The sequence below is a fragment of the Heterocephalus glaber genome, unplaced genomic scaffold (assembly GCF_053883595.1).
Source record: "Heterocephalus glaber isolate CG9 unplaced genomic scaffold, H.glaber_assembly_v1.0 deba00001481, whole genome shotgun sequence".
Taxonomy (NCBI): domain Eukaryota; kingdom Metazoa; phylum Chordata; class Mammalia; order Rodentia; family Bathyergidae; genus Heterocephalus; species Heterocephalus glaber.
Genome location: NW_028258317.1, coordinates 14,184,072 through 14,456,748, shown reverse-complemented (window position 1 = coordinate 14,456,748; position 272,677 = coordinate 14,184,072). Strand labels below are relative to the sequence as shown.

Genomic DNA, 272,677 nt, shown 5'->3' with positions numbered 1-272,677 from the left:
CTATCCTTAATGTACTGAGGCTTTATGACTTATGTTCTACAGATGCTTGAAAAGTTTGCAGGTACTGAATTTAATAATCACTTTGCCTATTATAGCCTTTTTACTGTTTCAGCTGATAGTTAAGAATATTTTATTTTACATACAGAACACATAACAATACATTTCAAATTCTAAGCTATATGTGTTTCTGAAATATACAAACCAATTTATTTAGCCAGGTATAGTGGCATACATCTGTCATACCAGCACTCTGGAGGCTGAGGCAGGAAGATTGCATGAGTTCAGGCCAGCCTGGGATACATAATGTGTTCAAGGCCAACCTGAACTATGTAGTGGGACCCTGTCTCAAAAAAAAAAAAAAATTCTGCACTTGAACAATATAAATTTTGTCCATGTTCGTTTTCCATTTTTACTGAAATAGCATTTGTGTTATTTTCCTAAAAGAAGCTAGCCAGTCATTTATTGACCACTGTATCAAACTTATTTTAAGAAATTTTAAGAACCTTACTGTATATCTCGAGTTTCATATTTTAAAAATAGTCCTAGGCAGGTGTGATGGCACAGGCCTGTAATCCCAGCACTTGGGAGGCTGAAGCAGGAGGATCACTGCAAGTCTGAGGCCAGCCTGGGCTACATAGTGAATTCAAGGCCACCCCGAACTGTGTAGTGAGACCCTGTCTCTAAAAAAAAAAGTTCTAGATGGGAAAAAGGACTGTTACAAAATCTTCCTGGACCTTACACATTCAAAGCTTTTCCTCTAGTTTCATCCTACACACTAGAATGGTGTGAATAATTTAGCAATAAAAGGAAAGAATGGTGTCTACAATATTCTAAGGCAACAGAGGTTAGAACTTGGCCTGGTTACTGTGAATATGGCTAAATTTCTTTGCTAAACTGATCTCTACATTTAAATTCTTTAACATGGATAAAAATCCTTTGCAATTTATTGCAAGATGTGCTTACCATAGATCTAAGCTATTTCAACATAATGAAGCAAGTTAATGAAGTTAACTTTCAAGCAACTGCAAGGGTCAAACTTCTGTGGCATTAAAAAATGTAGTCTAAATACTCTTAATATATACAGGATCCAGATGTGACCAGTACAAAGGTTTTGTACAAAACTGGGTAGAAGATGGCTGTAATCCTCAAAGGATGTGAATTCCCACTAGTCAGCAAGTCTGAGTCAGCATTCAGAATAAGGTCAGTCTGGGTTCTAGTCTTAGTTCTGACCTTATCTTGCCACTATAAACACAAAGCAATGTCTAGTCTGCACTTACTTCATCCACCAAACCAGACAACAAGGAAGTGAACTCCTCTCAGGGGTAGTAAATAGCATGTTATTTTCTCCTGAGATGCCTAAGGGTGACTTCCAGTTCCAAAGTGCCTTAACCTGTGCCTTGGAACTGCAGAACCGCTAAAGGCCCCGAGGCATTCTGCTATGTTGGATTCTATGGAATTCTTTCAAAGTGAAGTTGGAGGAGGCTCCAAACGGCAAGGTCATTACACATGTATTTCAAGGGCTTCTGTTTCATAGATTACAGGTAGAGGAGCAGAAGGTGGGAATTATGAGCAGCTAGGTAGGGCTGTAAGGGTCAAAATAAATTGTGTCACAGTGGTCAATACCGCGGAGGTGCCGACATACTCCATCTCGCTAAACTTAATAACAAAATATCCACACAGAGACTGACGCCACCACCCCCATACGAAGGGCCTCGTACAATTATTTCCTATAAGGCGATGCAATATGGTGTCACAGAACACGCATTCTCTAGGCATCCATTTCTCCAATCTGTGAGAAAGGGAGAAGTTGGGCAAGATCGGTAGGAACCCCTGGGTCTCTCAAACTCCAGGGTCGCAGCCTCAGGGGCGAGGGTGGGCGCCCTTACATGGTGCCCGCGCCGCTCCCCGGGAGCCGGCAAAGCCCAGCCCCTCCCCGCCCTTGCGGTTTCACCGCCCGGGAGGCGCCTTCCGCCCGAGGACGCCCGAGTGAACACACAGCGTAGGAAAGGTCGCCAGGCAGCCACGATCACGATGCCCCCGTGCACTCCGGGCGGGAGGGAAAGCAAAGGAGCCCAGAGGCACAGAACAGGGCCCGGGGAGTCCATGCACACGCACAGAGGCCCGAAGACGGCAGCCGCCCCTCGACCCTTCCTGCTGCCCCTCTCTCCACTAGAAGGATGGGGGAGGCCCGGCTTCCTCATACCGCTTACACACTCACCCATGGCCGCAGGCGCCGGCCCCACGCCCGGTGCCGCCCGCCCGTCCGCAGGACGGCCAGCGAGCGAGCCCGCGCCCGCGCAGGCGCAGACCTGGACCGATCCAAGCAGCGGAGCGGAGCGGGTCACGTGACGGGGTTGCCTCCTGTTCCCGAGCAGGCCAGTAACAGGGTGACGCCCCCGTATTTCTTTGGTCGCAGTCCGCCCCAGCGGGGCAAGTAGAGGGTTCACGCAGTCACGCCTGACGTCAGGCTATAGGGAACCACTAGTCCCAGTAGTTTACCTTGATGTCGTACGGTGGCCTCACTGAGCCAGAAACAGCCAACGCGTTTTTTAGCGTGCAGCCTGTTGATGAATTCTAGAAAGGATGGGTTCTGGCTGGTGGGCGCAACTGAAAGATCTTAAGTGACCTCCTGGCTCCTCCGTGTAGCCTAGGTTGTTTCCCGAAAACTTCAGAAAGCTTTTTGTCAGCAAGCAGAGCTACAGTTCACAAAACAGCTTTTATCAGCCCTAGGAACCAGAAATCACTGTTAAACCCTTTTTTATTTGAACCAACTTGCGGGATCTTGGAAGGATCGCTGCACCAGGAATTAGGAGGCCTGGGTCAGAGTCAGAGCCGTGGCACTTTCTGGGAGTTACTCTGGACAAGTGGAATCTCCTTAAGCCCCAAATCCCTGATGAAAAATTAACCTCTGTGTTTTAGTTACTTTCTCATCACTGAGACAATATCCAACACCCACAACTCTAAGGAGAAAAAGTTTTGGCTTGTAGTTTGTAGAGGTTTCAGTCCATAATGCGTAGCTTCAAAGGCAGGGTGGCATGGCAGAGGAGAATTGCTCATGGCAGGCAGTCAGGAAGCAGAGAGGGATCAAGGGAAGAGGGAGGGAGATAGACCCTTCCAAACCACGCTCTCAGTGACTTATCTTCTCCCACCAAGCTTTACTTCCCAGCATCACACTTATCTATAAACTCATCAGTGAATTGGTCCACCATGATCCAATGACCTTCCCAAAACCCTACCTATGAGCCCATGAGGCTTTGGTGAGGGGACATCTAGATATAAGCCACAACACCCTGCCTTGTATGCCATTGTAAGTGATTCTTATTGGAAGTAATGGTTCCGACTTTAATTTGTAAGCTGGACTATACACAGTTGATTCAAGGAGTTGAAGAAATGGAAAAGAGCCTGAAAAGGGAGGCACTCCAGGAGGTTTGTCAAATATGTGATGTATGTATTTTATTTGGGGTTAGCCCAATGGATAACCCACCACTGGAGTGAAGCATTAGTAGGAATCAGCTCTAGCTCGAAGACTCCCCATCCTGTGTTTCTTCTTGGGATGTAGGAGACCATGCCTCCACATATTAGCAAACTCTGTAGGAGGTACCTGCTCTGTGGCAGGTACCCTCAAGCAAGCTGAAAGTCTAATCTAGGACACAGAAATGGAAGGCTGCAAATTTAGAAGCATGAGGGGCTTTTCCTTTTCAGAGAGTACCGGGGATGGCTTCCTAGGGTAGGAGGGATTTGAACTGGTCCTTGGAGGTTGAACAGGTGGAATTTGAACCAGCGGAGAAAGTCATTACAGTAGGAGATAAGATTGTAAAGGTCAGGTGGTGACTTGATAGTGCCAGATCTTAGCTGCTAGATGCAGCCAGCTGGTATCTAATTAGTATGCAAGGGATAGATTTTGGACTCCATAGGAAAATGACAAGGCCACACCATGGTTTAGAACAGTCAATCAGGCAACGGTTGGAGAAAGGGCATTTACCTCAAAATTGTGTTTGCCGTAGCATGTGTGAGTTCCCATTCATATGTATTATTCAAAAAATAAATCAACCAGGCAGGCATCCAGTGTGTTCATAAGCATAAATAATTAATTTCAGACTATAAGAGAGAGGTTATTCTCCTGTGGGAAAGCATAAAGAGAAGGGAAAGATTGAAATTAAACATACAATTGGGGTATAACTGACTCAAAAGTGTGAGACAATCCCATGTCACCAGGAATACACTAGTCTGGAGCTGAGCCAGTCCCTTTCCATCATGCCACAGGCCACAACATAGGCCTTTTCCCCTCCAGCTCTGGGGTCCTGGTAAGAAGCCCCCAGGCCCTTAATTGGCTATTCTTGGATATTTAAATAATGGAGATCAAAACCTCTGTTCTTTGATTCAGAATTCATAGTAAAGCTAACCTTTCATTTCTGCCATTATTCACCATTTTTCCATCCATTATTCAGTCCCTTAAACTGTTTTGCATACCTCCAGCCTGCATATCGGCCACCAGATAACAGCCTCTAGCCTGGTTGTGATCATTCAATATATGGATGACATTCTTCTAGCCCATGCCTCTCTACCTGTGCTCCAGGAACTTTACTTTGCCTTGCAGGTGGGTCTTTCCACTTTGGGGTGGTTATACCCCTGGATAAAATCCAAAAAAGAGCCCTTTTCTTATTTGGGACATATTCTAGAAAATACTCAGGTAACACCTCAACTCGTTCAGATTCGCACTGATCACCTTTCTACACTTAATGATTTTGAAAAGCTCCTGGGAGACATCAACTGGCTTTGACCATCAACCATCATTATCTTTAACAACTGCAGACTTGCAACCAGTATTTAAAATCCTCAAAGGTGACCCTTCGCCCGCCTCACTTTGCCTCCTAACCCCTTCAGCTCGTGAGGCCTTGTGTAAGGTGGAGAAGAGTATTCAATAGGCAGCCCTCGCTCATGTTGTCCCTGAACAGCCTTTATGGTTGGTGACCTTGTCTACTCCACATAAGCCAACAGGAGCACTGTGGCAGCCTCAGGGGGTTCTTGAGTGGATCCATCTTCCTAATTTACCACCCTGCTCTCTTACCCCTTATCCCTCTTTAGCAGCTGTCGTGAAAGGCCATGGACGACTATGCTGTCTTCAGTTGCTTGTGCGAGAACCTCATGAACTCATTATACTTTATTCCCTACAACAACAGCAATGGCTTTGGTAGTTTTCCAAAGATTGGCAGACTGTCTTAGCATCCTTCCCTGGACAGACTGACAATCATCTGCCTGTGAACAAGATTTTACAATTTGCAAACCTTACTCCTTTCATTTTCCCTAAGATTGTCCCGTTGTTGCCGTTGGAAGGTGCCGTTACTGTTTTTACAGATGGCTCCTCTAATGGATTTGCGGGATATCATTCCTTGAGTGGGAATAGATCTCATGATACTGGCTTTACATCTGCTCAGCATGCTGAATTACAGGCTGTCATTTGGGTGCTAAAGATTATGCTTCTGTCACTTTTAATTTGTACTTGGACAGTGCCTATGTAGTGAATGTAGTCCTAAAAATAAAAACTGCTACCCTTTCCTCCACTAACAGCAAAGTTCTCTTTCAGTGTTTTCATTGTCTGAGAGACCTTGTTTCATCTCACACATTCATGCACATTCTTCCCTCCCTGGGCCACTGTGTCAGGGAAACAACACTGTTGATAATCTTATTGCTCCTTTGCTTCCTCAGCCCCTTCTACTTGCCCTTCATCAGGCCACCGCCTCACATGCTGTTTTTCACCAAAATGCTTCCACCCTGTGCAAACAGTTTCATATTTCTTGAGAACAGGCACACGGCATTGTTCACACCTGTTCCACCTGCAGCCTTCATATTCTGTCACCTGTCCAGGGTGTCAGTCCTAGAGGTCTGCATCTTCATAATCTCTGGCAGATGGATGTGACCTATGTGCCTGAGTTTGGTCACCTCAGATATGTTCATGTTTCTGTTGACACCTATTCCTCCATGATCTTCATTTCTGCTCAACCAGGCAAAGCTGCCCAACATATTATTGATCACTGTCTTCGTGCCTTCAGGTGCTTGGTTGTCCAAAGGCTATCAAGACTGACAATGGTCCTGCTTACACTAGTGCCCTTTTAAACACTTTTGTACAACCTTTTGCATTTCCCTCTCTACAGGTATTCCTTATAACTTTCAGGGTCAAGCAATCATTGAACATGCCAATCTCACCCTTAAAACTATGATACACAAAGAAAAAGGGGGAGTACTCCCTAGTTCTTATAAGCCTACAGCCTCTACTCTAATAAATCTGGCATTATATACCTTAAATTTTAAAAACATCAGTGAACAAGGGCTTACAGCAGCAGAGCATCATTTTCTTTCTAGTCACCAATTTGCTCACTGGAAGGACCCAGCCACTGGTCAGTGGTATGGACAAAGTCCTGTGCTTATGTGGGGAAGAGGATTCATTTGTATCTTTCCAGAAGCCGCTGATTGCCCTGTCTGGGTGCCAACCTGACTGGTACGGCCATGTGATGGCATCAAACCCAGAGAAATAGCTGATTCCACCATTCAAAAAGCTGATGTTGTCGCCCCAGATGAAGATGCCTTGTCAGCAGCAACTTACCCCATGTGGGGTCAGATCAAGAAATTAATAGAAGATGCTCAACAAATAGTAAAGGATAAGGGAGGTCCCTCAGGTCCTGGGTCCTTATTCTTTGCTATGATAGCCTTGGTATCCACTCAGGTAGGAGTTACAGATGCCAAACAGCACTGGACTTATTTCCTTGACACCCCACCCCCACTCCCATTGGCTCATGTTGTACCCTGGGAAATGCCAGCTCCTACTCCCATATTCACCAATGTGTCTGGCTTCTCAGGGGGATGGCCAGATGGGCATATTTCTCCCAGCCACACCACCTATAACTGTATAGGCATAGTGGCATCATTTCCTCTGTGTCTGGGGCCCAGTCAATTCTGCTTGCCCCTTTGGACTATAGAAAAGTCCACCATTGTGAAGAATAAATCTGGCCTAGAAAGGGATAAAATCCTTTACAAAACTTTAAAGTTGGACAACATGAGTCCGTCTAATACATCTTGTTCTACTCATCCCTGCCACACCAGAATGGCCACTGTTCCACTTGAAGGCACAGTGTCATGGGTTGACTGTTGTACCTACCATATCAATCAGACTTATATATATCCTGTGCAATTTTCAGACCACTCTCATGTACTGGTAAATTACACTGGATTCTTTCCAGTTACTCCTCTTGAAATTAATCATCATTTCAGACAGTCTGGCCTGTGGAGGCTTGCTGCATGTACTGATAAAATAACACGATCCAGCTATAGCCTTAAAGACCTGAGTCATGTGGGAGCTGCCAGTCATTGGGGATGCGCTTGTGGACAGGCACCCTATGTTTTCCTTAGTGGGTCCATTAATATTACCAACAACACTGATGGTACTTTTAATGTTACCTGTACCAACTGCAACCTCACCAACTGTGCTACTCATCTAAATATGCTGCCTATTATTGTGTTGTATTGTCCCTCTTTCATCATGATTCCCACTAATCTTTCCAGACCCTAGCATAATGACTGAGGGCTCCAATTACTAAAAGAGATAGAAAATCAGTTGAGCCATCCCTGACAGATGGTTGGACTCATCATCCTGGGTATTGTGTCTCTCATCCGTCTTCTTGCCTCCACCGTGGTTGCCTCTGTGGCTTTTGCCAAAACCATCCAGACAACTCATTTTGTCAACCGACTGGCAAAAAATACCTCCTATGCCTTAGAAACTCAGGACATTGACTCCAAGATTCAGCTACAACTTGAAGCACTTGAGGCAGCTGTTCTCAAGATAGGAACACAAGTTAAAGCCCTTCAGTTCCATCAAGGGCTTCACAGACATGCTGAATTTAAACACATTTGTGTTGCAGCTCTAAAATATAATGGGACAAGATGGCCCTGGGAGCAGGCTGCTGCTCATCTCATGGGTATCTTCCACCATGCCAACTTCAGTCTGGATTTACAAAATTTACACAAACAAATTCTAGATATACAGCATGCAGAAGTCCGGAGTCTTGCCCCAAATCAAGCTACTGGAGCAGTGCTGGAGCTCCTCAATGGGTTCAATCCTTTCAATATTGGCAGGCGCACTGTGGTTGCCACGCTTGCACTCTTAATTGTCCTGATTATACTGATTGTCTTATTTCTAGTCTGCTACAGAATGTTCCAGCAACAACTGTTCTGCCTCACCCTGGGACAACATCGGAATCACCTTGAGTTACAAACAAGAAAGGGGGGGGGGAGAAAAGGGGGAGATGCTGTGGGCTGAGCCTAAAGATGGCCCTTTGCCTCCTCCCTGCTCCCTTTCTCTTCCATAGATTAGAGAGTCAAACAGACACAGTCTGTTTGATTAATATCGTAGACCCTGGATGGCACAGCCCCAGGAGACAGTTACATTGTGTATCCTTCCCTGTTCCCTTCCTTTGAATGCCCCAATCATGAAATAATCATGCTATGTTCCACCTAGGCCACGTAGGCCACATAGAACTGTTTGCCCTACCTTCTCTTCCTGTTTGCCTTCCACTATAAATAAAGAGCACATGGTGCTCCAGGCAGCCATTAGCTCCCAACAAGCTATGATTCCACCTGGTCCCAAACTTCAAGAATAGTCACGGTTTCTTCATTTCTTCTTCATCTCCCACTGCTCTCCCCAGCTTTGGATACTACACTGTGTGGGTCATGGCATCTCCTCAGTTAAAAACCTCCCATGGAAGCTGGGCACAATGGCACATGCCTGTAATCCCAGCTGCTCAAGAGGCTGAGGCAAGAGCATCACAAGTTCATGGCCAGCCTGGGCCACTCAGCAAGACTCATCTCAAAATGTAGAAAGGGCTGGGAATGTAGCTTGGTGATACTGTGCCCCTGGATTCAATCTCCAATACCAACAAAACAAAACAAAACATAACATCTTCTATGGGTCCCTTTTGAGTCCCCAGTCAACCCAGACTGCTTCACTTGGCACAAACAACTGTGCCTGTCTCGGCCTCGCTCCCTCCCTGCCCACCTTATCCCCAACTACCTTCTGTGCTCCAGTCCTGTGTAGTCTCTCATGTTTTGCAAAACCTCATGTTCCTCACCTGTTTCTTCCTATCATCTTTGAATCTTCACAAATCAAACATACTAGCCCTTCAAGGTCCTGTTGCTGGGCTCAGGTGTAGCTCAGTGGCAAAGCTGGATGGAGCCTGGGAAATGTCAGCATCCACTTGCATGAGGTCCTACTTTCAATTCATAGCACTGCCAAAAACAAAACAAAACAAAAACCCCAGTTCTATTATCTCCTCCTCCTCTTTCTAGAAGCAAAATTGGCTGCTCTTACTTCTGCCTTTCCATGGTATAAAGTTTGGGAGGGTTTCTGACTGGTTAACCTGTTATAGTTATGAAGCTTTCTCTTTTTCACTGCCCGCTTACAAGGGCAGAGCTGTCTGACTCTTTCCTGACCCTTCAACAGGCCTTGGCAAAAGTGTGCTTAGAATATGTTTGCCAAAATGCAATGCTGTTGGAGGGAAGAACTGTTAAAAAGGAGAGTCTTGGAACTGGAGGCTGTAGCTCAGTGATAAAGCACTTGCCTGGCATGTGTAAGGCCCTGGGTTCCATTCCCAGGAGCTCCTCCCTCAAAGGGTCAGGGTTTTTGAGAAAAGGGACAGGGGAATGTTGCAAAAGTACCTTCCACCACCACCTGCAATTTTTTTGTTAGAAAGTTATCAAGTACCTTCAAGCTCCTCAGGCCCTTGTGTCCACAAGAACAGCTTTAGGCAAACTATCAGTAGAGTCTCAACTGCTGCTAGTGGCTCTGCCCAGGGGTCAGTGACCTTCTTTTCTGTTCTGCTCACATTTCCCAGGCCTCTACAGTCATCCAGGCCTGCCTCTGCCACTCCCCCTCACACCCTCTGGGCTCCATCCACAGGGCCCTCACTGCTGGATCCTTTTCCTGATTTTGCCACATTTTTTCATCCCCTGAACTATGCACATTTTGTCCTCTGAGCCTAGAAGACAATGTCCTGTTCATTCTCATTACTCAATACAAACAGGCTCCCAGCACAGCTGTCCTGGAGCTGACCTCACAGCCTCATGCTGCAGAGCCCCTGTGTGGTGGCAGCCCTGCCCACACCCCATGTCCCTGAACTGTGCAGTCTGTCCCCATGGCTGGTCTGTGAACCCCAAGATCTGCTCCCATTTCTCTTGACTTACTTTCAATTTTGTTTATGTTTCTTTTTGTGTGTGTGTGTGGTGCTGGGGATCAAATGTAGGGCCTTGCAGATGTGAGGGAAGCACTTTACCACTGAGCTACACTGACAACCCCTTGGCTTATTTCCAAGCCAATCTAGCAAGTCACTTGCATCCGTATAAATAGCACACATAACTGAGACCAAGGTTAACCAAGGCAAGCCCGTTGGATTGTCTTGTTTTATCTATTCATTAATTTACTTTATTGTGGGTGGGGCCTACTAAATTATCAATTCTCAACTCTGCTGTACATTACAATCATCTTTAGGGGCTGGAGATATAGCTCAGTATTAGAGTGGCTTCCTTAGCCTGCACAAAGCTCTGGGATTGATCCCTAGCACTTAAAAGCAAAAAACAAAACTCCCTTTAAGATTTTGACTGAGCTAAGCATGGTGGCACACATCTGTAATCCCAGCACTCAGGAGGACTCCTACAACTTGGGAGCCAGGTTGGGCTACAAAGTGAGTTCAAGACCAGCCTGAACTACATAGAAGAGACCCTGTCTCAAAAAAAAAAAAAAAGATTTTGATTTGGCTGGGCATGGTGGTTCTCACCTGTAATCCTAGCACTTGGGATGTTGAGGCAAGAAGATCACCTTGAGTTCAAGGCCAGCCTTGAATTACATAGCAAGACCCTGTCTCAAAAGCCAAAGGGGAAAAAAAAGATTTTGATGTAATTTGTTTGTAGTGGAACCTGGACCATAGTATATTTAAAAGCTCCCAGGGTGTACTGAAGCTGAAATTGGCAGCCCTAAATCCTTGCTTCTCCAATATGCCTGAAGACAAGAATCACCTAAACTTGGCCAAACACCATAGACCGGTGGCACTAACATTGGCATTGCTAGGAGCTTGTAACCAGTGTGACTCCTGGCCTGAGTGACCAGGATTGGTGTTTAGTTAACAAGCTCACCAGGTGATTTGTGTGCATATTATAGATTACAAAGATTGACTGAGATTCTAGGTCCTAGAAGTTGTGTTAAAAAATAGATCCCCAGCTGGGTACAGTGGTACATGCCTGTAATCCCATCTATTTGGAAGACGGAGGTAGGAGGACTGAAATTCCAAACTTAGCCTGGAAAACATAACAAAATCTTTTCTGCCAGGTGTGTTGGCACACACCTGTAATCCCAGCACTCGGGAGGCTGAGGCAGGAGGATTGCCATGAGTTTGAGGCCAGCCTGAACTATATAGTGAGATCTTATCTCAATCCCAATCCCCAGTCTCCAGGGGAGAGCCCAGTTATATTTAAAATCAGCTCCAGGTGATTCTTCTCAGGCACTTTGGAGAACACAATAGTTCTAGATTGATGTCTTGACCCATAATAATTTTTTTGAAAAAAAAATTCTTTTTTGAAACAGGATCCTGGAGAGCCTGGGAATGTATAAATGAATGAGCCTGAAGCTCAGCAGGAAAGCAGGTGCTCAGTCCTGAGGAGAAATCATCTGCATTGCTTGAGATAGGCACATAGAAAGTGTTATGAGCCCCACCAACAGAGCTAAGAGACAACCTACAATGTGGGAAAAAAATTTTAGCAGCTGTACCTCAGACAAAGGTCTACTATTGAGAATATATAAAGAATTGAAAATAATCAGACCCCCCAAATTCAAAGAGCCAATTCAAAAATGGACATTCAAAATGAACAGACATTTCTCAGACAAAGAAGTAAAAGCAGAAAATAAATATATGAAAAAATGTTCAACATCACTGGTCATTCGAGAGATGCAGATGAAAACAACATTGAGATTCCACCTCACCCCAGAAAGAATGGCTGCTATCAAGAAATCAACCAATAACAAATGCTGGCGGGGGTGTGGAGAGAAAGGAACCTTCTCCATTGTTGGTGGGGGTGCAGACCGGTGCAACCACTGTGGAAATCTGTATGGAGATACCTCAAACAACTAGGACTAGAGGTCCCATTTGACCCAGCTATTCCCCTGCTGGGTATCTTCCCAAAAGAATTAAAAGAATCATACCGCAGCGATATGTGCACCCATGTTTATAGTGGCACAGTTTTTAATAGCTAAAGCTTGGAAACAGCCCAAGTGCCCATCAACTGGAAACTGGATAAAGAAGATGTGTTTTTTTTTTTTTAATAAAATGGAGTACTACTCAGCCATAAAGAACGAGAAACTAGAGTCACTTATAGCTAAATGGACTCATATTGAGGCTATACTCTTAAGTGAAATAAATAGGACACACATGTGTAAATACCGAATAGTTTCTCTAGTGTGAGAAACTGAAAATGTAAATAAGGATTAAAATGATTAAAATGAATAATTGATAATTTGAAATAGGAAAAGGTCCAAAGGTGTAGTGGTGGTGGGAGGGGAAGGGGAAAGGGAAGAAGGGAAAGGAAAAATTATGAGAAAACAAAGAAACGGAAACAAAATCTATGTAAATAGGGAAGGGTGGAGGGGGGTGAAGGGCGCACAGGCAATGGGGAAAAAATAAGAACTAAGATACATCATGTACAGGTACAAGCACCCAGTGATAAATGTAAACGTATTGTATACCTAAAATGTACCAATAAAAGAATTTAAACCAAAAAAAGGAAAAAGAAAGTCTTAATGAGCAGTGATAGGAAAGGGAAGTTGTACCAGCTACAGTCAGGGAAGGCTGTCTGAAAGAGTTGATTCATAAAGGATGACTAGGACTTTAGCAAGGACTTTGGGAAAAGAATAGGGTGGAAAGTAGTGGGTTTTGTTATTTTAAATTTTGAGATGGTGTCTTGCTGTACTGCCCAGGCTGGCCTCCAGCTTTCAATCCTCCTGCCTCTGCCTCCCAAGGAGCTAGGATTATAGCTGCACTCATCTGGCTGGACAAGTAGTGTTTAAAGAAGACACCAGGCTGCTCCCTCTCCCTGACCTTGTTCCTGACCCTCAGCCTTGCCTTTCTCTCAGGCATACCTATGGGCAAAGTTTGTGTCCCCTGGCAACTCCAGGCTCAGCAGAGCTGTTGACTTCTGGGAAGAATCAGGGGACACCTTATTTGTGATCTGAGTGACACATACTTGTGAAATAAAAACACATTTTTCTCTAGCAAGGGCCTCAGCCACAAACATTTGCACAATACGCTATGGGTTTCCAAGCGATTACACAATAATATTTCCTCTGCTTTTCACATTTTGTGTGTGCAGAGAAGTCCCATTGGCTGCCTTTCCTTAGGGATAGGTGAGGCTGGGGCTCCTCTGCTTTCATTGTTTTGGGAGCAGAGATAGACACAGAGGCAGTTCGGTAGCCAATGCTTTACTCTTCTCTCACACTTGTGCAAGACCCAGATGGATAGGGAGCATGCTGCCCTTTATCCTGGAGGAATATCTTCCAGACTCTGGTCCTAAGATACCCCGGGGAGTTGGTGATGAGTTTAAGTTGTCAGGGCTCAGCCCACAGGTCCTGGATCTACCGTAAGTCTCCAAGGGGAAGGGCCTATGAATTTGTACTTTCACAAGAACCATGTGCAAACCTTATGATCAGGAAAGTTGGGAAACACTGAAGTAGACATAGTATACTTCAAGGTCAGAATATTTGTGTCTGAATCCTAGATCCAGCACCTCCTGGTGATGTACCCATGTTAAAGACCCCCCGCACCCCTAGTAGCTTCCATCTACACAAGTATCCTTCCTGGTGCCCACATTAGGAGACGCAGGGGCAGGCTTCCTGCAATGGCAGAGCCAGCATGCCAGGAGCTCATTCTCCTTGGGGGTGGCAGGGACAATGGAGGTCAGAGACTTGGTATATCACCCTTCTCTCTTCCTCTTGGGAAGGAAGAGACCAAATAGTTCCTTTAGGTCCCACTCATCTCTGGACTGTAACTTTCCTCTGGGTCCCCATTGCTGAACTGAACTTCTGCTTTTCCCAGTGTCATCTCACCTTTCCCAGCCTCAGTTTCCCATCTGCATGGCAGGGCTTTGACTTTGGGAGACTGTCAGAAGCAATTCTACATAATTTTGAGGAAAAATTATTTCACAATTAAATTATGATTAGGCCTAGTTTTCTTGCCTACAGGTGGGGTATGGCAAGTTGAGACATAACTCCCTTTCTGCCTCTGGTCACAGCTAAAACCTGAATGGTTTTTTGGGGGGCGGGTTTTGGTACTGGGGATTGAACTTCGGTCCTTACACTTGCAGGGCAGGCAGCAGAACCACTGAGCTAAATCCCCAGTCCCTCTCAATGGTTTCTTGATGCTGTGATGCTCCAGGGCAAGATTACATCAACTGAAGACATCAGGGGAGGGACAAATTTCTAATCAACACAAACTTTTCTTCAAATTAGGATCTTCATCTGCATAAGTTCCTCATTGTTCTAAGATTATTGCTGCTGTGCTCTGAGTCATCTGCGACTCCTGATGTACTGAATAAAGGTGTGGCAAGCTTGGGGTCTTTGTTTTTGCCACCAATAGGAGCATTGATCAGGCCCAAAGCTCAGCTTCTTCTCTAAGTGTTTCCTTTCTTTATTAATTAATTCACCTTGTGCTGTTGTGACTCACAGGAGACCAGGACTCACTGCAAGAGTTCTGGTAACATCCCCTTTCCCTGTCCCCTACAGGAGACCAATGCATGTATAATATGAAGCACACACAGAACAAAGCTACTCATTGGAAATGGGATCTTGTGTTATGGGATTTAACAAATAGCACCCAAGCTCTTCTGGATCCCTGCTTGTGTGGAATTGACATTCTAGTTACATTCTAATAGGTGGAGACAGACAATAAATAATGCACACAATGCATATTTAATATTTAAATGATAAAGAGGATATAGGGATTTAGCATTTAAAGAATAGAGGCAATAAATAGGTTGAATAAGGAAATAAATATCAAATGTGGGAATTATTTAAACAGTAAACACAACAGATGCTTATTACTTAGATAACAGCCACAGTGTTTTAGAATTAATTTAAATAACAAAGATTGAATATTAAAAAGTGCTGCAGTGTGGCTCCATAATTTCAGAGAATCTTTCAGGATTTTGCTTCAGATGTTCAGTTGGGCTAGAGTGTTTCCTTTTCCTTTCCTTTCCTGTCCTGTCCTTTCTGTTTCCCTTTTCTCATTTCTTCCTTCCTTTTTTTTTTTTTTTTTTTTGTATCACAGATTATACCCAGGCAGTTGTGGTACATCCCTAGCCCTTTTTATTTATTTTTTTACATAATAAAAAAACAGAGTCTCGCTATGTGGCCAAGACTGGCTTCAAACTTGTGATCCCCCTACCTCAGCCTCCTGGGTAGCTGGGATAACAGGCATATGCCACCATGCCCAGTTTAGAGCATTTTTATTTGTAAAATAGATTCCACTCTCCTCTCCTACAGGAAGGCTTGCTAGTGTTATCTGAAGTTTGATGCTGAGGAATGCTAAAAAGCATTTATCCAAACTGCATGTAATCTTTGCAATAACCCGGTGAAGTTTTTTTTCTAAATTTTTTTTGGTGGTGGTAGTACTGGAGATTGAACCTAGGACCTTCACATTGAACTATATCTCTATCCCTTTTTTATTTTAAAAATTTGAAACAGGGTCACTGTGTCAGAAAGTTTCTTAAGCAATGTTTGAACTTGCAACGATCTTCCTACCTTAACCTCCCAGAGTACTGGATTATAGGCATGGACCACCACCATCTGGCTGAGGTCGCTACTTTTGTGCCATTTTATACTGGAGAAGATGGAGGCTTTCTTCGTATCTCCTGATCACACTGCTGGAAAGGAGTGAGCTCAAGCTATCAGTACTCTCCCCTGGGTAACAGCTGTTCCTCTTTTCACCTGCCTCTTGCACCCACAAGGGCCTGGCTTCTCCTGAGGGACTCTGGGTGCTCCCAGCCCCAACCCAGGACCTCATCCTCACGAGGGCAGAGAGAGCTTCTGCTGAATGGAAGGCAAAGAGCTTGCCAAGGGGCACGCTGGCAGCTAGCAGCTTTGGTGACATACCTAACTGTTCCACTTTGCCCGGAATCCTCCCGCTTTTAGTGCTGAGAGTCCTACATTTGTAAAGCACCTCATCTGCGGACAATTGGTCATCCTACAAGAAGCCTCCTGTTACTGGATCCCATGGGGCTTTTTTTCAGGTTCTTGGTGTCAAGAAAAAAAAATTGGACAAGACACATGGAAAAGGCAGCAAAGGTGAACATTTATTGAAGGTGGAAAAGGGTATGCTCTGCAGAGTGAGAACAGGTCTGTGAAAAGACTCACAGGTGAGTCCTGAAGATAAGTAGAAAGAGGTCTTTGGTATCCAGAATTCCCAAGTTATCCTCCTCTCATGCAAATATGGCATTGGAACAATCATCCTATGGAACACTCACTTGGCACTATGCCATGTGTAAACTGTTCTGTTGAAAAGCTTGCCTAGCTTCCTGCCATTTGTAAATGAAGGATCAGGAACAGCATTTTTTTTTTTTTTTTTTTGGTACTGGGGATCGAACTCAGGACCTTGTGCTTGCTTGTGAGGTAGGAGTGGTGCCACTGAGCTAAATCCCCAGCCCAGGAACAGCATTTTTTTAATTGGTTTTGTCCACATTCAAATGAAGGATTGAAAAGAACATCCTCTGATTGGTCCTGTGAACAGTGCCAGATTCAAAAGGATTGAAAGTAGCACCTTTCTGATTGGTTCTGTGTACAGGGATGATGATGTCACTACACTGGGAGTGTCTCTCTCCCTGGAAATGTCCCTCACTCTGTTGCCCTGTCTTATTCCCTCCCTGAGAGACCTGGTCCCTGAAATCTTTTATGGAAGTTAAAGGATGAGAATCCATCTTTGGTAGTTACTTCCTATTGTCCCGGGCCAGAGTCCTTGCTTGTGGGGCTCAATGTCTTTTATATTCTATTCTATAGGTGAGGGCCTTTTTCTCCCTTCCTTGGAGAACTGCTGTCTAGCTGCATCCAGGGGAGATGAGAATCATCATGAATGGGAAGTCACTGGTGTTGCTGGAGGACAAGCATACATTCAGAGAAGATAGCCTGAAACCAGGAAGAGGGAATCTGGATTAGTTTGTTAATTATGCATGGGTCAAAAAAACAAAGAGGCCAACACAGGTATGAAAGGACCTATGAGGCTCCATATCCAGCCCTGAGGGGTCTGAGAAGATAATCCTGCTAGGTTTCCTGACTGAAGTGATTATGGTGATTGTCATTGCATCTAATTAACATCTTCCTATTTTGGCTGAAAAGAGGTCAAGTGCTCCACTATTCTGTAAAACTGGTTCAGCCAGGGAATTTAAACTTTCTTATTGAAAGCCGGGCATGGTGACACAGGCCTGTAATACCAGAACTTGGGAGGCTGAGGCAGGAAGACCAAGGTGAGGCCAGCCTTGGCTACAGAGTGATACCCATCTGAAAAAAAACAAAAACAAAACACTTTCTTGTTGAGCCTCTAAATCCTTGATTACTGTATTGCCTTCTATGACCACTGGAGCCCCAGAGACAAGTTTCAAATGAAAGTGTGGGCTGTATGAATGCCCATTAGCTGAAAGAAGTCTTGATGGATTCCCCAGCCCAGCCCCACATGTTCAAGGATGGGGTTGTTGGTCTGTAGATCCCCAAATGATTTGGGAAGGGCTGGCTGGGGCCCTTTGATAGACCTTACAGGTCTTTTAAACCTGACCTGGGGGAGGGCTTCTAAGACAGCCCAGTTTTCAGTGGGGTATGGCAGTATATGCCTGCAATCCCAACATTTGGAAGGCTGAGGCAGGAGGATTGCTGCAAGTTTGAGGTCAGCCTAGAATACATAATGAGCTCAAGGCCAGCCTGAACTACCTAGTAAGACCCTGTCTCAAAATGGGGAGGGGAGCAATCTTATATCTAGTGAGCCTTTCCTTAGTCATCCATAAATGGCCCTTGAGCCCCTTACTGGGCTGTAACCCAGTATGGGGTTTGAACTATGTATGAACTTTTGTCCCAGAAATACCTTTGAGGTTTCTTGGACCAAGAGCACCACTGCTAATATTGCCCATAGGCAGCTGGGCCAACCCTAAGCTACTCAGTCTAATTGTCTTGAGAAATAAGACACTGGCCTTGTTTCTGGGCCCAGACACTGGCTTAGTTTCCCTGTGGCTATTCCCTGTCTTTCAGCTACAGAAAGAGAGAAGAGCTTAATCAGGTCCAGAATTCCCAATGCAGGGGCCTGCATGAGGGCCCATTTCAAGGCCTGAGAGTCTTCCTGAGGACCAAGTTTCATTCTAGGGGCTTATTATCTGGTCCTTTGGTTGCCTCATATAAGGGCTTAGCTATTATTTTGAAATAGGTTATCCATATGTGGCAGAAGCCAGCCATTCCCAAGAAAGCCCTCAGCTGTTGGCCCCAGTTGGCAAATTGTCTCTGTTCCCTTTGAGGACAATTGTCTTTGTCCTGGGGTTAGGACATATCTTAGATCAGTTACCTCCTGTTGAGAGATCTGAGTTTTGTGTTAGGAACATTTTTACTCCCTTTTTGCTAAGAGATTGAGGTTTTTGGTGGTGTTTTGATCAGATAGCTCCTTAGTGAGGCTGCAAATGAGAAGAGCATCTGCATGTTGTAGGCCCTCCTTTTCAAAGCTCCCTAAGATCTCAAGCCAAGGCTTGAGTGAACAGATAGAGGCCATCTCTAAACCTTTGAGGTGGGATGGTCCAAGTATACTATTGGAGAAGCCTAGTTTGGGGGTCTTTCCATTTAAAGGGAAACAGGTATTGGGATCTAGGGGCCATGGGAATCGAAAAGAAGGAATCCTTGAGATCAAGGATGGAGAAGCAGTTGGTATTCCCTGGGACCTGGGCAAGGAGAGTATGATTCAACCACCAAGGAATGAATAAACCACTGCCTTGCTGATGTTTCTGAGATTTTGTACTAGGTGATATTCTCCTGAACATTTGACCACTGGTAGAATTGATTGGGACAGGCAGGGCATCAATTGTCCTACTGCCAAGAATTAATTATTATTTTTTGTTTGTTTTTTGAGTCAGAATAGTTCAGGCTTTCCTTGAACCCACTATATATCCCACGCTGGCCCTGAACTTGTGGGGATCTTCCTGCCTCAGCCTTCCAAGTGTGGGGATTACAGGCATGTACCACCAAAGAATTTATTGATAATGGGCTTTAGCCCTAGCCTAGCCTCCCTTTTTAGTGCTTTTTTTTTTTTTTTTTTTTTTTTAGTAGGACATAGGTTGGGATCTTTGAGATGAATGCTTACTGGGATGGCCCTGACAGCCTGTCCTGAGCACCATCATATCAAACCTGGAGATTTACTCCTGGCAGAGGGGTTGAGGCTGAGTGGGCTAGGGTGGCCAGGCCCCTGGTGACCAGAATGTAGGCTGCCAGTGGTTTGAGTGAGAGTGGCTAGAGCAGGGGAAGTATATTGCTCCCAACTACTGGTATGGGATTTTTTTGGTATCATCATGAAGGTGGCCTGGAAAAGGAAACCTCTGAGTCAACAGTTCAGAGTAGGGGTGAAGAAAACTGACTGGTTACCTCCTTCAAGGCCCACAGCAACCATGAAATAGGATGTTAATTTGCTCCATAGAAGGTTAGGATTGAGTAAGTGGCCTCTGTATTCAAAAGAAAAATAATTTGTTTACCTGTGACATCCATAAGGACACGAGGCTCTTCCAAGGTGATGTGGATGTCCCTGTGTGTGGGACCATGTGTGAGTTGCCTCAGGCATGGTCAGTCACTGTCTGGGCATTCTTTCCTGGCCACCATGGTGGTAGATGACCTTGTCCCCTTCTGGGAACAAGGCCAGTCCCTCCTCCAATGCCAAAGTCTTTGCCCATATCCTGATATGCTCAGCAAGGATTTTGCGGCTTTTAAGGAGACTCCTTTGCCCAGTCCCCTGATTGTACTTAAAGCACCCAGACTTACCTCCATTGCCTTTTGGGTTACCTCAGTTCCCTTTGAGGGCCAGCATGATTTTAGCCTGACTTTCTTCCTTACTCGATTTTTGTTTTTTCTCCTTTCATCATGGTTATTAAAGACCACAAAGGCCAAATTGACCAACTGGCTCATCCCTATCTTTTGGCCTTGTGGGAGTTTTTGGAGCTTTTTCCTAATATACAGGGCTGATTGGCTGATGATGTATTGGCCCAGGGTAATTTAGCCTTCCCTGGACTCAGGGTCCAGGTTAGTATACTTGTGAAGGGGCTCCTTGAGCCATTGACAGAATGGCACTGGATTTTCATCAGGGCCCTGATTGATAGTTCTAAACCTATCATGGTTGACAGGTTTTGGCATTCCTCTACACATGCCTGCCAAGATAGCTTGGAGGTAAAAGACTTTCTTGCATCAGAATTGCAATTCCAGTTGGCCCACTTGGAGCCCAAACAACTTGACAGTAGGCCTGTTCTCAGCAGATGTGTCCCCAAAGGCCATACTGTCTGTCTCCTGAGCATCCATATGGATTTTTCTCTCCCTATAGCTGAGCAACAAGAAACCAGGATAAATTAGAATATTGTCAGGTCAGATCAAAGGCCATCATTAGGATGTGGAACCATTCTGCAAACCTTTTGGGGTCCTCAGATAAACTGCCCAATTTTTAGTGCAGTGCACTGTTGGATGTTTGCAAATGAAAAAGGAACCTGTATTCATACTGCGCCCTCTGGAGGGATAGGATGGTAGCAGGTTTAGATGTTTCCTGAATCCAGGGCTTGATGAAAAGTGAACCTGGATTATGAGGCAGCCCCAGGAGGTCATCTCAATTTCCTGGGGGCACTGACAGCATGGTAAGAAGGTGGTCCACTGGAGGAAGGAGCTGACAAGAGGAAGTCCTTGGTGACATCAGTTTTGGAGAGGGGCTAGCCCTGTAGAAGGGTTGGCAAAGGTCAGGCTTTTGGTTTGTATATTGGCCAAGTCATATTACACAGAAATATATTTTTTCTTGAAGATGAGGGGGTCAAATTTATCTCATTGTCCAAGGACACATCCAAGAAGAGAATCAAGTAGAATGGATGAGGCCTTCCCATGATAGGTCTATGGGCAAGAGGAGTAAGAGTTAGGTTGTGGGAACCTTATAAGGTATCTATCTCCTGAGTTGGTCTCTGACCTGTTCAGCCCCAGGTGTCCACTTATAAAATCAAACTTCTTGGGATCTTGGTGCCAGACATCTTTGGCCTTACATGGGCACTGGTGTCACTTCCTTTGGACTTACGGTACAACCCATCTCAGGACAAGGGGTCCAGGCTGGGGTGCCAATGCTGGCTGTATGGCCTCAGCCAATTAGAGAGCCACCCAACATTATGGTATGCCTGTCCTAGGAGGGGTGAGGAAAGGGCATTTGCTATCAATGCCAAAAGGGATATCAGCATTTCCCCCCAAGAGATTTCTATTTTAAAGAAGTTGCCCTTGTAGGCTCCCCTGGGGCAACTGGGCTTGTTGTGCAGAAAAGGGGGTTATAAGGAGGGAATGGGCAGCTTAGCACTGCTCCACTGCTGGGAGGTGGATGGCAGACCTTGGGTGACAGTGAATGGTGCTGTGGCATCCTGTGTGTTGCTGCTGGGGCATGCATCCTTGGGACGCAGTCCTACATTTGGCACAGGCCTCAGTGTGAGCCCACCCATCTGGGGAGAGAGCAGGTGGAAGGGGTGAGGTGATAGTGCAAGCCAGAACTGCCAGCCACTGTGAGTTCCTGGCTGGGCTGGCAGGGGGAGGGAAGCAGTCTACCTGCAGGGTGTGGAAGTTGTGGGCTGGCCAGAGAAGTAGAGGGGCACCTGAACTGGTCTGTGGGAATTGTGGGCTGGCTGAGGAAGGCTGGTGAGCTGCCTGCACCAGGTGATGGCAGGGGCGGTGGTGGTGTCTGGCACTGGCTTCCCACAGGCCTTGTCTCTGTGTACCTCAGGCTGCACCACCTCCAGAACCCCTGTCCCAGCCAGGGAGGGCAGTGGGGCATTGGAGTACTTTGATCAGAGTCAGGATAAGAGAGAGGGTAAAGGGCTACAAAGCCTGGAGGCAAGGGTATGGAAGTAGCCAGGGGTTCAGAAAAAAGTGACTAGATTGCCATCAATTGGAGAATCAGGTAACATATCCATGAAACAGACCTACATGGAATGTGGAAGCTGTCTTGTGTCTGGCAGAACACAAGACCAGGTTATCCCAACAGGCTATCCTGTCATGGAAATTTTCAATCTGCACATGCCCTGACGGCTTCTGTCTGAACTGTGACCGCCATGAGTGACCAGGAACATACAGAAGAAAAGAAACAAATCCAGAAGAAAAGAGAAAATGTTTCCAAAAGAGGTCTTATCTCCTGATTGGCTCTCCAAGAAATGTTACCAGATGGTGGGCCTGTGGGGCTTTTTTTCAGGTTCTTGGTGTCCTGAACAAAGAATTGGACAAGATACCCGGACAGGGCAGCAGAGTTGTACATTTACTGAAGGTAGAAAAGAAGTATGCTCTGCACATTGAGAGCAGGCAGATGGAAAGACTCACAGCAGTTCCCAAGTTATCTCCCTCTCATGCAAATAAGGCATTGAGACAGGTGTCCTACTACTGAACACTCACTTGGTGTTATGCTGTGTGTAAACTGTCCTATGGAAAAGCTCATTTGGCTTTCTACTCTACGTAAATGAAAGATTAGGAATAGCCTTTTGATTGGTTGTACCCACATGTAAATGAAGGATTGGAAAGAGCATCCTCTGATTGGTCCTGTGAAGAGCACCAGATTCAAATGAAGGATGGAAAACAGCACTTTTCTGATTGGTCCTTGTGTACAGTGATGATGATGGTATCACCATCTTGGGAGTGTCTCTCTCCTTCAGAGTCTCACACTGTTGCCCTTACTCCTATCTTACTCCTGTCCTATCTCACAGTCCAGTGCCTGAACTCAAGCTCTCTTTGATCAAAGAAAACTGCTTAGGTTATACCTCACATTTGAGGCAAAGACCAAGTTGTTAAAAGGCCCTAAATGTAACTGTATGGCTTTTCTTTAGGGACACTCCCAGACATGCAGTGGAGGATAAACTGATGATTCCCTGGAGGACAGGAAGACTTGAAGAATATCTAGCCTTTGACTTAGTAATACTACTTCTATAAATTTCTCCTTAGATTAAAAAAATTAGACCATGTGTGGAGATGCACATCTGTAATCTCAGCAGGATGAACATTGTAAGTTTGAGCTCAAACTGGGAAATTTAATGACTTAGGGAGACCTTGTCTCAGAAAAGGACTGAGGATGTAACTCAATGCAAAGGCCCTAGGTTCAATCCACAGTAACAAAACATAAAAAACCCAAACCAGAAATACAGTTTTCTGAACAAAGATATTCCCTGCAGACCCGGTCATATCAAAACCTATACTGTACATTCACTAAATTAAGGTAGAATATCATGTAGCTTGAAAAAGATCATATTGCCAGAGATTTAATAACATGAAGGCAAAAGACCATGGCACTATGTTAAGTGGAAAATGAAGGATATAAAACGGTGTAAACACAGCGTGAGCCCAATTTTGTTTGAAATAATTATACATGCATAGGAGAAAGGCTGAGGGGATACTTCAGAATGTTAACAGTACTGTTGAATTTAGGGTAATATTTGTCTCCTTTATGTTTTGCTGAAATATAAATTTAGTTCAGCAAGTACATATTAATTTTATAATTGGAAAGCCAGTAATTAAAAAAAATTGCATAAAATTGTTCTATACTGAGCTGTTCTGATTGAGCATGTCCTTCCTCCTTAGCTGCCAAGGATTAGTGAGGCTGTTGCAGGTGTGGTGGAAGAGCACTGGATTGGGAGTCAGAAGGAAAACCTCCAGATTTTGATCCTGCCACCTCCTCCGTCATGCTGTCTGCCCAGCTCTGACGCCACTCCCTCTGTCCCTGCTCCTGCTAGAGCACTCGTCATCCACCACTCTGTACTGCCTGTCATCTGCCTGACACATGCCTGCCTCTTTCATCTCTGAACCTCAGTTTCTCTTCCTCTTCTGGGTCTGGATGCAGTGGTAAGAGGAACCACATGAGGGCACCAGAGTGTTACTGGTAACTTTCCTTGGCTTGGTCCAACCAAGGCTGCTTGGCAACCTGTCCCTTAAAGCCACAGCAGGGCTGAGACATTCTCCCCAAGAAGGGAGCCAGAGAGGAAATTGGCTCAAACTCTGAAAACCCCTTAGCCCTACCTGTCTTTCCCCATGCCAACTGGCCAAGGTAACTCTTGGAGCTGTCCATGCTTGCTCAGCACACTGAAGTGTGTGAAAGTGAACTTGCTGTGTGGCTTTGAGTAAGTCTGCCCCTCTCTGGGGCTGTTTTTCGCCCAGCCTGCAGCGTCTCTGAGATGAAAGCACCTGGCCATCCACCACTTCGTGCACTCAAAGGCAGCATTTCCTGTTCACAGATACACGCTCCTGGTCTTACTAAAGACTTGGGGAGATGCTGCTGGCCTCCTTTTCTAGGGGAGGCAAATCCGTAAGAGGAGTCCAGGGCACAGCTCCTCGGCCATCTTTGTTCAGTGTTTGTCAAAGTGAACTTAAATATATATATATATATATATATATATATATATATATATATATATATTTCCCCACACATAAGAGTGTAGAGGTGACTCTTTCTCCTTCCTTTTAGGAAATTCCTGGTCCAAGAACACTGGCATGGACCTTGAGTTCTTCCTGTGCTCTGGAAGTTTCTGTCACCAGGCCTGTGCTGCAGCTTTGCCCTCACTGAATGCAGATTCATTCCTCTCTCTCTCTCACTCTCTCTCTCACAAGAGTTGATCCCTGAGGGACTTGGGAGTCGGAGGTGTGGGCTCTGGGTCACTAGGATGTGGGGAGGGAGGGAGAGGCAAAGCCTGAGTTCTGGAGACCTTCTGGGGGTCAGGTCGCTGCCCTGGGTTGGATGGAGGGAAGGCGGGATGGCAGAGGCAGGCCAGTTCCTCTGGGGGGAGGCAGTTGTTGGACACTCCAGTACGAGCTCCCGGACATGAGGGTGGCCCTGATGAACCTCTGGTCTGGTTCATAGGTGAGAGGGGGGTCTGGGGCTCTTGGTCCTCCCAGACCCTCTTGCCACAGGGAGAACAAGGCTATACAATGTTGCCTTCCAGATGATGATGGGGTCAAGACAATAGGAGACGATGGGCCAGAAGTTGTGCCCTGCCTTCCTCTTAAGGATCTGCCTCAGCTAGAAAAGGAGGCCGGCAGCATATCCCATATGCCCCTCCCCCTGCCCTGCTCTGGCTATCAGCCTTCAGAGACACGGAACCTTGCTGTCTACCAAGGCAGGCTGGGCCACACCAGGCCCCATTCCCACAACTGTTACCACTGCCTGCGATATCCATCCCTCTAGGCTCCCAGGTGAGTTCCCACTCTACCTCTACCAAATCTAGGCTCTCACAACCTCATGGGGCTGCCTCTTCTGTATCAGGTATCATTTTGTCTTTTCTTTTTCCACACTGGAAACTTCTTGAGGCCAGGGGCCAGGTCCATTCACCTCTGTAACGACCAGACCTGAGGACCAGGACACACTCAGGGAATGGCTGCTGAATAAGTTCATTAGTTTCCACTTAACAAGGTCATTAAGGATGTTTTCCTGCTCATTAGGAAGGAGGGTTCCTTCTTTCCTGTAACAATGCACCTTGGAGGTGATGGCAGAAGCTCAGCATGGGAAAACAGAAGGGCATCCAGCGAGGGTCCTGGGGTGCACAGTTGCAGTTCTTTTTTCCTTTTGGAGTTCTGGGAATTGAACCCAGGCCTTTGCACATTAGGCAGTTCTACCATTGAGAGCTGGGCATGGTGGCACACATTTGTTATCCCTCTACTTGGGAGGCTGAGGTATGGAGATTGCTATGAGTTCAAGGCCAGCCTGGACTACATAGTTCAAGGCCAGCCCAAGCTACATAGTGAGACCCTGTCTCAAAAAAACCCCAAAACAACACAACACGAGAGGTCTACCATGGAGCTACATGACCACACCTATTTTTTTAAAAATTTTGAGATAGGGTCTCCAAAGTTGCCCAGGTTGGCCTTGAACTTGTGAACCCTCTGCCTCAGCCTACTGAGAGCTGGGATTACAGGCGTGCAGCATCATGCCCATCTCATGGTTGTATTTTAAAGTAAAACATGTGTGTCAAGGAGGCACACTTACACAAGACACTCATATTAAAAAGTTCTTGTTAAACATCCATCATTACCCAGTGTATCACACAGAGTTGGAACTATACATGACACATTTTCAGCCTGAAGTGGCTGGAAGGAGGCAGTGATACAAACAGCCCTGAGGAGGGGATGGAGAGGCTGAGGGCCACCTGTGTCCTGAGGGTGCCTTTGAGATCTGGCCTTTGCTGGTAAAGCAGCAAATTCTGAAAATTTTCTGCCTGGCTGCCCGATTCAGCCAGGACCCTCTGGGGCTATCCACGGGCCAACTCCAAAATGCAGCCTACCCCGACTGCAGTTTCTGCCTGTGCTGTCCTTGGGAGAACACATGGTAGACCTGGCCATCTGTCCCTGCCAGGCCTTGGTTAAGTGATACTAACCATTTCTGAGTCTAAAACCTTGGTCCTGGGACTGCTTCAGAAGCATGGGGCTCTATCTGTTGACAGGAGGCCATTTCTGCAAGCATCATCAGGATCCCTCCTGCCCACACTCTGGCCACTAGCCCACAACTGCCCTGTGGTGAGCAGTCCAGCTTGCCTGAAGACTCAGAGCTTTTTTTTTTTAAATCACTTTCCTACCAATGGCTGCTGTGTCTCTCTAGGATTCCCTGGACTGAAGGGCCTTGGAATGACAGGCAGGTGGACTGTCCCTACAAAGCCTCTTTTCTTCCCCTGGATGCCATCTTGTCATGCAGGGATGCCAAGAGGGTCCTTGACTCCTCAGTACTCAAGGACAGAGCTGCTGAAGTGGTCGGGGCATTATGGTCAATAATGGATGCAGCAAAGAAGGGAAAGAAAGAAAAAGCCCCAAAACACAGTCCTGTGGTTCTGAGCAACAAGGCCTGTTGCTGGCTGGAGGTTGTATTCTGAGACCAAATGCTGAAGGCATGATATTGTGTGGCAGGGAGCTTTTTCTCCCCCTCAAAGAAATTCAGCTCATTTTTTTCCTCCATTAATTGGCAGCAGATGAGAAAAAAAAAAAAAAGCCAAAACAAAAACCAAACCAATGCCAGTAACCTGAATGTGAGTGTTTCTGAAAGGGAAAAAGCTGTTTCAATTGTTAGATGTTCAAGAAAACATGAACACACGCTGACAGAGGAAACAGTCACAATTAGAGGAAGAAGAGGGAGAGGTTCATAAAATTAAAGAAAAAAATTCCTTTTAGCAGCTCCCGTCCTGTATGCTGGCTCCTCTGCTGGCCTCAGTCTCCAGGGGAGTGGGAGACTAAAGGAAGGGGACAGAGGGTCCCAGGAACACTTAAAGAAGCAAAGACAAGACCAGAGGGCGGACAGCCCAGCTTCCTCTCCCCCACAGGCAGAGCAGTGTGACCAGGACTCTCAGGAAGTGTCCTGGAGACCAAACCTGACCTTGCCAGTGGGAGGTCACACAGCCTGTGTCCTGAGGGGCTGCCTCCTCCACCCCCATCCCCACCTGCTTCCCAGGAGCCAGACACATGTGTGCACAAGCCCAGCTCCTGGGTCCTATTCACCCCCCAGTCTGGCCTGGGTCACTCCAGTCATCACTCTGAAGGACAGCCTGGGAGTGCAGAACAGGGAAAAGATCAGGGCTGGGTTCACTGGAGACTAGACCCAGGCTGCAGCAAGTGAGGTCATCATGGGGGCTGGAGCCCCTGGACAGGGAACCCGGGGGTGACAAGTGAGTACTACAGGTTGGGCTACCAAGGGAATAGTTTTGGCTATAGACTGATAAAATCCCTGGCAGCTTCCCAAATGTGGCTTTTAGTCCTGCTCTGCCCTAACCCAACAGGTGGCCTCGGCAAGTCCTTTCCCTCCTCTGGGCATCTTCACACCTGAACGGTAAGCCTGAACCATCTCTCATGTTCTGGACTCAACCACCTGAGACAGAAGCAGCTCTGGCTCTCTGCTCCCATTGAGTGCCGTCCCAATTAGCTCCTCATGGCTTTCCCTTGTGCTGGGACAAATGGTCACCAAACTTCCACTCCATTTATACCAGCTGGGGGGGACATGAGCCTACAGAAGCCCCTAGAGCCCTGGCTGGGCTGGCCTCTTGCAATTCATTCAGTAGGAGGCAGCTACACCTTTCGTGCTGCTGTGTGGTGGGAAGGCAGGGGATGGGATAACCTACCATATTAGCATCTGCCTGACCATGTGAGAGGGTCCTTGCTCTGGTCAAAACCAGGAACACAGTGGAGGTTGGGGTGTGGTTTTATCTGGGTGGAGGCAGCACAAGGTGACCACTGTCCCTGGCCCCTGAGAGGTCAGGATTCTGCCCTACCAAGCAGGTAACAGTGAGAGCCAGAGAGAACACTAGCTGTGGAGCTTACCTTGGATACATTATTTTCCATCTGAGCTTCCCTTCTCCCCATGTTAAAATACCTCACAAGGTAACACTGACCAGATGATGGGGGAAAAAATGTTTTTTCTTTTTCTTTCAAGACAAGTCTCGCTATGTGTTCCAGGCTGGCTTAATCTCACAGTGATCCTCTTGCCTCAGTCTCCCAAGTGTTGGGATTATAGGTGTGCACCACCACATTCAGCCTGGAGAACCCTTTTACACTGCTGGGTGCTATGCATCTCGGGGTTAAAAGAGACTTGCCATCAGTGGCCACTGTCAGAGGAGAAAATCTTGCTAACTTTGAGGCTCTGGACTTCCCAGTGCTGGAACCTGAAACTTCCAGCGTCTGGTGGTACCTTCCAAAGTTGCCACCACTGGCCAAGCTGTGCTGCTCAGGTCCCGTGTGCCTCTGACCGCCTCTGCCCAGTCCCCATAGCAGCCATTCTGGTGGCCACACCCCAGGAGACCTGACCGGTGCCTCTGATGACTCCCCTCCTCGAGGCCCATCAGCAGCAAACTAGAGATGCACCTTGCGTGCCTTGCTCTGAGAATGAAACCAGCAGGCAAGCACTGGCCCCCACAGAGCCCCTGTGCGGAATATAAAAAAAGGAAAAAGAATATATATTAAATGACTATTTTATTTACACACCCTATTCATAAATAATTGCATCCTCTTTTTGACTGCACAATGATTCCTTAAAGATCTAATGATTATACTGAGCAACTAAAAGTAGATGGGGGCTTACTTGTGTGTGTGTGACCACATGCTTACACTTGTCTGTGCTCACGCGCACACTCACAGACTCCACACCAGAGGGGCGGTCGGCCCCTGGGCTCCCAGCACCTGCAGGTGGGTGGAAAACTTTGCAGTACACAGGTGTGAGTTCCTGACAGCTGCAGAACAAAGAGATGCAGCCCAAGGAGCTCCAGCCCCACCCAAGCTGCTGCCTTTGTTCACCCTGTAAGGCATCTCTTTGGATTGCAAATATTTAATTCACAGAAACTCTAGGAGGGGTAGGGGTGGGGACTGGGGTGGTGTGGTGGCCGTTCCTCAGCCTTCATCCAGGCCTTCTCCAGCCCCAGTCAGTGGCAACAGCACTCTAAGACATGCAGTGGTGTGCTAGTACCATACACACGACACAAACTGGACACAGCTGGCAACATGGTGGGGCTTGTCGGTGCCCTGCTGGCTTCTCCAAGTCTTGGGCTCTGTCACAGAGCAGGGAGGGACTGGTCCATTCACAGGGTCCGCACAGCCACAGGATACAGGAGGGACAAGTGCTCAGCTCCTTTGATGGGTAGCTTTCTGGTGGTGTAGTAGTGGATGACTTCTGGGACACTGTCGAATGGGGGGCTGTTCTGACCCAGAACATATTTCTCTTTGGTTTTGGCCAGTTTCATGTGCATAAAGCCCTGGTTGCTCCTGTAAACAAAACAGAAGTCAGTAGGATCTGATTGTTTCTGGGGCTGAGGGAAAGGTGAGGCGGGCTGAAGGGAAGGAAGCATTAGTGATGGTGCCATTCATTTTTGCTCCCTGGCACTGGGAGAATGCTTGTTCCCTGAGAACTTTCCTCCTGGCACTGGGGCCAAGTTCCTACTAAGGTGCCAGGACTCTTGGGCTGCCTGGGAGAGAAGAGATCCCAGATGTAAAGCAGCTGTGAGCTGCACCTCTCCAAGACAGGACTAGTGCAGGGCTTGCTGAAATGCTGCCGTACCCACTACTATAGGAGTCCTCTCACCGGAGAGCTTCCAGGAGTTAGGAAGTAGCTGTTACTGATGCAGAACTCTGACAAGCCTTGCCTGGTAGGCACAAGGTATATTCATGTCCCCAGTGCCATAAGTAGGCAAGGCAAGGGTCATCGCTCGGTTGTGAGATGAGGAAATAGTGTGAGTGTGGCAGGGATGGCAACAAGGTGTTTTCCCCTTCAATAGTTGGAACTCAGCCTAGGACTATATTTTCCAGCCTCCCTTGGCTCCAGTTAGCCATGTAACTAGTTATAGACAGTGAAATGTGGCCAGAATGTGTGCCCTCTCCCAGAATGCCCCAGCCCCAGGCAGGGATTCCCCTCTGCCTCCTCCAAGGCCCAGTCTCTTCCTCTGCCAGGCTGTCTTCCAGGATCCCTCAGGCACAGTGCCTTCCTTCCTGTGACTGCTCTGAGATCAGTCCTACCTTCCATAGGCACTTGCTTTCCTAAACTGCAGTTACTTAGCCATTCTCTCAGTTCCCGAGAGCACCATGGATGAACAGGACAAGGGCTCTGTGGCCACTCTAACTGGGTACAGCTCTGCCTGGGAGGGGCTACCTGAAGCATATGGAAGGAGAAGCAGTGGTGCATTCTTCAGAGGTAGGAGCAGAGCCCCCTGGATACTCCAAGGCCCCTACAGCCTGGCCTGCATCAGCATGCAGAGTGGGAGCAGCACAGGGTGGCCAAGGCTACAGTCCAACCACTGTGCCAGCAGTGGACCCAGCTTGGTCCCAGCAGATCTCTCCCATGTCATGTTCCAGGCTCCACCCACACTGGCTCATGCCCACCTCCATCAACCTGCCTTCATGCTCAGTCAAGCCTGGCCTTTTATGACTTTGCCGTGGCTCTGTTGCTACATCTGCAGATAGCTGCAAGTTTCCAAACCAAAGCCCAAGGGTCTGTCACTTGGTTAGAAAGCTGGAGGTTTTGATCAACCTGCTACCATCTCCAGGGACCATCCCTGGGCATGGTAACTTGTGAATAGCTTTAGGCCTGGCTTCTGGGAGCCCCCAGCAAAGCCAGTGAGGCTGAGAGCCCCATGTGGACACAGGTGTATGACCTTTCTGAGCTCTAGCTCCTCTCCTGTGCTCCCACAGGGCCACTGAAAGGCTTAAAGATATCACCTTCAGTGGGGACTGGGCCCCAAGCACTGTTCTATCATACCATTTTCAAATGAGCAGAATAAATGCTTAATGAAGTACAGGCTCTGAGCAACACATCTGCTCATAATAATGTATTTAGAGATGTCACCCTTGGCTTAAAGGAAATCATTTGGAGAACAATTACATTTCAAGAGAGAATAATTCCTGTGAAGAACTAAAATTTAAATCAAGATTTTTTTAAGACTGGCAATGTTCTAATTACAGAGCCTATGGCAAGTTCTGCTCCTCAGTGAAGGGTCACTTCACCAGAGAATCGCCTGCCTACGTCTGAGGAGCAGGATGTGCACTTGTACAGGCCCTCAGAAAGACAACGGTGAGTGCATTAAATGGAAAGCGTGAAGGACCAGCCTGCCCAGTGGGCTACAGTGGGGGCAAGTTGGTGCCACCTGGAAAGGAACAGCCTGCAGTGGGAGTGCTGCAACACCATGCTGAGCCCGTGTGGCTAAGAATTGGTGGCAGGCTGGAGAGCTCTGTGCTCTCAGAGGCCCCTCGGGCTGGACTGGAGGATGGCCACGTGGCATCAGCACAGGGACTGGGGGCAGGGAGAAGAGCGTCATTTCCCTGTGTGCTGGGTAGGGTGACATTTTGGGGAGCCAAACCATGGGACTTTGTGATCTACTCAGATCTATGGCCAGGGGAGAGAAGCAAAGGACTCTTAAGATGGAGAGTCCCAGCAGCTGATGAGAGCCCAGACTGTCACAGCTCTGCCCAAGTGCATATATAAACCCATTTCACTTTCAAGAAAGTTAAGGAATTGGGCATAGTGGCACATGGCTGGAGCCTGAGGCAGGATGACTGCCACAACTTGAAGGCTAGTCTGGGCTATAGAGTGAATTCAAGGCCAGCCTGAATTACAAAGTGAGACCTTGTCTCGAAAACAAAACAAAACAAACAAAATACAACAAAAAATATCCCTGAAGAAGTTAAGGAAAGTAACTCACATGGTTAAATGGGTTGAGAGAGCATTTTCAGTCAGGCATGATAGCACATGCCAGTAATTACAGCTATTTGGGAGGCAGAGGCAGGAGCATCTCAAGTTTCAGGCCAGCCTGGGGAATTTAGTGTGACTCCATCTCAAAATTTAAAATAAAGGGGGGTTGGGTGGGGATGTAGCTCACTAGTAGAACACTTGTCTAGCATGCAGAAAGCCCCAAGTTCAACCCTCAGTACTGAAAAATAAAATAAAAACAAAAAAGATAAAGGCAGGACATGTTCACACTGGACTGTTCTTGTATCAACCAGTGACACTGATGGTGGCAATGGTTCTGACTGAGCCACAGGTAGAAGCTGATGCTCCTCTGTTCCCAAGCCAGGTACTCATAGTTAAAACCACACAGTCATCTGTGCTTCCACTGCTGACTGAGAAGCAAGGCAGCTATCTGGCTGAGCCTGGGCCCCCCAGCAGTCCACAGGTCTCTCCAGCCTTCTGTTTGTGCCTCACACACCCCCCACTAGCTTTCATTCCCAGCCAGGCTGTACAGAGGAACAAGGCCAGCCACAAAGTGCCAGTCCATGGCCTGACTAGGCCAGGAAGAGGGAGAAAGGACCATGTGCTGGCCCTCCTGGGCTCCTGCCCTACTGGTCCCCTGGTGGCCTCTGAGGGCACCGCCAGGCCTAGTTCCCTGGATTCCTGTGAGTAAACCTAGTCTGCTGCCCAGTCCCCAGGGGTCTCCTGCAGGAAGAGGCTGGGGGGGGCACCTAACTCCCCTCTAGGGCAGGACTGTCTAGTTCAGTCCTGCTCTCACTGGGGTATCAGCCTGGACCATTGCAGAGGGGTCAGTGACACTTGGGGACTTCCTGTTAATTAGGTCTTGTGTCCAAGAGTATGGAGATAGGGAAGTTGACTGGTCACACAGCAATCAGAAGCAGTGGTGCAAGACCCCTTCCCTGGGGGCTTTTTCTGCAGCCAGTGCTCCCCACCTCAGACCTCAGTATCAGCCAGACCCAGCAGGCCCTACCTAACCCCCAAAGCTCTGTGCACAGCCAGGCAGGATAGCAGTCAGAGGCGTCCGAGCCTGAGCAAGGGTCTCCTTCATGCTGAGTCTGTGTCCATGATGCCCATCTCACAGAGCGGATGGCAGGTCAGAGACAGTGAAGGGGCTGGAAGGGAAAAGAACCATCCCCCCACACACAACTGTTCCAGGGATCAAGAAGCGCATGCCCTGACAATGAATCCCCCAGCTGTAAAGGCAGGTGGTGGTCCCTCCTCAAAGGTTCCAGGTCTTGAGAGGATCTGCCAGTCCTACACCAATGCAAAGGTCAGGTGTGTTGTACACACGTACACACACACACACACGCAAGAGAAATGTTGTAATAATACATCTTGATTGGTCATAAAATTTCCACAAACAAGAAACCTCCTACCAATAGCTGAAGATTTAAAAGTTGCCGCCAGTGATGGTTTTAATCATGTTCAACACTACACAAAAGTGCCAATGTAACAAAGGAAAAATTTAAATTTCTGTAGTGAACAGAGGGTTGCAGCAGATAAGGAATATGCACAGGGATGCCCTGATGCTATAAACAGGTTTTTGGAACTAAGGGGGATCATCTCTTACCGCCTGTACGTAAGAGGGAAATGAAGCCAGAGAGGCAGACTAACCTGGTCCAAGGTATACAACAAGGGGGCTGCAGGTGTAGCTGGAACCCAAGCCCCTGCATCCATGGCCAGGTGGGCTGGCCTCCTTTTCAGGCAGCATGAGCATGGTGGTTCTCCTTGGAAAGCACTGGGACCCTGGGGAGCTCTGCCAGGATCCTGCTTTGATCCCACCACCTGCCAGGCCCCTGCACCGGCCTTGTCTCCTTTGATAGGACATCATGCCAGAGCAAAGTCACAATTAAGGGTGTCTCTGGTGGGTGACCTGTCTAATGAGTCTCATAAGGCTACAGAAGCGGGGATGCTGGGGCTGTCATGGTGTTCATCATCATCATAAAAAGCACCTCCTTGTCACTGGGATTAGCAAGTGTGCCTGGTGCACCAGCCTAATAACAGGCCCCACCTCGCCTCCTAATCATGAGCTTTAATAAAACATCACTCAGCCCACAGCTGCTGGCCGAGCAGGGTGCGAGGCCTCACCTCTCGCTTTTAGACCTAATTGCTTGATGCATATTTCATGAAGAATCCTGGGTAATAGTTATGTTAAATCGCTTCTTTTCATGATGAAATGACTTAAAAACACTTGCATATAATATTTATGTGGGAGAAGGAAAAGAAATTGCCCTTTGGGACTATCACGTAGGCCCTGGTTATAGTAATCCCACACAAAGGATTTCTGCTTCAACACAGCCTGAAAGGTGGCTGGGAGCTGCTTTTCCCTTTTTTTTTTTTGACCCAGATGCCTCCACAACATTGTTCCTCAGCTTAAAACCATCCACAGCTCCTCACTGCCAACACAGAATTAAGGACACGTGTACCTCTCCAACCCTCACCGGACACTAGGCACTGTGCGGAGCTCTGTGACATCATTTAGGCTGCATGGCAACTCTGCTAAGTTGGTATGACTATCATGGTTTACAAATGGGGAAACAGAGGCTCAGGCAGGTCATATGTGCCTGGTCTCATGGGACTGGGTGGGACCAGTACTTGAGCCTATGCCTGCTGGACATGTCTGCATTCTCTTCTTAGCCTCAGGGCTATAGCTGCCACTGCAGTCTCATCTTCCCCTGCTTGGCTACTCAGCCAGGCAGACCCAGGTTTCCAGGTGGGCCTGTGGACCCCTTGTGCCCCAAGAAGTGGCTTCTCTGTGGCTCCGTGAGGTTCCAAGGTCGGGAACCCTATCTCTCTTTTCACTGAGATGGTTTTCAGCAGGCTGAGCCTTGCTCCCTTACCGGCCCACAGCCATGCCCTCCTTCCCCGCACCATCAGTTACCTGCCTAGGTCTGCCCAGAGCCAGAGAAATGAAGCTCCACTCCACCCCACCCCCGTGTCCTCCCTGAAGGACAACTCCTGAGGATGAGCAGGAGACTGCTCCACCCTGTCCCCGTGTCTGGCCCAGCCAAGGTAGGAGCTGTTTACTCCAAGCCCAGACCCAGTGGTCCCTTCTGGTCAGCACAGGTGCCCAGTCGAGCCCTCATGGGCTGGCAGAGTGAGCTCAGGGAGTAGCAGAGCCAAGGGGAGCCCCAGAGAGGCAATCATGAGGTAGACACAAAGACACGTGTCCCCCAAATCATGAAGTCTTCCCCAAGAAGGCCACATGAAAGAATGAGCCAGGTGCCTCTTTCTTGAGGATTCAAGAGGCAACCCCCCACCACTCAGGCCTAGAGACACGGGATTTGAATGTGAGACCAGCTCCCTCTCTAAACTAGGTCCTCCTGAAGGGTAAAGAAGTGAGCCCTGACCCAGACCTCCACTCCAGGGCACCAAGTGGCCACAGTTTTCCTTCTGTTGGGCCATTTTAAACATTTGAATCTTACATTGTACAAAGATTCCTGGGGCCAGATGAGTAGAGACAGAGAGACAAAGAATGAGCTTGTACATTTAAAAATGTACTCAGCAATTGTTATGTCTTGTGTCTTGACTGCCAAAGCCTCACATGGTCATAGGTGGAGTTTTTTGGTGGTGGCTGGACATAACTGTGTTATGCTAGGATTAAGGGTGTTAATGTTACCCACCCCAAGGGCAGGTAGCTGGATAAAAATATAAAATACAGAGAGGGCTGCAGTGGTTCGTTGCTTGTCACTTGTCAGCAGCTTGCTTGTTGCTTTCTGCCTGCCCTGTTTTGCTATGAACTGTTTCTCCTCTGTGATCCCCCTATGCCTTACAGCTAGCTGATCACGGACTGAAACCTCTAAGAACCATAAGCCAAATAAACCTTTCCTCCTTTAACACTGGGTGTTGGTTATTTGGTCTCAGCACCGAGAAAAAGTGATGAGAAAAAGTGATTAAAACAGCAATTATTGGCACAATGGTTATTCAGGAAGAAAGATGTCAGAGGTTCCCTGCCTTCCATGTCCAGAGGCCTGCATGCACAGGCTCTGTGCTCAGTGTGGAGGACACTGTGCCACAAGTCTAAGGGATGCTCCCACCTCCACAGGCATGCACTTGCTTCAGCCGAGGCAGGGGTGGACAGGAATGCTTGTGTTGTCCCCAAATCCATGGGGACTTAGGGCGCAGCTCTAATGCTATGGCCCTGGACAAGAAAACAGGTCTAGAGGGTGATGATGGCAAGCTACGTCCATGGCCACCTGGGGGCCTGTAACACAGTTAAGCCTGGCCCTTGTTTGGCCATGCTGTCTCTGAAAGCAGCCAGCTTCAAGACTCAGAGTCTCTGCTCTTCGTTCCTTTTCTCTACCTCCAGGAGGGTGGGGTATTTTGCTGGTCCTATGTCTCGGGAAAAAGTTTCCTCCCAATACCTGGGAGCAAGGTGCCAGATGATTCCAGAAACACATGTCAATCACATTCACTATGTAACTGCACTACGGGGGCTTTACGTATATTCTCACAATAACCCCAAAAGACAGGTCCCCTTGGCCCCTAATTTACATGTGGGAAAATACAGTCAGATCAAGTGACTTGCCTGTAGTTCTGCAGCCACAGAAGGCAGAGGTGAGACTGACCCAAATCCACTGGATACTAGGCAGAGCCCGAGTCAGCTGGTGAATCCCACATACAGTGATCCATTTCCCCTAACATTGCAGATAAAGAGGGGGTGGACATCTGGGGTCTCTCAGAAAAGATAAGCAAACATTTTAATGGTTTGTCTCTGTGGTCCAGTGGCTCCTCAGAACCCTGGTAGAGGGCATCTATACAAAGCTGGTCTGCCCTAGATGACCTTAAATGTTCCCTTGGTCCAGGGCTGGACCAACCTTGACAAAAGACGCTAGGAGGGCTGGGAATTAAATGCAGACTCACATTACAAGGACAAGAAGACCAAGGGTCAGAAGGAGAAGCAACTTGGCCAGGTCACAGTGTGAGGTCATCAGGGCTTACTGAGCTGGGAAACCAGCACACAAGTCCTTCTGGTGTGACTGGGCCCTCTAAGAGCACAAGGCTAATAGTCAAAGGAGGTGCGGGGAAGTTCATGAGGCCATTTGGTCAATATGTGCATCCTATTCACCACCGCCAAACTGCTTTCCCATTGACAAGCTGAAGACACACAGGCCGAGATGCTGTGAACAATGTCTAAATGTAAGTGTAGCTCGGGAGGCTGAGGCAGGAAGACTGCTGTGAGTTTGAGGCCAGCCTGGGCCACATAGTGAGTTCAAGGCCAACCCAGACTACATAGTGGGACTCTGTCTTAAAAAACAAAACCAAACCAAACCACCAAAATCCAAAAATGTAAATGTTGCTGGGCCACTTTTTTTTAAAACATAAAATAGTTAGACTTTCAATAAAACCACCAGCCAAGTTCAGTGTTCAGCTTTCTCAGGAGGTGGCCAGGGTGAAGGACTCAGTACATCATGATAAAAGCCATCTCCAGAGCTGGGTGAATCCTAGCACTCAGGAGGCAGAGGCAGGAGGATTGCTGTGAGTTCGAGGCCAACCTGGGCTACAGAGTGAGTTCAAGGCCAGTCTGAACTACATATTGAGACCCTGTCTCAACAAACAAACACACAAACAAACAGCTAGCCAGCCAGCCACCTCCAGGCAGAAGAGCAGGCAAGTGCTTCTCCCAGTAAATAGGTAGAGGCAAAGGCTTGTTTTGCACACAAAGCAGTTGGTAGGTCAAAGTGAACCCATTATGGGCTATTTTTTTAGCAGAAGTGATGAGGTGTTTGAGGATGAGGGCTCACACCAGAGAGAGTGAGATTCACTGCTGGAGGTCACTGACGTCGGGGCGGGGGTCAGGTGGAGGACTGTGCAGACCTCCTGGTCTGTGTTCTTGTTGGCCCTCATGTTTGGCCAGGTGCATATGAAAACTGCAGGTAGGGTGGGCGGTGGCAGCTGGAATGAGCCCAAAAGCTGAACTGTAGTCAGGTGCCTGGTTCAGTCTCGGATCCCACTGATGTCAGTGGTTGGACAAGTCCCCTCTCCCTGGGTCTCAGCATCTTCAGGGGTGGGGGTTTCCCTCCAGTGCCAAAATCCTCAAGCCAGTGGGGACACTCAGGTTGGGTGGTAGTCATCCCAGCATCAGCCACAATGGCTCTTCAGGCCCAGGGACAGCAACTGGACAAAAGCAAACTTCTCAGGGCCTGTGCCAATGGGATGTGCAGAATCCATTGAGGCCAAACAGGCACCTTCTATTAAGGACAAGCCCTCCCAACCCCCAGCCACACCCCCTTAGGGCGCTGTTTCTTAACTGGGCCCATTATGCAGCCCACACTGGAGACATGGGTGCCACTGGCCAGGGACACTGCTAAACACTGAAACAGTGCCGTACCACTCTCTAGTCACAGTGCCTCGAATCCTTCATCTGTGAGACGGGGACCACACCACCACATCCTACCCATCCTCACAGCTACCCTGAGGGTCAGTGAGACTCTCCCTGTGAGTGTGAATGTGTGGGAAGGCTGAGGTCTCCCTGCCTCTTAGTTTTGGAGTTAAGATACGACACTACCTGGCACATTGCTAGGCTCCAAAGGGCTCTGGAATGTTCCCAGGGACCAAGCCAGCAGGTAGGGTAGAGTGGGCCAGGTATGCCACGTCTGAAGAAGTCCTAGAGCTGGACCATGCGCATGTTGGGCAAAAGGCATCCTCAGTGGTAAGCACCAGTTGCTGAGGAAGCGACATGAGGGGCAACATGGCTTTTTAGGCAAGAGAGCTAGAAATTTAAGGTCCACTTAGGCTGGACAGGAGAGTAAGCTGGGGAGCAACCCAGGGCAAGGGTGCACCGTCTAAGCCTTAGGACACTTGGGGATGGTGGTGAACATAACCCTGGTCTCAGGACCACCCAGACTAGGTCTAAGGCCCTCCCTGCCTCTTCTGAGCTGCACTTGGCTATGCTTATTCCCTTAACTTTAAAATGGGCTGTTCCTGCCTTCCTGAGGTCTGAACTGGACAGTGGGTGAGTTATCCTTGCCAAGTGTTACAGTGCCACTGAATGTGCAGGACATCATGGGTGCCTGGTTGGCTGGTTAGACAGCTTTGCAGTCCTCAGGTAAGCATGGTAGGGAACCAGACCGACAGCACACTACAGTGCAGGATGCGCTTCCTGAAAGTACTGGTGCAAATGCAGGACCTGACACATGGGCTGTCCTCTCTTCCTCCTTGTGCAGAAGCTGCCAGAGAAGTTGCTGCCCATCTGGTTTGGTTGACTGGTTCCAGGCTGACTAGGGTGAGCACTATCGCGTCTCCCTGTGTGTCTGGTCTGCTGTTCATGGTCACTCTGGCAGCCCAAACACTATGGATGGCCAGGCAGCCCCTGGCTGCAGTCTGCCTAATTGCTGACACATGTCAAGTTGGGTGACACTGGCAAGGTGTTTACTGCTCTGGGATCCATTTCCCCAAACATTAAATGGACTTCACGACCCTCTTTGAAGCACACTGGTGCACCTGAGATCCATGTGCAAGGAGAACAGGAGCAAGGAGGAAAGGCTGCTCTGCTAAAATATGGCTGTGGATGTCTCTGGCACTCAAGTGGCTACTGAGTGCATTACGCTGCATTCCACACTTCTCTGGGACATAAGACATCACTCAGAGGCTGTAAGGATTTGGTTCCCTGCCTTCATTTTAAGATAACACAGAGGGAGGGAAAGGAAGCAGCAGTGCTTCCTGAGTGTTCATCCTTGGGGTCAGAGCCTCGTGCCAAGGGCCAATTTGCCCTGTGAGCATTGGCGGCTCTCAGGCATAGCGCTGGCCCTCAGTAGTCTTCTTGGCCATACTGCTGCCCTGGCAGGGGCTTCTGTGTATCACCCCTGGACACGCACTAGCCCAGCAGTGATGGGGATACACTCTCCACCAAGCCTCAGATCCAACATAGTTTTACTTAAGCAAAAATGAGAAGGAAAATGCAAAAGAGCCTTCTGAAAACCACAAGTTAAAATAGATCTACCTGCTTAGCAAATGCTGCGTCTAACCTAAGGATGCTTTTTGCCTTCCTGGAATTTCAGAGGCACACAGTTGACTGTGAGGCACCCAGACACTGGCCAAAGCCTGTTTGCAAATCATATGAATGACAGTGGTCCCCAGTGGAAAACAATCCCCATCAATCCTCGGATATTTAGGCCTCAGTTTCTTCCTATGTGAAATGGGCCATAGTTTACAATGTTTCCACTGAAAGCAAGAGAAAAGAGCTCTGAACTGAGCATTGAAGAGTTGGGCCCTAGCCCTGGCTCTCAAGCTCTTAGGCCTCAGTTTCCCCATTTCTACAGCGAAGAGACAGGACAGGAGGACCACTGAGGTTCTACCTACCTCAATGTGTGACGCCTGATGCACAGATGTTCATATCACGTGATGAGGAATGAGTGAGTATTCTGATACTGAACAAAAGCCCCACCTGCATCCCAGTCATGCAGAGTCCCAGCACTGGAAGAGAAGTAGAGTGCAGGTTTCTCAAAGAGGAAGTTTCTTCAGCTGTGCCACAGAAGGGCCATAAGGACTCAGAGATCTGTCAAGGCTGCAGCTCCCTGGACCCCTCTGGAACCAGAATCTGCCTTTAATGCATTCCTTAAAAGATTCTGACACACATTCATGGGGTGTCACCATAGTTCCATCTGAGCAGAAAAATTCCTCTGCAATATTCACAGCATTCAATGTTGCTTACTCTCAGCACTGGGGAAACTCACTCCCCACCAAGACACTCCTTTCATCCTGGACAGCTCTGCTGTGGCAAGTTCATTGACAGGCCGAACTGAAATATGACTTATGTGGCTTGCTGACAGTAACCCAGCTCTGGACTCTGGTTCCTGCAGGGCACTGCTGCTCCTCTTGCCCTAGAAAGGCATCTCAAGACAGGAAGGCAGAAGCAGGAGTAGTCGGCTGTTCCTCTCCAGATGTCCTCACAAGTCACAATCTCCTGTCCTTTTCTATCTTAGTCACCCTTGCTGCTCACAGGTTAGGTGACCTATAAACGGACAGTGTCCCTTGGAAATCTGTCTAGCTTGCCCTCAGTCCTGCTGCCCAGATAACGCCACCATTAACGTGGGGTGCCTAAGTCCACCCCTTTCTCCTCCCTCCTCCTAATCCTAAAGGACAGGGTCCTATGGACACACAAATGTCATCAAGTATAGACAACTATCACAATCAGACCAAAACCAAAAGGGGCCAAGGGGCCTGGTTCCAAAAGCATTAAGAAGCGTAAGTCCATTGATTTTGGCCACACTTGTAAGATTTAGAAATGCAATTCTAGGGCCAAGGATTTAGCTCAGTGGTGCTGTGCCTGGCTCACAAGAACAAGGTCCTGAGTTCAATCCCCGGTACCGCAAAAAAAAAAAAAAAAAAAGCAGTTCTAAAAGGTCATTATCACCCCTCAGTAGTTGGAGCTCTGGAGGGCAAATCTTCTCGTGTTGGACATTCATTTTGGCAGCTTTCTTTTTGGTACCAGGGATCGAACTTGGGACCTTGTGCTTTTGAGGCAGGCGGCGGCACCACTGAGCTAAATCCCCTGCCCTTGGCAGCTTTCTGACAACCTCTTTCCATAGGGTGGAGAATTTTCTCAAAATTAAATCCCTAGCTGTTGCTCTCTAAATGAAATTGATTTCTGCCTTGATACACAACAAAGCTTTCATTTTATTATTTGGCTAGGGTTTGACCCATTAATTACAGGTTTTTTCAGCATGGCTGCAAGTAATTGAGTTCCAAAGTTACTTACTATTGGAATTGACTGCATTTTAAAAGCGCAACTCCCACAAAAGTAAGGTAGTAAACTGTAGCTTCTCTTTAGATATTTTCGGTTAAGGTTGAAACAATTCTGAACATTGAAAATATTTTTCTAGTCTGAGAATCTTTAGTAAAAGGTGAAAGATTTATACAATCCGAAGAGGAACCACAGTATAGTCTGAGAACCTGAACTCAAAAGGGGTTATCATGCTGGCACGCAGAGACTGAGTCTGGAGTCTTGGGGCCCAGGTCACATGGTCTCGGATGATGGGGTCGGAGGTTTACCATCAGAACTCATTCACTATACTACCTGCCTCATAAGACACTCTACACAATCCTGTTCAAGCTACTTTCTTATACCAGGAACAGGGACTACAAAAACCCTGCCTGGCCCCACCCAAATACATTTTTCCCACAAGGCTGTGTCCAGCATACAGGTTGCTCTTTGGAAGCCCCAAGTGTGTGGGGCACTGTAGAAAGAATGTAGACTCATACAGCAGGGGACTGGCCTGGCCAAAGGTGAGGCACTGGCCTCTCTGAGCCCTTGTCTTTGAGGAGCAAAGTGAGGATCCTCTGAGGAGTTGGAGATCACTCATCAGGCCTTCCAAGTTTACAAGGCACTCCCTGGCCACCATCTTACTTATGCTTCGTGATGATTCTAGGAGGTATAGACTATTACTCCTTCTATTAAACAGATGTAGAAAATGAGGTCACAAAGCTAGTGAGGTGCAGAATCAGGATTTGAACCAGGGATTCTGGTTCCAGGCAACCCACCCTCCTGGCCACGACACTGTGTGATCTTTCTCTACTGATCACCCCTAATTAGATTATCCTAAATAATAGGCACAGAGAAGTCTTCATAAAGAAGAGCTCAGAGAGAGCTGAAACCAGAACCAGGCACCCTAACCCATAGCCAGTGAGCCTCCTGCTCTGTGTCATTTAACAATAACAAATCTGTTATAAAGGAGATTCATTGTGGAAAATCCAGAAAACACAAATAAACAAAGAGACAAAAATCACCAAGCCATTTCACTACTCACAAACAGCTGTCAATCAGAGTCTGGTGGAGTGTCTTCCTGTATCACAACTCCCACCCCACCACGCACATGTATGTATCTAGGGACAGGCTGGACTAAATTCTGTAAACTGCTTTTATTACAATCATGGCTTATTTTGGTTTCTGTGACTATGTATTCTTCTCCTGAATATAACCTCTGAATGTGCCCTGAATACCTGCCTTGTGCGTGGCCTTCCAGCAGTGGGAAGACACACCCCCAAAGAAGCCCTCAGCCACAAAAAGGTACCTAGTAGAGGCCAAATCACTTCAGACCACAAACCCCAGGGTGACAGTCAGCAGTGTCAGCTGTTAGAGGGCAAATTTAGAAAGCAGGACCCTGAGTTTATAAAGACCGACTGTAATTTGGAAATTAAAACTGGATGGCATTTTATAATAGCCACCCCAGCCAATGTGGGACCATGGGGGAGGGGACACTGCAGAGACCATCCTTCTCATCTCAAACCTCTGTGTATATATACCTTGCTGCTGCTTCCCCAATAGACAGTCTCTGGTTTTCTCCTTTCAATTTTCTTAATCCTTAGGCCCTACTCAAATGCTTCTGCCTCCAAGATACTGTTGCTAAAACCGATTTTCTTTCCCCTTTCTCCATTGTAATGCTACCTACCTCCCTATCTCCTTGTCTGGTGCAGTGAGGGCCATACTGCAGATGTTTGTAAGCCCTACCCTGAAAATCTGTGCTGAGAATGTGGCAGGCTGATCCCCAGGCCTGGGGCCTTCAGCCGTATGTGGATTTTCAAAAAGGAAAATAGCAGGGGAAAAAAAGAGGCTCTATTTAAAGCATTTCTAATAAGCCCGCTTTGCCAAACCCAATTGTTTTTGATATTCCTCTTGGGTGAAGTAATCTTAAAGAGGAAAAAGCATTATTAGAAGTGGCAAAACATACTTACAACCAGCAGGATGGAGGCTCTCATTGGGGGAACCACCTAGAAAGAAGCAGGCTGGAGGCACTAAGCAAGACTCAGAATGGGGCGGCTCTGTTCCAGTGGGGGCCAGGGCAGCTCGTGTGTGATGTGCCCGCCATACTCACTCACACAACAGAACATCATTTTTATAGCTTTAGTATTTGAAGTATGGGAGCAAAGACGAGGGTTGTAAAATCTGACGTCTGATTTTATAAATCTACCTCAAAAACTACAGGACATATATGGTGTACCCCCCGCCCCCGGCCTGGTACCAGGGATCGAACTCAGGACTTTGTGCTTGCAAGGCAGGCGCTGTGCCACTGAGCTAAATCCCTGGCCTACAGGACATTTTATGGAGAAGATGGCAGAAGAAAATATAGATCTTTCAGGGATGGGATCCTGCCAGTAACTTGCCTCAGGATCCCAAGAAGGTCCTTTCCTCCTTATTGGGCCTCATTTTCCCCATGTGAAAGCCAAGGTCTTGATCCAGATGACTCAAGCTCCTTTTGGCTCTAACTGTGGGGGAAATAGTCAAACCCAGAATTTGACATTGAGGTTTTACTGTATGAAGGCTTCGAGACCCACCAAATGCTTCTAGGTGTGGGCAATCATATTTTCTCTGGAGCCTTTCAGTGTTTACTCAGCTCAAAGCAAAATAAATCCTACATCACACTTTCCTGGGGTCAGAATGAATTCTCTGCAAATAAGCCCACCTGCATTTGCACAGCTTCGCAGTGTTTACAAGAGCTTTAAATCTACAGTGTTCTTCTGCCTCAGGGCTGAAAGGCTCAGAGACGTGAGGGGTGGTGACCCTCAGCCAGGATTCAGACTCTGGTCCTCTGCGTCCCTGATCACATCCTGCTCCACATGGCTCCTTTTCACTGATGGCAGACATAAGGTCTGTAGCTGTCTACATGGCCTGTCTCATAGGCCCTTCCCCAAGTCCCTAACCATCCTGTTCTCAGATGGTTTCTGCAAACATTTTAAGTCATATTAACAAGATGTTAGAAATATGGTTGAAAAGAGGTGTTTTCTCCTCATTTGGAGAGAACACCCAGTGCCTCCAAAGGGAGCTGTCCCAGGGCATGAGAGGTTTTCTGGCAACAGCTGGGCAGGTGGAATGCCTCCCCTGGCAGTGCAGCCACACAGGCAGATTGATGTGGCCTGATATGAGATAATTAAGGACTGGCTAGAAATGTAATCAGGGTGGCTCAGGCACTGGAGCAGACCAAGACCTCTCCAGGGGAACAAAGGGCAAGGCAACATGCCTGGGTGGGAGGGGAGATGGAGCAGGCTGGGGAGGGAATTCCCTACCATTGATTGGCACAGCTGGCACAGCCAGGCTGGCAGGTGCTCTGACCATGGACTGGTGGAGTGAAGCAGAGTGAATGGGGGGACCTGAGTTAAGGGAGTGTGGCTTCCCAGCTGTTTTCAAAAACCAGCTATTCCTGGAATGTGTTGCAGTTGGCAGTGCCACCACCGACCTAACCAGCTACTCAAACACATGGGCATGGTCCTGAACCCCTCATTCTTCCTCCACCTCATTGGTTGTCCTGTCTCCTCACTAGGACAACCACTTGTTCTTCAGTGAGCTAGCACAACTGCCCCCTGAGGAAGCCAGCCTTTCATTCCTAGTCCAGCACACATCTATAGCCAGCCAAGGCTTCTTAAAACCGGTCTCAGCCTCTCTGCTACCAAGTGCCCCCAGCTTTAGCCCAGTACCTGGGTGGAAGGTGAGAACTTCCAAGCTTAGCTGGCGTAAATGGCTGAGTGGGGGCAGGAAAAAGTAGCCCAGGGCTCAGGCAAACTCTGCCCTTCTCTGGCTCTGTGGCCTCGGACAGGTTCCTGAGCTGCTCTGAGCCTCGGCCTCCTCTTCTAAAGAGGAAGCAAGGAGGAGTTATGCCTTCTCCACCAGCTGCTTAAGGACTGGACCCAAAAAAGCCAGGATTGTCCAGCTGGGTCATGCATCCTGACACTTGGTTCAGAGCCAGATAGAAAGACTCCTCCCCTCTGTTTTGAGGTTTCCATAAGCCAGATCAGGGACTTCAGGTCTGTGGGCCTTCTACATGTCACCACTGTGTGGAAGTGCTGGAGAAATGCCTTCCTTTGGCACTGGTCTTCAGGCTACAATGTCCAGCGAGAGGCTTGGGCCCTGGCTGGCCTTCTCAGGCCCTGCTTGAGCGAAGGGGGTAACTTCTGCTCGAGACCCCACAGGCCAAAAACGTGCCAGGCTGCACTAAAATCTTAACCCTTTACTCATTCACCATGACATAATGTAATCAGCAGTGTCTGTATTCATAATAATGAAGGCTGCAATTCTTGCCCTTGTACAAACTTTTACAAGAGCCGGATTTTCCTAAGAATCAGTCCTCTATGAGGCACCCTGCATGTACCACCTCACTGACAGTTCAGCAACCCACAGTAGCTGGTGGGATAGGACTCATCCCACCTGCTCTGCTGAAGATTAAACTGAGAACACTCAAACTGGGGTCTGCCTGAACCTCTCAAAGGAAGGGGCCAAATCAAGGGCCTGTGACTGGGCCAGGGGCCATAGCCAGCCAAGTAAGGTAGGATTTGAACCCCAGTGTCCTGGGAGCAAGGCTAGGGCTCTTCCCACATTGTATGCTCCAATGCTTCTGAATCCCCATGGTACCAAATTCAGGGTCCAGGAGAGGGGAGGTTTAATTGGTGAGTCTACCAGCTTGGGAAGTACTTTCCCATGGCAGGACGCATTTCCTCAGTTGTTTTGAATAAGGAGGACTGTCATCACTGAGTGTGCCCTTTCATCCTGCAAGGCATCTGCACATTCCAGAGCTTGCTGTTCTCACTTGGTCCCCAGCAAAGAGCAGCTGAGGAATAGGTTTGCCTAAAGCAGCAGCTCCTAATTGCAGCATTTCCTTTAAACTTTCTTGAAGGAGAAAACATTAAGCATGCTAAGTGAGCACAGAGATCACCTTCACAAAAGGAAACGAGGTCTTCCAAGGATGGAGAACAAAGGGCCCCTCCACTCCGCCTCTCTGTCTCAGGAAGACTCAAATGCAGGTAGAAAACAGGGCTAAGCCAGAAGGTAGGCAGGCTTCTCTTTGGGCCTTGGTTTCTCCACTTGTATAGTATATTGGACCAGATCATCTAAAAGGTCTCTTTCTGTTCCCTAAATTCCAAATTTCCACACACTGTACTCCCAGAGTTCCTGCTCTAACCTTTGGCAAACATGCTTCCCCATGAGATGAGACCACAGTGAAGTTCTGATGAAAACAAGGATTTGATTCACAATGTCTGAAGATGTGACAGGAGGGCTGCAGGGGCAGCAGGACAGTGAGGAGGGCAAAAAGAAAGGGTTGTTGAAGTATCTCATCCCTAGCTATCAGTAGAGATTTGGGAGGTCAGAGAAATTAAAATAACTTATCCAAGCTCCCAAAGCCAGAAACAGAAAACCTCCACTTGATTAGCTCTGCAAGGCCACATAAATTTAAGCCGCACCACAGTAAAGGAGAGTGGAAGAGGGCATAGAGAGATTTCTGAGTTGAACTCAGGAAACCCACAAGACTCTGGGCCACTGACCTCAGTCTCCGAAGTCTATAGACAGCTGGGCTACCCCAGTCTGAGCACTTACTACATGTTGGGCACATGCTAAGCTCTTTCACGTATTGTGCCCCTCCAATACACCATGAAACATTTCAAGTATGAAGAAACCGAGGCTCAGACATGTGAAGCCCTTTTGCCCAACACCACCCTCCTAGCAAGTGCCAGGGCTGCAATTAGAGACCCAGCAGACTGATCCGACTGATCTGGAGCCAGTGTCTCTGCAGCTGAGCAGTTGCCTCCACCCTGAGGAAGGAAGAAAGTAGGTGCTGGTGATGGGGAACACTGTACTGGACCTCCCTTTCGGGCAGCTGTCCACCCCAAAATGCCTCAATCTTCCTCATTCTCCAAGGACAGGAACCCCCACCCCCCCACCCCCGCATTGCTCCCTGGGACAGAACTGCTGGGGCTGTGTGTCTGAAGCTGTGGCCAGCCACCCTGCCAGTCTGCCTGATGCCCACCTTCACCCTGCATTCCTCCTCCTGCAGTCCCCCTACCCCCAATAGCTCAGACAGGCATTGAGTCAGAGGAGCACAGGGTGCTTGGCCAGGAACCCAGGGCCCTGCAGTCAGAGCTAGGCAGTGAAGATCCCAAGGGAAATGGGTCACGTGTCCCAAGCTATAGCTACCTGCCTTGAATGTTTGTCCTTAAGAGGGCTCACTGGGCCCTCAGAGGCGTGGAGGGGGACTCTAGCAACTGAGGACTGAAATCTAGGCTATCTGGGGCTATGCGAGGTCTTAGCAACTGCAGGGAGGCCCCAGTAGCATCAGAGGGACTGCCCTGGTGGCTCATGGTGGGAGGGGCAGTCACAGGAGAGCTAAGTGTTTGGGCCCTTGGTTGTTGACCCACTGGGGGATGCTCAGGTGACAGAGGGAAGCAGTATGTGACAGATGCAGGGTGCATAGCCTCTCTGCGCCCCCATCCCTCCCCACCCTACAAACCTTTATTATTTCTAGCTCCTGGCTGTCAACAGCAACAAACTAAGATTAATCACTTGCCCATCTGCCAAGACCCATACATGCCTACTATTTGAAAACTCACTCCTTCACTATATAAATCGAGTGAAGAGAAGAAAGAAAAACATTGCTCACTAAAACATGTCCCCTTGGCTCTTCCTGGCCCTGTGACACTCACTCTCCACTACAGCTCCAGGAGGCATCTGCTGGGTAGGGACTGGGCACTCAGAAGACAGCACTAACCCTGTTGCTCCCAGCAGATGCAAGGGGATGTCATTAAGCAATCTGAAGGGTTGGAGGCCTGTTTTTGATAAACTGACCTTCTGGGGAGTGAGATGGGGCCCTCCTAACATCCTCGGGCTAATGAGAGGGGCTCTGTGACCTAATCATGAAATCCTTAAACTGGAAAAGTGGGTACTGACAGAACTTAGGGCCTCCACACATGGGGCAAATGTGTAGCTCTACCACTGACCTACACCTCCAGTCCCTCATTTTAAAGACACCAATGAGGAAGACACTAGCTCAGCACAGCAAGCCTGGTCTCACTCCCAGGGCTCTGTCCACAGTGCTGCTTGTGTGGCAATTTTTTTGTTTTCTCCCTCCCTCTTGCCATACTGGGAATTAAACCCAGGTGTAGTCTACCACTACCACTAAGCTACATCCCCAGCCCTTTTTTTATTTTATTTTGAGATAGGGTATCACTAAGTTGCCCTGGCTGGCCTTGAACTCATGATCCTTCTGCTTCAGCCTACCAAGTAGCTAGGATTGCAGGCGTGTACAACATTCTTGGCTTTCAAGGCTCCAGAGGAGCTGGAAAGAACAGAGCTCAGCACATGGTAAGTACCTGTTGTGTGCCAACACCACGGTGGGGTTCAAATGCACAGTTCACTTCTTAGCCACACACCCAACTCTTCACAGAGGTCAATGGAGGCAAAGGAACTTGCCTGGCATCACACAGCTGGTCAGCGATGGGAGCCAGTTACCTGAACTCAGTTATCTTTGACTTCAGAGCCTGTGGTTTTCCTTCCACATCTGGAAAAGGGCTGCCCCAGAACTTCCTGGGATGCCTGATCACAGGCTGGCCACATCACACCCTCTCACAACAGCCCCACTGCTAGCACTTGTGCTCTGCCAGCCTGACTAGCATATGTGTGGCACGTGGGGACAGAGTGGCAGAAGTTGTGTTCCTTTTTCAACAATACTCATGGTGCCCTTATTTCATGAATAGTCTAGATTACAGCTTGGAGAACATCAATATATCCAATTTAAAACCTTCAGGAACTCACCAGTGCCCCGAGGGATAAAATCTCCATCTTTTCACCTGGTGACCAGGGCCATAGGTTTCCTGGAGGATATCAATGTGGTCTCGCTATATAGTTCAGGTTGGCCTTGAACTCACTATGTAGCCCAGGCTAGCCTTGAACTCACAGCAATCTTCCTGCCTCAGCCTCCTGAGTGCTGGGATTACAGGTGTGTGCCACCATGGCCGGCTCACCATTGGTTCTTATACAAATGAGGTGCCTCTCAGCCTCTGGATTCCCCTCTGCTGTTCTCAAGCTAAGGCTGCTCATCCTTCATTCAGGGCTCTCTCTGTTCCCTTCTCTCTTGGATGACCCAGAGTACTTTCCACCTTGAGCAGCCCTGAACACTTTCTACACCATTACAGGTGTCAATGTCTCTCCAGCCTCATCAGGTTGTGCAATCCTGCAGAACCTCGGTAAACAGCTGTCACTGAATGGGGCAGAGCTTAAAGGGACAAGGACGGCATCTGAATGCTCAAGGGGGCCTGTGAGGCATGACAGCAACAGGCCAGGACCCAGAAGCCTCTGAGGCCACATTTACAAAGATGTTGGCAATTCGAAAGCCAGTGGCTCCTTTTGTGAGGAATCTATGGAGCCAATCTCCCCATGGGGAGGGTACCTCTCTCTGCCTCAACAGAGCTAGGGCTGAGTCCTTGCCAAAGAATCACAGTACCCATGTGTAATCACTGCCACTGGGGAGGCTGAGGCAGCAGGATTGCAAGTTGGAGGCTAGTGTTGGCAACTCAGTGATACCTGTCTCACATTTAAAAAATAAAAAGGGCTGGAGATATATGGCTCAATGGTAAAGTGCTACAGGGCAGGGGTAGGGGCAGGGGCAGGGGCAGGAAAGGAACAGCTTCCCTGGCCACTGGCTTCCTGCCTGCCATGGCCTCAAAAGTGCCAGTCTGCATGCCCCATCCCAATGATGCTATGGAAGTACCTTCCCTGCACCCTGTCTGGTAGGGTCTCCCCCAGGAGCAAACCCTACAGTCCTTGAAGTGCTGTTTCCCTCATCTTGTCCAGATTCTTTTGTTAAAACACATGTAACCAGAACTTGTAAAGAGGTATTCACAGTCCAAAGTGCCTGAAGAACCTTTTTAATGAGATTTTTCATGACTTTAAAAAATTCCTTTCCTTACTGCCTGCCTTTCCAGAGACAGGAAACTGTGTTAAGAATTTCTATTTTCTTGCCAACTTCTAAAGTCCCAACCCTTTTCAAGTGCACCCAGGGGCCAGTGGTGGGTATGAGGTCAACCTGTCACCACTACTGGAGGTGGGGACAAGGGATGGTCCTGCAGGCAGAGGGAACAGGGAAAGGACGACAGCGATTTGGCAGGATCTCTGCCCAGCTTCGAGGTGGTGGTTTCTGCTGTGGAGGACCTCTGAGAGGGATTGAGTGTGCAGGCGCTCTCTGAGCTCTGCTAACACTCAGTGGGGAGGCTGAGGGAAGTGGGGCTGAAGTGTGAGGGAGGAGCCCGAAAGCTGGATTCTGAGTGGGGCCTGTCAGTCAACACCCTGGCACTGAGAACTGACAAACTGTCCTGGGAGGCACAGGTGTCCTGCCCAGGTTCTTCTGCACTTCTGTGGCTGTGCCACCTTTGGGGAACTCCTATCTTCCATCTGTCTCTCCATTTGCGGTGCTGGGGTGGTACTCAGGTGAGCTCTACCACTGAGCTACATACTCCCAGCACTTTTTTCTTTTTTACGGAGACAAGATTTCACTAAGTTGCCCAGGCTGGCCTCAAACTTGTGATCCTCCTACCTTCGCCTCCTGGGCAGCTGGGATTATAGGCATGCACCACTCTGTCTGGCTTCAAGTGCAGCCTCCTCACTTCGGATGCTCCTAACCTTCCGGAGCAGGGACCACGCACTTGTGTGACACCTCTGGGCTCCCCAGGCCCTGCAGACAAACCTGCACGCAGCAAGGTATAGGCTGACCTGGCCAGGCTCTGAGCCCAAAACCTGGCGCTCCTCACCGTGGCTCTTTCTGGTGGTCAGCCCAGTGCCTGGTACAGAAGGCTTTTATAAATATCTTCTGAGGAAGGATGGAATGGGTGGAGGGCCTTGTCCTCTGAGGCCAGACTCTCCCAAATGCTTTCTGTACCCTGAACAGCCTCATAGCAGGCCGGAAGGCTCCCATGAAAATGCCAGAGATGGAGAAGCAGCATAGCTGGAATTCCAGTATCAATTTGCACCCACTCCTGACAGCATGGCGCAGAGGGATGCCATTCCCCACTTCACTGTTGTGGCAGGCAGACTGGACTAAGTGAGAAACCATACCCCTCACACGGTGGCTGGCAGTCTGGTGTGCACCCAGAGCAGCTGCAACACACAGAACCAGGGCTGATCCACTTGTGCTTGAGGTGATTAAAGCCTGGGTGTTACTCCCTGGTGAGCAGGTGGACTGGTCAGGTGATGCAGTGGTCACTCAGAGAAGCAAGTCTGCCTCCCGGGTGTGGGTTGCCCAGTCCAGCCATTGGATGGTCTAACTCACCTCCCCACTTTGGGCTTCTTCAAGGGAAGGATGACCAGGTGAGTCCACCCCTCTGGATTTTGGGGATGGTGATCTAATGGCTCTAGACAAGCATGCAAAACTAAACCTTCCATCTCCAACACCCCAGGCACAGACTAGTCATCCAAACTCCAGTCCTGATAATCAGATCTGACAGCATGGGAGCAGCAACAAAGACCAGGGTCGGATGGCAGGGTTCTTGTCTAGGGTCCTGGCAGTCACCATGCCATGTCTCCTGGTTTTCCTCTCTGGCCTGGGAGGTGCAGATCAACCAGCCAGAGCATACCAAGGACAAAGGGGCTGAGGCCACAGACAGAGACATGCGAAGAGTCAAAGTTCATTGGGTAGATATGGGGAAGGAACTTGTCCAAGGTCACACAATGAGCTGTAAGTGGCAGGACAGGAAGCCTGTCTGGAATTTTGGACAACAGGTCTCTTAAATTGGACTTCAATCAAATCACAGAGCTGATGGCAAGAACAGAGAAGGTAATAATGATATGGCACTGAGGCTCAACAAAGAAGCATGGAGGCCACAAGCCAGGGAGTGGGGAAGCTAGGGGAGAGTAGTCCTCCACTGCCTCATTACAGCACCAGGACCTCTGGACTACAAGCCTGCACTGTGGGAACAAATCCAAGGTGCTGTCCAGCCCTTGGGAGGGCCCTACTATCTAAGGACCAGCACAGGGCAGGAATGAAAGGGGGCTGTGCTCTTGGCCCTTGGAAACCCATCTGTGAGGTGGCATTTGGGTCTGTGTAACTAGGGGCCGTTGTACAGGGGCTTGAGAAACAGATTCTCGGGGCACCATTTTATGGTATCATTTATTCTGCAACAGGGTCTGGATTCCTTCTGCACTCCCTAAACAGCATCCCAGACATGATATGTCCTGGTATTCAGTGGGCTGTCCCTTGCAGGCAGGGCTGTGCTAGACCCACAGTGCCCCAGTGTCCTGCCAGCCTCCCTGGTTCAGGGCTCAGCACTTCCCCATGGAATGAACAAGAAATCTGGGAAGCTGATGAGGCTCTGGCCCTGTGGAAGGAATCGCTGGGTACAGCATGGGGTACTCCATCCTGTCCTCTTTTTATCAATTAGTTCTTTCACGGCTGTTCTTTTAAACTGGGATGCTAGGAGGACTGAGTCTCTTGAAGAACTCAGACTGACAGGAAGAGCGATGACCCAGCATGACCAATGCCTTGGAGTCTGCAGGCTGACAGGAGCTGTGGGAAAGGTTGGTGACCTGAGTCCCAGGGCTTTCTTTAACTCTTGCAGCCTAGAAGAGGCCATTTAGCCAGGTTACAAGCTTATCGCTGGGCAGTGAGAGGGGTGGCAGCGTGGCCCAAAGCAGCGGGGAGCCCAGGGACCTGGCCCTGCCACTGTGCCTGATGCAGTACAGCTCAATGCCAATGCCCTCGCCTTGATTCAATTATGGCTCTCTGGCTTTAGCTACCACTGCCTGACCTGCCAAGCTTCAGTCTAATACACTGAATTTTTCTGCACTGCCATGACTGACCAGATTCTTTAAGCTATCAAGTCTGATGGCAGATGATGAAGCACACAGGTGCCAGCAGCTCAGAGAGAAGTACTCTTACTTTTTGCATGTTTCAGTGTCTTCCCACTTGGTTAGAATCCTCCCTGGCCAGGCAGTGGTCCAGCCCTGACTGGACTCCCCCAGTGACAAAATACTACCTTGAAACACTTTTGGGTTGCCCTAATTTTTTATTAGCTCTTCTACAAAATTTCTCTCCTGGGGCTGGACTCTGTCTGCCAAAAACCCCCTTTCTGGAGAACATATGTGACCACATCTGCCCTTCCCTGATGGTCCTTGAGAGAAGTGTTGTGCCTGAAGGTCTCTGCATATCCTCCCTTCTACCAGAGCTCTGCCTGTGCCTGCTGCCTTCCCCATGCTCTGCAGTTTGGCACAGTCCCTCTCGGGGCAGAGCCCAGCACACTGGGGAGGGTTGGTCTACAGCAGAGTTGCAGGCCAGCCTCCTCTTTCCTGGCTGCACTGAGACTTCTGTCTACACTGCTAGCACATGTGTGAGTTCTGACAGCAGGATGACAGGTCCACTAGGAACAGAAAGTGAGGACAGAGAAGAGGCCACATAGAGGGTACCACCATTTCTGGGGGGTTTGTGCTGGTAGAAGGGCCCAGGTTTATGCCCTAATAATGTTGCTGAGTCCTTGGCAAATCCTTCCTTACTCTGGGCCTCAATTTTCTTCTCTGTAAAATGTGTTTTAGAAGATATTTTAAGCCAGGCATGGTAGCATGTGCCTGTAATCCCAGCACTCAGGAGGCTGAGGCTGAAAGAATGCTCTGAGTTCGAGGTCAGCCTGGGCTATTGAGTGAGTTCAAAGCCAACCCGAACTACACAAGGTCTCAGCCAGCAGTAACACTGAATAATGGAGCAGCCAACCTCAAACGCTCATTTATGAACCCACCATCCGGACAACAACACCTCACAGGCCAGAAAGACTTGACAGCTTACAAAGCAACAATAGGCAACACCACCAGGATTCTTCCCCATATAAAAACCAGAGCAGGGCTGGGGATTTAGCTCAGTGGTTCTGCCTGCCTCGCAAGCACAAGGTCCCGAGTTCGATCCCCCGAACCAAAAAAACACCAGAGCTGCCTAAACAGCAACTCAGAGCCTAAGGAAAGCATCCTCACTCCTCACAGCAGCCATGTGGCACTGTGGAGAGTGAAATGGCTGCTCTTGAGTTCTGGCCCTGCCACATGGGCCAGGCATACCCTTTGTGAGCCTCAGTTTCTCAATCTGCAGAATGGGGACAATCTACTCATTGGAGGGTTACAGTGATATTTAAGACAGGAAGGGGACAGTCAGAGCTTCTGACAGGCCCTAGCCCACAGCATGCATGAGACTATTCCCAGCTACTTAAGTGAACCCTAGACAAGAGTCCTTGTCTCTGGGAAGGCAGCAATGGAAAGCATAACAACTCCTTTGGGTCCCAGAAGAGGAGCATCAAATAAAAAACCCAAGTCTTAAAATAACTTGTGGCAGCAGCTTCCCCAGGAGGAGGGGTGTTGTGGGTCTTTGCAGGCTCTGCCAGGGCTATAGGGGCGGTGTGTGTATGTGTGTAAGTGCTGTACTCACTTCAGTGACAGGGAGTAGTCGTGCTTGCTGGTCTGGCTATTCCGCACGAGGTAGCTACACTCCTTGCAGAGGCGCAGCAAGTTCTCGGCATCTCCTCTGCTGATGGCTCCATGATACCATCTGGGAAGAGGGCAGAGTGTGGTCAGAGCCTGTGGGAACTGGGCTGCTGCAAACCACCCAGGGAGGCTCGGCACCCTTGGAGGCAGCTGCCAGCTCCCTGGCCACCAAGGAACAAGGAAGGTGCTATGGTTTGTGTCTAGATGTCCCTCTAAAGCCTCATGCAGTCACAGGTGGGGCTTTTTCAGAGGTGGCTGGATCTAGTGTGTGTGACGCTGGGATTGATTCATGGTGTACTGCTAGGCTCAAGGGCACTAGGATTAAGACTGTGAGTGCTACCTTCTCCAGGTAGTCTGGATAAGATAAAAGGGGCTGCAAAACGCCATTAAGGTCCCTTGTTGCTTTGTTACCTTTGGTCTGTCATGTACTGTTGCCCCTCTGCCATGTGCCACCCTGGCTTGGAGCCAGCTGATTATGGACTGAAACCTCTAAAGGAAGGCATGGTGCCACTGAGCTAAGTCTCCAGCATGAAACCTCTATGAACTGTGAACTAAATAAACCTTTCCTCCTTTAACTTTGGGTGCCGTGTATATTGTCTCAGCAATGAGAGAAAAGTAACTAAGAGAGCAGGTATCCACTGATTTCTTCCTTCAGTGGCTGTTTACCAAGTATCTGCTACACGCCAGCTCCGTCGGGGGCCAATGAACAAACCCAGGAGCTCCCCCTCGAGAGGCTCACACTCTGGCTCAGGGCTTAGGCAACAGCTGCTAGATGGTCACGCAGGCACACTCTGGTGAAAGGAGTGATAGAGATAGAGTTGAGTCTGGGTCACATGGCTGGGGACAGATAAGTGGCCAGGAAAGTTGTGTGGAGACAGTGACATTTCAGTGCAGGGCTACGGGTGGTAAGAGAAGACCAGGAAGGAGAGCAGCTGGAAAGGATTATTTTGGGGAGAGGGAGGGCAGCCAATGCAGAGGCCAAAGTGCGAGTCTGCACAATGTATTCTGGAAGCAGGCAGGGGCCAGTGTCCCCGGGGTTCAGGTGGCAATGCTACCCGAGAGGTGGGCTGGGTGCAGAGGCTTCTCTCTGTCTGAGACATGGAATCCATCAAAGGGTGCTAATGGGAAGGCCATGCTCTGACTGTGACATGCGCGAGGCAAGGGGACAGGTGCTCATTACTCAGGACAGGGCAGTTGGAGTACAGTGGCTGCTCCCACTTAATGTCCTCCGCACTAATTGGACACATGGGAATCCCAGCGTCACTGCTTCCAGATACCACACTCGACAGAATGGAACAAGGGGGCAGAGGGCAGAGGGCCTAAGGCCCACGAGCACAGGGTGAAATGGGAACATTGCTCTTCATGGCTGCAACTGCTGGAGGTCAAACCCCAGTGAAAGAGTAAAGCTCTGTACTGCCAGCAAGTGGACCCACTCAAAGCCAACGAGGGGCACATCAGCGAGAGGTGGTGAGATATGGGGCCAGAAAGAGAAGCAGAGATGCTGGACACTGGCAGAGGCACGGCTGTGTCTCTGAATCATGGCTCCGTGTTCACAGGCCAGGCAGTGAGGGTTACCTGCTGGAGCTGGCTGAACCTCTGCTCCCTACCACGTTAGGGTCATGGCAGCCCTCTCCAGGAGCTATGAGATGACACAAATGACCTACAGGAAGGCTTGTACGGAGCCTATGGTGGGTGGGTTTCAACAAACTGCACAGGGAGCACCTGCAGAGAACCTGGTCCAGCAGCCTATGCAGATGACATCGGCATCTATGAGGACTCTGAGTTCCTGCAGTCCACAGACTACATGTCACATTTCCAGCTTACGTGTGGACTCTGCCTCCTGATGCATGCCCTGGAGGCGGTACCTCTGAGGGTTTTGACACAGACATTCTGCCCTGCACTGGTGGCCACTGTGCACTTCCTGTCACTGACAAGGTAGTGCTCCCCAGTGAGCAGCAGCAGTGGCGACAATTATACCTTGAAAAACAGTTTTCAAGAAATGAGGATTGGAGAACATCTGTGGCCATGGAATTGAGAATCTGGAGAGGAGACTTGCCTCTGTCAGGGGCCAGGGGAGCGAGCAGGCTTCAGACCCACTTTTTCTTCTCCAGTTACACAGAAACAGGATTGTGAAGTCAAGGGATGTGTGAGCTGCAATGATGAAAGTGGTTCCAAAGCCAGGAAGGCCCAAGCATACTTTAGAGAGGACACAGGGCTATAAAGGGAGGATCAGTCAGAGGCAGAGCTGGCTTTGGAAATAGAGTCAACAGATCTAGTGAGACTGTCCTCCAGAGACTTGGCCTGTGTAACACACCCCCAGCGAGCTGACAAAAACATTTATTAGGAAAACAACTTCCAGCCATTTGAAGCTGAGCCGTCCTCAGGGAAAGGCCTAGAAGAGGGTCTCCAGGGAAGTGCTGCCCCTGCCTGCCCCTCCTCGGGCACAGAAGCAAGCCCTGCTCAGCTGCAGAAAGACCTGGGGGTGGGAGGCCTTAATCTTCATTAAGGATAATCCCTGGTGGTAAACAGGATAAGCTGCTGGTTCCTTTCCACAGGGGGAGAAAGGCAGGAGACTTGGGGTTGAGGATCAAAGGAGAGAAGGAGCAAAGGGCATTGGGTCAGAAGCCACCAGTCAGCTGGCAGCCTACCAACAGGCAGCTGTATACCAGGGACAGACTGGGCTTGGGTGGTCTTGTGGAGGCCCTGCCTGCACTAAAAGAGATTCCAGGCAGGAGGCCATCACAGGGACCCTGTGGAGTCAGTCAAGAATTGGGGGATTAGGGAGATTCAACCAACACATTCATCCGAGCAATATCTACTAGTTCATCCAATATTTACTTACTGTTCATGCTACTTTTCATCTCATGGGGCTGATGCAGAGAGGGGGAACCAACAGAGAGATATTGGAAAACCATTCCAGACAGTGACAAGTGGTATACAGGAATATGAGGGTTGTAAGGCAGTGACTGGTTTGGGGGGAGCTGCCTGTTTTGAATGTCAAGAAAGGCCCCTAAAGCTATGGCATTTGACCTGAGACCCTGGTAAAAAGGACCAAAGGAAAGATCTCAGCAGCATAAACAGCAAGTACAAAGGTCCTGGGATAGGAAGGTGCTTGGGGTGCCCACATAGCAGAAAGTTGACAAGAATGGCCCAGCACTGTGAACATAAGAGTGCTGTAGGATGAGAGTGGAGTGGGAGGCAGGGACAAGTTACTTGAGGCCCTGTGAGTCTGATTTCATCCTAAACACCCTGAGGAGGAAGAGTGTTATAAAGTAATGTTACTGGCTTTGGTCGATATTACAGAGGATTAGCCAGACTCCCCCAAGGAGAAGCAGGAGACAAGTCAGCAGGTGGGACATCGTTTCAGAAGAGGGAGGAACAAGCAAATTCAGGTTTTGTTGTTGTTTTGTTTTGGTGGAAATTGAACCCAGGGTCTTCGAAATGAGCTATATCCCCAGCTATTTTTATTTTTCATTTTGAGATAGAGTCTTGCTAAGTCACTAAGTTGCCCAGACTGGGGTCTAACTTGTGATCCTTCTGGCTCAACCTCCAGGAATACTGGGTTACAGGCATGTGTCAACAGGCCTGGCTCTAGTGTTTTGCAGGAAGGACTAGCCACAGACCTTGGTAATGTAGCAGCTGCTGATGTAAGGCAAAAAGAGGTCTCAAGAGGAATCCAGAAGGCTTGAGCCACAACTAGACATAGTGATGTGGAAGCTGGGGGAGGAGCAAGTTTCCAGGTGATCAGGAGTCCAGTTCCTGAACATGTCAAGTGTGAAATGCTAGGAAGACAGCTGGAAGTGGGAGTGAGGAGGTCTGGGAGAACTATGGGTTGGGGCCAGGTACCTGCGAATCATCATCAGGATCCTCAGAGTGACTCCCCTGGGAGATCCTGCAGCTGGAAATCGAGCCCAGCAAAGCTCACCTTCAGGTAAAGCAGAAGCCAGGAGCTATCGACTAGGCAGAAGAAATGGCCAGCAGGGCAGGAGAAACCAGGAATAGAGCCCCAGGAGGGAGCTGCAAGCTGTGCTGACTCCCATGGAGGGTGGAGGAGACTGTCTAGGGACTCAGATAGAAAGAGGGAGCTGGCTGTGGTTGGTGAAAGAAAAAAGGAGGTGATGGAGCAAGTAGAAGTACTGACAGATCTTCGGGGACTTCATTCAGCTGACAGCCATTTATTGAGCACCTATAACTGTGCCAGGCAATGAGGATGCAATGGCAGCCTGAAAAAGGTATGACAGACAGGGAAGCATGGGGGTCAAGATTACATTATTTACTCATTTAGACAAAGTTCAGGGCCAGAACATGTTTGCATGCTGGTGGTAATGATGATGCAGGATGGAGGGGTGGTGGGTGAGGGGAGGAGAGGTCTGGAACTGAAGGTGCTACTTTAACTCTGTAGCTTCATCACCCAGGGCACTGAGGTGGTGGGGTGAAGGTGGTGCTGGGGTGTTGGGGAGGATGGGTGATTCTTCCCATCTTCCTAGTGCTCTAGTAGAAGTGGGTTACCTATGCACACCTCTTAGTGATGAATTAAGGCTTCTGGAAGGCCAGGACAATTGTGGGGAGTCGAGACAGAGGAGGAAGGAAAGCCAGTCATGACTGGACCTGGCAGAGGGCCTTGTCTGGTGGGAATGGGAAAGGAAGGGAGCACAGCTGCCTGGAACTAAGGCTTTGACCAGCAGCTAAGAGAAGGTAGGCCGGTTCCAGGCTGACTCCAGGCATACCCAGCCACTGCTGTCAGGATGCACATGGAATAGCTTCTAGGCATCTCTGGATCATATTCTGTTGATTCATAAAAGTGCACAGATCAAGCAAAAATAAGCAAAACCTGCCTTGCAATCTGTGTGGCTGTGAGGTGATTAACCCTCCCGCAGGAAGTGACCCCAGGGAGCTCTGCAGGGCAGGAGTGGTGGCCATAAAGGAAGCTACAGCCTCCTAGGTCAACATGTGGTTATAGCACATGCATCCTTCTCTGCAAGTGAGCCTTTCTTTCGAGGAGACACACTTGCCTGTGCAATACGAGAATCCCCTGGGCCAAGACTAATACAGAGGATGATGAACACTGGTGTCTTGGCCTTAAGAAGGGCCTACTTTGGCCAAGTGTTTGCCAGGGTCGGTGATGAGTGACATTTAAGGGGTGCGGGAATAAGGGAAGGTTGGGGCACAGATCATGAGCTGAGGAACACAAGTCTTAGCCAACTTCTGCATCACTCTAGGCCCCAATGTTCCCATGTATGCAGTGGGAATGCTAATCCCTTTCATAGCATGTTTGCTTGTTAAGCAAATGATACACCTAAAGGTACCAGCACAAGATTCCATCCCTGCTTTATCAAGTTCAGAAAAACTCACCCAAGTTCAGGTACGTGGGAAGGTGGGAAATGGAAAACGTAGTCTGGGGCAAAACACAAGAGCAAATGGCAGGCTAGGGAGATGGAATTTTGTTCTGGAGGTACTGGGCAGCTGCTGAAGGTTTCAGAGCGGGGCAGGGATCTATCTGCACAGTGAGACTCCGGCAATCAGGGAGATAATCATGGCCAAGGAAATGGGCAGTAAAGGGCCTGGCCAAGCACAGTGCAGGGGGCAGTGAGGAGGAAAAGGGTACCAGAATTCAGGGGTTCTATGGGAGGGACTAGGCCACTGAGTGGAAGTGGGACATCTCAGAAAAGGGATGAGCAAACCTAAATCAAGAATGTGAAGGAGCTGCCCAATTTATATCAAGCTAACGTACAGACAAAACATCACTCACTGTGGCTAGAAAAAAACCCCCTAATTTACACTGAGAGGACAGGCTTACTTTCCACTTATTTTTCAAGAACTGACTTGCTGCATGATGTAATAAGAAACTAGGACAGAATTATGCAGACCAGTGAGGGTAAAGCTGGCAATACAGGGTGGAGAGATAAGGCCAGGGCTGCCACTGACTGCCTGGAGTCTCAACTCCATGAGCTGCAACCTGCTTCCTGTACCACAGTGGGGAGGCAGTGTTAGGCAAAAGGCCCGACTCTAAGGTGCTCTCAGTGACTACAGGAACTGAGATGAGGTTGGGCTATGCCCTGGAAGAACTTACATTTGCTTCTCCAGTGGGACAGTAGGATCCACTCTTTCTCCCAGGATCCCACAGAACTCAGGGCTCCCATGCTTGATAGGCTTGAAGCCCCCTCCAGGAGCACGAAGCTGGCGCCGCCGGTCCCTTGAAGGCGAGGGGGATGACTGCCGTTTCTCATTGCCATTGAACTGGGCTGTGACACAGAGATAGAAACAGCACATAGTTACTCGGAGCTCAGCCCAGAGGCTCTTGGGGGGCACACCTGGGGCAACTGTTCAGCATACAATCTGTAGGAGGAAGAGTTTCAGGTAACGAAAAAGCACAGCTCCAAAAATGTTGGTTTCTGCCATGGTTTGAGCATGTCCTTTCAAAGCTTACATGCTGGACCCTTGATTCCTTAAGGTGGCAGTATTGGGAGGTAGAGCCTAGCAGGCAGTGTTTGTAGCCTGGAGAGAGCACCCTTATGAATGGAATATGTACCCCCCACACAAGTGGATCTTGGTACTGGGCTATCTGCCAAGAGCAGGTTATTATAAAGCAAGGTGGCCCCTCATGCTTTCTCTCCCTGCTGCGTGTGTCCCCCTTGCCCTTTTGCTTTCTGCTATCAGCAAAAGTGGCACAAGGCCCTCTCCAGTACCATGCGTTAGACTTCCCAGCCTCTAGGATCATGAACCAAGCTAACCTTCTTTTCTGTATAAATCACCTAATCTCGTGCATTTTGTTATTACAACAGAAAATGGGCTAAAATAGCCTCCCAAAACAGGACATGGAGGTGCTGTCAAAGCCAGATTATGTACTGAAGGGGCTAGCTGGGGCTCCAGAGGTCACTGAGCCCAGCCCTATCTCCACAGGAATCTCTCTGCATCCTCTAATGGGGGATGTGGCACACCTATCACACCCAGGGCCACCGTGGTCCCATCTGCCCCCTTTCTCCTAGGACAGCTCTATAGAGCTTCACTCAAGGTTCACGTTGCATCCTGAATCTGGTCCTCCTCCTTCAGAACCTTCTTCATGGCCCAGGCCCAAGGGAGGCTGGGGTAGTACACTGCCCTATGCAAACACCCCAAAAAGAGCAGAATATAATAAGCCAAAACTAACTGCCAGAAGGGTTCCTGGGAACTAGCTAGTCCATCTTGCAAGTTATCTCCCTGAGCCTTTCATTCTCTAAAAGACAGGGATAACAGCACCCATTTCCTGGAGATTAAATCAAGTAAGGCTCAAAGAGATCTAAAGAAGAGGGCTTAACACGGATCTATGCTCAATGTTACACATAAATGCATACTTTTATTATTATGATGCCTGCTCAAAGCAGACACAATACAAAGGGCTTCATATCAGCTACCAAACTAAGCTCTCTTGAGTCTGCCAATGCCCAGTGTGTGTGCCTTGGCTAAGGCACTTACCCTCCCTGAGTCTCCTTTTATCTCACTGGCTGTAGCGAAGAGAGAAAGAATACTCTTGGTACACAGAGGGTGCCAAGTCAAGCATCCTCAGCTGAGCCTCCCAGTGGCAGGAAGCTCCCCTCTAGCTAGCACGCATGGAGGTGGCTGGAAATCCTCCAACCTCAGATACAGGGCAATCACTCCTCATGCTCATGGAAAGTGGTGGGGAGATTCCAGTCTGGAATATGGCAACCAGGCTGTCTCCTGGGACTGAGAAATGCAAATAAACTTGCTCTGTGGCTCAGCTACTGGGCAGTCTCCTCCACTAGATCTGATGAGGCATGTCTGTTCTTCCAAGATACTCTTTTTCCATTAACCACGACAGAAAACTGGGAAGGGAGGCCCCTGCCATGAAAATCTCCCAGACACCCTGGACCCACCTGCTCTTGTGAGAGTACAGAGCACGGCAGTAGGATCTGGCAGGCAGTCCTTCCACCAACAACATTGGGAAATAGTCATTCACAGATGCCAGCCATGGCTCAAAGCTGGGAAAACAGACAAGAATGCCTGCCTGATGGCCTGGAGTCCTGGGGAGGAGGGACAGGCAATAAGTCAGTACATCAATGGCTGATGACAAGTGTCACAGAGACAGCAGGGCAGAGTAAGCAATGTCTGGGTAAATATCAGAAAAGAAGGAGGGACATCCGCAGGAAGGACATTCCTGGCAGAGAAAAAATGGAGGTGGCCTAAACCTGGTGTGTAAGAAGCACAACAGTCTGGGCCACTGGTGCAGGGGCCAGATAACTGGATCTCATTAATTTGGGGAGGGACTTGGTTTTGTTGTGAATGATATGAAGAGTTTGGCATTTTGATGGGGAAGGGTTTAATCTAGCTCTCTATAAACAGGATTGCTGCGCTGAAAAGAGATGGAGGGCAGGAGGCATGTGGGCCTCCCTGTACTTTCTACTCAATTTTGCTGTTAACCTAAAACTTCTCTGAAATACAGAGTTAACTAACTGGAAGAGATGGGTAGAGGGAATACACAGGGAAAGAGGGCAGGCCTCATGTGACTCTAAGTGGAGCATGGAAGAAATGTCAGGGATGATGCAGGCTCAGGCCTGAGCACTAGGAAGATGGCTGGCACTGGCTGGCACTGCTTTCGAAGGACTCTTGCACCGCTTCCCATCAACAGTGCTGGCCCTCACATCACCACAGACCTCTGCCCCTCCCTGGCGCCGCACCCCACCCACCCCCAGCAGTGGAGATCTGGATCTCTCCCAGGCTCCTGCTGAAATGCACTAGCCCTTCACAGCACTGATCAGATGGGCTACATATTCCTGGGAGAGGGGAGCAAGGGGTGGAGGTCCTGACCCAAGTACCTATTTTGCAGAGCCCTTGCTGGGTGACCTTGGGTCGGGGCGAGGGTGTCCACCTGGGTCCAGGTGGACAGGTGAGGGCCAGGTCATGGAGCCCCTTTCTAAAGAGCTTGATCATATGGATGGGGATAATCAGAGAATGACATTCTTAGGCTGGCTTTGAGAGTCAACATCTGCCTGCTGATGGTGGTGTTTGGGGAACCCCAGAAACGGGGCACCAGTGCAGGTGGGTGGACATAGGTGACTCCCAAGAGCACAGGATTACCCTGGGCAAATCAGGGAGGATGATCGTGTGGGGTACAGATTTCTGGCTTAAGGGAGAGCATAGCCTTCACCAAGATGGAATTGGTGTGTGCTGGAGCCATAATGGCTCCTTCTGCTAACTCTGTCACTGTCAAGAACAGCAGGAAGCAGCTCAGTAGGATCGGCATGGGGAGGGCATGAAGCTGGAGTGAAGGTCAAGGCTTAATTTTAAATAGAGGCTCAAGAGAGAGGGACTAGATGACTTGTAATTCACTTTCAGGTCTGGCATCTTGGGGCCCCAGTTGCTAAAATCAGGATTAGGAATTTCAGCTAATATAGAAGCCCCCAACAGGCCTCCTGCCACAGAAGGAGGGAAAAGGGAAGTGCAGACCAGAGACTCGGAGAGGAACCAGCTCTGCGGCACAACCATCAGGCCCTCTGGCGCCTGGCTGTCTAGACTCAGGTCATCTGACTGCCTCCATTTACCCATCAGGGCCCACCTCTTCCAGAAAGCTTTTCCTGATCTTAACCTCTCCCAGATTCACCTTGATCCCAGCCCATGGCACCCTACTCACCAGTTTCCTTATCTGGCTCCTTGTGAGTCCCTGAGGGCAGAGCCTGTACCATATGTGCCCCTGTACCTAAGCCTACTATAGTACCTGCAGGGTGACAGGTGCTCCATGAATGCTAAATGAAGAAGCTTAATGAGCTGCTGTTTTGCTTTACTGGGAAAAAAGTATCGGTTTTGCTACCAGATAAATTGGATAAAACCTCAGAACATCCTAGTCAACATTAATTCCCCACTGAATTAATTTATGCATTCGCTGGCAAGCTTAATAAAGCAGCCATATATTTTAGAGAGAACAGGTGGTGATGAATGACAGGCTTAATTAGGCAAATCATTTCACCTAAAATACAAATATACAAACTCCAAGGGCAGTGATTCGGCAGGCAAAGAGAAAAACATTTTTAAGAACAAAAGCTGCAAACACAACTGCTTTCATCCCTTCTAATTAAGTTTCTCTTTAATCTGCAATTTAAAATGGCAATTCTTTTAATTTAGTGATTTTTCTGTAAAAGATAAAGATACAATCCCTCAAAAGAATATCCACATTTAGAGAAAAGATATGCTACCCCTGTGAGTTGTTAGAATGACAGAACCTAATGAATTCCACCTATAGGCAATTAAAAAGGGAAGTGAGACTCCTGCAGTAGGGAGGGAGACTCAAAGCTGAGTAGGATGAGACACTGGGAGCCCATCTGACTTGGTTCCAATGATGGGATCTGGTGGTGGTGCAGAGGTGGCCTGCTCAATGTCCTCTTGGGCTCAGCCAGCCAGCTAGCCACCTCTGTCTTGCCCCAAGTGTCTTTCTAAGAGGTCAGACCAGGTGACAGGGCTCATCCTCTAAAAATCAGCTTAAAGGTCCCCACATTCTGAGAGGCTTTCCTTGTCCTTCCTCTGGATTGTCTGGAAGCCAGCAGCTCCTTTTCTACTTGTGTTATAGACTTTACACCAACCAAGTTTGGACACTGCCAATGACAGAAGACTGAGCACCTCCATTAGCACCAACTCTCCTAATAACCCTGCCATGAGGACAATGGGTGAGGGCCTGCAGAAGGGTGGGGGAGGGTGTGCCTGTCCAGGGTCTTGAAGCCCAGTGGCAGGTTGAGGGTGAGCCCAGGACTGGTGCCGGAGGGCCAGGATCACCATCAGAATACCTCACTGTCTCTCACTTGCCTCCCAGCCTCTTGCTCCATCTCTATGATGTCCAGAGGCCTCCAGGATCCAGCACAAACGAAACCCTGCTCCTCCACAACACTTCCCTGGGTTCCTGCACAGGATAAACTTCTCCATCCCTTGGCTCATGCCCTTGGCATCCCTCCTGTAGCTCCAGGGACACCCAGTCCATTTCGGCATTCTGTGGGACAGTGCCTGGGACTGATTTCCCTTTGCCTTCTCCACTCCCTTGTCTGCTCCTAAACTCACTGCAGAGCCTGGCATGGAGAGGGTGTTTGGAAAGCGAGTGCTGGAATGAGACAAATATGTTTTTTCAGAGTGGATCTCCTTCCTATCCACTGTCTAGAGAAGGCCAGAGACAGCAGTCTCCAGAAAACCAATGAACCTTTGAAGTACAGCTCTCCTGTACTTACAAACCCTCACTAACTCCCCAGTGCCCCAGAACAAAGGCAAACTCCTCATTCTGGAGCTCATGGTTCTCAGGGACTCAGATCCTGGACTGACCGTCCAGATGCATTTTTCCCTATAAACTCTCTGGATTCCACCCCACCCTTAGGTTCTAGTCACCAAGGATGGTGAGTCTCCACATCTGTCATCGGCCTTTTGACTTTGCTTTGTCTGCGTCAAACCTTTGGAATTCCCTTTACTATCTGCCTGCAAAAATTCCAGTGATTACTCAAAGTTCAGCTTAAATGCTATCTCTCCAGGCAACCTTTGCCTGAGAACCACAGGTAAAATTCCTTCCTCCTCCTCTGAGCCCTGCTGTCCCTTGTCTATACCACTGTCCGAGCCCTGGCCTCCCAGAACATTCCACAGAGATGGAGCCTTGAGCCTCAGTCTCCCTTCTGACAGGCAGCTGGCTATAATCAATGGCCCCTGGCTGAAACTGGGCCAGGGAATGGAGGAACTACAGTAGCTCTGCATTATGTATAAAAGGTGTGGACTTAGGTCAGGAAGGACTGGGTTTGAATCCACCTCTGCCATTATTTACTGGGTGACTCTGGGCATGTTTCTAAACTGCTTTTAGCCTTAGCTGCCTCATCTGCAAACCAAGGCTGACAACACTTCACCATGAAGGACTGTAAAGATGATTAGCAACACATGGTGTACCAAGGTCCAGGCAGTCCCCTCCACGGTCATATGCATACTATAAGAGTTCCTTTCATGTACTCAGGAGAGCAATGTGCCCTGAATCAGAAAAAAACTTCTTTTCCCCTAACTTCCCTGGATTACTGACCAGGCTGAAAGCTCCAAGGAGAGGACACTACTTTCTGATTTGTTTGCTGCTTAACCCCAGCACCTAGAACAGTGCTTGATGTACAGCAGATGGCCGATGTCTGTTAAATGAATGACTCTGCCCAGCTCAGTGAGACCATGAAACCTTCACTGGTCAGAAAAGGAAACGCAGGAGCTGGACACCCTCCTTTAATTCTTTTAAAATAGTTTTGAAAAATGACAACTCTTAGCCACGGCGTGGACAGGCGCTGTGGAGGATTTGAAGAGCATGTTTTCCCTCATGTACCTATGAGGTTGGTGGTATTTCTGCCCTTGCACATGAGGCCTACACATGAGGCCTTGTGTGGTTGTGTCACTGGCCAAGCTAAGCAGCCAGGATGCCACACCAGATAGCAGGGCCTCAGCCGCAGCCTCCAGCCCTTGAGCCCTCTGCTTGGGATGACAACCCTGGGCACCCTCCTCTCACCTAGGGTTGCCCAGGTGAGGCTGGCACTCGCTCTGGGTTCAGGGTGTCAGCCACCACCCTTCCACCCAGCTCTGGCATAGGACCAGCTCTCCTTCAGGCAGATGCAGTGAGGCTTAGATTAAGAAAAAGAGGCTGTGTGCAGAGTGACTTGCAAGCTCTCCGCTGCCAAAGAGGCATCTTCATCAGGAAGTGAGCGTAGGCCATGTTTGTAAACCATGTAGGGTTGGCCAGAGGGCCCTGCAGATTGCTCCAGCCTGCTATTTACTCACAGTGAACACACCAGGGAGCAAAGGCAGAGTTCAGGTGCCCAACGTGTCCCTGCCACACTTCCCTGCTGTGGATTCCTATGCATTGCCAACAGCCAGGCAGGGAAGCTGGAGGGAGTAAAGAGGGAGATGGCATAGGTTTAGGAGGCAGAGTGGACCACATGACCCCTGTGTGTACACAAATCCCATAAATGTTCACATCAATGTGGAAGCATTCATAGATAACTAAAACTCCGTTCCCATGACAACAGACACCTACCATTTCATTTCAGTTTTCAAATGTATATAATACTATCTGACCCTCACCAACACACAACTAGACACACATTAGAATTCCCATTTTACAGACGGAAAAATTGAAGGCCTACAAGATGCGGACCCTTCTCCCCTCAGTTAAGGCAATGGCAGCTCAGCAGGGGTTTGGGTTATTTCTGGGACTTCCAGTAAGATTGTGTTCCTCTTTCAGATACACATGGGCCCTAGGGCTGCACTGCCTCCCCTGTGGGAATAGCTAGAGGAGCAGTGACTCCCCACAAAGAGGGTTCTGGGACAATCCCAGGTTCTAGGATCACCACCCACACAGGTAATACCTGATGCCTGGGCCAGGGAAGGCAGGCCTGGCAGAAAGATTGTCTTTGCCCTGATTTGTGACCTCTCCCAAAAAGAAAAACATGGACACCACTGCTGAGTGCTTGGCCATAGAAGATCTAAGGAAAAGCCTAAAGCCTGGTGAAAAGGATTAAATGCCCCAAACACAGAGGCCTTTCTAGCTGTGAGAGCCAGACATCTTTACCATCACACCTCAGTCCACAGAGGACAAACAGAAGATGGGAAGGGGATCGATTGACTCTGCCAACATCAATGGCTAGACTAGAATTTGGACTTGAACTAGGTCTTTCAAATCCCAAGGTCTTAACAAGTTCAGAATAAATCTGCCTAAAGTAGAATACATTCTCAAAACCCATCATAGTAACAACAGCAATATCAAGAGCTAACATCTACTAACAAAGTATAGCACAGTAGATGCACTGTGTCCCCAACTCCCAGCACCTAGTTACACCCCCATTTTACAGATAAGGAAGCAGAGGCTGCTTGCCCAGACTAGCTAGCAAGTAGCAGCAGAGGCTTTAAATCCAAACCTCTGACTCCAGTACCTACTTCTATCCTGAATCTTGGGCTGAGCTCACCTACCAGGCATATCTGGGACCTGGTCACATATAATGCAGTGCCTTATGACACTTTTACCTGCAGACACCCACTTAATCAGAATCCAAAAACCTAGGAAAGAGATTTTTCCTCTATCTACAAGCCCAAGGACCCACCCAGAGGAGGGTGAGCACTTGTGGAAATGAGTCTTCCTGTTCAGCTGTGTATGATTCTGCCATAACCCACGGCAGATGGCAGTGAAGGAAGGTGAGAAGAAATGGGAGGGGACAAACCAGCGCTGGCCACAAACACAGCTCTCATGGAATTGTCTGCTACCCACCAGAACACTCAATGAGGCATCCAGACTCAGCCAATTTGGATAGGCAGGGATACACTTTTAGCATCATGTTGGAAGTTCAGACAAGAGGTAGCAACCAAGGTAGTCAACAGCCAGTCAAAAGTGTTAACAACCTGCAGGTCTCACCAGCGCCATCCCGGAAGAGACAGGTACATGGCACACAGGAATGACAGGAAGCAAAACGTGTGTGGACAGGCCACAGGGTCATCTGCGGAACTCAGCACTGTAAGAGAACTTGGGGCTAATTTTCCCAGGACTTGACTTAGTAATTTAACAAATACCTTGGTGTTCATTATGTGCCAGGCACAGAGGTAGGGACCCAGGTGTGAACAAGGCAGGCAGGGTCTCTGATCTCACAGAGCTTAAGTCTCTATTTAGATCTTTGATCAGACAAAAGGGCAAAAGATAGTCTATCAAATCTTTGGGTTTTCTTCCACCAAGGAGACAAAGAGGCCTGAAGGAACATTTCTGTGAATATAATTAGCAGATGAACCAAAGCTATTAAATGCTGATGTTTTTCTTTTCATTTTTTTAAAAGGTTACTAAGCGAATTTATTCATACATCAAACAGAAAAACCAACTGGAAAAACCTGTCCCTCAGTAATATATTAGCCAAAGAAAGTGAGTGATTCCAGTTCTCTTATTGAAACCCCTCTTTGTGGGGAGAACTGCTGTTCACATGTGTTAAACATTAATTACGAATGTTACTCATTACACAGTAAAAAGCTCTGTACAAACACAATTGTTAATTTCCTTGCAGGCCTGAGGCATTCTGGGAAGTTGTATAGGAGACAAGAAGCATCCTGGGAACAGTGGTGAGAAGGAAATGGCAGATGGCTGGTGCAACAAGGTGGCAGTGGCCAGGTCTAAGATTCCCTGAGGAACCGTCTGAAGAGGTCAGGCATGTTTAGTCTGAGCACCTGAGGGTGAGTCATGGGGCTTGGTGGGAACAGCAATTTGGTGCGGTGCCCACAGCACCCAACATCAATATTACCAGCCTCAGAGCATTTGCATTTGTGGGGGACAGGGACAAATCAAAAGGTTAACACAGAACAGGCAAGTACAACTGCTTTAGCCTAGACAACACCTTAAGCCAGTGATGGCGAACCTTTTAGTTTTCAATAACAAACAGCTGGCTGCAGCACACATGCCATAGGTTCTCCACCACTGCCCTAAGCCATCTCACACCAGAACAAGGTGAAGGGCAAGTTTAAATAGACCCTTCCACGATCAAGGTATCAATGCAGGAGTGGAGAGGGCCAGTGCTTAGCGTCAGAGTGACCAAAGTTCACTGCCATGTGTCTGTGGGCAAGCTTCTCACTCTGAGCCTCAGGACAGTCATCTAGGTGATGACAGCAAAGCAACTCCCACCTTGCAGGGCTCTGTAGGGTTAAACTACGCCAAGTTCATAATTGTTGCCCATTAATTTTAGTTTCCTGTCCTTCCCCTCCTTCTTTATCTTAACAAGATTATTTAAAATTACCCAACTGAGCTGGTTCAGAGATGACTCACAACTGTTTAGGAAACAGACATACCTAGGACCTTACTTTCCCTTTCTCTGCCCTTTTAGCCTCACTTGATGAGGCTGGGAATATATCAAACTCAAGAGGGAGGCTGCCTAAGGGGTACAAAACACAGCAGTAGCACCCACAAGCCGACACTGACGAGTATGCACCTGGCTGTTCCAAAATAAACCCACACAGATTACAGCAGGAGCATAGAAGAGGCATCCCAACCCAGTCGGTAAGAAGAGAGGGAAGGAACTGGCCATTCCAGGGAAGGCTCTCTGGATGGAGGAGATAGTGACCCTGCCTGACCCACGATGCGACATCTGCTTCCTAGCTTCACCCCCACCACATGTCTCATGCATAGTATGTACTCAGTGAGCTTGAGATTCTCAAAGTGGGGGGACCCAGATCAGCAGCATGATGGAAACATGTGAGAAGTGCAAGTTCTCATATCTTACCCCAGACCCACTGAGTCAGAAACGCAGGGTTGGGACCCAGCAATCTATTTAATACTTCCTGCACAAGTTGGACACTCTGACCTAAGCAAATCAAGCAATCTATAACATGTCACATCTGGTATGGGGAAAGGGCAGAGGAGATTCTTTCAGACCTGGAGGGACCCCTGGACCATACTTGGGAGGGAGACCCAGGTGACTGGTGGTTACAGATGATACTGGGGTGGAGATTTAGGGTTCCCTGAAGGAGAAGCATTTTCACAGCTATTCCTACTTCACACTGCCAGGCCTAACTGGTAATGGGCTTTGCCAACAGGGCCTCTGTGACTGCTGAGTGCCTCTTTTTACAGTACTGTACTGTTTTTATACTGTTTATTAAATTTTGTCTAATATAGCAAGCCTTTCCTGAACAGCAACAACCATCCTACCATGCATGACCCTTCAGTGCTTACAATATCTTTTCATCCAGACCTTTCCCAGGATCATCGTAGAGACCCAGTGTGACAAGAGTTGTGACTATCCCCATTTTACAGGTGTGAAAACTAAGGCTTGGGAAGACTGAACAACCTATTTGAGGTCCTGAAGCTGGTGAGTGGTAGAGCTGGCATGTGAACCTGGGATGGTCTGACTCCTACCCTATTAGTCTCAACATGCAAGACACACTGTCCTAAACTTTCTAGGGCATAGAAACCCGCCAAGGAGCTGGTGGGGGAGACAGACAAACAGCCAAAATAACTATGCTGAGCAAAATACTTATGTGAGTCATATGTCTGTCTGGGAGGCAGACCTGCCACTTACTGCTGAACCCAGGAAGCTGTCTGAAAATTAACTTCAAGGGAAACAAATCTTTAGAAGAAATTACAAATAAAATAACTTTGTTTCTCAAAAGGTCTGCAGAGTGCCCTGCATTACCTCTCCTACCCGCTGGTTCCACGACCAAGTACTCCGCTTACTTCTCAGACTGTGGGTCTCTGCGGTGTGTGTGCAGGGCCCTCCTGTGCCAGGTGTTGTCAGAGTGTGGTCAACGTGCAGGATGGTGCTGGTCACTCCTCCTAAGAACCTTACCATAGCAGTGGTGGTGAATCTGTGGCATTTGTTTTTCTTTCTTTCTTTTTTTTTTTTTTGGTACCGGGGATCAAACTCAGGACCTTTCACTTTCAAGGCAGGTGGTGGCACCACTGAGCTAATTCCCTGCCCCTGCTTTTCTTTTATTTTAACACAAAAGATATTAATGTAGAGTTGTTTTTTTTCTAAACTAAAGCCTCAGTATTGAGGTTTAATTGCACAGTTGGCACTCTGTGATAAGTGGGTTTTGGGTCTCTAGAGTACCCAAGAGCCAGTCCAAAAACAAATGGTCCAGTGCCTGGATCTGCCACTGACTAGCCCAGGCTCCTGGGCAAGTCATCTGTCATCTTCGAAAGGAAGAGACTATCTTCCCAGAGGGTGGTCTTGAGGGTAGAATGAGACAATGCACACAGAAGGCGTTCAGTCAATGCCAGCAGCCATGCTGCACCTGATGATGGGATGCCCTTTGAGCTCAGGAAGACCCTCCATAGCAGGGATCACTGGTCTCACTTCCCAGAAGGAGCTGAGGCTCCCAAGGCAGGTCCAATCCCTATCCTCACACTGGGCCTTCAGAGATGTGAAGATGCCAAATCTGTGCCCCATTCCTATCCAGCTCTCCTTCTCTGCCCCTAATCCTTGGTCTCTCCTGTATGGTTCCCTTCTGTGTAGGCTCCATTTGTCTATCTCAAAATCTGTGCCACAGGGCGGGGATTTAGCTCAGTGGTTCTGCTGCCTGCCTCGAAAGTACAAGGACCCGAGTTTGATCCCTGGTACCAAAAAAATAAAAGGCATCTGAGTGCCTCTTACTGATACGTCAAAATCTGTGCCACAAAGTACAGGGCTAGTCTGACCTGCCACACCAACTAGTGCTACCCCAAAACAGGGTGACATCACCAGAAGCTCCTCGTTCCCTTTCTCATGCTGGGCAGGGAATGTCACATGGGCCTCAGGAGGGCTCAGAGCTGCATCTGGTGGAGGGAGGAGGAGTGGGTAGGGCAGGAAGCCATTTCTAGACCCACTGGGCTGCCTCACAGTTTGCTGCCATGAGACTTCAGGGGCTGTGGAGAAGGGCATTCAAAGTAGGCTAGAGTGGAATGCAGGCAGCTCTGGAAGGCAGAGGTCTGACAGCTTAATGGAAGGTACACCACCTCTCTGTGGGCGGTGGAGCCACGCATGGCCCATGCCTGTAGTCAGTGCTGACACCTAACTGAGCATCTGTTCTGGGGGCTGAGAGCACACAAGGCAGGGTCTTTGGCTGGAGATCACCATCAGTGTCCTGAGGGGGAAAAGGCAGGGAGTACCCAGGGTTCTTTGGGGTAACCTGGGGGATTTCTTACCCAACTGTTCCCAAATCCTTAATGAAAGGAGGCCGAGGAAGTGGGAAGACTTTCATGCCCAGAAGGCTAGGACAACCTCACACTCTACAGAACTGTGCTCCAGTCACAACAGCTAGCGAATGGTAACGGGCTCTTTCGGCGGCTGTACTCCTGCCTGCCAAGAAGGGCTGCTTCTGGGGAGGATGCTGAACACCCCTTCAAGAAGGGCCTCTTTTCATGAATGCCAAGCAGGGTAGCACTCTGCTTCACAGCCAGAACTGAGATAATTCTGCCTCTGTCCTCCACCCACCAGCACGCTGGCATTCCCATGGAATGAATGCATATTTTCCTGGAGCTGCCTGCAGGGCAACCTCCTGCTGCAGGGTAAGCCCCTGTCATCTGCTCTACCTTGCTGCAGCCTCTGCTGCAAACCTCCAGTGACAGGAAGCTCAATACAAACTCAGAGCTGCTCACTGAAATGCTCACAGAACTGGGGTCCTAGTTCTGTCCTTTTTTTCTGTCCCCACCCTCACCAAACTCAATGCCCTTTGGGACTTTGAAAACACTGACTAGGGTTCCTGCCAAAGTTTCTTCATCTAGGCTCAGCATGAAGAATCAGACAATGTAAGGAGTAAAAAGAGGTTATGACTTTGCCCAGCCAACTTCATGCCACAAGGCTACTCCCTAGCAGGGGATACTGCACCCTAGGCTGCCAGGACCCATCACAGAGAGCTCCTGAGACTGAGAAAAGCTGGGAGGCCTTCCTAACAGGTACTACAATAAGGACAGGGCCCAGCCCACCATGTCTCACTCTGACCACATCAGTGACACACTGAATCATAAATGCAGACACTCATGTGCCTATATCTACATTCATACATACATAGGCATACTCACAATCTCTTTCCCCAATAAGCAAACCACACAGGCTCAGGTGGGAACTCGGCCTTTCAATTCCTGAGCAGCTGCACTCCAGGACTGACAAACGGAGCCACACTTTAGCAATCTAATGGAGCTGCTTTGATACATCCTCATTGCCTGCAAGGTGGCCCATCCATTCCTAACCCACTTTCACTTGGAGATAGAAAATAGGAGGACAGGGTGACACTCCATACCTCCCCATGGTGCTGTGTATTCCAGGGACACTCAAGGTGTCTGGAGGAGTCACTACCTGAACCTTTTCAGCCCTTTAGTCAACCTAGTATCTGCAAAAACAAGCTCATAGATGGTATAGACTTCTCCCACACCTGGAGAAGCATGCCAGGGGCAATCCACAGATTCCCTTGGGTCAACAGGAGGGAGAAGGCTGTAAAATGTACAGGAGACATGGAGTGACCAAGGATCATCAGTCACAGGACTACCTTTGCATTTGGCTCTTGGACAAAAAGACAGTGATATAAGGAAAGGAGGTGGGGATACAGAAAGATGAGACAGGTTGCCCTTGTGGAGCACACAACCTGGCAGGCAAGACCAACACCTACAGAGGAAGATCTGCTGTAGTGTGAAAAACGTTTTACCAGTGACGTGCACAGGATGGTGGATGGTTCCACAGAGGTGACAAGGACTTCTGTGAGATACAAAGCTATGTAGCAGGGAGGGCTCACAGAGATGGCGACATTTGAACTAGGCCGCAAAGGAGGTGCCAGTCCTGGAGGAGGAAGGAGCCACATGAGTTGCTCAAAGAGCTCTTGGCAGGAGGGAGGGGGCTGGTTGTACACTAAGGCCAGGATGTACTCTTGCCTATATTTAGAGCAGGCTCACACCGAAGGTGGGATGAGAAAACAGTGGCCCTCTAAGCCATGTGTCATCCATCCATGCAGGACTGGATGGGTTCATGGGGCTATATCTGGCCAATGGACCTGCTCTGCAGGTAAGTTCTCTCTTAATTTCTAAGCATCTGGGCTGTCTCTAAAGATGAGGAGTCCAGAAATAGGACTCTGGACCCCAGACCTGAGTTTTTCTTTGGCTTAAGGATTCAGATCATCTGAGGGGGGCCTTCAGGTCTAGAGAACAGTCCAACTGGATTGTCAAACACAGCTCCAGCATTTGTCCCAGGTCAGGATGGGACCCTATATACACTCCCGTTCCCTGCAGCAAGTGCTGAGCAGGCTGAGGAGCAGCTATCTTGTGAGCAGGACCAGGAGCTGCCTACCTGCCAAGGCAGGGATGGTGACTCTATTCCATTCCCACGGCTGGTCATATTCATCAGCAGGCCTGTCATCATCCTGGGGCAGCTTGCTTTCCCGCAGTCGGGGGCTGACCGTGCTCTCCGAGTCAGAGTCGACGCTTTGGCCTTCAGGTTCGTAAGGGGTGTCATATAACTGGATGCCCTTGTGTTGGGACCAGACACTTTCCTGTCTCTGGAATTCTGTAGGCAAAAAGGAAGGAAACAGAGATGTAACGGACGTGCAGCACATATTTCCTCACCTGGGATCCCTGCCAGGGAACCCATCTGAGCTCAGAGGTGCCAGCCAAGCAGATGAGGCCAGCCCCTTTGCTTGACTGTCAAATTGAGGGGTCTTCCCCACTGGGGCAGTTCCTCACACTCTGGACTTCAGTCCCCATTTGTACAAAGACGAGATGGGCCCAGATGATCCTCAAGTTCACAAATCAAGCTCACAGATTCACTTAAAAGAACAAACAAGCAAATAGGGCCCAAGGTCACTATTTGCTCCCTATGAGGCCGGAGGGACACTTCCATATCCCCCCACCCCCAGGCCAGTCCACTCATCTTCCAACTAGATTGAACATGTCTGGGGATTTCAGCAACGATGTCTAGTTTCACTTCTGCGTAAGGAAGGGGAGCTCATAATCTTCAGGAGAGTACCTCTAGGCTGGCACCAGAGTAAACTGAGGGGTGACTACCTGTCTAGCTGAGGTTCTGGATAGGGGACTTGCACTTTGGCTGCTGCTTATTTCAGAAAACAGTAGTAGCTAGAAGGATGGCTGACAGGCTACTAAAATCAAGTGCTTCTTGGCCACACCAGGAAACCTGACTTGCATTTTGATCATGAAGACCCACTGAGGCGAGGCATGTCCAGGAGACATGGGGTCACCAAGGATCAGGACTATGGAGGGTTCATTGCGCAGGCTGCTCCTGGGGAGCCCACTATTTTCAAGAGACAAGATAAGCCTGAATCACCCTGACACTTGGGGGCAAAGTGAACTTGGTGTAGGGACTGGGAGATGCAGGACAGAAGCAAGGACAGTAGACATTTGAATTGACAGCTATGACAAGTGAAAAACACGCAGGGTGGTAGGATGAGGACAAACCAAAGGAATGTGGTGGAAAGAACATGCTCCTTGGCCTCTTCAGGTTTTACTGTGGTAAAATACTGTATATGTAACAGTATTCACTATTTTAGTCACTACCAACCACGCAGTTCAGTAACATTAAGTACATTCATGCTGTTGTGCAACCATCATCCCCTCCATCTCTACTTTGTCTCATCTTTCCAAACTGAAACTGTGCCCATTAGACACTAGCTCCCTGTTTCCTTTTCTCTCCAGCCCTTGGCAATCACCACTGTACTGTCTCTTAACAATTTACAAGTGAAAATCATTCCATATTTGTCTTTCTGTGACAGGCTTTCTGCACTTGGTATCATGTTTGCAAGGGTCTTCCATGTGTCAGAATTCCATTTTTTCTTAAGGCTCCATCCACTTATGCTGCAGCAGCAGGTTCAAGGTGAGGGAGCAGAAGTGAGACCAGATACAAAAGGGGTGAGGATTGGTGAGGATTTGGAGAGTAAGCTGTTTATAAAAGTGGAAGTGCTCCCCAAACTGGAGTTCTTACAGCACACAGATATGACAAAAGCACACAGGGGTTCTGAACCTTAAAGAGCAGCTGAGAAAACATATATGAATGATGCAGGCACTTCCAAGAAAGGAGGCTTCTTTTGGCTTAGACTTTATGATCCAAGGCCACCTCATAGGGATGATAAAAAGTCCCCACATGCCCAATGAATCAGAAGCTAATGACATTGTGCAGTGTCATTTAGTGTCTGCATTAATTAACTTTATGCTGATATTTCCCAAATTTCATTTAGTTACATACCAACTTCACACTTTTGCTGTTTTCAAGTACCACCTGGGTTATTTACTTTATTCATGTTGTTAAATAAATAAATTCATTAAAAACGAAAACTTTATATTGCCATCCCTGTAAGTCATTATCCTCTGCCAAAAATAAATGCTAAATATACAGAGTGAATGAGAACAAAACCAACTAGGTAGGTACTACTGTCTGCCAGGAGGGAGCCTGGGGCTTGCTTTCTCTCTACTGAAAAGGGGGATTTGCAAGTGTTGGAGAGCTGGTGGGAGGTAGGGGTATTTGAACAGCACTTTCTTTGGTGCTTTCTTTAGAAAGGGAGCAAATGATCAGGGAAGGACTTTGTGAATATATGGTTCTCAGGCCACTTAAAATGACACCCATAAGAAAGTGTCAAAACATGACTACACAAAAACTAGGATCATTTATTATTTTTCAGGATGATACCCCCCCCTTTTTTTTTACAGAGGGAAGAAGAGGAAACAGGAAGAGCTATAAAATGGTAGCACTCTGTCACTTTACAGAATGAGGACCAACCACAAAGTACTGCAGACAATTTTGTGAATCACTCAAACTACTAAACTAACTGACCTACTACTTAGTGCTTTGTAGGGGTCCTCATCATCTGTAGCACTCTCCCCTGGTTCTGAGAATGGCTGAGGACATTGAAGGTACAGCTGATAAGGAAGGCACTTGACCTGGAAACACCAACTTCCTCTTTACCTCCTTCACAAGGAGGACCAGCAACCACTTTGTAGTTCACCCTATAGTTTATGAAGCGCTTCTCGTGTAAATCACCACTTAACCTTAAGGGCACCATAAAGCAATTCACAGACGCACCTCCATGAGCAGTGCCTGGTTCCATCCCGCAGAGCCGGCTCCAGATACTCAGTGAGTCTAGGTAGACAAATGAATGAGACAGCCAGATACCACTCTTTATGCCCAAATTCCAGTTAATTTACCAAAGTTTCTGAGGCCGGTGATAAAGTACTGGGAGGAAAGTGCCAAATGCACAGTTGAGTATTTCATAGTATTCACCAGTGACAGGTATTCCGCACAAATACCAGGCTAAAAGGAAAACATGTGTCGTGAGCAGATTAGCTATTAAATCAGAGGGACTTGTGCTATACCTCTCACGCATGATTTACTTTTCCAGAAGCATCTATGCCTTACCAAAGCTGGCTTTGTAATGGCATGCAGTTGAAGCAGGGATGTCATAATAGTAATCATTAAAACAAGCCTCCTCCTGTATTACATGGTGGATTCAAATTTTCATTAAGGCCCAACAATAGAGAGCAGTTAAGTAAATTATGGCACATTAACTGGATGGAATATTAAGCAGTCGTTAAAATGATAAATTGGAAGATAATATAGCTACACAGGAAAGCATGCATGAAATTATGCTAAAGTAAAAAGTAAAATAAATACAAAATTGTTTATGTGTAGAGGTCATAATCTAAACAAGTTCTGGGCAATGTGAACACTGCCCCAAAGGGAATCCTGCTCCTTGCTGGGGAACTGCTTCACACATTTTGTTCATAATATTTAAATGCCAGTGACAGCAATGCCCCAAGTACAGCTACATACAAATAAAAAGCTGAAAAGCCAATATCAGAAGGTAAAAAGCTGTTGTGTAGAGGGGAAGGGATTACTGCATAATTATTTTTGAAAGTTGTTATAAATAACGAATAAGGGTGCTAGTAAAGAAAAAATGTAATTAAGACAGGAACACGTGACAATAAATAAGATGTTCAGGAGACTGGGTCTTCAGGGTCTGTGAACGGGTTGGAAGCAGCAGGCTGTCTCTGGGGAAAGGCCCATTAGACAGCGGCTCTTTTCCTGGACAGTCTCACCAAGAGCCCCAGAGTTAAGAGCCACTGTGCAAGGACAGCGTGCCAGGTGGTGCTGTCTCCTGCCTAATGTCCAGGCGCGTCCTCCTTATTAGCCAGACCTATCAGTCCCGGGACTGATCTAATAGGGGAGGTGGTGACCATATGTTTTAAGTCACAAGTCATCTGGACATCTCCATCTACGCATTCATGGAAAATGACCTTTAATATTGGGTGGCAGGCTGTGATTTCATGCCTCTTAGGCAGCGAGCAGAAACATCAAACTGACAGGGTGGGGATTTCTGTTGACCTCAAGGGGAGAAAGGTTCTCAAGTGGAACGAAATATAGAGAAAGAACAGGAAAAGTAAGTACCTTCTTTATAGAAAGAATGTTAGAACTGGAAGGGATCCTAAGAATTTGCCTGGGCATAGCTGCTAGGAGGGCTGGCAGATGTGCCGCTCACAGACCAAGTCTGTGGAGAGAGGCCTGCTGGTGGGAATATGGAGGAGTCAAGGGCTGGAGAAAAGAGGAGAGAATAACTCAGTTCAGGACCCAGGATGGACTTGTGCAGATGGGGATGTGGATAGTAGGAAGAGGGCTTAGAGACACTTGCTCACCCCTTCTACCCCTGTTTATAGAAAAGCTACATTTTGCTCCTTCTTTATTTTTTAAGACTTTATATTCTAAAGCAATTTTAGGTTCGCAGCAAAACTGAATAGAAGGTAGAGAGAAAACCCACACATTCCTGCCCACAGACATGCATAGCCTTTCCTATTACATATCCATACCCCCATCAGACTGGTACGTTTGTTACAACTGATGAACCTCCACTGACAAGCCCATACTGTACATTAGGAAGCACTCTTAGTGTTATACATCATGTACCAAGCATACAATGACATGTGTCACAATCACAGTGCCACGCAAACTATTTTCACTGTTCTCAAAATGCTCTGCCTCATCACTGTTTTCCTCCAAACCTCTGGCAACCACTGATCTTTCCTGTCTCCCTAGTTTTTCTTTTTCTAGGATGTCATATAGATTACAATCCTTCGTATATAACCTTTTTGGATTGGCTTCTTTGAGTAATATTTTAGTTTCCTCTTTTCTCAATAGCTCATTTATTTTTAATATTTCAGCAATATTCCATTGTCTAGATATACCAAAGTTTATCCACTCACCTACTCAAGGATATCTCTACTGCTTCTAAGTTTTGGCAAACATAAATAAGGTTGTTGGAAATATTCATGTGTACATTTTTGTATGGACATACATTTAACTTCTTTGTGTAAGTACTGGGTAGTAAGACTGTTAGATCATGTAAGAGTATGTTTATATATAAAGTCCTGGATTCAATCCATAGCACTGGGAAATAGTCTGGTTGGTTTTGTAAAAAACTGTCAAGCTGTCTTCCAACATAGCTATACCATTTTGTGCTTCCACATGAATGAGTTTCTGTTTTATGCTTGCTTCCTTATTTTATTTTAGCTTTTGTTTTTGGCTTTGGCTGCTAGGAAGCTCAGATTTAATTTTGATGTTTAACCTCAGTAGTTAGGTTAACTTGGCTAATTGGTAAATTCACTCACCTTTTCTTCTATATAGATTTTGATTTCTATTATAACTGTCTTTCTTTTTATTATGGACAGCTTCTATATTTTGAAAGTAGATGGACACACACATAAGTGAAAAAATACACAACACCCTTTGTGGTAAATTATCTTTTATCAGCAAGAAGACCAGAAGAAAATAAATCTTGTCTTTATCTTTTAACTTACCCTTCAGGAACAGAAAAAAGAGGCTCGGCTTCAATCTCTGGCAATGCTGGCATCCACCTGTTCTCATACTCAACCAAGTGTCTACTGAATGCTTAGTATGAGAGGAGGCTGGTGGCAGGGTTGGGGGATGTGAGACCCTCAGGGAGAGATGGCTAGAAGCCCTGACCCAGGCTCTTTAATGGGAGCAGACTTCATATACAACCAAGAATAAGGACACAGCTCACAGGAATGGGAACCTGGGAAGGCTTTAAGAATTTAGATACAAGGTCATGGCACAGTGGCATGACAGAGGAAATAGGCAGAGGATAGTGAAAGACAAGGTCAAGGCCTGAGGGACTAGAAGCATGAGGTATGCACAGGCTGCTCAGGGGGCTAGAGGTCTTATAGGTGGCCAGTGTGAGCTGAAGCTGGAGGCAGGGGAAATGGGTTTCTGGGTGACTTTGAATGCTGACAGGCAGCACCCTCAGAGAATAGACAGGGCTGCCCAGAGCCTCAGGCAGTGTGGAGCTGGGTGAGGAGAGGGTAGAACAGGCACACAGGAGCCTCACTAGAAACCACAAGACGATGCCTGCAGGCCCCTCACCTTTAATTTTCCTACCCAGGCTTATCTGGGAACCCATGGGAGCTCCCAAATCACAGGGTGGCAGAGCTCAGTAGGGAGCTCTCCGTTCCCAGGTGCTGCCATCACACACAACCTAAGAAACCTCTACTTTGCCAGTGGTGGGCATGCCTGGCTATGCCATCAGTGTCCCAACCATCTGATCTCTCCCCTACATGACTGCACAGCCCCCAAGGGACCCATGCCCAAGATGCCAGGGTTGTAGGTCAATGAGACTCACGAATCCCAGCCTCTGGTCAGAAAGGGCTGCATTACTGGAATGATGCACCCGCCATAGACTGGCACTGCCCTACACTGACACCTAGAGGAGCAAAAGCTGGAGGTCCAGGAGGTAGCAGAGGATGGGGGCTAAAAATACTGCTTGATCTGACGCTAGCTCTAGTACCTGCTTTACTTGGGGCAAGCTGCCTCAGTTTCTTCATCTCTGGAGGGGAGACAACTGTACCCTCTATAGAAAGATGTTAATCAGGATTAAATGAATCCATATATATCAAGTGTTTGGAAGGGTGCCTGGTGCAAAGAAAGCACTCTGTAAATGTCACTATTATTTTAAGTATCACCACCAAGGGTTTCTTTGGAATTCCATCTCCAAGACCTCTCCTCCTCTGAGACTGCCATTTGCTCCAGAGACTCAGAGGTCTGCTTACTCAAACTGGACAGACAACCCTGTGTTGGAAATGGAACGGTTTCATCACCAACCTCTGGAGCTATTTCTGTTTCTGGGTCCACAACTTTGGATTTCAGTTGCTGCACTGGCAATCTGACACCACTCCCACATAGGAGCTGAGCTCTGGATCAGCACTTGTGAATATCATGAAACATACAGGGAAGGTCTCAGGTACAGCTAATCACATTTCATAAATGTGGAAACTGAGGAGTGGGGAAGGGAAAAAGGTACATAGTAGGGAAAAGACCTAAAGATCTTTAACTCCTGGACTAGGGCTCTTCTTGCCTTTCTCGACATATTCTGACATTTCTTTCATCTACATGTCTTGTTTTAATCTTCAGGAGGCAGGGGACTCTATTTTGGGCAGGCTGCTGAGGTCTTAAAAGGCACACCCAATACCTCAGACCAACTGATGACTGCCCCAGGAATGGCGGGCGCTGTTCCTAATTAGACACTTGGCTGAAACCCACATCAAAGGGGAGACAGAGACAGCTTTCTCTCCACCTGAATTGTTCAAAGATCCGCTGGAGAAAGACTCTCCCCCTATGTGGGGTGCTTCACTGGTGTCTGAGTTTCGATGTCCATTGGAGACTGGAGGTCTACAGCCTGGGACAGCAGGAGTCTTCTGGGGTAGGTGTAGCTGGCCTCCGTAAGTCAGGGCAGCTACAGACAAGGTGCCCCATCTCCTCCATCCAGTCCAGCTTCTGGAATTGTCTAAAAGCCAGGAGATTCAGTGGATTTCCTCTCCTATCTCTTTTGCAGGTATGCAGAGAAACTCAAGCAGCACAGGGTGAGCTCTGCAGAAGCAGGGGCACAGGGGCATGGAACAATAGTCCTATGGAACAACAGTCCCATTAGCAGCACAGGGTCTGGTGCCTACTATTATTGTGCCTATTGTTACTCAGCAAACCTGTACTGCTTGCTGTTTTGTGCTCAGCTTGAGGGTGAAGAAACGGCCAGGTCTGGAGTCAGGAAGCCCAGCTTGCTTTCATCCCTTGGTCACTTGCACCATGATGGTGTCTTCTCATGAGCCCCTCTGGCCTGAAGTACCAGAAGGCAGACAAAGCCTGTGTACCTGATGACAACAAATGTGCTTTCATCAGGATTTAAAAGGCCACATGGGCTTTGTCACAGGAGCTCAAGAGTGCTCTGTGGCATTACTGCTGTGTCCTTCAGCCCAGGCCGTCACTCTGCATCTTCCAGTGACTGCCTTCACATGCAGAGGCCTCTGGGGGACTGCAGGCCCAGTTCTGGCGCCATCCCCCATGGAGACTCACTGAGGGGAGCTTGCTGTTCCTACTCTAGGGGGCGGGGGAGCGAGCGAATGGGTTTGCCTTTAGAGACGACACTTTCTTAGCAGACAGCATTTTGATTCCAGGTCAACTCTAAGAACCAAACTCATAGGCAAGGGGGATCCTGCCTGCTTTTTTTCCTCAAAACACTGACAGAGCCCCTTTTATGTGCTTTGCTGGACCCTTGGCCAGTTGTTGGGCAAGTGCAGGGTGTCAAACAAGGCTGCTGATCCTCAGTGAACTCATGGTTCAACAGGAGAACCAGGACACCACCATTTATAAGCACTGAGTTAATTTTCTAAGTACTGACAGGACACTACAAGTGAGAAATCCCACACCTGACTTAGTGTGACAGGTCCCAGTTAAAATGCAGATACACTACAATACTATATACAATTACCTTCAGGCTACGGGTATGAGGTATATATGAAACATACATGAATTTCACACTTAAGACTTTGATCTCACCCCCAGGGAATCTCATTATCCACATGCAAATATCCCCAAAGCCAAAAAAATCTGAAATCTTGAAACACTCTTGGTCCCAAGCACTCCAGATACTGCATTACATTTTATCTTACAGAAACTGAAGCTCAGACAAGTGCAGAGGCAGACCCAAAGGTTCTGAAAAACGTGAAGGAATAGATGGCATTTCATAGAACCTCAAGCCCCTGTGCAAGGGGAGCCCTTGAGGTTAAGGAAACCAAGGGACCTGCCTTTTGTCACAAGGAATCAAGGGCGCAGGAGAATATACCCAAGTAAAGTGGGAAAGCTTGGACAGGTGAAGCTGAAGTTGCCAGGAGAAGCAACTGGATAGCATAAACACAAGCACAGTTGTGGAGAGAGGAAAGCTGGGGCATCTTAAGATAGAATCAAAGAGTTCACTTTGCCCTAAACTTGGTGCTCATGAGGCTGTATCAGGGAGTGGATGGAAATGGCTACCAAAAGAGGAAGCCAGATAACGGAGGGGCCTGGAAGGCCAGGACAAGGCGTACAGACTGATAGGCAAGAACATGGAAAAGGTGGCCAGGAGCCTTATTAGGTCTGTTGCCTTCACATACACAAATCCTTCTGGGAGATGGAAAGAAACGCTGGGATGTGGTACTCAGTCACCAATAATCCTAGGGTTGGATCCTCCAAATAATGAGGGCTCCACTTTCTTAAGGGGTAGACAGAGGATGCTCAAGTTTCCAGAGACAAAAATGTGCTTCTGTGAACAACCTCCAAATGTGGAGATGCTGGCATTCCCCCCAGGATGAGGGGTGGGAACAGGCTGGTATGGGGTGGCACGAGCATCCCCAGGCCAACCCTGGGAAGTTGGGTGTCCCTTGACTCCCCACATTGCAGACAGAAAGAAGCCAGGGCTCAGCAGAGACTTCCCACAGCCTCCACAGTGAGCTGTGTGTCCAGCCTTGTGTCTTCTGAATATTGACAGACTGTACTTGTGGGGAGGCCTGGCACCCCACTGATGCAATCTTCCAGTCTGATGGGCACAGTGAGGTCTTGGCTTCCAGAGGGCCCTGGGGCCACACTCTAATGTGATAAAGCCATGGCGGTGAAGGGTGATTCATGCTAGACCAGTCACAGCTGTACCCCTCACCCTGGGGGCTTCACCCTTACGAAGCAGCTCCACTTACAAGTTCTCATAGAATCTCAGAGCAAGCCTTGGAGGAGCTGCTGAGACACTGTGGGTCCCCACCTGAGATGAAGTCCAAAGCTTACACAGGAAGAGAAGGCTGGAGCAGAGGCAGGAAGACTGGACCCTCAGTTACATGGTCACAAACACTCTAGGAACTCCTGAGAGCAAGGGACTGTGCTAAGTACATCATATCTGGTGTCTCGTTAAGTTCTAATGACAACTGTTAACAGGTGGCATTGTCATTTTATGGATGGTCACAGAGCAGACAGTAGAGAGAGCCAGCCCAGCTCCCAAGCCCATGTTCTCAACCAAGTGGCCAAGAACACCACCTTTCCAAACCAAGTTGGTGCCCCCTCCATCTACTAGGTACAAGAAGAATATGCACACGTTCAGGTCCACAAGGGAAGCAAGACTTAGTCCTGGTATCATAGAGCTGAGTGACACTAGGCAAGTCACTTTCTGCCTCTGGGTGACAGTCTGCTTATAAGTGAGAGTAATGGGTCACCTCAGGGGTCCTTCCTGACCCTGGGGTTTATCCGACAAGGCTCACATGCAGGTCCCTACAGGAATCATTATGGTCAGTCTGTGAGGAAAACGAAGAGCAGTATCTGGAGGTAGGGAGCTGTCCATCAGGGAGGTATTCAGCATGCTCTAGATGCTGCACAGTGGCAGCTGACACATGCTGCTGGTCCCAGTCTGGTTGGCATTTTGCCTGGAATTACAGGCCAGTAGCAGATGCAGGGTACCACCCTCCCGGGACAGAGCTAGGGCCCTCCCTCCTTTAGGCATGATTCTTCCCTCCACCTATACCTGATGCCCTGCTAACCTGTCCTAAGGTCTCTCAGCCACACTGGTCAAAGGCCACCTATATGCTTGGGGCTCGTCAAGGAATTGCTGCCTCACACTGAAGGGGTGGTGCTGGCATCATGCCCCCTGCGTAGTGCAGCAGCCATGGCGGAGGCAACCTGCTGAGGTCTGGTGAGCTCTCTGCCCAGCCCTCCTCACTCTGGAACTCCTTCAAGGAAGGAATTAATCTCACTAGGGAATTAAGAGACAACCTGGCCTTCTGGACAGTGGTGATGAGGTTGCTGGCCCAGGACTAGCCTGGCTCTCTGCTTACCAGCTGCATGACCTTGGCTGACTGCCCAATTCACTGGGGCCAAGATTGTTCCCAGATGAGGCAAGAGGGGTTGAACCAGATGATCTTGAGGTTCCTTCCGAGTCTAGAGTCCCTGGGTCTGACTCTATGAAGAACAGATACTCACACAAAACTTCTGTTCTAGTGCTGAGCTCGAGCATTTGAAGAAGGAAAGGGACATACACGAGAGCACACATCCTGCCAATCACTGACCTCAGAGTCCTAATCACCTTCCAGCAAACTCTTCCAAAAGTCATCCATACAATAAGCAAGGAGAACCCTGCCTAGCAAGAAGCTCCAAGGCAATCACAGCTATGCTTCCTGTCTAGGACAGGCCTACAGGGTGCCCAGATATTTGGTCAAACTCGATTCTGGATGTTTGTGGCAGTATTTTTGGACAATATCAATACTTAAATGCGTAAAGAGAATAAAGTACACTGCTCCCCCCACCCCATAGGTGGGCCTCATCTGATCAACTGAAAGCCTGCACAGAACAAAAAAAGCCAACAAAAAGGCCCCGAGTAAGACAGAATCTTCCTGCCTAGCTCCCTCTGAACTGTGACATCAGCTTTCTTCCTGCCTTTTGGTTCTCATGCTTTTATTTTTTTAAAAATTTTTTTGTTTTTTCAGACAGGATCTTGCTATGTAGTTCAGGCTGGACTCAAACTCACAGCAATCCTCCTGCCTCAGCCTCCCAAGAGCTGAGATTACAAGTGTGTGTCACCACGCCTAACACTGGTTCTTATGCTTTTAGACTTGGATTTCACCTACCATTAATTCTCGGGATTTCCAGCTTGCCAACTCACCCACAGATGTTGGAACTTGCCAGCCCCCATAATCACGAGAGCTAATTCCTAAAATCAACACACACACACACACACACACACACACACACACACATTTGCAAGCATGTGCATGTCCCACTGGTTATGTTTGTCTAGAGAGCTCTCACTGATCTGACATATGCCTCTGTGAGTCCTTTCTCACAGACCTAGAACACGGGCCTTGTGTCTGTTCCTTTCTTAAGAAATCCAGTTCCTAGCTGGGTGTGGTGGTGCACATCTGTAACCTCAGCGCTCTGGGAGGCTGAGGCAGGAGGATTGGAAGTTCAACCCTATCTTGGACAACTTAGTGAGACCCTATCTAAAAAAAGGAGTAGGGGCTGGGATGTAGTTCAGTGTGAAGGCCTTGAATTCAATATCCAGTAGCATAAAAGGAGGAGGAGGAGGAACAAGAAGAGAAAGAAGAAAAAAAAGAAGACGATGAAGACAACAAGGAGGAGGAGAAACCCAGTTCCTACCACAAGCAGGTCAACAGTCAGGTCTATAAGGAAACCTCTTTATCACTGTGGGTGTGTGAGTGTGTGTGTGCGCGTGCGCGTGCCACTTTTCCTGACCTCAAAGAAGTAGGTATATAGTCCTTAAGAAAGACATGCAACTCTACCTCCTAGAACAGTAGCAAACCTACTGGATCTCAAGGATCTCAGTGCAAATATCTACTTGGTCCAGAAGTAACTGACCACCTGCCAAATTCAACCCAAATTTAATAAAAAAGGCTAAGAGCAGCACTCTCGTTCCACATATCACTTTATAGTCCACAAAACCCTTTGCATTATTTGGTTCTTGTAACTACCTGATTGCTGCAGGATCCTGGTAGACCGAGCCTGCATTCCCATTTAATAGGGGAAATGGGAAAATCAGAATTGAAGAGACTTGTCAAAGTCACAGGGTGAGGAATCAGCACAGTTCCTGAGTAAGGAGTTTTACAATTTCTACTGTACTGGCTTTTTCAGCTCTACTCTTGCATCTTGTATTTCTTAGTGTCACAGCACAAAAAAACTCTTATGAAGTGTTTTTTGTTTGTTTTGTAGAGGAACAGGGAAGAAGGTGTGCATGGGATGCTACACACAAGAACTGGGGATCTGAAAGCTGCTGCTGTTCCCAAGTCTTAAGAGGTTCTTTTCTACCAACAGCTGTTACAGATGACACCAGCCAACTAGCCATCCCAAGAATTATTGGAAGGAAGAGTGGATGGGATGATGCACTTGTGTGGAAAAACACAAGAATAGCCTGTCGTTAAGGCCCTAAAAAGATGTCCTACAGAGACTTGATACTGTGTGAGAGGAGTCATCAAGTTCTCGTACATGAGAGCAGACGCAGGCTGCTTTCCACTGGTGGTCTCTTCCAACCAGCTGGCCTTCAGTGCCCCAGCTTAAAACACTGCTTCTTCAGAAAGCCACGTTCTGTGCAGTTGGGGACACAGAGTATTAAATGCCCACTATGCTGGAGGCAATGCAGGAGCTCAAAGGTGACACCAACACTGTCCTGAGCCTCTCCTCCCTACCCTGGGGACCTTGAGACTTCTGTCACTTCTTAGCTATTTGCTCGGCTACCACCCCTAGCCTTGGTTTTGAGGGTGGAGTTCAAATCTAATCATTTTGATATACCCTCTGCAACTGCTAGCACAGAACCTGGTTCCACAGATGCTTTGAAAATATTGGTTGAAGAAAGATATAAACATTGGTTGAAGAGCGATATAAACAAACAGTCTTTTGCAAATTCAAATTTTAGCACATTTGTCTGCTGCAGGAAAAGAACTATACTCACAGACTACTGGAGGGAGTATAAACTGGATATGGCCTTGACAGAGGTAAAATTGGTAAATGTAAAAATTATACACCATATGGCTTCAAGTTCCACTTCTAAAAATACCGTCTCACGTGCAGAAATAAATGCATGTGCATGTTTTCTATGGACAGAATGATTAAACATACAGTACTACAGTCAGTCACATTATAGAACTAACCATAAGAACTGGTGACTCTGGACAAGATCTGTGACAAGGGCAGCATTATGTAGAAATGAATGTGTTTGTAGGTATGTACAGATGTCTACTTTTGCAAACAAGTGGGAAAGGGGCTAAACAAATGCACAGATTATTAATGATCTTTGTTTCTGCAGAAAGATTTTTTTCTTTTGGTGCCATACTGGGAACTGAATCCAGGCCCTCTGCACTGAGTTATACCCCAGACTTTCTTTTTTTAAAAATTTGAGAAAAGTCTCACTAAGTCACTAAATTGCCTAGGCTGCTGGGATTACAAGTGTGCTCATCACAATGGGTGAGATTTCACTTTTTACTTGGTATGTCTGTATGGTGAATTTTCCTGCCCAGAGCACCGATTGCTTAAAATGTAATGATTATACGAGTTTTAAAAGGAAATTGCAAATGTGGCACATAAAAACCATCCTCTATACTCCTGTTCATAAATAGCATTTACTGAGTGTCTATGTTGAGCCAAGAGTTTTACATTAACCCCAAACAGATGAGGAAACTGAAGCTGAGGCAGGAAGTACAGACAACTGGAGTTGTGTGCCAAGTTAAGATTTACTTTATCTGCTTTGTATTGCGGCTATGGAATCCCTCATTCTACTGAACATTCTTGTAGGATGAGATCTGGATCAACGGCTTCTGCTTTAGTGATTATTTCTAAACAATTTCTGTTTCATGTGATGTTTACACACCCAAAGTTTTTAGGAAATGAAGTGTCTTAGTCACTTTTCCTTGTTGCTTAAACACAATACCCAACATCCACAACTTAAAGGAGGAGAGGTTTATTTTGGCTCTAATTTCAGTCCGTGGATGGTTGGCTCCAAAGAAGAAACACTATTGCAGAGTGACATGGGAGAGGAAAAGCTACTTACCTCATGGCAGTCAGGAAGCTGAGAGAAAAGGGAGGAGTAGGGGAAGGAGACAGACCTTTCCCGGCCACATTCCCAGTCATCTGCCTCTTCCAACTTGGCCCCACCTCCTAATAGCACATTTAGTTATAAACTTATCAGTAAACTTCACTGATAAGTATAATATAGTTTCCCTATGATCCAATTACCCACCAAAAGCCTGGCCTATGAGGGCAGGGAGCTTTGGGGGACATCTACATATAAACCATATCATAAAGTGTGGAGCAAATTAAGTTTTGGCTTTTAACTCCAAGATGTACATTTTAATTATCTCATCCCCCCCCCCCGACATATCCCTCATCACCCACAGAAGCATCAGATTTTTAAAGACACATTTTAAATGACAGTAACTGCCTCTCAGCACAGCAAATGGTGAAAGCTTTCCTCAAAGCATAACTAACTGGATGGGTAAAATCACTTTTTAGGGCCCATGTTTTCACTGCAAAGGGCTCCCACTCTCCAGGGGGCTTCATACCCTTGCTTTCAGCAAAAGTCAAGGTAATACCCACTGCCCAACTTTGATCCATAAAATGGAACCAAAAACTAATGAGAGTGGACAAGGACAAACAGGTTGCCTCTCAGGGAGGCAGGTGAAGAATGGCTCCTTGTTGAGGAATCAGAGGGATTATAGCAGCACAACAAGCTCTAATCCACTGACAGGATGGCAGACTCCACACAGGAAATGTGCTTTGGGAGCTAGACCCAGAGTCCTGAAGCTGGGAACCCACTTGGCTAGAAGCGTAAGAAAGGAGAAGGTCCAAACACATGAACCAAATCAAACTAATTCATCTGTCACTTACTCACCCTCGTGTGCACCTGTGAAGCTAATGGGGAAATGCTGGTCAATAAAACTGGGTCCCTGCCCTAGACAAGCCCATAGCCTAAACATACACTCTTCTTGGGGTGACTTACTTAAATTTGTCATCTTGTTTTAGTACCACCAGGCCGTATTTTAGCAGAGGTATAATAAGGAGCCACTAAATTATTCTGAGGAGGCCAAGGGGTAAGTAGGGGCCTAGGATTTGGACCCCCTGACTTGTACTTTACCATGCTGAAGGGATGGGCAAGTCATGTCCCCTCAAGCTTGTTTCATCAAATTTTAGGCTGGATTTTCAGTTGCCTTGTCACCACACACAAGGAGGTGTAAGTGAACAAGATGACACCAATATAGTTAGTTCATCAACCAGGGGTCTGACGGCAAGTGTCATCTGTTGAGCACCTGTAGCCACAATCATACGCCATAGGAACCAGAGATGGGATCAGGGCCTGGGAGCACAGCATGTGTACACAAATGCATATACATACTCATCATGGCCCTTTAGCAGCCTTATGTCCCAGCCTCCCTACCAAGCAGGTTTTCTCTGCAAGGAGTATAAGAGACGCATTTCTTATTAGGTATGTACAGGCAAGTGTCTCAGCCACAAGTCAGTGGCAGATGAGATGAATGGCAGGTGAAGAGATTTTAATAAAATAACAAGCAGCAGCCCATGTTACAAGGAGATCCTGGAGATTTGTGGGAAACCTTCCTCTTCCTTTCTTCTGGAGTGAGATGAAGCATGGCACTTCCGTTTTGGATTAAGTCTTGGGACCCAGTGAATGAGACTAGCAAGGTGAGGGAAGCATGCCTATTTGAGACAGTGTATGTTAAGATTAGAAGAAAAAGGAAGTCACAGGAAGGAAAACAAGCCTAAAGCTATGAATAAGGCAGTTCCAACAGTATCACCAGATAGAAAGTATAAGCCCAGCTAGGCAGGGAGACCAAAGCAAGATGAAACAGAAAATGTGAAGTTCCCACCTAAAAATAACTGGAGTATGAATCTGGATTCACTGCTGAGACGCACGGAATTTCTGATAGGAGCCTGAGACTGCAGTCATGCCTGGTAGGGAGGGGTTGCCCATACTGGAATTTAAGGTTCTCTTCCAGCCAGAAAGCTAGTGATACAGAACTGGGATCAACCCCAGAAGCATTCCAAAGACCTACAGAAGCCTCAGAACATGAAGGCTTGTCTGAGGCTAGGACCTAGGGGAGGCAATGGGTGGAACTCAGCCTGGGAGTCAAGACCCTGGCCTCAGCCAGGCAGACCCTGGACAGCAAGCTACCTGTCTGCAAAGTGACTGAACTTTTAGGCAGCCAAATGATCTCAGCTGTGCTCTTTTCTTTACTGAGTGAGCCTTTTATTTACTACTCTCTTCATGTTTATATTTACATATTCTTGCAGTAACACTGTGAGGAGAGAATGGAAAATGTCTATTAGACCTGGATTGGATTCTCAGCTGGCTGCCTCCTACCTGGGTGACCCTGACAAGTCAAGGCCTCCAACTTCTCCCGTCTTTCAGTAGCTCCATAGCCAAAGGAATTCAATAGACTTCAGTGAGTAGCAACGAGAAGCAGCAGGCAGGTAGATATTATTCTCTTTTGTTTTACCTCTTATTTAACTTTGCTCATGTTAGGATACATGCAAATACAATTCAAATGATTCATTACTTCCCTTTGATTCCAAGTACGGAATACACTGGCAACTCTATATACCTGCAGGCACATTTGGAACTGGACTTGGGAGACTGGTTTGAACCCGGCTCTGTCATTTACCAGCTCATGCTTCTGGGTGAGGGACCTGTGCCATTCAAGTCTCTGCAGCGTCAGTTGGGGAGTGGGGAGAATATTAATATCGACTTTATGGGGCTATTATGAAATAAAACCAGGCAAAGGATATAAAAGATGCTTGTAAACCATAAAACCCTGTACAGATGTTACACATTAAGGAGGAATACACATACATGTGCATAACCGCACAACCTTATTCCTGGCTGACATGTGGTATAAATGACTCATGGTCAATCAGCTTTAGTCCACAAGGAGCACACATCTCATTTCATCTTTCTTTCATAATATTAGTCACATACTGTGATTTTTGGTAGAATCTACTTCTACCTTACGATTCAGTATTTTCAGTATTTATACCCCAAAGGAGAGACTGTACTCTGGGACAAGGTTCTTCGACATAGGATCCAGCATTTAGACATATGACCCACTTTTACACGACACCAGCCACAGAGCCAACAGGAAAGGCATGGCTTCCCATTACATCTCAAGCCTCTAATATCTGGAACCAAAGCTCTCTTCCCAAGTGTTTCATTAAGCATATCATCTGCATTTGGCATGTTTCCATGAGCTGGGAACCTACTACAACTGATGTGGTATGACAGCTGAGTTGGTGCTGCCAGACATGCTTCCTCACTCAGGACTGGGGGAGGTGAGGGCCAGGGAGGGGCTGGAGGGGAGTGCGGCAGCTGTCACGTTACAGCTGCTGCCTTGTAGACACACACTTCAGATTTCACTCACATCCCCCTGACAGAGGAGGCACCAGCTACAGACCACAAGACCAGGAGGCTCTTTGCTCATCTTCCTCCTGCAGAGACAGAGGCAAGATGACTCCCCTCTACCCTTCCCCCAAAATCTTTAAGCTCTCCCAGAGTACCACTCTCCTCTGGTGAGGACACTGCTGGCCTCTGGGCCTAACATTTCAACCATCTGCCCCCTGCCCTGACTGGGAGGATGCCCTGCTTTTCCAAGTCTTACTGCCAACTCTGGCAGAGGGCTGGCCACAGCCTGCCAGTCTGTGGAAAAGCAGTGGTCATAGGGTGCTCCAAGCCTGAGGGCGGATAGTAGCTCAGAGGTCCTGCTGAGAAGCCTCCCATCACCCTCAAAGTCCATTTAAATCTCATTCACCCTCCACTGAAGGAGAGGCTGCTACTTAGTTTGTTTCATCAATGACAGGATCAAGTGTACATTAACAGTGGGAAGAATGCAGTATGGGGAGCCAGAAAACAGGGAAAAGAAGGGTGCTCCAAACTAAGAAGAAAACAGACCTATCTGGAAAACCCACAAGCCCCTGCAGGAGCCTGTCACACACCCAAAGAGAGTGAGCTAATGTCTTGGCATTCTTACCCGTTCTGTAGAGGAGGTCACTATTGCTAGGACCCTACAGTGCACTCCCTTACATCTTCCAGGAGGAATGGCTTAAGATCAATTACTCTGAGACCCACATCAACATCATAGGCAGATGTCTTTCAACATCCAATTGGCTCACATCCAGCAATTCCATATAATAGGTCAAATCACTGTTTCCTGGGGGTTTAATCTGCAACCAACTCCTCTTATAGGCTCACTAGGAAGCTCCTGCTGTTAAAATGAAACATATTGGGGTGCTTTGTGGAGATTTCCCTATGTGGTGGGACAACCTGAAATGGTTGTTTTGAAAACTGTCCAAGTTGAAATCACTGCCGCTACAGCTGTGGTCGGCAGGTGAGCATTGCATGGCAGGCTCCTGAGGAAGCTGCCAGGCCACTTGCCCAGAGGCTTGATTGAGCGTCTCAGCTTTCAGGAGGATCTGAACCCCGCCTTTTCTTTCACACCCAAGTGGAGCTTTCTAGGTTCTTGCCTGGATCGCAACACAGGAACTTAGGCCAAAGCCTGCTCAGAAGGGAGAAGTGGCACACAGAGAGGCTGGTCTTGCACCCTGTACAGCCCTGAGATGCAGGGTCTTCAACTCAGGTCCCAGGCCTGTGTGTGTGCAGAATCCTGTGATCAAGTACACACATGCCTATCTGAATAGGCCTGCCTAACTAATTCTAAGGGCAATGCTTAAATAAAGCAGAAGGGATTTTTGCAGGGGTTCTTGTTTTGTGTTTTTGTTCTTGCAGTACTGGGAACTGAATTCAGGATATGCTGCCACTGAGCTATATCGCAAGCTCTTTTTATATTGTTATTTTAAGACAAGGTCTTGCTCAGTTGCCCAGGGTGGGCTCAAATTTGCAATCCTCCTTCCTGTAGCTGGGAGTACAGGCAGTTCTTTAAAAATAACTGGTAAGCCAGGCAACATTTGGATGAGAGTCTACAACCTTTACCTCCAGGACACTGGCTGGCTCCCTATCCCCTAAATGCTGGACAGATTCAGAATGACAAATCTCAGAGTGTCCACTGATGTGCCTGCCCTGGGCCAAGGTCAGCACCTGCTTCCCACCTACCAGCATTGACTACTTTTTTCAGTTCCTCTTTTCAACACCCAAAGGTCTTCCAGGCCAGGCTTACAGCTCACCTCCTAAGTGCTGTCCCTAACCACCCTGGTGATGAATTCTGCCCCTCTGGTGTCTCTTGCTAGCACTGATTATCTGTCCCATTCACATGTCAATGAATCACCTAGACTTTAAGGCACTTCCAGTGATGGCTTTAACTGCCATGTGACTCTGTGTATGAACTTCTTATCCTAATTTTCTGATTTGGCCTAGGTTCTTGAGAGCAGAAGTACTGTGTGAAGAACCTGTCACATGGCCTAGTGCCCTCACCTGGTATCACTAGGATTCCAAAGGGCTCAATAATTTGACTGGGCATAAAGGGAAGCTGATGGGTGGCAGGTGGGTAGGAGGCAGGTTAAAGTTCAATAATTTCAGACAATCCTCTAGATAAAGCTCAAACCCCTTTTGGAGGTGGGTAGGAAGCTCATCACGAACTGGTCATCAGACACCTGGGTAGTAGTCACATGTCCTTACATGCCTCCTGCAAGCCTGTGATGCTGCAACCAAGTTGGACACCCAGAACTGCTCTTTCTTTTTCTTTATTTTTTTTGTTCTTGTTTTGAGATAGGGTTTCGCTGTGTAGCCCAGGCTAGGCTCCAACCTGTGCCAACCCTCCTGCCTCAGCCTTCTGAGTTCTGGAATTATAGGTGTGTGCCCCCTCGGGGTGCTCTTTCTACCTGTAGAGCCATCCCTTTCCTCTTTCCCACAAGTGCCCACCTCTGTGTGCTCCCCAGGATCTAGCTCAGATGTCAGCTCAGCACCTATGAACCCTGCAAGTACCCAGGACCACCACACTCTCCTCCCCAAACCCATACAGAAGGCCCCTTCCCTTCAGCCTGCTCATCTCTCAAGATTTCAGCCAGGCTTCAACTCTTCCGAAGTCCTTCTTGACCCTCTCCCCTCAGAACCTCAGTGATGGTGACAACCCTGTAGGAGCTCCACCCCATGAAGTAAGGTCTTTTAGTGCCCAACTTGGGTCCACCTCTGCCTCCTACCGTGGCTGAGGTCTTACTTATGCCATTATCCTAGGGTGCCCAGCATAGAGGCTGGTACAGGGGGTGCAAAATGACCACTGGACAGAACTGTCCTAAAGTGCTGTCACCCCACCTCCAAATCATCTCACCTTTGTAGCTGACCCTCTGAGCTGTCCAGCTCTGTCCTCTCCCCCAAGGCCAGGTGGCCAGTCTGTTAAAGGGCAGGTGCCTATGTGGATAGCAGCTTCTCACTAGGGGAAGGAGCAGGTGGGGAAAAGGAGAACAGCCTTTGGGCCTGAGGTACCAGAGAAGTCCCTACTGAGGGACAGAGGGCTCCCGAACAGCAGAGATGAAGCTCCACGCTTCTTCCTCACTCAGTGCAGCCAAGCAAGCAGAGACCTATTCGACAGTCTCTGTGGCATTTTACTGTGGCAGAGGTAAATGAACACCCTCCTCACTCAATAGCTGATAAGGGAGGGTTGTGTTTTGGGATACCATGTCCTGGAACTGGTAGAAATCTGTATGTTTGTTGTAAGGGCACAACAGGGTTTTGCAGCATTCCTGTCACTCTAAGCCCTTAGAATCATGACTTCTAAACACCAGTGACCGGCAGCAGGCAGCAAGAGAGACCTTATACTGCAAAGGTCCCAGAACCTGACAAATGGACTTGGACAGCACTCATTTTCAAATCCAGGAGAACGTGTGCTCTAACAGCCCCAAACTATTTTGGTAAGCTCATTTTTCAGGAACAAACAGGAGATCATGCAGTTCAACTGGTTATTATGTTTGCAGCCATTAAACTCACTTCAAAGGCAAGGCTTAGGCGGGAACAGAAGAAAGGCCTAGTTTCATCCCGTTTCAACCAGTGCCAGGACCTGAGCTCGGCTCTGAGGAACCGACTGTGTGAGTCACTTGGGCCCTGCCTGGGCTTCTGGAGGAGCTCAGAGGCAAGGCACAGGGGGTGGCCAGGGAGGTGTGGCCTAAGGAAGGACTGGGAAGTCTGGACATGGGTCTGTAGGACAAACCAGAGGTCTCTGAGCAAAAGAGTAATATGAGCCAGACGATTAGGCCAGGCCTGGGAAACTCATCAGGGGACAGTGAAGAGAAGGATCTGGGCAGGGAAGGAGTCCTTGTCTGCTCCCAATCCTCTTGTTCCCATTTCTCTGCTCCCTTCTTGGCTGAGAGCTCTTCCCTACAAGGGTAGAAAACAGTGTGGCTGCCCAGGAGCTTCGATAGCTGATCCTCTCTACTCTGATGCTGCACATACAAAATGACAGCCTTTCAATGCACTTTTAAAAATTATTTTAAAAGTAGGCATGGTGAAATCAAGCCCCATTTGGAAGCAGGATTCTGCAGAAAGGCATCCCCCAGGGAAGCTGGTATGCCTTCTACTGGTGAAAAGGTTTCCAGGGTGCTGAGTAGAAACTGCTGACACCAAGTGTCATACACTTGTGGAGGTCTGATCATGGCTGGGAACAAATAAACAAAGGCATGTTGAAGGCAGCAACCAAACCTAACAGATGATGAGAAGGCAGGCTTTTTTGTGTTTTGGGAGACCATGTCCTGGAGCCTGGTAGAAACTGTTATGTATGCTGGAGTTCTTACTGCTAACTATGGCCATCCCTGGAGGCAGCTAGCACTAAAATCACTAAATCACTGGGTTGGGCTGAAGCCTTGACCTGAGAGATGGGAAGATGGGGCAATGCCTTGTCCAAGTCTAACCAGGAATCAGAAGAATTGGGGTTTGCTCCTTGTCCCCTGCTCACGATTTCTTCCCTCTAATGACTCACTCAACCTGCAGCCCTGACCTGCCCCTACATTTATAGCTTTCTGTAAGGAGAAAACCCTTGTGCTGGCCAGGGTCACCACCCCAAAGGATGATGTTCATTGCTCTCCTAGCCCAGGCTAGGACCTCGGGATTTGCTGGCAGATTAGATGGGAGGTGCAAGTGACTCCAGCTTGAGCCCTCTGCTGCAGCATGGCCACTCTAACCACAGGACAAACCCTGTACAGTAAGTCCTCAACATAAACATCTGAATTTCGAACTTTCACTGGTCCAATATATAAGACTCACTTTGTCAGCTTACAAACAAATCTGACTTATAAACAGTTTTCCCCAGAACAGAACTTGTTCGTAAGCTGGGGACTTACTGTATTCCAGAACCACAGAGCCATGCACTACAATGCAGATCCCTGGGCATCTAAAGCATGGGGCCCCAGAATCTGCATTCTCAACAACACCCTTGAACCTTGCTCTGGCATCTCCACGAGACTAGATATAAAGTTGACTCGTAGGTCTTCAGGGTAGCTTGCCCTTCACTCTGACCTATGGTGGAGGGCAGAGTACTTGGGTGGCCTTCCACAGAGCCTCTGCACCCCTGTACTGTGTGCAGACACCCACTGTGGGCCTATTCCCTGGCTGGGCAGGCTGATTCTGCCTGCTAACTTGTGCAGTTCCATATGATTTGGCTGCTCTTCACCGTAGTGCTGTAATGGTGCTGTGGCACCTGGCCCTCAAAAACTTGGTGCTGACAGGCTTTACTTACCACACAGAACCCCAGAGTCAGGGCTTGAGGGACCTCCCAAAATAAACTACAAAAACTATCCCACAAGTGCAGAAGCCTAGCTTAGTTCTGGTTTACTATATGATGTCAGTAAGGTCCCTTAATTCTCTGAACTTCATCCCCTACTCCTAATGTAGTGGGGATGGCACCCCATGGCCCTGCCTACCTCCCTGGAAAGCTGCGAAAATCAAAGGCACATGGATGTGCTCAGCACATGAACAAAAGAGTGGCTGTTACATGGCTGTTTTTGCTCTTCCTCTTTTGTTTTAGCATCGGGAAAAGTCTTGTTCTTTTCTTTCCATTTCTTAGATCAAGTCAGCTCTGAGGTAAACAGACATTCTTTTTCAGCAGCAGGCAAGAAAGCACTTGCATGGTTTCTACACAGCTCACCCCTTTCTCCTCAAAAAGAAGACAGGAGTCCTTGGTAGGCAACTCCGAATGGTCCTTTCATAATTCTGAAACCTCAAGCAAGCGTGTGTGTTTATGTCAGTGCTTATACAAGGAGATGGAGCCACACCTGTCAGGAGAGGAGGGGCTTGCCAAGCCCATCTCCCTGGCAAAATACCACTGTGTAATTAAAGCCGATAATTATAGCTCTGCATCTAGTGTCAAAGCCAGGGCTCTTTCAAGACACACTGTGCCTTTTCTCACCTCAAGTATAAAAACACACAGGCTCTTTGTGGGCTAGGGAGAGCCTGGCAGTTCTGTCCTTTGGCCAAGGGCAGCTTTTCCAGACCAGCTCTTTGGACACTTTGGCCTGGTGGCCTCACCCATCTGAGCTGGGATGGACACTCCCTGGCTAGGGCTCTACTGTCCTGCCTGGTGGCAGGGTGAGCCTAGCTGCCAGAACCATGGGCCCACAGGTAGCCCCGGGAGTGAGAAGGAGGCCACTGGGCCTACAGAGCTTGGGTTGGTCCCCTTGGTGATCACATGGGTTCTTTCCAGGTTCCACCAAAGACTCAGCACACTGATGCCAATGCTCAACGGCTCACCATTCACCCACCGAGTATACACAATTAAGAGGTCAGAGGAGATGAAGAGAAGAGAAAAGACTACCTCCCTGAGCATGGAGATGTGGGGGCAGGAGTAGTGACATGTGGCCTCTCCCTACAGGACCTGTCTCAGAGCACAGGCTCTTCAGCAGAAGAAAGGGCTTGCAACAGACAGGGACTAAAGTGACCCAGCAAAAGGAGACCCTAGCTCAAACCCTTGTTCCTCTGGTTTTCAGTTGCTCTGTCTTAAAAATGAGAAAAGTAAGGGCTATCTCCAGGGTTGTTCTGAGGACAAAATGAGATAATGTATAAGAAAGTGGTTTGTAGTCAGTAAAAGGAGAAATAAATACACAGAATACAGAGTGATGGCAATTAACTCCCTACACACAGCTGGAGGCCAAGGTCCTGGAAAAAATAAAGGCCAACTAATCTGATGCTATTAATGAGGAATTTCCACAAATCCACATATAATCTGAAACAAGGAAGTTTTCCTCACAGACCCTTAAATCTGAGAGACATAAAGCCACCACTTACTGCAGACAAGGGGTCTGGGTAGGGGTCCTGAAGGAGACACCAGAAAGAGGGCCCACCTTACCCAATCCCATGGCCATGACAACACCAAGGGTGCCAGCCAAAGACCAAGGCATGTACCAGGGAAAGAAATCACCTGTCATTTACAGATAGTGAGCTCCCCCGAAACAAGGAGGCATCAGCTGCAGGTAGCCTTCCTTGGCAACAGTGTCATCAAACCACACAAGAAGGCACCACAGAGTGTAGGCTAACACTGCACCTCAGTGACCATGCACAGGAAATCTACAAGCACCCCCTCCATCTCCTGACTTTCTGTTTGTTCACCTTTAAAACAAGGTGACTAGAAGCTCCTAGTCTAAATCAGCTCCAAAGCAGTCCTTCTATGAAAGATTTTTTGAGAAAGTAAAGTAAGTAAAGTAAGTCTTCCCAGAAGTATCTGACAGTTCAGACCAAAAGCAGCTAAAAATGGACTATGGATTTTAACTGTAGCACTAGCTCTCTCTGACTCCTGGATGCTATGCCAGGTTCACTGGGGCAGAGACAGAGGGGGTCCCAGGTTTTAAAAGGGAACTCATCCTCGTCTTACCTGTGTTTGGGAGGCAAGTTCAGGGCATGGGGCTAGACCACAAAGCAGCAGGAGCTGAGGAAGCAAACCACCCAGAAACCCTGCTGCACCAACAAACAAATGAGGACAGCCTAGGCAGGGTTTTTGGCAGCAAGCCACAAATGCTGATAAAAGGTATGATGAAGATTGTTCACTGAGGAAGATGAGAACTCAGGTTACAAGCTAGAGGGGGCGGGGCCCACCAGTGGCTTCGTGGGGGCCTATGTGGCTGTATACAGGGACATGAGCGTATATGTGTCAGTCTTCACATGGAGACTCAAGGCAGACTGGCAGGACCTCCCGCCCAGAGTCACAGGCCAGCAGGCGTAAGCCTGACCTACTGGCCAGATCAGACAGTCAGCTGACTGGGGGACCATGAGACCACTTCCAGGACCAGTGAGGGGTCTTTCATCTCTGGGGAAGAGTCTACTGATCGCTGGCATGACATTCCACTAAAGCTTCAAGTTCTGACCTGGAGTCATTCATCACCTGAGAGTTCTAGGGGATACTTCAAATCCCAGGTACCAATGGTCTAAGGGTCAGGGCTCCAAGCCCTGCCTGCCCTGTGATCCTGAAGCCAGGATACAAGTGAGGGCAGGTACGGTGGTACACATCTGTCATGCTGGCACTCTGGGAAACTGAGGCATGAGGTCTGCACAGCCTGGCAACTTAGTGAGATGCGGTCTCAAAATAAAGTAAAAGATCTGGGAATATAGTTCAGTGCTAAGGCCCTGGGTTCAATCCCTTGTACCACAAAAATAAAAATAAAACAATAAAAGGAGGAGACATGTTAAGTGCATGAACAGTATGAAGGACTGGCAGGGAGAACTGAGAGGACAAACAATGAGGCTCAGGCCCTGGGAGGATCCCTCTCAGCACATCACTTCTTAGGTGCCAGGGTCTGATTACAAGCTATGTACCAGGAGACAGAGAGAAGAGGGAGTGTATTATGTATTTAGGTTCAGGTTGCTCCTTTCAGAGAAGGACCAGAGGCAGTGCCACAATGACATATAGGGGCCGGGCCAGCTGTAGGAGTTGAAAGGCAAGATTCTCAGGGAGAAGGAGAGAACCGAACCTGAGGCACCTGCCACTCCACTGCCTACAAGGAAAGACTTGACTTAAAACACCAGACCTGTTCTACTTAGCATCGCTCCCTCACACCACCAGGCAGAAACCCCAAGAGGAGACCAGGGGCCTAGAAGGAGTTCTAGTAGGTCACTATGACTCAGCTTTGTCATCTGCAAAATGGAAATAATCACACTTCTTCCCAGAGCCTTAGGGGGATTCCTGGCCTAATCTATAAAAGGCGCCCTTTAAATATAGACCTCTGCTATGTCTGTAAGTTTTCAGAAAGCTAGCCTAAGCCATACTTAACTAATTAATTAGTCAAATAACAGGGTGTGGGCAGGCACTGAACCTCCTTATTCAGGCTTCAGTGGAGTCAGAACTGTAGCCTGCAGACCAGCCCCTTTCCTCAAACAGGGGCTTGATTCTCTCAGGGTGACCCAGAGCCCTGGGACACTTTGCCTACTTCTCCCCCGACTCTAGCACCTTCTGCAAAACATCAATGATTCTAATCTCTCAGGCCCCAAAGCTGTCTACACCTGAACTCACTGGCTTCTCCCAGGAAGCACCCCCCCCCCCCCGCCCCAGAAAGGACAGTCCCCAGGGGTAATTAACCTGCCATTCTCTCATTCTCCAAAGATCCCACCAGAGCACCAGCCCAGCTTCCTCCTCTCTCTTGGAACTGTACTCCAATGGCTTGGCAAGCTCTCCCACCTGCCCCACCTTCCCTGCAGCACCCCACAGCCACTGCTTCCTCCTCAATTCTGTGGCCTAGATGACTGCAGCAGCCATAGAGCCACAGAACCAGTCTCCCTGCTTGCTCAATCCTCGCTGCTGTAATCCATTCTCCACACCCAGGCAGACTCGTCTTCCTAAATAACTTCCTCAGTGGGTCACGCTACTGCAGTGTGTCTGCCCACAGGGAGCTCCAGTGGGGAAAGGAGCTTCACTGCCATCAACCTGAGTCCCTGAGGTAGTTCCTTCAGTTTCTGCACCTGCACCTGCGTGTCTCTTGGGCATTTTGAAACACAGGGCTGGGCACTGTGGGGAGATGAGCTCCCCTATTCTACATTCCTGTTCTTTAATCTACCTTGGCTAGAGTCTTCATTTCTCTCACTGCTGCTGGCAAAGGGGCCAGGGAAGTCACACATGAGAATGGGTGGCAGCAGCATAGGGGACAGTCCATGGTGAACTTCAGTCTGCTCCTCCATGCAGACCAAGAACAAAGTGGATATGGCTACCAGCCACTGTGCAAGGCCAGCTTGTATTCCTAGAAGACAGCACCAAGACCTGTCTTCCTTTTTTTTTTGAGACAAGGTCTCACTATGTAGTTCAAGCTGGCCTTAAGCTCACTATGCAGAAGACCACTCTACTGCTAAAAGTGGTCATACCCTGTGACAAGTCTCGTCTCTGCTCTGAGAGAAAGGCTCAGTCACCTGGAGCTGTAGTATCTGAGAATTGAGTTACTGGGGATTCTAGTATTCATTCATTCAATCAGTAAATCAGTAAATATCTTTTAGGACCTGAGAAGAAATGAAAGTGGGTTACAGCCAGTCCCTTCCTTCAAGGAGTTCGCAGTAGAGGCACAACCAGACTTTCCCATTCAGCCTGTCAGCTATAGAGACAACTGGTCTTCTGCTCAATTCCCACCTACTCCCACCCAGAGGCCAGAGCCAGCTCCTCCCCCATATGGCAAACAGCTAAACTCAGACTTTGCAGACATGGAGCTCTTTAGCAGATGACAGGAGGTCTCTGGGCTCCTGAAAGTGACCCAGCACTCTGTAGAGCACCCTTGTCCCCCTGGAGTGGATTAACATGCTCATTCATTCAGCCAATATTTGCTATTGAGCACCTACTTTGTGCCAGGCACTGCTTCAGGTACTAAGGTTCCAGCAAGGAACAAAACAGATAGCTCCACCCTTGTGACGCCCACATCTCAGGGGTAATACAGACCATAAACAAGATAAAATGTAAGTAATATATGTGGTATGCTAAATAATGATAAATCTTTTTTTTTTTTTTTTTTTGGTACCAGGGATTGAACTGGAGTCCTTGCACTTGTGCAGCAGGTGGTGAAACCACTGAACTAAATCCCTGGCCCAATAATGATAAATCTTAAGGAACAAAACTGAGTGAGGAGTGAAAGGTGAAAATGAAAGCTAAGTGGCCACAGAGGCCTTGTTGGAAAGTGGCTTCATTCAAATGCCACCCTCTCTATACAGGTGCCCTGGGGTTCAATCCCAGACCATCCTTCCTCTGCCTTTCCATTCCAGACTCTCTTTCCAGTGTCATTTTTCTTGGCCCATTTTATTTATTCTTTTTAAATTTTTTTTCTTGAGACAGAGTCTTGCTACATAGCCCAGAATGGCCTCAAACTTACATAAGTCTCCTGCTTCATCCTCCAGGATTACAGGCATGTGCCACCAGGCCTGGCCTCTTTTGGTTTGTTTTACACTGTGTATATTGAGTGGTCAACCCCGTCCTGGAGGGCAGAGTGCCTCCAGCCCTGTGGTAATGCGCTATAACTGACTGCTGTCCTGAGCCTATTCAAAGTCTTGCTGCAACTTTCCTGAAACTTTGGACATTCTCCTGTCAAGGGTCCCAGGGCAGAGGGGCATGTGGAGCAAGAGAAGAGGATGTGACTCCCAGTGCCCTCCCCTGGGACCATGGAAACCCAGCTTCCCACTCCCCTCCCCGCCCTGCAACTTGGCAGGCAAGCACTGCTGGGCGGGTATGTAGGCCCTACTGTTTCTCAAGACAGGAAAGTCATCAGGTGACTAATACAAAATCTATTTACACTCAATTATCTCCTTCCTGTTCAGTAGGTAAGTCATTCTGGTAAATCACAGACTAGCAGGGAACTCTGCACTGTCCATGACCAAGCCATCTGTCCACTAGGCTGCAGAATGTGAAGTTACATCAAAACAAGGCCTAGGAGCCCCAGGTTAGAAGTCAGGAGACCTGCTCTGCAGCTTCCTGCTATGTGACGTTGGCCAGTGTGCACTCCACTCTGGGCCTCCAGCAGAAAAGAGTATGCTGGGCTGAAAGAAGTAACCTTGAAGGACAGTTCTACCTTGGTATCCTGCAGCCAGGGGAGAGCTGTGGTAACCATCAGAGGCTGAAGACTAAGGTGACCTAGGGCAGGCAGGCCAAGGACATGGGACATAGGACATAGCATGGCCAAGGACATAGCATGGGGCAGGTAGAGGCTAAGAGGTACCACAGACAGAGGGATGAGAAAGGGCCCAGGGACACTCGGGGGGAGTTGAGCTATGCAGCGCAAGGCAGGATGGGTGGAAATTCTGGCAGTGGATCCTAGCACTGTGGAGTAGGGTGGGCAGGGCCCTGTGCTCTCCAGCACCCAGGACACCAGCACTGCCTGGACCAGGGCAGAGGTGACAGTACACACAGAGCACATGGAAATCACAGGTAAGGGCCAAGGATGGCCTCTTTGATACCCAGCCAAGACCCACAGGCTCCTTCACTGGGCACTTTGATGGTTCTCACAGGACTTTAGTCCAAAACTGGACAAGAGTACAGGCAAAGCCTGCAGAGCTGGCAGTCAGGGGCCTGCCTGTCCTGAGAGCAGAGGGCCATGTATGAGCTCCTAGGGGGCAGTGCTTCCCCATCAGCGGACAGGACATGGTGCCATGTGGAGTAGATGGGGCAGGGAACAGTCCTACCAAGGGCAGCCAGAAAAGCCCAATGTGAGCACAGAGAGCTTACTCAAGGGTTTACAAAGTCAGCCCACATCCATTACTTCCCTGGATCCTCATAACTCAGTGAAAAAGGCAGAATCTGATTTAACAGGTGAGAGTGCTGAAGGCCAGAGAAGGGAAGCAACCTACCCAGGGTCACAAAGCAAGCCAGGGATAGTCAAGGCTAGACACATTTCCTGCTTCCGCTCACTTGAAACACAGAGGCCACAACTGGAAAACAATTCTCTCAAAACGTACATTGCCACAAGAGGAGGCCACTCCAGAGTACAGAAAGACAGGAAAGGTTATCTGTTCTTGACTTCAAGGGTGTGGACTGGCATTTATCTGGACAGTGCCTTTCCCAGCACATTGGGTAAGAAGGCCAGAAAGCAACCGATGGCAAGGAAGATGACCACGTCAGAGCAGCAGGGCTCCGTGTGAATCGACTTTCTCTTAATTTCCTCTTATTATGCTATAAAGTTGATTTAATAAAAACATGCTAAGGACTTTTTAATGTGTAATTGCTTACATATTAAAAATTATGTGAAAATGCTTTCAATTAATGCTTAAGTGACTCATCTTGTGCGATGACACTTTTAATAATTTTATAAAGGATGCTGAGAGAAGGCTTAGTCACTCCTGAGAAGGAGCCTCACCAACTAAACTGCCTGGTTATTTCCTCAGTCTCTCCAGGGAATGGTTGTGGGTGTGTTTTAGCTTACTTCACCTTCCTGAGACTCAGTGTTCAACCCAAGATGGGGGCAGAAAAGCACCTGCATTTCACAGGTTCATCATGAGGATTAAGTGAGACAGATCCTTGGACCAGTGCCTGACGGGCAAGGAAGCTCTCTGCAAAAGCCAACAACCAGCATCTACACCACTACCTCTGAAATGTCCCACGGCCCATACCCTACAGATGAGGATCTCAAGGCAGAAAATATTTTTTGTTTTGGGCAAACACAGGCTTGGTGATCCCCGCCAATCTCTATATGCTCTTGCACAGGTCCCTAGCTGCCATTTTTGAACCCCAAGCCTCTTATCTGCAGCCTTTCCTCTTAGCAACAAGGTTGCACCACCTCCAGGCTTTGTTCATGCTCTTCCCTGCCTGCATCTCCATCCCCAACTCTCACCACCCCACCTCACCATGGCCAAAACCAGAAGCTGTCACTCCCTCTCGGCTCCTAGATTCACCTACTCATCTCAGTGCCCTAGCCACTGACCATGCCAGCCCATGCCCTCTCCTGCTTCAAGGATGTTCCTGGAGGACACTGATAGTATCTATCCAGGTGTCTTGGTCCAGTAAGCAACAAAGGCTGGCCTGGAATTCCTGTTATAACAAACTGCACTTCAGGGGACCTGAGGTTCACCTGCTCCAATATCATGCTGCTTTGTCAAGGATGCCAAGGTGAGTAGGGGACCCTATGGCAAGTGGCCAGAGAATTCAACAGCAAGAAATACCATATGAAGGACCAAGCAGGCCCTCTGTCCCTGTAACCATAATCTCAGCATGTGTGCAAACCTGGTCTTCCATTTAGGAGACTCACATCAGCATGTGCCCAGTTTTATGATAATCCTACGGCAGAAGTTAAACAGCCTAACCCACAGGCACCCAAGTTGGCCTGATGAGTCCAGCACCCTTCCCACCATATCAGCAGGTCTCCATGTCATCTGGAGACACTGAGTCTGAGACAGAGACTCAGGGAAAAGGAAAACAAAAAAGAGCTGTGAAGTAGTCTGATCCACTGGCTCAACAGGAGGCTTGGCCTGGAGACACTAAATATATAGACACCGAGGCAGGAAGAAAACCCCAGAATACTCTAGTTCTTTTTCTTTAATTTAAACATGAGGAAATTGAGCCCTAGACGGGCAATAGAGCACAGAAGAGGCCAAGCCCAGAACATAAGAGATGTCCCAAGGAAGATGGACAAGAAATAGGACTGAACTATCAGCATGACCGAGAAAGGAAGCATCAGCCCTATCCAGATCCCTCCTAGTCAGAGTTGGTCACCAGTGGTCCTTGGTAGGGTGGGACCTGAATGATGTATGACACTCACTATGCATGATAAGCAGGTCACAGTGAATCCTGGCATCCCAGAGTTCAGGATTAATGCAGAACCCAGGTTGCTTATAGGAACCATCCAGCTGAGACTCAATTGCCTGCCATATCATTTCCTTGCTGGCTATCTTGCCTTTGCCTGGCAACCTTGAGCAGGAAGGTATCCCCTCTCTAGGAATAAGCAACTTACTGCTTTAATGACAACTTCATATTTAATCAATGGACTGAAAAAATATCTCTAAAATAATGACTTTTTTGAGCTTCAGTTTCCCCACCTACAAAAAGAAGTGCTTCAATCCAGTCCCTAGCTTTCCAACTAGGTTCCACAGCACTGTAGGGTTTTAAGGAAGTACCTCTGGAGCTACTGCTGGAGAAAGAGGAGATTGGGTGGAAGGTGAGGCCCAGGACAATTGAGTTCTGAGGTTCATGAAGAACAGAACACCCATCTTGGAGCCAGAACAGAATTCTTGTAGGTGACACAGTCTGTGGAGAAGGTAAGCTAAAACAGAGAAAGGGGGTAGGAAAAGCCTCTGAGAAAACAGGCAAACTTCTCCCTCTGCCCTGCTTTTCAGCCATAGCCCTGGAGATGGGCCCAGTTCATGTACCTGCCACATGGAGCCAAGGGACACAGTTAATCAGGGTCCAAGCTGGCAGCGCTGGGGAATTTGCAAACCAAGCTGCAGTGTACCAGGGCTGGACAGATGCTGTATACCAGGAAGTCAGCCCCACAACTAACTACCTGGGTTGCCTTAAGCTAATTACTAAACTTCTCTGAGCTTTGGTTTCTCTGTTGGTAAAAGGGATCTATGCTTGAAAGGATGTAGGATGGTGAGGATCCAAGGAGAATTCACATCAAGTGCTGTAAATAACGACTAGAAAACTAGGCAGCTGCCTCTAATGTCTGTTATTATCACGGACCCACCATTCCATGCACAGGGAAAACCAGAGGCACAGAATGCACTATGTGATGGTCACACAGCATTAGTAATCAAAAGCAACAGGATGCACTTATTGGCTGCTTGCCATGAAGCTCCTGCTGTGCAGGTAGAAACTGAGACCTCTGGGTCGCTGGGTGACAAGTGGCTGTTCCAGATCTGCTTGACTCTAGCCTGGGCTCTTCCTCCATGGGCCTGCCATCCAGGCACACAGAGGGACAGAAGATGCTGCTCTGGCCCTAGAAGTCACATGCATACATACATATAAAACATCACATAATCTCCAAAAGGGTCACGCTGAAAGCTTAAAACTAAATTTTTCTGTGCCACCCCGGCTCTGCAGTCATCCTCTCTCTTGCCCACCCTCCCTACCCCTGTCCTCAGTGCACTTTGGTCCACTTGGCCAGTAGCTCCCTTCCTGGAGCACTGGCGCTGACAGCTCCCCCTGGCCTTTGTCCACCCCACTACCAATCATTGCAGTGACAGCAAGCTCAAAGGAACCTGAGTCACAGGGAGCTGCAGAAAGAGCACCACAGCTAGAAAACATCGCTTTTAATCATCTACACTCTTAAAAACAAAAAATGTTAGTCAACTGGGTCACAACCCCCAAACGAGGAAACAAACACACAGAGCAATATCAGAGGGGGACAAATGAGCTGCTAAGTCCAAGAGACTGCACCATCAACTTCCACTTGTGTGACAAGGGGAAGGGGTGATTCCTTTTCCCTTGCTTAGAGAACTGGACAACATCTCCTCTACAGGAACATTTCCAAGGTCAGTAAGCATGGGTACCAAAGTGCCCAGCATGAAGCCTGGTACCTGCAGGGGCTCCAGCCTTGGGTCCTTCCAGCCATTTCTTCACATCTGGGATACTTAGCATCCAACACAAAATTCTACCTTCCTCATCATCCCACCCCAAAGTCTTCTCTGCAAAGCACAGCCACACTTGGCATCCTGCCACTAACTCACTGTGTGTCCTTGAGGCAAGCAAGTCTCTTCCTCCCTAGACTCAGCTTCCCCATCTATAAAATGAGGCTGTTGTGTTCAGAAGCTGTAGAGGAGCCCTTTCTGCACTGACATTCTGAATGTACCAGTGTCCCTAGGTCAGTCTGGTAATTGCAACTCCTTCAAGCCCTGGCCAAAGCTGGTGAATTTGAGACTGGGTGGACTGCAGGAAAGGGCAGGCCCTCAGTTTCCCACCATTACCAGCTAGAGAGGTGGAGCAGGGCCCAGTCTGCCGGAGGTGATGGGGCAGGGCAGAGGCTCAGGGTCCCATAGGGCCTGGGCACACCCTGTGGTGAAGACCCCACCACTGAGGCTGCTTTGCTGAGGGATTAAAGATGGGAGTGAGCACGAGGTTGGGCCCCTTAGAAGCCTGGCCTAAGTCCCTCTAGTCAAGCTTTCTCTGCCCTACCCTTTTCCAAGTGGCCAAGTGCTCTGAAGGCCGCATGATCACACTCCATGAACAGGAGGAGCAGGAGGCAGAGATCTAGAGAAAGGGCCTGGACTGGAACCTGGATCAGTCTCCATAGCCCTAGGAATTAACGCTCAGCAAGGTTCCAGCACACACTAAGTGCTCACAACCTGTCACTCCCTTTCCCTTTTCCTAATTCCTTCAAGAGGAAGCACACAAACACGTGAACATCAAATAAACAGTAAGAAGACCATGGAAACACATTTGCATCCGGAATTCCCAGACACACAGTGCACTAATTCAAGGGGCCTCAAAAGCTAGAGAAGCTCCAAGTCCATTCCTGGTCACTTTTTCATATGCTGTGGCACTGAGTGGCTCTTATTCCCGCCTTGAATGGGGTCAGGGGAACTATTGCAGCTCCTGAGTGAGGAGGACCATGAAGGGGCTTCTCTGCCTGTAACCTTTCCACCCCCATGGAGAGGCTGTGCTCAAGATGGCTGACAACTGTGCACTCCTTAAAGACACCCAAGCATTTTCCTGCAGATGGCTGTACATCTAGCTACATCTTCAGGGACCCACACAATTGCTTTGACAAAGTTCTGTCATCCAAGCCCAAGAGAAAACAGCCAAGAGAAAGCCTATGTTTCCTATAAAGCTGCCCTAAGAACCAGATAAGCCGCTGCCAGCCTCAAGACAAAGATTTCTGGGTACATGGCCAAGGATACTTTTGTCCCTACTAATGTTTGGTTCTGTCCCTTTTTACTAGTCAATGAAAAGGTGACCCGGCCTGATTTCTCCTTTTACCTTGGCTGCTAGGAAGCTCCAAGTAAAGTTTTTATTTTATTTTTGTGGGGTTAATTTTTGGGTACTGGGAATCAAACTCAGGACCTTGTGCTTGCCAGGCAGGCACTGCACCAGTTTTTTGTGTTTGTACATCCCTGGCCTATTTTTGTGCTTTTTGAGATAGGGTCTCACTACGTAGCCCAGGCTGAGCAATCCTCCTGCCTCAGCCTCCCGAGTACTGGGATTACAGGCATGTGCCATCATGCCTGGCTTCCAAGTAAAGTTTTATGTCTTACATGTTGTATTTTCAGCCAGAAACTTCCCTAGAACATTTCCTTTTCCTTTCCATTACTTTCTGGGCACTATCTTTGGTTAACTGTACATGGTACCCTTATACTTGTGCCCTGCCAGTTTTTTCCTGATATAGGTAAAATGTACAGTGGTAACTATGGGGAAGCTTTAACATAGCACTGCCCCGCAACAACCACCTTACTGGAAAGCATAGCCTGCCCTTACAGGGGCCACTGGGGACACCTGGGAAAGGCCCTGCTCCTTCACCTCCTCTCCTCCTGAGCTAGGAGCCTCTAGTGCTAGGCTTAAATGTGGCTGGTCCCCACAAAACTCCTGCTGGGCTCATTAATTCCTGCAGCAGCATTAGGGGGTGGAGTTCAGTGGGTGCTGCACTTGTGAATAGACTAATGACTTTTCGTGGAACTCCTGATTCTGTGGGGCTGGATTAGTAACCACAGAGTGGACTGTTATAAAGCAAGGTCACCCCTCTTCTGTGTACCTGCTTGCCCTCCTGCTTTTCTTCCCCTTGCTGTGTTAAGACACAACCTGAGGCCCTGGCCAGATGTGGCTAGCTCATCTTGAATGTCTCAGCCTTTAGAATCCTAAACTAAATAACCCCTCTCTCTTTATAAATCTTTCAGTATCAAATATTCTGTTAGGGCAACAAAATGAACTGAAAAACACTGTCAGCTGCTCCACTTACCTGTCATGATCCTTTGAGCCTCATAGGGTTCCATGTAGCCGGTGCTCTCCCCCTTTCCTGCTTTGCTCTTGAGGTCATTCTTGGCATCAAAGGGATCAGAGTAGTCATCGGCTATGGTCACCTGCAGGTAGCAAGAGGGTGGAATGTGAGGCCACCTTTGGTTTTTGTGTTTCACTTTTGTTCACAGCCAGGCTTTGTTTCACTTAACAATAATCCTGCCTCAGGTGGAGGAGCAAGGAGGGAAGGGAAGGAGGGAAGAGGACAGAGGAATAGGAGCTGGTGCCCCCCACTGGCAGTGCTCTGACTTAAGGGCCCTTGCATCTGTGCACATGGCCTGGCTGGCTCCACGCTCGGAGTGGTGAGACAGGGGGGCATCTGGGCCGAGGGAACCGCAGGCACACAGCGAAGAGGTTCGAACCTGGAGGGTGTATTTTGGGAATGTGAGTTACTCAGTGTAGTGCGACAGAAACGGAGGAAATGCTAGAAATGAGAGTTCACCAGGCCTAGAAATGCTGACGTGCCCCTGGTGCTGGCTGGGGCACACAGGAGCTCATCCAGAGATGATTACGTTCAGCGTTCCGTTTTCCCCATAGCTGGAACACAACCAAGCCTTGGGTCACTAGACAACAATTTGGTGAGATCAACACACTATAAAGACTATGGCCCCAGACAGGCCAAGTGGAAACACAGAAGCAGCTCAGGGGTTGACAGATGGATGCCAGGGCCAGAAAAGGCCTTATGGCAACAGACCCAAATGAAGATTCCTTTCTCAACACTCAGGTACTGAAGACCAGAGAGGTGCCAGATCTTCTTCTTGGCCCTTTCTGGTGTCCTCACCGGGGGGGGGGGGGGGGGGGGGGGTGTGCTGGAGCCCAGCCCAACCCTCTCCCCAGAGAGGTTTCACTAAGGACAGAGGAAGATGAGTCACCTGGGAAGGTAGGAGGGGGAGGGGACTCCCAGGAGAATGGGTGTATCTAGGGTTCTACGCAAAGTCCTAAGTCTTCCTAGAGCCTTTGGGGGGAACACAGGCACTTTCCTCCCATTTCCAAATCTCTAACCTTTATGAGAGCACACTCATCAAAAGCAAAGGGCAGGAACACACCCAACTGTGCCCCTGCCACACAACAGCTTCACCACAGGCTCGCACAATAACTGCCCCTTCGCCCTCTGATCATGCATCTAACAAAGGGCAAGTGCTCGGCATCTGCCTTTCTGCCAGGGCCACCCAGCTCCTCTCCTGGGAAGGGGGGTAGGTTAACATTTCCCTCCACTCTTGGGGTTATATGAATTGTTATTTAAATTGTGGGCTTAATTAGAAACCACAGGAGCCTCCCTCTATCCCAGCTCCTGGAATGTAAGGCATTTGTAGGGCCTGTAAACCCTGGGGAAGGGAAAATCTCTCTTTGTCTGCCTGGAGAATGGCAGCTCACAGCAGCAGCCCGGGCAGGGGCCACAAACGACTGCCAACTGGCCGGAAAGTGATGCCCACTGAGGGACAGCAGGCAGCAGCTCTGTCCCTGGTCTGAAGTAAGTGTGGCACCCAGTGATCCCTGCATCTCATACAGGAGCATGCTCCCCAGGGAAGACCCAAGCCTACAGCACCCAGCATGGGAATATAAATGGCTGCCTCCTCCCCCACAGGGCTGTGGGTCAGGCTCCCGGGTCCCAGCGGGTGCTTCCAAATGCTGACATTATAATCGTAGCCTTTCTAGAGACTCAAGGAGCTCAAATGACACTAAGCCCGGGAAAGAAAGGGGTGGGAGAGAGCCTGGCCTGGTGATGTCTTTCATTTGATATTTCTACTCTACCATTTGCAAAACACATTAGGGAGAAAATTATACATGTGAAGCACCATCAAACAGAATGGTTCAGATCAGGGGCAGGGTTTTGAAATCAAGGGACCAGAAGTCCAAATGGAGAAAATGATATAGCTGTGAGATGTAGATGACATCTGATCTTAAGTTTCTTGACCCAGACTTCCTCACTGTTTCCAACATGAACATCCTACATCTAGTCTGCAATAAGGAAGAGAAGTATTTCCCCAAGAAAACCGAATGACATTGGGAGATTCACTGGGAATGAGGGATGTGTTTGTGGGGCGGGAGGGGGGGGGAGTTGCAGTCACCATAGTAACCTAGAAATCAGCATTCTGGCTCCTCATAGAAGTGTTCTGTAATTTACAAACATAGAAGCTTGCAGGATATAAACCAAATCTTTGTTCACCTTGGGACAGGAGCTTCGGGAGGCCTGTGATTTAGCAGGCGCTATCTATATTTTCTAATTAAAATGAGATCTGAGCTCAGGCTGTCCTGAGCCTCCAGCTGCCTCCCCTGCTTACTTCCATTTCAATAAGAATTTACAAATCCTAAAACCAGGAAAAGCTCCTGCTCTATGCTGACATATGGTTCCAGTTATACCTGCTGACAGTTGAAAATCCTTCCGTTTAAAAAAAAGTTTAGAATTCTGTTCATTTAAGCAGCAAATTGGAAGGTTCCTAAAATGTACATTTAATCAATTTGCTTTTCAACTTCAAAGTGAGATTGGTGGAGGGAAGGGACTTGGAAGTTTGAGTAACCCGAAACTTGGCAAACACTACACTCAACTGTCCAACCTTACGCAAAAATCATGTCCTAGTAGGGAGTAAAAATTTAACCAAGTGTTAGTAGAGTTGAGTAGGCAGTCAGCCAGGGCACCATGTGCAGTATCACAGGCCCCAGCCATAAGGACTGGGCAGTGTAACTACTGTCCAGGCCGCCTGGTATCACCATAAATCAAGGCAGCTGGGCAGGAGGTTTGCTTGAAGGCTGCCTCTGAGTTTCCCAGATACAGGCATGGATTCCTGCTGGAATTGCTTTTACTTTGCTTTAAAATGCTCCAGTTGCAGGCCAAGTCCTATAAATCTAACCAAAAGGCAGCCAGCCAGGACTTCTCTGTAAGCCAGGTCACCTGGGTGCACACCAAACTTTTCTTGAATTTTGGGCTGGATTACAAAGAACTAATAGTGGATTGGATTTCTAGAATATAGCTACTTGCAGCCATGGTGGGCAGAGGCAGAACTGAGGTGGAACCCAGGCCACTAATCCCACCTTCCTAAGGAGCTGAGCAGACGCAACAGGACAGGGAATAAGGGGGCTGCCTCTTGCTTTACTGTGTCAGCTTCCTATGATAGACTCTAAACCCAGGCAAACACCTTTTCCTCCTTTCAAACAAAACTGTAGAGCCCAGGTCAGCCCAAATCCCTAGAAAAACTTTCACAGACTAATGAAGCAGTGAGGCTGACAATTGTGGAGAGACCAGCTCTAGCCTCCCCTTGTTTTAAACATGGCCTCCTGTACCCAGAAGGACAGGGCCTTGTCACAGTTGCCCAGCAAGCCAGCCGTACAGCCTCAGGGCCAGCCCACACCTCCTGACTCCCACACTAGGGATCTAGACTCCAGTACATCCACTGCCTCCCCACAATAGCTCTCTGGGCTGGCTGCAGACTAACAGTTGCTCTCTATGCCTTCTTTCTGTTTTATACATGCTGTTAGGAGGAATTTGGTCCCTTCCAGCAGTTTGAGCCCTGGTTGTTTTTATCTGAGGGATTAGCTATGCGATAGGAAGTAGTCTTCCTGTTCACCCACAAAGGGAAGTGCTAAAGGAAGGTGGGTGTTACCACTTGGCCATATTTGCATTTAGCCTGGTAAGAGTTTTAGTTGCTTTTATGAGATAGCTGTCACTCTCATGGAGAACTGGGGCCTCTTCAAGGTTCTTGGTGGTCATGTATGTGGGTAGAGTCACTTTGATAAGTAACTTTTGGCAGGGTCCATTAAAACCCCCAAATGCATATATTTTGATCCAGCAATTTCACTTCTCAGTATTTATTCCCAAATATGCACAAAGATGCTCACTGAATCAAGCAATAATGGGAAATTGCAACACCATCACTATATCCATCAATGGGGAGCTGCTAAATAAAACATTTTACTTTCATCTTATGGAATACTTTGCAGCAAGTTAAACAATGTGCTAACTACACGTGCTGACATAGTTCTCCAAGATGCTGTTTTGAATAAAAAGAAAGTAACTGTAGGATAATAAATACAACATGACATTTATTTATGAAAAGTAAAACAAAAATCTGTATCTCTAATTTGAAGAAAAGGAGTAGAAGCACACCCCAAACTAAATCCTTCTTCAGGGAGGAGAGCAAGACTGGAGTTGGGGGAGATTCAAAGGAGGCTTGTTGGACTGCAATGTCAAAAAATTGTGCAAACAAGGAGAATCTATTCATGTATTAATGCAAAACTAAACATGTTGAAAAGCACTCCTCCTCCATAGGCTATTTCTGGTACAGTAGATAGCCTATTCCCCAAACTTGCCTGAAGACAGGAATGGCCTGGAAGACTTGTTAAGACAGTAAGACTCCTGGCCCCCATAACCTGTGTATTTAACTAGCAACCCTGGTGATTCTTATCAAAAAGTTTGAGAAGCAAAAGGCTAGTGCCAGCCCCTTCCCCCACCAGTCTGAAGACAAGTATCCAGACATTACTCTGGAATTTCACTTTTCCCAGCTACTTACTTCTCAGACCTGCTCATTAAAGTCAAACAAAAGTTAAAAGTCAAGCAAGAAGTCAAGTTAACTGCAGCTTTCCTGCCTTCTGCCTGGGGGTCAATGGGAGTGAGAGCTGACCCACACACCTTCATCCTCTCCAGGATCTCTCAGGTGTGGAGGGAAGGGCTCCCTCCTAAGCAACCCTGAAGGCTGGCCCTGGATTGAGCAATGCAGCCTCTGCAGGCAGAGAGCAGAGGGGAGCAGGCGGCTAACAATGATCCCAGTCCTGAGAACCATAAGGGCTCCAGACATTTTGGATTACATCCGCTTGGCTTTCAGGAAACCCCTCTAGGACAATCTCCCAGCTTCTGGGAGGGAGTGGTAGTGCCAAGAGAAACCACTGCAGAATGGCAAAGGAGGTTCCTGCTAACACGGGGCCCTTGAATCCATTAAAAAAGAAGGGCCAGAGAGAGCAGCTGCCACCTTCCAGGAGTGAGTGATAAACGCTGTCCCCATCACTGTCTACCATAAGCCATATAGTCACCTCACGGTATAATGCTGTCTGTGGGAACTGGCTACCCTGGCTTAGCCACAGGCTTCCTGTGCAGGGGTGTCCATGCTGCTCCCCTCTTCCTGGGAATTGAGGAGGTGGCACCCTGTGAGTCCCCAGATTCTCGCCAAGCCCTTGACTTCTTTCTGCTTCAAAGAAAAAAATGCATGCAAATATATCTGAGAACGTCCCCAATGGTCCCAGTCGGTCATTTTTCTCACTGACTCATCACTAAGACTGCACATTAGTTTTCTTAACAGTTTTGAGATCATGGGTCTCTTTGGAAGTCTAATAATGGAGGAAGTTGTGCCCCCCCCATCATGTATATCCACAAAGTGTTAGACACAGTACAGGCAGATCATAAACTCCAAGTTCACTTAAGACCAAACTCTCTCACATTAGAGCCACTTATCTCTTTGCTTTTTTTACTGAGGCAGCAGGTAGGTGCATGACCAAGAGTGCTAACTTCATTGCAACTCATCGTGCACTACTCACCTGGCTAGGAATACCAAGTGGTTTGTGACAGGACTGCCATTCAGCTGGGGATGGTGGGGAGCACTTGGGAATAATGGCCTGGAGCTCTGTCTTGGCCTGTCAGCTTGAAATCCAGGAGCTAGTGTCCTCTTCCTTACTCTGGGGGCCAGGAAGGGTCCTTGAAGGTGACCAAATGTGGCAGCTACAGCCAGTAGGCTCTGTAACTGTCCCCCTTTGAGGGCTGGGTAGGCCTAGAATTCTCATCCTCCTTTGGGATCCATGGTGACACATGCCCTGGCAGTCCTGATATCTACAGGATGAAGGCTCTGTTGCCATGCCAACAGAGAGGTGGCATTAAAGAAACAGGGACTTGGGGGTCTGGAGAGCGCCTGCAATAGTCAGGAGGCTGCTCAGGGAAGAGGCAATGGACAGATGTTCTGTGCATACCCAGAGCTGTACAGAGGCAAGCCTGGCAACACAGGAAGGAGATCTGACAGCCAATAAAGGGACAAGGTGCCTGGGAAGGGGAGCTACTGCCACTTGGGCTGTTCAAGCAGAGGTTTTAGGGATCCTGCTCTGAATGGAAGGCCAGAAAACTAGATGCCACTCACCTGTGTGCTCAGTGTTTTCTCAGTGCTACTCAAGTGTGGAGCCCAGACTTGACTTAAGCATGTACAAGAAGTCTAGCTCGGAGGACTGTCTAGGTGGGTGGCTGTCTTCAGAATCCTCATGGTAGCCAGGCATTGTTACAGCAGCTACAGGGGTCTGTGGAGATCACAGAACAGGGATGGCCTTGCACAATGAATACAGCTGAGCAGGGCATGGTCCTAACAAGTGGTGCTCTGCTACACTTACTCTAGATAATGCCTGGCACCCTGCTTCATGTCTTTGAGCCTTGGCAGTTCACCTGTGAGGGGGCAAAGTGGTCTGCTCCTCATCTTCATGTGAATGCTGTGAGAAGCAAATAATGTGATGCTTTGGGGATGTGTCAGTAGTGTCTGAAGAACAGGATGTGTCCTGGTTACAAAGCAGAGGCACCTCCTTGGGTGCCCAGGACCCACTAAGAGCTGTGCCTAAGCACCTTAAGGCAGGGTCTCTGGCCACGAAAAGCTGGAAATCCAGGAATCACAAGACAAGGATGTGAGACAAAACCCTACCAGGACCCCAGTGATCACAGGAAATGGCTATAATCAAGCATGACAACAGCTATCATAGCTCTCAGCCCCAAAGGTAGATGGGATGAATGATCTTTCTCCCTCTTATTGTACCTCCTATTTGGAGAGGCACCTGGCAACTGGCAGTGAACATTCCAGGACTCTCAAAGACACCCCTGTCTGTGCACTGGGAGACAGCAGTGTGGTCTTACAGCCAGTGTCCAAGGCTCAGAGGGGTTCACAGAACTAGATGTGACAGCATCTGCCTCTGGCTCACCTCAATCTCCTGGTCTTTGGCCACCATAGGGCAACTCCCCTTATAGGAGTGCCAATAAATCATTTCTGACATGGTAAAGAAATTAATTTGGGAAAGATTAATTAACTGCATTTACAAACTCAGCCACAGCGCCTAGCAATCAGAGGATGGAGGGTACTCTTTCCACTTGGGCTGGGCTCCCTTTCTTCCATCTAAGGTCTGATTCAGCCCTGCAGAGTCACTTCAAGCCTCGAGCCTCCTTTTTCCCAGCAGGAGAGTCCCTGCCAAGTGTTCTGACCATGCTCCCCCAGCAGCAAGGAGTTCAGAACGTGGAGGCTGTCACTTGGAACTCTCATCATTATTAAAGCAGTTTTCCCTATGTTGAGCTGAGCTCTGCCTCCCAGCTGCCACCGTCCATAACTTTGCCTGGCCTTTCTGTCAGTGTTCTATCCTAAATGCTCCTTACAGACCTGCCAAGTACCTGCCCCAAGTCAGGAGGTAAGGGGAGCTTAAAGCCATCACCACTGCTCTTTCTAGTCCTGCCCCTCCCATGGCCACAGCTGTGGGCCCAGACACCCACAGGCTCCAACTTGTCGGGAAAAAGTACATTCCAAATCACAGCTTCTGTCAGCTCCTTGGCCCTGCTCACCATCCCCCAGCCCACTGTCTTCAGTTTAGACCCCCTGAAGCAGGCTGTAGGTCTGCAGGAGGCCGGCCCTGCCCTTTCTACCACAGAAGATTGCTGTCAAGTGGCAGGGATGGGCTTGTCGGCATCTCTCAAGCAGTGGGAAGTTCTATTTTGAATTCAGAAATAGCTCAATCCTAGAATTTCTTAACTGCTTTCAGCCAAGGCCTGCAAGCGGAGAATTCAGTGCATCTCTCCTAAGGACAGAAACACCCAGCGGTCTGTTATCACTACTGAAAGGACCTGTGGGAGGTGGTTTAGTCAGCTGGGTCTCAAACTTGTTGTGCACAGGATTTGTTTAAAGGAAACTTTACGTGGAACCCTAGCATGTACTGCTGAGTAAAAAGGGCCACTGCCCAGAGTCTGAAAACCCTGAATCCACTGTGGGGAGGAGGGCCCTGAACTTAGCCAAGTTAATGCCAGAAACGGGTAACCAAACCCAGGTTTCCTAAGTCCCAGGTCCACACTGTTTCTACAGCTATCTCATTTTTTGCTTAAAATCATCCTTACAACTTTCAGGGAAACCTACAATTGCTCCCCTCCTTCTTGCAAAGACCACCACCCATTGCTGCAAGCAGCTCTCTACAGGTGGTGGCCCCCAGGAATTTCCCTTGCTCTCCCCTGTCACCTCTATCACCCTGCACAGCCTCCCAGAATAGTCCTTTCTCCCAGGCTTCCAGGCAGAACAAGTGCTCCTCTAGGGACATGGGGCTTCTGCTTAGAAAATGCTCAGATGGTCCAGAAAAGCAAGAGCAGGTTCTCCATCGTCCTGCAGAGCTGTGAGGGAAGGGGACTGCAACAGTCAGGACAAAGGACACAGGTGCTGGAATAGTTCTACAGTGGTCTGAGTACTAATAGGTCTTGCCAAGGTTACCTGGACACCACATCAACCAGGAGCTAACAGAGGCTTCTAAGTAGACAGGGACACAACTGGACTCCCAACAAATCCCCAGCATGAGAGACCTGAAGTCACTTGACCTACGTACTTACAGCTTGCTTGCTTCCAAAACAGGGCTCAGACAGCCTAATTCAAGGGATTTTTCCATCCATAATAGGCATGACCCACCGTTCTCCTCCCAAGGAAAGACCTGGAATGCCCATGGGCGTTCTCACAGGAGAGAAGGCCCCGGACAGTAAGAATGACTCCCAGTGTGCTCACAGGAAAAGTGTGCACAGCAAAACAGCATGGCCTAGGGCATTTCCTATGCCAGACAGAACCTTTGGAAAGCAGGCATCTATGCCCCTTCAGGATCTGGGAGTAAGCAGAATCACTGAGGAGAGCCTGTCCCTTCAGCCTCCAGCAAGGATTTCTGGGTTGGAGTTGAGATGACAGAAGAGGCTGTGGTGCCTGACGTAGCACACAGGCACACAGTGCATTTCAATAAGCACCGGCGGCAGCGCAGTGTGCACTAAGTGAAGGGTCATTTCTCTCTGAATGGAGCCCATTAGGATAATTCACGCACATCTACTTGGAGCTGCAAAGCATGCCAGGGCATCATTAAGCACAAGCAGCTCTAAACAGCCACCCTCCCCCAATAGTCACTTTCTTTTTATTGAGGACATGCAGCACTGGCCACAACTACTACCACTGGACTTGAGGGTTCCCAATTGCATTCAGCTTAATAGCAGATGCTCAATAAATGCTGATTTACTTTTTAAAAAAATAATGCTGTCCTCTTGTATCCTCCAGTGGTTAGGTCTCGACAAACTCTCATATGCAATCACAGGTTGAGAAACTGTCCATGTACCCAGGACACTGTTTCTTAGGAGCGGTTGGCACTCTTTTTTGTTTTTTTGGTACCGGGGATCGAACTCGGGTCCTTGTGCTTGCGAGGCAGGCAGTGGCGGTTGGCACTCTTTATGGACAGGTAAGTTATTGTGGGTAGGTCTGCAGTAATGCACATATCTGCATTGGCAGAAATTGCCACTCAATCCTGCTCACTGTGTATTTACACATGCCAAGCAACAACTAAGAGTAATTTGCTCAGAGAGCTCCTAGCCCCCAGGGAAGAGAGCATCACTCAGTTTACCTCCCTAGGGAAGGCTGGCATGTTTAAGGGCAGAAGCCACTCAGCCACATATGCCAGGCAGAACTAAGTGCACAGGGAGAAGCCTTCAAGCCCATCTCAATTCACAGCAATCTGTAACCACCTCAGAAGGGTAGTTCTGAAGGCTGCTCCCTTTTTATTGAGGTAGAACATCTGGTGAGCAGCAGGACCTCAGCAGAATGTACTGAAAGAGACAGGGAAGGGCAGGAGGCTCCCGGGTTCTGGGTCCTGAGCTTTAGTGCATCTAAGTTTCTTCCCAGTCACGGGGCTCTGGGCATGTATCCTATCCTCTCACCCTAAGCCTTCCCATCTTCCTAGGAAAACATCTTCCCTCAGGGGTATGGAGGAGACTGAGTGGAGGAACGAAAGGACAACATAATACCCAGCGTGGTTTACTTGCATGGACAATGGCACAAGAGTATCAGAAAACACCTCCCCTACAGGTCACAGACCTAGTCTAAGTCCTTGAGACAGACCCTGAAGTAGGGACTCAAGTACAAGTGGTTTATTTGGGAAGAGACATTTACAAAAAGCTGAGGACATGGGCCTGAGAAGGGAAGGCAGGCAGGGAAGTTGAGCTCCAAGCTTGCTACCAAGGTGGGCGACTAGAACTTAATTTGATGGGAAATCAAACACAGCCCCCCCCTCAGCACTACCTTCTGAGGATAAGGGATATGAGAGCCAGATACCCACTTCTAGAGCTACTGGTAGAGGCCAGTTACATGTGTGTGGGCACAATGGCAGGCTGTCTTGTTCCCAGGTTCTGGAAAAGACCCTCAGGCACAGAGATGTGGATGTGAGCCAGGTGGAGGTGGCCAGATGGGTGAGGTAGGAGGAACCTGATGGGGCCTGAACAGCATATGCTGCCTGGTCCAGGAAGAGCCTCTTGGAGGGGGACTGAGGACAGCAAGGGCCCTTCCAGTAGGTTTACGCCAGCTAAAGCAGCCAAGGGCCAGACACTGTTCCTACCTTGGGTCCATCTCTGCTCTCCTGAGTTTCTGTTTTCCCAATAGGGAGACCAAACTCCTTTCTGCATCTCCCTCTGGGACTCTAAACAGATAACGGTTTTGTAGATGTGATGGAGATTGCACAGAATCAGTCAGGTGTCCCCAGATGGCACCCTCCCTTGCACAGGCAGCCTCCCCTCAAAGCCTGTGTCATTTCTCTTAGGCCAACGGCCACTGTCCCTGAGATAAAGCAGACACACCCTGGAGGAAATATTTGGATAAAATCAAATGGAGGACTTAATAGGCCTCTTTAGTCCTTTCAGTGGCCCGAGACACCAGCCTGGCAGCTTCCAGCCACACCCAGGGCTGCTGCACTAAAGGCTGAGGGTCTGTGCTTATGTAAGGACCTGCCAAGCTCAAGGGGCACAGGCTGCTCCACAGTGAGCCACAGGTGGACCAGACCTGATACACCCCTCATGGCTGGCTCAGTGGTATATCTGACCACTGGTGTTCCTACTTTACTACATCCCACAGCCAGGGAGCCTGGAACCTAGGCTTGCTTACAGCCCCACGGAGGCAAGATATCTTCCATGACACCTTTCTTTTTTTTTTTTTTTTTGGTACCAGGGATCAAACTCAAGTTCTTGGGCTTTCGAGGCAGGTGGCAGAACCACTGAGCTAAATTCCCGGTCCCATGACACCTTTCTTGATATCACCTACAAATGTATCCCCTCCATGGTACAAACAAATGTGGCTCAGGCCACAGCCAGAAGTGCCGAGGGGGAAACTCCAACCAAAAGGCCTATGGCCCCTGTGACCTCCTGGCAATGTCAGTTTGGGATGGAGTAGGTTACCCGAGGAGCCCCCTATGTAGCTGTAACAGAGGCTGAGTCTGTGATTACAACCAAATTCTTTTTGGCATCTCAACAATAGACGAGAGCAAGTTTCAAAATAGTACTTACAAGAATTGACTTTTCTAAAATATACTACTAGGAAAATGTGTTTACATCACAGAAAAGAATAGGAAGGAAAAGCAGAAAATACAGCACACACTGATACACCTTCTCCCTCTGGTTCACCTGCCTTTCCACAGGTGGAGCCACGCCTGCCTGCTGCTCCTCTCCAGGGCCAGTGGAAGGAATGACTGAGCTTTCCAGACCAGACCTACGGAATCTCCTCTATGCCAGGAACATCCCTTCAAGGCCCTGGACCCTTTGCCGAATCTCCCCAAATGTGGGAGTTCTGCTACTACCTATGGGAAATGAGAGAGGGGATTCCCACATCACATCTCCAGCAAGGGTGCAGGCCAAGGGCTGTGGCCAAGGGACCCAGTCAGATAAACACAGCCTGTGCCACCTCCTCCCTCCAGGGCTGTTCCAGGCCCCACCACTACAGGTCCCCCACTCGTTTCCTTCACCAACCTCTGGCTGCCTCAAGGAATGCAGAGGAAATGTAATAAGAGAGAGACCTGGAACCCTAAAAGGCCCAGCCCAATGCTCTCCATTTCTTGGGTTAACTATTTTTTAGCTCTTATTTTAAATGCTAGTACATCAAGGACTCTGACACTTACAGTCCCTTGGGCCTGCTGCATGGGCATGTGACTTCTGCAGTCACATGGGGCCCTGCACTTGCTTTAATGTCTTGTTTCACTATTTTGAATTATGGTGTGTGTGTGTGTGTGTGTGTGTGTGTGTGTGTGTTGCTGGGGACTGAACCCAAGGCTTAGAGAATGTTAAGCATGTGTTCTACTACTGAGTTACATCCTCAGCCTGAAGTAATTTTTGAATGAGGGGTCTTACATTATTTTGCAGGGGGTAGGCACAAATGAATGATGTCACTGATCCTGACTGCCCTCATATCCAGAATTTTCCATGGGAAGCTTGAGGCTCAAACTCCAATCCTTTCCTCTCTCCAGCTGGACACCATTAGCTAAGTTACACTTTGTCCGCACCTCAGTTTCCCCATCTGTAGAATGAGAAGGGTAGAGTGGATTTCATGGACCCCTATACTTACAAAAAAGAGGAAGGGTGAGAGAATCAGCTACCATTTGTCCTCACTACATTTAACAAAGGAAAGAACAATAACAATCAACAGTAAAAAGGAAATTGAGAATAAAGGACAGTCCTGTGGAGTAAATTTTGTACCAAAACCTCCCCCCCAACTTTTCATTTGTCTGATTTCACCTTTTGGGGAGGCATTAGACTAAATGGGCATTTCAGTCCTTTAAGCATTATTTTAAAAGCTAAGCCCTTCTGGGCCAGGGATTTAGCTCAGTGGTTCCGCCGCCTGCCTCGCAAGTGCAAGGTCCCGAGTTCGATCCCCAGTTCCAAAAAAAAAAAAACCCAAGCCCTCCTACGGGTTAGTGGGCTGGTGTACATGATATTACTTACTGTCAAAGGGCACTGGATTGTCCTGCCCCCCGCAAGGGGAATTTCTAGAGCACCTTTGGGGCTATCTCTAGAAAGCACCAACATAGCACCTGACAGGAGCTTCATGAATCAGGCCAGGAATGGCTCCTAGTTATTAATGCACATTGTAAAATCCCCTTCCAAACAGAGGGTTATAAAATCATCAGCCACCGGAAACATTCCATCCTTAAAGGGAGGCAAAGGTATATTGAACTAAAACCCAGACTTACTAATTTCAAAAAAGGAAACTCTGATCCACTGCTGCCGAAAAAATCAAGTTTGGGGCAAGGGCTCGTTCATAAGGTAGCTGTCACAAGACATCCCTGCACACTACCTCCTTCCCTCTCTGCTGGGACCTAAGGGCAGGCATGACTCCCGGGGCTGAATCTCAGAGTCTCAGATTCTCTAGTGCCAGGACCTGAGAACCTCAGCCCAGACCCTCCAAAGGCCTGTGTCTTCTAGAGAATGAGAAGTGGCAAGGGGCAGCCAAGGGTTTTGACTGTGTGCTTTTACATATATCATTTCACTTCACCTTCCTTATCTCCTCATTTTCACATGATAAAACAGAGCTCAGAGACATTAGCAACCTCCCCAAGGCCCCAGAGCACATGAGGCAGTTTTAATTCAAGCAGCATCACCCTACAGGGCTGACTGTCCCATGCTAACCAAGGGCCTATTGTAGCAGCTACTAACGCCCAGCTCCTTCCCACAGCAGGAAGAAATCTCTGAAGGGAGGTTTGACAGGAAAGAAGAGGAAACTCTGCCAATTTGGCTCAGATGTGTCAATACTGGGCAAAGGCCTCTGCTGACACTCCCTCAGTCAGCAGGCACTGGAAGTACCTCTTCCTCAGCCACCCTGTGACTCCACACACCTGACACCTGCTGGGGCCACACCCAAGGAAGCAGGCCTTCCACTTGCAGCCTATGCTGGCTGGCTGCTGGCTTTCAGCTTTTACCTGACCCTCTAACAGCCTCATCCTTCCTTCTTGGGATATCCCACTACCCCACTACCCCACATACTAAGAACAGTGCCCTGTGGCATAGTCTTTGTGCTGAAATTAGAGGGAATGAACATCAATGTTGTTTGGAAGTTACTCACAGCACCCCATGAAGAGGCCCTGGGACTCCAGCACCTGTCCCCAAACCTTTGCACCAGAGCAGTCTGCTCAGCACAGGAGGGAAACAGTCAGAGGTAAACCCAAGCGCAAGTCCTACCTCAGGAACATGATGGGATCCTTCCTTAGTGCCTAGCACTCAAAACATGTCAGCTTTTACTTTCAAAGACAGTTGTAAGAAACTTATTTTTCTTATTAGAACTGGCAAGAAAAGGGAAGTTAATTGAGCTGGTTCTTTTTTCATCTGGTTAGGGTGAGTCCAGCTGGATTTGGAAAACTGTGTCCACAGATGCAGTGAGGACTGGAGGATTGGGGAGGTGACGCCTGAGATCAGATGAAATTTCAGAGGTGGTGGTGGTGCCCCAGAGGGGCCAAGCAATGAGAGCAATGTTCTCCTAAGAGAAAAGCAAGCCCTCATCACCCCTGTGGGAGCCCACCACACCCATTTCTTGTGGGTGACACACGTGACCTGGGCCACCTGCAAATCTCAGAACTTACTCCCTAGGGACATGTCAACACCCCAGCTGACCAGTAGGTTCAGAAGGGCTCACACAGGTCCCATCTGAGTGCTCTGATGACCAACCCCTCTCCTCACGTTTTTGTCATGACATCTTCCAACGTAGGCAACTAAAGAGATGATTCCATCCTGGGTTCATAACTGGAGCTATTGCAGCCTTCTCGGCCAATGAATGCTCTGGGCGGCCTGCTTGTTGAGTAAGGCAGGAAGGGCTCTAGGGCTCTTGAAGCTGTCCATACCACCGCCCCAACGAATCTGCTGTGAAATCTTGCTGCCCTCCCGGCAACCACCTTGTAGATTTAGGACAGGGAGAGGTGGCTTGGGTTTTCAAGAGAACATTGGATTCCCATTCATGAACTCCCCACATGGAGGGCACTTAACAGGTAAAACAAGTTTGCAATTGATGAATGAGCTCAGGTAATAATAATGGGGCTCACCCTTCACCATTAAAATATTAACCTCGTTCCTGTCCCAGTGACATCATAAACCCGAGGCCCTGAAAGCTCCCTTCCAACCATACTTTCTCAGAGGTAGGGGCTTTGTGGGCCATTCCCCTAGGGAGCAATGTAGGAAGGCCCAGGGCCCTTTGGAAGTCCTTTCATGCCCTCATAAACCCAACTGCAGGTGGGTAGGAGCTTGTCACTGTATGTAAGACCCAGAGCCTTAGCTACTCAAGACATTTAATTTTTTGTTTGTTTTTGGTACCAGGGATCGAACTCAGGACCTCACCCTTGCCAGGCAGGTGCAGAGCCACTGAGCTACATCCCTGGCCCCCTAAGACATTTATTAAAGTGATCTATGCTCATGTGGTCAAATGGCATCTCCAAAGCTGACCTGACCACAGGCTGCAATGACTTGAAGATGTCTGTCACCAGGGAGGTAGCATCTCCCTCTATTCTGCTGAACCCACAAAGCCACTGGAGAACTCCATTCCTCTCTGGACCCAGGTGTTTCATTAAGAGCTGTTACTAGGACAATGAAGAGTCCAGACTTCATGTCTCATGGGCATCACTGAAGAGACAAAGGATGTGCTCTAGAGGAGGTTCAGGAAGATACGGGTAGGGGGTGGGGTATGAGTGGTTGATCCCTGCAGCAGGACATACATGTGTTCCATGGGGTCAGAGAGGGTAAGATGAGTACCAATCAGTAGAGGTTATACACAGAACAGGACATTTTGGGAAGTAGTGAGCTCCTTGCCACAGGAAACTTCCCAAGCAGAAACAGAGTCCTTGCCACTGGAAATTGCATGCTCCACCTGGGATTTCCACAGTTCCCCAAAGCAGGGGACTGGAGGCAGAGAAGCTAATGTTGACAGTGTTTGTACTTGTTAAACTTTCTCAAGAAGCCCTCAAGCTTTCCTGGGAGGCAGCATCCCCATCAAGATTGAGATGAGATGAAAAGGGGGAAAGATAAACTCAGTTATCTCCATGGCTGGGTGGCTTCTGGGAGAGACCCAGGATGCCAGGAGAAGGTCCCAGCTTATGCTAACACAGGGCCTCTCTCCCAACTGCATCAGGAAGGGTGGGTGCTGTGGTAGAGGCACAAAAACACAAACCTGTCTTGGAGTTCAACAACATCCACTGTGGATGAAGTTCTGGGGAGTAGGACAAAATTCAATGTATGGGGGCCGGGGATTTAGCTCAGTGGTTTCGCCACCTGTTGCGCAAGCATAAGGACCCGAATTCGATCCCTGGTACCAAAAAAAAAAAAAAAAAATTCAATGTATGGCCTCAAGGAAGGGGGTTGTGCAAGGAAGTGTCAGGAAATCTCTTCTATAAAAAAAAATAATAAATTTTCTGGTTTCTCCATTAAAACTATTCAATTGCCATTGTAATGTGAAAGCAACCATACACAAATAATTATTTATGAAACCTGATAGCAGCTAAATTTGGCCCAAGGAGGAAGGATAGTCTAGTCCAATGGCTGCACATTATAGTCACTGGGGACTTTTTACAATACACCAGTGCCTGAGCTTCAGCCCTAGAAGTTCTGATTTAAGTACTCCCAAGTGGGGCCTGGGATCACTGTGTTCTAAAAGCTGCCTAGGTACTTGGTACAAGGTATTCAAGTTTGAGAATCATAGGTCTCTAATACAAACAGGCATGTGTAAACACTTCACTATAATCCCATATGATTTCACAAATCCAGGGGAAGTGACTTGCTCAAGGTCATACAGTGAGTCAAGGAGCATGGAACCTGGGCTTGCAGGACTGCAGCCCAAGGTCCTCTCCCTGCACGTGACAGACACAGATGGGCCTATCTTCTATTCCAGTGCAGGGGGTGCAAGGGCCTCTTGCTCATGTCCCCTGTCCCAGGAAGGTGAGGACCCCAGAGAGAAACCAGCCACATTTGCCCTGACCCACTCTGATGCACAGAACAATGCTCCCTCCCAGAACAGGTCAATGACCCAGAACTAACATGGGAACAAAATTCCCAAAACATCCCTTTTCTTTCAATAAGCAATGTTTGACCAAGGTCTGTAACAATTTATTAGCATCTGGGAGGAACAAAAGGAGGCTGTAAAAACTCTGTCTCCTCAATTCTAACAAGTATAGCCACAGGAAACTCCACCAATGACACCACCAGACCTGCCAAAACGTGCCGCCTGCCCAGAGCTCTGCCCACACAGGACTCAGGCACAAGGAACCCCCTGAGCCCTTGGGAATGTTGCAAGAGCTTGGCTGAGGCTGGGCACCCACTGGAGGTGATGATCTCAACGTCTGCAAAGCAAGTGAGCTGTGGTAGATGGGGTAAACCCAGGCATCCTGAGCATCACAGAAGCTCTGTGGGTGGCCAGGGCACCCTTGAATCCCAGAACCTGCCCTTCCTCCACAGAGCCACTGGGACAGTTAAGAGCTCTAGAGAGCAATGCTGGGGCCAGCACACTATAATACAATAAATACTGATGGTAGCTACCAGAGACTATGCTCTATTCTTTTGATAGAACCACCCTACAGATTGGATCCTGATATTGCTCCTACTGTACAGAGGAAAAAAACCGAGACACTGGGGGGTTGGGGAACTTACACAAGGTCACCAAGGAGTAAGTTGCAGAGCCAGGAATCAAATTCAGTTGCTTTGTCCCAGCTCCTGGCTCTTAGCATTGTACTCTAAGAACTGTTGAAATGACTGTATGGTGAGACACCTCTGCAGGGATGGCAGAGCAGATTCAGCGAGAGTATGGGGCTTGGGGAAACCAGTGCTGTGCACCATCCCTACTAAGTCAACTCTCTCTTCTGGAGCAGGATCCTGCCATCTCCTGAAGGCCCTAACAGAGGCTTCAAACACATGTGAAGGGCCCGGTAAAGAGCAGAAGGCTCTGTCTGCCAGTCTGTAAGACATATCAGTGGCTAAGGCAGCACCCCATGTTATTTGGGAACTTCTTTGCCCACTTCCATGTGGGCTATATGCCTGTTTCTAGAATTAACCCCCTCCTGCTCTCCCTAGCCACTAGTCCCTAGCCACGAGTCCCCCACCGCACCCCACCCGTCCTGGGTCTCTGCCCATGCTGTGGCCTCCTGGGATGCTTCCTTCTTTAATCCTTGCCTATTTAAATTCTATCCCGTCCCCACAGCATAGTACCGGGAAACATGAGCTCTGGAGTTAAACTGAGTTCAAATGCTGATGGTGTTACCTTGGGACACTTGCTCAACCTCTCTGAATCCTTTGCTTCATCTCCCAAGTGGGAATAAGAAGAGGGTGGGCCTTCAGTGCTAGTCAAAGCAGGGACTCAGCTGAGTATTATCCTCACAGGCTCACCCCCAAGAACTGTTCTCTGGACCCTGCAGCTAGAAATGAGCCACAGCTCAGTGAGACACATTGTGGGCCTGCAGGAGTTCACAGGCCAGTCAGGGGACAGACAAGGATCACAAACAGCCATGACACAAGATGGCTGGGCTAGAAAGGCTCGGTGACATTTTGTATTCCATCACACACTAGCAAGATTTTTTTTAAAGTCTGGCTCTTTCCTCACTAACTAAAAACGGTTTCACTAACTCCTGACAAGTTAATGTTTTAAAATACCAAACTACATTTGGAGAACTCCACACAGCGCTCAGAATCTTCTTACAGCCTGGGTGTGGCTGCCCACCTCCTGCCCTTCCCCACTGCACGGTCCCATGCCTGTGTGCCACAGTCAGAGGTGAGGGCCACAGAACAAAACAGGGCCACAGGGACCAGGACAAAAGGGAGCTCCAAGCTTAGGACTATGGCAAGGCAGGCCTTGTGCTATCACAAAAGCAATGGCGCCAGGAGCCCCAGGAACCAATGTTTTTCCCAAGTTCACTCACTGTACTTTATAGTTTATAAGACATTTCCATGTCTAAGTGTCTCGTACTCTTCTGAGACACTCATCAAATCATCTTACCATGGTTATTAAGACCTAAAGTAGGGACTTAGAGGCATGGTCTATGCTCACACTTTTTTTTTCTTGAGACAGGATCTCACTATGTTGCCCAAGCTTGGAATTCATGATCCTCCTGCCTCAGCCTCTCCAGTGCTGGGATTACAGATGTGTACCACCACACCTGGCTCTAGGTCCACACATCTTTCTGGTCCCTATACCTAATGCAGAGCTTCGCACATGAATAAAAACTAAATTTTGTGAGTACACGGGGTCAGGGAGGTTAAGCAATGTGCCCTTGGTCACACAGTGAAGGAAACCAGAAGGTCTGCCTGACTCCCAGACTCCCTCTTACCCCAGCCTACTGCCTCTCCCCTCAGACACAGGGACACTGTCCACTCTGCTCCCTGTCAGGGTCATTAACCAGCCCAGCTGCCCTGCCCACCAGGGGGCTCAGGAGCAAGAAGAAACCTGTGTTCAAGAGTGACAATGGGCAAGGACTACCCACCAGGGAGGTGGAGACTGAAGGTGACAAGGAGGAGTGGGAAAAGCAGATGAAACTTGCTCAAAACAGAACAAAGGCAGAAATGGGATGGGCTGGACCAAAGGCTGAGGAAGTGCAGAGATGGAAGTTTCCTGAGACAGACTGCCAGCCACAAAGAACACGTTTCTAGACTCCTGAAGCTTATCAGGTAGGACTGGCAGGAGGATGGGACAGCCCAAGGCAACACAGTGCAAGAAAGGGTTTGCCCCATCTGTTTTCTTCCCTTGAAAAATGGGGAAAATACATTTTTGGAATGATGAAAAATATTCTGGAGATAAAGTTCCCTATCAGATATTGCTGTCAGGTCTTCAGTCTTCTAATATTGTCCCCAAACCACTGATTTGTCATTGTACTTACATGAGAAAAAAACGGACAAAAATGGGCTCATTTACAAAACACTGCCTTTTGAACTTCGAGCCCAAAAGAAAGCTGGGTGTGAGACTATTACAGTATGGGAATTACTGTCATTAGCCTGTCTGTTTTACTTCAGATCTTGAGGCAGTGAGACAGAAAGGGGGGTCATGGCCCTTGGGCCAAAGACTCCCATCCTACAAGTGAATGAATAGATGATTTTTCAGATTTTACTGCCCTTTGCCCCCTTCTACTGGCCTATTCCCCACTGTCTACAGAGCAGAGGTCAAAGCCACAAGATCCTGCTGTAATCCTACTTCTTGATGATGCCAGTCTGGTTTTCTGAACATCTTCAACTTGCCCACAAAACGTACAGTTTAAAAATGGAGTAAGTGGGTTGGCCTAGAAGCAGCTCTGATTTAAGTACCTTCTCCAGAAGCTCAGCTCCCTCCCAAGTCCAGGCTACCCCTGGCCCAGCCTGCCATTGACCTCCTAGAGTAGTGGCCATGCACAACCCAGTCAGCGGGCAACAAAGTCTTCTCAAAGTAACACAGAGCTAAAGAGTGCAGGGAGAGAAGGAGGATTCTACTAGCTGGCATCTTGACAGAAGAATATAGCTGTCCACGCTCTGCTCTTCATGAATCCCTCAGCCATATTCTAGGGCTGCACCGCAGACAGAAGCGTTCACAATTGCCTCATTTTTCCAGTGTGACTGTTTGCAGAGGATAAGCCTTGTTCCTCTTCCTCCTCAGAAATGCTCCCTTCCCGGACACCCTGGTTGTGCTGCAGGAAAGCAACTCCCTCAAAGGCTCAGAACTCACTCTCTAGAGGCTGATGTTCAGGATAAGAGAAGCAGTGAGGGTGTGAGACTACTAGAGGCAGCAATGCCAGCTGTGGTCCCGACTGGGTCAACATGTCTCACCTGGGGAAGTTATCAACTGTCTCTTGAATAAAAAAAGAGACAACAGTCCACTGAGGACATCAGGAGGAAGAAATGAAACTATGTGTGTAAAGCCACCATACCAAGTAGGTTGTTATCACTAAAGCGGAGCCCCTCACCTGGGTGATGACATGGGGGAGGGCCCACAGAGGGACCAGCCCACACTGTGCTGCCTATCAGTGAGAGCTGGTGTGCAGTAGTCCAAAGTGGCTTCCTGGCAGGTCTAACAGCACTAAAGCAGATGGGGTGGGGCCCGAAACAGGCAGGGAGCAGCAAAGACACCAGTCTGTGATGTCCAAGTTTGTGGGCAGGTATAGAAATAGACTTCAGGGGTGGGTTTTGAGGATCTTCCATGGCAAACTCTTTGGGGCTTTAAACAGAAAGCATCAAAGTGCTAGAGCAGAGGTATGGCACATGGTCAGGAAGATGACAGGCTGCAGTGTGCAGAGGGGTGGACAGACCTGCAGCCACCCTGCAGAGAGGCCACAGGGTGGGTAGACTGCCCAAGATGCTTAGTGGTACCTTGTGGGATAGCAATAGAGGTATAAGGGCATTTGTCCTCATCCAAGGCCACTTTTATCCAGGGTAAAAGGCCACAGCTTCATTTCTCCCAGGCAGGGATAAACAGTCAAAAAGTACAGTCACCACCTGGCCCTTTGTTTTCTAGACAAACTGAAACAAGCCCTTCTTCCTAATTGAAAACCTTCATTAGACCTCTGCCCAGTAAGAGTTCACTCCAGCTGCCTTACCCATAACCATAACCAAGCATATAGGCTGGTAGTGAGTCCATCAGTCAGGAAGGAGCTGGGGGGCAGCAAGGACATCATTAACAACCATGATAAGGCTTGGGCCAGGCAGGGTCTCAAAGAAGACCCAGAAGCATGAGCCATATGTGGGGGACAGAAGAGAGAGACTGTGTCAGATGAAGTTTTATGAAGGGGTAAGATCTGAGCCAAACACGGCAGGATGGGGGAGTAGGATGGAGAAAGGGCATGCTTCTTTCAGGAATGGCAAAGGTGAAGCTGCAGAGGTGTCAAAATTCAGAGGGTTCAGGGTAGGGTGCACTCTGGCATAGAAGGAAAGGGAAACAGAGACCACTTTGGTGCAGGGATGGGGTCTAAATGCCAAGTTAGAGCAACTCAACGTTGTTCCAAAAGGCAGGGAGAAGCCACTGGAGCTTCTGAGAGGTTGAGTGACTGATTCAGAGTTGTGCTGTCATGGGAGGGATGCGATGTCAATTGTCCTCCATCAAGAGATCATGGCTAGGGTTGACAACGAACTCACAAAGGGTAAGTAGAGGTAGAAGAGTTACTTTCAGTGGGAGCCTCCACATTGCCAAAGAATAGCTGGTCAAAGCAGACTTTCAAATATTTGTTTTAAATAGTGCTTTAAGCGTTGATGGAAAGAGCCTCATTCTTTACCTATTTCCTTTCTTGTTCTCTAATTCTCTTCTGCATTTCTGAATATTAATCTCACAAGGAAGTCATTAGCTGGTGCTGCAGTCTGTTCTAATTATAACACAGATGGGAGCACCAGGGCAGACAGGGAATGTGTGGATGTCTGCTTCACAGAGGCACAAGGGTATTAGGGTCCATAGCACTGTCCCTGGGTGGGCTACCTGGGATCAGATGCCAGTTCTGTCCTGGGCTGGGTCCCTGAGTAAGTTCATTAAATATCTGTGTCCCAATCTCAATAACCAAAGTACCTATCCACAAGGGTTGTTACAAGAATGAAGAGGAGCTGAGCTCATTGCCTGGCACACAATAGGAACTTAGTATGTTTTAGAAAAACTCCAGAATCACTCACTATCATCAGTTGTCATTTAATTACAAACCTCACCTCCAAACTGTGCACATGCCCTTTAATTACTGCAGGGCAGTGCTGTATGTGAGTAACACCCTGGGATGTGAGTGGGGAGGCCCCAGTCTTGGGGGTTTCCCTAACTTTGGGGTGACTTCAAGCAATTCACGTCTATCAGCCTAAAATGGGAAAGAGAAATCTCCACTCTCTGCCTCCTGAAGCAGCTGAGACTACACTAAGGTAAGGGCTTGGGGCAAATTGTTTAGGTGTCTGTGGAAGAGTCAGGGCTTCCCTGCCTCCAGCTTCTCCTGGGAGTATAAGAAGGTGTCAGTCTCCAGAGGGCCTCTCCACCCTACCTATATGTCAGGCTCCTTCAGAAATCATTTGTGACAGGCTCTTAGAAGGCCAGGCCAAAAAAGCAGCAGTGGCAGCCAGAACAGCAGGGGCCCAATTCCAGCCTGGCGGAGCAGTATTTTACTGGGGAGCATGGGCTTTCCTGGGGTGACCTGACCCCAGCCTAGAAGTTGAACTCCTGCCATACTTACCAAATGCTTGCCCCTAAGTTTTCCCTGAGTGCCTGCAGTGACAGAGGCCCAAGAAAGGGCCCCTCAGATCCACTACCAGGAGGTACGGTCACTGGCCAGGTTCAGGGAGCCACTCAAACAACCCCCATGGCAGACTGCCCACAGCCCCTCCTGCTTCTACTCTGAGCTCCAGCCCCACACCTTCCTCATCAGACCCAAACTGTCTTTGCCAAATTCCCAATTGTGACCAAGCTGTGCCCTCTGCCTAGAGTGCTTTTCATCCTTCTGTAGCCACTTCTCAGGGTCAGACTGAAACCCACTCCCACCTCCTGCAAATTCACCTCTCAGAATCAACCCATCCATAACACCCTGTTTTGCCTTACATCTGCTGCTGCCCTCTAGCTCCTCTCTGCCTACTCTACAGTACCCTGAAAGGCACAGTGAACATTCTCCATGCCCAAGGCTTACCCAGTCAACAGCAGTGAGTATGTAACTACTAAACCCCTTCCAAGGTAAGTGTTCTACATACTTAAACCCTGGGGACTGACATCTTTACTGTGCATCTCCTAATCTGAAAACAGGGACAGGAAGATGCATCTTCCCAGAAAAATAGTCTCTGGAACACAGGTGTGGGCCAGCTGTCTTTAGGTGGGAGAAGCCTTAGGTTATTGAGCCTGAAAACATGGAGCTGGAGCAGGGATAGTGGGGAAAGAAATGAAGGCTTCCTCCTTCACCCCTACCTGCCACAGGAACTACCACCTGCATCAGCAAGTCCTGGGACTTGGCAGCCACCTTTAATCCTCCCAGAACACAGGGTAAGCTCAGAAGGGCAGGCCTCACACCAGGGCCATGGCCCCTGCACTGGAGCTGGCAAGCTGAGGCAGTAACCGAGAGGCAGGCAAGCCCTGGCTCTACCTGGCAGCCCACTCCAACCTGCCATTGCGCATAAATTACAGGGAGGGGGCTGATGGCCAACTGGCTTCAAGGCTGGCCCTGCCTCTCTCCAGCACAAGGAAGCGCTTTGTGCAGCCCAACACCTCATTATCTGGCAACTCAGTCACACCGGAAAGGGCAAATAATGGGGTAAGCGTGACACATGTTGCACAGACATCCCTCCCTGCACAAACCTGTCCTTGAGTCCCCAATGCCTATGGGGCAAAGGCACAATTAACTCCTTAGTGTGGTAATGCATTTGCAGTGCTTCGATCTGGCCACAAGAGATCTTAATAGAAAAACCTAGTCTAATTCACTTATTCATTCACAAAATACTACTGAGCAACTACTATGTGCCAGGCACAATGCTGAAGGAGACAAAGGGCTCCTAAGACCCTCTGGCCCTGAACTCTGTGCTGAAGACACAAAGTCCCTGACTTTTATAAAGCTTTGCACACAGGAGATGCTCAACACTTGATAACTTACCCTCATTCCCACCAGCTGGTGAGAGAGAGGTAAGAACAGCTCACCAGGTGCATGCTCACCAGGAAGTCTCCCCACACCAGAAAGGCAGGCAGCCTATGCCACTCAGCCTGTTGAGCCACAGATGCCTACAACAGGGTGTGTCTTGGGTGCCTGGAGGGCACTGGGGTTTTCAGTTTTTTTCCCATGTTGGAGTTACTGGAAGTTTTGGGACTCTCACAGCTTCAGAGCACACTGGGCTCTAAACCAACCTCTCTGAGGTCACTTATCTGACAAGCATTCCTAGGTCCACCCTGGAGTCAGCTTGTGCAAGGTGTAGGGCTCTCACTGTGGCTCTTCAGAAGCCCAGCAGGGATAAGAAACACAGGAGCATTACATGGAGGGACCCACAGAGACATGGGCACATGTCCACGGAGAAAAGAAGGGCAGGAGATGGAGAGGCTCCTTGCATGGCATGACAGCTCCACTGGTCTCAGCAGAACAAGGGGGATACAGGTATGCCACAGAGGCACGCAGCTAATCCCTGTGAAGGTAAGAGGTTTCCAGTGAGCTTGCCCAGGAGCAATGGAGCAAACAACAGTCTTTAAAAGAGCAAAGGTTGGCTGGGATGTCAGGAGTGAAGCCATAGGGAGAACTGAGTAACACATCCAGGATCACTCTGGAGGACAGAAGATGAAGGACAGATCAGAAGAATAAAGACCTGAACAATATGGGATACCAGGCCTGGAGCTTTTCTTCTAACAGCATCTGAAAAGGCCCTAACAATAAGCAATTAGATAATGTATCAATTTCTTAGTGAACCAGACTACAAAGATCCTACACAGGCAGGCAGTACAACTGCTAGACAAAAATGATGCAGTTTGAAGAAATACACTTTGGACATGACAATGTAGGCAACTTCTGTGCGACTAAGGAATGATCAAAGATCTGCATGTCTAGGCCAGAGATGGCTTGCCAGAAATCAAGGAGGTGGGGTGGGTGGGGTTCGCCAGGCACTTAGAAGGTCAAAATGGGTTTGGATAAATCCCAGAGAAAACAAGTCAATATGGGCTGTGGTAATGAAGAGAGGTATCTAATGGTTTCTACCAGAGATAAGCTAAGCTTTATTTCTGCAAACAGTGTTATGGGCGCATGGACATGTCCATTCATTTATATGTTGTTTGTGGCCTCTTTTGCACAAGAGGGGCAGAACTGAATTGGTACAACAGAAACTGTGCTGCCTCAGAGCCTAAAGTACAGAAAGTCCACTGACCCCTGTGTTAGACACATGAGAAATTAATACATGCAAACAAGAGCACATGGTTACCCTCAGGACAACACACTCATGACCAAAATCCTTCTGGGTGCCTCATTTCTGAGCAGGGTCTCCAGGGCCTCACATTTCTTTGAACATCTTGGGGTGGTAAATCTCCCATCCTCTGCAGTTTCAGAGAAAACTGCCCAAGGCTTTTTCCAAACTAATTCAGGTGAAAAGATGGATGGGAGCTCAGGCCAAGGAATGAATATATAAGGCTTCCAGGGGCAGGATGAGTGCCTTCCACGCTGGAGGAGCTCACATCACAGTGAGAAATGTGCTTTTGTTATAAAATTACACAACTTTATTTCTTGTGCCTCATTAATTGGGGACAACAGGCATCTGATGTTTGGGCCTTGGCCTGATAGTAAAAACCCATAGTCACTTGTGGCTTATGATTCCCTTTTACAAGATAAACTGCATTCCACAGGAGGCCACGGTCAGATCTGGGAATGGCTGAAGTTTTGGAAGACAGTGCCTATGAGAAAGAACACATGGCTATTTTATAAAAACAGACATTGTGGCCTAGGGCAGGAGGGTGACAGGTGGGAGTGGGTAAGGGAAGGACTTGCCCAAAGTCACCTGGCCACGGAAGCTCAAGGTTCAATTCGCCAGAGTGGCTAGTGTTCCAGGTTCCATGCCAGGCGTGTGGGGTAAATCGGAATACAAGTACTGCTCTCCAGGAGCCCAATCCCTGGTCTCCAGATAACAGAGGAATGTCAATAAAGACAGAGAAGTCTGGCAGCCATTGGGCATGTCCATGTACCTTAGAGTCTGTTTTTTTGAATGAAAAATGGAGATTTTCCTTAGTGTTCCTGGGAAGATTAGTGTGTGGACTGTATGGAATGCACCTAGCAGAGCACAACACTCAGTGGGTTCTCCATGGAAAGCAGCTAAAAAATCTCAGGCACAAGGCTGAGATACTTTCTGGTTGCAAGAGATCACTCTACTTACAGACAAATATGTACCACCCATCCCCCAGATGCAGGAAAACTGTGCAGGCTGGCTGGCCTCACTGGGCACCTGTCATGTGCAAAGCCAAGGCCTGCTTCTTCCTGCCTCCTACAGGGAAGTTAACAGAGGGGAAAAACTGCAATCTGCCTCCTTGTTCACACCTTTGGTAGGACCATAGTCATCGGTGCAGGACAAACACAGGAACTAAGAGACAAAATCAGCTCAGAAAAGGCTGCTCTTGTTTTTAGAGGCAGCTAAAACAGAGTTCTTCCAAAGAGGCAAAGGAAAATCCCCACACCTTCTCAGGTCAGGAACAATCTGGCCAATCTCTCTGATTTGGCCTTTCTCCTTTCATGGAACAGCCCAATGCGCCAAAGGGAGTTAAGCAAGAGAGGGTGGGAGCTGCAGCTTCCCGTGCCTGACAGTGCAGTTCCCATACAGGTCCCTGCCCAAGAGAAGGTTATGGCCAGAGACACAGACAGATGATGCCCCAATCAGGCACCAAGGGCCGCACTGGCACCGATGAGCAAGCCTGGTAAGCTTATATAACAAAGGACTTGTCACCACTTCCTGAGATCCTCATCACCAGCATTCCAACACAATGAGACACTGTCAGCCCTGGCTTTGAAGTTCAACAACTCATTCAGACAGCCCCAGCAAAAACTTCAGCTGGGAGTCAGCGAGCCTGCACTTCCATGATATGCTTGAGATATTACTATTTTTTTACCTTTACACTTGTAATTAAATAACCTGTGTTTGTTTTGAACAACTGTAAAACAGTCCAACCTCTCAGTGATAACCACTGTTCAGTTTGGTCTATTTCCTTCCAGCCTTTTTTCTACATGTGTAGATGTGAACGGGAGAGGGGGAGAATACAAATGTTCGTAGCTTTTTATATCCTACTTTTAAAAGTATTCCATCTGGGAGCCTTTTCCCTCTTGACAACCCTACAGTGGGGTTACCCAAATCCACTTTTGTTGGCTGCACTTCTTTTCACTGTAATCATACGTCACACATTAGCCATTTCCCATGGTGGGATATTTAGGTAATTTCCAATGTCCTGTTTTTCCAAATCTGTAGATGACTTTTAATTAAATCATTGTAACTCTTTATCCTTAAACTCCTAGAAAGAGAAACAACTGGGTCCCAAAGAAGCAACTCTGAAGCCCTTCTAAATTGTATCCATTGTTCCCTCATTTCTGGTCACTTTCTGACCTGAAACCAAGCTGATGTTTTTAGGGCAACTTTGGTTTATAAAGTCCTTTCACAGCTGCCTTCTTAGCTGACCTCAGGATGGGAAAAACATCTTCATTTTAAGGATGGGAAAAGAGTCTCAGTGAGATCCAGTGACTTGTCCAAGGAACAGAGATTGTCACCTTGAATCCAGACTAACCTGAACAGAGCTCCTTCACTAACCCACACTGCTTCTCTTACTGGCATCCAGGGAGGCATATGAGCAGATATCTATTATGTGGCATTTTTAAATCAAGTGCATGACAATTTATAATACATATAGCTTGCTACAACCCTAGAGATCATATCTTGTGATTTGGGGTCCACCTGTCAATGTGAGTCAATATTTTAAACATCCAACTCCAGACCAATGCTGGGAAATGTCAGAAGTCCTTCACCAAGGGCTGGAGAGGTGGCCCAGTGGCAGAGCACTGTCCTAGCATGCACAAAGCCCTTGGTTCAATCTCCAGCACAACAAAACAAAACAAAACAAAGCAAAACACAGAAATCTTTCACCAAAAGGGCTCAAGTGGTCTTTCATAAAAGAGTAGAAAATGCATAATCTTGTGGCTACAGGAATAGACTTACAATGACTCTAACTTGCCTGTTGCTGATTTTTTAGACTGAGTACAAAGCTACCTTCAATTTTATAATCAAATAAGATTTTGAAATTCAAATGCACAGATCTTCTAAGGAAGCCAGGCCTCATACCAGGGAACCTCTGATTCCCCTTTCTAATCTTTTTTTTTTAAGTCTGGACAATACACAAGAATGTACGAACTTCTTGCTTTGTTTGGGTACCCTTACAGATGTAAATAAAGTCCCTTCTCCATTACTATCAAGGCGGCCATCAGAAATGTCCAAGTATAACTAAATAAGAGAAAGCACATAGCTGAAATGTACTTTCAAGGTACAAAATGTTTGAGTACATGTAGAACTACAAATGGCTGAACTTTAAGTGATCTAATATTCCAAAATGTTTGCTAGTCAGTAGAGAAACTGGTAAAACCAGAAGAAACCAGGAAAGCAGAGACAATATCAAAAGCCAAGGGGTTAAGATATTTTCTGGGACAACTGTTCTTTTTTTTTTTTTTTTTTTTTAAGGTTTTTGAGACAAGAGTCTCACTATGTAGCTCAGGCTGGCCTCAAACTCAGGCATTCCTCCTGCCTCAGCCTTCCAAGTACTGAGATTACAGGTGTGCACCACCACACTCAACTGGGACAACTATTCCTTAAAGGGTCATAAAGACACACAAAAAAGAGCATTCCTACTTAAAAGCAAGAGAGAGTGAGAGACAAACACAAGAAAAAGAAAATGTCCTCACCGCCTCCACAGACTACAAATTCTGACGACCGAACGGCTCTGTCAGCAGCCCTCCGTGAGCTATCACCATCAGCAATTTCTACTTCCACCAGATGCTTCGCATCTAATAACCTTTAGGACTCCTCAACTCAAAGGGCTTGCTTAGATGGAGGTAAATGTACTGTTTTCTCAAAGCTGGGATTACCATTACCTTCATGTGCAGGTGATGCCGAATCTGAATCTTGGGGTGGGAACAAGGGGAAAGTAGGCAAGAACCCAGATGCACTCCTGTGTTCAATGTGTGCACAAGGACAACCTTTGGGCCTGAGTTCTGGGAGTATAATCTGCTTTCTAAGCAGCACACTCAAGAAATCATGAAGAACACTGAGCCTTATTTAACAACAGAAATAATTCATAGTAAGCAACAACAATCACTAGAAAAGGAACCAAAACCTGAATTGCAAACTTTAAAAAACATTCCGCAACCAAAATGGCAAGCAAGGAGTTGCCATCCTTAATGCACAGTTCTTACAAACCAATAAAAAGAAAACCTCTGCAGCAGAAATGGCAGAAAATGTAAGTAAACAATTCTAGGGGAAAAAGCAACATACATGTTCAAGGCACATACGTACCAATAATCCAAAAAATTGCAAATTAAACCAAATTACATTAAAATCCTCAATGGTTCCTGAATATAATTTGAAAGTATGTATGAAAATTTTTACCATCTTATCCAACAACTTTCAGTATCAATCCCAGGGAGGTAATCATAAACCTCTGCAAAGAATTAAGTTACAAAGGTGTTCATCACAGTATTACTAAATTAGTGAAAAATGGGGTAGCTGAAATATGCAAACAGAACATAATGCTGCCATTAAATTGCTATTGTTTAATATTTAAGATAATGTAGACATCATTCTGTGTCTTTGAGCAAAAAGAAAAAATTTACAATATACTTACTTTTTGTGGCAGGAAAATGGATGCAAGATGGAGGAACATTAAAATGCTAATGGTTTTTTTTTTAATTATACAATTAGGGTTGGTTTCTTAGTTTTACTTACCTATATTTTTTACACCAAATTTATCTTAATCTTGTAATAAGAGGTGAAAGAGTTACCACCAAAACTGAAATACCTCAAAATCCAAACCTGACTTTGAGAACTGGCTCACAACACAGCCAACTCACATCAGCAAACACAAATGGCCAGGTAGGAACTGCACCATTCCTCAAGTGCCACGTGGTCCCCAAATCACATGGTATGGCTTTGGAATGCATCAAAGGGATTACCGGGCTGTCTGGCTTTCTGAGACTGCATATCCAACAAAATGCCTTAGTCTCAATGTTAAGAACTTTCTGATCATTTTCATTTTCAGAATTTCACCATGGCCTGGAGAAATCTGGAGAGGTATACTCCCCTAGCTCTGCTTCTTCCTTGTAGCTCATGTCCTGTGAGCCCCACATAGAGGAGAACTTTCCCAACAATCAGCAGCCATCAGCAATGAAGTATTCTGTTTGGCAAAACAGTGGCAGCTCCAGTTCTGTCCCTGGACACTTAACCATAGCACTCACCTTTACCCCACCAGGTGCCCAGCTCATCCAGGCAACAGAGCAAGTGGCCTCTTGAATTTGGAGTATGGGCAACTTCAAACCAGTGGCAAGCAGGGCCCTTCCCACTGACCTCTTGTCCCCTTCCTCTAACCTGAGCTTAGAACCCTCCCTAATGACCTTCCATCCTACTCAGAGTTCAAATAAAATAACTTCTTCAGCCCAGCAAGGCCTGACATCTGCTTAGCAGCAGCAGCAAGAACAGCTGAAGCAGTGTCAGCAGCAACACCAGCACCTGCACCTGTGCACGCGCGCGCGCGCGCACACACACACACACACACACACGCACACACACACACAGTCCTGCTCAGTCATGTAGACCTTCCAGTGCTCCCTGAATGACCCAGCCATGCTCCAAGCCTTGGGGTTTCGCATGGCTCCTCCCTCTGCCTGCAATGTCTTCTCTTGGAGAGAGCCCTGTGACCCACACCATACCAGCCTTCAGGAAAGCCCTCCCCTGAGCAGCCAAAGGAAGCAATACCCCACCCAAAGTCAGGCCCACCTTAGCCTCTTTATCCTCCTCCAGTGACCACCAGTCCTGACCTGTGAGCATGACTGACTTCTCCCACAAGAGAGCAAGCTCTGGGACTATGACTGGTTATCTGCTTGGTTCACTGCTCTATTCCCAGCACCTACATAGAATAATATCCAAGCAAATAACAGGCCCTAAGCAATACATATTGAATGAATAAATGAATGAATAAGGAGAAAAGACTTGGCATGGGCTCTGGAGGTCCAGTTCAAAGGTCCTGGCCCAGAGGATCCACCTCACCCACCCACCTGTTAAATCACTTCTCCCTCCTTCAGCTCTGGAAGCCCCTTTCTGACCATTACTATTAAGTGCAGCCTGGAAAACACTGGGCTGAGTCATTCCCCAGAGCCCTGACTAATTCTCTCTCCATCCCCTAGACCCACCTCCAAGATCCTTCCTTTACAGCATAATGGGAAATCCAGAGACAGTTCCCCTTGGAGAAAATGGAAAGGAACTGAATGATTGAGAGGCAAATTCGGTTCTTCCTGGCTCAGCAACTGAAAAAGCTCAAACTCTCAGGAAGTTAGTGCCTCTGAAAGTGAAACATTAATAGAAATATTACTGGAAAATACCAAACAGGAAGGTAAGGAAAATTCCATTGTGGAAGCAAGATCCTCTCTCCCTGTGCCTTAACAGTCTCAGCAAAGCATTTGAGAATCAAAACACAGAAAGAAACGGAAATCAATCAGGCTGTCACCCTTCCTGTGGACTGGAGCTTTGGCCAAGCCACCTCCACACCACCTCAGAGCAAAGGGCACTGGGCTCAGAACACCAGCTAGCCTGCTGGCTTGGCCAGAACTTGCCCTGAGGCAGGACAAACTCCACTCCTCTTTCTGAGCCTGCATTTCTGTATATGGAAGTTGGGATAAGGGTGATCTCCTCACAGAGTGTTTCTGAGAAGCAAGCCAATTACAGGTGCCCTTCAAGGGAAGCATGATGGCCTATGCCAGTAATCCCAATACTCTGAAGGGCTGAAGCTGGAGGACCAAAAGTTTGAGCTCACCGGGGGTAACTTAGCAAGACTCTGTCTTCAAAATAAAAATTAAAGGGCTAGGAATGCAGCTCAGTGCAAAGACCCTGGGTTCAACTCCCAGAACCGTTTCAAAAGAAAAAAAAAGTGCCTTTCAAAATGAGGAATGCTTATATAAATGCAGAAATGAATCACTCTTACCATGCAAAAAGATTTTTTTTCCTGGTACTGGGGATCAAACTTGGGGCATTTTACACTGAGCTAAGCCCTTTTCATTTTGTGAGAGTCTCACTAAATTGCCTAGGCCTCAGTCATCCTCGGTGCTAGGATTACAAGTATGTGCTACCATGTCTAGTCCAACAGAAAGACTAAGACAAGCCAAAACTAAGGCCAAGAAAATTTGGGCATGAGAGTTTGCAGCTTGAAGTGATATGACAGTGATTAAAAACATACTCTGGATCCAGCTTCAAATCTCATCTCTTGTCACTTACTGGATGTGTGACCTCAGACAAGTTATGGAACTTCTCTGTGCCTCAGTTTTTTCCTGTGTAAAAAAAGAGATTAATAACATCACTTACCTCAAAGGACCGTGGTGTGAAGTAAAACAGTTACATAAAAAGCACACAGTACAGCACCTGGCTTAAAACACATATTAACTAACATCATTATGGAAAACTCCCTTAATACAAGAGATTACTCTTCCTTTACTGGAATCCTCTTCCTCCAGGAAGCCCTCCTAGCTTCCCTCAACTGAAATGATTCCTCCTCACTCCACTTCTCCTTTGGCTCCACGGAATCAAGGCCTTGCCCAAAACAGCCTCTATGTCAGAATGGCTCTCACCCACATCACTTTGTTTATAAATTCTGCCACACAGATCTGTGTTCCAACTTTGGTTCTTATGTCTGTCACAAAAGAATAAACTCCTTAGGGCCAGGTAATTCCTAGCTCTTGGTTCATCCCTATGGGTCCTGAAAGTGGCCTGGATATAGCAATTCCTCAGTTAACACAGACCAAACAGAAGTTAATAAGTCAGAGACTAGCCAGGCATTGTGGTGCATGCCTGTAATTCCAGCACTGGGGAGACTAATGCAGAAGGATCACAAGTTCAAGTCCAACCTGGACTACACAGCAAGTGCTTGTCTCAAAAAAAAATAAATAAAGTCAGACTACTGCAACCCATTTCTGTCCTGCAGGAAATGCGGCCCAACCACGTTCCTCAACCCCAGCAAGCCCATGGGGTGTGTGGCCAGCAGCTTAGCTCTTGGTTGCAAAGCCTAAAGCCATCCCCGCAGTGGTGGTGAACCTATGGCACGTGTGCCACAGTGGGCTATTTCTTATCAATGAAAGCTCTAAAAGGTTCCCCATCACTGGTCTAGGGCCAAACCTGATCTCCAGACCATTCACTACCCCTTGGCTCTCCCAGCATAATCTAAACCCAGGGGAGGGCTTTGCTGAATGACTTGAGGAAACCACACCTGTTTCAGATTTGCCCTTTAAACCCAATTTTATGGCTCAGAAATGCTCTGGGGGCAGGGAGAAAATGGGGTCAAGTCATGGGGGTTAAATTCTGGGGTAATCAGTCATGTTCTGAGATTGTCAGACTGGAGCAGATGGCCACCTGATCTCCTTTTAGGAAACTAAAGTTCCTCATGGGTAAGGGCCAAGGGACCACTGGGGCTTTTTTTGTTTTCTTTAAAATAGAGTACATACAGCAAGGCCAGTCCTTGGAGGAAGGGAATGCTTGGTGTTAGAATGAGAAGATGTGGCAGTTACAAGGCACACATTTTGTGCAGCTGTCCTCTGGGATATGCCAATCCTGTGCACAGAATTTCTCTATAAAATTCTTCAAGTGCTGCATTAACATCTTCTTTATGGAACTTAAGGCAGATGGGGAGAAAGAAAAGCAGCTCTGGGGCCATTTTTTATGGACACTGAAGCCCAGACTGAAAGCAGGAATTAAGCAGAGGGATGAGAGAAGAGAAATATTAAGCACTGGGGAGGAGGAGGTTTACAACACACATCTCAGCAAACAGCAGAACCTTTCTACCTCCATCCATCCATCCACTTATTTTTTGAGATAGGGTCTCACCATGTGTAGTTCAGGCCAACCCTGAACTCACTACATATCCCAGGTGGCCTTGAACTTGCCATCCTTCTGCCTCAGTCTCCTGGGTGCTGGTATTATAGGCATGCACCACCATGCCCGGCTCATCTACCTCCATTTAAAATATGGAAAACAGTGGGAACAAATCAGTAAAAAGTATACAGGTTGTGGACTCAGACTAAACAGGAGTGATCTTTATTCCATTACTCGGTAGCTGTGTATGTCATTAACCACAGTCTCTAAACCATAGTTTCTTTATCCATAAGGAGGTAATACTATCTGCCACAGATGACAGCATCAAAGGCTCTAATTAATGTTTTGTCTGTATCTTTGCCCTTTGCCACGGGACTCTACAGCTCCTATTCTCTGGTCTCAAACTGTAATTTGCTTTGGTCAACAGCAGACAGCATAAGGGACAGTGCCAATTACCAATCTTAAGAAATGTTATGGGCCTCTGTACTTTTTGGGAATCCTACAGCCATCACATGAACACATGTTGGACAAGGGACCCCATGGAACAGAGTTAATTGTCACAGCCCAAGGCCATCCTAACCAGCCAACCAAACATGTAAGAAAGCCCAGTCAGGATCAGCAGGCCTGAGCAAGCCCGGTTGAGATGTGGAAAGCTACTCAGATATGAAGGCTCAATGACTATACAATAAAAGCTTATTGTAAAGTTTGGGTTGAAAACTACAGCACACACAGCAGCCAGCTGCCTATTTTTGTAAATAAAGTTTTATTGGAACAGAGCTATCCCTACTAATTAACATATTGTCTTTCAAGCTCCAACAGTGGAGCTGACCACGTGTGATGGAGACCCTCTGGCCCACATGCCTAAAACCATTTACTATGTGGCCCTTGCCCTTTAAGAGAAGTCTGTTGACCTTTATTTAGTTTAAAATCCCTGAGTCTATGGTGGTTTGTCATGCAGCAATAGCTTGCACAGTACTTAGACCCAACACCTAGTGTGACTGAAGGCTAAAGGATCAAGTGGTCAGAATGAAGCTTGGAGAGTATGTTTCCTTTCTGGGGACTTAATGAGGAAAACTGGATTTGCTATGCACCTTTTCTCTCGAACTACTTTCAAGGGATGGGACTTAAGAGGGGAAAGGGTCCCCAGCCAAATCACAGCTATCAAATTTGATCCCAATCTTTTCCAAAAGGACAGTTGCAAAACTGGAGAATGTGGCTGTTAATCAAATGGCAATGACTGACAGCTCACATCTGACTGGTTTCCATCAAGCCTGACATCAATGATTTTATGTGAAGAGGATCAAACAGCAAGTCACAACTCCCCAGTAAGGCAAAATTCATTCTTCCCTTAGTATATATTCCAACCTCTTTCTGTAATCTCCCCCTGTACCTGGCCTGCTAGGCTTGCCACCATTCTCTCAAGCCTTCAGGCCCTCTCCCAACACTTCCATGCCCTGGGATTCCCACTCCTACCAGAGTCAGCTCAGATGTTACCTTCTGACAGCCCTGTTTTACCTGCCAGTGTTCAGGCCTTCCCATCCCTTCTCATGCATTGCTCTTCCAGTTTCCTCAGGTTGTGATATAAAGCTAATACGGTCATTTTTTGATACCCACAGGACACTGGTTCCAGAACCTCCCCAGATACAAAAATCCAGGGATCCTCAAGTCTTGTATATAAAATGACACAGTACTTGCATATAATCTATATATATCCTCCCATATACTTTAAAGCCATCTCTAGATTACTTGTAATACCTAAGAAAATATAAATGCTATGTATCTAGTAGTTATACTGTATTGTTTGGAGAATAAAAAAAAAGATTATACATGGTTAATGATTTTTTTTTTCAAATACTTTTGATTGCCAGTTGCTTAAACCCACAGATGAAGAACCTGAGGATACACAGCGGATTGCATCCAACTGCAAACTAAGAAACTTATTCCTTTGAAAGCTGGCCACCACTTATTTCTCTCTGAATTCTTCCTGCCTACCAGGCACCTCAGAGATGGTTTGCTAGATTTTTTTTTTTAAGTTAGATGTGATATTTATTTCATGTCTTTTTTTTTTTTGGTACCAGGGATTGAACTCAGAACCTTGCACTTGCTCAGTGGGCGGTGAAACCACTGAGCTAAATCCCCAGCCCTATTTCATGTCTTAGTTACTTTTCTTGTTGCTGAGAAAAAATACCTGACACCCAAAGTTAAAGGCGGAAAAGTTTATTTAGTTCACAGTTTGTAGTTGGCTGGCTCCAAGGCAGAGGGACATCACAGAGGAGAAACAGTGCATGGCAGGCAGATGACAGCAAAGCATCGAAGAAGCAAGCAGCAAGAGGCAAGCAACAACAGCAGCCCTCTTTCAGACCCTTATAGTCTATCCAGGCTACCCACCCTTAGGTTGCCCAAACACCTGGGGTGGGGCACCCTTAATCCCAGCAACACATCCTTAATCCCAGCAACACACTCTAGATCCAGCCACCTCTGAAATGTTCCACCTATGACCACATGAGGCTCTGAGGGAACATCTAGATACAAGCCATACCACTCTGTAAGTATGGAAAATGTGTTTTTAACTCAACATGCCGATAAAATATCAGGTGTTGGTAGACATTAGCTTGTATTAAAAATCCAGGAAAACTGATGTCATGATGCATCTTGACTTTGTCAGTTGTGGTCATTTACTTAATTGTGGTAAAAGAAACAAGACTTTCTGAACAGAAAACATTAATGAATGAGGACTGTTTGGCTGCACCAAAGGAGACTCACCAAACAACTGGCCTTTTTTTTTCCCAACATTTTTTATATAAAGCACAACTTGAAGGAATACTATTTCTACTTGCCATATTTTTGGTTTTTCTTCCCAGGAGCTCAAGCCCTTACCATTTCTCACCTGAAGTATATAATACAATTGCCCCCTAACTCTAGCCCCATTTTCCCCAGATTTAAGCAGCTGTTTATAACAAGAGCTATTCCTCAACCATGGCTCTGAGCACACTGCTTCTGACTCACTAGCTTTCAGACTCACTTGTAGAGGTTAAATGTCGGCCTTTACCTCTCATTCCCCTAGCAAGGGCCACTGCATGAAAGCTCTGGTTGCCAAGGATATGTCCTACATTGGAGTTTTATGTATATTCATGTACACATATCCTCTACATATGTGCATACACTTATATACACACATGAACACACCATTAGTCTGACACAAATACATTCCTACACTGTGCAGTCACCTCCTCCCCTGCACAAAATTCCACTTTGAGCCCTACATTCAGCTCAAAGCTATGTTCTAGATGAAGATCTCTCTAAATTCTCAAGACAAAAACAATGGGAAACAAATGATGAAAATATGCACCAAATTAAGACGTGATATGTATAGCTACCAACTCCCTCAGACGAAAGTATTCATTATGTATCACAAACATGTATTAATAAAAAAAGAAAAGATACATTAGTCTCCTCCAGAGGCTCAGGCCAGAGATTCCTGGCTGTCAGGCTGTCAGGTCTTCTGCTTCCTTCATTCCCTCCCAGCTCACACTTGTACCAAGATCTCTCAGCACAAAGTAAGTGCTGGCTAAAAGCTGGCAAAGTTATGTTAGGAGAGAAACAGCACAGTGAATACAATCACTCTTTCAAAGGATTCTAAAAGGGAAAAGGCCCCAGACTGTATCCCAGCCTTGGTGGGGAAGGGAGGGATATGGCCAGATGTGTGTGTACCCCAAGACTTACTTAGGAGAACAGGTAGATGCCCAAGTGTATGAGAAAAGGCACAGGTATTTAGGCAGGTAGGACAGGGGACCCTCAAGGTAAACTGGGATACGGGTGGCATGGGGGCAGCGGAAGGAGGATCCACTGACTAAAAAGTTCTCACTCCACACCATAGTAACCTCAACGGAGGCCTGAAGTTAAAGTCAAACATAGAGCCTCTCACCAGGGGGCATTCACCAGACCTGACAGTCTTACTCATCCAGTACTCTAAGGACTGATGAGGAAAGCAATTTGGGCTAGCTGGATGCTAAGTGGGGTGCCAGAACTGGGTTTTCCTGGATCCGTGGGTGGAGGCAGAGGGAAGGCTCTGGGATGTTAAGGGCTGGAGTGCAGTATTCTTGGCCTTCCAAAAGCTGCCTGGCTGGAAATAATGTGAAAACCAGACTGCCTCCTGACCACCTGATGGGTGTGGGACATTGGCCCAGAACCAGGAGGTGGCCTTGCACAGAGGGCAGAGACAGGGCACCTGGAGTTTGCATCCAAAGGAGCTCTGTCTAGAAAACCCAGAGGGAAGGTTAAGGAGAGAGAAGCCACAGTAGTCCAGGATCAGCAGCCAAAGACCTCCCAGAAACTTGTTAGAATTCGAATTCTAAGAGGCAACCACCACCACCACCCCAACCCTCCACCCCCGCTTGTTGAATCAGATACCACTGGAATGGGGCCCCTCAATCTGAGTTTCAACCAGCCTTCCAGGTGCACTGAAGTGTATGAACAACCACTGTACTGGTCTTGCAGACCCCGCCTTGCTGCCTCCTCCCTCCCTAGCTGCCTCCTTTCTTCTTTGGTAGAAAAACATCTGGTAACTGCAATCCCTGTCTCTGGAGACAGACAACTTCTTAAAAGATCAAAGAGCACAAAGTCACAACGTAGGAGGTGAAAAGCAGCCCTGAGAGATGATTTCTAAAAAGCCATGTGTGATCATGTCACTCCAACAGCTAAATCCATTCACTGGTCCCTCACTGTGCTCAGTTTACAAGGTCCTCCCAGACATTACTGTCCAGCTAAGGTCCTGCCCAACTCTAACATCTCAATTCCAACCATAGGGGACTTCACCTGCAGTTCCGTAAAGCACCAACCAGGCTCTCTTCTCCAGCCACCTGTGGTTACCACCCCTCCCACCTGGATAATGGTCCTGCCTTCTGGGTGCTCTCCCTGACCCACTCCTTAACACTAGGCCCCATCACAGCACTCATCAGGGCACAGCAGCTAGGTGACAGCATTCATCGATGACATTAACCCTGCAAAGGGTCCTGCTCCAGCAGCTGGCAAGGGAGGGAGAGCACTGAGAAGACCCACAAAATCTATCTGGTGATGGAATGAAGCCAAGTCTTAAATACACTTGACATTCCAGCTACAAAACATATTATTCCTAAGTATCTGAAAGTCTTAATTGTAATTGGGAAAAAATGTTCACTAAAGTTTTGAAAGCCACAAAAGATTTTTTAAAAGGGAGCAAGCAGAACCAAGAGCAGCCGGACAGAAAAGCTGATCTGTTGCCCTGAGGGATGGTTTTGTGTAACAATGGGGATGCACGCAGTCCAGCTGTTAATCTCTCCAGAGCTCTCTCAGGCCTTCCAAACTCAAAAATTCCAGGTTCTCCAGTCATGTGTGGGCCAAGCATAAGACTGCCAGGAGCCTCACAGATCAACCACAAGCCCACAGGCCCAGTAGCTCCCAGCTGTTATCCCAGTGTAGCATCCTGAATGCTTGGAAAGCTCAAGACTCCAAGCTTCTGTGGTGTGTTCTCCAGAATACCCACACCACCGCCTGGGGCAGACCAAGCAGGGGAGAGGATACTCCAGGACATCTGGGAGAAGGGCCAGGCAGAAAAATTAAAGGAGAGCATCCTCTTACTCCTCCCTCCAGGAAAACAAAAAGATCTTTCCAAGCACCAGCTGGCAGATAGGAGCCTGTCTCTTCTGTTGGGACATCCAACAGGACTCTTCATCAGTCTGCCCCAACCCAAGCCCAGGTAAAAAGTTTACCTTTGGGAGAAGAATGCAGGGAAGAACAAGAGAGCAGGAGCCTGACAGCTAGACAACCCTGCCCTAAGGAGCGAGCTCTCCCACTGGGCCTCAGATTTAATCAAAACACTGCCTTCCACCAGAAGTAGACAGAACAAGTATTATTTTATGGGGGAAGGGAGCATGTCTCTGGAGTGTGATGGGGAGCCCTGGTCGGGTCTGGCTGTAATTAACTGGCTTGCATCAAAGGCCGGGGGCGGGGGTGGGGGGTGGGGATCAAGATGGCCTGATAATTTAAGAAGGGGGTTGTCATAAAGTCCCCGTCCCTGGGACAGCAGGGCCGGCCTGAGGCCGGAGACCACGGGTCTCCTTTCAGCAGGCCTAAAAGGCAGACCCCCTGCAGCGCATGGCTGGAGAAACAGCCCGGATCCTAGCGGACCGCTCTAGGGGGTAGAGCATTTCAACCGGAAAAGCACACGTGGGGGTGCCCGGTGTGGCTCCGGTTCAAACGGCCGCCCAGCTGGGAAACCTGGCAGGGAAGGTAGGGCATTCAGAAGGATTTATATGTACACGTTCTGAGAGCGCCAGTCTGGATCTGAAACCAAGAATGCTGTGTACTATCGCTTGAGTCTCTTCCCAGCTATGGACCTCAGTTCCTATCCACATCCAGTGTATGGGTGCGGGGGAGGAACGCCGGGGGAGGCCAGAGTAAATGCTCTTTCAAACAAGCGACAGCCCAGACTCTCCGACTTTACTTGGAGCCGGAAAGACTGGCTGATCTCTCTTCCTTGGGCAAGGCTGGGCGGGGCGCTCTCGCTCCAGCTCTGGGCTCAGAGGGGGCGTTTTGGGAGCAGCAGCAAAAGAGACGATGTCAGACCAACCATCTGGGGCAATTCATGTGGAAAGGGTCAAAATGTAGGAGCAGCGCAGAAGCCCTGACCTCAGGTTCCCAGGCCAAAATTTATGTAAAGACTGGGAACTCGAGTGCTGCCTCGGTTTTCCCGCGCCCACGATGGTCTTGGAACCCCGGGGTAAGCTCAGGAGTAGCTTACCTTGTCCTTCTTGCCGGCCCCGCTCTCCTCCGAGACCGAGGCAGCGCACTTGTTGAGCAGTTTCTTGCTTCCGCTGGCCGTCGGGCTCCAGGTGCGGCCGCCCGAACAGGACCCCCCTGGAGGGTCCCCGGTCCCGCCAGCGGCGGCGCTCTCCACTTTGATGAGACGGTGCTTGGGGGAGATGTAGCGTACCTCGGCCGGCGTGGCGGGCCGCCGCTCACTACTGCTACGGTAGAGATGCGGGGAGCCGGAGGAGGACGACGAGGACGCGGCAGCAGCAGCGCCAGCGCCAGCGCCTGAGGCGGCACAGCAGCAACCGGCAGCGCCCGACGCGGATGAGGCCGAAAAGGCGCGCTGGCCCCCACCGGGCTCCCCGCCGCCGCAGTAGTCCAGGCGGCACATGGCGCGCAGTTTGCGCAGCGACGAGCCGGGCCCGTTGTAGGGGTCCTCGAAGTCGCGCTCCTTCTGCGCGCGGTAGGCACGGATGAGGTCACTCGTGCTGCCGCTCTCGTCGGGCAGCGAGCCCGACGAGGCCGAGAAGCAGGAGGCGGCCGCCGGACCGCAGGACGCCGAGGCGGCCTGCGGCACGGCCTGGGGGGGCTGCGAGGGCCGCTCGCCCCGGCGCCGCTGCTCGCGGTAGTCGGGCCTCGGCGGCTGCGGGGGACTCTTAGTCTTGCTGTTGCCCAAGCTGAAGTATTTGTTCAGCCACTTGGCCATGGCGAGAGGCCGCCTAGGGCCGCGGCGCGGGAGCCTGGTCCGCTGCCGCGGCCATCCGGGGGGCAACGCTGCAGCCCAAGCCCCTCGGCGCCCCGGCCCCGGTGGGGGGCGTCGGGGCGCCCACTCCCGACGCCAAGTTCAAGTTCTCGCCTTCGCCGCCGCCGCCTCCTGCTGGCTACACTCAGACCCCAGCAACAGCTGCGCTGCCCTCCGCCTCCGCCGCGCGCCGCCCGGGCTTCGGGTCTCGGGCCCCTCGCGAGCGCCTCTCATAGGGTCCCAGCCCGCGACCGCTGAAAGCACCGGGCCCAGGCGGCCCCCGCCGCAGAGCGCGCTTCTGTCTGCCCCGTCGAAGTGGCAGCCTCCAGCTCGGCCAGGACCTGCGGCCGCTCCGGGGACTTGGCGTCCTCCGCTCCCGTCCTTCCTTTCCGAGAGAGCTGGGGCGAGCCAGGCGCCTCCGCCGGCGGAAGAGCGGGCGATAAATCGAGGGGAAAAGGGAGGCAGCCGGCGCCCGCCCGAGCTCGCGCGACCGTTCCCGTCTCGGCGGCGCCTAAGACAACCGCTGCCGCCGCCTCCCGAGCCGCCGCGCGTGTGACACCCGGGCCGCCAGATCCCGCCCCGCGCCGCGCGCCCCGCCCCCGCGCCGCGCGCTCCGCCCCTCGCTCCTGCAGCCCTGGACCGCGGCTCAGCCCCGCCCTCCCTGCGCCGGGCGCTCTGAGGGCGCACCTTGCTCGGGCGGTTGCCTCGGAGCCGGCCCCAGGGTCGTGCCCCAGGGCGCCTGGGCTCTGCAGAGCGCCCGGCTCCGCCCCGCTCGCCGCCCTCCACAGCCTCGGGCGAGAGTTTGCCAGGCTGAGCCTGCTGCGCACAGAAGCCAAACCCGTCCTCACTTCCCTGGGACCCGCGCGCTGCACACCCCCGGAATGCCCCGCGTCGGGGCGGGATTAACACCGGACCTTTCTAGTTTACAGCGTGGCCCGTGCGGAGGAAATGCGTTGCCAAGTGTCCCTTAGGGACAGACCGCCGGTCGCCCTTCTTAAAGGGACAGAGACTCCGGTTCAGTCCCCAGGCGCCAGGTCTTCCGAGGAATCTTTATGCTAATGAGTGTATTAGCAATCCGGATGACGGATGCGGACGGGATAGGCGGCGGGGGCCGGACGCGGCTCCAATCGCAGAGCTAGACTAAGGGGAGGTCGGAGTGTTTGCTTACCTTTTCACCTCTGAGGAAGTCGGGGCTTAATTTAACCCTGTTCTCTGCCAACCTGAAAAGGCGACCTGTGGGAACGTTTAATGCCTAAGGTTGTAGGAACTGGTAAGGCACCATTTAATCCAGAAATTTCATTTTACAGAAGGAGAAACTGAGGCCCGGAGAAGGTCACACAGATTGGGCTGGATGCCAGTTCTTGAATCTGGAGGCACCATAACGATGCCACTTGAGACTATGCTTTAGTGACTAGCCAAAAGTGAGAAAACGCAGGGTGAAGGAGGGACACAGCTTGCACAGGGTAGCTTTTCCTAGGGTCTACACTCAGGGAAGAAAGCATGCTCCCCGATGTAACCAAAATCATGCCAGAAAATGAGGTAGCTGCTTCTTGGGGTTTGGTTAGGCAAGCCCCAGAATGTAGCTTAACCCCAAAATGAGGGGGAGAAACCTAAGAGCTGAGACATTCTCTAAGAACAATAACTCAAATCCATCTGCCGTGTGTACATTATAGACATGGGAGTCTGTTTCCTGTAGGAACAGTAGACCTGTGGGGGAGGCAGCAAGGCCAAGGGTCTGCTGGAGCTGGAGGTCACCCTCACTCTGAGACTTTGGGACCTGGAGGACCAGAGCTGTTAACTGTCTCTCTCTCTGACCCAACAGACTCAGACCTGTGACCATAGCCAAGAAATGGCAGAAGCAGGAGGCCAACTTGGGGCTCACAGTGAAGAAGGGCTCTGTTAGCCACACAGCAGTGCAGTAGGACTGGCTGCTAACGTTCCACTGGGATTGAGCTATTTGCCTCTATTTGGTCAGACAAGACTGTCATCTTCTGTGGCCAGTTGAATTCTCTGAATCGCCTTTGTGACACCCCCCCCCCCAGTAATGTCACTAGCTTGTTCTTACCTGAGATCTATTCAAGCATTTCAAGGAAATAATATTAAGGGGAGGGGTCTGGAGATAGGGAGGACACCCAGAAATTAACAGCTGTTTATTTTGGGTATTCCTAGACTTATACATATCAAATTACCCTTTAAATCACTGCTCTTATGCATAAACATTTGATTGTCCTGCATAAAAGCCCCAACAGCAAACCTGAAAGGCAAGGACAGTCTCATCTTAAGCAACACCTTTCGTCCAACCACGAATCCTCTCCAGCTCCTTCCCTTCCCACTTCTACTTCTGGCCTGGCAAGGAGGAGCAGCTAGATCCTGGCAGCAGGCCAGGCCACCTGGGGCAAGAAAGTCCTCTCTGGGATCTGGAAGCTTGTTCCCTGTATATGGGCAGCAAAAGGAAGAGTTATCTCTGCCTTTTCCGAAGACTTAGGAAGAGAAGTTCTATTTCACAACTTATTTTTTCCATTTCACTTTCAGCAGGACATGGGATCAGAGCAGCTTTCCCATGTGATGCCTCTGCTGGGCTATAATTTGCAAGCCAGAATTATTGTAATGCTATAGTATTATGCCAAGAACTTCCAGAGTGCTTGTGTATCTGCTCAGCTCCTAAAGACTCTGTGTATAATTAGCCCCACTCAATATCCCTGAAGTCTGGTGTTACTCCCAGTTTACAGTTGGAGTGGCTGGCTTAAGGTGGTATTTACTTCAATCAGGCAAGAACCCCATGGGTGTTTTCCTTTGGGAACATGTAGAGACATACCCTCTAATATCAAGTCAGAAATAATCATTCTGAAAGGAAACAGAAAAGTTTCCTATGGAAGATGTTGGAGAAACTGTGTCCAGTGGTTTGGGGAGCCAGGGTTCTAGGAAAAGGATGAGAGCTCTGTAGGGGGTTAGACCCAAACACATTTTTTCAGAGTTTCACCTACCCTATTTTACAGGGGCAAAATTTGGAACAGTGTAGAGAGATTACATCTAGAGGCACATCTGCACCTGCTACGGTGATGTATGCCTATAATCCCAGCACTCTTGGAGGCTGAGGCAGGAGGATTACAAATACAAGCCCAGCCTAAGCAGCAACTAACTTGGTGAGACCCTGTCTCAGGGGGAAAAAAAGGTTGAGGATAGAGCTCAGTGTGAAGGGCCTCAGTTCAATCACCAGTATCAACAAAAATAAAAGAGGCACAACTGGACTGATATGGAGTCTCTTCACACCACAAGCCCAATACTCTGTGATCCTGTAATAAACCATGCTGATTCCTCTTGGCATTTTTTGCCTTATTTTTTTCCCCATTAAGTTTATTGGTACATTTTAGGTATAAAATACAGTTACATTCATCACTGGGATCTTGTACCAGCACATGAGTATCTTGGTTCTTATTTTTTCCCCTTCCCTTGCCCTCCCTTCACCCCCTCCACCCTTCCCTATTTGCAAAGACTTTGTTTCCATTTTTTTCCTTTTCTCACATTTTTTCTTTTCCCTTCTTTCCTTTCCCCTACCCCTCCCACTTCCCCTGCTCCTTTAGACCTTTTCTTCCTATTACACAATATCGATTATACATTTTTTTAAAATTACAATATCACGATCTAGGAGACAATACCACAGATTTTACAGAATTTAAAAGGGTATAGAAAGCATATTACAAAAATCATTTATTTATTTATCTATTTATTTATTTATTTATTGGTACCGGGGATTGAACTCAGGTCCTTGCGGTTGCGCAGGTGGCAAAACCACTGAGCTACATCCCCACAAAAATCTTTTTTGAAATAAATTTGACAACTTCTAATAAGTACCTTGGAAGACAAATTAATGGAACTAACTCTGGAGGAAATATAAAATTCGAATAGCACCTATTAAAGAAAATATAATACTAACTTGAAAACCTACCTATATGACAATAAGAGGATCATATACATTTTAACTGATAAATTATTTCAAACATTTAAAGCAGAAAAAACAAGGAACACTTCTCCCCTCATTTTAAGAAATCAACGTTGTGCTAATCCTAAAACTGGATAAAGATAATAGAAGAAAAAACTATGAACATAGATAGAAATTTGTTTAACAAAACAAATTGTTAGAAGTCAGATCTGGCAGGATGTAGAAAGTGGTTTTATTATAGGGATGGCAGTGTTGGTTCAGCATTGGAAGATCCACCCCCAAAAGTCATCATTTTAACAGAGGAAAGGAAAAAGCCATATGCTCCTGTCACTAGTTGGAGAAAAAGTATTGGACTAAATTCCACAGCTGTTCGTGGTCAAAGCTATCAGGAGACTAGAAGTAGAACAGAGCCTTCTCAACAGATTAAAGACGTACTCCATACTTCCAGCAAGAAGGCCTTATATGAATGGAGAAGATACAATGCTTTCTCCTTAAGGTGGGGAACAAGGGCAGATATGCTTACTCTTTATCTGTCCATTAAACTCTGAAACCTAGGCCCAACCAAAATAGTCTGGCAATAAAATGACACAATTAGGATAGGACTGGCAAGGTAGAAACAAAATCTTTATATGTAGATGAAATGATTATCTATCTATAGAGAAAGTACTAAGAAATCTCTAGGAGCCCCTAGAACTTGTATTTGAATTTAGCAGGATTAGAAAACACAAGGTATATATAAATATTCAGGTCTGTGTATACATGCTATAAATGAAGAATTAGATATTGAAATTTAAAAGTTATGTAGGAGTACAAAGGACCTAGAAAAGTTAGAAAAAAAAAAAAAAAACAGTGTTGGAAGACGTTTAGTACCTAATTTTAAGACTTCTTCTAAAGCTACAGTAAGGCAGTGTTGGCGTAAGGAAAGACATATAGATCATTGGAATAAAACAGAGAATCTAGAAATAGAACCACACATACATGGTCCACTGAGTTTTGAAAGATTATTTAACATTAGCATTTTATAGAATATAAACTCAGTTCAAGAGCCGAGGAAGAGACAGTGTTTTCAGCAAATAGCGCTAGAACACCTGGTATCCATATATAAAGAATTAATCTCAACCCTTTATTTCCATACATGAAAATAACTTGAAAGGATTATGAACCTAAATATGAAAGCCTAAAAGTATAAAACTTTAAGAAGAAATTATAAGGGAAAATGTTTATGAATTCAGGGTAGGCAAGAACTACCTAGGATACAAAAACCATGATGTATAAAAGAAAAAAATTGAGAAATGAGATTCCATCAAATTTTAGAACTTTAAATGACATCATTAAAATGAAAAGTAGTCCTTAAACAGACCATATTTCCAATGCATATAATCTATGACCAGAATATATAAAGAACTCTTACAGCTCATTAATAGACAACTCAATTAAAAAGTAGACATAAGATGATAAATAGCCAGTATAGCAAAAGGAAAGGTGAACAACTCTAGAATCAGAAAAATACTAATCAGTACAATAATAAGATTGAATTATACACTTATTAGGGAGATGCAGTTAAAAGTTTTAAAAGCCTTGTCATGACTTTTTCTTTTTGTTGGATTCTTCCTCTTTGCGTTTAATTTGTCACGCCCAATGGATTCATTCTGCTGGGTTTCCTGGGGTTGTGATCCTCATTGTCTTTTCCTAGGGTATTGTCTAAAATTTTTTGGATTGCCAGTTTGGTATTCATGAAGTTCCTGAGGTGCTCTTTATGATGAAAGTATCTTATTTCTTCATCAATTTTGAAAGATAATTTTGCAGGGTACATCAATCTGGGTTGGAAGCTGTTTTCCTTTAGGGCTTGAAATCACTCCAAGCTCTTCTTGCCTTGAGGGTTTGCATTGAGAAGTCTGCTGTGATTCTGATGGGCTTTCCTTTGTATGTGATTTGTTTCTTTTCTCTCACTGCTTGTAGAATTTTATTCTTCTGTTGGATTTCTGGAATCCTAACTGTTATATGCCTATGTGTAGATTTTTTGATCAAGGCTAGCTGGAGTCCTATATGTCTCACTTATCTGTATGTCAAGTTCTTTTCTCCTCTTTGGGAAGCTTTCTGCTATCACTTCTGTGAACAGTTTTTTTTATGTCATCTGCACTCTCTCCTGTTTCTTAATTGACTCCAATCAGTCTTATGTTATTCTTCTTTGCATCATCTAGTAGCTGCTGGATTGATTTCTCGTGTTCCCTTACAATTTTAAAGCAATTTTTCTTTTCCTGGTCACTAATTGCAATCTTATCTTCTGTATCTGAAATTCTATCCTCACATTGGTTCATTCTGCTGCGCAGATTTTCGATGGAGTTTGGGCTGGGGGTTTAGCTCAGTGATTTCGCCGCCTGCCTGGCAAGTGCAAGGACCCAAGTTCGATCCCCGGAACCAAAAAAAACCACAGAAAAACAAAAACAAAAAGGCTTACAGCAAATTGTGGATGTATCTGAAATTCTATCCTCACATTGGTTCATTCTGCTGCAAAGACTTTCGATGGAGTTTTTAATCTCCTGGAAATCTGTTTGCATCTGTTTTATGGATTCCATTTGTTTCCTATGTTGGAATTCCATCATGTTCCTCAGATCCTCTATGTTTTTATCTATGTCCTCTCTAGATTTATTAATCATGTCTTGCACTATGAGCACAATCTTTGCTGTTATCTGAGTAATTATTTCTGATTTCATTTTTCCCAGATCCTCTTTTGTTGCCAGTTCAGAGAGTCCAGGTGGTTGAGTATCAGAGTGTTCCATCTCGTTTCCCTTTGGGGTTTCTGTAGGTGATCCGGAAGTCTGTTTTTGAGGCTTGTTTATGTGTCTTCTCATTTACACGGAGGGGTCAGGTCCTTCTGGCACCCGCGCGGCTCACCTTCTCTGCCCTAGGAGCATGGGATGGCGATGGGGGAGCTTCCTTCTGGGTACTGGAACCAGTTCACCTTCTCTGCCCTAGGAGCATCCATCAGACACTTTCATGGAGTGGCCGGGGGCCTCCCCGGGTCCTTCCCATGCAGCCTGCATACAGGAGAGATCCTGAAGTGCGGCGATCTTCGCAGCCGGGCAGCTCCAGCACTGAGCTCAGGATCTGCGCTTTGGCCCATTTTTTGCTTTTTATATCCTTCCCCCATGACCCACTCCATTTTCTTAGTCAGAAGATTGGTTGGGTTGGTTGGTCTGGCTTACCTTCTCACTGTGGACCGCAAGGGCAGGAACATGGTAGCTCCTTTCTCTGCACCTCCTTCTAGTACTTGAAGGAAGATAATGCCATTTGTAGGAGCCCCTAGAACTAGTGCCACCAACCCAACAGATTCATTTTCTTTTAGGAAACATCATTCTGTTCAGTCCAACAAATGCTAAGTTCAGGCCCTTTCTATGTAACAGGTCCCTGGAGACACAGGGAGGATTCAGAGAGTCATTTTGTTTCTCATGAATAATTGTGCATGGCAGGGCAAGAGAAAGACAGGGCAGAACAAGGGACAGGAGAAAGGGAGTGTGATTCTGAGGCAGAAGATCATGGAGTGTTCTTAGAAAAGGAGGTATCTGGACTTGCCCTTGAGGAATGAACAGCATTTGAGTATGGAAAAGTGGGCAAGGGAATTCCAGGCAGAAGGAACAGCATCAGCAAAGACAGAAGCAGGAACACAAGGGAAACCACTTGGACCATAGTGAGGGATCTGCTTTGAGTGGAGAGTAAGTAGCTGAGTAGCTGAGAATTTGTGAGGGTGTGAAATGGTGGGTAAAAGTAAAAAGTTGGGCTGGGCCCCACTTGGAAGAGTTTTGATTACCAATGTAAGAGGACTTCATCTTGCAGGCAACAGGGAACCATTGACAGTCTTTGGGCAAGGAAATTACCTAATTTTGTCTGCATTTTATAAAGATCATTTGGGAAGCAGTGTGAAGGATGCATTTCATGGGAGTGACAGAAAGTAGGCAGAGCAGTCTTTTAACTGCCTTGCTCGTGCCATTCCTACCCATGTGTTCTTTTAAATATTAAAGGACCAAAAAATGGTGCCAGGACAGCACCTCATGCACAGAAGACACTCAACGCCTATTGAGTGAATAAGTAACACTGGCATAGTTGTATTTGAAAGAGTGCCTAGCAATGGACTCTGCATGGCTCCTAGGTCTCTTCCTTTGGGCTGCTCAGTAAATGGTGACCAGCCCCTTCCCAGTGACAAGTGGCAAGGAGGAGGAAAGAGAAAGAGGTGTTTTGGGGGAGATGACTGACTTGCCATTAGTCACCTGCATAAATACTTATGAAGTTCAGGGCCAGAGTCTGGACTGGAGGTGTAGATCTGAAGCAAAAGCTTTAGTCCTCCTTGACCCTTTCTCTCATTCCTTTCTTACCCAGCCCATCAGCAAGGTAGATGCAGAATCTGAGCACTTCTTACCCACTCCTCGACCACCAGGCCAAGACTCCTTTTCCTCTTGCCTGAATTACTGCAGGAATCCCTTGCCCATTTCTCTATTTTCATCTCAACATAGAAGCCAGTGACCCTATTAAAAATGAATCTAGGGCCAGGGGTTTAGCTCAGTGGTTTTGCCTCCTGCTGTGCAAGTGCAAGGACCTGAGTTCGGTCCCCGGTACCAAAAAAAAAAAAGAATCTAGCTATATCCTGTGGCACACGAGGTCTTACATGAACTTAAATTCCTTAAATAATTCCTGACTTCATCTCATACTGTCCCCTCTCTTCTGCTCTAGCTAGGCTGCTACTCTGATCTTCCTGGAACTCTCTAGCACGCTTTTCCCTTGGGGTCACATTGTGATCTCTTCTGCCTAGAATATTTTCCCCAGTCATCCCCACAGCTCACATCTGTTTCCTTCAAAACTGACCTTTCTTTCTTCCTCTTTTCCTCTCTCTCTCCCCTTCTCCTCTCCACTGTTCCTGTCTTATTTTCTTCTTTTTGGGGGGGTGGGGGGGTTTGGTACCGGGGATCGAACTCGGGAACTTCTCCTTTTGAGGCAGGCGGCAGAACCACTGAGCTAAATCCCCAGCCCTTCTTTCCTTCTTTTTAAAACAGGGTCTCACTAAGTCATTAGGTTGCCTAGGCTGGGCTTGAACGTATGATCCTCTTGCTTCAGCCTCCCAGAGTCCTGGGATTACAGGAAAGCATACCACCACATTAAGCTTCATTTAATAAGTATTTAAATGTCACAAGCGCAAAGAGGCTTCCCCTTGGCACCCTACAGATCCCTATCCTACACTTGCTGTCCTTCTTCCCTGTTTTATTTGTCTGAATCTAGCTCACCCCATTTCACCTACTGTGTATTTACTTATTTTTCTTGTTTATTTTTTGTCTTTCCCTACAATGGGAAAGGGATTGTTGCCCTTCTGTTCACTGCGTATCCCCAGAATGAGGACAGTGCCTGACACATTGTACACAGGGACTTGGCAACTATTTGTTGAATGATCAAGTGAATGTGAGTGGCTGAGAAGACCACAGAGGGGAGAAGAGCAGAGGGCTACAGCTTGACGTCTCCTTCTGCTTCAGCGTTGATGCTTGTGGGTGTTAGCCTTGGCCTGGAGGCAGGAGCTTGTCTAACTCACTATATTTTTTGGGGAAAGGGAATATGTATGTTGAAGGTGTACAACATGATTTTTTTTTTGGTACCGGGGATCGAACTGGGGTCCTTGCACTTTTGAGGCAGGCGGTGGAACCACTGAGCTAAATCCTTGGCCCAACATGACTTTTTTTTTATGATGTTTTGATATACATATATAGTGAAATGATTACAGCCAAGTCAAGCAAATTACATTTATCATCTTATATAGTTACCTGTTTTTGGAAATAAGAGCACCTAAAATCTCTTTTAGTAATTTTCTAGTATTCAATACAATATTATTAACCATAATCTTCATATGATATATTAGATATTAGATCTCTTAGACTGACTCATTCTAAGTGTACCCCTTTGATCTATGTCTACTCATACACCGTCATTCTACTCTTTCTATGTATTGGACTTTTTAAAAGATTCTACATAAAAGTGAAATCATGCAGTATTTGTCCTCCTTTCCATGTCTATATGTCTATTTTATTTCAATGAATAGCTCTTCTCTGTCTCTGTCTCTCTTTCTCTTTATCTCTATCCTCTCTCTCCTCTTCCCTCCTCTCTTCTTTCCATCCTGGAGTGAACCCAGGGCCTTCATACTGAGCTACATCCCCATCCCTTTTTATGTTTTTTTAAATTTTATTTTGAGACAAGGTGTCACTATGTTGCCCAGACTGGGCTCAAATTTGCAATCTTCCTGCCTCAGGCTCCTAGACTGCTGAGATTACAGTCTGCCCCCACACCCAGCTTGAATAATATCTCATTGTATGTATATCACAATTTATCCATTCATCTATCAATAGACACTTGGGCTGGTTCCATATCTTGGCTATTGTGAATAATCCTGCAATGAACATGGGAGTGCAGATGTCTTTACAAAGTGGTTATTTAGTTTCCTTTGTGTGGGTACCCAGGAAAGGGATTGCTAAATCATCTGGTAATTCTATTTTTAATTTTTTAAGGAATCTCTATGCCGTTTTTCATATTGGCCGCACCAATTTGCATTCCCATCAACAGTGCACAAAGATTTCCTTTTCTTCACACCCTGACCAACATTTATTATCTTATCTTCTTGATAATAGCCATCCAAACAGGTATGAGGTGATAATATCTCACTGTGGTTTTAATTTGCATTTCCTCCTTGATTAATGATTTTGAGCACCTTTTCTTGTATATATTGGCAATTCTTCTGTCTTCTTTGGAGGAATATCTATCCAAGCACTTTGCCCGTTTAAAAATTTTTTGCTATTAAATTGTGTTAGTTCAGTATATATTTTGGTTATTAATCCCTTATCAGATACATGTTTTACAAATATTTTTTCCCAACCTATGGGCTGCCTTTTCATTTTGTTGATTGTTTCTTTCACTGTGTAGAAGGTTTTGAGTTTGATGTAGTACTATTTGTTTATTTTTCCTTTTGTAGTCTGAGCTTTTGGTGTGAAATAAAAACAAAATAACAGGGCCAGGGATTTAGCTCAGTGGTTCTGCCGCCTGCCTCACAAGTGCAAGGTCCCAAGTTCGATCCCCGGTACCACACACACACAAAAAAAGAACAGGTGCTCTCTGGAGGTATGAACAGCCAGCTTCCTTTGGGCTGGGGTTTTAGCTCATTGACGGGGGCAGGGATTTAGCTCAGTGGTTTTGCTCCCTGCTGCACAAGCGCAAGGACCCGAGTTCAATCCCCAGTACCAAAAAAAACAAAAACAAAATAACAACAACAAAAACTCATTGCTGAGCAAGATCAAGGAGCTTTATTCCTGTATTTTTTTCTAAGAGTTCTATAGTTTCAGGCCTGATGTTTAGATGTTCAGACCATTTTGAATTGATTTTTATGTATTGAGTAAGACAAGGCTATAATTTCATTCTTTTGCACGTAGGTATTCAGAGTATCATTTATCCACAAAAATTATCCTTCCCCCACTGTGTGTTCTTGGTGCCCTTGTTGAAAATTTCTTGACCGGATCCCGAGTTCAATCCCTGGTACAAAAAAAAAAAAGAAAGAAAGAAAATTCCTTGACCGTAGCTTCTTGGGTTTATTTCTGGGCTTTCCATTCTGTTCTACTGGTCTGTGTCTGTTTTTAGGCCAGTACCACACTGTTTTGACTTGGTTTATTTTTGAAGCAGATGTGTTCTTCGGTTCTGTTCCCAGACCCTGTCTCTTAAATGGAGAAAGCAGAATGTGACTCTTCCCTGTCTCCCAGCATCCAGAGTGGGCTCCATGAAGGTTGTGGTTTCCAGGTAGCTCTTCCACGTGAACCCCAGTCCCGTGGTCACAGGAGCCTGTCCCTGGTGTGCCATCAGGCCAGCTGCCTGCTGTTCTTTTCAAATCAGGTACAACTAATCTTAGGAATCTCATTATGAGTCGTAAGATAATCCTCTATATCTAGATTAAAGGCTGTGTTTTGACCATTACTGCTTATTGAGCACTGAGCCCATAGTTTAATTGAGCTGTTTATGCCACTGCCTTGATCTCTTCCCAGAGAATTTACAACTAATTCCAAGTGTCTCTGTGAATTAAGTGGGTCTCCCCCAACATGCTCTGCCTGTTACCTGATTATGGGCTCTCACTTACAGCTGTCTCTGGCCAGTACCACTTCTAGCCCACTTCCTCCCTGAGGTGGCTATCAATGATGGGCCTTGAGAATGACCATAGCCAGGCCAGTAATAGAAAGGGGGGTGGAGGTAAGGACATAAATCATGCTGACCCCTTTGAAGTCACCTCCAGACAGCTACTTGCAAGAGGAGGATGCATGTAGTGAGCACAGCTAAGGGTAATGGAAGGAAAGAGTTCCACATTGGGAGGCAAGACCCTTGAGTTACCTTCTTCTTCTTCTTCTTCTTCTTTTTTTTAAGTGGCGGTGGTATTGGGGGTTGACCCCCTGGCCTTCACACTGAACTACAGTCTCCTCCCTTTTTTGAGATAAGACCTTACTAAGTTCCCCAGGATTGGCTCAGAATTGCAATAGATCCTTCTGCCTCAGCCCCCCAGAGTGTTATCTTGACTTTTTTGGGGGGTACCGGGGATCAAACTCGGGTCCTTGCACTTTTGAGGCAGGTGGCAAAACCCCAGCCCTAGCTTGATTCTTATTCTGGCTTCTATGTGCCCTCAGGGCCTCAGTTTCCCTATTTGTAAAATGGAGCTAGCAGTTCATGTTTTCAATTCAGCATTAGAGGCATGCCTCCAAAGAGAGATGCTAGATTTAGAAAAATAAAACAACAAAGAATATACTTGCAATAGTTGGGACAGGCCTATAGTTAACTATTATTTTTTGGTTAGCTGAAGTTCAAATATAACTGGTGTTCGATATTTTCTCTGGTGACTCTACGCAAGGGCTACTGTGAGTGATGGAGAGGACTCTGTACCTCTAGCCCTGCCTCTGCTGATGAAATGGACAGGAGTGGAAGTTCTCAGCCCTGGCTCAGTGTTAGAATCACCTAGAGGGCATGTAAAAGATCTAATAACCAGTCTGCATCCCTGACCATTGGCTCACAGTTTCTAAGGATGGATTCAGGCAGGTTTTTTTTCTTAATCTTTTGTACCCCTTCCTCTTTGTTTTAAACTCCCCAGGTAAATTCAGTGTGCAGCCAAGTTTGAAAGCTAGTGAACTAGAATGGTAGAAAGGTGATTCCCAAAATAAGGTCCCTGGACCTGAGAGAACTGGGGGCTTGTGACCCTCTAGGTGGTTCCCATGTGTGCTAAAGTCTGAAAGCCCACAGGAAAAAGTATCCTTGGCTGGGGATTTAGCTCAGTGGTTTTGCCGCCTGCTGTGCAAGCACAAGGACCTGAGTTTGATCCCTGGTACCAAAAAAACAAAAAAAACCCAACAAAAACAAACGTATCCTTGATGGTACCTCACAGATGACCAGGCTCTACACTTAGGGGCCCAAGCCTGAGATGGGTGCTGGGAAACCAAATTATTTGAATGACTTTGCAATGTGGCTTCTTAATGGTCAAACTATCTGCCATCTGGCAGTTGCAGCATAAATTATGAGGTTGCACATCCATTGCATGCAAGTGGCTTTTTTAGTTCCAAATATCAGCCTGCTGGCAGTCTGGAAGGTCACCATTGGCACTGAGGTTTGTTGGCAATAGTTCAAGTTAGGTCAGGAAGAGTCAGAAGTAGGCCAGATCTATCTGGGGATGCAAAGGTCTGGGTCAGGCAACCTGTGGGCCCAGAAGAAGAGGCTGAGGAGCCTGTAGGCCAGGAGGAAGTGACAGTGTCAGGAAAGGAACCAGGCCTGGCTAGAGGGCATGGAGCATTAGCCCAAGCAGGCTGGGTAAACGGGGGTAAGCATTGCTTCTGTCCCACTTTGAGGGAGGCTGGAGCTGAGGCCACAGGAGGTGGTGTTAGAGTGGAGACTAGAGGTTGTACTGGTTTAGTTTTGCCTTAAGAAGCAAGTGGAGACAAGGAATAGTGCAGGTTTTTTTGTTTTTGTTTTTTTCCCAGCCAAAGAGGACATACAAACAAGAGTCATTAGCACTATAGGTTTTCTCCTATGGAACTCTCACAGCCACAGCTGGATTAGCTGGGGATACCAGGTGCCCAGAACATGTTAACCTCCTGTCCTTGAGAGCTGTCTGGAGGGCAGGCCACAGGGGGCTGTATATTACTCATTTCTGTCCACTCTCCAGGATTCACTCAGCACCTGCCAAATGCTAACCCCAGCGTGATGGTGTGTGGTATTGAATCCAATTGAGAGCCACGAAATCACTATTCCAAAATATGAGCCCTCACCTCAGGCCTTACTAAACCATACCTCTGAGAAACCACAGCCATTCTACCTGCAGAAAGGTTGGGAGACTATCTCTTTCTGGCTGCCACCCTCTCTCCCTTCCTCCCACATCCTCCTGCTGAGCATGCTTTCAGAGCAGAGTGGTCCAGATGTTAGACTCACCCAGCTTCCTACAATGTTAAAGACACAAAACCATTCAACATTGAAACCAGCAAAGGTGCTGTAGAATCACTGCATGTGGCACATGTCCAGAGGAGGGTTTTTTGTAGTTGGCTTTTGCAGCTTTCCAGCATGGTATGTGGAGGGGCTCCTTTTGCCTAGGCCTTAGAGCACCCTCTGAAACTTTGGCCCCAAGGTGTAGACAGCAGTGCACCTTGGGGCTCTAGACTATGGTCCTCCTTGCTCCCAAGGCTGTGACAGTGTTTGACTCACAGCCTTTGAATCCAGAACTAGTGAATCCCAGAGAGAAGCCCTGCTTTCTTCCTAAGTCTCCTGCTTTTATCTTTATGTATGATTCCATTGCTATTTCAGTTTGCTTCTGTTTGTGGACATTCTTGTGGTGGGTATAGCCTTTTAATGTTATTATTAGGCACAAACCACAGGAATTTGCTTCTCCAGTGAACCAGTTTAGCTATCAAGTAACACATCTAGCTCAGCCACAGTGTAGGTCAAACTTAGAATCACCTAGAAAACAGTGTTAGAATGTATACTCCCAAAACTACTTCAGGGAAACTAGCTTGACATTACTAAATAGTGTTGAGGAAGTGATACTTTGACACAAACCACAGCCAATTCTGTTGCAGATGGGGCAAGGACCCACTTTGATAAACTCTGAGTGGCACAAGCCAGCAAATTGTAGGTGATGGATCTAGGATGGAGGATTTCTGACTTTTGACTGCTTTGTCCTCATGTTCTTCTGCCATGCAGAGGGTCAGCCTGTCTGGATCCGGGGCAGGCCGGCTGGCTGCTGTGTTGTCTTAGGGCACCATCTTTCCTCAGTTGTACACCTCCATGGCCTGACCTCATTCTCACTTATCTGAGCTAATCTCCCTCAACTTCTAGTTTAACAGATTCTGCAGATAAGGTGGGGATTAGGTAGGAGGAAGGGAAGAAAGCAAATGTGACACCAACCCCATAGAAATACTCCTGGCAGGCATTAACGTACCATTTTCCAGCTCAGAGGTCACACAGCTAGCAAGTGGTAGGCCCTTGCTTTGCAAACTCAAGCATGTCACCTTAAAGATTTTCCTGTTTTTGGCCAGGCCTGGTGGCGCATGCCTATAATCCTAGCACTGGGAGGCTGAGGCAGGAGGATTGCCACAAGTTTGAGACCAGCCTGGTCCACATGGTGAGTTTGAGTTCAGCCTGGAGTATATAGTGAGACCCTGCCTCAAAAAAACAACAACAAAAAAAGATTTTCCTCTTCTCTATTTTGAGGGAGGCAGAAGTAGACCCATTTAATTTTTTCTTCAACTTTTTATTTTGAAAAACTTCAAACTACAGGAAAATTGAAGAAATAATTCAAAGAACCCAGTTACCTTGTAATTGGTAGTATTTTAGCACATCTGTGCTCTATCTAGTTACCTTACCTGCCTACCTAATTTTGCTAATCCATTTGAGAATTACTTGGAAACATTGTGTCAATTTGCTTCTATTTCAGCTTATTTCAAAAGAACAAGGGAATTCTTCAACAAAATCACAATCAAATGATCACACTTAAGACATTAAAAATTAATACATTGTCCAGAGCCATTCTACGTAAATTTTGGGGAAAATCATTTCTTAATTAAAGTATGACTATAGCTGTCTAAGGCCCAGTGTCACCTTGCCCTTGAGCTGGCTATGGCATGTGGAAAAATAACTCCGTTTTGTCTCCAGTCACAAGTTGAGGCCTCAATGATCCCATGATACTGTGATGCTCAAGAGCAAGAGCACATCAGCTGAAGACATCCTGGTTTTCCAAGAACCCAGTAGTAATAAAAAAGGAGAAAGGTTTCACCTGGGGGAAAGACACTTCCTTTTTTTTTTTGGTACCAGGGATTGAACTTGGGACCTTTTGCTTGCGAGGCAGGCGCCAGAACCACTGAGCTAAGTCCCCGGCCCAAGACACTTTTTTATTAGCCTGCTAGCTTGTCCCACCTACTATTGTAAGAACACTCTCCTTGATTGATTGCCTTCCGATAATACGTTACTATTTAATAATCTGGTTTATTTCTCAATTTTTTGTAAAATGACCTTTATATATATTTTTTAAATTCAAGATCCAACCTAGGATTATTGACTGAATTAAGTTGTCACATCTTTTTATCTAGGAGTATTCCAATCTTTTTTTCATTTTCTTTTGAAACACTGACAATTTTTAAGAGACCAGTCCATCATGCAGAATATCCTTCTATTTGGGTTTGTCTGATTGCTTCCTCATAGTTGTGTTCTTAGAGTTTCATGTGACAGGGACAAGGCCCTATCTGCCACTGGCTCTTACCACATTTGGATCCAGTTCAGCCCTTGATACTGTTAAAAGGGTGAATGGTTGGAAGGAAAGGAGCATAGCTTGGTGGAATGAATGTGGGTTGTGAAAAGCAGCAGAACCTGTCTGCTCAAGATTGGTTCAAATCTACTCTATCCAGGGGGCTCCCCAACTCCTTTACCCTATTTGTGAATTTAAAAAATTTTTGACACAGATCAGTAGAGCCTCAATATATTTTTAAAAATTTGGGGGGATGTTTTGACTTCTCTTACTGGCTGTGAGCTCCTCACTGGAAATTGCAGCTTACATCCTCTCTAGATCCCCATCCCCAGGTTTGTCAGTCGTGACATGTGTTCAATTAATACTTGGAAGCTGATGGACCAGTTGTTCAGTGAGGAGGCTGAAGTTGCCAATTAATTGGAGGAGTACAAGTGAAAGGGAGGGATGCTGTCTAGGTACCACCATCCGGGAATAAGGAGGCCTTTCCAGAAAGAATAATCAAGCTAGCTCCAAATGCACTCTTGGCACGTGTGGGCGGACCCTTGAGTCCCAGCTAAGGCACCTCTCTCAGTGTCCACAAGGAGGCGGCAGAGGGAACGGTCCAGGTGTCAAACTGTTGAGGGACTAGTTCAGCCAGTCAGCCAGCTGTGTCCTGGCTGGAAAGGAGATCTTGGTCCAGGTGATTTGAACAGGATAAGGCAGGCCTCCAGTCAAAAGGGGAACGGGGTCCCTGCATCAAGGTTGGGAAAGCCAAAGAACGAAAAGGTGGACTGTGAAAGTCAACAGGTATCTAAGAATATGAGCTAGATTTTCTAATATCAAACCAGAGAGTGAACGTCAAGAGATTCAGTAGTCTGCTAAGGAAAAGGAGATGCCTCAGTACCTTGACAAGGGAAGCAGAAGTCCAGCATGTATGGTGGGAAGGGCAAAGTCTTGGAAGCAAGAGTCTCAGAGTCCCATCTCTAAGCTTATATATAGGTTGTCCACCTTGTGTCTCTGATCCTCGATGAACGCTTTTTAAAAAAAAATTTATTTACTTATTTTTAAATTTTTGGTACTGGTGATCAAACTTGGGACCTTGTATTTCCAGGGAGGCAGCGGAACCACAGAGCTAAATCCCCGGCTCTCCTTGATGAATGCTTTTGCTGTGTGACCTAGGCAGTGACCTCCCCATCTCTGAGGCTAAGCTGTTTCATCCTATTCAAAGAGGATTGATGTAAAGACCCTCCTTTGCATGGGGCCCTGTGATAATCAGGGTTCCTTCCAGCTTTAATGATCCCTGGGTTGACCTAAATAAATCAGTTCAGTTGCCTTCAAAGACATTTCTTCATTGCCTATCTTGGACACCTGCTCCCTTTAAAGCTTTCCATAGGCCCTGACCTTTGGGACCAGGGTTGTTCAGTCTAACTTTATAGAAGCTAAACAGTCTAACTTTAGATATTATGATATAGCATACATCAAAATGCCCCACATATTAGTGCAAATGCAATTAATTTTGCTGTGACATAATTTTGAGCCATTTTTATAATTTCACTTTCAAGATTATTTTGCTAATTAATTTCCAGTGACTGTCACTTCTTAGGAATCACTGTGCATTGTTTAAGAATTCCTTAAATGGAAGAATCCACCAATTGTTTTCAAATATAACAAAAATACTATGAGTACTATTTTTTTCTTTTTTGGTCCTGGGGATTGAAATCAGGGCTGCTTTACCCCTGAGCTGCAACCCCAGCCCTTATTTTTTATTTTGAGTCAGGGTCTTACTAAGTTGCCCCATGTTGCCTTGAACTTGTGATCCTCCTGCCTTAGCCTCCTGAGTAGCTGGTATTACAGATGTGTGCCAAGGTACACAGCTTTGTTACTAAATTTAACAATGTATGAAGCTGATATAATGCTAGGTTTCATGGACATTTCCTGACATCTGAGCTTGAAATTTTCATTTTGTATTGTGGAGTCAATAAGAATGGTCTCAGTGCTTTTTGAGGCTTGTGCAGATCCTCAACCCCATGTCTGTGGCACCTAATAAATAAGATCCTTCTTGTGGAGGCAGCTGAGATGGTGTGCGTGTGTGTGTGTGTGTGTGTGTGTGTGCGCGCACGCGCATGTGCGCGTATGACAGAGAGTGGTGATTTCTTTCAGTTATTACTGTGTTTTCTGACCTGAGAGCCTGAGCAAACTTTGAGTACATAACAAGAAAAAGGACCCTCCATTCCTTTAAGCTCAGAAACTTCATTTTCACACCTGTCTTTCAGCCCTGCCATCACATAGGTAGGCACTGGGGAGGCAGAATCTTCCCTTCTCTCAGGTAGACCACAGACACCAGCCCCATTGTCAAGGTTTTCACAGACAAAGATGTCCCACAAAGGGCAATATCTCACCTGAGAATTTGTTTTCTCTTGCTGATAATTCCCCTCCATAAACATTTTTGAGAGAGATGAATAGGTGTACCTTTCTGGAATGGCAGGCAGATGCTGGTGCATGAAATGACTGCATGGCATGTTTTATGGATGAGGGGAGGGTCTTGTTGACCGCCTTTTATTTCCTCAGCTTCTGACTTGGTTGCAGATCATCCTGGCTTCTCTGCTATAGGTGAAGGCTTTGGCAGTCATCTCACTCACTGTGGCTGCCCTGAGGTTTTGATGGACCAGCCTGGGTGGGAGCTGAACAGTTGATGCAGGGGCTGAGGGTGTGGCTCAGTGGCAGAGTGCTTGCCTAGCATGTGTGAGGCCCTGGGTTCCATCTCCAGCACTGTCCCCACCTCCAAGAAAAAGAAGAAAAAAGACACTAAACATCTTCAGCCTGTAGCAGCTCAGGTTCCACCCTGAAGACCTGGGTGGGTCTCCTCAGTGCAGGTCATACACAGCCCACAGCCAGGCCTCCAGTCTTCAGGTATTTCATTATGCTGACATTTTCCCACCTGGCCCTTTATTACAGCTATGAAGGGAATATATTTCTTCCTATCATGGTGTTAATGGATCTCACAGGAAAAAAAAAAGATGCACTCTCAGAAAAATAAAGAAGCCAACATAAAAATGGAAGACAGTGTGATGATCAGCAATATGAACAAATGTGGGATCTTTCCAACCATCTTTCTTTATAGCCCACAGTGGCACTGGATGATTTTCTGTCAGTTCATCAGGGTCCCTGTAAAAAAGCTCAGAGTTAAGAATGCCACATAAGTCACGAAGGTGGCAAACCCGAAACTGGGTGAGAGGGGGCCCAGAGCTCAAACCCAAGCCACAGATTTAGAAACAGGTTTATTCTCACCCTGCCAGATATAGCAAATGAAAATATGGGTTACCAATTTATATTTAAGTTTCAGGTGAGCAATGAGTAATTTTTAAGTATATTTGAGACACATCAATCTCATGTGGTGTTTATTTGAAATTCAAATTTAACCGGGCAGCTGTGTGTTTTCCCTGCAACCCTAACCCAGGGGCATAGTTCTCTCTTTTCCCTGGTATTTCTGCAGCTTCACCTGGAGGACGCTCCCTCCCCCTTCCAGGGTCTTCCACTGTTTTATTTAAAGGCCATATTTTTGTGAAGATGGTCCCCTCATGGATCATTTCCGACTTCCTTTGTGCCCTCTTGGCCTGCAGGATTTTGCTTATTTTCCTGTTTTGGTTTATGTTTGCTTGCTTATAAGTCTGTTTTCCCCATTAGACTGGGAGCAACATGGCCAATGACTATATCTAAGATCTTTTACTCTGTTGACCCAGCAAACTGCCTCCGAGAGGTATATAGGTATTTTGTAAATGTTTACTGAATGAATGAATGATCAATGCTCTCATATTTTGAGGGCTATGTGCTGTGCATAGTTCTAAAAAATTTATGTGGATTTATGTCCTTCAGTGTTCTAGTAATCCTCTGAGATAAGGACCATTTTTATTTTCCATTGATGGAGCCCAAGGAGAAGCTAAGCAACTTGCTCAAGGTTGAGGGCAAATCCGGGATTTGAACCCAGGCAGTATGGTTCCAGAGTCTGGGTTCTTAGCCTTTGTGATATATTTTTTTCCTTAAATTCTTCTATTGGTACATTTTAGGTATACAATACATTTACATTTATCACTGGGTGCTTGTACCTGTACATGATGTATCTTAGTTCTTATTTTTCCCCATTCCCTGTGCTCCCTTCACACCCTCCACCCTTTCCCATTTACAAAGATTTTGTTTCCATTTTTTTTCTTTTCTTATAATTTTTCCTTTCTCTTCTTTCCTTTCCCCTTCCCCTCCCACTTCCTCTACCCCTTTGGACCTTTTCTTCTTATTTCAAATTATCAATTATTCATTTTAATCACTTTAATCCTTATTTACACTTTCAATTCCTCACACCAGAGAAACTATTCAGTATTTACACGTGTGTCCTATTTATTTCACTTAAGAGTATGGCCTCAATATGCATCCATTTAGCTATAAATGTCTCTAGTTTGTCATTTTTTATGGCTGTGTAGTACTCCATTTTATTTTTTAAAAACCCCACATTTTCTTTACCCAGTTTCCAGTTGATGGGCACTTGGGCTGTTTCCAAGCTTTAGCTATTAAAAACTGTCCCACTATAAACATGGGTGCACATATATCGCTGTGGTATGATTCTTTTAATTCTTTTGGGAAGATAGCCAGCAGGGGAATAGCTGGGTCAAATGGGACCTGTAGTTCTAGTTCTTTGAGGTATCTCCATATTGATTTCCACAGTAGTTGCACCAGTCTGCACTCCCAATAATGGAGAAGGATTCCTTTCTCCCCACACCCCCGCCAGCATTTGTTATTGGTTGATTTCTTGATAGCAGCCATTCTTTCTGGAGTGAGGTGGAATCTCTGTGTTGTTTTCACCTGCATCTCTCGAAAGACCAGTGATGTTGAACATTTTTTCATATATTTATTTGCTGCTTTTACTTCTTTGTCTGAGAAATGTCTGTTCATTTCAGATGCCCATTTTTGAATTGGGTCTTTATATTTGAGGGGTTTGATTTTTTTCAGTTCTGTATATATTCTTGATAGTAGACCTTTGTCTGAGGAACAGCTAGTAAAAATTTTTTCCCACATTGTAGGTTGTCTCTTAGCTCTGTTGGTGATTTCTCTTACAGTGCAGAAGCTTTTTAATAAGATGAGATCCCGGTTATTGATTCTTTGTGCTATTTCCCGTGCTACTGAGGTTTTGTTCATAAAGTCTTTTCCTATGCCAATGTCTTCAAGAGTTCTGCCTAACTTATCTTCCAGCAAGTTTAGTGTTTCTGTTTTAATATTTAGATCTTTAATTCACTTCGATCTTACTTTAGTGCATGGTGATAGATATGGGTCTAGTTTTAATCTTTGGCAGGTTGAAATCCAGTTTTTCCAACACGATTTATTAAATAGGCTATCTTTCCTCCAGTGAGGGTTGTTGGCCCCTTTGTCAAAGATGAGGTGGCTGAGTATGTCTGGAGTTGTTTCTGCATCTTCTAATCTATTCCACTGATCCTCAGGTCTGTTTCTTTGCCAGTAGCATGCTGTTTTTATCACAGTAGCTTTGTAGTATAGTTTCAAGTTGGGGATTGTGATACCCCCTGCCATGTCTCTGTTGCCTAGAATTGCTTTTGCTATTCTAGGTCTCTTCTGGTTCCAAATGAATTTTTGGATTGCTTTCTCTAGTTCTGTGAAGTATATTGTTGGAATTTCAATCAACATTGCATTAAATCTATATAGCAGTTTTGGAAGTATGGCCATTTTCACTATATTGGCTCTTCCAACCCAGGAGCAAGGGATGTCTTTCCATTTTCTTATATCCTCTTCAATCTCTTTTCTCAGAGTGCTGTGCTGAAGTTTTCAGTGTAGAGGTCTTTTGCTTCCTTTGTTAGATTGATTCCTAGGTATTTCATTTTTTTGGATGCTATTGTAAAAGGAATTGTTTCCTTAATTTCTCTCTCAGTGAGTCTGTTATTTGTGTATAAGAAGGCTATTGTTTTTTGAGTGCTGACCTTATATCCAGCTACTCTACTGAATCTGTCAATTAAGTCTAGAAGTCTTTTGGCAGAGTTTTTGGGTCTTCTATGTAAAGTATCATATCATCAGCAAATAATGAGAGTTCAACTTCTTCCTTTCCTATCTTTATTCCTTTTATTTCTTTCTCTTTTCTAATTGCTGTGGCTAATGTTTCCAGAACTATATTGAACAAGAGTGGTGATAGTGGGCATCCTTGTCTTGTTCCTGATTTTAGCGTGAAAGTTTTTAGTTTTTGACCATTTAGTATGATGTTGGCTGTTGGTTTTTCATAGATAGCCTTAATCTGGTTGAGATAAAGACCTTCTCTTCCAATTTTCTGTAGGGTTTTTATCATGAATGGGTGTTGGATTTTGTTGAATGCTTTTTCTGCATCTATTGAGATGGTCATATGATTTTTGTCCTTGACTCTGTTAATATAGTGTATTACATTTATTGATTTATGTATGTTGAGCCATCCTTCCATTCTTCGGATAAATCCGACTTGCTCAGGGTATACGATCTTCTTGATGACCCTCTGTATTCTGTTTGCCAGTATCTTGTTGAGGATTTTTGCATCTATGTTCATTAGGGAGATTAGCCTGTAGTTCTTTTTTTCGGTTGGGTCTTCCCCTGGTTTTGGAATCAAAGTAACACTTGCTTCCAGGAATGAATTTGGAAGTATTGCTTCCCTTTCAATTTCATTGAAGAGTTTAAAGACTAATGGTGATAGTTCTTCTCTAAATGTCTTGTAGAGGGACCAGAAAAGCTCAGCTGGTCCCAGCACCTGGAAGGAAGCTCCCTGCCTCCATCCTAGGCTCCTAGGGCAGAGAAGCTCAGCTGGTCCCAGAACCCAGAAGGAAGCTCCTCCGCTGCCATCCCAGGCTCCTAGGGCAGGGAAGGTGAGCTGGTCCCAGCACCTGGAAGGAAGCTCCCCCACCACCATCCCAAGGTGCTAGGGCAGAGAAGCTGAGCCGGTCCCAGAACCCAGAAGGAAGCTCCTCCGCTGCCATCCCAAGCTCCTAGGGCAGAGAAGGTGAGCTGCGTGGGTGCCAGAAGCACCCCCCTCTGTGGAAATGAGAAAACACATAAACAAGCCTCAAAAACAGACTTCCAGATCACCTACAGCAACCCCAAAGGGAAACGAGATGGAACAATCTGATACTCAACCACCTGGACTCTGAACGGGCAACAAAAGAGGATCTGGGAAAAATGAAATCAGAAATAATTACTCAGATAACAGCAAAGATTTTGCTCATGGTGCAAGACATGATTAATAAATCTAGAGCAGACACAGATAAAAAAATAGAGGATCTGAGGAACATGATGGAATCCCAACATAGGAAACAAATGGAATCCATAAAACAGATACAAACAGATTTCCAAGAGATTAAAACCTCCATGGAAAGTCTGCGCAGCACAATGAACCAATGTGAGGATAGAATTTCACATATAGAAGATAAGATTGCAATTAGTGAGGAGGAAAAGAAAAATTGCTTTAAAATTGTAAGGGAATACGAGAAATCAATCCGGCAGCTGTTAGACAATGCAAAGAAGAATAACATAAGACTGATTGGAGTCAATGAAGAAACAGGAGAGAGTGCAGATGACGTAAAAAATCTGTTCACAGAAGTGATGGCGGAAAACTTCCCAAGCAGGGGAAAAGAACTTGACATACACATAAGTGAGGCATATAGGACTCCAGCTAGCCTTAATCAACAAAAAATCTACACATAGGCATATAATAGTTAGGATTCCAGAAATCCAACAGAAGAATAAAATTCTACAAGCAGTGAGAGAAAAGAAACAAATCACATACAAAGGAAAGCCCATTAGAATTACAGCAGACTTCTCAATGCAAACCCTCAAGGCAAGAAGAGCTTGGACTGATGTATTTCAAGCCCTAAAGGAAAACAGCCTCCAACCAAGATTGATGTACCCAGCAAAACTATCTTTCAAAATTAATGGAGAAATAAGATACTTTCATCATAAAGAGCACCTCAGGAACTTCATGAATACCAAACCGGCACTCCAAAAAATTTTAGACAATACCCTAGGAAAAGACAATGAGGATCACAACCCCAGGAAATCCAGCAGAATGAATCCATTGGGTGTGACAAATTAAACGCAAAGGGGGAGAATCCAACAAAAAGAAAAAGTCATGACAAGGCTTTTAAAACTTTGAACTTCATCTCCCTAGTGAGTGTATAGTTCAATCTTATTGTACTGATAAGTATTTTTCTGGTTCTAGAGTTGCACACCATTCCTTGTGTTATACTGGCTATTTATCATCTTCTTATGTCTACATTTTAATTGGGTTGTCTATTAATGAGCTCTAAGAATTCTTTATATATTCTGGTCATAGGTTATATGCATTGTAAATATGGTCTGTTTAAGGACTACTTTTCATTTTAATGATGTCATTTAAAGCTCTAAATATTGATGGAATCTCATTTCTCAATTTTTTTCTTTTATACATCATGTCTTTTGTATCCTAGGTAGTTTTTGCCTACCCTGAATTCATAAACATTTTCCCTTATAATTTCTTCTTAAAGTTTCATACTTTTAGGCTTTCTTATTTAGGTTCATAGATCCCTTCAAGTTATTTCATGTATGGAAAAAAAGGGTTGAGGTTAATTTTTTATATACGGATACCAGGTGTTCTAGTGCCATTTGCTGAAAACACTATCTCTTCCTCAGCTCTTGAATTGAGTTTATATTCTATAAAATGCTAATGTTAAATAATCTTTCAAAACTCAGCAGACCATATATGTGTGGTTCTATTTCTAGATTCTCTGTTTTATTCCAATGATCTATATGTCTTTCCTTATACCAACACTGCCTTGATTACTGTAGCTTTAGAAGTCTTAAAATAAGGTACTAAATGTCTTCCAACACTGATTTTGTTTTTGTTTTTGTTTTTAACTTTTCTAGATCCTTTGTACTCCTACATAACTTTTAAATTTCAATATCCAATTCTTCATTTATAGCAAGTATACACAGACCTGAATTTTTATATATACCTTGTGTTTTCTAATCCTGCTAAATTCAAGTACAAGTTCTAGGGGCTCCTAGAGATTTCTTAGTATTTTCTCTGTAGATGATCATTTCATCTACTTATAAAGATTTTGCTTCTTCTGTGCCAATCCTATCCTAGTTATGTCATTTTATTGCCAGACTATTTTGGTTGGGCCTAGGTTTCAAAGTTTAATGGACAAATAAAGAGTAAGCATATCTGCCCTTGTTCCCCACCTTAAGGAGAAAGCATTGTATCTTCTCCATTCATATAAGATGTTCTCTGGAAGTATGGAGTACATGTCTTTAATCTGTTGAGAAGTTTCTGTTCTACTTCTAGTCTCCTGATAGCTTTTACCATGAACAGCTGTAGAATTTAGTCCAATACTCTTTCTCTAACTAGTGACAGGATCATATGGCTTTTTCCTTTCCTCTGTTAAAATGATGACTTTTGGGGGTGGATCTTCCAATGCTGAACCAACACTGCCATCCCTATAACAAAACCACTTTCTACATCCTGCCAGATCTGACTTCTAACAGTTTGTTTTGTTAAACAAATTTCTATCCATGCTTATACTTTTTTCTTCTATTATCTTTATCCGGTTTTAGGATTAGAACAATGTTGAGTTCCTAAAATGAGGGGAGAAGTGTTCCTTCTTTTTTCTGCTTTAATTGTTTGATATAATTTATCAGTCAAAATGTATATGATCCTGCTGTTGTCATATAGGTAGGTTTTCAAGCTAGGAATATACTTTCTTTAATAGGTGCTATTCAAATTTTATATTTCCTCCAGAGTTAGTTTCATTAATTTGTCTTCCAAGATACTTCTTAGAAGTTGTCAAATTTATTTCAAAACAGATTTTTGTAATATGCTTTCTATATCCTTTTAAATTCTGTTAAATCTGTGGTAATGTCTCCTAGATCTTAATATTGTAATTTAAAAAAATGTATAACTGATATTGTGTAACAGGAAGAAAAGGTCTAAAGGAGCAGGGGAATTGGGAGGGGTAGGGGAAGGGAAAAAATGGAAAGGAAAAAATATGAAAAGAGGAAAAAGATGGAAACAAGGTCTTTGCAAATAGGGAAGGGTGGAGGGGGTGAAGGGAGGGCAAGGGAAGGAGAAAAAAATAAGAACCGAGAGACTCATGTAATGGTACAAGATCCCAATGATGAATGTAACTGTATTTTATACCTAAAATGTACCAATAAAGTTAATGGGGAAAAAATAAATAAATAAAAAATAAATGTCTTGTAGAATTCAGCAGTGAAGTCATCAGGGCCTGGGCTTTTCTTTGTTGGTAAATTATTAATTACATTTTCAATTTCACTCATTGTAATTGGGGTGTTTAGAATGTTTATATCTTCTTCATTTAACTTTGGCAATTTGTATGTATCTAGGAATCTGTCCATTTCTTCTGTGTTTTCCATTTTATTAGAGTTCAGGTTCTCGAAGTAGGTATTAATGATCCTCTGGATTTCTCCTGGATCTGTTGTGACTTCACCTTTTTTGTTCTTAATTGCCTGGATTTGAGCCTTTTCTTTCCTTTTTTTGATAAGGTTGGCTAAATGTTTATCAATTTTATTTATTCTTTTGAAAAACCAATTCTTTGATTCATTGATTTTTTTGTATCATTCTCTTAGTCTCCATTGCATTGATTTCTTCTCTGATCTTTATAATTTCCTCTCTTTTGTGAGCTTTGGGTTTGTCATGCTCTTCTTTTTCTAGGAGCTTGAGGTCCAGCATTAGGTTATTTGAGCTCTCTCTGTTTTCCTAATATGGGCATTCACTGCTATGAGTTTCCCTCATAGAACTGCTTTCATTGTGTCCCATAGATTCCTGCATGTTGTACTGGCATTATCATTTACTTGCAGATACTGTCTAATTTCTTCTTTAATTTCCTCTGTGACCCATTGGTTGTTCAGGAGGGTGTTATACAATTTCCATGTGTTTGTGGGGGTTTTGCAGTTTCTTATGCTATTGATCTACAATTTTATTGCACTATGGTCTGATAATATAAAGAGGGTAGCTTCAATTCTTTTACATTTACTTAAACATGTCCTATGAGCTAGGATGTGGTCTATTTTGGAAAATGACCCATGTGCAACTGAAAAAAATGTATATTCTGATTTTGTAGGGTGGAATGCTCTGTAAACATCTGTTAAGCCCGTTTGTTCAATAGCTTGGTTTAGTTCTAGAATTTCGTTGTTTATTTTTTTGTCTAGATGATCTATTTGTGATAGTGGGGTATTGAGGTCCCCCACTACACTTGTATTAGTGCTTATTTGGTTTTTCATGTCCATTAATATTTGTTTTGTATAGCTGGGGGCATTTGTATTTGATGCATATGTATTTAGGATTGTAATCTCTTCCTCTTGGATTGTTCCCTTCACAAGGATGTAGTGACCATCTTTGTCTCTCTTAATTAGTTTTGGTTTGAAATCTACTTTGTCTGCAAATAAGATTGCTACTTCTGCTTTTTTTCCAGGTTCCTGTTGTGTGGAGAACTGTTTTCCATCCTTTTACTTTCAAACTATGAATTTCTTTTTGAGTTAGGTGTGTTTCTTGTGTACAGCATATTATTGGATTTTGTTTCTTAATCCATTCTGCCAGCCTATTTCTTTTGATTGGTGAATTGAGGCCATTAACATTGATGGTTATAATTGATAGATATTGACTCATCCTTGTCATGATGTTTTACTGTTGTTGGCGCTTTTATTTTTTTTTTATTTTCACCCTTTCCATTTAGTTTCTTGCCTTGCCTGGTGGGTTTGCTCCATTGGGCCTCCTGGAGTTGTGACCTTCATTATCTTTTTCTAGGATATTGTTTAGAATTGTTTGGAGTGCTGGTTTGGTGTTCATTAAATTTCTCAGGTGTTCTTTGTTGAGGAAGTATCTAATTTCCCCATCAATTTTGAAAGATAATTTTGCAGGACACAACAGTCTAGGTTGGAAGTTATTTTCATTTGGGGCTTGAAATACTTCACTCCAGGCTCTCCTTGACTTGAGGGTTTGTGTTGAGAAGTCTGCTGTGATTCTGATGGGCTTTCCTTTGTATGTGACTTGTTTCTTTTCTCTAACTGCTTGTAGTATTTTGTTCTTCTGTTGGGTTTCTGGGATCTTGGCTATTATATGTCTATGTGTAGTTTTTTTTGATAGTGGCTAGTTGGAGTTCTATATGCCTCACTTATCTGTATGTGCAATTCTCTACCTCTGCCTGGGAAGTTTTCTACTATTACTTCTGTGAACAGTTTTTTTACGTTAATTGTACTTTCTCCTGCTTTTTCATGGACTCCTATCAGTCTTACGTTATTCTTCATTGCATCATGTAGCAGCTGCTGGATTGATTTCTCGTGGTCCCTTACTATGTTTAAGAAATCTCTGTTTTTATGGTCAGTAACCACAATCCTGTCTTCTGTATCTGATATTCTATCTTCACATTCACTCAATCTGCTGTGAATACTTTCAGTGGAGGTTTTAATCTCCTGGATATCTGTTTGAATCTGTTTCATGGATTCCATTTCTTTCCTATGTTGGGCGATCATGGTTTCCATTTCTTTCTTATGCTAGGGATTCATGGCTTCCAGCAAGGTTCTGAGCTCATTTATTTTTTTTTTTTAAATCTGTTTCTGTTCTAGAGCCTCTAATCATGTCTTTCACTCTGCTCACCATCTCTGTAGTTATCTAGGAAATTATTTCTGTTTTGAATTTTTCTAGAGCCTCATTCGTCTGTTTTGTTACTTCCTGTGCTCTCAGTTCAGGGTGTCCAGGTGGTTGATTATCAGACTTTTTCACTTCTTTTCCCCCAGAGTTGCCTTATGTGGGGTGGAAGTCTGGGTTTGTGCCTTGCTTAAATGTCTTCTCATTTTTGTTTTTGGTACTGTCCTTGGTTTAATTCCTAGGTTGATATTTCAAAATTGCTTATTATAAGTATCTTTGTTGCTTGTATTTAGAACCCTTATGGAATGATTGCTTCTCAGAAATGTCTTCCAGATTTAGCTGGTCTTTGGGTTTTGAGTCTCTAATGACTCTGAGCCTATCTTCTTTTCATTATACCAGGAAGGACAACTGACTAGATCAATCACAACACCTTAGCCCAAGTGATACAATCAGCAACACCATAGCATCAAGCACAGCTTAGAGAATGACAATTTGTGGTGGTTATTAATCTATCACCTTTAACTGTGTGAATTAAATCAAAATCGAGGATCAGCCCAACATAGTTTATAGTGAATAGACACTTCAGTATAGCAACTTTGCCCTTCGGGATGGGGAGTTAGAAGGAGTTGGAGAGGGAGAGGTAGATAGGTAAAAGGATAGGGAAAGGTTAGCAGTGAGGCCAGAGGACACAGGAAGATCACACAAACTCTAGGAAACTGTTAAAGACAAGAGGAAAAGACAGAATGAAAGAACAAAGATGAGAACAGAAGCACCTAACAGCAATAGGGAGGCTAGAAACTGTATTTACTTTCCTTTAAAGCTAATGACAATAGAGAGAAGGAAAAAGAGAAGAAAAGAAAAATAAAGAAGAAATCTGAATTAGTGCCAGAATAGGAACAAAAAGGGAAATGAAGAACAGTGTGGGCCAGTGAGAGAATGAGAGAGAGGGTGAGAGAGAGAGAGAAATGAAGATGAAAAAAAAGAAGAAAAAAGAAAAATTTGAAAAGTAGGAAAAAAATTAAAAATAAGAGCAAAAAAAATTGAAAATAAAAAATAAAAATGAAGGGCCTCCTTCAGGGTATGTCTCTGCTGTCACAATAGACAATGTGGCAGCAGTATGCAGATATAACTCAATGAATCTCAGCAAGTCAGTAGCAGACCCGTGAGATTCAGGCAGATTTCTGGCTGCAAGTCCCTGTCCTTCTGCAGGGTTGAACTCTGCAAGGTTCTACTGCAGGTTCCAGCTGCCTTTCCCCTGAAGATAGTCCAGGTTCCGATGGGAGGTGATTATCCTCCAACTTACCAAGTACGGTGGTCTCGTGTGCCTTTATTGCAGAGATTCTCTTCACTTTCCCAGTCGGCTTCAATTTTCATCAAGGAGCCTGGGAGAGGCCCTCTTTCTGTTGTTCACTTCTGCTCTGTCTTCTGGAGCTCAGGACAATGGCCCTTATGAGCCCCTGTGCCTCTGTAGTGTGGAACTAGGTAAGGGCACAGCCAGGAGGCCAGAGGCGGGGATGGGGCGCCTAAGCTGGTTGCTGCGGGGCGGGGCTTGCCGAGGCCCTCACAGTCTGCTCCCTCTGTTGAATGAGCTGAAAGGGAGAATACATGAAGAAATGCATGCGCAGAGGCAGCTACAAGTGTTGAAATCAGGAAGAAGAGATGGAGCCATTTCAGTGTTAAGAGACCAGAGGCTGAAGGAGTCAGAGAGATAGCGAGAAGACAAAGGAAGGAAGGGTGGACCTGGGAGAATCACAGCGAATTGAACCTGTGAAAGGTCAGCTCAGCAGCGGGAAAGGTCTGATCTCTTCTTGTTTCTGCTTTGAAGATCAATCCCTGGGTTCTACCCATCTACATTATCTGCAGGGGCCTGAGGGACACTCTTCCTGCTCCATAGCACCGGTCTTCCCAGAGAGGACCCCTGCCTTCCTCTTCAAGAGGCTCGGACCTGCCAAACTCTGAGGTTAACCCTTTCTCTCAACTATGAGTTGGAGGGTCACAGCAGGAAGCCAGCTTGCCTCTAGGGCTTCTCTGTTTTGGGGATCTTGTCCTTGTGGGCCAACACCTGCTTTTGCTATAAGGGTGTTGTGAAGGAACTGGTGGGATACATGGAGGGTGACCAGGAACAGTCTGCCAATCAGAGCACTGCCAAGGTCATTATAGAAATATAATAACCCCTTACTCTTCAAGTCTATGGAAACAATAAGCAATGAAGCCCATGCCTTCAACTATCGAACTCAGGGCCATTATGAATGCTAGGCAAGCACTCTACACCCATCCCCCCTTTAAAAATTGTGGCAGTGGGCTGGGGATTTAGCTCAGTGGCAATGTGCACGCCTCGCAAGCACAAGGTCCTGAGTTCAATCCCCACCAACAAAAAAAAATTGTGGCACAAAAACCATATAATACAAACTGAACATTTTAATCATTCCTAAGTATGCAGTTCAGCAGTATGAAGTATATTCACATTGTTGCAAATACAGAGCTCCAGAAATGTTTCAACCTGCTGAACTGATATTCTAATTCTGCATTTCCTCCTCTCCTCAGCCTCTGATAACCAGTGCTTTACTTTCTGTTTCTGAATCTGACTGCTTTAGCTATCTCATATTAACTGGAATCAGCAGCAGTTGACTTTTTATGACTGGCCTACTTCTCTTAACATAATGTCCTCAAGGTTTATCCATGGAACATGTGACAGAATTTCATCCCTTCTTAAGGCTGAATAATATTCCATTGTGTATATACCTCATGCTGTGTTTATTTGTTTGTCTGTGATGGACATTTGGGTTGTTTCTATCTCAAGGCTATTGTAAATAATGCCACTATGAACATGGGTGTCAAACATCTCTTGGGACCTTGCTTTCAAATCTTTTGGAAATATACTCAGAACTGATATTGCTGGATCATATGCTAGTTCTATTTTTAATTTTTTGAGGAATCATCATACTGTTTTCCACAGTGGCTTCACCATTTTACATTCTCTCCAACAGAGCTCAGGGATTCGAATTTCCTCACATCCTCACCAATGCTTATTACTTCTCTTTCTTTCTCTCTCTCTCTCTTTCTCTCTCTCTTTAGTAGTCACCATTCTAATTGGATGTGAGCTTGGCTTGAACTTGTTTTTTATTAGGAGGCTGTGTTTCTGGAATGGCTTAAAGCAATTCCTAATTATTTATTAGAATTGAGCAATGGGAAAGTAGAGAATCATTCTGTGAGTAGATAACCTGATACCCTAGAGCAATGGAGAGCAATCATAATTTTGCCAATGACTTTGTGACTGTGGGCAAGTTGTGCAACTTCTGAGTTCCCATCTATTCACCGGCATGAGGCTTTGATGACACAGCCTCCTCTCTCATCCGTTCTGATGTTCCTGCCAGGCAAAGATGGGAATTGAGAGATGGTTGATAACTTGTTAGAAATGGGTCTTCATCTCAGCAGCCATCTCACTGCATACATTTATTTTCCTTCTCATTATAAAAACAACTTATGCTTACATTGTTAAAAATAGAAAGTTCAGAACAGCATTAGAAGCAAGGAAATATTTATCCATTATGCCATCACCTGGAGGCAACCACTGATAACATTTAGTCTGCTTCTTGTCGTCTTTTTCTCTAAGTGAGGCAAACTTCTTTCATCATTGAGGGTCCTTCTTCTTCTCCCCCCTCCTTTCTTTCCTATAGATGAGCTACTCATTTTCCCCAGCAGTCAGAAGCAAAGTTAACTGAGCTCTCAATTTCTTAAATATATCTTTCCTTTTTTGGTTCACATCTTTGATGTATCACTTTGAGTGAAAAGCAATTAATTACAATGGAAATACTGCTTAGAGATGTCTTATGAAATTATGTTGATATGCAGAGAGATAGAGAGAGAGAGAGAGAGAGAGAGAGAGAGAGAGAGAGGGAGAGAGGGAAGGGAAAGTGTGCTGATGGGTAAAACAACTGAAATCTATTGAAGTGGATAATTTCCTTTCCTCTCCAGTTTCAGAGTTGCAGATCTATATATTTACAGAAGGGCTAGAAAGCTATTATTGTGGCTTCAGTTTGTCTAAACCAGTAAAACCTAACCAAAAAGCAAAAGTTGATAAACCAGAAAAAAGGCAATACAAGAACAACTATAGTAAATATCATTTAATTTTTTTCTGTTTTAAAGAACACTCCTATATCTGCTTAGGGGAAAAAATAAAAATCTGCCGGTGAGAAGAGGTGCCACAGGGCAGAGTACTGGGTATAAAGGCAGCTCTCAGCAATGTCCAGCTTTGGGAAAGTATTCTTGGGGAACTCTGGGGCTGGTGTGGCCTGAAGGGGTTGAGGCTGGGGCTGTAGCAGTCTGAGAAGGTTTCATTTTTATGGCTCAGGCCTGGCTGAGAGCCCTGAGCATGGTCTGACCTGGCTCCTTGGGCAGAAGTATAATGAATGACAGCTGTGTAGCACAGCATACGGCACAGAGGAAGTGCTCAATGATTGATATAATTTCTATTATCTGGGGTGAGGGAGGGAGGGGAGAGTAGGGAAGAGTCATATTTGGAAGTGGGGGAATGGACTGATCCTTTAATCACTTTCTAATTCCTCTTTGATCTACGTGTCTAAGGTCATTGATGGAAAAGGTGTGTGTGTGTGTGTAAATTAGGGCATTTAAGAAAGGGTAGGCTCAGGGAAGAGGAATACTCAACTAATATATTAAGTACCTACTGTATACCAGACACCATGTTGAGCATTAAAGGAGGTTTCCTAACCTCTTCTTGCAAGAGAGGTTAGGAAATTTGGCCTATACATTTGGACTAGGTTTACCTGCCTGACCTTAAAGCCTGAGAAGAGGCCTCCCCTCTACTTTCTGTGGCTCTAGATCTCCTCCATCATTTTCTGTCAGAGTTCAAGTCTAGCTTTGCCTGAGATGATATTTCAAGGTGTTTTTCCAGTCTTTGATTTGCTCCTTGGGTGTGAAGGGGCTTCCTGCCAGGGACAAGGAGCTACATGGTCTCCAGCTCTCCCTTACTACTCAGGCCTGAGAAGGACATTGTGAAGGTGCTGGAGTGGGCTTGCCAGATGCTCTCTCAGGCCACTGAAAAGCCAGGAGGCCATGGTCCCTGCCTGCCTGACTTGAGCCACTGGTGGAAGGGAAGCAAGCTCCAACCTGTAGGCCCAGCCCAGCACACAGTGGGGCCATGGGCAGTCTGCCATCCTTGGCACCCACAGGGCCACAATTCCTGTCAAATAGGCTTGAGTTTCAACACGCCAGAAGAGCACAGGAAGCCTGAGAGTGTGACTTCGCTGTCAACCCAGACACTAGGCCAAAGAAGATCCTGAAGAGTCAGTCCAGCAGCACAGCAGGAAAGGAAGCAACATGGATACTGGCCCCTGGGAACTCAGCCCTCCTTGGGAAAAGTGACACCATCTAATACTAGAAGCCTGTGCTGTGGCAGTAGGGTTGCACAACCCACCCAGGGCATGGAGGTGGGCTCTTGTCAGATGCTTTATCTGTGAGAACTCAAGATGTAGGCTAACTTGTTTTAGAAATGATCTAGTCTACAGTAATCTCAGGCTACAGTTGTACAGATGGGGAAACAGAGGCCCATAAGAAAGAGGAAACTTTCCCAAGGTTCCATTTGGAGCTAATGGTGGAGCCCAGACCAGATCCTAATGCAGAGTTCTTTTCATTTATGATTTTACTTGGTCCTCTTAAATGGCTGTGAGATTATAGCAGGTTCACAATAATAATGGACAGGTCACCTAAGGGAACCCTTGTGCTGTCTCTGTGAAGTCTTGAGGGTTTCCACTAACCAGGAGCCTACGACATCCTTTTGATCCTAAGAATAGGAATTAGGTCAGATCTTCTTCTTTTCCTGGCCAAACTCTTTCCTACTTATTTGAAAACCCTTGAAACTTCAATAAATAGTGGATGAGAAGCCAACCGAATAGGCCAAGACGCAGTCTCCGTCAACAGAGTACTTCCCACCCTTGTAATTTTGGTGTATATGTCCTGGTACATTGCCCATGCTATCTATAGCTTTTAAAATCTAACTCTCATATATATTGTATCTTTCCATGTCATTACGTCCTCTTGGATATGTGCTCAGGATTTTCCATTGTACAATTAGTAAACCAGAGTTCAGTTCTTAATTTTTAAATTTTCTTTGGCAGCATTAACTAGGTCCTTTAAAATAATATTAGACAATAAAATGAGAAGTGTTATTCTCCTCTTCTGATTTTCAAAGATCTGTGCCTAAAATTCTATGGCCAAGAGTGTGTGGCTGAAATTACACATCCTTTACCTTGTCAGTAGCCAAGATGATGCTCCCAGTGGCCATTGCCAATGGGTGCAGAATTGCTGGCTGGAGCCTGATGACCGCTTGGCAGTGAATGGGGGCCACTGGACTCCACACCCAACATCATCCTGGACTTTACTGGGCCTACTCTTGAGACTTGGTTAGGGGATTCCAAAAAGAAACCTCCCTTCTCTCCCCAGGTGGACCTAGTACTAAGGGACTCCTTTGTGGTAGTGGCTCTTCAGGGCCTCTGGATGACATTTCCCAAAATACAAGGCCTGTGCTCCTCAAAACTATTCAAGGAAGCATGAGAAATAGAGATGAGATGCTGGTGACCTTCGAAATAAAAAGTATTTTAACCTAAGAATTTTTCTCATAGTGCAGCTTTAGCTGTACTCCCAAAGATATTTGAACATTACATTTGCACATGAATAACAACATGGTTGGAGATAGATTTTGGAGTTATAATATTTTACCTTCAAACTCTTAGGATGTTATATCATTTTCTTCTTCTTCTTTATTTTTTTAAAATCCAGAACCTACAACCCATTTTTTTAATTTATTTATTTATTTATTTATTTATTTATTTATTTTTGGTACTGGAGATTGAACGCGGGTCCTTGCACTTGCGAGATAGGCGGCAGAACCACCGAGCTAAATCCCCACCCCCTATCATTTTCTTCTTCACTTTATCATTTTGGAGAATGATGCAAATTGATTTTTTGAAAAATTGAGTATAACATTTTTCTCCTGCTCTGATTAGACAGTAGAAGTTTCCTTTAATCTACTTGCAGCACATACCTGGAGCTTAGTAAATCTATAGTGACAGACTAGTTAAAAAATTTCATCAGCTTATATTGAAGACTGCATCTCATTTATTTAACTTTGCCTGGTACTTTGTAAGCCTCTTTTATCTGAAAACTACAGTGTTTGGTCAGGTCAGGGACATTTTATTCTACTTTTTCCTTTGATGATCACTTCTCCATCTGCTGTGTTTTTCCTCTCTGGTACTAATATCTGGATTCATTATGCAAGTCACTTTTATTTTTCTCCATTCTTCTCTTTTGAGTTCCTGGAGAAAAACCTCCTGTTGATCTTCCAATTTGTAGACATACAGACTCTATGGTGACTTAAAATTCAACAACTGTGTTTCACATTTCAAAGCAATCTTCCCTAATCTACTTTTTTTTTTTTTTTTGGTACCAGGGATTGAACTCAGGTACTTGCGCTTGCGCAGCAGGCGGCAAAACCACTGAGCTAAATCTCCGGCCCAATCTTCCCTAATCTAAGTGGCTCCCCTTTTCATAGATGCAACCAACATTTCTCTGTTCATATCACCAGTTATTCTGTAGAATGTGAGAAAGGTGGCCACACCCTGTCTTCCTGGAATTCTTTTTTCTCTTGGGTACTCTGACATCACATTTTTCTGGGCTTCCTCCTACCTAAGGGCCAGTCCATGTCAGACTCCTTTCTCAGCTCCTCCTCTGCTCATCTTTGAAATATTGGAGTGCTTTAGGTCTTGGGCCTGAGCCCCTTTTTCTTTTCTCTATTGCATAGTCTCTCTAGGAGATCTTATCCAGAGCTATAGCTTTAGATGCCATCTCTCTGCTGAACACTCCCAAATTTGTATCTCTGGCCCAAGTTATCTCCTGAACCCAGAGTTGTATGTCTCTATTTTGACAGCTCCACCTTGAAATTGAATAGGTTTCTCAAATATAACATGAATAAATAAAACTCTTGATTCTCCCTCCCAATTCTCCCCATGCCCTTCCCATTTGTCCTAAAGAGCTCAAATACTTGTTTGTTCAAGACAAAAAATACAGACAATATAGGGAAAATATTTTTTCTTTTCTCCATTATCACAACTAATTCAGCTTCAAGACTTGTTGATTTAATTTCAAAATGTGCCTAATTCCCTTTCATCCTTGCATTCTCTCTATGAATACTTTTGCCCACTATAATCTTTTCTTTATATAGTCCCCAAAGTGAGTTTTGAAGAACATAAACCAGAAATAAAAGGAATAAGGGCAGGAAAAGAAGAAGTTAAATTATCATTATTTGCAGGTGACATGATATTCTACATAGAAGACCCCCAAAACTCCACCAAAAGACTTCTAAATTTAATAACCAAATTCAGTAGTGTAGGTGGATATAAAGTCAACACTCAAAAATCAGTAGCATTCCTACCCACAAATAGTGAACTCACTGAGAGAGAAATTAGGGAAACCACACCTTTCACAATAATTATATATATATATATATTATATATATATATAATATATATATATATTTATATATATATTATATATATAATATATATATATATTTATATATATATAAATACCTAGGAATCAATCTAATGAAGGCATAAAAGACCTTTATATTGAAAACTACAGTACTCTGAAAAAAGGAGATCAAAGAGGATATCAGAAAATGGAAAGATATCTTTGTTCTTGGGTAGAAAGAACTAATATAGTGAAAATGGCCATACTTCCAAAATTGTTATACAGATTTAATGCAGTCCTGATCAAAATACCAATAACATATCTAACAGAATTAGAGAAAACAATCCTAAAATTCATTTGGAACCAGAAGAGACCTGGAATAGCAAAGGCAACAAAGGCAAGGGGGGGGGCATCGCAATCCCTGATTTTGAAATTATACTACAAAGCTACTGTGATAAAATCAGCATGGTACTGGCAAAAAGGAAAAAAAAAAACAGACCTGAGTATCAATGGAACAGATTAGAAGATGCAGAAACAACTCCAAACACTCAACCACCTTATCTTTGATAAAAGGGCCAAACAAAAGATAGCCTCTTTAATGGTGCTAGAAAAACTGGCTTTCCACAAGCTGAAGATTACCATATCTCTCACTATGCACTAAAATAAAATTGAAGTGGATCAAAGATCTAAATATTAAAACAGAAACACTAAGTCTGCTAGAAGAGAGAATAGGTAGAACACTTGAGGACATAGGAGTTAGGCAAAAACTTCATCAATAAAACCCCACATAGGAAATACTACAAAAAATCAACCACTGGGATCTCATCTTATTAAAAAGATTTTGCACAACAAAAGAAGTCACTAACAGAGTGAAGAGGCGACTCATAGAGTGGGAAAAAATTTTTGCCAGCTGATTCTCAAAGGACTAATATCTAGAATATATAAAGAACTCAAAAAAATCAGACTCCCCCCAATTTAAAGACAATCCAAAAAAGAGGCATCTGAAATGAATAGACACTCATCAGCTGAAGAAGTACAAATAGCAAATAAATACATAAAATAATGTTCAACATCACTGGTCATTTGAGAGATGCATATTAAAACAATAGATGGAATAGATGGAATCTAGATAGATTCCATCTCAGTCCAGAATCACTTTTATAAAGAAATTAACCAATAACAAATGTTGGCAGTGGGAAAAAGGAGCCCTTCTCCACTGTTGGTGGGAGTGTAGGCTGGTCCATCCACTGTGGAAATCAGAGCGCAGATTCCTCAAAAAACTAAAACTAGAGGTTCTATTTAACCCAGCTATTCCCCTTCTTGGTATGGAATTAAAACATCATACCACAGTGATATATGCACACTTAGGTTTATAGCGGCACAATTTGTAATAGCTACATCTCAAAAATAGTCCAAATGCCCATTAATGGATGAATGGATACAGATTAAAATATATATATATATATATATATATATATATATATATATATATACACACACACACACAAAGGACTACTAGTCTGCCATAAAGGATACAATTGAGACAATTAAAATATATATATTACACAAAGGAGTACTAGTCTGCCATAAAGGATACAATTGAGACATTTCTGGTAGATGGATGCACCTTGAGGCCATACTCTTAAGTGAAATAAATTGGACACACATGTTTAAATGTCACATTGTTTCTCCGGTGTAAGAAATCTTAAGGGTAAATAAGGATCAAAATGTATAATAGATATTGGGAAGTGGGAAGAATATTTTCCAATGGGACTGGGAACAAAGGAGGAAGGAGGGGGAAAGGAAGGAAGGGAAAAGAAAAAAAGAGAATGGGGTAAAAAAAATGGAAACCAAGTTTTTGTAAGTAAGGAGGAGAAGAGTGGTTGAAGGAAGGGAGGGTGATTGGGGAAAAACAAAGAAGCAAGATATATTATGTACAGTTACAAATTTCCTGTGATGAATGTGATCATTATGTATATATAAAGTGTACCAATAAAATTAATTTAAAAAGAACATAAACCAATGTCCAAAAATTAGATAATTTAAAATGGAAACATTCCTAGAAAGTAAAAAACTTCTAGCTGGGGATTTAGCTCAGTGGTTCTGCTGCCTGCCTCAAAAGCACAAGGACCCGAGTTCGATCCCCAGTACCAAAAAAAAGAAAGTAAGAAACTACTGGAATTAACTCAAGAAGAAATCTGAACAGATGTTAACAAGAAAAGATATTGAATTCTAAAAACTTTCTATAAAAAAAGTACAGATGGCTTCATCTTCCAGATGTTTAAAGAAGAATTAACATTAATATTTCACAAACTCTTCTCCAAAATGAGAACATTTCCCAACTTAATCTATACAGTGGTACCTTGATTCACAAACTCAATTCTGCACAATTCTTGTTGGAAACCAAACTGGAACAGAATGGAATCAAATTTCCCCATAAGGTTGACTTTGAATCTGACCATTGAATTTGATTTGGTTCTTGTCCAACTTGGTTTGCAACCAGAATCATGGAAAGAATTGAGTTCATGAACTGAAGTACTGTTGTATGACCAAAGTTACTATGATTCCCACATTAGACAAATATAAGAGTAGAAAACAACAGACCAACATTCTTTATAAATATAGATGCAAAAATCCTCAACAAAATGTTCAAAAATGAATCCAGAAATCTATAAAAAGGATTATATACCATGACCAAGTGAGTCCATTCCAGGAATGCAAAGTTGGTTAGACATACAAAAATCAATCAAATTAATAACTCATATCAATAGAATAAAGTATAAAAACAACATAATAATCTCAATAGATTCAGAAAAGCACTTGGCACAATCCAACACCCTCACATGATAAAAACACTCCAAAAAACTGGGAATTGAAAGGAACTTTCTCAACCTGATATGAAAATCCCGTAACTAACATAGTATGTAATGATGAAAGGATGAAAGCTTTTCTTCTGGTATCAGGAAAACAACAAGGATGTCTGCTCTTATTACTGCTATTCAACATAATATTGAAGGTTCTAGCCATGGAAATTAAGTGAGAAAGAAAAAGAAATAAAAGACATCTAAATTGGAAAGGAAGAATGTAAAATTAACTCTATTTGCATGCAAATAGACATGAACTAATATATAGAAAATATTAAATCCCCAAAATCTATTAGTAATAATAAATTGACTTCAGCAAGGTTGCAGGATACAAGATCAATGAAAAAGATAGAGTTATATTTTTATACACTTGCAAGGAAGAATTCAAAACTGAATAATTTAAAAAAATTTTTACAGCAACATAAAAAAATTGAATAAATAAGTAAAATGGGTCTTGCTTTGTAATTCAGGCTGGCCTTGAACTCCTTATGTAGCCCAGCTGGTCTTGAACTCACGGCGATCTTCCTGCCTCAGCCTCCCCAGTGCTGGGATTACAGGCATGTGCCACTACACCTGGCTAAATTGAAAATAAATTTGACAAAAGAAGTACAAGAAGGGCAACCCCCTTTCTGATCCCCCTTCTGTCTCTCTTAGGCAGAATCTTTCTTTCTCCCAATAAATCTTTCCTACTCTTAACCTCTGCTGTTCCTAAAATTCATTCTTCAATTTTAGAGAACACAAACTCGCTTTTCAGATGTCTAGTAGGTTTGAGAGTTACATCTCTCCCCCTTATATCATTTTGGAGGTCTTCCAACGACATTACTGGTCAGAGGTAAGAGTTTGCTTTTGTTCCATGGGTTCTAACATTGTTTTTATTTTTGTTTTGTACCAGGGATCAAACTTGGGACCTTTTGCTTGCAAGGCAGGTGGCAGAACCACTGAGTTAAATTTCCGGACTAACTGTGGTTTTTTTGCTTCATAGATTGTAACTTTTGTCTCATAGGCTCTGGACATTTGTGTCATAGATTCTGGTTTTTGTTTCATAAATTCTGGCCTTTGTTTCAGCTTTTGTTTCAAAAGTATCTTAATTTTAAATTGTGTGTTTTAAATATTTGCAAATTTCTTGTTTTTCTTATGCATTGTCTTTTGTTAAAATTATATTTTATTCTTGTTTTGTATGTGCTGCATTTGGACTTAGTTGCTTAAAAATGTTGTAAAATGGATCTCTTGTGAAATCGTCTCAGATAAAGACAGTTCAGGCTTTTATCTGTCCCTTATAGAATGACAAACAGTGGTTACTCTGCCAGCTAGTAATTGCCTTTAGGGCAGCTGCCACTCTCAAAGGAGAGAAACAAAATTAAGGGACAAAGGGTTTCATATAACTGATACTCATTGTTATTTCATGGTGTATATGTTCATGCCTTCTGAGTGTACAAATCTCCTAGGATATTGTTTATGGTAATGATATTTTTTGGCTCAGGTATCTGCCTTTCTCTTGCACTCCAGCTACTTGTGATAAGAGGTACATGTCAAGCCAGCATGAGAAAACCAGTCAAATAATAGTTTTCTTAAAAACTTATGTGATGTGTGTTATATGTGTCACCACACTTAGGGATATTCAGTTGCCAAACAGTTGAAACAATGTCACGCACTAAAATTAGAGTCTAGACATTATGAACTTGTAAGGTACATTTATAGGCCAATATATATATTCTCTTTAGATGTCATCCTACTAAAGGATAACAAATAAGAGTTTTCTTTATGTCATTTAATGTCTTGTGATCAGATGGAGGTGTTTGACTAAAAGACTATTTCATACTAAGATGAACATGTAAGTGTTACAAAGAAAATGTCATCATGATTGTCATGCTAAAATACTATGTATGTGTAGCTCTTGATCTTAAGTTTCTCTATAATATATAACTGTTGTCTGTTAATATTCTGCAGGGATTCATCTACTAAAATAACCATGGTTGGTAAGAAATAACAGACCTCTAACTGTGCTTTATACTTCAAAAGTGCTCGGTGTTTTAACTATTATAATAGTTAAACTCACTGCTCCTACTGAAATACTTATGTCACTGATATTCTCTTCTGAGGGTTCAACAACTAAAGTTTGGAGACCAAAACTACAAAGGTAACTGGGCTATGAGAATGGCCAATATTTTGACCCTGGCCTCTCAAGGTCAACAAAGATCCAGGACACAAAGGAACCTTTCCTACAGAAGCCTACATCTTTGGTAAGTCACTCAATCTACTGAGCAGGGAGATTGCTGGGCATCAGAGAACAAATGTATGGTGTACCAAAGGAGGGTCACAAACAGGGAAAAATCTCCCACACTTTCACTGAAAACAACATGGTCAAGCAAGACCATGACCCATCCTGACACTAACAGAGGAGCTGAGAGGCTCTATGGATGGTTCCAAAGTAATGCCTGAGGAGACTTAACTGACCTTGATAAATAGCAAGAGGTTCATACTGATTGACACAGGTCTCACTTTAACCTGGTTTTAAACACCCAGCAGAAAAAAATAACCAAAAAAGGTATAAAATAATGCCATAGTAATAAAGCTAGATATAAAAAGGGGCACCCCTATATAAAACAAATACTAAAGGACATGAAAAGTCATATATGCACTAATACAATTGTAGTGGGGGACCTCAACACCCCACTGTCACAAATAGATAGATCAACTAGACTAAAAATAAGTAATGAAATACTAGAACTCAATCAAACTCTTGAACAAATGAACTTAACAGATGTTTACAGAGTCTTCCACCCCACAAAATCAGAATACACATTTTTCTCAGCTCCACATGGGTCATTCTCCAAAACAGACCACATACTCACACATAGAACATGTTTAAGTAAGTGCAAAGGAATTGAAGTTATCCCCTGTATATTATCAGACCGTAGTGTGATGAAATTGGAGGTCCATAGCAAAAAAAACTGGAAAAATTTCATAGACATGTGGAAATTGAACAACACACTTCTGAATAACCAATGGGTCACAGAGGAAATTAAAGAAGAAATCAGAGAGTTCCTTCAATTAAATGACAATGACAATACAGCATATTGGAATCTATGGGACACAATGAAAGCAGTCTTACGAGGGAAATTCATAGCAGTGAATATGCATATTAGGAAAACAGAACGAGCCCAATTAAATAACCTGATGCTGAACCTCAAGCTTCTAGAAAAAGAAGAGCAGGACAACCCCAAAGCTCATACAAGGGAGGAAATTATAAAGATCAGAGGAGAAATCAATGCAATGGAGACTAAGAGAATGATACAAAAAATCAATGAAGCCAAGAGTTGGTTCTTCAAAAGAATCAACAAAATTGACAAACCTTTAGCCAACCTTGTCAGAAAAAGGAAAGAAAAGGCCCAAATCCATGCAATTAGAAATGAAAAGGGTGAAATTACAACAGACCCAGCAGAAATCCAGAGGATCATCAATACCTACTTCCAGAACCTATATGCCAATAAGATGGACAACACAGAAGAAATGGACAGATTCCTAGAAACATATGAATTACCAAAATTGAACGAAGAAGACCTAAAAATTCTGAACAACCGAATATCAACCAATGAAATTGAAAATGCAATTAAAAACTTATCACCTAAGAAAAGCCCGGGCCCTGATGGCTTCACTGCTGAATTCTACAAGACATTTAGAGAGGAACTACTGCCACTACTGTTTAAACTCTTCAATGAAATTGAAAGGGAAGCAACACTCCCAAATTCATTCCTGGAAGCAAGCATCACCTTGATCCCCAAAGCAGAGAAAGACCCAACTGAAAAAGAGAACTATAGGCCAATCTCACTAATGAACATAGATGCAAAAATCCTTAATAAGATACTGGCAAACAGAATGCAGAAGATCATGAAGAAGATCAAACACCCTGATCAAGTGGGATTCATCCCAGGGATGCAGGGATGGTTCAATATATGAAAATCAATCAATGTAATACACTATATCAATAGAGCCAAGGACAAAAACCATATGATTATCTCCATAGATGCAGAAAAAGCATTTGACAAAATCCAACATGCATTTATGATAAAAACCCTACCAAAAATTGGAATAGATGGTCTCTACCTCAAACTGATAGAAGCCATCTATGAAAAACCAACAGCCAATATCATACTAAATGGTCAAAAACTGAAATCCTTCACACTAAAATCAGGAACAAGACAAGGATGTCCACTATCACCACTCTTGTTCAATATAGTTCTGGAAACATTAGCCATGGCAATTAGACAAGAGAAAGAAATAAAAGGAATAAAGATAGGTAATGAAGAGGTCAAATTGTCATTATTTGCAGATGACATGATACTCTATAGAGAAGACCCCAAGAACTCCACCAAAAGTCTTCTAGACTTAATAACCAAATTCAGTCAAGTAGCTGGATAGAAGGTCAACACACAAAAGTCAATAGCTTTCCTCTACACCAACAACAGACTCACTGAGAGAGAAATAAGGCAAATCATTCCTTTCACAATAGCATCCAAAAAACTGAAATACCTAGGAATCAACCTAACAAAAGAAATCAAAGACCTCTTCTCTGAAAACTATGGCACTCTGAAAAGAGAGATTGAAGATGATATCAGAAAATGGACAGACATCCCCTGCTCCTGGGTAGGAAGGATTAATATAGTGAAAATGGCCATACTTCCAAAACTGCTATATAGATTTAATGCAATTCCAATTGAGATCCCAGCAGCATACTTCATGGACCTTGAGAAAACAATCCAAAAATTCATTTGGAACAAGAAGAGACCCAGAATAGCAAAAGCAATTCTAGGTAACAGAGACATGGCTGGGGGTATCACAATCCCCAACCTGCAACTCTACTACAAAGCTACTGTGATAAAAACAGCATGATACTGGCAAAGAAACAGACTTGAGAACCAGTGGAACAGATTAGAAGATGCAGAAAGAATGCCAGACACACTCAGCCATCTCATCTTTGACAAAGGAGCCAAACACCCTCACTGGAGGAAAGATAGCCTCTTTAATAAATGGTGCTGGAAAAATTGGGCTTCAACTTGCCAAAGATTAAAACTAGACCTGTATCTCTCTCCATGCACTAAACTAAAATCAAAATGGATTAAAGATCTAAATATTAAAACAGAAACACTGAACTGGCTGGAACAGAGGTTAGGTAGAACTCTTGAAGACATTGGTGTAGGAAAAGATTTTATGAACAAAACCTCAGTTGCCCGTGAACTAGCACACAAACAATCAACAAATGGGATCTCTTCTTATTAAAAGGCTTCTGCACAGCAAGAGAAACCACCAGCAGTGTGAAGAGACAACCCACAATGTGGGAAAAAATCATCACCTGCTCTTCCTCAGACAAAGGTCTACTATCTCAAATCTACAAAGAATTTAAAAAGATCAGACCTCCCAAATTTAAAGACCCAATCCAAAAATGGGCATCTGAAATGAACAGAAATTTCTCAGACAAAGAAGTAGAAATAGCAAATAAATACATGAAAAAATGTTCAACATCACTGGTCATTCGAGAGATGCAAATGAAAACAACGCTGAGATTCCACTTCATTCCAGAAAGAATGGCTGCTATCATGAAATCAACCAATAACAAATGGTGGTGGGGCTGTGGGGAAAAGAGGAACCCTGCTCCACTGCTGGTGGGAGTGTAGACTGGTGCAATCACTGTGGAAATCAGTATGGAGATACCTCAAAGAACTAGGACTGGAAGTCCCATTTGATCCCGCTATTCCACTGCTGGAGATCTTCCCCAAAGAATTAAAAGAATCATACCACAGTGATATATGTGCACCCATGTTCATAGCAGCACAGTTCGTAATAGCTAAAACTTGAAAACAGCCCAAATGCCCAACAACTGGAGACTGGATAAAGAAAATGTGGTTTTTTAATAAAATGGAGTACTACTCAGCCATAAAAAATGAGAAATTAAAGACATTTATAGCTAAGTGGATGCACATTGAGGCAATACTCTTAAGTGAAATAAATAGGACACACATGTGTAAGTACCGAATAGTTTCTCTTGTGTGAGAAACTGAAAGTGTAAATAAGGACTAAATGTATAATAGGTAAAGTGAAATAGGAAGAAAAGGGGCAAAGGGGAAGGAAGTGGGAGGACTAGGGGAAAGGATAGAAGGGAATGGGATTAATATGAGAAAATGGAAAAATAGGAACAAAATCTTTGTAAATAGGGAGGACTGGAGGGGTTGAAGGGGGGGCTGGGCAAGGGTGAAAAATAAGAACCAAGAGAGACTATGTAAAGGTGAAAATTTCCAATGATGAATGCCATTATATTGTATACCTAAAATGTACCAATGATTAGAATGAATAATCGATATTGTAAAACAGGAAGAAAAGGTCCAAAGGGGTAGGGGTAGTGGGAAGGGCAGGGGAAAGGAAAGAAGGGAAAGGAAAAATGATGAGAAATGGAAATAAATTCTTTGTAAATAGGGAAGGGTGGAGGGCCTGAAGGGAGGGCTAGGAAATGGGAAAAAATAAGAACCAAGATGCAGTATGTAAAGGTACAATTCCCAATGAGAAATGTAATTGTGTTGTATACCTACAATGTACCAATAAAAGAATTTAATACAAAAAAAAAAGGGGGGGGGCTCCAGTCACTGGCCCCTTCTGGCAGTTTCTAGCTACACCAGTAGCTGACCACAGTTATGGATCATTAGGAAAAAACTATGGTAAAATCTGTAAGAGCTCAGCTAGGGCCAGGGATTTAGCTCAGTGGTTTTGGTGCCTGCCTTGCAAGCGCAGGTCCTGAGTTCGATCCTCAGTACCAAAAAAAAAAAAAAAAAAGCTCAGCTAGAGTTTTAAATTTCTTAAGTGAGATTTGTTCTTCAAATTGTCTCTTATCTTCTTACAGTTAAAAGTAGAGATTTAAGGGCCAGGGATTTAGCTCAGTGGTTTTGCCACCTGCTGCGCAAGCACAAGGACCCGAGTTCGATCCCCGGTACCCCCCCCAAAAGTAGAGATTTATAACAAAGTATCAGACTTATACATAACCTTTATCAATGAAAAAATCTAAGAGCCAGCAGATTACAATCACTATTTCAATTTCTAAGTGTAACTTTCTCCCCAACCTGCCCTTCCATTCTAATGTGCTCACGCTTAGATTATACATGCTCTAATTTCTTAAAAGTTTTGTTTATTCTTGCCTAGAGGCTGCCAAACTCCAAGCAGTCATACAAATGAAACCAATGACAAATGTGCTAGAATTCTTTTACCAGGATCCACCAGATCGACCTTGTAAACAGCTCATAACTGCTAAACTATAGAATACAACTTCAATGTTGGATTCTGAAGTCCCTTGGAACTTCTTATCCTCTTTGTGGGAAGCTATTACTAGTTCCTCCTAGTGGAAACACTTCTTGGCTATATTCCTAGCAGTCCTACTGACCTTACAATTTGGCCCATGTATTCTTAACTGTTTCTTTGGCTTTGTCTCCTCCAGACTCAGAGCTATACAGCTACCAAGATGACAATGCCTGGTGCCTATTGAAGGCCTTTAGATAGACCCTCTGTAGAGTTAACTCTAACTGCTGATCACAACTACGACCCTCTTCAGTTGGAAGTAGCCAGAATGGTCTTTGCTCTTTGCCCCCTCACAGTAGTTAGGGATACTTCTTCAGAGAGGGGGGAATATTGGAGATAGGTATTAGATTTCCCTCGCCTTAAAATGGCTGCTACATAAAATGGTAGCCTTCTCTTTCCCATAATACCCTGCTTTCCACTTAAAAATATGGCTTTACCCACCAAAAGACAACTTTCATCTTCCCAACATGCCCCTCTTCCCACCAAAAGAATAACCTGATACTTGCTACCTCCTAGCAACTAGTGATGTCACAGGCTCCTCCAATCCCTAGCCACTACATCACTCAACCCCACCCCAGCTCCTATAAGAAGCGCTCCTTTTCCTGGACATATTGCTCTCTCTCCTTTGTTTGGAGACAGCCTGGCAGATTGTCCCTACAATAAAGGCTTGTTGTGGTTCTGGTCTGGTCTTGGTTTTCAGCTCTTTTAGCTGACAGTAAGTTAATTAGATATCTGGTAGGCAGTTAGACAGGGCCAGCCCACAAGGAGCCAACATGGAGGACAGTGAAGACACATTCACTCAAGGCCAGCATTGTAAAAGGAGAGAAACTACCACACCCATGTAGGATGAATAGCAGTGATTGATATTCTAAACAGGTGTCAATCACCTGGGTGGGGGGGCCAAGGTTTTAACCCAGCCTTTCCAGGAAATATCCCTGACCCCCACCCTTACTGAAAATCCTTGTATGCTTGCTACGTGACTTGCTCCCCTATTTGACCCCCATTTAATCAATATTACCTGGGTGACTGTACTTGTAATCTTATTGGTTGGTCATTGTTTTGCCCCACCTCATGCCCACCTTGTAAATTTCTATTGGGTCTTATAGTTTTGTCTCACTTTGTACCTGCCTCACCACATGGCTTTGCTGTATAAAACATCTTTGAAACGTGGGTTGGGCAGGCAACCCACTTTCTGGTCCTCCTTCTATCTCTCTTAGGCAGAAGCTTTCTTTCTCCCAATAAATTTCCCTACTCTTAAAAAAAAAGAACAAAGAAGTACAAGACTAGTACAGTGAAAATTATCAAGTATCATTGAAAGAAGTTAAAGAAGACTTAACTAAATGGAAACACATTATAAGATCATAAATTAGAAGTCTCAATATTGTTAAGATGCCAGTACTCCCCAAAGTGATCTACAGATTCAGTGCAATCTATCTTAAAATCCCAGACATAGAGAGATTTCAGAAATCGACAGACTGATCCTCAAATTCATGTACAAATGAAATGAGTTCAAAATAGCCGAAGGAATATTGAAAAAGAAGGAAAAAAATCCCTGAGAAAATCATATTTTCTAATATCAAACTTACTACAAAATTACAGTAATCAAGTCTATTTGCTACTGGTGTAAGATAGACACATAGATCAATGGGTTACAACTGTGGATTCAGAAATATACCTAAGCACTTATGGTCAATTGATTTTTAAAGTCAATTCATTTATTTTACTCAACAAAAATATGTATATTTATGTTCTATAACATGATATTTTGATATAGGTATACATTATGGAATGGATAAATAGGATAACATATATTACATCAGATTTTTAAATTCTACTTGCAACAATTGTCAGGTATAGAAAACATTGGGGATTTTTTTGTTTGTTTGTTTGTTTTTGGTACCCAGGATTGAACTCAGGACCTTGCATTTGTGAGGCAGGCAGGGGTACCATTGAGCTAAATCCCTGGGGAAAACATTGTGATTAACAATAGCCATTATATTATACAATAGATCTCCTGAACTTATTCTTCCTGTCTGACTGAAGTTTTATGTACTTTGATATACTTTGCATACTTTGACCTGCATCTCCCTGATACTCCCTCACTCCCATGCTCCTGGCCTTAGTTCCTGGTAATTGCCATTTAACTCTCTGCTTCCATAAGTTCAATTTTTTAGATTCCACAAATACATAAGGTCATGTGGTATTTGTCTTTCTGTGCTGCCTTATTTTGTTTAGCATAATGTACTCTTGGTTCACCCATGTTGTCACAAATGACAGGATTCCTTTCTTTAAAAGGCTTAATAGTATGTATTGCATTGTGTATATAACACATTCATTTTATCCATTCATCTGTTGATGAACATTTAAGTTGATTCCACACCATGACTACTGTGAGTGATGCTGCAGTGAATGTAGGAGTGAAGAATGAACATGTGTTTTTATCCCCTTTACATACATACTAAGAAGTGAGATTACCTCATCAGAGAGTAGTTCTATTTGATTTTTTTTTTTTAGCTGTACTGGTGATTGAACCCAAGGAATGTGGGGCAACAACCCCAGTTTTCTTTCTATTTATTTATTTATTTATTTATTTATTTATTTGAGACAGGTTCTTGCTAAGTTGCCCAGGCTAACTTTGTACTTGTGATCCTCCTGCCTTAGCCTCCTGACTAGCCAGGGTAACAAGCATGCAGAGACAGACATGTTGGGACTTCATCAAAATTAGAAACTTTTTGCTTTAAAGGACACTATCAAAAGAAAAGATAACTCAGAATAAGAAAAAATATTTGCAAACCCTATATTACACAGGGGTCTAGTATCTAGACATAGAAAGAATTTGTATAACTTGACAATAAAAACACAAATATCTCATTTTTAAAATTGGCAAAGGATTTTAATAACTATTTCTCCAAAGAAGATATATGCATGGCCAACAAGCACATGGAAAGATGCTCAAAATCATTAGCCATCAAGGAAATGCAATTCAAAATCAGCATATCATTTCCTACCCACTAAAGATAGTTATAACAAAAAATATAGACAATAATAAATGCTGGAGAGGGTGTGGAGAAATTGGAGCCCTCATAGATTTCTTCTGGGAATGTAAAAGGGTGCAGATATTTGGAAAGCAGAATGGCAGTTCCTTAAAAATTTAAACATAGAGTCACCATGTGACCTAGCAAATCTACTTCTCAATGTATACCCAAAGAACTGAAAACATATGTTCAGATAAAAACAAAATGGGTTTAGCAGCATTAATCATAATTGCCAAGAAGTGGAAACAAAGTTCATCAACTGATGGAAGGATAATGATAATGTGGTATGTCCACACACTGGAGTATTATTCATCCATGAGAAGGAGTAAAGTATTGATATATACTTATGGATAAGCCTTGAAAACATTACAGTCAATGAAAGAAGTTAGACTAAAAAAGCCACATTTTGTATAATTTCATTCATATGAAATGTTCACAGCAGGCCAATCCATAATAGGAAAAAAAGTGGCTGTGGGGGGCTGGAGGAAGAAGGAAATGGTGAGTGAGGGGCAGTGGGTGTGCTTCTCTTTGGACTGATGACATGTTCTAGAACTAGCTAGTGGTGATGGTTGTACAACCTTATGAATATACCAAAACTCACTGGATTGTATATTTTAGGTGGTGAATTTGTGTGTGTGTGTGTGTGTGTGTGTGTGTGTTATTGGGGATTGAATCCAGAACTTTTCCCATGCTAAGCAATAGTTCTACCATTCCCAGCCCTAGAAGATGAATATTTTGATGTGTAAATTACATCTTAAATTTTAAGAAATGAAGTGATTGGGGTGGGGGTGTAGCTCAGTGGTAGAGCATTTGCCTGGCATACATGAGGATCCTTAGCACTGCAAAAAATAAAATAAATAAATAAAAATGTGATTACCCCAAGAGCACTGTATCTTAGTTCTTATTTTTTCTCCCATTACCTGTGCACCCTTCACTCCCTCCATCCTTCCCTATTTACACAGACTTTGATTCCATTTTTTTTCTTTCTCATAATTTTTCCTTTCCCTTCCTCCCTTTCCCCTTCCCCTTCCACCACTCCCAAACCCTTGGACCTTTTCCTATTTCAAATTATCAGTTATTCATTTTAATCATTTTCATCCTTATTTACACTTTCAGTTTCTCACACTAGAGAAACTATTTGGTATTTACACATGTGTGTCCTATTTATTTCACTTAAGAGTATGGCCTCAATATGCATCCATTTAGCTATAAATGTCTCTAGTTTCTCATTCTTTATGGCTGAGTAGTACTACTCCATTTTATAAAAAAACCACATTTTCTTTATCCAGTCTCCAGTTGATGGGCACTTGGGCTGTTTCCAAGATTTAGCTATTAAAAACTGTGCTGCTATAAACATAGGTGCACATGTATCGCTGTGGTATGATTCTTTTAATTCTTTGGGGAAGATTCCCAGTAGGGTAATAGCTGGGTCAAATGGGACCTGTAGTCCTAGTTCTTTGAGGTATCTCCATACGGATTTCCACAGTGGTTGCACCAGTCTACACTCCCACCAACAATGGAGAAGGGTTCCTTTCTCTCTACACCCTGGCCAGCATTTGTTATTGGTTGATTTCTTGATAGCAGCCATTCTTTGTGGGGTGAGGTGGAATCTCAGTGTTGCTTTCATCTGCATCTCTCGAATGACCAGTGATGTTGAACATTTTTTCATATATTTATTTGCTGTTTTTACTTCTTTGTCTGAGAAATGTCTGTCCATTTCAGATGCCCATTTTTGAATTGGGTCTTTGAATTTGGGGGGTCTGATTTTTTTCAGTTCTTTATATATTCTTGATCAGACACAGGTTCTTATAGCAAGGAGAGACCCTCATTAGGGCGGGAGAAGACTCAGATCAGTCAGAGGTCACTGGACCCTCCCTAGGCCTCCCTGCCAGGGGCTCCTCAGACCTCCCTTGTTTGCCTCTTTTGACAGGGAGACATCTCTGCTTATGGTAAGCCTTTTGGCCTTAGGCTGCTCAATTTTTTTGGAAGTTATTGAGAAAAAGATCTGTTTGTAATTTCCCTTGGCTCTTCCCTCTTAGACACAGAGAACATGTCCTCTCTTTTCACTCTGTGACAGCTCTCTACAGACTGAACACAGTCACCACAGTCTCACGACCTGTTACTTCCTGTGTTCAAAATCTTTTGCTCACTGGGTACTGGAGAGCCTGAACTGCCTTCATCAAAGCTGGAGATAATTATGTATGGCTATAATGCATTTTTAAAGCTAAGAAAACCATTTATATACTTATATAAACTCTGCTAACAAAACAAAGCTGAGGATCAGGAACTAAATCAGGAAGTCCTGTGAGCCATTTGAAAGTGATGTCACAGCACAGGCACTTGACTTAAAAAATAGACCCTGCCTGGCCTTTTCATTCTGTTTTCATTCAATTCTAACATATTTGGCTGCCAGTTCCCTAGCTGTGGTAGATCAGATGTGAGATAGAATCTTCTAGGGGCAGGGTCATCATTCCAGCCCCTTTAAATGGACCCAACTCATGTACCCATCAGATATCATACATGTTCATTAAGTGGAGTTGCTACTAAGATCCCATCTCTGGAGTCAAGCAATTGGTGACCAGGTTTTGAACATGCTTTTCCACTTCTGAACTTAGTATGTAGGCTTTTCCACTTAGTGGTGGCATGCAAGGCACTTAGCACATAAAAGGTTTTTTGTTTTTTTTTGGTTTTTGCTTTAATCTGCGCACTGAGGATATAATTATTCTGATCTCACAAGTTGGAATGTGAGCATCAGAAGCAACCATAAGTGTGAAATGAGAAGCAGCAGCAAGGGCTACTAGCGTGATTATCTGCCTTCTGCTTCTGTGTACCCCATGAGCCCAGTCTGAGGTCCCCAAGGGACTTCTGCCAGCCAGGCACAGCATTTAAAGGCAGGTCTGGGGCACAGGGGAAGTGGCAGCTGAAGAGTAAACATAGAAAAGGGAAATGTAAAAATCAGGCATTAATGTTTGGTCCTTTAGTGAAGGGGCCAGGGACCAACATCCTGCATCGACCTCTAAGAGCACTGTCACCATAAAGCATCACAGAGCTCAATGCTCTAACCATCCCTTCCTTCCCAGGGACGAGGCACTGAGCCCTCACTTGGTGCCAGGCACTCTTTGGCCCCTGGAAAAGGAGCAGTGAGTCACAGAGAAGCCCTGCCCTTGTAGGGCTCCCATTCTTACTGAGTCAGGAGAGAAGGCAAACTGTAATTAATAGATTCTGTTTAAAGAAGCCTGAAATTTTATAGTGTTTTAGAAAGACATATTCAAAATGATTACAGATCTTCATTTATATCCTAAATAATTATAGTTTTTGAACATGTTGGCCAAAGGAAAGCTTCAGTTATGATTAAATTTCATTTAAGTGGAATACAGAGTATCAGCTCTTCTAGGTGAAGATGAATCACATTTAATGAGTGTTTACCATATGCCAGACCCTGGTCGAAGTGCTTTACTGTATTAACTCCTTTGATCCTCACAACAACCCTATGCAGTTGTACACATATTCTTTTAAATACAAGAAAACTAAAACACAGAGAAGTTTAGTATCTTGCCTATGGTCACACAGCTAGTAGTGACAAACTTGGATTTGAACCCTGGGAAACTAGCTCGCAAGCCTGTGTTCTGAAGCACTTATTCTAGGCTGTCCCAGATACATGAAGGAGGACTGACTTCCTTTGCATTTCTTGCTAAGGAGTTCTGCATGTCAGATATGCATGAGAACTGTTACAGTGAAAGTTCGGGGGTCAGTCAGAACACACTGAGGAGACTTGATCCTGGACAACTTGACTCCTTCACTTTCCACTGCAGTTTTGCAGATGGGCAGATTAGTGCCTGCTTGAGGCTATAGCAGGAGAACCCGGCTGGAAGCCAGAACTCAACATCAAGCTGGGCGCTTCCTAATATCTTTCTTTGTTCTCAATGCACTGTGTATGTACCAGACTCTTACAGTTCAGATCCTCACCCTCCTCTTCTCTCATAGCCCAACTTCTCCATGAGAAAGCACTTGCACTTTCCTTCCTTTCCACTGTACGGACCCCTGGGTCTGATTCCACTGGTCACTCCCCAGGCACCCTCTCCTGCCTTGCCTGCTTTTTGCTGTGGCTGTTTGTGGAAGGAGAACATGGATCCCTTTACTCTCATCAGGGGGACTAGGAAAGGAACATTAAGTCACAAGATCTAGACCATGTGATGGGGTGATGGAAAGTGGGGCCTGCCCCAGTTAGGAGTCATGGGGAGGCCTCCCCAACAAAGCCATCATCCCATTAGCTCCTCTCTGCCTTTTATGGAATCCCTAAAATCCCTGAGAAGCTATGGACTAAAAAGCACTAGAGGACACAGGGATTACAGTGCTCTGATTGTGTGTGAAAAAGACCAAAAGAGCCCTGGAATAGGAAAAAGGGTGCCTGGCTCCCGGGCAAGGCTCTTTCACTGGCCAGCTATGAAGGGCTGGGCAAGGTGACACACCTTTCTGGGTCTCGGTTTTCTCATCTGTGATGTGGGGCTGATTAGCTGCTTGCCTCTCCTCACCGGATTTCTGTGAGACAGAGTGGGAGGGAGGGAGGGAGTGAAGAAGGAAGGGAGAGAGGGAGGGAGAAAGAGAGAGAGAGAGGGAGGGAGGGAAGGAAGGAGAACAAAAGTAAAAGTTCTTTGTGAAGACCAATGTAGTATAAAAAGGCAAGATGGCACACACCTGTAACCGCAGCACTCTGGGAGGCCGAGAAAGGAAGATTGTAAATTCTAGCCCAGTTTGAGCTGCTCAGCAACTTAGTGAGACCTTGTCTCAAAATAAAAAACAAAAAAGAGGCTGGGGATATAGCTCAACATGAAGGCCCTGAATTCAATCTCTAGTACAAAAAAGAAAAAAAAGCTTCAAGAAACTGTTATTATTGCTCTGAGCCGGATCCAAGTAGACAGCAGCTCTGGATCCCATGCCCTTGTGATAAACGGTGGCACCTTCTGTCACATCAGTGCTGGTTCTTTAAACAGATGTGGGCAGAGGGCAGACAGAGTCCAGCTGCACCTGCTTCCATCCCCATGTGTGGGCTCCTTGGAGTACTGTATCAGGAACCAGGAGCCAGAGCTCTGGGCTCTACTGTAGCAAGCAAACTGTGTGCCCTGTGTAGCACTGAGCTTCTCTGGGTGCTGGTTGGCTCTGAAATTCTGGCACCACATCATCCGCTTGAATGCAGGGGGTTGGATGGGTCAGCTCTGGATCTGGGGAAAGACGGAAATGGGAAAAATTCCTACCAAATATCAGATCTTCTCCATGTAATCTCTTTCCTTCATGTGGTTTATGATAGTGCTAAGCTCTGTGCCAGGTGCTAGGGACTAGCCATAAACAAGACACACCTGGCTTTTTCAGGCAGGAGAGATGGGCATAAAACAAATGTGCACACAAGTGCTGACACTTGCGGGATTACAGGCATGCGCCACCATACCTGGCATTGGCATCCTCTTGTCTTAGAATATGAATTTTATTGACCTGGGTGTTTTGCATACAATTAGGATTTCTTATTTTCTGGCCACTCTAATTTATTACATTTAACAAATTAAAAAAGCATTCACTATACTCAGCCTGAGAAAAACAGAGGGGAAAGACTTTGACCCCCTGTCCCTCTGGTCCCTGTTTGGGAGAGGGCAGTGGGTGGAGCAGACACTTTTTAAAGTAACTCTAATGTAAGACAGGTTGGCATGAGTGCTGCTAAAGAAGTGCAAAGGCCAGTGTTCAGTGACCAGACCTGACAGTTACAGGAACTTGTCTTGATTTTTTTTTTTTTTTTGGTACTGGGAATCAAACTTGGGTCCTTGTGCTTGTGCAACAGGCGGCAAAACTACTGAGCTAAGTCCCTGGCCCTGTCTTGATTTTTTTTTTTTTTTTTGGTACCAGGGATCGAACTCGGGTCCTTGTGCTTGCAAGGCAAGCGGTGGAACCACTGAGCTAATTCCCTGGCCCCCTGTCTTGATTTTTTGAGACAGGGTCTCATTAAGTTGCTTGGGCTGGCCTTGAACTCTCCATCTTCCTGCCTTAGCCTCCTAAGTAGCTGGGATTGCAGGCATGCAACACCATATCTCAGGAACTCACCCCATTAACACTTTGCAATGCTTGTCATATCCATGTGGGAGGTGTTCCAGGAAAAATATAATTTAAGCTGAATCTTGAAAAATGATAGGATTTTTACTTTTAATATACTCTTTTTTTTCAATTTAAAAATAGTATATACTCCTAAAAGAAAATTTGGGACACACATAAAAGGATAAAGAAGATAATTATAATAACTATGCTTAATCCAGAGTAACCGCTGTAAATAGTTTAGTGAGTATCCTAGGCTTCTTGGCATGTTTAACAACATTAAAATTATAATACATTGCCAGAATTTAGATCTTGAATGTTCCCCAAAAGCTCATTGTTAAACTCTGGGTCCCCAGCGTAGTGCTACTGGGAACTGGGGCCTCGTGGGCGGTCTGAGGTCCTTGGGGCCTCTGCTTGCAGGGACTGTGGGATTCTGGTTTCTTTCTCTTTCACATCCCTACCTTGCAGTGAACAGTTTTCCTGTTGTAATGTGGTGCTGCCTGATCAGAGGCCTAAAAACACTGCATTTTCCCCATCATGGATGGAAACTCCGAAACTGTGAGTCAAAATTAATCTTTTCTTTTTATGAGATGACTTATCTCAGGTATTTGTTACAGAAATGGAAAGCTGACCAACACATGTGTCCAGTTTGGCATGCTCTCTCTTTTTCATCTCACAGGTCAAGAATCTTTTTTGTTATTAAATATTTTAAAAATGATATTTAGAGGCATTGAATATTCTGGTTTTTGTTTTTGCGTAACCACCCCACTATCCTTGGATATTTTTGTAGGGTCTAGATGTGTTGCTACTATAAATAATGCTAGAATGAGCATCTTTGTATATAAAATCTATGATTACATCTAGGTACTCCTAAGCAACATGGAAGATCTTCTTTTTGGGGGGAGTAAGGGGGAGCTACTGGCAATCAAACCTAGGGTCTCCCACATAGCAGGCCTCTAACCACTGAGCTACATCCCAACCCAGCATGGGAGTTCTTCAGTCTCACTGCATTCTCCCCAGAACTTTTCATTTTCACATCTTTGTCCCTTTGATGGAGGAGAACAATGCTCTCTTGCTGCTTAATTATGCCTTTTTTATTTTATTAAGAATAAGTCTGACTTTACTAGCAGAAGTGGGGGCTAGGAGAGACGGAGAAGGCCCAGAGAGAACATCTTGAGGACAGCTTGGCATGACTCCCTAGCCTGGCACAGTGCCTCCCAAGGCAGCTCGTGGAAGTGTCTGTAGTGTTTAAGGGACTTGCACAAGGCTCCTTCCTGTCACTGGTGCTTCTCTGTAGACTTGGGCGTAAAGCAGCCATGGCTCAGGGTACTCTCACTCGAAGGAGAGTGGCTGCCTGAGACACTGATTCTGTTTGCCCAGGAGGTGAAGATGCTTCTCAGCTGTCACTCCCACTGTTCTAAAGGCTGAATTCCTGCTCTGCCAAGATTCTCCAGTGAGAGAAGAGGTTACTCTCATCTCCGTGAAAAATGAATATTGGGAGGTGAGATTTGGGAATAAAAAGCTCTTGGGAGGTGCCTTCAAAGACAGGACTAGCTGGGTGGGGTGGTACACCTGTAGGCCAGCTTCTCAGGAGGCTGAAGCAGAAGGATTGCTTGAGGGCATCAGTTTGAGAATAGCCTGGGAAACATAGACGGAACCTGTCTTAAAAACAAAACAAAAACAGGATTTCATATTCTACTGGAGAGGGCATAAATTGGTTGCCTACCTTTTTGGAGGACAATTTGATATGTTTCAAACTATAAAGTATTATTACTCTTTGACCTAATGACTTCACTTTTAAGAATATAGCTGAGGAAACAAATAAGAGTGCAAAAAACATGGAAATATGTATAGAAAAGAATTTTTGGTGTTTGTGAGAAACATAGTGGCTCTCATCAACATGTTGGAGACATGAAGATGTTTGCCTGAGAAGGTGCATAGAAGTCTGGGTTGAGGAAAGGATCAATACCAGCTAAGGAAAATCTGGAAGATATCCAGAAAGATCTTCTGCCCAACCCCCAAGAGCAGTCCTTCCTCTAGCTTAGCTTCTGCACAGACAACTTGCAAAGTCAAGCATGGCTGGTGCCTGCCCTACATTGCTCTTTGTCCACAGATGGGGAAAATAAGTCATTCAGCAGAAGGGTGAGGCTCCTGTATGCCAGTAGTTCCTCCTGATCCCTCCCAAGCTGCTAATGTGGCCAACAGGATTTCATTATGCTCTGAAATGTTCCAATAAGGAATCAGAATCTCACTTTTGGGTAAGTCTACTCCCCCAACCTTAAATGATATATAGACAGAAAACTTCATCATACGTCCTTCACGGGGTTCAAAAATTTCTATCTGTGCCAGGCATGGTGCTGTATGCTCATAATCTTAGCACTTGGGAGGATGAGGCAGGAGGATTGCCTTGAGTTTGCAAGTATGCGTGGGCTACATAGTTAATTCAAGGCCAGTGTGACCTGCATAGAGATACCCTGTCTCCAAAAAAAAAAAAAATTCCTTTCCAGAGGATACATCAGAGTAAATGTCTCTCCTTAGAGACATAAGGCAAGGTCTAGAAGAAAATATGGTATTTCAGATGATAACAAGCATGATCACCATTCAAAAATAACCCTGTGCTGATGGTGAGCAAGACACACATCTCTGTCCTCATGGAGTTTATCTTCTAGGTTAAGGAGAAGGAGAGCAAACAGGGACAGGGAATAAGTAGTGGGTGTGGAGTGCTGGGGTGTGGACAGGCAGGTAAGGCAGAGGGACTGAGGGGAACACTGGCAAGGATATGGTGGCTCAGGCAGAGGGAACAAGAGCCAGGATGGAACAGGGGCCAGTGTGCACAGGAGGGTGACTGTCATGGAGCCCAGGGGAAGGAGTGGGCCGGAGCCAGTTCACTCTGGCTCTTACTCAGCACCTGGGGATTGAGGTGTTCCAAGCAGGAAGGGAGCACACATGATATACGTGTTTTGCTCTTGTTACTTTTAGGTTTTTGTTCATATTTTTAGTTTAATGATTATTTTTAAGAATTGAGATATAATTGATATACCAGAAAAATTTACCTTTTATGGTTCAGTGAGAGGCCCTGGGTTTGATCCCCAGACCTGAAAGAGAAATGAACCTTTTAAAGTGTACAACTCAGCCCTTATTATTATATTCACCAGGTGCAGCCATCACTGTTATCTATGTCCAGAATATTTTCAGCAACCCCCCAAAAAACTCCATACTCTCCACTTTCCCTTATCTAGCCCTGGACAACCACATTTTTGTCCCTACAGATTTTCGTATTTTGAATATCTCATATAAACAGAGTCATACATTATATAGTTCTTTGTGTCTGGCTTCTTTTACCTATCATAATGTTTGTAAGGTAGATCCATGTTATAGCCTATATTAGTACTTCATTCCTTTTTTATGGCCTAGTAATTTTCCAGTGTATGAACTTACCATATTTTATTTATTTTTCCAATAGTTGATAGACATTTGGGTTGTTTCCACTTTTGGGCTATTTTGGAATATTGTTGCTATGAACATTCATGCACATGCCTTTGAGTAGACATATGCTTTCTTAAAAACATGCCTCCCAGATTCCTGGAAGCCTTCTGTTCATTTTCAGAGTTTGGAAAAAGTTGATTCTGACAATGTGGGACAGTGTTTTCATTGCTTGTGTGGCACAGAGATTGTGAGTCCTTCTGACAATTTGCTGATGTCACTTTGGATCACTTCGCTTTAAACCCTGTATTATTAGTATTTGATTAATCAAAATGAACTGAATGTTAAGGAGAAATAATCCTGAGTTTTGACTTCTAGGTCATTGCTGTGGTTGGTGACATCACCTGCCCCTGTGACTTTAAAATTTATGGTTTCTAAAAGGCCAAGGACTGAATGAAATAAGGGTGTCAAGTAAGCACAGCAGACCCTTGGTCAGCCTCTGGGTAGGGCTTCAGGGTTGGCAGCAGTGTCTCCTGGAGAGGTGGCAGGATCCTCACAGAGCAAGCTGCTGGAAGAGGGGATGGCTGTGAAGTGTTGAAAGCCTTGGGCTGGTAGGAGGAAGCTGGCTTCTGGCCCTCAGTGGTAGTGGCACCTTCTTCCAGGCCTCAAACTCCCTAGCTTTATAATGTGTCACAGCCAGGGCGTTCCAGTAGCCAAGACAGTGCCCCCAGTCCAGTGGAGAAGCTATCAGGAGGTATCCTCTGCTCATCACTGGAAAGACCTGAGTCATAGGCTCAGCATCCAAACATGCAAGCTTGCAGCCATGTCTGTGGGCAGTGATCCCCCAGTCCTAAAGGGACAGGTCAGGAGAATTCCAGGAAGGGTTTTGCACAACATCTGCAAAGATGTGCTCTCAAAACGTGTTGCAGCTGGCCCGTCATCATGTCTTCAGATCTGCTCTTTCTTCATTCCAGATCTCTGAAAGAATGGCCCTGCCACCCACTGAGCTGGGAAGCCAGAAACCTCGGCATTCCCTAGACTCCTCTCCCTCTCCCACCCACAGCAATCAACCATTCAATCACTCACCTGCTCAGTCATTCACCAGGTCCCGTCCAAGACAACTTCGGGATCTCTCCGGCATCTTGGGCCTTTCTTCTAGTCAGTTCCTGCTGTGTTAACTCGGATCTTAATTTCTTTCCTGGCCCCATTTCAGCTTTGAGTCTATCTAGGGACAAGCTACATACTGGCTGACCCATCATGTTAGCACCTTGTTGAAATATTTGCCATCTACTCCTACTTTCAGGATAAAGCATAAACACCCTTCTGGCTCATGGTCCTCCTAGACACTGGAGGCGTCAGCCTCCTGTCACTACTGCTCTCTCTGCCTTTGTTTACACTGGTCTGTCTTTCTTACATTCTTCTATTTCCTGGCTTGGCTTTATTTATTTATTTTTTAGAGCAGTTTTAGTTTTATGGACTAATTGGTTGGAAACTAGAGAAATTTGTTGTATATATCTCTTCAGCACAGTTTTTCCTATCATTTACATCTTGTATTAGTGTGTTACACTTGTTACAATTGATAAATCAATACAGGTACATTGTTACCACATTTGAAATTTACATTAAGTTTCCATTCTTGGTACTGTACCTTCTATGGGTTTTGATGAATATGCTCAACCTTTAGGGCTGGGAATTTGGCTCAGTGGTTCCTTTGCCTGCTTTGCAAGGGCAAGGTCCCAAGTTCGATCTCTGGTACCAAAGAAAATAAAAAAGCTCAACCCTTTAAATTTTATTTTATTTTATTTATTTATTTTTTACTTTGACAGAGTCTGGCTAAGTTGCCTAGGTGGGACTTGAATTTGTGATCCTCCTGTTTTAGCCTCCCTGAGTACTGAAATTACAAGCAGGTACACCTGGCTTAGTTTTTCTGTTTTAACAGTGTCCTGTGCTTTATCTATTTGTCCCTCCATTCAACTCCTCCCAAACCTGTAGTAATGACTTTTCCTGGCTTTTTATATGTCAAAATCTATCCAGTCAGGGTAGATTTACATCTATCATATATATAGATGCTGCCTTTTTCCGGAAGCCTTCACATCTACCCTATTATAGGTGCTACATCCCCGCCCCCACTAACCCCGCTGAATAAACTTACAGATGAAGATACAAAGGCTCAGTTATTCAAATGACTTGCCCAAGGCCACACAGCTAGCGAATGTGGGGACTAAGATTTAAACTCACGTCTGTGTGGCCCTGAACCTGCGCAGAGCCATTCAGTCCTTATCCGTTCGCTGCCTGCTTCCCCATCTAGACCATGGGCCTGAAATCAGAGGCTGTTTGCAATTCATGTCGAAGTCTTCAGAATTCAGCCAGGACAGGAAACAGCAGGGGCTGAAGATAAATGTGGATGGACTGAAATATATTGTGTTTATTGGACTACTAATAAACTTCTAGCTGGAAGCACCAAAGGAGCCTCTGGGCTGCCTGCCGGAGATGTTCCCTTTACACCTGCAGCAGACTCTGCCCCAGTCTCCCAAGCGAACTTAATTCCAGCCACAATGATCCAGAGTGCGCATGCGTGCACCCCTGTTTCGGGGGGCTTCATCTCACGCACTCTCCGGACTCTCTTAGCAGGAAAATTGGCTCCTTTTCTCGAACCCTAAAGAGGCCTGAAGAGGCCCATCCCTCTCACCTGGGTCCCTTGGAGGAGTCCAGGCCCAAGTCTGCTCACGTATGTGCAACTGAGCTTAGAGCTTTCAGAGATCACACCACTCGACACACAGAGCTAATGCAATTTATATGTCTGAGCATGAATAGAGGATTTGTGAGCTTTCAAGGCAGTGGCTTTGGAAATTACCGCCATAGGCTGGAGCTGCCCATGGAGACACGGAGTTCTAGAAGATTCAGAGGAATTATGTTTAAAGATGCTGAGGCTTCTCCTGGACAGGAGAAAGTCTTTCCTAGGCTCTGAGAAGTCCATGACCATACCACACACGGCCACTCCTAGGCCCTTCCTAGAGTTTAAGACATACTGGAGAGGGGTGGGGTGAGAGTGTCGCTCAGTGGTAGAGCATTTACCTAGCAGGCAAGAGGGCCTGGGTTCAATCCCCAGTGCAGCAAAAACAGACAAAAAACACAGACAAGATAAAACACCAATAAGATGTCTTAGTTTAACAATGAACATGTAGGAGAGCAATGTATGGAACAAAGTTTCATTTGCCAGGATACTCTGATTAGGCAGTCAGGACAGGAATGAGGCCTCAGTTCACATCTAGACTTGGGCCCTCACTACCTGAGGAAGTGTCCATGTACAGTATTTTAAAATCTCTGAGCCTCAGTTCCTACCAGATGAAGCTGAAAGGAATAAAAAATATACCCCAGGAAGTGGTGTCTCACTGAAAAAAAAAAAATTGGCTGTGCCCAAAATATCTGTGTGGCCTCAGGCAAACTACTTAACCTCTCTGAGGCTCTTTCCTTTCATTTGTAAATTTGGGGTTACACATAGTTACTCTCTAGGACTGTTTTGAGGGACTCAGTGATCATAGTGCCAGGCACTATTAAGAGTTCAGGAATTGCCAGTTTATTTCTGAGTGTGTGCTTGTCTTTTTTCCTGATTCTTTTTTTTTTTTGGTACCAGGGATCCAACTCAGGACCTTTCGCTTGTGAGGCAGGCAGCCGTACCACTGAGCTAAATCCCCAGCCGTCTCCTGCTTCATTGAAGGGGTTCAGCCACTGCTTCTGTGGACTTGCTCATCTGGGGACTGGATTGCCTTCCATGCCTACCTAGAAAACACTTTTTCTGAAATCCATTCTTAATGTCATTTCCTGCGTACAAAACTTACAAATGCTGTTTGTCTATAAGAGAAAACCTAAATTCTCTACCTGCTTCCACTTTGCTGTCTTACTTTCTGTTCTCTTAAGCTGGTCTTACACTGTACTATCAGATTTGATGATGGCGTTTGAAGCATTTCTCACCCATATTTCTTGTATATCATTATTGACCTTTTTCTCGTCTAAGAGGATAGCCTTCATAGTGAATTTTTTTCCCCCATTAACTTTATTGGTACATTTTAGGTATAAAATACAGTTACATTCATCATTGGGATCTTCTGCCATTACATGAGTCCCTTGGTTCTTTTTTTTTTCCCCTTCCCTTGCCCTCCCTTCACCTCCTCCACCCTTCCTTATTTGCAAAGACCTTGTTTCCATTTTTTTCCTCTTCTCATATTTTTTCCTTTCCCTTTTTTCCCTTCCCCTACCCCTCCCAATTCCCCTGCTCTTTTAGACCTTTTCTTCCTGTTACACAATATCAATTATACATTTTTTTAAATTACAATATTAAGATCTAGGAGACATTACCACAGATTTTACAGAATTTAAAAGGATACAGAAAGCATATTACAAAAATCTGTTTTGAAATAAATTTGACAACTTCTAAGAAGTAACTTAGAAGACAAATTAATGAAACTAACTCTGGAGGAAATATAAAATTTGAATAGCACCTATTAAAGAAAGTATATTCCTAGCTTGAAAACCTACCTACATGACAACAGCAGGCTCATAAACATTTTAACTGATAAATTATATCAAACATTTAAAGCAGAAAAAAGAAGGAACACTTCTCCCCTCATTTTAGGAACTCAACATTGTGCTAATCCTAACACTGGATAAAGATAATAGAAGAAAAAAGTATGAACATAGATAGAAATTTGTTTAACAAAACAAACTCCTAGAAGTCAGATCTGGCAGGATGTAGAAAGTGGTTTTGTTATAGGGATGGCAGTGTTGGTTCAGCATTGGAAGATCTACCCCCAAAAGTCATCATTCTAACAGAGAAAAGGAGAAAGCCATATGATCCTGTCACTAGTTGGAGAAAAAGTATTGGACTAAATTCTACAGCTGTTCATGGTAAAAGCTATCAGGAGACTAGAAGTAGAACAGAACTTTCTCAACAGCTCAAAGACATGTACTCCATACTTCCAACAAAAACTCCTTCTATGAATGGAGACGATACAATGCTTTCTCCCTAAAGTGGGGAACAAGGGCATATATGCCTACTCTTCATCTGTCCATTAGACTTTGAAACATAGGTCTAAACCAAAATAGTCTGGCAATAAAATGACATAACTAGGATAGGATTGGCACAGCAGAAGCAAAATCTTTATATGTAGATGAAATGATCATCTACAGAGAAAATACTAAGAAATCTCTAGGAGCCCCTAGAACTTGTACTTGAATTTAGCAGGATTAGAAAACACAAGGTATATATAAAAATTCAGGTCTGTGTATACTTGCTATAAATGAAGAACCGGATATTGAAATTTTAAAGTTATGTAGGAGTACAAAGGACCTAGAAAAGTTATAAACAAAAACAGTGTTGGAAGTCGTTTAGTACCTAATTTTAAGACTTCTTCTAAAGCTACAGTAATCAAGGCAGTGTTGGTGTAAGGAAAGACATATAGATCATTGGAATAAAACAGAGAATCTAGAAATAGAACCACACATATATGGTCCACTGAGTTTTGAAAGATTATTTAACATTAGCATTTTATAGAATATAAACTCAATTCAAGAGCCGAGGAAGACAGTGTTTTCAGCAAACGGCACTAGAACACCTGGTATCTGTATATAAAAAATTAACCTCAACCTTTTATTTCCATACATAAAAATAACTTGAAAGGATCTATGAACCTAAATATGAAAGCCTAAAAGTATGAAACTTTAAGAAGAAATTATAAGGGAAAACATTTATGAATTCAGGGTAGGCAAGAACTACCTAGGATACAAAAGACATGATGTATAAAAGAAACAAATTGATAAATGAGATTCCATCAAAATTTAGAACTTTAAATGACATCATTAAAATGAAAAGTAGTCCTTAAACAGACCATATTTACAATGCATATAATCTATGACCAGAATATATAAAGAATTCTTAGAGCTCATTAATAGACAATCCAATTAAAAAGTAGACATAAGAAGATGATAAATAGCCAGTATAGCACAAAGAATGGTGGGCAACTCTAGAATCAGAAAAATACTAATCAGTACAATAATAAGATTGAATTATACACTCATTAGGGAGATGAAGTCAAAAGTTTTAAAAGGCTTGTCATGACTTTTTCTTTTTGTTGGATTCTCCCCCTTTGCGTTTAATTTGTCATGCCCAATGGATTCATTCTGCTGGGTTTCCTGGGGTTGTGATCCTCATTGTCTTTTCCTAGGGTATTGTCTAAAATTTTTTGGAGTGCCAGTTTGGTATTCATGAAGTTTCTGAAGTGCTCTTTATCATGAAAGTATCTTATTTCTCCATCAATTTTGAAAGATAGTTTTGCTGGGTACATCAATCTGGGTTGGAGGCTGTTTTTCTTTAGGGCTTGAAATACATCAGTCCAAGCTCTTCTTGCCTTGAGGGTTTGCATTGAGAAGTCTGCTGTGATTCTGATGGGCTTTCCTTTGTATGTGATTTGTTTCTTTTCTCTCACTGCTTGTAGAATTTTATTCTTCTGTTGGATTTCTGAAATCCTAACTATGATATGCCTATGTGTAGATTTTTTTTGATTAAGGCTAGCTGGAGTCCTATATGCCTCACTTATGTGTATGTCAAGTTCTTTTCCCCTGCTTGGGAAGTTTTCTGCCATCACTTCTGTGAACAGTTTTTTTTATGTCATCTGCACTCTCTCCTCTTTCTTCATTGACTCCAATCAGTCTTATGTTATTCTTCTTTGCATCATCTAGCAGCTGCTGGATTGATTTCTTATGTTTCCTTACAATTTTAAAGCAATTTTTCTTTTCCTCCTCACTAATTGCAATCTTATCTTCTATATGTTAAATTCTATCCTCACATTGGTTCATTCTGCTGCAAAGACTTTCGATGGAGTTTTTAATCTCCTGGAAATCTGTTTGCATCTGTTTTACCATTTGTTTCCTATGTTGGAATTTCATCATGTTCCTCAGATCCTCTATGTTTTTATCTATGTCCTATCTAGATTTATTAATCATGTCTTGCACTATGAGCACAATCTTTGCTGTTATCTGAGAAATTATTTCTGATTTCCTTTTTCCCAGATCCTCTTTTGTTGCCAGTTCAGAGAGTCCAGGTGGTTGAGTATCAGAGTGTTCCATCTCGTTTCCCTTTGGGGTTGCTGTAGGTGATCTGGAAGTCTGTTTTTGAGGCTTGTTTATGTGTCTTCTCATTTCCATGGGGGGGGTGCTTCTGGCACCCACGAGGCTCACCTTCTTTGCCCTAGGAGCTTGGGATGGCAGCGAGGGAGCTTCCTTCTGGGTGCTAGGACCAGTGCAGCTTCTCTGCCTTAGGAGCCTGGGATGGAGGCGGGGAGCTTCCTTCCGGGTGCTGGGACTGGCCCCTTCATAGTGAATTTTGAAAAGGATCACTTCTTGATCTGATTTAAGAAATAATTCTAAGGAAAAACAAACTAGTGATGTTTTTCTTTACACAATGAAATCTACTACAGATTTATTTGCTGTTTTCCTATGAGCCATGGCCATAGAATGATCAGAACATTCTATTTCTTTGTAATTTCCCTATCCTGGGTTGCAAGCCTGGAAAATGATAGATGCCTAAAATTGATCAGGGTAATCGATGCTATGTGAAGTATTTACAGATGATGAATGTATCATCTGCTAGATGTGAATGTTGGCAACGGCTTGCTTGTTTATAAAACCCCTGAGATCCCATTTGTATTAGTGACTAATGTTTGCACACAGAGCTGTTTGCAGTGTTTCAAAAATGCCTATTTATTCAACATGACCACCTTTCTCCTTTACTTTCCTATTCACCACAGCTTCGCTGCTCTTTCCTACATAACAAAATCAGGATTTTATTCAATCTTCTTTCTCCTTGACCTCTGTGATATATGGGGGTGGTTTTAGTTTGCATTTCCAACTGGCCTCTAGTCTCACTTCCCCCTCTCACTCAGATCTCACACGATGCTGGTATTCATTCACAAGGCTCTGACTGTCTATTGCTGCATCTACAATATAAACTCTAACCCCCTAGGACAGCATTTAGAATCTTCCTTAATCTGGCTGCAGCTGATCTTTCCAGGCTTACAGATGATCCCAGCACCAAACAGAGACATTTTTGTTATCAGTGACAGAAACCCAAAATTCTGTTACCTTACATAAGCTTGTATGTTTGAAAAGATTTTTTTTTTTTCTGTACGGGGGATTGAACTGAGGTTCTTACGCTTGTGAGGCAGGCTTGGCGCCACTGAGCTAAATCCCCAACCCCTTTGCAAAGATTTTTACTGAAAAGTCCATGCATAGGACACAGAATTGAACTAACCCAGCTCTGGGGATCTCAGAAACTGGAATGAGGGTCCCCCAAACTATTAACTGACATCACCTCACCCCACCCACTTGTCTTGGATGATGGCTTCATTGTCTTTTCTTTTTTTTTCCTTTTTTTTGAATTGTCTTTTAAAGACAGAGTTCCTCTATTTGGTGAGGCACACGGCCACTGTCAGATTCATTCCTTGTGGAGAAAGCCTGTTTCCTTCCAGTTACACCAGGAGTCACGAGTACCCATAGGGCAATGACCTTATGTGGGGATGGGGAGCTCTCACTGCCCAGGCCAACAACACTGGCCCAACTCTGTGTCAGAAGGGCTGAGAAGGGAGCCTGCAGACAGCAAACAGAGCTATGGATTCCATACCTATTTTGTGAATCCCAGCCGCAGCATCCATTCCATTTACTTAAGTGCTTACAGAGCACCATATTCTGTGCAGGACTCCTAACCTTTCTTCTACTGAGCTCACAGTCTGGGGGAAGAAACAAGCCCAGGTGGAGGCCTTTAATTCACCCTGTTCCATCCTTGATCTCTCCTGGAAGGCCAAAGAATTGGGTCAGAGAAAGCAGGAGGGAGCTTGAGGATGAAGGAGGTGGGCAGCACAGGTGAGCAGCAGCAAGAGTGCAAGACTCAGTGAGGCCAGGGCTGGGTGTGAGGCAGGGAGGGCCTGCTCAGAAATGACTCACCTGTTGCTTTGGATCTTGTCCTTCCTGCCTGCTTTCCACAGAAGGAAATCTGAAATTTGACTCAATCTCAAGGCCAAGCTGGCCTGTCTTTCGGAATCCCTCAGTGGCAAATCATAGCTTCCTGGGGATTTCGACAGTGTCTTACAGGTGCCTCTATTCTAGACTTTCATGTTCCGCCTTGCTTTCAGCTATTTATTTACACATCGGAGAGCTTTTCCTAAAGCCTTTTTCAAAAAGCCTGAAATGCAAGATCCATACCCTAAATGTCTTTCTTCCCCACGTAGCGTGCCTCATGCAGGGCCTTGTTCAGTGTTCAGAAAATAATTGAATTGTGATCACTCCGCTAATTGGACAGTTTCTTCCCTCATGGGAGCAACTAGTGAAATGACATTGGTTTCATGTAAGTAGAAAGAATTTTAAGATTATCTATCTATGTTTTCTCAACATACTCAATTACATTATTTCTGCAAAACAAAAAGCTTTATAGATTTTACTGATTGTAAAGTTGATAAATATGCATACAAAAATGTAAGTGATACATAAAAGCATAAAGAATAAATTTCAAATCACACAAGATACTATCTCCCAGAGGCAGCCACAGTTAACATTTGAGATAACAGCCTTCCAGACATTTCTCTATAAATCTAGCTATTATTAATATATAAATTTATAGCTGGGGATTTAACTTGGTGGTGCTGTACCTGCCTTGCAAGTGCAAGGTCCTGAGTTTGATCCCCAGTACCAGGGGAAAAAAAAAGATTTATAAGTAGGCAGTAAAACATGGACTATAACTAGCCCTCAGAGTAATAAGTTCAAAAGAATTTAAAGCTGAATAAAACTTGTTTTTTCTTTTTTCTTTTTTTTTGGTACCAGGGATTGAACTCAAACTGTTTTTTCTTTTAGATAATCTAAACAGGTTTCCCAAAAGATTAAACAACCATTCCATATTTGCATCAGAAAGATCTACCTGTTCTCTCTCTTTTATTGAGATATAGTTGATGTACCATGAAATTCACCATTTAAAACATACAGTTCAGTGGTTTTTAGTATATTTACAAGACTGTATGTAATTCTCACCACTAACTCCAGAACATTCCAGAACACCCCTATACTTCATACCCTTTAAGCAGTCACTGTCTGTTCTCTTCTTCCACAGATCCTGGTAATCATTAATCTACTTTCTCTGTGGATTTGCTTATTTGGATATTTCATATAATGGAACCACAGTACAGTACCTTTTGTGTCTGGCTTCTTTCATTTAGCATCATGTTTTCAAGGTTTATCCATGTTGTAGCCTAAGTAAGTACTTCATTCCTTTTTATGAATAAATAACATTGCCTTGTATGGATATACCACATTTTGTTCATCCATTCATCAGTTGATGGATATTTGGATTATTTCTACTTGTTGGCTACTATGAATAATGTTGCTATAAATGTTACTGCATAAATTTTATTTGAGCCTATGTTTTCCATTTTCTCACGTGTATACCTATGAGTGAAATATTTGGATTATACTTTTTGGGAAATTGCCAAACTGTTATCCAAAGTGACTGTGCCAGCTGGGGATTTAGCTCAGTGGTTCTGCTGCCTGCCTCGAAAGTGCAAGGTCCGGAGTTCAATCCACTGTACCAAAAAAACAACCCGCCCCCCAAAAAAACAAACAAAGAAGAAAAACAAAGTGACTGTACCATTTTACATTCCAACCAGCAATGTATGAGTCCTGTTTTCTACACATTCTCACCTGCCCTTGTTATTGGCTTTCCTTTTGATTATCATCATCCTAGTGGGAATGAGGCAATATCTCATTGTGGTTTTTATTTACATTTTCCTAATGACTAATATTATTGAGTAACTTTTCATGTGCTTATTGGCAATTTGTATATCTGCTTCAGAGAAATGTCTTTTTCTCCACATCCTTTGCCCACTTCATAACTGGGATCTTACTTTTTTATTGTTGACTTAAAATTTTCCTTAAATATCTAGAACACTAGGCTTTTATCGGATTTGCAAAAAATGTCTCCCATCCTCTGGTTTGTCTTATTCTCTTGATAGTGTTTGTGGAGCACAAATATGTTTATGTTTGATGAAGTCTAATTCACCTACTTTTCTTTTGAGTCAAGACATGTTTTCCTGCTGTTCATTCATCCGTGTTTGGTTATCCCAATCCCATCACAACCAGAGGTCTCGCCTGCTCTCTAACTGTCCCTTGAGTCTTGCAGGCAGTCTGGGTACCTGTAAACACTGGAATTTTTTTCTTACCCAAGGCTCTTCTGTGTTTACTGTCATTAGCTCTCCTTTATCACACAAGACACTCTGAACTGACTTCCAGACTCATCTTGACTTAGCTTGAAAGTTTCTACAACTTTGGCTTCTTAACAAAGATCTTGTTTACTCTTCTCCCTCTGGCTGCTCCTTTCTGACTCCCTATGGGCTCGTGATCTTGCTGAGTTTGCCAGACTCTCACTGCTCTGTTCTCTTTACTTGCAAGTGTTTGCCTGGAATTACTCCTTCTACTCTCTCTTTTCTTTGACTCATTAGTGATGAAGCACAGTAATAACAAGAGTGTACTTTGGGGATAGGTAGATATGAGTTGAAGTCTAGCTTGGACTTTTATAAACTGCAAAGCTTTCCAAAAATTAATGTACAGCTCCTTTCTTCAGTTTATTCATCTGTTCAGTAAAGCTAATAACCTGTGTCTTTTCAAGGAATATTTTTGAAGCTTCAATGAGACACCCTGTGCCCTTGATGCAATAAGTACTCAAAAGCAGTCACCATTGTGGTCCTGCTATTGCTTCAAACTCAGCCTCTCTAAGCCAAGCTCACAATTTCACTGCAGACAAGGTCTTTCTGTCTTGTGCTACCTCTAGCCCTCCAGACTCCTCACTAAGGAGTCACCTTCCCCCAGGTCTTACTTACTAACTAATGACCATGACATCTCATATGGGTCCAATATCACCAGAGCTTGTTCATGCCAGGTTCTTGCTTTCTTTTATCTTGCAGCGTGATTCACCTGGTCCTGCTAACTTTTCTTTCAAAATATCACTTTCCCTACCTTTTATTTTCACCTTCCTTGCCCTTGTCATAGCTCTGTCCTCTTTGGACTCTGAGCAGAGGGGCAACCCCGGCCATCACCCTGCCTGTGTCCCCCTGACCCCTGGCCTCTGAATTTGGCTTTCATAGAAGCTCAGATTCCAGGAACCTTCCTGTGGTTTCTGTGGCTCTGTTTCTTTTTCCTGGCAAGGTGGAGCCACACACTAGGCTGGAAGATGTGGAGGAGGGAGCAACCACCAGAATTTGGAGACAGGAACTCTCAATTTTACCTTGGACTTATCAGGGAATCTAGGCAAACTCTTCTTGTTGTTTGGACTTCGATTTCCCTATTCATGCAGTGGGGATGAAGGACAGAACCATCTTCAGGCCCCTGTCTGCCTTGGTATACAGTTATTTGTCGCTGTGGTGTCTTGTGAGATGTTGTTCTCTTCTCTTTCTCCTACCTCGACAGACTTGTCTTCTAAGATGAGTTTCTCCTTTGCCAAGTCCGACTCAGACCTCATTTCCTGTCTCTGACTCACTCTGCTTGGCTGCTCCCCTTACCTTGTAGCCTAGGGTGTGTGTGTGTACTGATGTACAGATTTGTCCTGATGCTGGCATAGCTCCTACTTCTGCATTCTCTTGGTCTTTGCTGGGAGTCTGTACCTACAGCCTCTTCTATTTCATCCTAGCCTCATGCTGATGTCCAGTGGGATCTTTCTTCACTCTAAATTCCAGTTGCCACTCCACTGAGAGAACACTTCAGTGACTCTCCAGAGCCCCATGGAAAAGTTAGCTCTGCAGCCTCCTTTACAAACCCTCAATCCCACCCCTCTGCGGTCTGGTCTCCCCACACTGCTCTACTTTGGTGCTCCTTCTGCTTGCTTTGTCTCCTCTATCTCTCCCTTACTCTTTCTCCATTGAAATTCTACTCACCCACTGAGCTTCAAATCAACTTCTACTTTCTTGGAAACCTTCCTTGATCTCCTTGCTCAAAGAAAATATTATGCTTGTGCATTCCCACAGAAGGTTCTCCACTCAGCAGGGAAGGCTCATTGGTTTTATTCTCCATATTATTCCAAAGGAAAAGACAGTGTCTGACTCAGGTGCTTGGCACATTGGCATCCTAAGTAAACATTTGTTGACTAAGGGATGACTTTTGTCTGGGTTCCTGGCTTTTGTCTCCCTCCCTAGCTAGGCTACTTGGAAGTCCCATCCTCTAATCTACCCGTTTTAGACAGACCTTCCCAAAGGGTGGCTGGGCTCATCTGCTGCCAAACCCACTGCACACTCAGTCATGTCTTAACAAGGAGCAGGCGGAAGCAAGGATTAGGGCAAGATCCTAATCATGGAGCAGAAGCACCTGCTGGCATGGGGAGCTTTGATGAAATTCCCAGAGAGTGCCCGCTGAAGAGAGATAATGCCCACAGACAGGGTTCCCACTTGTTGTGTTGGGAAATCTGAGCTTCTGTATTCTTCCAGTCCTAGAGAGCTGGAGCTGGTGCTTGAGATGAGTATGTCTCAATGCTCCTGTCTTATAGTGCAGGAGCTGAAAACAGAGAGGCTGCCAAGATCACCCAGCAAGTCAGGACAGGACTAAGGAAGGAACCCAGAGCACTGCCTCCCAGGGCTGGGAACTCCCATTGCCAGAAGGCCTGGGGGCTTTGTAAGTATTTTTATGATTTGTGGATCTTTTATGATCAGGGATTTTCCTAGAGGTGCATTAATAAGACATTGAAACTGGTATTTATCTTTGAAATTCTAAGAGAGAGAGAGAGGCAGAGCGAGACAGAGAGACAGAGACAGAGAGAGACTGAGAGACAGAGATAGACAGAGACAGAGAGTGGAACAGAGAGAGACAGACAGACAGAGAGACAGAGTGACAGAGAGAGAGAGAGAGAGAGAGAGAGAGAGAGAGAGACAGAGAGAGATTTTGAAGTAACTACAGTAACAGAGCCCTTTCCTCTTCCTTCCTCCCCCCTTGCAGGGCCCTGGGAAATGCTTCAAAGGTGAGTGCAGCTGTTGTGCCCTTTGTGTCTCCAGGACCATGGTATGAGATGGCTTCAGGGCCTTATCCTAAAGACTTCTTTACTGGGAGCTGGGGCTTCAGCTTCCCCGACTGTGCATGGGCTGCAGCAACTATGAGTATGAAGTGGGGCTTGGAGAAGAATGTTGGGGTCAATCAGTTTTGCTGGGGCAGCAGAAATAGCTCAGAAGTGCAGGGACACCAGGAACCCTGGTTCTGGCTTGGGATCTGGTACTTATTGGCTGGGGGTGTTGGGAAGGTTTTTACTTCAGAGCTTGGACCAGCTGATCCCTAAGACCCTCCTAGCTTTAATTTGACTGCCTGGGTCCATTGAGCCTAAAGACAAAGGGTTCCAGCTCTTCTTGGATGCTCAGCCTATCCAATCCTTTGGGATCATGTCTGCCATCGAGGATGGAGACAGAGTCTATCCATCCAAGGAGACTAACCCCATCTATTGATCCTTCAGCAAGGAAATCTCCAACTGGTGTAAACACTAAGTCTGTGCTACCAGAGCTGGAGGACACCAGACACATCTTACTTAACTTCCTCATTGCTCATATAGGGAGACAGAAACGTAGAAAGTCACTGTCAGGGCACGAGCTAGAAAGTGGAGTTGAGATTTGCAGGCTCCCAGCCATGGAACCAGGGCATCGTGCTGCATGCTGAATAGCAGGGAAGAAAGTTGGGAGGACTGAGGTTTCTTAGGCAGTGGGAACAGGTAAAGCCCTCAAAAACATCCCAGAATTGGGATCCGGGTAGCCCTGCTGCGCCCTTCTCTTTCCTCTTTAAATTAGGCTCCTACTGAGAGCTGCTTGGACAGCGCCCCCTCCTGGCCCTGGACTAAGCTGAGAGACAGATGGCTGCGCACTTCCTCTTCATTTGCCAGGAACCCCGTTCCTGACTTTCAGCGTCTTTGTCTCAAAGCCTTGCCTGCTGTCTAGGCACTATCTTACAGGAGATTGGTCCATGACTGGGATTTTTTTAGGGAGGATGCTGGACAGGGGCTGAAGGAGGCAGCATATATAAAGTTGGCAAGAAGGAAGAGATGTTCAAAAAGACAAAGCTCAGACATACAGAGTGATCTAGATCACATACAAATTATCAAATGGTAGAGCTGACTTTCATGGATATTCTGAAGTTGTCTTTTTCCCATTTATTTATTTAGGTACTGGGTGTTGAACCCAAGGCCTTCACACTGAGCTATATCTCCAGCCTGTTTGATTTTTTTAAAATTTGGGACAGGGTCTCGCCAAGTTGCCCAGGCTGGACTCAAACTTGCAATACTCCTGCTTCATCCTCCCTGGGATTACAGGTGTATGCCACCATGCCTGGTTCTGAGGTTGCCTTTTTCATCATTCTTCTACTTAATCATTTATACACTTCTTTATTCACTCATGTAACAAATCAACCAACAGATCATTCATGGTGCCACAGGTAGTAGTGGTAATGGTAGAGGTATAAGTGGGTGGTATTGGTGGTGGTAGGGAGGTGGTGCTGGTACTTTTCTTGGTGCGGAGTGGTATTGATGCTTTTTGATGGTTGTAACAGTGCTGATTTGTGTAGTGGTGATAGCTGGTGTTTGTTTTGGGTATTGGCTGATGATAACTGGTGGTGTGTGTGTTTTTGTTGTTGTTCGGTGCTCTTGGTGGATGTTTGTGATTGTATTTTTGTTGATAGGAATAATGTGATAGTGCTGAGGTGGATGGTGGTGATGGTGTATGTTTTTGCTGTCAGGGACTCAGGAAGCTCTTTTTGGACCCTGAAGGATAGGTAGCCATAAAAAATAGAAATCTCCAAAAAATTAATAGCTTTATATTTTTAATACCTGATGACCAAATAGAGCCAAGCAACTAGAAGAGTGAAAAAAAGGAAAGATTTTAAACTAATTAAAATATTACTTCCTCGACAAAAAGATGGGGAGGAGGTCATTTCTACAGTCAGAGATGGAGGCTGGGAGGTTCTTGACTCAGAAAGAATGATGACATGGAGGTATCTCGGGATAGGGACTGCTCCCTGTCCTGGAAGGAAAGGAGTGGCATGTAGTCAATGAAAGTGGACACATTACCCAGACCTGGGCAGGAGTGAGGTGGGTGAAGCAGAATGGCTGTCCCCAGCTGGCTCTTTGTCCTGTGACCAGCCTGGGTGCTATCATTGCTCTGTATCCCTTTGGGAAGTGCATCCAAGTCTATGGATGCAAGTTGCAGCAGACTCACAAAGTGAGAGACACCTGGGAGGCAGCAGGATCAAGGTTCTCTTTCTCTTGTCCCTCTAGCACCACCCCTCCCTTGGTCAGCCTGGGAACAGTCTCCCCAGAATGCATGGCACATCTGCTTATTCCTGGATCTGTGTGAGGTCAAAGAAAGTCTTTGACTTCTTTGGATTCTACTGACTCTAAAGGATATCTGGAAGGTTTCTGTGCAAGTCAGGGGCCAAGAAGAGTCAGAATATTAAGGGCCTCTCAAAGATGATCAAGCCTAGTTTTTATCTTTGGTCCTTCTTTTTTAATTTCTTAAACTGTGAAATCCTTCTTTCAAGTGACCTTTTCAGCAAATGTCCACTGTGGACACCAACAGAAAGGAGATGGCTTTGACTGAAGCAGAAGGCCTGGGTCTCCTCAATCTGTCCCTGGATTGAAGTGCAGAGCCTTTCTTTCAGGGCTACCAGGGGATTGAGAGGAGGAAGTGTGTAAAGCCTTTGGGATTCCATAATGCTGGGAGCCATATGGGGCTTCTTAGTAGTTTGGATTTCAGTCTGGCTCTGTTTGAGACGTGGCGACTAATGGCAGACCCTGGAAGATGGCCCTAGACGTCACCTTGGTAGAGGTTGTCATTCTGAAAGTTGGCCCCCAGGTACTTCCTGCTTCTGGCAGTCAACATCAACTCAGTACACATTTTCTATCTACTCAAGGCCCACGACCACCCAGGGATCACCTGGATTTATCTCACACTTCAATTCTACAGTACCAGGACTATCTTTTCCTTAAAGATTTAAATGTTTAATTGACAATGATAATTGTACATATTCATGGGGTACAGTGTGGTAATTTGACACATGTATACAGAGGGTAATGATCAATCAAGGTAATTAGCATTTCCATCTCCTTAAGCATTTATCATTTCTTTGTGTTAAAAATCTTCAAACTCCTCTCTTCTAGGTTTTTATAAAATATGTAATTGTTGGGAACTATTGTCACCCTCCTGGGCTGTAGGATATTGGAACTTACTCCTCTTGTCTAACTGTATCTTAGCACCTATTATCCAATCTCTCTCTACCCCCATCCTCTCCCCTTCCCAGCCTCTAGGGACTACTGTTTACTTCTATAATATAATAAACAATGTTAGCTTCTACATATGAGTGAGAATGTGTAGGATCTGTCCTTCTGTGCTGGCCCAGGGTCACCTTCTATAACAACAGTAGCAGCAAGTATTTACGGTGTACCTGTCTCTTGCTAGGTGCTATTCTAAGGTCTTCATGCATGTTTCCTTACTGAACGCTCCCAACGACCCTTCCTAGTCAGTGCTTCCTACTGCACCTAATTTATATATGCTGTAACTGCACCACAGAGCGGGTGTGTTTGCCCAAGGCCATGTGAGTCACAAGCAGCTGAACTGAGATTTGGCTCAGGCACCCTCACATCAGAACCCGTCTATACTTTGGGGCTTCCCATCCCAGGAACCTCAGGGGTCAGCTCACTCTCTGGCCACGGCTGCCCTCTGACCCTGCTTTTCTACTTTGTCGAGACTTTAAGGCCTGTCACCATTTTCATTCCGTCTCTTAGCCCCCATCATCTTCATTTCTTCATCAGCTCCAAGCCTTGGGCTTGTGCTAGCAATTTCGTCGGCTCTCTGCAGCCCCCGTCTTGCTACCTTGTGTTTCTATCTGGACTAAGATACACTGCTCATTTGAAAGCTGGCTGCTTTGAAACCTTTTGGAAGTTCTGGAGAACTCTTCCTAGAAAATGACTCCTTTGTTTAGAGAAGCTCTTTTGAGAACTTTGTTTTTGTTTGTTTGGTACTGGGGATTGAACTTGGGACCTTGCGCTTACGAGGCAGGCGGTGGAACCACTGAGCTAAATCCCCAGCCCTCTTTTGAGAACTTTTAGGCAAAGCACAGGGGTGGGTGGGGGCTGGGGAAGCTCTGGATAAGGCAGGCAGAGAGCAGAAAGCAGGCAGGAGAGGTCACTGGCAGGTCTGGGGCCTCAGGTGTATTGCTGTGGGAATGCAGCCTCTAGAGCTTAGCGTGTTATGAATGGAACCTCCCATCCCCCACCACCATTGTGATCCTTAGCAGAGCTGATCACAAAGGATAATTTCCAGCTTTCCCCCAGGAGAATGGAAGGAGCAGCTACAGACTCACTGTAACATCTTCATGCACCTGCAAAATGCAATCTAGAGGCCTTACCATGGACTCCGAGGCCCTAAGAAATCCCTGCTTCTTCCATTCTTTATTCCCCATCAGGATCACAGTGCTCTGTTCACAGAAGATCCTGGTTCTGCTTAGACACCAGGCACAATCTGGCCTCCACACCTGCCTTTGCCTCTGCCTTTGCCACCTGCTATGCCTGCTGCAACAAGCACCCCATGGATATCCAAAGGGCCTGCTCCTTTTCATTCTTCAGTCTTTGCTCAAAGGTCACCTCCACAGAAAGGCCCTCCCTAACTGCTTAGCTAAAACCGCACTCTGTCTCCTCACTCTGCTTAAATTTTCTTCATGGCACTGATCATTACCCAGTGTCAAAGTATAATTTCTAAAGAGTCAGAAACATGACTCTCATACAAGTATCTAGCTGGATGTGTCAGTGATTTATTCAATTCATTAGTGAGGGGATCAGCAAGATGACAGAGCTGGCTCAAAGTTGGTAAGAGAAGCTGATATATGTAATCAATGAAAAAAGAGTGCTGGAAAAGATTGTCAAGTTACACACTAAATTGGTTAATGTCCTATAGGACAATAAAATTGCAACCTTTGGGGTTATCTTTTCTTCCAGACAGAAGTTGTTTGCACCTCCACTGGACAAAAATCACTTGCAGCTTATCAATCTTCTTTAATAGTTCATTTCTTAGAGACTGAGCCCTAATCAATAATAAATAGTGAGTCAACAAAGTTGCTCTCTTGGAACAGCACTGTGCAGAGGACTTTCCCTAAAGAGGAAGATGTTCTATGTCTCTACCATCCAGTGTGACAGCCCCTGCTGTAAATGGCATTTTCACTTTCTTCTTTTCCTCCCTGCCTCCCTCCTTTCTTTCCTTCCCTTCCTTTCTCCTTCCTTCCTTCCTTTTTGTGGTGCTGGGGGTCAAATACGGGATCTTGTACATGCTAGGGATAGCACTCTATCACTGGGCCATACCCCCAGCCTTGCAGTTTGGCTCTTAACATGTAATTGGTGAGACTAAGAAACAATTTAATTTTAAATTGTGGAAATTAATATATTGTGTTTATTTACATATTAATATAATGTATAATTTAATATTAATATGCAGTATAAATTAATATTACATACCTATAAATTACAGTATATGTAAATATATATCTTACTATGTTAAATATATTTAATTCATTTAATTAATATAATGTTAATAAATTAAATTTAAATGGTTAGTGGCTACCACATTTGATGGCCCAGCCCTAAAAAGTCAAATGACAATTAGACAGCTTGCTAGACAATGTTACTTGAAAGAGACTTATTTTCATATTTTAAATGATTTTTCTTAACTCTGCCATCATATGATGTGCTTGTTTGTCTGTGTCCCTTGTAGAAAGTAAGCCTCATAATAGCAGGACTTGGCTTTGTGTTCCATGGTCTCCCAGCCATTAGATGGGGCTCACTGCAGGTGCATAATCAATAATTGTTGAATGAATAAACATAAAGTGGCTGGAGTCTTATCAGAAACCAAAGCAGCCAGAGGCTCCCTGTGGTAAGTCTGGCTGATCCTTCAGCAGGAGTGATGCCCGGTGTTCAGTTGCAAGTGGTTTTCTTATTCGTAAAGTGCTTCCCTGCTGCTAACCTCAGCTCTTCCCTGGGGTGCTGGCTGTGGTTAATGGGTCTCTGGGAATTGAAGGTCAGGGGCAGGGGTGGGTGAGGGGAATTCTGGGGAAGGTGGTGATAAAGTGCTGGGAGTGAGAGGGACTGAGGTGGGTACAGATAGACAGAGCCAGGACAGACAGAGGACTCCCCAGAAGAAGGGCCATATTTCCTGGAGGTCCTCAAGCTTCCAGGGAGAACTTCAGTCCCCCCAGTTAAGAACAGATGGACTCTAGTCATATGCTTAAATGACGTATAGTCAGGGTGGGCTAAATGTTGTAACAGATGCTCCTGAGATCTCATGAGTTGACAGGGTAAGTCCAAGGGACAGTTCCCTGGCCTTAGGGAACATGGTCCAGGGCAGTGATAGCAAACCTTTTAGAGATGAGTGCCCAAACTGCAACCTCAAACCCACTTATTTATCGCAAAGTGCCAGAACTGCAACTAAACTTGAATATTGAAGTTTTAATTTAGAAAAAAAACTCATACATTAACATCTTTTGTCTTAAAAGAAAAGCAAATGACACGTGTGCCGTAAGTGTCCTACAACTGGTGTAGGGTGTGGGGCCCACTCCTCATCTACCCAGCAGAGAGAAGGTACAGTTGATGTCACTCAGCTATCACTTCTCCCTGCCTTTGGGATATGTGGGGTCTGCATTTAATGTGGAAGTGTTTACTTGGAGAATTAGCAGGATCCAGCCCTGAGTGCAGAGAAGCCAGGAGGCCCAAGGCTGAATCCCCATTCCCAGGGCCCCTTCAGAACCTTGTCCATTCCTCTTTCCTTAGCCAGTCTCAGATACTGACATCTACAATGCATGTGCCTGGATGGCTGGGGCACATCTTCCCTAAGTATGGAGGGGCTTCTTTCTTTCTTTCTTTTTTTTTTTTTTTGTACTGGGGATCGAACTTGGGTCCTTGCACTTTTGGGGCAGGCGGCGTGGAGGGGCTTATTTTGCCCAAATCCCTCTTGTTCTGCATTTCTAGGCCACACCAAAGATGTGGCCTGTTCCCTGAGGATGGCAATGGTGGCATTAGGGTCACACGTCTTGTCTGGGAAGTTCCTTGACTGCCATGGATGACGGTGGATTGTAATTTGAGTGAAAAAGACTGAGTCTTTCTCTCTTTTTCCTAGGCTGGTCATCAAGTGCTCCAGCAAATGGGATCATAAAACTGCCATTCCTGGTGAGGCAGGAGATTAGGGCATGGCAAAGCAAGTGGGCAAGTGGGCATGAGCTGTCGATCATAGAGATACAAGACACATGTGCCCAAGCCTTGCACCTGGGACCAATCAGAGAATGCTATCTTCAATTCTTCAGGTAAGAAATCAAGCAGATTTTTGATAGGGTGGCCCAGATCTGATGTCAGAATGAGGGGTATAAAGATAGCTGCCATTAGTGCTTAGTTGCCACGGTGCTCTTGTGCTTTCTTTTCTTTCTACCCTCTGCAGAGCATACTTCTTCTTCTACATTTAATTGGCCCACACTCACTCTGCAGAGCATATTTCTTTTCCTACATTTAGTAAATGTAAAACCTTGCTACCTTTTGCATGTGTCTTGAGCAATTCCTTGTTCAGGATAAGAACCTGGAAAAAAAATCTCTAGGAGTCCACAATATCCTAGAACCCTGGTAAAAGTGGTTCCCTGAAGGCAGAATGTCAGAGATGAAGGGTCTTCAGCAGTGGAATGGTCCCACCCCTCACTGAGCAAAGGACAGCCCTGGGCCTGCCCAGGGACACAAAGTGGATTGTGTCAGAGCTGGGCCCTGAACCAGAATCTCCTGACTCCCAGCTATGGACTCCCCTCCACCTCACCCACTGCCAAGGCCTCCCTTAAATGTGCCTGCTCTTTCAGCTTGTCCACTAGGTCCTCCCTGTCCTATTCCCTACCACCAAAAAGGACTCAGATGAAGCAGGAGGAGGAAAGGTGTTGGGAAGTGAAGAGAGAAATGTTTTATCCTGCAGGGATCTCCATTCTGGGAGACGGCCAGAGGCTCTGTCCATGAGATCCTCATCTCTGGGGGCATCCTCCTGTCACCTCACTGTTGGAGAAGAGGGCCTTAGGCAGGGCGGCCAGCCTTGGTTTTGCTCTGCCTGAGGCTGTCCTTGGGGCCCCAGGGCACCACTTGGCTGTACTTTCTGGGGTGTATGCTACACACTGTCCTCCCACCCCTGAGAATTCCCTGTTCCTTCTCCCTTTCTGTCTAACAGAGGAGTCCTCCAACATCAGAGCAGGAAGGGTCCTTAGAAACTGCCTGGCTCCTCATTTTACAGCTGGTGAAAGAGAGGCCAGAGAGGATTTGGGACCTGTACTTGGCCACTCGGACAGGCAGAGCTCAGCTAGTCTGCAGCCCAAGATCGGGAGCCAGCCAAGGCTCATTATCTTATCTGCTTTATCTTGTTTTAGCTCATTAAGGATGAGGGGCTGGACAGACGGCACCCAGTGGGATCTTCAGATTGACTTGAAACAGCTCCTGGCTTGTAAAGGGTGTCACCTGACAGAAGCCCCTCCCCATTCCCACCCCTCACCCAAGCCCAGATGTGTACTCTATGTCCTCTTGGCTGGCTGGATTGTGTGTGGAGTGCCAGGCCATAGTCCAGCGCAGGGAAGAAGTGGGTAGTATTGAGCACAGCACTCCTTTGGGGAGGAAACGCCACTGAACTTGTGCTTCTGGAACCAGGGAGGACGGTCAGGATAGGTCATTTGAGATTTCATGGAGTTCTCTAGAAAGGAAGGCTAAGAAAGGAAAGCACCTAAGACTGGAACCAGGGAAGAAGGAGCAGAGGCAATGGCTGAGGCCTCTTGTTGCTACCGGTAGAGGAGAGAGTATATTTGGTCTTCCTACAGGAAATCTTTCTAAAATTTAAAGCTTGACTTTAGGCTTTCTTAGAGCAGAGGCAAAACTCAGAAGAAGGCTCTTGGTTCACTCAGTCTCTTATGATTAAGATGCTTTTTTTGTCACAGAAACCCAATTCAAGCCTAGGCCAAGGGGCAGGGGAGATGTTGGAAAGACCTCCCTAAATCCCTAAATTAAAGAAAGGCCTTTCTCACGTCAAAGGATCGTGTTCCTGTTGAGGAGTGCAACCAAGACTCCCTCCTTTTTCCATCTCTGTTGATATGTGCATGAACTCTGTTCTCTAATGGCTTCCTCTACCTTGGGGACACAGTGTAGACCACTCTCCAGTGCTCCACTGCTCAGTCTTGGCTTGAGAGACAGGCGGTTCTGCTTTCCCCAGGTCCAGGAGGAAATCCTTTAAAAGGACTCAAATTGATCTGGCCTGGGTCAGGTGCCTGCCTGACCCTGAGGTGCTGGGAACTGTCTTCTGAGAACAGAACAGAAAATTAGGGATCCAGAGAGCCTCCTTGCTCTGGCTAGTTGACTTAGAATCCTTACTAGTATCTCCTGCCTACCACCCATGTCAGGGGTAAACTGTGAACAATCTCAGACTTCAGTGATCACAGTTTTAACCAGGGAGCAAAGCAGAAGGTAGGAAGCTCTTTGGGCCTAAAAGGGAGACAGATAGTGTGCTCTGTGATGGGAGAGGCTCTAGAATGTGGACAAGCTGAAAGGGAACTGTGAGCTGAGATGAGTCCAGTGGGTAGGATGGTGATGGGAGCTTCAGATCTGACTAGGAGGGATGGGGGAACCATAGAACACAGAGAAGTGACGAGGTTGGACTTGTCTAGTTCTGTTCTCCAGAGCTTGGTATAGGCTGTCTGGCTAGAGCTCTATTCCCTTCATTCCTGCCTTTCTCTAGGCCCTGGAAACCACCATTCTACTTTATCTCTTTGAATTTTCCTATTTTTTCTCTATAAGCAGAACCACATAAAAGTAGAATCACACAGGACCTGGGATTTAGCTCAGTGGCACTGCCCCTGCCTTGCAAGCACAAGGTCCTGAGTTCAATCCCTAGTACCACAAAAGAGAAAGAAGTAGAATCACACAGTACTTGTCTTTTTGTGACTGGCTTATTTTATTTAGCACACTGTCCTTAAGATTCATGCAGGACCTCCTTTGTTATGAAGTCTGGATAATCATCTGTTGTATATATAGACCATGTTTTGCTTAACTGCTCATCCACCAGTGGGTGCTGGGTTGTTTCTACCTTTTGGCAATCATGCATAGTGCTGTTATGAACATGGGTATGCAATATCTCTTTGAGATTCTGCTTTCAACTCTCCTGGGTCTACCTAGAAGTGGAATTACTGCATCATCTGGCAATTCTATATTTAATTTTTTGAGGAACTACTATGCTGTTTTCTGCAGCCGCTGCATAATTTTTTGCTCTCTCCAACAGTACAGAGTTCTAGTTTCTCAAAATTGTCAACAACACTTGTCACTTTCTGTGTCTTTGACAGTAGCCATCCTACTATCAAAGGGTGTGGGTTTTGTGCATATACTTTTAAAGGGGAAAGCAATGTCTCACCTCTGATGGCTGCTTTGCCCTCTTCCTCCAAGCTTGAGGGATGCCAGAGGTGATGTGGGAGAGAACCCTCACCTGGATGCAGCACACAGTACGTCTTCTGGCAACAACTCCTTTCCTCCTCTCCTTCCTTTCCTCTTGTCCCCAACAGCCTTGAGGGCAGGATGGGCCACACACACCTGCTGTGACATGCAGCATGAAACCTCTCTCTTTCCGAGACGGAGCTTTGTAGGTGGAAGGAAATGGTCTGAGAGGAACAGAAGGCTACACCTGTACAAAGGCCTGGGGTGGGAGTGGGGGAGTTTGTTTGAATGAGCTGTTGTTGAGAAGTATATTTGTCAGCTTCCCATTACTGTAGCAGACACCTGTGATAATCCGCTGTTACGGTTTAAATATAATGTCCTCCCAAAGCCTCAAGTACTCATACATGGGGCTTTGGGGAGGTGTGAGTCATTGGTGATTAGTCCACTGATGTGTTTATAACTGACTTGTGAGGCTGTGGGATCAGGTGGGAAGAGATGGGTCACTGAGAAAAGGGATCTTTGTTTATTGTTGGAGGGGTGCGGCTTGGAAGTTTTATCTCTTCCCTGCTCCTCCCTTCACACTCTGCTTCCTGTCTCCCATGCCATGAGCTGCATTACTCTGCCGCTCCCCTCTGCCATGCTGTTCTGCCTTGGAGCCAGCTGACTATGGACCGAAACCTCTGCAAACTGCGGGCCAAAATAAACCTCTCCTCCTTTAAATTGTGGGTGTTGGGTAATGTGTCTCAGGGATGCGAAAAGTGACAAAGACATTGACTTACAAAGACAAAAGGTTTATTTTGGCTTATAGTTTTGGAGGTTTTAGTCCAGGATGGGCTGGCCTTGCTGCTTTGTGCCTGTGGCGAGGCAGAGCACCATGGTAGGGGCACAAAGTGGAATAAAAAGCTCCTTACCTCATGGTCAGGGAGTGAAAGAAAGAGATAGGAAAGGTCTGGGGTCCCAATATCCCCCTCAAGGGCATGCCCCAATGACCTAAGACAGTGATGGCAAACCTTTTAGAGCTTTCTGCGATACAAACAGCTTGCTGCAGCATGCATGCCGTAGGTTTGCCACCACTGAACTAAGACCTCCTTCGAGGTCCCACCTCTTGAAGATTTCACCACTTCCTAGTAGTGTCAAGCTGGGGACAAGTCCTTTAACTCATAGGCCTTTTGGGGGCCATTCTACATACAGACAATAAGAATAAGAGTTTCCCCTTCCTCTTGATTCAATAAGTTTGTTGGAGGGATTTCAGTGGGTTCAGGACTTATCCACACCCCACCCAGCCCACCAGCCAAATTGTGCCTCAGTGCCTGGGGAGCCCCTGCCTTCTGGCTCCTTCTGCAGCCCTATGTACCACTCCCTCTTTCTTGAAACTGTTGGTGGCTCCTTGACACCTGGCTCTTTTGATCTCTCTCCTCGTCTCATGCTGTTCCTTTATGTCTTCTCTGATTCTTCTTCCAGCTCCTGAAGTGTTGCTAATGGGGATGCCTTTGCAGCTTTCTGCACTTGATGTGCTTGTTGTGCAAATCTGCTATCATGAGCCCATGAAAGGGTTGTAAGCTCAGTAGTCCAAGGGATGATCAGCCCTGAAACTGTCCTTGATTGTTAGTTCCCCTTGAGAGGATCCATTCTGCCATCTCACCTTGTTCACTTTAGGTAAAGCAGCAACTGCACCCTTCTGGCTAAGCTGAATTGATTCAAGCTCCCAAAGGAACCTGGGCACTAAGGAGACGATACTCAATGGCATCAGGCAAAGATGTCAGGGGTCCTTCCTGCATCTGTTTTTGTGATGGAGACAAACTTGGATCCACCTGACTTCTGCACAGAAAAAGAAGAGAGGCAGAGGTGGGAAGAGGGGGTTACTGTCGCTATAAAAGGCTGTGCAGTACAGAGGTTCCTGTTCGTTGCTAGGGAGCTCAGAGGAGGAGGACATCAATCCAGCTTCAAGGTGAGACTTCAGTAGACAGCCTCACTGGGAAGATAAGCTATGAACCCCCACATGGAAACAAACCAAAGGCAGTATGTTCTCAGAGGCACCAGCAATACAGACAAAGGCTTTGGGTGTGGGAGGAAGAAGGTATTTTTTTCCACTTGGGTGGAAGGTACTGCCAAGACTGCCTGGAGGGAGCAGAGTTTGAGCCACACCTTGGCAGGATGGAAGCAGGGATGAAGAGGAAACAGAAGGACTAGGGAAGACAGTGAAGAGTCCCAGGGCAGGAACCTGGGCAGGTGGTCCAGGGTGGCTGGATCCTTCGTGATAGGGAGCTGAAGAAAGTTCTGAGGGAGTGGAGTGATGGAACTGGCAGTAAGCAGTGATCGACAAGTTGCTTCTTAGGGCAGTGTTGGGACTGCCATTAACTAAAATTGTTCAGTTTGGGGAAAGTGAAATCCAATCTGTGTGGACTCATGAGCAATGATTTCTAGGCTAGTGAGGCAGGAAGAAGTCTAACCTTTTGCAAAGCAATCGCTGGAGGCACCGTGCACTGCTCCTGTTAGATGATTCTCAATCTTTCTAGAGATGCCATTTTAACCTAGTTTCCTGGGGCTCCTACAACTGAATATTTGATGTTTTAAAAATTGAATTGGAAAATCTCAAACAAGGTCGAAAAAGCTATTATTTCAGTCTTCCTGTTGGCTCTCGGGTAGCCTGTATGCCTAACACCTGGGAGACAGGTAGACAAGCTGGGTTGGCTGGGGGAGCGGAAGGTGTGGTGTCACGTCGTGGGTGTATCCAGGCTGAATTTCACGGTCACTCACTAGTGGAGATATCCGGCAGACTGTTTAACGAACTTGACGCTGCATATACAGGTTTGGGAATGTATTAGACAGTGTTGTAGTGGTAAGAGACATAATCCCAACATTAACTGAGTTGAACAAAAAAATGGCACTTTATGGGCTTATGTAAGTAGAAAGTTCAGGGTTTTATGGGTCCTGACATTAGGCAGGGCTCGGTCTAGAGGTTCAGGATGCTCAATGATGTCAGTCAAAATCTGTCTGTTGACATCTCAAGTCTGCTGGTCTCTGGCTTCATTCTGCATGTAGGCTCTTTCTACCAGAAAGACTGAAACAGGCTAATTTTGCCAGCAGCAAAATCTGGGAATGACTCTGATTGGCCTGCCTTGAGTATGGATAAAATTATCCCATCCCTGAGGCCAGAGGAGGGTAGCCATTGTGATTGGTGGTTTCATTGTGACTATCTGCAATGGGGCAGGAGCAATTGCCTAGAGTGGAAGTGGGATGTCCTTCCTGGGAATGCATCCTAGGTGAAGAAAATATCCAGTACCCATGTTTCCAGTCAAGCTGTCTTCAACACACAAGCGATGATTCTGCAGCTAGAGGAGTAGATGAGATCACCCAGGGAGAGTGTATGGAGAGATAAAAGGGCTAAGGCTCAGCCAGCCCAAGTTCAGGCAGGAGCCTGGGCAGGAGACTGGCCAGTCTTCCAGGAGGGTCCAGGTCAACCCGAGCACTAGGGGGAGACATTTTAAGGAGGAAATAAGGATGCAATGCACTGTAGGGAGCTTCAGTGACATGGCGGTAAAAAAGTGTCCGTGCCTGAGGAGTAAAGTCCTTGGAAAGCTTGGAAAAAGCCAGGGAGGAGTTTGATGGACGCCACCTTGGAGAAGGTTTGAGAGGGACAAGAGAGCATGGGAGCCACAGAGAGGTTGTGGAGTTTTTGTTTTGTCCTAATGGAGTAACACCTGTGTTAAGGTGTGTTAATATTAAGGAAGAGGTTGAAGTTTGGGGAAGGGAGGGCAAAAGGAACAGGCAGGGCCAGGGTTAAGGACAGAGGTGGCAGGATTACCTTTGGTTCCAAAAGATCCTGCTGCACACAGCTACAAGACATGCAGAGCACACAGTTCATCTGATTTGTTGTTTTGGTTTCTTAATATCATATGTATTTCACATTTTGCAATGTAGTATTCATACTTACCTTTTAAAATTAGTTTTTAAATCACATAAGTAATACATGTATGTGGTGAAACAAAATGTGAACAGTTCAAAAAGAAATAAAAGATGAAAACAGAAAGTCTGCCCTGTCTTCCTCCAGCCTGCCTTCCCAGAGGTAACTGCTTTTTATCATTTTCTTAGGAATTCTTCCAAATACTTTTTAATGCATAGACAAACGTGTATATGCATACATTTTAAAATAGACAAGTGGGATCCTACTGTGTATACTGTTCTGTACTTTGCATCTTTCACTCAGTGCTGTGTCTTGGAGCTATTTCCTTATTAGCATACATAGAGATACCTCATTCCTTTTCAAGAGCAGGATGGTGTTCTATTGTGGGGATGGAGCAGGGCTTGTTCAAACATTTCTCTACTGAATGGACTTTCTATTGCTTCTACTCTATTGCCATTAAAAATAATACTTCAGGGCTGTGGATGTGTCTCAGTGGTAGAAGGCTTGCCTAGCATTTGCAAGGTCCTGGGTTCAACCCCCAACACTAAAAAAAAAAACTTTAGTGCACCTTTTAATATGTTCATTTTTGTGCACAGGTGGAATTATTTTTGTATATTGAATTCTTAGGAATGGAAATTATTGGCGTTAAAGACTATGTGACCCAACTTATGATGGTTTCATTCTATCTTGGTATACAAGTGATATCCATTCAGTGGAAGCCATAATCATGGTGTAAAAGTGATACTCATTCAGTGGAGGCCATATTTCAAACCTGATTTTTGCTAGTGATATGTGGTACAGTACTCTTGGGATGCTGGGCAGCAGTAGTGAAATGCAGCTCCCGGTCAGCCATGAGATCAGGAAATAAAACAACAGATGCTCCCTAGTGCACTGTGTTGCTAAGCTATGAAGCTTCGTAGGTAAAGTGTATTGAATGCATTTTTTACTTAGAATATTTTCAACTTACAATAAGTTTATTGAGACATAATCCCTATCATTAAGTTGAGGAGCACCTGTATGTTTAAAACTGTGGTAGATAATATCAAATTGCTCTTTGAAGAAGTCACATACATGTTAATATTATAAAACTTGGGAATGAGATACACAGCCATTCACAGTATAACTTCTTATATTTTATTATGTGCTTGGGTAGTTTATTCACATGCTCAGGACATCACAATATTTATACTTCCACAAATGGTAAATAAGCGTGCCCAACAAAAATGTTAATCTGTGCCACTTTGAAGGGTGGAAAATAGTATATCCCTACTTCTTTAATTGCATTTATTTAATCATGAGGATAACTGACTTTTTTTTCAGTAAATTGCTTTTTTCCTCTTCTAATGAGGTATATTTCTTTAATGCTTACAGAATATTTCATTTTATGCATATCATTTACTTGTCGGTTATTTATATGGTTTCCTAGGCACTGTGAGGATTTTTATACATGAAGCTTTTCCTCCCTTTTCCTTTTAGACTTTTTTTTAATGTACCATTCCAGAAGATGAATTGCTGGGTCAGCGGTGTGAACATTTTTACGACTCAATACATATTGTCAAATGGCTTGCTTGAGGGATGCTACAATCTGTAGTGCCCCCAATTTTTATTGCATTCTTATCAGCATTGGGTATTCTTAATAAAAATTGATTTTTTGGCTAATTTTATAGGTAAAAAATGGGATCTTAGTTTCATTTATTTTTTATTATCAATGGAGTTGAATATTCTAGTTTGTATTTGTTTGTTAACTGTGCTTTTGCTTCTCAGCTCTGCCTGTTCGCCTTCTCTGCTCTTTTGATTGATAGCACATCCTTCTACAAAGGAAATAAGATATTGTCTTATCTGAGAAACTTCTATCTCTTCAGGCACTCTGACCTCCTGGGAAATTATTGATACCAGATTATCAAAGTCAACTTCTTATGGGAGAGCATGGGGAAGGGAGCCTTTGGAAAGACTCTGGCAGTATGGAGTGAAAATGTGGCACACAGAGTGAAGGGGACTCCAGGTAGTGTGGGTGGTGGCAGAGATGAGAGTAGTGGGAAGGAGGTGGGGAGGATGTGGTGGGTCAGCAGGGGAATTCTTGGGGTGCATAGAGAAAGTGCCAGGGTCGGAGTTCTCCTTTTCTGAGCTTCCCAATGGAGCCTTGGTGACCTATACAACTATGGCTGTATCTCAGGATGCTCACAGGGACGTCATCATTTCCACTAGGGTAGGCCTTCTTCAGAGGCCAGTGCGGCAGGCAGGAAAGAGGTTGGGATGAGGGAGGATTTTGTCTACTACTTAATGAGCACCATCCCCTTCTTTATTCAGGTAGCCACTTAGTTTCATTGTTAAGCAATCCTGTTAAGTAATTTGACACTATATTTATTTTTTAATTAATCAATTAATTAATAATTAATTAGCAGTACTAGGAATCGAGCCCAAGGCCTTGAGCATGGTTGGCAAGCATTCTGCTGAGTTACACCCCCCATTCCAACATCTATATTTATTCTTGTTTTAATTTGTATTTTTTGTTACTAATTTCATATAGGGATATCTTTATGGCTTTTCATATGTAGTCATGCATATATACACATATGTATATATATTTGTGTAGTAAATATCCATACTATTTTGTTATTGTTTTCTATGTCTGTTGGGATGTGTGTGTGTGTGTGTGTGTGTGTGTGTGTATTCATCTGTTTTGGGGGGAATTGACTGTTTATGTTCACTTTTCTGTTTTGGTTGTTAATTTTTATTGAGTTTTAAATAACCTTTATATGTTAAAGTTATCAGACTGTGTCACATTTTCACAAATATGATTTCTAGTTTGCTCTCTATCTATAATTTTGTTTTTTCAGTTTTCTATTAAAATATAGATAGCTTTGGTGTAAGTCTGATGAGTTATGACAAATGCATATACCTGTATAATCTACATTTCTACCAAAACACACAATGTGTCTATTACCTTCCATGGAAAGTTTCTCTGTGTTCCCTCCCAGTCAATCCTTGCCCTCCCCTTCTCTGCCAGAGGCAGCTACTCTTCTGGTTCTTGTCACCATAGATTAGTCTTCTCTGTTGCAGCATTTCCCGCAAATGGAATTGTAAAGTATGAGCATTTCTGTGTCTGGATTCTTTTACTCAAGAGAATGTTCCAGAGTTACCCATGTTGTTACTGTTGACACATTGCTGCTTTTTACTGCTTAGTGATATTCCCTTGTCTGATGATAGCATTTTGTTTATCCATTCTTCAACTGACATTTGGGTTGTTTCTAGGATTTAGCTATGATGAATAATGGTCCAATGAATGCTTTTGTACAAAACTTTTTGTGGACATATGGTTTTACTTTTCTTGGACAAATCTCTAAGAACGAAATGGCTAGATTAGATAGCGAGTATATGTTTAACTTTTTTAGAAACCACCCGTACTCTTTTTCAAAGAGATCACACCACTTTACACTCCTACCAGCAGCATGTGAGGTTCCGGTTTCTTCACAGCCTTGAGAGCATATGGTGTGGTATGCTGTTAAATTCTAGTCACTTTAATGGGCTATAGCAGAACCTCATTGTTGTAATCATTCTTATGTCTCTGATGACCTAGGACATTGAACACTTTTTTCTGCTTATATTATGGTATATTTGATGCAGAGACAGTTTTATGTGGTCAAATTCATTAATCTTCTGTTATGAAACTTATTTTATACCGAGAAATCCTTCCTAATACAAAAATCTAGTAAATATTTTTTTACACTTTTTTCTAGTACTATATTGGTTAAACACTTACATATTATGCTCTTTAATATACCTACATTTTTTTAAGTTGTAAGGAAACTATTTGTCCTCATACAGTTAACCAATCAAAATGTATACTGAGTAATCACTTCTTTTCCCCACTTGTTTGATCTACTACATTTATCTTAAAATGACTTTTTACATACAAATCTTTTTATCTCTATGCTTCTATCATTGTTAATTTTTGTCACAAATAGTATATGAGTTCAATTATTAAGGCTTTAGAATTTATTAAGTCTACTTTTATTACTCCCATTTCTTTAAAAATATCTTGGCTATTCCAGCTCATTTATTTGCCTACTCTAACTGTGGGAAGCTGAATAATAATCCCTCAGAGATGTCCACGTCCTGATTCCTGGAACCTACAATTATGCTACTTTACACAGTAAAGGGGACCTTGCAGACGTGGCAATAGAGAAGTAACTTAAATTTTTTTTTTGGACAAAATGAATTTCTAAATGTTCTGCTGTGATTTTTGTTTGAAATTGTATTAAGCAGAGAACTTAATTTGGGAAAAAGTGACATTTTTATCTCTTCAGTCTTGGTATCTAGACTTCTTCAGACAGTGTCCACATCATCTTTCTATTTCTGCTCATTGCATACTGTTGAGGCCAGACTTTGAGTCCAAATAATTGATTTGGAAGGTGATCCCAGGAAACACATGTTGGAAGGTGAAAAAGTAAGGAGGGAAGTAAGGCAGCTAATAAAGGGGGAGTGATCAAGCAGGTGACCATCGTGAGTGACTAGCATTTTCTCTCGTGGGAGCGCTGGGTACTGTGCAGCACATGTGCAGAGGACACGGTCAGCCCCGGTGAGGTCATCATGGAAGACTTGTCTACAACCCCTGACTGAGTGGGCAACGCTCTTCCAGTTCAGTGCCAGGGCCCCGAAATAAGCAAGGAGGTCATGTACAAAAAAAAGATAAAGCTAGTCTAACTTCGCACAGGATGTAGCAGCCAGAACAGTTCCCGGAGGAGTAGAGCTTCCTACCAAGCATCTACACAGGAGTAGCAGGCAATCCTTTACCCTACCATTGTGCTCTTTGCCCAAGGACTTAGCCTGTCTGCCAGGTTCCAAATGCTGGAGAATTCAAAAGATCTTCCCAGCAGTTCTAACCAGTGACTGGCTGGTGTTGGTATGTACAGACACCACTCCTTATTCCTGGGAGGAGGTGGGTGCCAAAGTTGGAGGCAGGTGTTTGACACTGGCTCCCAGGGTTCCCCAGGGCCTGGAAGTTTGATATCACACAATTTATTGGCTGCCTTCCTGGGTTAGTCAGCTATCTGTCACTGTAACAGATAACTGAGATAATTGACTTACAGAGAAACTGTTTATTTTGGCTCATAGTTTTGGAGGTTCTAGTCCATGATGAGTTGAGTCCATTGCTGCTGGGGCTGTGGTGAGGCAGTACATCATGGCAGGAGCATGTGGTGGAGCAATGCCCCTGAGCCTATAGCCAGGAAGTGAAAGTAGGAGAAGAAGATGGGCCTCCTTTGAGGGCATGCCTCCAATGACCTAAAACCCCACTTCTTAAGGTTTATGCCACTCCTAAAAATACTATGCCAGAGATCAAATCCTTAGCACAGGAGCCTCTGGAGAACACTTAAGATCCCCACCATAGCACTTGCCTTCCCTGCCCCACATCCCATTCCCCAGCTGGCATTTCCTGGGGTCACCTCCTGAAGAAATATACTCAAATTCTTGTCTTCTGCTTGACATTTAGGGTAACCCAAACCAAGACAACAGGCATTGGACTGAGGTGGCCAGAGAAGTGAGGCAGAGGCATTTCAGGCTTGGGAGCAGAGGGAGCAGCACTGAGCTGGGAGACTGAGATTTTGAGTCTGGGGTGTAAGCCGAGAGTGTCCTGCTTTCTTTTCTGCCTTATGAGTTTGTTGCTCCCTAGACCATTCCTGCCGCCTGGTTGGATGGTCACCACACCTATTCCTTGAGGTCTGATTCTGAGACTGGGGTCCTAAGGATGGTTCTGGCTCCTTTGAATTCTGGGGAGGAGTGAGAGTATCTGGAAAGTGATTTTCTTTTTTTTCTCAGAAGCAGCAGGATCTGAGGCCACCTGGGCTCATTTGGGTAGGAGAGCTGAGAGCAAATGCTTCATTTCTACATTTGGGAGAATTCAGTGCATTCCCCAGGAGGGGAGAAGCAGGGGCAGAGACAGCCAGTGCTGCCAGGATGATGATCTGTGGACCCTCTCTTGTAACCATGGGGACGAGGACATGGGGACCTGGCAGATCCCTAGCCCATAAAAACCTGGACGCCTGGATTGCAAGATGAAGGACCTGCAGATAGATAACCTCTGACACCACATAATTTATGGTGTAATCAGAATCCTCCTGAAGGGCTGTGCAGGAAGAGGAGCTGTGATTCAGAGCCTTGGAGGGTTGTACATTTAATGAGGTACTGGGAGTCTATGAAGATTTAGATCAGAATGATTTGCCCATTTAGGATGCTGAATCTAACTCATTACTTCCCTGACTGATGCTGTTGCTTTTCGGAAACACCCAGAAGTCTGGATGCAGATATGAACCAACTCAGCATTTGAGGGGTACCAGGCCAGAGTTTAGCCAAAGGGAGCAGTGGTCCAGAGCTGTTCATCTTGAAATTGTCAGATGGCACATGGTTGGAATATGTCTGTCCCCTCTGAAACGAATGTTGAAATTTAATCCTCATTATGAGGTATTAAGAGGTGGACCTTTAAGAGATGATTAGGGCTCTGCCCTCATGAATAGATTCATCTATCTGTTCATGCGATTAATGGATTAACAGGTTAAGGGTTGTCTTGAGAGTGGACTTTCTTTAAAAGTTGGTTTGGAAGGGTTGAGGATTTAGCTCAGTGGTTCTGGTGCCTGCCTCACAAGCGCAAGGTCCTGAGTTTGATCTCTGTTACCAAAAAAATAAAAAAAGTTGGTTTGGCTATGTTTCTTGTGTATTTCTTGTTCCTTGCCACGAGAGGCCCTGAGCCCTTTGGAACTCTGGCAGCAAGAAGGCCATTACAGATGCAGCCCTTCAACCTTGGACCAAGACTATGACCCAAAATAAATCTTTTTTTTTTGGTACTGAGGATTGAACTCAGGACCTCACACTTGCAAGGCAGGCACGGTGCCACTGAGCTAAGTCCCCAGCCTATATTTTTTTTTTTAAAAAATGACTTAACTAGTCTTCAGTATTGTGCTTTGAGTAGCAGAAAACAGATTAAGAAGCTAGGTACCATGAAGGAACTCAGAGATCAAAGAATCATAATCAGGGAAGTCCCTTACATAAGGGGGAAGCTGAAGCCCAAAGTTATGCAGTGCACCAGGGACCATTAGCACCAGTGATGAGTATAGTTGCAAAAGGAAAGGAACTGTTAAATCTCTGTAGGAAGAAGGGCTGGCACGAATACTTCTTAGAATGTGAAAGGCAATCGAAAGTAGAGGAGGAACAAATGTTATCTTTTAGAGGTTTAAAGCTTGAACATTTAAATTGCTTTCCCAAATGCAAAATACGTATTATGACACTTTCAGAATCTATAATGCTTGGTTCAGCAATTAAGAGGGAGCTTATTAATATGTGGTGACTGACTCGTGAAATGGATTAAAAGTGGCATCCTGTGTGGCTTTAAGCTGAGACATTTTCAGTATCTGGAAATGCAAGGGCCATAAATAAAGTGTTGAGTGGATGTTCACTGAACCAAGGGATGGGCAAAGCTAGCTTTGATCAGAGAATCTTATATTTTGTTTTTCCTCTTGATTTTAAAGTCAATATATGTTTATTGCAAAAAATTGGAAAAAACAGACAAATATGTACAACAACAAAAACAACAACAATCACTTATTAACCACTCCTTCTAACTTCCCCAGATATAACCATACTTCACATTTTTTGTATATATGTATTTTTTTAAATTGGCTGATGCCTTAGAGGTTTATATTTTGCTCAACTCTAACATACCCCTTAATAGTCTCCAAAGAGATGAATTTAGGTGGCTGCTTTGTATTCCACTGAAAGGTTGTGGCATAATTTATTAACCTGTTTCCATGTCATTTCCAATTTTTCAATATTATAAATTACTTGATGATAAATGTCCTGTTACATAAATCTCTGGCACCACCTCCAACTGCGTGCTTGAATTCTGTTCCTTGCTGTGGGAGAAGTCAGAGAATCCTCACTCTTATGGCCTCCAGCACTAGGTGCCCAGGCCTGACCCAGCCCTGACCCAGCCCTGCTCTTGGCCAGAGGCCTCAGCATGCTGGAGGTTGACCTCACAGGGTGGAAGAGAAAGCCTGAATCTGGGGGAAGCATCCAGCTCTGTGCCTTGAGCAAGTCCTTTTGCCTTTTGGTACCTCAATTTCCCTTTCCATAAAAGAAGGTGCAAACTACGTCATTGGATGTCAATTTTATGTTTTGACATTTTTTTTTTAGGTAAAAGGAAAATCTATACAGAAGCTCATTATATAAAACAAAAGAGAGGCACTCTTTTGACAGGGATCAGAGACCTGCCTAAGTATTCTTTCATCCAATGCACTTTTTTTTTTTGGTATTGGGGATCAAACTCAGGACCTTGTGCTTTTGAGGCAGCTGAGCCCCAGCCCTTCCATCCAACATACTTGATTGAGGTCTACTAGGTGGCTAGCTGGGGGCAGGGGCTGGGCAAAACTATTTAGCATTTCCTTAAGCCCAGAACCCTTAGTCCCTTTTCTGGGGGAGGAGAAGGAGTGCTATAGGTTTTTTATTGCCAAGCTAGGATTGACACCATCAAATACCTACTTGATTTTTATCACATTCACCCCATATATTCTTGATTGACTGGTCCCTGCATTTGTTGAGTAGCCCCAGGCTCTAGCTCTCCTAGGGACAGTCTTGCCTGATTCCATTATGCCTATTAGGCCCTGAGCCCTAAGGGAGCTCCTTGGGTACCCAGGCCCTGCAGACTCTGTCTGAGACCTGCAACCTCTGTCCATTCCAGTGACCCTGAAGCTCTGGTCCCACCGTTATACTATGGCCAGCAGCTGCCATTCATAGAGCTCTCCCTGCTCGATGCTCAGAGCTTCACCTGTGTTGTCCTACTCAGTTCTTACAACCAACATCCCTGTTTACAGAGGAGGAAACTGAGGTTTAGGGGTGTTAAGCACTCACCCAAGATTACAGTTCTTACTGAGGCTACAGTACTCCAAGGATTGTGTTCCAGCTCCCTGCATGATCTGGAAGGCCCACTTCAAGGCTCTGAATGCTGGCAAGACTTGAAATTCTCACTTGGTCAAGGACTCTTGTCATTGGCATGCGTACATGTGTATGCTCTGCAGTGCCCAGCCATATGGCAGGCCACGAAGGGGACTGTGAACCTGTGAATGAGCTTGGTTTTGGGTAATGCTGGCTCCTTGGGGGAGAGAGCAAGCCATGATTCTGACCCACTGGGATAGGGCTGGGGTACCCAGCCAAATGACTGTCTGGAGCCAGTAGACCCTGGGCTGAGCTGGGCCAGGACTCAGGTGTCTGTTCCTGGGAGCCCAAGAAGTTGGAACATCCAATGTTTTTGTCTGTTGTCACTCAATTTGAGCAACTGCCAGAGAGAGCAAGTGCATATAAAGTCTCTAAGATTTCTACCTTCCAATGGGGAAAAGCCCAGTCCCCTGTCCTGGCCCTGTCACTGACTGCTGGGTAACTGTGGGCCTGAACCCTCCCACCTTGGCTAGCAGTTTCCACACCAAGGTCTGCTTCAGTGCCTGTTTGGAAGATGTAATCTGCTACGGTCTCTCCCTTCACCCGGCACCTGGAGGTACTTTGTCCATGGCTCAGAGTCCTGTGTGTTACTGGGACAGTTATTGTGTCTGTGGCTCGTGCTGCCCACTGGCCTGTGAAATCCCCGAGGCCAAAGACCGTGTCAGATTCATCTTGTCTGCACCCTCCAGGGCCAAGCCCTGGCCCTGCTCAGTCTGTATCTGACTGAATGAGGGAATAAAGAGCCCTTTGGGAGTTCGTGGGGCTGGCTGGCCTGTGTTACCATCTGCCTGCCCTCCCCTGGGACAGCAGGCTTCGAGTCTGAGAGGCAGACGCTGGCTGTCAGAGGCTCAGGCAGGTTCATACAGTCTCACTATTATTTTTTTCAGTGTAAAGTGATGTTTGTCTGGGTGATGCTAGATAATGGCATAGGGATCTTCCCTTATCAACTTTGGGATCTTTTTGCTTGAGCTTCGAGTGGTCAGGGGCCTAGTTGGATTCCTTTTTGTGTTGAAATGCTGGGCCTGGCAGAGTCCAGGCCCAGTGAGTGGGCGGAGGAGGCCTTTCATCGCCAGGCTTCCTTCCATTCCCACGTGAAGGTTCTTCCAGACCCTTCCTTAGTATTGGTCACTGAGAGCCAAGCTGACCAGCACCAGGTTTGCCATGGGAGACAGAGATAATACAAATGGGCCCAAAGCATTCCAGGTATGGCCTGGAAGAGTCTGAGGTTAACCTGGAGTTAGAGGGGACAGTGTGTGTCATAATCTGTTTGAGTACTGTAACAAAAATACCATCATGGATGGTTATGCACGATAGATATTTATTTCTCACAGTTCTGGAGGCTGGGAAGGCTAAGTCTGAGGTGCTGGTAGATGCTATTTTTGGTGAGACTCTTCCTTTTCCTTACATTGCACATTCTTGCTTTGTTTTCACAAGTTGGAAGGGGCCAAGGAGCTCTCTGGGGCCTCTTACAAGGGCAGCAATCCTAACCCTGAGGGATCTACCCTTATAAGCTAACTTAAGGCCCTACCTCCTAATATCATCTCCATGGGGGTTAGGATTTCAGTATATGAATTTGGAGGAGGGGACGCAACAGACGTAGGAGTGTGCTACAATAGAGGTTAAATGGAAGAGGGAGAGAATAATGGGGACATGAAGCAAGTCAGTATCATAGGCCCTGTATCCAGAGTCTGTGTGTTAAAATGCCAGCTCTGTCATTCATTAGCTCTGCAACCTTGAATAGGTCATTTAATCATTTTGTGCCTCAATTTTCTCATTTATAAAACAAGTAACACAAGCAAGGACTTTAGAACAGTGCTTGGCAGATAGTGAATAGTCAGTGTCAGCTCAAAGAATAAAAACATGGCTTTCACATCAGGCTTCCTGCAGGAAGCAGGAGGGAATCCCTGTCCACTCTGGGTCAGATATGACCCACAGGCACCTTTCCAGGACTCAAGAGATCTGCCTCCTTGGTTTAAACACTACGGATCAAGGTGTAGACTGAGGCCCAGAGAGAGGCAAGCACTTGTTTGAGGCCACACAGCTAGGGACAAAGTCAGGTTGAATCCAGGGAGCTCTTGCTCCCAGCCTAAGAACCTTTCTCTTTATCAGGCTACCTCCTCTTGAAATTTGCACATCTGCATTCTGTATTGATCACACAAGGCCCCACTGAAATACAGCCAGATGCTTTGCAAAATATAGCCCAAAGTAAGTTGTGTGAGCTGCCTTACACTGATCATTGTATTAGCTGGAATTGTACTGGTGTTGGAATTCAAAAGTTTCTTCCTCCTCCTCCTCCTCCTTGTCTTCCTCTTGCTCTTCCTCTTTCTCTTCTTCTTCTAAGACTTTTTGGCTTTTATCATTAAAATATAACTAGGGAAGTGTGATCTAATGCTGTCCTTTCCCTAAGATGGATTTCATCCAAACAAGGAGGGAACAGGGATTGTCATTGAAAACTACCTCCTCTGTTCTCTCCCCTTCTTACAAAAGCAGTTCTCATTCTCTGCAAGGACTTATTGGGCTTTATGGCCATCTCTTTGCCTGACCTGTCAGACTCCAATTATCCTCATTTCTTTCTTATATCATTGCCACAGCCTTGTGCCTGTGTCCTGACATACGATTTGCTTGTCTGTAATTCTTTCTCTGTTGCACTGAGGTATATGTAAAGACAAAAAACAGTGTATTCCTATCACTTCTCTACTCTAACTCTTCTCTGGTTTCCCAGAGTCCACAGAGTAAGAAACAAAGCCTTTTGCCTATCATTTAAAGCCTTTCATATCTGGCCTCAGTTTATCTATTCATTCACTTTTTTGAGATACAAACTATATCCTACAGATAAAGCAGAAGAAGGAACCCAAATGAATCTGATCTCCCAGGCAAAGAAAGTTGCTACAGCTGAGCCCAAGGACCTGGACAGTCAGAGCTTATATTGATGTCCTATGGCTGCTCTAGCAAGCTACCTCAAACTAGAGGCTGATGGCAAGAAAAATGGATTCTTTTGTGGTTTTGGAAGCCAGAAATCCAAACTAAGTCTTACAGAGCTAAATTACATTCCCTCAAGGATGCTCCAGAGGAGGATCCATTTCCTTGTCTCTCCTCGCTTCTGGCAGTGGCCAGTATTCTTTGGCTTGTGGCCACATCACTTTAATCTTTGCTTTGGTAGTCACATTGCCTTCTTTTCTTGTGACCAGTCTTCCTCTGCCTCCCTCTCATAAGGAACATGTGGTTACATAGGGTCCACCCATGTAATCCAGGATTATCTCCCCATCTCAAGATCCTTGACTTCATCCTGTCTTCAGAGCCCTTTTGCCATATAAAGCAACATTTCCTGGCTCCCAGGATTGGGACTTGGACATGTTTGGGGTCATTCCAGTGGACCATAGGGTCAAAGAAAAACACAATGTACTTCAACAGCTTCTTCAATGATCTACAGCATCCTCCTGCCATTGAAGGTCATTTACTCACCTGTGGTCTACAGCCTTCCATCCTTTTACTTTGTATTTTGTGGGATGGGGAAGATAACAATTATACTGCCAAAGTGAGCTAGATTGGGCTCTGATTAACACTGGTATGTGACGACAGAAGTATTGTTTTGTTGACTGAGGCAGGCCTTCCAGGATGAACCAAGATATTTTCTTCCCAGGCTGACCCATAGCTGGCAGAACTATCTATCCAGGGAGGACCTGCCTGTGTCTCTAAAGTCTGGGCTTTAGATTTTCCTTTAACTTTTCACTGGGGAAGGAAGCAGATTTTCTGATGTCTTAAGGACTGAGTAGTGGAGAATTGGCTAGGTAGAGGTGAACTGAGACATCTCTGACACCAGTGTTCACAAGCCAAGGGGTTCATGGTGGACCACGTAAGGGAAGGGCAAGAGGCCTTGTGCTCTGCAGTTGAAGAAAGGAGTGCTGAACTTCAGGGTGCAGTTGCCTGTCTTGCTCCCACTTTCCCATGCCCTGGCCCATGAAGGTTGTGATATGAGTTCAGCTTTAGGGATGCTGAGGCTCTATCAGTAAAGAGTGGAAAGGTTGGAATCTCCGAGCAATCTTCCTGGGGTGAGAGTGGCTATGTGGGAGCTGGAAGCCCACAAGCCTCAGTAGAGACCCCTGTAGACTTACTTGGTGCAGAATGGAAAGGACCAACAGAGTGGCTTCCCTTTGGATGCCCCCCCCCACCCTGCCCAGCCGGGGCCTGAGCAGGAAGCACAGAAGAAGCAGAGTCAAGGGGGAAGGGAACAGTAGCCCTGAAAACTGGATTGTGTAAGTTTGAGGGCTTCTTATACCATTCGAGGGAGGGGAGGGACTTCTTGCCCCCTGTGGAAATGCGGGGCGGTGGGGGGGGCAAACTGGCTTTATTACAGAGAGGACACAATCATGCTGGTGCCCTATGAGCCACAGAACAAACCTGAGGCCTGACACCAGCACTCTGCATTCGAAGTGGAACAAGAACTTGTCCCTAGTGAGACAGACCAGGGTCAGACACTGTTGGCCACACCCTCACTCCCCTGTTGGCCCAGGCAGAGGAGGCCTGGCTAGACACAAACAGCTGCAATGCCTGTGGGCAGAGTGTGTGGCCCAGAAAGAGGTACAGATAAAAAGCTGGCAGGACCCAGGGGCAAGGGCATGGTTCTATTCCTGTGTGAGAGATCAGAAAAGGCTTCCTGGAGAGCAGACCATGCCTGCTGAACCCAGGAGAGAGAGGGTGGGAGGAAGGAGTGGTCACTGGTGGAGGTAGCCTGGCCAGCCATGGGGCAGGTGCCACCTCCTGGAATGTGACACCATCGCAAGACCTGGTCCACAGCATGATGTGCCCCTCCTCCTGGTGTTTGATCTTCACAGTGGCTTCGGGGAAGAGGGGGCTCCTCTTTCTAGTTCTATGCTAGATATTCTACAAGGATCATCTCATTTGATCTCACACTAGCCCTATGAGGCAGGCACTAGTTCCAACCCCATCTAACAGACAAGGAAAGTGAGGAGAGAGAAGTTAAGTGTCTTGTCCAAGTTTCCTGGCTGGCTGGGGCAGGACCACCAAGCTCCCAGCAGACTTGATCCATCAAAGTACCCAGGCTGCTTGACACTGAGAATGAAGGGGTTAGGTAATCATCTGCCCTGACCATCTGTTCCCTGCTCTCCCAATGCACAAATGGGGAAACTGAGGTTGGGTGCTTGACCAAATTCACAAATAAGTGTGGGACTAGAAACTGATCCAGCCTTGCAGGCCTAGGCTCTTCCATCCCTTCTTAGGAGTGTCCATGCCTGGGGCTGCAGTACACAGCTGGGATACCTGGTATATGTATTAGTTTGTTTTCTGTTGCCAATAACATAATGCCAGAGACTGGATGAGTTATAAAGCAAAGACATTTAATTTGGCTCACAGTTCTGGAGGTCCAAGGTTGAGGGGCTGCATCTGCTGACACCTTTGTTGATGGTGAGTCCCAAAGTGGTGTGGAGCACCACATGGCAAGAGAGAGGGAACAGGGGTATGTGTTTTCTGGTCTCTTTCCCTTTTCTTATGAAACCACCAGGATTCAATCATGGGGGCTCCACCCTAATGACTTCTAATCCTAATCAGTCTCAAAGGCCCCACAATAATTGGATTAAGTTTCTACCCTCTTAATACCTCACAGTGGGAATTAAATTTCAACACAGGAAGCCCTGGAGGGTCACGTTCAAACCATGTCCAACCCTGTAGCACTGGTGTGTGGGGCTGGCCAAACCTAGCCAGCACCTTCCATCCTCTCCCAGATTTCAGTGACGGATATGTTTGTGAGCGGAGCCCTTGGGGACTGCCTGAAAACACCATTTCTTAGTTATCAGCTATTTTGTGATTGCACTTTAGAAAATGTTTATTGAGTAACATATATATTTGTATGTATGCATGCAGAACATTATTTGTATTATATTTTCATTGCAAAGCATGACAGTAAATTAGCACCCTTGAGCCCACCACCCACTTTGGCACTAGAACTTTGTGTCTGGATGCCTCTTGCCTAGTTTATCTCCTTGCCTCCTTCTGAGGGGAGCATGACCCAGATTTTGGTGTTTATCATTTCCTTGCTATTTTGTAATAGTTTAAGCACATATGCACATATTCCAAAGCTCTATATTATTTACTTATATTTGCATTTGGTCTTCATAAAAGTAGTATCATCCTGCAAGTTATCTTCCTTGAACTGTTTTTTTGCACTCACTGTTTGTCCCCAAATGCATCCATGTTGATGCCTGTCATTTAGTTTGTTCATTTTCTCCCTGCTGCATATTTTATTGTGAGAAACATCACCTATTATTTATTCTTTTGCTCTTTGACATTTAGTTTGCTTCTGGTATTTGCTATCATGAATTGGTGATAACTCCTAGTGCACAGAGAGAAGTTTCTCAAAGATATACCTAGCAGTGGAACTGCTGGATTACAGGATGTATGACTGTTGAAACTTGTAAATTAAATCCAAATCTCAGCTACATTGTGTGGCTCCCTTGCTTCTCCAGGAGAACCTCTATAGCCCCCTATTGGCAGAGCCTAAGAGCACACCCGCCTGTCGAGCAGAATGGAACAGAGACCAGTGCAAGCATCACAAAGCCGGATGTAGAGGGTTAAAGACGAGAGGAATGGGAACCAAGTTAGACATATATGATACATGGTGTGAACTAAATAACAACTGGTCCAGTGTGGCTGAAGGGTGCCTGATTCACACCTCTGTGATGAAGCCTGGTTTCCTACTGATCTCCATTTGTACTTTCTGCTCTTGCCATGGGGAACATCTCATCCTTCTCTAAATGTGTTGCCTTTCTGCACCCAGAGTTCCTTTCCTCTCGAGCTCAGTTCCCCTCCTCACCACCATGCTTTGCTCCCTGTTCAAGTCCTTCCCATTGCTGAGAGCCTCTTTCAAACGCAGCTTCCTCATTGGAGGTTTCTCTGATCTCTCCAGCTGGAAAGAACAAAAATATTTCTCCCTTGGGTCCCCAGCTCCCTGTCTGCCTCTCCCTGGACCACAAGTACTGTTCACTTCACAGAACAGTTCTTTTGGTCTATGACTCATCCCCTCACTCAGAATTATTTTTTTCTAACTTTAAGAAAACCAATGCCACAGCGTAGGAAGAGAGAAAATAATCACATCTGCAGCTGGCACGACTTTTATCATTTTTATGTATTCTTTTAATGTATTCCTTCTGTACACATATTTTGATCTATGTAGCACCCATGTAATGTTGTGTCTGATATATATATTTTTTGCCCTTGTTAGGTTAAAAGACTTTTTTTCTTGTGTTGCTTCAGGCGTCAGCATTTTTAATAGTCACACATAATTCCTTTACAAGTTTTTAGTAATCATTGTGTGCAGATGCTCATTGGCTTATGATGGGGGTCTGGTTAAATATCAAGAAGACATTTAATTCACACAACCCGCCAGAGATCCCAGATCAGCACTATTATGCACTGTCCAGTGTCTGTTGAGTCCCCTCTTGATGGTGTGGCTGACTACAAGCTATGGCTTGCTGCTACTCCATCATCAGCAGACAACATTGGAGCCCATATTGCTAACTGGGGAAAGATCAAAATTTAAAATTTGATGTTGGATTTCCACTGAATTCATATCACTTCTGTGCCATTGTAAGGTTGAGGACCACCCTATTAGCAATAGTTGTGATAGAAATTCAACCTAAAAGAGCCTAGGCAAAAAAGAGGTTTTGTGGAGAGGATATTGTAGATATCTCAGAGAAGCTGTTATGGTTTAGATCTAGAATGTCCCCTTGAAGTTACATGTGTTCAGAGGTTGGGCCTCTGGATGGTGATTGGATCATGGGGGCTGTATATTCATCAGTGGTGGATTCTTCCACTAATGAGTTCAGCAGCTGAGTGTGCCTAGGAGGTGGGGCCTGGTTGGAGAGGAATCACTGGGGGTGTGATGTAGAAATGTTTATCTCCTGCCCTGGCTCCTCCCTTCTTGCTCTGCTTCCTGGCAGGCATGACATGAGCAGCTTTCCTCTGCCATGCCCTTCTCCCATGCTGTTTCTGCCTTATAGCCTGCTGATCAGGGTCTGTAACTGAGCCAAAATAAATGTCTTCTCCTTTAAGTTCTGGATGTCTTATATTATGTCTCAGAGACAAGAAAGTGACTAAGTCAGAGCCCAAGTTGAACGTGTGGCTGGGCCTTGAGGACCCTGGAACAAGGATGCAGGTGCCATGAGGGATCTTTAGTGTCTGGTGCTGGCTTCATTCTTTATCTCTCCAGCTTCCTTGGCCTTCCTTATCCGTGGGTCAGAAGATAGCAGTCACCAGGGCCAAGCTTTACATGTGGCACCCAGAGGAGGTTTCCTCCTGAGGAGCAGGCTCCTTCTGTGCAGTGCAGGGGGCAGGGGCAGGGCTGACTAATGTGAGTGATCTTAACTAACAAAGTAGCTCAAGTGGAAAGGGGTTCTGGAAAGATGATTCCATGGTAAGAGTTTTTATTGCTTCCATATAACTGCTCCCCAGAGTAGTCCCATGTATTAACATATAAACCTTTTTCCTTATTTGGAATTATTTTCTTTGGACCAATTCTTAGAAATGGGATGACTGGGTCATAAAGTTTGTACATATTTATGATGTCTGATACTATTGCCAAATTGATTTCAAAGAGTTATTCCACTGTGCCGCCACCCACAGCAGGGTGGAAGATGGCCACTTCACTGTGCTGGCGAGAACGCTGGGCATTAGGACTCAAAATAGATTTTTTAATATTTTAATAATCATAAAAAGATATCTCATAATTTTTATTAGCATTTTCTGGCTGCTAGTAAGGCTGAAGACATCCCCATATATTTGGTTTATGAGAGTATATTCCCTTTTGCAGATTTCTTTCCCTGGCTTTGGCCATTTATCTAGTGGAGTGCTTATCCTGTTTGGAGGTAAGTGCCCCTTTCTTTTGGGTGGGCATTGCACGTCTTCCATCTTCACTTTCCTTTCGGGGCATGAGTCCTGGCCTGTCTTGTACTGCAGTTATTCATGTCTGAGTCTGATCCTTCTTACTATGGTGAGGTCCTGGGGAGCAGAGCCAGGTCGGGCCACCCGCCTAGCATGGAGCCTTGTAGAGTGGAGTGCTGAGTGTTGATTAATTAGGTAAAACAAGGGGTGTGATTATAGCCTACATGACACAGAAGTGACTGTTCAGCCTGAGTGGTGCTGTGTATGGCCCCAACGATGTGGGGAGCTCAGACCTTGCTCATTGAGTCATTCAACCTCTAATTACTGGAGATCAGTTGTGTGCCTGGGTCTAGGAGGATGCTGTGAACACACCTTCCAGGAGCTCACAGGACATAGAGGTGGAAGAATTTGACAATTGTTGTACAGCTGTTGATAAACCCTATGTATCCCAAAGAGTTTCAGAGAGTTCTATGAACTCTAATGGGGGCAAGAGCACAAACACATCCCCTAGAGCAGGGCTTGGCAAGTATTTCTGCAAAGTGTTAGATAGCACTGGAGACTCTGTGAGTCACATACAATCTCTGTCACATAACCTTCCTTGAAGTTTTCTTCTTTCCTTTTATTTTTTTTAATCACCCTTTAAAGACAATTCTTAGATGATGGGTCCTGCAAAAACAGCTGAGGTCCCGATGTGTGTGTAGGCTGTTGTTTGCTAACACCATTCTAGATCTTAGAGTCACAGAAAATTGCAGCCAGAAAGGCTGACTCCATTGTTATTATACAGATAGGGAAACTGAGTCTCAGAGGGCAGAAGTCCCAGTCAGGTCCCTTTGCTGATACTGAACCAGGTAGCTAGGACTTTGGCTGGCCCTTGGCATGCTCCCCTCTGCCAGTCTTCTGGGATGACCAGCTCCTAGCAGCTTTGGCTTTGGCTTTGGTGTGACCACAGGATGCTAGGGGTAGTCTGTTCCCAGAACACAGGACCCCCTCCCCTAGGGCTAGCACCTGTCTCTTCCAGCATTGGTGATTCTTTGGCCCATGGCCTCCTGCTGAATTAGGGTTGGATAATGGAAAAGACAGAGCAGCAACATCATTAATTAATGTTTGTGCGTGCCATGGCTGATAATTTTGTTGTGTGTAGAAGTATTTCCCTTATTACAATTGATTTTTACAGCAAAGGTGACACTCTTTTTGAACTGAATCATGTATATGGCACTAAATACTAAATCTAATTGTTTCCTCTATCCCAAGATAATTCACCTGACCAAATACACACAGAGCAACAGACAGGACCTCAAGCTGCTTGTCCTGTCTCCAGAGGTTTCTGCTGGCTCAGAGTAGAGACACAGCATAATCTCCCTGTCCTTTTCCTCACTGTGCAAAGGGAAGCAGGCCAGAGGGGGTATCTTCCTGCCAATACTGTATTTCCTGCAGAAAACAATATATCCTGAACACTGTCTTTCACTGGGGATTGCTTTGATGCCCCAGCTGGGATGGCAGAGCCTGAAAACAAGGAGGTAGAGTTTGGTCTGATCTTTAGTTAGAGCCTATAGTTCTGGTGTTCCACACTGCTTTTGGAAGCAATGTGGCCTTGGCATGTCTTCACCTCTCTCTGGACCCTTTGGTACTAAAAGAAGATAGGCTTCCTGTTCCTTAATATGTTCGTTTTTGGCAACCTGTGATGGGGCTTGACTCCAGGCCAAGTTCAGCCCTGAGGGCCACCAACCAGAGTACTCCTGGGGCCCTGGGCTGCCACACTCCCCCTGTCCCTCCCCCTTGCATTTCTGCACTGCTTATACCAAATAACTGACCAGAGTGCTCTCCAGCTCTGGCCTGTGCACTGGTTGTGTTTCCTCCTGGAATGCCCTTCCCCTCTTCCCTTCTGGCTGGGCTTGGGCATCCTTTTCTAAAAAGCCCTGTTAGCCAGGACCCAGGAGCCCTCACCTGGTTCTCTCTGGTCCCCCCCCCCGGCCCCCCTGCCAATTGGGAGCCATGGTGAGTTAGGGGGAGGTGTGGGTGGCAGCTTCAGCTCTGATTCTACTTGGTACCCTAGCGCCTGTCATGGATCTGGACACCAGAAAAAGAAAACAAACAGACCTGCCAGGAAGCAGAGAAGGGAGGGGGAGTGAAGAAGATAATTGTGGGATGACTGGCCCTGCCTGCCTGGCCCCTGCCTGACTCCCTTCCTGGCTTGGTTTGCTGAGAGTTCCAAGGGTCTCAGACTGTTACCTCATTTGAGGGGCCTCCATGAGCAGGGTTCTGGGAATCAGATGACAGCATGGGGAAGGGAGAATGTCAGCGTGGAGCTGGGTTGTGGGGATGTCTCCCAGCAGCACCTTTGGCACTTCTTGTCTATGCCAGTGTATCACTGGAATGCTCATGGCCATTTGCAGCTATTGTCATAGCTTGGCTAGGAAGGCCCAGGCGGAGGATCAGGAGTCCAGTGGGAAGCCAGGGGGTTGGCTCTTTGGGGGGCCAGGAGTCCTGAGTTTGGTTTCAAATTCAGCTCTGCCTCTGACTTGCTGGGTTGCACTGGGAGAATCTCTCTCCCTTTCTGGGACCCAGTCACCCTTTCTGTTCACTGAGGTTGGAAAGGTTGATCTCTAAGACCCCATCTAACTATAAACCAAGGACCTGGGAGGTACTATGCCAGGGAAACAGGTGGCACAGTGATCCCCTGGGCCGTTCCAGGCCTGTGTTGCCACAGATGGAGGCTGAGGCTCAGAACAATTCCAACAGTCTGGATGGAAAGATCTGGAGATGGCCATATCCTGGCCAGGGTGTGGAGCACTGCACACATGGGAAGTGGGTCTCTGAGTGCTGCTGATAGGATGCTGTGATTGTCACTGAAAGGAGGGAGAGATTGCAGAGGGATCCCAGAGGTGGCTGCCCTGGTGTGTGCCTGGGTAGGTGTGTGCGTGCTTTCAGGGGTTTAGTCTGTGCTGCTGAGTGAGCGGGTGTGCCCGTGCATGTGTGGCTGTGTGTGAGCATGGGAAAGTGTGGATGCAAGTGAGCAGACGGGAGACTATGAAAGTGAGAGTGTGTAGATAACAGGGACACAGACTCTCCTTAGCTCAGCCCTGTTTCAAGCAAACCAAGATCCAGTGCATCTCTGCCTATTTCCACATACCTGAGCTTGCACTTGTGCATACACACACATGTAAAGAGCTTCATGGAGCCAGCTTCAAAAGGCTATGCCTGCCTAGCACCCCCTCCTGCATGATTCCTCAGCTCTGTTCTGAACCCCTCACCTTGGGTGGGACCTCTCAAGCCTTGAGCTAGCTGTGGATACAGGCTGATTAAGCAGGTCAGGGGACACTCAGGATTCAGTGTTTCTAAGGAGCCACTAGGGGATGCTGCTCCTGCTGGTCTCCACATAGACCCTAAGCAGGCTGCACTTTGGGAGCGACTGTCCAGATCAGTGTCACTGGCAAACTGTGGCCCATAGTGCAAATCTGACCCATGGTATGTTTTGTAAATAGAGTTTTATTGGAACCAGGACCAGCTAGAGAGCTGGTGGAGCCTACAGTGGTATGGAAATATAGGTCCCTTTGTTAAAAAATCACAGTTATGCTTTATTCAGTGGTACACTCCTGTAATCCCAGCTATTTGGGAAGCTGAGGCAGGAGGATTGTAAGTTCAGAGCCACCCTGGGCAACTTAGTGAAACCCTGTCTCAAAATAAAAAGCAAAAAGGGCTGGGCTTATAGTCCGGTGGTAGAATATTGTCCAGCATGTGCAAGGTTCTGGGTTTAATCCCTACTACCAGAAAAAAAAAAATCAGTCATGAGCTGCCTAACAACAGTCAACCACAGACTCCATATATGATGGTGGTCCCATAAGACTATGTGGCCTAGGGACATTGTAGCTGTGTTAGTCATATAGGCATACTCTGTGAGGTTTGTACAATGGAACCACCTAACAACACATTTCTAGAATGTATCCTTGTTGTAAGTGTCATATGACTGTAAGAATTTCAAGATGGGGAGCCAACTGGGGTAGTGCACATCTGTAATCCCAGCACTTGGCAAGCTGAGATGAGAGAATTGCCACTAGTTTGAGGCCAGCCTGAGCTACATAGTGAGATCCTGTCTCAAAGAAAGAATTTCAAGATGGCGACAACAGAGCACTCAGGTTAAGCACAGGGGCCCTTAACAGTGTGGGCCCCGTGCTACTGCCCAAGTGAACACCATGAGGCTGACCTGACTGGAGCACAGCCAGGCCCATGGGTTTATGTACTCTCTGGAAAAGGTTGGGACAGAGTCTACATGGCCATTTTCTGAAGCCTAAAATATTCATTTTCTGGCCTTTACATGAAAAGTTTGGCAACCCCTACTCCCAAACACTGGCTGTCAGACTGGGGTACACATTGGAATCACTTGGGGAGATTTTACAACCCTGTCGCCTGGGTCTCTGCCTTACAGATTCTGGTTTAGTCCAGAGCAATGGTCTTTTGCTCCATTCAGGGGCCAAGCATCCAGATATCATGGGGCTCTTTGTAGTTTACCAGGAAATTCTGATGCATCTAAGCCCATCAAGCACACAGGAACTAGAAACAGAGTCATATGCAGGAAACACAGCTGTATTCTGAGTATGAAAAATGTAGTAACAACCACGTTTGTGGAAAAGTTGTTGAACTTGCAATTTTATTTTGTTTCCCATTAATATTCATTGAGCCATTTATCATTTGTTGACTTTATTATTCAAAAGTTTCTGTTCATAAGTAGATAAGCAGTTGTAGGCATTAGTTTTTCTGTTGTTGTTGTTGTTTTTTGAGACAGGGTCTCGCTCTGCAGTTATAGCTGCTCTTGCACTCATTATGTAACCCAGGCTGGCCTTGAATTTGCAAAGATCCTCCTGCCTCAGCTTCTGGAGTGCTGGGATTATAGGTGTGCACCACCATGCCTGGCTGCACTAGAGTGGAAAAAGTATAAATGAAAAATTTTAAATTCATAAAATTCTCTTCAATGAACTTAATGTTATAATCACTATTTGGAAAGTGGGAAATAATGAGAACCTTTGAAAGGGGTGACCCAAAGTCATCCCAATTTCCTCAAAGTAGTGGCATGGGAGAATCATCAGAGCTGTGGCACGCCTACCTGGAAGCCTCCTCCAGGCTGGGAGCTGTGGCATGCCTACCCAGAAGCCTCTTGCAGCTAATTTCTCATTTTTTATGGCTGAGTAATGCTCCATTTTGTTAAAAAAACCCCACATTTTCTTTATCCAGTCTCCAGTTGATGGGCATTTGGACTGTTTCCAAGTTTTAGCTATCACAAACTGTGCTGCTATGAACATGGGCACACATATATCACTGTGGTATGATTCTTTTAATTCTTTGGGGAAGATACCCAGCAGTGGAATAGCGGGGTCAAATGGGACTTCCAGTCCTAGTTCTTTGAGGTATCTCCATACTGATTTCCACAGTGGTTGCACCAGACTACACTCCCACCAGCAGTGGAGCAGGGTTCCTCTTTCCCCACAGCCCCACCAGCATTTGTTATTGGTTGATTTCATGATAGCAGCCATTCTTTCTGGGGTGAGGTAGAATCTCAGTGTTGTTTTCATTTGCATCTCTCAAATGACCAGTGATGTTGAACATTTTTTCATATGTTTCTTTGCCATTTCTACTTCTTTGTCTGAGAAATGTCTGTTCATTTCAGATGCCCATTTTTGGATTGGGTCTTCAAATTTGGGAGGTCTGATTTTTTAAAGTTCTTTATAGATTCAAGATAGTAGGCTTTTGTCTGAGGAACAGCAGGTGAAAATTTTTTCCCACATTGTGGGTTGTCTCTTCACACTGCTGGTGGTTTCTCTTGCTGTGCAGAAGCTTTTAAATAAGAAGAGATCCCACTTGTTGTTTGTTTGTGCTAGTTTATGGGCAACAGAGGTTTTGTTCATAAAATCTTTTCCTACACCAATGTCTTCAAGAGTTCTACCTAACCTCTGTTCCAACTGCTTCAGTGTTTCTGTTTTAATATTTAGATCTTTAAACCATGTCGATTATAGTTTAGTGCATGGTGAGAGATATAGGTCTAGTTTTAATCTTTGGCAAGTTGAAATCCAATTTTTCCAGCACCATTTATTAAAGAGGCTCTCTTTCCTCCAGTGAGGATGTTTGGCTCCTTTGTCGAAGATGAGGTGGCTGAGTATGTCTTGAGTTGTTTCTGCATCTTCTAATCTGTTCCACGGGTCCTGAGGTCTGTTTCTTTGCCAGTCCCATGTAGTTTTTATCACAGTAGCTTTGTAGTATAGTTTCAAGTTGGGGGTTGTGATAACCCCTGCTATGTCTCTTTTGCCTAGAATTGCTTTTGCTATTCTAGGTCTCTTCTTGTTCCAAATGAATTTTTGGATTGCTTTCTCAAGGTCCGTGAAGTATGCTGCTGCAATTTCAATTGGGATTGCATTGAACTTATATAGCAGTTTTGGAAGTATGGCCATTTTCACTATGTTGATTCTTCCTACCCAGGAGCAAGGCATGTCTTTACATTTTCTGATATCATCTTTAATCTCTTTTTTCAAAGTGCTATAGTTTTCAGAGAAGAGATCTTTGATTTCTTTTGTTAGGCTGATACCTAGGTATTTCAGTTTTTTGGATGCTATTGTGAAAGGAATTGTTTACCCTATTTCTCTCTCAGTGAGTCTGTTGTTTGTGTAGAGGAAAGCTATTGATTTTTGTGAGTTGACCTTATATCCAGCTACTCTACTGAATTTGGTTATTAAGTCTAGAAGACTTTTGGTGGAGTTCTTGGTGTCTTCTATATAGAGTATCATGTCATCTGCAAATAATGACAATTTGACCTCTTCATTTCCTATTTTTATTCCTTTTATTTCTTTCTCTTGTCTAATTGCTGTGGCTAATATTTCCAAGACTATATTGAACAGGAGTAGTGATAGTGAGCATCCTTGTCCTGCTTCTGATTTTAGTGTGAAGGATCTCTGTCTTTGACCACTTAGTATGATATTGGCTGTTGGTTTTTCATAGATAGCTTTTATCAGATTGAGGTAGAGACCATCTATTCCAATTTTTTGTAGGGCTTTTATCATAAATGCCTGTTGGATTTTGTCAAATGCTTTTTCTGCATCTATTGAGATGATCATATGGTTTTTGTCCTTGGCTCTATTGATATAGTGTATTACATTGATTGATTTGCATATGTTGAACCATCCCTGCATCCCTGGGATGAATCCCACTTGGTCAGGGTGTATGATCTTCTTCATGATCTTCTGCATTCTATTTGCCAGTATCTTATTAAGAATTTTTGCATCTATGTTCATTAGTGAGATTGGCCTATAGTTCTCTTTTTCGGTTGGGTCTTTCTCTGATTTGGAGATCAAGGTGATGCTTGCTTCCAGGAATGAATTTGGGAGTATTGCTTCCCTTTCAATTTCATTGAAGAGTTTAAACAGTAGTGGCAGTAGTTCCTCTCTAAATGTCTTGTAGAATTTAGCAGTGAAGCCATCAGGGCCCGGGCTTTTCTTAGTTGCTAAGTTTTTAATTATGTTTTTAATTTCATTGATTGATATTGGGTCGTTTAGAATTTTTAGGTCTTCTTTCAACTTTGGTAATTCATATGTGTCTAGGAATCTGTCCGTTTCTTCTGTGTTTTCCATCTTATTGGCGTGTAGATTCTTGAAGTAGGTATTGATGATCCTCTGGATTTCTGCTGGGTCCGTTGTGATTTCATCCTTTTCATTCCTAATTGCATGGATTTTCTTTCCTTTTTCTGATAAGGTTGGCTAAGGGTTTGTCAATTTTGTTTATTCTTTTGAAGAACCAATTCTTGGCTTCATTGATTTTTTGAATCATTCTCTTAGTCTCCATTGCATTGATTTCTACTCTGATCATTATAATTTCCTCCCTTGCTTTGGGTTTGTCCTGCTCTTCTTTTTCTAGAAGCTTGAGGTTCAGCATCAGGTTGTTTAATTGGGCTTGCTCTGTTTTCCTAATATGAGTATTCAGTGCTATGAATTTCCCTTGTAAGACTGCTTTCATTGTGTCTCATAGATTCCAATATGTTGTATTGTCTTTGTCATTTAATTGAAGGAACTGTCTGATTTCTTCTTTAATTTCCTCTGTGACCCATTGGTTATTCAGAAGTGTGTTGTTCAATTTCCATGTGTTTATGAAATTTTTTGAGTTTCTTTTGCTATTGATGTCCAATTTCATCGCACTATGGTCTGATAATATACAGGGAAGAACGGCAATTCCTTTGCACTTACTTAAACATTTTCTATGAGTGAGTATGTGGCCTATTTTGGAGAACGACTCATGTGCAGCTGAAAAGAATGTGTATTCTGATTTTGTGGGGTGGAAGACTCTGTAAACATCTGTTAAGTTCATTTGTTCAAGAGTTTGATTGAGTTCTAGTATTTCATTACTTATTTTTTATCTAGTTGATCTATCTATTTGTAACAGTGGGGTTCTGAGGTCCCCCACTACTATTGTATAAGTGCATATATGACTTTTCATGTCTGTTAGTATTTGTTTTATATAGTTGGGCACACTAGTGTTTGATGCATGTATATTTATGATTGTCATCTCTTCCTGTTGGATTATTTCCTTTACAAGGATGTAGTGTCCTTCTTTTTCTCTCTTAATCAGTGTTGATTTGAAATCCATTTGATGTGCAAAGAGGATAGCTACTCCTGCTTTGTTTCGGGTTCCTGTTGCATGGAGTATCATTTTCCACCCTTCAACTTTCAGTCTGTGAATTTCTTTTTGAATTAAGTATGTTTCTTTTATGTAGCATATTGTTGGATCTTGCCTCTTGACCCATTCTGCCAGTCTATTTCTTTTGATTGGTGAATTGAGGCCATTAATATTGATGGTTATAACTGATACATATTGACTTATCATTGTCGTGACTTTCTTTTTGCTGGATTCTCCCCCTTTGCATTTAATTTCTTGTCGCACCTGATGGATTCATTCTGCTGTGCTTCTTGGGGTTGTGATCCTAGTTGTCTTTTCCTAGGATGTTGTCTAAAATTTTTTGGAGTGCTAGTGTAGTATTCATGAAGTTCCTAAGGTGCTCTTTGTCATGAAAGTATCTTATTTCTCCATCAATTTTGAAAGATAGTTTTGCAGGGTACATCAATCTGGGTTGGAAGCTGTTTTCCTTTAGGGCTTGAAATATATCACTCCAAGCTCTTCTTGCCTTGAGGGTTTGCATTGAGAAGTCTGCTGTGATTCTGATGAGCTTTCCTTTGTATGTGATTTGTTTCTTTTCTCTAACTGTTTGTAGAACTTTGTTCTTCTGTTGAGTTTCTGGAATCTTAACAATTATATGCCTATGTGTACATATTTTTTGATCAAGGTTAATTGGAGTCCTATATGTCTCACTTATCTGTATGTCAAGTTCTTTTCCCCTCCTTGGAAAGTTTTCTGCCCTTACTTCTGTGAAGAGTTTTTTTATGTCATCTGCACTCTCTCCTGTTTCTTCATTGACTCCAATCAGTCTTATGCTATTCTTCTTTGCATCATCTAGCAGCTGCTGGATTGATTTCTCATGGTCCCTTACAATTTTAAAGCAATTTTTCTTTTCCTGGTCACTAATTGCAATCTTATCTTCTGTATCTGAAATTCTGTCCTCACATTGGCTCATTCTGCTGTGTAGACTTTCAATGGAGTTTTTCATCTCCTGGAAATCTGTTTGCATCTGTTTTATGGATTCCATTTGTTTCCTATGTTGGGATTCCATCATGTTCCTCCACTCCTCTCCAGATTTATTAATCATGTCTTGCACTATGAGCACAATCTCTGCTGTTATCTGAGAAATTATTTCTGATTTCATTTTTTCCAGATCCTCTTTTGTTGCCAGTTCAGGGAGTCCAGGTTGTTGAGTATCAGATTGTTCCATCTCGTTTTTCTTTGGGGTTGTTTTAGGTGATCTCAAAGTCTGGTTCTGAGACTTGTTTATGTATCTTCTCCTTTTGACGGGGAGTGGGGGTGGGGGTGGTGTGTGTTTGTGTGTGTGTGTGTGTATGGGTGTGCGTGCTGCTGCCGCCCACATGACTCACGTCCTCTGCACTGGAAGCAGTGGTGCCGTGGCCCAGAAACCTCCTCTGCACCTAAATAAGTCTTAAAATACTATTACTTGGGGGAGTTTTCTTTTCCTAAAAGTTGAAGACTGCCTCAACAAATATTGACATGCTCTCTTCAGTCCTCCTGGCCAGAGCCTCACTGTGTTCATGCCGAAGTGAGGACACTGTGCCCCTCCTCAACTCTGCAGCTCAAGGTTTTACCATGTGTCTTTGGACCCCACAGCAAAGGGTCTCAGCTTGCTAGGGAAGCCATTTTTCTCTCCTTCTTCCTCTCCCCTAGCTATGCCACATTCCCGAGCAACAACAACTTGAGGGTAGCACAGTCCTCTGGGCAGTGAGATAAAGTGCAAATTCAGAAATGGGTTAGTGTATGCTTATAATCCCAGTCCCCTGGGAGGCTGAGGCAGGAGGGTCAGAAGTTTGAACCCAGCTTGTGAAACTTAGTAAGACTGTCTGAGAAATAAAAAATAAACAAAAGGTCTGGGAATATAGCTCAGTGAGAAAGTCCTGGGCTCAACATCCAGTAGTGTTAAAGAAAAAAAAAAAGCAGATTCTGATTCAGTGGGCCTGGAGAGGAGTGGGGGGTCCTGTAGTCTAACTGGTTTCTGGATGCTGTTGCAGCTGCCGAGTACTAAGGTGTCAGCCTGCTGCTTGCAGGCGCAGACTGTTTCCACCATGCTTGGCACACAATAGATACTGACTGCATGCAGACTGATTGGCTGAATAATAGGCAATTAGTATGCAAGACGCCAAGAAGTCCTGTAGGAAAGAAACCAGCCACTCTGTTTACTATGCATATCTCACACTTATTTTAACTGGAACCCATTTTTCAGAAATACTTATTAACATTTTATGCAAATAGTGCTTTAAGAAAGTCACTTTGGGAGACCCTGATGTGGAGAGGGGTCTCAGCAGGTCCTGTAACTAGAATG

At 45.7% G+C, this 272,677-nt stretch overlaps 2 protein-coding genes across 6 annotated transcripts in view; both read right to left on the bottom strand.

The window, feature by feature from the left end:
* Positions 1–2,347, bottom strand: part of Slc25a51 (solute carrier family 25 member 51) — a 16,360-nt gene extending 14,013 nt beyond the window's left edge. The window contains exon 1 of one of the 2 annotated variants that reach the window (XM_004864982.3): positions 2,219–2,347. The gene's annotated coding sequence lies outside the window, so the exon portion shown is untranslated. The remainder of the gene's footprint in view (positions 1–2,218) is intronic. The other variant, XM_004864983.3, reaches the window with a different exon arrangement.
* Positions 2,348–29,219: 26,872 nt separating this feature from the next.
* Shb (SH2 domain containing adaptor protein B) lies at positions 29,220–155,358 on the bottom strand. 4 transcript variants are annotated; one of them, XM_087183651.1, is made up of 8 exons: positions 154,093–154,951; positions 112,740–112,860; positions 79,197–79,253; positions 76,458–76,673; positions 61,772–61,943; positions 55,646–55,765; positions 40,797–40,910; positions 29,852–30,022 (listed from the first exon to the last, which is right to left on the bottom strand). In XM_087183651.1, exons 1-7 carry the CDS (start codon positions 154,807–154,809, stop codon positions 40,832–40,834), a joined length of 1,482 nt encoding a protein of 493 aa, XP_087039777.1. In that variant the 5' UTR covers positions 154,810–154,951; the 3' UTR covers positions 29,852–30,022; positions 40,797–40,831. The 4 variants fall into 4 exon arrangements, with proteins under 4 accessions (XP_021100167.1, XP_004865038.2, XP_021100168.1 ...); XM_021244508.2 differs by lacking the exon at positions 40,797–40,910 and having other exon boundaries at positions 29,220–30,022; positions 154,093–154,949; XM_004864981.4 differs by lacking the exons at positions 40,797–40,910; positions 79,197–79,253 and having other exon boundaries at positions 29,220–30,022; positions 154,093–155,358.
* Between the last annotated feature and the right edge of the window lie 117,319 nt (positions 155,359–272,677).

What these genes read in the sequence shown, in the direction of transcription:
- Shb (XM_021244508.2), bottom strand. Translation starts at nt 154,809, where the DNA reads ATGGCCAAGTGGCTGAACAAATACTTCAGCTTGGGCAACAGCAAGACT. An exon ending in ACCAGGCACTGCTCATGGAG is followed by an intron (nt 76,674 to 79,196) that starts GTGCGTCTGTGA and finishes TTTTGCCTACAG; the next exon opens with AATTCCAGAGACAGGAAAGT. An exon ending in GTCCCACTGGAGAAGCAAAT is followed by an intron (nt 55,766 to 61,771) that starts GTAAGTTCTTCC and finishes CCCTCTTCCCAG; the next exon opens with ATGGTATCATGGAGCCATCA.